Raw genomic sequence first — 258,203 nt, 5'->3', positions numbered from 1 at the left:
TATTGTGCAAAATAGGCTCAAGTGAAAAGAAGTCCACAGAATGTGCTGCTTTTTTTTATTATCCGAAACCTATTATTAGAAACCTAATACAGGGCAAGAGTAAAGCTCCCGGAGTGATGCTGCTGCTGCTAACATGCTCAGTGTGGTGGGGAGGGAGTGTGTAACTCTACACCTGACCTGTGCAGTTTGTTTCCTAGCCTATCCGACTTGTTCAAAAAAACTTTTACCAAACCTCTGAGGTCTTCACAGACCAATGATGAGATTGGATTTTATGTATATGTGCGTGTGTGTGTGTTTTTAATATTTATGATTTTTCGTCGACTTTACAGTTGGATGTACTACGTAAAATCCCAATGAAATACACTCAAGTTTGTGCTTGTAATAAGCAAATAATCGCATGATAAAATGAGCTCAACAATTCCCATTCTGATGATTAATACTGTTTGAAACACAATGCAGTTTACAGATTCCTCATAATCTGTCTTATTTATGGTTCCTGTTGTGTGTGGTTATAATTTCCCTTTTAATTAGTGTTTGTGATTGTTTCATCTATTTATTTGGGGTATTTAAAATGTCTTCGGTGTGGCGTGCTCCGTTCAAAATTGGTCTTTGAGAGGGCAAACTTGCATTAGTATGCCAATATCAATACTTGAACATGTTCTCAAAACAACAATATTATCGTTTATTGAGATAATGTCTGGAACGATTTACCATCCAGTAAAATCTGTTACTGTGACAGGCCTGTGCAAGGCCTCGCTTTACATGTTATCTCCTAGTGATATGAGACAAGTTAGATAAATGACTTGTGTTATTCTTTCCTGTCCTGCTTGTCAGAGCAAACATGCATGTCCTTGTTGTTGCTAAGAAAAGAACAAACTGGCCCATGTGCGCCGTCTCCGAGCTCAACCTAACTTTATTTCCTTGAAAAGCTCCAACTCAAGCTCCTAATCTTCCCTAAATCCGATGTGCTGTTGGAACAAGTCTTCCCCCCCCGTTGCCACACGTTAGCAGGGTTTGCAGGTCGGGCTGTTTGAAACAGTCCAACCGTGATGCAGCTACAATTAAAAACGTGAGCTAATGGCGCAAGCACGCAACGCCAGACGGACCTGGAGTCAAAAACGTTTGAGTGATAGCAGAGTGTTCCTTTAGCGCGGAGTAAATCAGCGGCACATTTTGTTCGTAAACCTCACACGTCATCTGCAGGCGGTCTGTGTTCCTACGCCAGAGGCAGCTAAATGAGTAAATAGGCCAGAAGAGACCAAACAGAGAGCCAAATGAGATCCCTCCCATGTCCCCTTTACTGTAATCATTTCCACATTTTCTCTTTTTTTTCCCCCCCTTTCTCCTCGCCTCATTGATGAAATGTACGCCATTGGCAAGTCAAGAGCAGGAAGAAAACAGCAACCCGGCCTCCCCGCCCCCCCGTCCCGCTTCCGCCTCTCCCACTAATTTCAGCTTCGGCTGCATTAGGCTAACGCTGCAGTCTGAGAGCTTTGCAGATGCCGCTTCTTCTCTGACAGACCTCTCTCCGGCTTTGTGCTTGAGTTGAGCCAGAGGAAACAAAAGCAGCGGAGATGGCCGGAGGATGGCAGACGATCTAAAGGTCACCTCCATCAACGCCCCCTCCGCTCCACTAGCCAATTATCCCTTATTAGAGAGACACGCGGACTCCCATCTCCTTTCACATCAGCCCAGATTATGTTTTATTCATTTCTCCCCCGGTCGATCCTCTAAATGCCATGGCGACTTCAGTTTTATGATAATCACTTAACACCTCCATTTAAAACAACTGAAATAACCATCATCGCGCCTACGACTCTGCACACATTTTCTTTTTCTTTTTTTAAAAAAGGAAAAAATAATACCGTATGCCCTGCGACAGACTGGCGACCTGTCCAGGGTGTACCCTGCCTCTCGCCCGTAACGTTAGCTGGAGATGGGCACCAGCAACCCTCCTGATCCCACTAGGGAGAAGGGTGTTAGAAAATGGATGGATGGATGAATACTTTATGTATTAAGCAGACTCTCCAGGAAGTTGTGATCAAATTTGTTAATGTTAATTCAGGTATAATTTGCACATTTTGCAAGGACTTCCAATTTTTACCACGTTTCCGCAAATCTTACCAATCACCTTGAAGTTTTTGGTATTTCCGTATTTCCTGACCAATCACTGCAACGCTGCAGAATTCTGACCAATCCACTTAGCCTCCCTTCTAGTTAACTTCCTGTTCTGCTACATATTTTAAAAGCCAAACCTGCAAGATGAAACGCTAACATTTGCCTTTGTTTTTTGTTGAGAAAAACATTTTGAAATGTTTGTATGATTTTTTTTATACTGTTTATACAGTTGGTGTTAACTTGAATGGCCATTATAGAATTCTTCTTTTGCATTTTGACAATTAATCAGATTATGACTTTATTTGTATAAAGGGTGCTAGTTCAAGAAAGTACCTGAAAGTGTTGTTTGCACTTTAAATATTAACTACTATGTCTTTTTTTTTTTTGGAAGGGTTACGTGCAGCAATTAAAACATTTTTTTGCAAGGCAATGTTATGCGCAAAAATGAAGCTTAAGAAAATTGCAACTTTGACCACAACTTTTTGAAAGAGGCGCAGAAAAACCAGTAATTTTAGGCCACAACAATCACAAAAAAAACATCGTAAGCGAACTATGCTATATTGGAGACTGTTTTTCTACTATCGCAACCAGAAGCTGGTTTATGATTGCTTACAATATATAGATAGTCATAACTTTTGAACTTTTTTCAAAAACTTCAACACGCAAATGCGAAGGGAGAAGATACGTGATTTTTAAGATATTTTTACAGTTAAATATACGTTTTGAGCGCATTTTTCTCTTTGTAGCACCAGCTTTTGCTGTAATTACAGCTGTAAGTCTTTAAGGGCGTGTCTCTAATAGCTATGGGTAGACTGGTCCATTCTAACACACGAATGTGCTTTAATCTAAACCATACCTTTGTGTCGCTCACTGTAGGCTTTAGGCCATTGCCCTGCTGGAAGATGAACCAAACAGGTTTTCTTTAGTATTTAGCTTAATCTTACTCTCTGCCAAGGTCTCCCACATCATGACACTGCCACCATTATGCAGTAAGGTCAGATGTCTGGAGTGCAAGTGTGGGGAATCTAGCTCCAGTCCGTATCTTTATACTCTTTCCATCAGCCTAAATAGGACAGAACTCAATTAACTTCACAGTTATGCACCACTTTAGTTGCATAAAATTACACTAAAACACACTGAAATTAGTGGCTGTGCCGTGACAAAGTCAACAAAGAAGGTGCCTAGATGTGCCGTTTCCTTTCCAGCCGTGTGACTGTAATTTGTCAGAACACAAACACAGCAAAGCCCCAAGGCTGACAGTTGCGACAGACCCCGACTGTGTCGCTGTAGGGCTCATCCGAGGAGATTTCCTCTCCCTCTGAGCGACAAAAGCCCCCATTTCCCCGAGAGAGACACAGACAACCCCGAGCCCGGTCCCTGGTGCGTCTGAACCCGGTCCCTGGTGCGTCTGAACCCGGTCCCTGGTGCGTCTGAACCCGGTCCCTGGTGCGTCTGGTCCGTAAGCCGACGGCTCGTCTTGAAAAGCAGGGCAGACGGAGCGCCGTGTCTGCGCACATCTCCGCACGTCGCTTTGAGGCTCCCCTGACTTTAAGCGTTATATCAGAGACAAGGATGTCTCCGTCCTGAATGATAATAACCGCGTTATTGAGTGAAAGCCTCCCTCCTCTCCCTCTCAGCCGTCAAACACTGTACGCCTTATTTCCCCGCACAAGCTAGCTGTCCGCACCGTCTGAAACACCGACATGAACGGAGCCGCGTTAGCGCTTAAAAGCTAAAGAATACAGCATTAGCTTGGTAACTATTGTTCAGTAAAAATGCTAATGTCAGTTCATATTACAGCCTGCCAGAGACTGTAATATGCAGAAAAGCCACAGCTCACCCCGTTTCATCTTATCCCCCCTCGTCCCTCTAATGTCATTCTGCCTTCAGATGACAGTTTTGCTCCAAACGCCGGTAAAACTCACCCGCTAAACAGAAGAGCACATTAGTGCCTTTCGCCTCGGACCGCTTCACTCCAATTAACAAAGAAATTAGAGCCGTAATACTCCAAAAACAAATAGATATCGTCGCTATTTATCTCTTCATTGCGGCTCCGTCGTAGCGACTCCAGAATGAAGCTGCGCACGCAGCATCGTCAGCGGCTCCCCATCGCCTCCTCCTCCTCCTCTCTGTACTCCACAAAGAAGAGGAGAATAATGAAGGAAGGGCCTAAAGGACACGAGGACAGCGACAACCAATAAAAAAAAAAATTATAATAACTAATGGCACAATTCTGTAACTCTTTGCTAACTTCAATATTTTGTTGTTGTCCTTTCAAGCATACTTTCCTTCACCATTTGTAGGTGTTTCCCCCCTAATGATAAATGGTGTTAATTTAAACACTTGTGCAATTTTCATTTAAGTGGACAGTAAATATACATTTAGCTTTTAAAACACAAGTAACAAACAAAATACGGGTATCTTTATCTCTTCTAATTAAACTGGGGGTTTCAACAGAAAACATTTTCAACAAAAAAAAGAGCAAAACTAAAACTATTGTAACAAAAACAAACAAACAAACAAAAAAACAACAGTCAGTAATAAACTCACTGAAAAATCTGTCAGTAGAGCTAAAGTACACAAATGTAAGACTCCGATGCTTGAGCAGTTTATTTTTACTGAAAAAAAAATCAGACTTTAATCTCCGAATGAAATTTTTAAAAATTAATTATCTCCCGTTTGTCAGAATTCTGACATTTTTTTTGAAAAATGTCAGAATTTTTTGGAAAAATGTCAGAATTCTAGCTAATTCTGTAATTTCTGTTTCTTTTCTTCACTCCCAAAACATTCACTTACATCAAACTTGCAGTGAGAGACATCAATGTTGGGCGTTTCATGAGTTGGGTGGCAGCCGTGGGTATACCAATTACTCGCATCATAATCTGTTAAATAACTGTTGTTTCCTTTGTAAGCTATTGCTAGGCAGCATCCCATAGAAATAGGTCTGGAGTTTGACAAACAACATTTATTTTAGCAGCCGACTTGGTATAAATATGATCTACTTTGCCAGTCACCAACTTTCAGGATACTCAGTATTTTACCTATAAGGGTTGTCACCCTCAATAATGTAAACTTGAATAGTTCTGGGTTATCATGAGGAAACCAAACATAAAACTTGGTCATTGGCAAACCATATAAACTGATCTCCGCCTACAGTGTGACCACCTACCCAATACCCTGCTTCTGCCAACAGTCCTGACCAGTCCAGGTCCGTGAGACTCCAGTCCAGGTCCGTGAGACTCCTGAAGGTGTTCTGTGTAGGGAAGGTTCTATAGACGGTATCTGTTTGTCAACAACATCCAATGATGGTTGGATCTGAAATATTCGGAAACAGGAGGCCAAGGCAACACCTTTGTCTTGTTGTTGCACTTCTATTGAACCTTCTTTACTTTGTGGAAGGACGCATTATCCAACTGAAAGAGGCCACAGCCAATGGGACGAACCACTTTCACTTTGACTGGTCTGTGCCATACACACAACACCCTGAGAAACACTGTGTATTCTGGGACTTTCTATCAGGAAGTGGAAGTTCATAAGAAAATCTACAGCTGCTGTGGCTCATCTGTTGGTTGGACCAGCCTTCACTCCCCGTTTACCTCACTGGTTAATCCTCAGCTGCCGAGCTGTTGCCGGTTCACCATTTCTTCTTTTTGAGATATTGACCACTGCAGACCAGGAGCGCAACAGGCAAGCTCCAATTTTGGAGATGCATTGACCCAGTCATTCATAGCATTTTCACTCTGGCCCCTTCCCTACCTACTTCCCCATTTTTTGTTGCGTTTTAACACATCAGCTTAGAGGAAACAAATGCTCCCTTGCTGCCACATCCCACCCAATAAAGTGATAATCATTTTATTCTCTTGACTGGTCATAATACCTGATTGGTGCGTGATAAATCATTTTCTACTTCATATTATTCAGAGGTTAATAACCATGTATTCCCAATAATAAGCATCAATACCGCACATATTTTCTTGTCATCAGGACATGACAAGAAAATATGTGCGGCAGTCTGTGTTGTGACTCAGCTATATATAAACCCACTGTGTACTAATGAAAACAAGCCGCAGGGAAACCATGCCGGATTAGTTAGAGACATTTGAAGCGTGTTAAGCTAACAGTATGTTTGCTCGAAGTGCAGAAAGGCCTCAGTTTAGTTGTGACCCCTTCATTTCTCTGCGCTCCGTGTTGGTCCGACGGGCCGATGACAGCGGCGGAGGAGAATGGCGTTTGGCAGCAGATGATGTGAGTCTGGTGGTGATCGGCCCAAGTGAGCAAGATCCCCTGGGTTTCCATATCGGTTCCAGCCAGCCTCAGGCCCTGCCTCAGGGGCCCTGGGGCCTCTCATTGTTCCGCAGGGACGCTGTTTAATACACTATAATGAGCCGCGCGGTATACCCGGGTGTCACGACGGTGACTTTGGTGTGGCTACGTCTACAGTGTGCTTCCCCCAATCGCTTTATGGAGTCAGCATCACTCAGTTGACGACGCGCATCTCAGGTATGCACTGAATGTGTTGTTCACATTCTTTTCTGTCATAAGGTTTTCTTTAACCAAAAGCGGGGGCTGGGGAAATGGTTCAGATCAAATGAATGTTATCATCAGGCAAAGAAGATTTGATTAAACACACACACAATTTCTTTCTTTTATTGAAGAGAGAAAGCAATCCGAAACAATCTGGCCCAATGAGTAGAAGTAATTACTCCTTAAACCTAAAAAGTGACCGTGCCGCACTTGGCAACAGCAGCTATCATCAATCGTTTTCCAATTACTGGAAATGAGTCTTTACTTTCGCCAAGCCTAAATTAATTGTTTCAGGTCACACAAGATCACCTCAAGAAGATTTAAATTGGGACTAGATCAGTCCAAAACTGCAATTTTGTCCTTTTTTTAGGCACTTAAGGCTGGACTTTGTGCTCAAGTGCGCCTGAGCTTAAGTTCACATACTGAACATCACTGGACATTCTCGCACTTTTGCCCAATTTTTTTTTCTTCTTATCTCAAAATCACCAACCCAGATCCTTACAAGTTAAATTGAAGTTGTTGGTATGCACTTGAAATATATTTGGTAGGCCTACCACTCCTCATATTTTCTCCATATGTGGATAATGACTCATTTGGCTTTGTAGGAGTTCCAAAGCCTTAATGGTTTTGTGGCTCTTTCTAGAACGATTGAGCTTGTTTCTCATCTGTTCTTGAATCTCTTTAGATCTGGTCACAATGTGATGATGCCTGTTGAGATCTTTCAGTCCACTCCACAGACAAGTGTGTATGTATGTCCTGAGATGTCTTCATTCTTCAGGCTCTGGTAGCAATCAAGCTTGTGTGTGAAAAAAGAAATTGAGCCAGAAATGTGGTTGGTTGCCGTTTGTTCCTGATTTAGTAAGGAGGGGAATTGCTTTTTCACATAATCGGTTTGGATAGATTGTTTTCCCTTGAGAAAATAAAACTGGAAGACGTTACATTTACTCGTATTATCTCTGCCTGATATCGCCGTTTGTATGACGAGCTGAGATAATGAAAGCGTTTTCCTTTTTGAGGGTGGGACACTTTTTCATGACACGATAAATTCAGTGCAGTGACCTGCAGGCTGTCTCAGCCACAATCTCCAGTCTGACTCCAACAGTCAAGATTTAACACCAACCCGCCGACCTTCCCTTATGTTTTCTCAAAGTGGAATTTCATGGACAACTCAAATGTACATGTCTGTTTTTGAGTAGTGAACAATTATTACTGCTGCAGAAAAAGTGAAGTTTTTTTTTTTTTTGTGCGTAAGGCCCTGGACACAAATCTTTAAACCACAAATGACAAAAAAAAAGTAATTAAGATCTGATGATGGGTTTTTTTTAGGCTTTTTGATTAATAACTTTGCAAAAAACAATAAAAATAACTAAAAAAAAACAAAACAATAATTTGCATTGTGTAGCAATTAATGTTTTGTCCCCCACAGAGATTAAGAATTCACATAAAGTTTACCATTGTTCTACGTTGCTCGTTAATCAAACTGAAAGATGAATAGAAAACTCAGTCTGGAGTCGGTGATTGCTTAGCTTTATATTACAGATTTTTCCACAGTGAGTGACCAAGAAGGTGATCAGCATGAGGAGGGCCTACCAGGCTGTTTTTTCTGGTTCTCTCACACACTTTTGACACCCCTGTATGTCTTATTTCTTCAAATTTTAATAATCTAATGTAATGTAGCAAGCCAATCAAGCAGAATAAGCAGATTAACATTGAAGGAGACAATCTGGCAAGTTTTTAAAAATTTTTTTATAAACACCATAAACAATTTCAGCCCAGCTGCTTCACCAACAAATACATTTTCCATACAAATGTGGCAGCATTTAAAGGGAAATACATAAAGACTTCCCATCAGCCTCAGAATTGTTGCCAAAAGGCTTTGCTACAACAAAGAAGAAAATCGATCAACGATGACATATGAAAATTTGAGTTCCTATCAATTCATCTCCAAAACATCTCTTTACATCTTCATGTAGGGAATGACTGGCGAGCTCCCTCTGCCCCCTCCCTTGACGATCAAACACATGAAAACTATCAAAACGCGCGGGCTGTCATTGTAACACTGGATTATCACCGACACATCTGGCGAGCCAGACGCTTAGCTTGGGGCACCAACCAATCTAACCGTGTGTGTCCCGACACCAACAGTTAGATTCAAATGTTCGAATGCGTCCCTCATCTGAGCAAAAACCAGATTATATTAATGAAGATTTCCTCATGAGGGCAGAAATAACCTTCGATTCCTCCACCACTACAGCCTGTTCCCGCCCCGCCCCCGCTCTCAAACTTAGCTCAGCTGCCATGCAAGGACCCAGTGAACAAGGCGTTTTTGTCCATCCCCAAGGCCTCATTGACATCAGCCAGAACAACGATATGAATTTTCTGTCCCAGCTGTGCAGCAGGAACAACGGAACATGTGCAGAAAGAAACGCAGGTCTTCCGCGGAGAGGAACGTGTTTCAGTGTTTAAAAAAAAAGAAAAAAAGACAACGGAGAGCAAAAAGAAAACCTGATCAATTTACATTGAATTACAGCTGGAAAACAATGCTGAGAGGTTTCATCTGAAGTGCGCCCTCTAGTGTTCAACTCGAGTGAAAAGCGATTCAGTTCGTCCTTACTGGGACCCGAGATTCACACATTTCCTCCAAAGTTAATATCAGTCGGTTTTGTTTTGGTGGTGCAAACTAAACTGCGGAGAGGGGAAAATGTGAACATTTTAAAAGCTGGAAAATCCTGGTCACGTGAGTGTGTGTACTCTTTAAACCAGGGGTGTCAAACTCAATTTCACCGAGGGCCACTTCAGCATATTGGCCACCCTCAATGGGCCACATTGACGGTATAAATCAGGAATGCCCAAGTGCAGTCCTCCAGACGGCAACTTTTAGATGTGTCCCTGCTAAAACATACCCCGGACAAAAAGTTGACTTCCCTCATTAGCAGCAACTCAGTTCTGTAGAAACCTATGAATGAGTCAATGATCCAGGTGTGTTAGAGAAAGAACGCATCTAAAGTTGCAGAGTGATAGGTCTGGAAAACTAGACTTGGGCAACCCTAGCATAAATGTATGAAAATACAATGTTAAAAATAAATTAAACAACACCTTATATTGTTAAATAACTGATTTTATGTATTCAAGTTTTAAATATTACATTTGAGTTTGCATGGATGTAAAATTACTGCTCAGTTTAAAAATATGCTCAGTATTTTTAAACTGCTCAGCTAAACTTCGCTCTTTAGCTTGTTAGCTTGTCGATGTTTCAGTTTTATTCGCTGGGAAAATTAATCTTTGTCTGCTTTGAAGATAAGCAGACAAAGAATAAAAAACAAGTTTTGATATTAACTCTCAACTTCATTCACAAAACGTTTTCGTTATTTATTACACAACGAACATGCATTTCACATAAGAACAAAACAATGAGGTGATGTTGCCTGTCCTTGAACACAACGCTGATCCCTCTTCACCCTGTCACCAACTCACACACATCCTCATTGCGTTGTGTTCTGTAAATAAACAAAACACAAGCAAAATCAATAAACTATATGCATATTCCAGTATACTGAGTTTTGGTTTTACATTCATTCTATTTAAATTTAGTTTGTTCGTGCTTACCAATGTTTTCTGGCCGGATGTCAGGCACCGTTTTCCCCTGGTCAGTTCGTCCATGTCTGGTTTTAGTTCTATTCTGTGGCAATCCGCAAAACGGCGTGCAGGTTTTCGTCAGTAATGCGCGATCAGGTCTTGGTCTTGTTTAAATTCATTATTGAAAACATCTGTTCGCTCAGATAGGTGCTTCCAAACGTGGACAAAACACGAGCTGCATGGAGTCGAAGCTGTGGCATCAAATCAGGGGGCAGTAGACGGTAAAAGTCCTCGATTGAAACATCACGGGACTTCGCTCTTTAGCTTCTTAGCTTGTCGATGTTTCAGTTTTATTCGCTGGGAAAATTAATAATCAGCTTGAGGTGACTCTGCTGCACTCTAGTGGCGAGAAGCCGTAATGTTGGTTGGTAAGAATCGGAAGGCATTATGGGAGATGTAGTTTGTAGTCAATTCGTGCTCAAAACCTATTTTAAGTCAATCAATGGGGCTGTAAAACGGTGGTAGGGGGGAGAGGGCCACATAAAATGACGTAGCGGGCCACATGTGGCCCGCGGGCCTTGAGTTTGACACATGTGCTTTAAACTAACACGTCGTTGAAGCGCCTGATTCACATTCAGCATATTCTTGGTTCGGCAATATTTGTCAACGCTTCTACAAATGTGCTAATAATTGCCATTTTGAAATTTGGGTTGTTTCTTGCCAGTTTATTTCGGTTTTGTATTGGAGCCATAGTGTATGTAGTGGCTGCTCATTCGTTCTGGTGTAAAGCTACTAGCTTCAGTTTTCTTTCTTTGTTGATGTTTGTTAGCTTAGCTCTTAGCTGACGCGTTTCTGTCCGATGATATGCTCTTGTGCATTAAAAAAGTACTTACTAGTCCACACAAAGTCTGTTGAAAACGACGAACTTTACTTTTCTTCGAGCAGACATTACATAAGATTTCTCTAATCTTGCACAGCACTCCACATTTTAAAAACTGTGTAGAGCTTAGTTGACCACACCACGTCCAATTTTCTTTCTGAACTAAGTGACACAGCACTTTCTATATATTTTCAATTACGTCCTTTAGGTGGCGCTTTTCTACAAAAAACATACTAAAAGAAAAACCTTATTACTAAGAAAATATCTGAATATATGCAAAAAGCATACACAATAATAAACAATGTTCAAAATGACATTTTTAGCTCTTACAATGTATTCTGCGGTTGACTCCCAAAAAAACCCCTCATCTGTAAAGCAAGAGGTTGTTCTGGGTTATTTCGATTTGATTTTAATCAGTGGTCATTCTTTTTCAATTTGAGCATTTTTCTCTCTATTTATTTAAATAATCCATGAAAATGCAACAAATACTAAGAAATCCAAATTTAGATTCAGTGGTTTAAAGCAGGAGCATTCAACTTTTATTTAAAAAAAATATGTTACATATTTGTTAAAGCTGTCACTATAGCGACAGCATGGTATAAGACATAACCTGTGAAAAATAAAAAATAAAAATACAAATCGAGCTCCTCTGCCATCTCTCCATCTCCCTCTTCCTTTCTGTTATGGTTTCCTACAGCAAAGCCTGCCAGTGACGCTAAGGCTAGGTAATTTTTCCATCACACCTGGAATATGTGAATATAATGTTCAGAAAATATCACTGGCTCAAAAGCAATTCATATTTTCATTGATAACTGGTATAAGTGTTTTCTGTTTATATCAGTTTTTCCTGGTTTCAGGAAAAAAACAAATTGTTCTCATTCAAACTTGAAAAAGTTTGCCATTCTACTGAAACATCATTTCAATCTGGATAGATCACACAGAGAAAGAATAGCAGTTAGAAGATTTAATGATACAAAGTTCTTTGGCGCTCGAACCCGGTGGAAGACTTGTGAGCTGAGGATCACCAAGGTGATCGGTCAGGTGAAGCTCAGGTTAGTCTTCCCCCCGGTCCGAATACCGGTGGTGGAACGGGGCCTTGAGACGGAGGAACACAGAGGGAGCTAGGAAGATGGCCATGGGATGAAGGTGGAGATGGGGAGGCGGCGGGTCAAAGCGCAGCTGTTCCAGCTGGTTTCTCTGCTCCAAGGTGTGAGTATCTTAGCTGACATTTTTCAAACTCTGAGAAAATGTCTTCCAGTTCGACGTTAATGTTTTTGGACAGAATTATCGGGGATTTGCACGAATTAAGAGGACAATTACAAATTATTGCATCGAGGTCAACTGATGAAAACGTCTTAGCATTGACTGCAGCCACGATAACTCTGATAGACAGCACTTTGACGGTAGCCTACAGATATCAAAGGGATTTTCTCTTTGATTCACGGGATATAACAGAAGATTTGTCGAAATCTTTTAAGGGAGTCCACGGCGTTGCGTGAAGTGGTAGACTTTATATTGCGTAGACAGTTAAGACAGGAAAGGGAACTGTGACAGCTGTCCCTACTGTCACACCGAGACAGTAATGGTAATGGTTTTCAGTTCTTCCTTAATATTACTTTAAATATTAATTAGTGATTAGTTTAGATTTTTATCTTTAAAATTGTTTTCATTAGTCTGACTTTTTAGTTAACTATTTGGCGTGTACACATTTAGTTAACTTGGTCAGTTCTTTGTGTTTTTGTTGAATGCGACAGATTAATTTATTTCTTTTGAGTTGCCAGTTTCCTCTGGACCTGTTGCTGACAATCATGCAGATGAGCTCCAGGTGATTGATTTCCATACATGGCTGTCAAACTTCCTCAGCGGGCCGTTCCATTTGTTCACCAGCGAAAGTTTGGTCTGTAGTTTAATTCTACCATTTCTTTAATGTTTCTTCTTTTTGAAAGTTAGTTCAATTCTGATATTTATTTAATTTACAGATTTAGTAATGTGTACTGACCAGTATTGTTTAAGTTCTTGTATGTTTAATTAACCCCCTGTGTGTGTTAATGGTCTGATCAGCCACTATTTAAGTTCCCCTCATGTCTTGTTTGTTAGGTCAGTTTGTGCTCGAGTTTGTTGTGTTACTACCCGAGTTGTACTTTGTTATGTTGACCTCAGTTTTGGGCCCAATTTATCATTTTTGTTTCTTTCCCGCCATTACCACGGAGTAATGTTTGATTGGCAGTGGTAAGACCCGCCCCCTGCCTCTGATTGGTTGTTTTTGACGTGGAAATCATTGTTTCACGTCATTTCGGATGACCTGGAACCGAGCGGTCTTTTCACAGATTATCTGTCGCATTTTATATTGTCACAAGGTGACAGTTTTAACAAATATGTTTTATAAAAACAACATATTTTTGTAAAACGTACATACTGTAGCTTTAGGCACAGCATGTTAGCAAAATAACAGAAGGAAGGGATGAAATGGCAAAAATGTTGGTAATAATTAGCAACAGGGTGATTTTCCCGCTGTTTGGAATTGACCACACACACACTCAAAGTTGTATTTTTAAAGCAGTCACATTTATTTGTCTGTTCATACACATTTTTGCTAAGCAGCTTGTTGTGCTTCAGCAGTAGATAAAGATTTTCTATGGGATGCCCACAATGCTTACTAAAAAATAAATACAAGACAAAGTGTTCCACAACTCAAAAATATACAAAGGTCTGAAATCAATGTAAACTCTGAAAACATTATTATTATTATTATTTTTACATTAGAGACAATTAGATAACCTTTGTGATCGTTCTGAACAGTTCATGTATTTACAGTTTTGTACACAAAAAAGAAAGAAAGGAAGAAAGAAAACAAAACACATACAGTACTGTTTGTATAGGTTCATTTCATGTCCAATTTTTCTTTTTAATGCATCTAGTACCATAAGCTGTGACTCTGTTTTTTTTAGTACTGTTTTGTGATTTCAAGAACATTTCAGTCAAGTAACAAGAGAAAAGCACAGTCCAATGCTCCAAACAGGTCCTGTAACATGTCCTGCAGCCTTTGGCAGAAGCATCTACACAACTCCACTCTTACATCACGACAAAATTATTCAGGAAGAGTTATGTATACAGCTGAGTGGAAGGGTCGATAAGTGTCTCCAGGTACGGCACGCAGCAAGGGACAAATGAAACCTCACAAACATCTCTTCGTCAGTGCAAAAAAGGGGGTCAGGGGGTTAGGTGGAATGAAAGTTAAGAGGCTAATCTCACTGAGTTCCCTGTGGCTGCGTGTACGGAGTGTCATTAAGGCCAAAAATCTACCTGCACTGACACCGATTCGGTCAGCTTTGCATACTGGTTGGGCATAGCTTATAGCGCTTTGAAATAGCTCTTTGAATCACCTATTGTTCATATTATAATATATCAAAATACGATACCTGGAAATCAGAAAACTAAAATGTGTCTTTCAAAATGAAAGTAGGCATTTGAATACGTTTTTAAAATTTCCAGCAATTCATTGTTAAAATGTCACTTTTAGTTTGTTAAAAGAAAAAAAAAAAACTAAACAGGGGCCATCCGTCTGATAAAAAAAAAAAAAAAAATTTAAGTTAACAACATAGAAAATATTTTATGGGCGTATGGAGTCATCAAGAAACATTTGGCACACGACAGCAGCAAATGCCCCCGAATCCAACAGATTCTTTCCCTTCTTGATAACCCGGCCCCACATTTTACCTCCTCCCCCGGGAAAACGTTTTGTCACGTATTGTTTCCTGTCGAGTACAGTAAGGCATATTCGATCCTACTGAGCACTTTCCCATCGCCTCTTTCGACTATTCAAAAACAAGCCACATCTTCAGCCACAAACGACCACTGTTCTTTAAACACATGACCTTCTCGTTGTATCTTTCCACGCTGCGTTTTTCCTCCGCCTCCGGCTTTTTGAGCACTTTTTCGTGTCCCGTGATAACACCTGCGTCTTTCCCGTCTCCAGAGATCGTCGGCTTGGTGTTCGGTTTAGACCGTTCCGCCGTCTATCACTGGTAACTCTCCATGATGACTCTGAAATATTGTAACAAGTAGCTGCCTTTCATTATATATGTCCTTGTTAGGAGTTAAAGTATTCTAACTGCTGTTGCAAACAATATGAATGGAAAGACGGAGGGATAATTTCTCTGAAGCTAGTTGTGACGTGCTGATTGGCGGGAAAGTTAAAGTGGCTTGAGGAAATGTACAAGTTTCGTGTCTTTTCTTGCATAGGTATTCACAGAATACATAAAAGGTAAAAATCTGCATCTATAGGATACAAAATGAAGGTCAACTATTATGTTTTTTTTTTTCTTTTTAAATCTGACAACAGGTAGCTGTCACGAGACGTTGGGTTTACCCGTCTTCAAATAACCAAACAAAATATCTCTTTAAAACTAGAAATAATCGATGATCAAACGTAAGCCCTGACACGTCCCGCTGACAACAACTCTTCGGTGTGGAAGTTGTTACTGTCGGAAGAAGGCTCAACATTAGCTGTTAAAACACATTATTGGGGAAATCAGATGGATCACTGAGATGTGGGGAGCTATTTAATGTTGAGACGTGTCTGCTGTAGAATCAGGCTGAGACTTTCAGCAGATAGCAAGAAGGCTAAACGGGATCTAAGTTGCTCTGTTTTTAACTTTGAGTTTTTCACCTCTGCCAGTCATAGAACAAACTTTGAAATGTTGGCAGCTTTTTGCAAAAATCTATCAAGGGGCACGCAGAGCTACGTCATGCTAGCTGTGCTAGCTTTATTGAAAAACAGCCATTCGATAGAAATCGCAGTAGAAAAACAGTCTGTGTTGGCACGGTTTACCAAAACTGGAAACAATTTCAATCGGTGAACTGTAAGAGTTAAATTGGGCAGGATGAATATTTGGGTTTCGGATGTTTCTATTTTTGTTTTTTTGTTTTTTTACAAAGTCATTTTGTAATAACAGGGATTTATTTTAAAAATAGTTTGTGGTACATTTTGTGGACTGAAATACAAAAAAGAACAATATTTAAAAATTCATCCCAAAAAATTGCTAGGAATCTGATTGATTTTTAAATTTTTTTTACTTTTAAAATGATTTAATCTGCTCCCCTGCCTTCTGCATATTTGATATATTTATATATTATATTTCATCGTGGTCCATCAGTCGTCTTTGTAAACATATAGATTTATCTCTGCTGTGCTCCGTGTCCTACGTGGAGCGGTCATCGTGAGGGCTTCCGTCCGAGTTCTCCGTCTCGCCCTCGGAGATGGCCTGCATGGGCGTGGAGTACAGCCTGCTGCGCACGCTGTAGCGGCTGCTGCTGGCGGGCGGCGGGATCCTCGAGCGGCCCTGCCTGGAAGCGGCAGACGAGAGGAAGGGTCTCGGGGAGAAGCTCTCGCCGTTGGCTTTGGGGTACGGGCTGGACAGCTGCTCTTGGTCCAACAGGAGTTGCTGCAGTGGGGAGGGGGCCTCCTCCGACTGTCTGGGTGACTCGGTCAGAAAGTCTCCAGGCGACTTCGGAGCGACGGGGCTCTTCAGGATCTCAGCAGCCGACATGCGGTAGCTGGAGTCCGAGCGGCTCCCCTTTTTAAGCAGCAGCTGCTTGAACTCCTCGTTGGAGGTGCTGGACTTCTTCGCGTTCCTGTAGATGGGCCCCGAGACTCTGTGTGGGGCGGGCGGGGTCACAGCGGGGGAGGGGGAAGAGGGGGACGCCGCAGGGACCGGGGAGGTGACGGTGCTGCTGGGCGGTGGGGTGTTGCCCGATGAGGCGCTGAGGCGGGTCCTTGCAGCCAGCTCAGTGGAGTCCTTCCTCCCCAACACTTTCCTTTTGGATCTACGGATGAAACGAATTGACATGAAATCAGAGCTGTATACACATGCTGGATGTTATTGTTTACATCTGGAAATTTAATGCTGGAGGGGGAAAAGGTTGTTCTTTTATATGTCATCCATAGTCAGTCAGTTTTGTTAACAAAATGAAACCTGGGGATATAGATACTATCGTTTTTTTTCTTTTGATTAAAACTTTTTGCTGACCTTGTCACCTACTTGTCATAGTGTTGACAAATCAAGTGAATATGCTAACTTAAGTTTGGGAGCAGGGCCACGCCCAAAGCAACACCTCGAATTTTACAAGCAGTCTATTTATACTCTGCTCACCCATCCTTCTCAGTCTGTTATGTCAACCCCACCCTCCTTTACCCTCTACCTCTTTTACCTCATCCCTATTCATCCCATCACCTCTTCCCCTTTTCTGTCCTTCCATCTCATAACCATGCTTTACTCCTTTTTGCTGCAGCTGGCGTCCATGCGGGCTCGGGAAAATAAGCGGAACAAATTTCCCCGAAGACCACACCCCCACGCCGAGTCTTCATCTCCCATCCCCAGATGACCAGGCCAAACTCATTCATCTCTACATCCTGTCTTCTTCACCCCTTCCTACAATGAATATTTAAACCTTTGTGGCGTGGTCCTTGCTAGTGAATTAGAAGCAAAGCACCCTTTTTTCCCTTGTTCTATTATATATCACGCATATATCTAAGATTTAGTGCATATAGATATAGGTTTGCTGACAACTAAACCTAATGGTAGTGATTGTCAGCAAGCAGTTTGTTTTATGCTCTCCAGCAGGGGGAGCTGAAGCTTCTGCGCATGACATCACTCGTTTTATATGGAATCAGTGGAATATAGCAGTGATGATAGCTGGCCAAAAACATGATGGGGCGCGGATCGAACCAGCCGAGGTCCATCAGTCGTCTTTGTAACGACTGATGGACATCTGAGTTTTTCAGACCCGCCAATTGCGGGTCTGACTCCTACCACCGTCGCCACAAACAACTATGAGACACTTTGTGTGAACCAGGACCGAGAGGCCGTCTGTCCAAACGCTCACCTGTGAATCATAGCGAACAGATCCTCAGTGGTGCGGGACTTGTTGGGTGACAGAAACACGCTGTCATCCTCTTTTTGTGACTCCTCGAGCTGTGACGGCGCAGAGTTGTCACTTTCTGTAAAGTCTGTAAAAAAAAGAAAAAAAAAGAAGAACTTTTAATACGGTGATTAGCAGATTATAACAAGTCCATAATATGCAAAAATACTAATATTTTTTGGAATTCCTTTATTGCTATTGAGGTCAAATTGAATATGTACAGTATTAACAGGTTATGTTTAAACATAAAGAGTAACGGTTTAAGTGTAGATAATTAAGTAAAAGAATAGCTTAGCATAGCAAAAAAACTGGGAAATTAATTTTAATAATTTTCTTTTACAAAAAAACCCCCAAAAACTGACAAATTTGAATTTTAATATATAGCATCTGTGTTGCATGTTTTTTTTCCTGTACTATTCTTATGCTTTTATTTTTATTAAAATGATCCACGTATCAATCTGGAATAGATAATAATAGTTTATAGTGAGAAGGGCCTGAAGAACCTGCCTTTGCTAAAGCAATCGTCTGCCTCCTCTGTGGATTCCTCTTTCCTGTCCTGTGAGGCACTTTCGGCTGAAACTCCTGATGAGTCGTTCTCCCCTTCGCTGCTGATGGAGCTCTCCTGGGACGTCTCCAGAGGACTGTCAGCAGCAGGCACTTTGTCCACACAGTTGGACCTCTTGGGTGAGCTGTGTAAAACCGGAGGGCAAGGACACATTTCCGCTTCGGGCAGTTCGCTCTGCTGCTGACCTGAAGAGTCTACGTGTGGGATAGACTCTCCGGAGCAGACGGATGTTACCGGTGACTCTGAGCGCTGCTTTGCTTCGTGAACAGTCAACGCCTTGGGGACGTTAGAACCATCCAAACACGGTTCTGACTGCAGTCCGACAGCTGTCGCGCTCCCTGACAATACCTCTGTGCCCTTGCTATTTGCCATTGAAAGCTCTTCATTTGAGGCATGGATTGAGTCGTTTGATGAAACATGATGATTATGAGAATTGTGCATTGAGGGACTCTTGAGAGCTAGTGATTGACTGCTGGTTGAGTTCTCAGACGGAAACTGGAGTCTCGAGGCCACTTTGTTCTCATGCAGGTCTTCAGGCTGCTTGCTGATGGACCGAAGCTGCACTTTTTGAAGAATTGAGGGTGTTATAGACAGAGAGTGGGCAGTGAAGGACTCCAAGTTCGGAGATGTGACAGTTTTGGCGGTTGGCACATCTTTTTGCTTGATCTGGAGAAGGTTTGGTAGCTGGTTCCCGTAAGCCGAGTCTTTATTGCTTGGACTGTGAAGGGCACTTAAGTCGAGGTGAGAAGGAGGAATCATCGGCAGCTCCAGATCTTTCTTCGAGGTGGCTACGTCTCTGGATGAGCGTGCCTGCAGAGACAGAGAGGAAAGAGACGACTTCCTCTCTGGGACTTTGGGCTTCCTCTTCCCAGTGGCTGGGGACAGAGGTCCGGGGAAGAAGGTGGAGGGAAATGAGGAGGTGGGGGTTTCAGACTGACTGGAGTAGCCGCTCGATGGGCTCGCCAATCCGGCCAGCTTCTCCGGAGACGTCAACTTGAACTCGCTCTCCACTGATGGGAGTGATGGGGTGGTGGCTCTGGAGCCAGACTGGGAAGTCTGGGACTCTGAGCTCTCCTGTGACTTGATGCATTCGATCACAGTCGTACCCGTGGCTGTGCTGGAGTTTGATAGCGATCGGTAGGGATCACTGGACTTCAAATCGTTTAGAAGCCAGAGATCTGCATAGTCTGACTGCACAATGCCATTGTCCTTAAAGGAATGTGCGTCTTTGGAGCTTAAAATGCCTAAATCCGTCAGATCTGACGTGCCTTCCATCGCCCAGACCTCGAGGGGCTCTCGCCCTAGTGAGGAGTTCTCCATGAGTCCTGGAGATCCAGACAGAGCCAGCTGCATTCTCCGCTCTTTAGAGGACAGAGACACTGGGTGTCTGTAGGTACCGGTAATCTTTGGTTCTCTCTTTTCTGGGATGTGTCCCTCACTGCATATCTTTCTCAAGGAGGAACTCCTCTTTGGTGGGGAGGGCTTGGCCTTTGACTTTCTCAAGGAGAGGCAGCGTCTCCCCAGAGTCAGGTGGCCGCTCACGTCCGACAAACCGCAATCAGAACCAGGGTTTGCATAGTTGTAGGTGAAGCTTTTGCTGCCTTTTAAACCGCAGTCAAAGTGCATGGAGGTGTAGTACCCTTCGGTGTCCACAGAGTAGTAAGAAACGGTGTCTGCTTTCTCTGATGGCGGTTTGTCGGAGAAGCTGCTCTCGCAGGTAGCCATGCTGGTGAAGCTGGGGCAGCCCAGGCTGCTCTCGGCCTCCCTGCCCGGTTCAGGGCTGAACCCCTGAGAGGAAGACGGCTCCGCGTTGGGGAAATCCCACTCCCCCTCCATGGGCGTACTCACTCCAGCCTCCTCTAATATATCCATAGCTGCTGAGGAGAAGGAGCCAGCTCGCTGGGTTCTGAGGCCCTGGTAGTTGTCCAGCAGGAAGCTGGTCTGGTCTTCGGCGGTGTGAGTGGCGGCATTGAGGGACAACTCAGAGTCGCAGTGCGAGGATCCGGTTAGTGGAGGGGACGCTGCGGGGGGGATAGTTTCTGAGGTCTGGGAGGGGCAGGTGGAGCTGCTGCCACTCCAGTTCCCGCTTGAAGATTGGTGGTCATCCTTATGGTCCATTTGGCTGCCCAGCACCCCTGCGGCTGAGACGGAGTGAACTGGGCTGCTGAAGGTGTCCGAACTGGACGAGATCTCGCAGCTGCCCATGTCGGCTTTCCTGGGCAGTTGAGCGCCGGTCCGCTCCATCCAGCTGTGCTCCGGACTGTCCGACAGTTGCGCAAACTTCAGCCCCCCCAGCTGCCGCTCTGACACGGCCCGGTCATCGGCGCTCTCCTCTTCCTCCTTCAGGATCCTCTCCCTGCGCCCGGGAAGGAAACCCTCGGAGTCGAAGGGTGCCAGCTCCTCCTCCTCGTCGCTGTCGTTGCGCTCATCGTCCATGAGGATCATCATCATCCTGCTGCTGTCTCTGGGCAGACTTCGCGACCGCAAACGGGCCTCCACTGAACTGGAGAACATGGGGTCAGCGCTGTCGGGCAGGCAGGAGATGTTGCCTGCCGAGTGGGAGAGCAGGAGTGACACGCCCTGACCTCTCTGGACCCTGAGCCTCCTCCGACACGGCGCTCCTGACGTCAAAAAGTCTTCGGTCTGGCAACCTGAGTCTCTGGTGGTCAGATGGCTGGCCAGCCCCTCAGTGGAAGGAGTTATATCGGCAGTGGTGTGAACAATGACCGTCCGCTCCCTGGAACCAGGGGAGTCATCAGAGTCTGGAGAAGAAAGAAGGATTAAAGAGTTTCAGACTTTATTTTCTATAATCTTTCAACACTGCGAAAACGCAAAATCTTACAGTTTTTTTTGGTCTAGTTTCTAGTGCAACTATCTTACTACATCTAAAATGAGTAAAAAGTAACTTACAAGTAACTTTTCAGCAAAATCTAGCTTATTTTAAGTTAATAGTTTCTTTAATATTGATTAAAAAAAGTACCAGTTGCACTTATAACAAGGTATTTCTTCCATGTTATACGTGAAAAAAATCTGCCAGTGGAACTGGTACCTTTTCATCGAAATTTAGGAACAAAAAACGTAAACTTACCTTGAAGAAAAGTTACATATAAATTAGTTTTGTCTTATTTCAAGTGCCCTAAGATATTTGCTCTACAAACTAAACAAAAAAACGTAAGATTTTGTGTTTTTGCAGTGAACCGTTGTGTTAAAATATTAACTTAAAAAAAATCAGTCTGTGAAAGAATACAGTGCTGTGTCTTCAAGATAATTAATAATAAATATTTTTATGTTATGGAGATGAATCTGTTATTATTGCTTGCTAAACCCACAAACTTTGATACATTTTACAAGGATTTTATGTGATAAACCAAGACATAATAGTTGATATTTGAGAAGTGAATGAAAATGGACACGCACTTTTTACTTTTATTTTTTCTTAGCAAGATCTGAAAAGGATGGCATTCATTCAGCCCCCTCTAGTTTAAGTCAATAATTTAGATAAATAGATAGCTGGTTTTTTTTTTTACATTTAATTGTAATTATTCACTGAATTTAACTGTATCGTCCCATAACTAGGACTGAACTGAAGTTTATATAGTTGAATTTAAATGCATTGGTATGAAACAACTGAATCAGACTACAGACGGTCAAAGCTGATAAAGACAAGAAGCAACCTGAAGTTAAAATGGCAGCATCCAAAAAGGTTTAAACATTTGTACGATTATGTAAAAAAATAAAAATAAAAAATCTGAAAAATTCCTAAAAACCACACACGCTTTATCTTTCACTTCGCAATTATGCACAGTTTTCTACTGGGCCGTCACAGAAATATCCAGATAAAACCCATTTTGTAATGTGGAAAAAAACAAGAAGTTCAAAGGGTATAATTACTGCAAGACGCTGTGGAAAAAAAAAACCCCAACATGACATGGTGTTAAAAAAAAAAAAAAGATACATACCAAAATCCTGCTGCACCTGTCTGGGGAAACCGGCGACCGTCCTCCGCCTCCTCAGCTTCCGTCTCCTCTGAAGCAAAGACTGCGAGTGAACGAGTGAGCAGCGCACACTAGCATCTCTGTCAAAGCCAACCCCTGCAGCGGAGACAGGACATGTGAGGAATCTTTGTTTGGTCCCAAATGCAGAGAATCCTTTTTTTAACTCTCACGCTGTCACATAAAACGGCAAAAGTTGAAATAAATATATCGAATGACTGAACTAAATAAGGTGGCGTACAGAAATAGCAGAGGCGGTCTGAGATCTGAGAGCATAAAGCCGCAGTGTCGGCTTGGAGGTTTTGGTTGCTAAGCTATAATATTTTCTGACAACTATGACAGAAATTGTAAACAAGCATTTAAAAGGGGAAATCTGACTGTAAACTCTGAATACCTCTGCTTAGGTTTACCAACTAATCTTCCTCCGTCACGTTATGACCATCATGTGACAACAAGTTGGGGCTTTCAGCACCATAGCGATTGCAGGACTCTGCTTACAAATGTGCATTTTTTTTCTCCCCCCCCTTCAACTGTCTTTGACTCGGCCCACGTTGGCACACAGCTCCCGTTTTCAAGTCAGCGAGAGGCAGAGTAAATAACATCAAGCAGATCTTTTTATCCGCTTGAACAAAACTAATTGCCATTCATGTCACAGCACCTGGCCTCTTAGCAATCGCAAAGTGTCACTGAGAAACAGAGTTCACCGAGCACAAAGCATGACTCGGACTTTTATAGTCACGGTCTGCAAGCGTAATTCACGCAACCCAGGATCTTTTGAGGAGGAGGAGGATTTTTCTGAGACCCATAAGGTCACACTGTTGAAATAAAATGAGTCCAAATGTGAAATATACTGAACCTTCTTGTAAATGTGCTTCTTCCTCTCAACTCTTAGGTCAAAACCAAAAGGGTTAATTATAATAATATGCATAGTAATTCAGTTTTATGTTCTAGCTTTAGCAAAGTCTGTAACGGCTATTTTAGCTAGGTGTTTGGAAGCATTCTAATAACTCAATGGAGACTTAAAAATGAATTCAGAAATTGTTTTTCCTTTAACATTTATGTGCTAACCACTTCGCTAAAGAAACAAGACGATTAGCCTAGCATGGCTAACTTTTTATTTTAAACGTAAACAAATCTCAATATCCAGCTTTGCTATAACTGTTTTTTTATAATGTTACTATAAGACTTTCAATTTTATTTTGCTAGTAAGAAGCTGCATTGTTATGGGGATTTCAAAGTGAATAAATTAACCAGGCGATAGCTGGTAGCATGGTCGTTTTCTACCAGGAATAAAAAAAAGAAGACAGGTTTCTATTTTTCCCAAAGAAGAAGAGATTTTAGAAATTTTTTGAACAGTCTTTTGAATCATAAACAAACATCAGATTCATTTTAATGGTTAATTTATCAAATAACCCAAAATTGTTGCTAATTTAAGTATGTTAGTAGTATAGTAGCATGAGGCCTTCTACTGTTCTGGATTTTACGCTAACATGTTAAACGTCTGTGATTCAGTGAGTCTTGCTACAATTTTTAAAGTAATTTTTGTTGCCATAACAACTCTGCTCTTATTTAATGTTCAAAAAAATACCCTTACTTCATTCCATGCAGCTAATCAGCTAGCTTTTGCACGTTCTCCTGGAAAATGCCATTTTTCTAGTAATAAAGTAGTTGTCAATATGTTTAAAGATAAAAATAAAAAAAAAGCATTACAGATCTTCTTTAAAAGATGTAAAGACAGCTTCGAGTGCTCTGTCCACAGACCTAAACAAAGAGATGACAACTGAGACATTTTGGCGATTTCAATTTACCAGTCACATTAATAGGAATGATGCATGAGGCGATGACTTGGGAATTGCATTTCATTCTCTCCTCTGGGGTGGGCAGCGGCAGAGCTCTAGACCAGTTAGTCTGCTTGTCCAGGGTGGAGGGGATGTTAGGGATGGGAAACTTAGACCGGTGACCTAGAGCCACCCCGTCAGTGTCGGGGTCAGTAGGCGCAGCCTGCAACAGATGGATATTTGCATGGTTAGACTGTTATGGTGGGATTACCGGTACATGGAAAATGGGTCGGCAGTTAAAGAAGAAGAAGAAGAAGGGAAAAAAAACAACTCAGCTTCAGAGAGGATAAAGTGTGGACAAAGTCTGGGATTATCCCGCTATTTTCTATGTTCTCGGTTCTCAAACTGCTCTGCAAATACCACCGGTGGTAATCGGCACTGTGAAATGTTGGCATCAATTATTTACTTGAAACGAACAGAAGTGAAAAGAGTCTAAAAATATAAGTTGTTCAAGTACTTCATCAGAGGCTTATCAGAAGAAAAGCACAATGGAAACAGACTCTGAACCAAGATCCACCGAGGACACAATATGATGCGACTCCTTTACAATTCTGACATCAGAAGTCAGAATTCGGATGTGGGAAGTAAAAATGAATACGATTTAACTGTATTCGTCTTCCAAATCCAAAAATGAGCGAGGTTAGCCAAGTGATTTATCCAGAGGCTGGAGTAGATGCTACTAGCAAAACAAGCTAATAATAAAAAAATAAAAAACGCATTTACATGATAAAACATCAGCAACATTTCACTTGAGGAGTTAATGTGGTGAAGAAAGAGAATATTTTCTGACATTTTAATGAGATACATAATCTCCAACCTAGCAGATTCTGAACTGCGCAGCTATCACCAGGACATATTTAAAGCAGCCGTATTCGATTTTGAAACTGGAGTCGGTAAGAAACCTCAGATTTTCCTGATTAGATCTTGTGATCTGTTGTACTGCACTGCAAAAAGACAAAGTCTTACTAAGTATTTTTGGTCCAGTTTCTAGTGCAAATACCTGAGGACACTTGAAATAAGACAAAACTAAGCAAGATATAGTAGCTTGTTTTCAGTCAATCATTTCTTAATATATGCTCTGCGCTGAGTTGCATTGGCAGATTATTTCACGTGTAACATGCATAACATAAGTGAAATAATTCGCCAATGCAACATAAACTTTTTCATCAATATTAAGGAACTATTGACTTAAAACAAGCTCCTACATCTTGCTGAAAAGTTACTTCGAAGTTAGTTTTGTGTTATTTCAAGTGTCCCAACATATTTGCACTAGAAACTGGACCAAAAATTACTTGGTAAGATTTAGTTTTTTGCAGTGCGCTGTTTGAACATGTCGATCAGGACGGCGGTGGTGCTTGGAAAAGCTGATCCTGAGGTGGCGTTTGCTGAGAAAAGTTTGAGAACCACGTAGCTGGGAGTGTGAACACTGTCTCTGAGAATACATCAGTAAACACACACACCCTTCCAGCAGCTGAGTTTCACACAGCAGTGCAAAGAATCCGTTAAGTAGCGAGCAGCATGCTTCATAGCAAGTGAGAGCAGGAAGCGAGAGAAGCATTCAAAGAAACACAACAGACTTTCATGCAAAAAAAAAGGAAAAGTAAAAGAGAAAAGAGTTCCAGCTTGCAGGAAGCTCAGACCAATAAAAACTTGGGCACTCACTCCACACACACGTCACAACCTCTGTTCTACAAGATGCATTCTGACGTCGACACGCAGCCTGCAGTCGTACTGCGAGAATGTGCGGCACCTCTGTGGCGGCGGCAGGCGAGCCTCCGGGAAAAACGCGCCAGGATCAAATTCCTCTGAGCTGCAGCAAACCTCCTGGACGCGCTAGAAACCAACTCTGGCATCTAGCAAGCTGAGGATTTCTCTGCCTTCCCTCGAGTTCCCAACATGTGAAACTGGGAGCGACTCTCAGGCCGAACTGGTTCCCACCTCTGCAACCCAAAGTCTTCCCACCCCCCTTCCACCCCATTTAAAGCCGCCTCTCCAGCCTTTGTGCTCCCGGTTCCCAGCAGACCAACGGGGCCGACAAAAGAAACCGGTTTCCTTGGAAACTTCTCGCAATGAGTAGAAGAAGAAGAAGAAAAAAAAATCAAAGGGGAGGACCATTTACAGCTGATTTGTTTCGAAGAGGCTCTGAGAGGAAGGATGAGCCTTTTGAAGGAGGGGAGGGGGAGAGAAGGAGGACGGTGAAGAGGAGTAGAGATGGTTCGTGTTTGTCTTTGTCTTTGCGCGCATCAGGCCTTTTTGGTCAAACAAACAAGCTCAAAGGTTGTCGGCTAGTGCAGAGAGGAGGATCATGGGTAATCACAGACACAAGCTCCCAAAACATCAACCCTTTCATTAATGTAGAGTGAATATGTCTCACACACACACACACACGCACACACACACACACCCTCACATTCCTCACATATTTCAAACTGAAACTTCACAGAAAAACATCAAACTGACACACTCCGTTTTTTTGTTTGTTTGTTACTTCATCACCTCAATAGGGCGGAGAAACCGAGAGTTCATGCATCTAAAGCAGATTTACATGACCAGTCGGTCATGTAAATCAGATGAAAGGACAGGTGGAAAGCAAACGGGAGGGGTCGAGTGGGAGGACCAGAACCAGTACCTTTCTGCTCCAGGGAGAGAGGCTGCAACATTCGGTGGGGGAGGAGGAGCGGGCGGAGTCGAACTGAACAACAGGGTGGAGAGACGACCACAAACGGAAACACACAGAAAACAAGCAAACGACAACAGAAATTTAAAATAATGACACGGGTGAAGGTGAGGACGCGGGGGAGCGTGACGCAGGGGGAAACATACAGCGGTGACATGAGAACAACACGTGAACACGTCTCCGTTCCCGTCTTTACCTGAGCTTCAGCTAACTGAGTGGATACATCTCTAAAATGTCTCTCTGGCTGCTTGGATGGACGGGGGAGGACAAAAAGGGCGCCGTCACTTTAAAAGGAGAATTATGGCAAAACTACATTACATTACAAAGAACTCAACAAAATCTGCCATGTGCTGGTGGAAAGTTTTAGCACACCTGGATTATTAAACTGAGACTGAACTATAGACGGCGGCTGGTTTTTGTGCAAAATACTTTACAGCAGTTTCACATTTTATCACATTACAAACACAAAATAGAGCAAAATTGTGGAGTGACTTTAAAAAAAAAAAAAAAAAAAAACTTTTAAAATCTGAAAAGTGCGTTCCATGCAGGTCCATTAAGGTATCTAGAGCTTTGGAAAACTGTTCAAGTTCAATGAGACTGGATGCATGTATGGACTTTGACTGGGCCATTCTAAAAAAAAACAACAACAACAAAAACAACACTTCCATTGTATGTGTGAGATTGTCGTTTTTCTGGAAGATGACCCTCTGACACTCTCAATGTCAAATCTTTTGTATCTCTATTGTTATTTTTAGTTTGTCCTGTTTTTAGCTTCATCCCATTGACTCTGAAAGTCTTTTCTTTCCCTGCTGAGGGAAAACAAAATAAAATCCCCAAACTATAATGCTGCCACCACCAGGCCCCACAGTGGGAATGTTGTCCTGTATTGTTAAATTTTCTGCCGTTGTTTCGGAAGCCTCTCTCTAACCTATTTTTGAGCTCAGCGCGATTTTCTGATTTGTATTTGTAATAATTTTTGAAAAAAAAGTTCCACTTCCCCAGTTAAGAACTACCAAACTTGACAAGATTAGGAAAACATCGGGAGGTATGAACATATTTGTAAAGAAAAGCCATTACTTCACTTTAAATATTAGATGTTTGTGCAACTTTACGGTTGCGGTTCCACGGATTAGATCTTTAGAGCTATAACAAGCTGACTGGCAGGACTTCCAAAGCCCAACACATTGATGTATTGATTGCTGTTCTTGGAGACTAACGGGAAAAGATGACGACAATAATCGCCTCACCGTTGTTAGACTTTTGCCCCGACCGTCTTGCATCGGCTCGATGAGAGGGGAGGGGTATACGGGCGTGGGGGGCAGGGCTGAGATGGTCACTCTGCGCTCCGTCCTCTGGTGACCTGAAAACGCACACACTTTAATAACAGCATGCAAAAAAAAAACATGGTTATGAGAGAAAGCAGAAGATGGATGCACTTGTGATTACAGGTTTTGTGAGAATTCTTGATGCGGGAAGCTTTTGATTGAACTTTTGATCGAGTCTTTGTGAGGGTGCATTTACATGCATTTTCCACCGGGGGGCAAAATAACACCAGAATCGCAGACGCTTGGAAGCGGGATGACTTCAAAACAATCTGACTTTTTACCAAGGCGTTGCCTCAAATGTGAGTGAAAAATAAACGCAAGACAAAAAATGTTACTTTTTTTAATTAACTGTAATTTGAAAGTGTAGAAATTGTGACGTGGGGTAAAACCTAAACGTGTAGATATATATAATGTGGGATATATTTGGGAGATTGAATCAGCTTTGACTTCTTCCTACTCCTTGTTGAACTGGATATGAAAGTTTTGCTGTATATGTTTGATTATTCTGTCTTTTTCTTGTTGTTTTGTTCTTAGAAATTTTTTTCGCCTTTCCATGTTTGAAATCAATAAAGATTTCATGTCGTTTCAAGAGCAAGTTGGAATAAGACAACATTCGGCAAAACAAAGCAAAAAGAGAACATATCAAAACGAAAAATACGAAAGAAATTAAAGTTGAAAATGTGAAAAAAAGATGACTTTATTTATTAACTGAGCATCAGTTAACACATAAAGTGCGTTTAATGTTGAGTTCTAAATCTGAAATTGAACAATGACGTACAATCATCCTGAACAACGGCCACGGTGAGCAGCAGGAGTATGGGTCTATGGGTCAGGTGCTAACGTCCAGCGGCTCACCTTGGTTCAGTGACCACAGGCTGTGGTTGGCCTGCCTGTGCAGCTCTGCCACACATGCCGGCCGTGTGGAGGGGTGCAAAACATTCCTCTGGAGGCGCCACGGCGCTCTGAAGTGTGCCGTCAGCTTACTCTCCACGTCCAGGTCGGACACGGCTGCCGGAGAAACGAACACAGTGGAAACATCGCTAATTATTCTTTTGCATAAGACATAGGAAGCAATGAAAAAAACAAAACAGCTATTAGTTTGGGTTGCTTTAAATTCCCCGAGTTTGAGGGTAGACACTGACTCAATGTCACGGCTTCTGACCAGGGACGGATTTACAAGAATCTGGGGTCCTGGGCTGGAGCCCGTCTTGGTGCCCTATTTACTAAGTAAAATGTCATTTACCAATGATAATTACAATTATTAGGTAGTCGTACACATCAGCAGGTATGAACTGATGCATGTTATGCTTAATACGTCCTCTAGTTAATTAGGGCTGAAATGATTAATCGCATAAATTGCAATTAATCGTGATTACTCAATTGCTGAAATAACTGTTGACTAATTTAGTAGTTGATTAATTATTAACTGGAACATACAGACTCAAAAAAATGCCACTTGCTGAAATAAAAAGCAACTCCCGACATGTTCAGACTAGTAATTAAGCCAAAACTGTATGAAAAATGTATACATGTTGCGTTTAGGGTGTATTGCATCTCAGGCAATCAAATGTTTATTTTTTATTTAAAAAAATAATTCAATTGTTTATTTGCATCTTTTAATGTATTTCTAATTTTGGATTAAAAATGGCTTTAAGGGGTTAAATGAAAAATCCGTAGAATGTGCCATTTTTTATTGGACTAATCAATTAATCGTTAGAATAATTGATAGATTAATCGATTACTAAATAATCCTTAGTTGCAGCCTCATAGCCAATAATACTTTGACCTGTCCCTGGACAGGTTGATGTAATCAGGAATGATGTAACAGATCATAAGTTGGTGAAAGCCACTTTAGTAATTAACTACATAAATGTCTCATAGTCCATAATTCTGGTCTCACTAATACCAAGCAAGCCAGTCAAACTACAAACCAACAGGCAATTCGCAAAACAACTTCTTTGCCTTCATCAGTGATAACATTTCAGAATTTTTTTTTACTACAGTTTCAAATAATTTAATATTTTTTACATACATAAAAATCCTAAAATAATACAACTCACATGATTTGAGCTTATGAGTTTTACATACCGTACAATGTTTTCAAAACCTCCATTCATTAAAAAAGAAAAAGAAAATAAAAATCTTTGAGCCGCCCCCCCCAAATATTGGAGCCCTGGGCTACTGCCCCCGTCAGCCCTTTCTACGGCCTGGCCCAGCTTCTGACAGAAGAGACGCCACATTCTTTGGAGCATGAACACAAAGATGATTGTTTTGGTTTTCCAGGAGATTAAATAACATCTGATCTAACTCAGGCCACTCAGGTCCAGGGCAAACATGGTGTGTTTACTAAGGCAACGGTATCCATCGCCTGAGGCCAAACAATTGGTCTTAATGCAACCTGATAGTGAGACTTTCATCCTGCAAACATTGACCAGTACCTGACCACTAACACCACCCCCACCTCGAGTTACAGATCTCACATTACTGCAGATCCAAGGAGGCGCTGCGTGAAAGGCAGCACTTTGACAGGAGCCGTTTCTTTATGAAATGCACACTGAGGTGACTCACTACAGAGGAGCAGTGACATGAGAAATGAGCAGAGCAATGAGTTGTGAGTGTGTAAAATGTTAAAAATACAGGAAATCGAGGTAAAACTTTCTACAAAGATGACCCCATTAGGTCTGGGTGATGAATTGTTTTTACCAATTAATCAAAAATTTGGTCTTTGAAGATTTGATTTTTGGGGAATTGAATGCACTCCTTGGATTTCCAAAATTCAGAGTGATGTCAACGCGTCCAATGTCGGGTTGGACGGCTTTTTTTTTTTTTTTTTGCCGAGTGTTTTACAGCTTCTTCTTATTTGGACCTTGAATTCTGTGACAGAATATTATTACCGGGCTAAAACGCTTTTTTTTTTTTTTTTTTACTACGTGAATAAAGTCATAGTATTGCGAGAATGCAGCCATACGACAATAGAGCAAAAAGGATACGAGAATAAAGTCGGAATATTACCAGAGTTTTATGAAAACTCCAGCATGAAAAATAACAGAAAATGAAATGTTGAGCAACTTGTGAAGTTATACTTTGATATTGGTTTTACAGATAATAGTCAATACTTGATAGAAACACTTAATTTTTTAACACATCAATAGCACAACTTAAAACAATCGTGCAAGTGACTGTGACTATATCGAACAAGGACCTAAACAAACTGAGCTGGTCACATCAGATCTTGATAACTCTAACCTTCTTCTCATTAAAATAACTTTTTTCTCATAATTTTGTGACTTTTTCCTGGCAAAATTGCATTTTTTTTTTGCACTGATATTATGATTATATTCTCATAATCTCATAGCCCAGCTCTCACACACCAAGCACAGAACAGATGATTGACATGAAAAACAATTTTTGAAAATATGTTATGTCATTTTGTTTTTAGATAAGGACGTAAGCCCAAAAAGAAAAAGAAAAAAAAATTATCCACACTGTCCAATCAAGATTTCTTTCCGCGATATTTCATCACAGAAGGAAATCCACCCCAATCATTTAGCCTGCTTTCTTCAGCAGCACATCTCTGAGTCTTTTTCCACCTGGTGGATTTTCCCGGCCTCGTCTCTGACCTGCCGGCTCAGCTGAAGCTCGTTCTGTGTGACCTCCGTGTCTGACGGCCCTGGTTCAACACGCTCCTGGTTTGCTTTGTAGCGCTGCCAGGAGCTCACTTTAGTCTCTTTCAGTCGAGAAAGACATAGCTCAGCAGCAGAGGTCATGGCGGCCCCCTAAACCTCAGCCTGTGGCCGTGGACCCGATTGCTGCGTATGCTGAGTGATTTGCTAACAGCGCTGCTAAATCTCCGATGGAGAGACAAAGGGAAATGAGTGCCAGGAGAGGTACTGAGTTTATCAGAGACAGGCTGATGGTTTCCATGAAACCTGGCTGACCTGGGAAGGCCTCTGTGTGTTGACCCTGCTGGGCTGAGAAGGCTCTGTGTTGTGTCTCCTGCTCAGCGCCAGCAGCAGAGCGTAAACAGTCCAGACTGAGCTCAATGAAAACGGCTGATTTACACCACAAGCTACCGGGATACTTAACTTTGGCAACTTATAAACATATCTAAGCTAGAATTTACAATATGTATGTTTAACTCGCATTTTATTACTTTAGATACTAATAAAACTTACATTTTAGGAGATCGTTCCAGTTTGTGGTGACATAAATTAGCACTAGCAAGGTTTTGCATTTCTACTGTTCCGTTTTGTGCATTTTAATCTGAGCAACACGTAACAGTCGCTTCCAAAGGTTTTCATCCCCCTTAAGCATTTTATCATGTCACAACCTCAAGCCTCAGTTTAGTTTGGTGGGTTTTTCCCACAGACTTTCTTTGGAATGCAGGTCTGGCCTCTTCACATGCACAGACTGCAATTCTTCTGGGCGACCACTGAGTTTTAAAAAGCCTAACCTGCAGATTCCGATTTTGGACCGCTCCGATTTGTTTTGCCTGAAATTCACTAAATACGGTGACAAAGTCGCTAAGTTGGATTTTCAGACCTTTGTGGAGGAAGATGAGATCGGTGGATAAGATCGGCTTCACATGTGAGTGTCGGCCGTTTACCAGTCACCCAAAATGAATGGGGCAGTGTTATGTATTTTCCAACACAATCAAGAAACTATGTTACCTTCAGTTGTTGTAAACATTGCTGTTTGCATCAAATACGACTTAAAAGACATTTGACTTCATAATCTAATGCCTTGAAATTGGGCCTCTGTCTCTTTAAAAACTCCTGCTCTATCTGAAACTCCGCCTTCAGGAAGTCATCACAACATGGCTACTCTATTAGCCCTTTAATAACTTTTTTTTTTTACCCCTCCAGGGGGTCTTTTGTGGGTTCTAGTGTCCCTTATATGACAGTAGGCTGACAGGAAACGGGGAAGGAGACATGAGGCAAATATCGTCGGGTCCAGGAATCGAACCCGCGACAGCCGCGTCGAGGACTCAAGGCCTCCAAATATAGGTCGCGCTAACCACTACGCCACCACGGCCCCCTTTAATAACATTTTAATCAGCGTTGAACTGAGAAGTAGCTGCACCGGCTCTCCAGGTGTTTGCTAATTGCTGTCAGCTAGTCTAAAGGAGCTCAGTTGTGGCAGCTGAATAGTTGCCATGGAGATTAAAGGATTTCTCAAACATGCATGAAAGAATTAAGACAACACTTCAGGTATGTTTTAGATGAGGGAACAACATTATAACAAATGAGATAATTTAGTCTGATAAATTTCTATTATCGGTTTCACTGGATTTATTTAGGGGTTTCATCATTTTCTTAAAAAACCTGAAATGTTTTTGTAAGAAAAATAATCTATGTAACAAGTATGCATCACTTTGTGTTGGCCTAACAACTAAAATCCCAATAAAATGCACTGAGGTCAATAGTTACAACGTGACAAAGTGACATTATCACACTTAACACTTCTGCAGTGTAAAAGCTATGACTGCAATAATGAATTTCATTAAATAAATATCACAACTCTATTGTAAATAATGAGTTAGTGCTTCCATCTGGCTCTGGTTTAGATTTTAATGAAAACACTGGGGAACCCCCTGTTTCCTGTTTTGCTTTTCATATCATGTGTCACACGAGTGGAGCAACACAAACCCCAACAAACGGCAGCGATATTTCAAAAGTGACACACAGATGACTGCGTAATGACGTTCAGATCAGAGCTGCAGAGAGATATGGAGTGTGTGTGGGGTGTGTGTGCGTGTGCGCGCGTGTGTGGGAGGAGGGGGGAAGATGAGCCATCCTTTCTCCACCCTGCTGAGAAATGAACTGTTAGCCCCGCAGTGACACCCTCCACCTCTCCGACACGCAAACAACCTATTCAACAACAACAGGGACAGCAGCAGAGCGGGAGCTGCTGCTCTCCCCACCGCTTAGTATCTCTGCAGGTTTATCATTTTCTAAAATCTACTGATACTTTAGCAAAAACGTGATTATAGGATATATATTTACAAGCAGGAAGTCACTTCCTGTGGTTTGATTGAGGGTCATAATCGACCCCTAAATCTGGGATCATAACCACAATCATCTAAATCAGAAGACTCAAACTCATTTTCAGAGCATTTTGGGTCGTATCGGGATCACAAATGTTTTTAAAGGTCCGGTCGGGTCAGAATGAACATATAAAACCCTATTAACAAACCGCTGAAATATCACTAAATATTTGTGTCCAAATTGGATAAGTGCTTCTGAAAGTTAAATAATATTGAACATCTTCTCACACTGACCAGTTCCTCCAGGATTTCATGATTGTTTTCCTGATTTAAAAACATTTTTTTTTGCAAACAAAATCAATGGTTTTCTGGAGCCACTTTAGAAATACTGGCAAGGAATGTTTGCAATATTTGTGCATCACAGTAAATGGGATTTTTTGTTACTCACCCTATCAGGGAGTATAACTTTACATGAAGTGAGGCTGAGGCAGTAGTTTAGTAGAAGTATGAAGTGCCTGATGTTTTTCACCGTTTTTGCGGAAAATTTTCAATAAACTCAAAATTTTGTACAGGGCCGGAATTAAAAGGATAAGGGCCGTGGGCTGGAGCCAGTTTTGGTGCCATGTCCCAAAAAACAAAACAAAACAAAATAACAATGAAACCCCCCCCAAAAAACACCAAGCATTTTACTCATGCAAATACCAGTACATTAATAGTTAGACAAACATCAGCAGGTTTAAAGCATCCCATGTGACATGACTTCATATCGGCCCCAAAAACATGTACTATAAGTTCAGAATTTTCTTATATTAGAGTTTTGTATGCATTAACAAAAATGTAACAAAGTTAAAACAATATGGGTCTATGAGTTTTATATAAGGTACAACGTAAATCACACATTTTTACATAAAACACAAGCAAAATGTTTGTTTCAAGTTTTAAGGTTTCAAGTATTTCAGCTTTTTATACATTACTAAAAACGTAACAATATGAACACACTTCATATGAGTTTTATATAAGGTACAATGTAAAACAAGTGTTCATTACAAAAACATTCTTAGTCTTTGCTGCCCCTAAAATCATGGCGCTCTGGGCTACTGCCCATGTGAGTCATTTCTAAAATCCGGCACGGATTATGAATTATCTGTTAATTTTCACGTGAATGTCCACAAAAGACTGGCGGGACAGACTGACGCAACTTTGGTGGTATAAAAAATTTCCTTGATCTGATGGATAAAATCATATTTAAGCACACAACTGTTATCTTGAACGTAAAGAGAAAAAGCTACGGTCGGTGGAGTTTGACACAGGTGATCTAAATAAAACAAGAGAATGAAAATGAGGAAGCACAAAGCGAAAAGAACAAAGATCGAAACAGTGGCAGGAGGAGGGACGATCCAACTCTTCACCTTCAACCTTCCAGGAGTTTTAATCCATTTCCTTTTACAGGAATGCTTGCCAGGACAGACGCCCATATGGGGAAGCCTTTAAAGGTAACTTACAGCTCAGCTGTTGCCCCACATGAGCCCAGAGACAACAGACCGGGCTCCTGTCAGCTCATTGACCCCATTCCTTGGCGCTTTCACTCACTCTGACCGATCTCCCTTTTTAGGATGATGAGGGGGCGGTGGGGGAAAGCTTCCTTTTGCTAGTTCTTTCACATTTTCTCCCTGAAATCACAGCATTATCAACTTCAGTTTTCTCCTTTTCCTCCTCAAGATCATCTGGATGAAGGATTATCCCCCCCGATAACCTGACTGCTGTCAGCCCTGCAGCTCCAGACTGAATCTATTCTGTAATTTAGTCGGTACTGGCCCAGACAGGAGCCGGCTCAACCCCCGCTGCCTCTTCACCTACACTTACTCTCTCACACACCTACAATTTGCCAGCAGCCTGGGCGAAGGTGGCTGCAGACGCCTGACGCACAGATCAGAAAGAAACGCCACGAGAACAGGCCGACAGTCTCCCTGTGTCACACTGCAAAAACATAAAACCTTACCGAGTGCTAGCGTCTCGTTTCTAATGCAATTATCTTAGTGCATTTGAAATAAGACAAAATTAACTTATAATTAACTTTTTAGTCAAATACAGGAGCCTGTTTTAAGTCAATTATTCTTTAATATTGATTAAAAAATACTAGTTCAAATGGCAGATGATTTCAATTATAAAACTCGTTTTCAAAGTTATCAGTGCCAATGGAACTAGTACTTTTTATCAGTATTAATGAATTATTGACTTAAAACAAGCTCTCACAAGTAACTTTTCAATCATCGAGAAAAATTAGCTGAATTGGTCACATCTTAAAAGTTACTTGTAAGTTAGTTTAGTCTTATTTCAAGGGCATTGAGATATTTCCACTATAAACAAAACAAAAATACGTGGTAAGATTTTGTGTTGTTGCACTTCTAGCAAGAAATCTTTCATCAAAGACTCACTGACTAAAAACAAGGCCCTATTTCTTGCTGAAAAGTTGCTTGTAGGTTAGTTTTGTCTTATTTCAAGCTCATTAAGATATTTTCACAAGGAACTACACCAAAAACACTTGGTAAGATTTTATACTTTTGCAGTGTAGGAAGTGAAAAAATAAAAAAAATCATCCTTCCTTTTCCAGAAATGTCGCCCTCAGCTCTGTAGCCGCATTACCCTTCAACCTCTCTGAAACATCTGCTCACACACACCCACACACACACACACACACAGACCTCCCCCCTCCCCGTCGCCTTCCCCACCCAGATGGTCCGGTCGGGGCCTGACTCGGGTGACCGCTAATCTGAATGCGGTGTGCTGCTGGAGGAGAGGAGGAGTGTTAATCCAAGCCGCTGACTGCCTAACCCGCAACCAGGAGGTCGAAGAGGCAGCGCAGGATGCAGGACGCTGGCATCCTTCAACTGAATGACGAGATTTAATCTACATGCACACTGAACAATTGCGACCCGGTTCTGTGCCTAACATGAGAGTGAATTTAACGGATGGATTTCTACAGAATGACGATTGAAGTCGCTTGAAAATTCGTGAAACGAAGGTTAACGACTCACCTGAACGCCGACAGAAAACAACAAGCCCAGAAAAACGCCTAGCAGACGCCGGTCGGAATAAAAAGCTGCAATCGGATGTCACAGCGTGAACTGACCCATCCTGGTGAGAGTGAGCTGCTGGAGAAAGTCCACTCTGACGTCTGATGGGGAAAAGACAAAGACCAGAGTCCCCGTGCCAGTAAACACACAATAATACCCGTCTGCTCGTTAATCCGCTCTGAGCCGTCATGTGGCCAGCTGATCGCTGCTGCTGCTGCTGCTGATGATGATGATGATGAGCGGCTGCAGCAGGTGGGCTGCATGATTGTTTACACTCTGGAAGGAGTCGGGCCTCCGGCCTGCTGGGGTAATCTGCTAATGGGAAAGCCGGAGTGGAACGACTGCAGCGGCTTTGTTTGGGATGGAAGTTGGTGAAATGTTGAGATGTTCATGGTGGAAGTGATGAGTGCGAACGCATTCAGCCAGAGCTACCGTTTCACCAAGCAGCTACTGAAGATGCAACAATGACATGGCTGATATTACCCTCCTCTACCCCTATTGGCTCCTCTGGTAGAGACGCGTAGAAAGTCTTGATATTTTATCGCAGCTGCATATATAAATATAAAGATACACCTGATTTATTGGGACTTTTAAGGTCTGGTAATAAACGCGAATTATTTTGTAGAAAAGAAAGAAAAGAAAACAAAACCAAAACATTTCTCTATGTGAATTTCCCCACACTAAATTACGTCACTGCCATAAAAGCTTATTTTATCTGAAGGTTTTTTTTTATTACACATCTTTACCGGTGGCATCTGCCACTGCCAAGTGTAACTTTACTGCTCTTGCATCAGCTGAGGGGGGAAAATGATTTCAGATAATAAAACCGCAGACAGGGCTGTAAAAGAGCAGGATAAAAGCAGAGCGTAAAAGTCTGCCAACATCTCACTCTCTTTTTCTACTCAACCGTTTCAAACGTGGGCTGTATTATTATTTTTTTTTCCTTTTTCATTGTTTCACCTGGCCTTATGTTGCCCCTCAGCGGCCCGCAGGTCTCACGGCGCAGCTGTAATCAACTCACCAGCTGACTTCCTGAAGAGCTCAGAAAGCAGCCGGTCATTACGCGTCTGAGAGGCAGAAGGCCCCCCGCCTCCCTCCACAGCTGATTTTATTCAGTCTGGCCAAGAAAAAAAAAAAAGACGAGAGCCGTTTCAGTCGACCGCTCCTTCAAAATGAGGGCGTGACATTACCACAGCAGGAAAAAAACCAAAAAAAAAACAAAGACACGCAGGTGTGTAGGATTGTTCTCGCACAAAAGAAGGCCTGCTTGAGTTTCCTGACTCGAGGTCAGGATGGCCGCCGCTGGCAGCGCTGCAAGCCCACACACGAAAAGTCGTCTGGCGAGATCCCACCAGCGCCCCGGGAGACGTCGCTTTAAACTCGGGGGTTTTTTTTTTTTTTTTGGGCAAGTGCCGGGACCTCCAATTTGCCTGTCTGCCCGTGTGCCGGGAGGTAAAAGAGGAGGAGGAGGAGGAGGAGTGGAAGTGAGGAAATGTGTGGGTGGGGGGGGGGAATCCCGTCAGATATCACAGTTTCCACTAAGAATGAGGAGAACTACCATGACCTCACCTTCAACACAACGCTCTGCTGATGTCAAGCAGCGAGACAGATGTAAAGCCATAAATATTCAGTCCGTCAACACAACCTTCGAACAAGCAGCTCGCAGAGAGAGAGCTGAGCGCATTTCGGCGCCTGGAAGGGTCGTCCACCATTACTACCGACATGAAGCTCAAAGCTTCCAGTCTTTGGGAAAGGTCAAAGGTTGAGGGGAAGGCGGGGGGAGAGGGAGTGCACCAACCGACTGAGGCTCAATAACCAACAAATTTCTCAAACGGATAAAACAGATGCAGATTTTAGCAAGTTTTGTCCCATCATGCATTAAATCTGAGATTGGTTTTAAAAGGATATAAGGTCCCTGGGCTGGAGCCAGTTTTGGTGCCCTATCTGCCAAAAAAATTATTTTATTCATATAAATTACAATACACTGGTAAGTAGAGCAACACACTGGTGGGTAAAAAATGAATGCATTTTTTGATTAAAAAGTCTGGGAGGAGCCTACATGTTGATCTAGAACGGATGTATTTCAATGTTATAATCTTCAATTTCTATTGATGTAGTCATTGGTATCGTTTATATATACACAACATTATTAAAACACCTCACTTGATATATTATATAACTTAATGATGATTTATATCAATGAGTTATTGATATATCATAACTTTTTTCAAGTTACTGATATAACTTGATAGAAATGTTAATGATATAAAATATGCAATTGCAATAGCGGCATGTTTTGCAATTTTGGTAAAATATGCTTTAATTAAAAAAATAAACAAAAACAGTTTTGTGGCCCCCCAAAAACTTGATGCCCTGGGCTACTGCCACTTTTGAGCCTTTTGTAAAGTCTGGCCCGAGACAGTAATCAGTAATTATTATTTTCTTCTCACTATTACTTTGCAAACTGTTTCTCTCTTCTTTTTTTTTTGCTGTTTGTCTAAATTATTTCCCACAAACAGCATCCCACAGAACAACAAAATGTTTTATTTTGATGCATTTTTGTAAATGCTTTAAAATAAAAATGGCGGCTGTTTAAAAGTGACCACAGATGTCCTATGGTAAATATTCACTGAACATTTTTTTAAGTTACGTGTTTTAATTAGCGCACTAAGGGCCAGAACGGCTCTTTGGTTTGAAGAGCCCTGGACTATAAAATATCTAATGTTATCGATATTTAAAACACACACACACACACACTGAACCTGACCGGGTTCTGGGAGCCCGGTGCTGTTCCAAAAAACCCTCCAGAAGAGAGGTCAGCGCTGCTCCCGGCTGCGGACGAGGGGCGCCGTGTGAACGAGGCCTGCTTTCTCAGCTGCTCCGCATTACCGCTACAAAGTCTGACAGCAGGCTGCGGTGGCTTTGAAATACTTTCCATTCTGAACCCTCTGGAGTGGGGCATATTGTGGAGTGGGCTCGACGCCAGCGAAGTGGATTTCTCTTTCCCCACGAGGAGGGAGGAGAGCGGCAGGCGTTCAACGCGTTTAAATGTCTGACGTCCTCAGAAACATTTCCCTCGTAAAAACCTTCCCCGCCTGTGTAATGTTCGCGGGAGTGTGCGGTGGAGGTTTACTGCGCAGTAATGAGCGGGGCTATTTTGTCGGGAGGGCTATAAGATGTTTATGATTGACTTTGAATTTAAACAAAAGTTTCACACCAGCGAAGAGGAGGAGAGAGAAGACGAAGGAGCAGCATTAAAAAAAAACCCGGTGTAGCAAGATGCTGTGTTTTCCTAGCAATCTCCAGGCAAAAACTGCTGCCGAATATTTACTCCAGATTAAAATTAGCATCAAGCAGCTGGAAGGAGCTTCCTCTAGGCTTTTCCTAAGAGATAGGGTGAGGAACTCCGTCATCCATGGGAGATAAGCTGTTCCTCCACACTGAAGGACTCGAGGGCCCAGAACAGTCGGACTGACGAACTGTCCACGAGTGGTCACCAAGTTTCTGTAGGTTTGTTTTTGCACAAAACCTTTCATGGTCCATAAGACACGAAGCTGAAGTTGGTTTCCGATTCGGGAAATGGCTAAAGGGCGATTCCACCTAATTTTTCACTACCTTCCGCATCTTTAATCGACTCTAGTTTAAAAACTGCAACGCCTAGACTCTTCAAACCTGGACTGGATTATTCTGCTCTAATAGCAGAATATTTAGAACCGTGTTTGTGATTTGTGAAACTTTTTTCTGATTTGTCAAACGTCAATAAAGTGCGATTTCAGATCCTTCTCTGCATCTGGATCACACTAGAACTGCTCTAATTCCAAAACTGCAACACCCAGAGAGAAAAAGATGTCACAAATCCCAAACACGGTTCTTGGAAATTTCTCGGAAATTTGAAAAGTTCTCGGAATTGGAAACCAACTTCAGCTTCATCCATAAGACCGACCGAGCCAAGCTCCTGTGAAACGCCTCCCGCCGCAGGATATGTCACGGTGTTGTGCGGTTTGCAACAACAGTACGGTAAAGACGGCGAACGTGGCAGAGACCATCGACTATTACGAATTTACAAGTTTGTAGGAAATAACGATCGATGAGCTTTGATTTTCCACATCATCGGAAAACAAGAGCAGAAGGCGTCGGTGGAACATTCATCCGCGGCGTCAAAGCGGAACCAAACTGAGGGAGGCTAATGTTTCAGTAGGTACAACTTCCTGGCCTCAGCGCCTCAAAACTATCCATTCTGCTCTGCGGCTGAGAAACCAACTCATGGAAGTTGAGAAGCGATGTTTCCCCGCATAAACACGGCCACAAAATCCAGAAGAAAATAGAAGGCACCTGTAAGTATATCTGTTTTTAAAGACATCAGTACAGCGAGCAAAACATTTTTAAATGGTACAACTGCTGTAGCCGTTGCATACGCAGAAAAAAGTTTTTATTTTAACAGCGGGGACATCTACTGTTTGTGGGGGGAAAGTACTGACACGCTGGCTTTACGATTACCTCACTACGTAACCGCTCCGTCAATCCTAACCTGGCCTTTACGTCTGAGGATGACCTCTGAATGACCTCCCAGCCTGCCGGAAATACAAACACTCTGCCTCCTGTTTACCACTCTGTGACTCACTGCTGCGGCTGCTGACTGACAGAAAGAAAAGAAAAGTAAAGTAAAGAACGTTGAGCCCACAGAGGCAGCAAATTTTAAATTTCAGTCGTCTACATGAACACTCGGCAGGGGCGACCTTTTTACCTACTGACCTTTACACACCTCATTATGATGTCTGCATACAGACAGGGAGGTCAGCTCACGTCATTAAACACTCGAGTAAATCACCAGCTCATTGGACTCACTGCACTTATCCTGCTCTGTATCATCACGTTCTGAAAATAATGGCCTTTGTCTATTTATTTATTTATTTTTGCCAAAAGGGAATTGGGTAAAAAAAATTGGCAAAAAATGATTTTAGGAAGGTGACGATAAGATAGAAACAAATTAGGTCTAGATGACGAGTAAGCAGATATTCAATGTGAAAAATCGTTGCCTCGACAACATGAGGAACTGATTCTGAGGTTTTAATCCATCACTAATTGGCAACAAACAAAACAAAGCACGAAAAAAAAAAAAGTCACAGCCTGTTCTCGAGTTTTAAAATTCCCTCGGCCTTTAAATCAGCACGGGGCTCACTTTACAGCCCCGTCCTCCCGACTTGCCGCAAACACACCCTCTCGTACAACATCATTTAACGCCGTTTGAGGTCACAGCTGACTCCCATTGGGATGTAATGGCTCTCCCGCCGAGCTTGGCCCGTTTTGGCCAGACGTTTGAAGTGCTCGCGCACGTTTATGCAAAAGCCTCAACAGAGGAGGAGGAAGGGGTGTGACGGGTCCTGGCCCGCGCTCTAAGGGGCTCTCAGGTACGCTGATTAGCTTCACAGCGGCCTTTGATTTCTTTGGGGTTTTGTTTGGTCTGCGCTCCCGTCTCACAGGCAACTCTAGAGAATGAATTAGAAAAAAAAAAAGCGCATTCCTGGATTTAGTGGAAATAAAGGTGGTAGACCACAAGGCAGAATATAACGGAAAAGCCTGAAGTCAGAACAAGAGAAACAGCAACACGAGCAGCCGCCTCACGGTCCGCTGTGCCGGCAGGAGCCTGAGCGTTTACGGGAAGACCGCAGGACTCAAAACGGCGAAAGGAAAGCGTTTTTTTGGGGGGGGGGTTTGTGGCCACACAGGATGTTGCGAGAGCACGGCGACTTTAGTCGTCCACCGGCCACAAAGCCAGAAACGATGAGAAACGAATAACAAACCGGATTAAATTTTTCATCATTCTGCACCTCTGCCAAACCAACACGCTCAGCTGAACCTTTTGAAGCTACGGTTCTCCTTCACAGGGCCCGGCTACCGGAGACGCCACGCGATACCGATGCAGGTCCGTGAGCGTGACCTTCTTGTGGGTGTGAGTCTGACGTCATTCTTGTTTTCATCTGCACATTTGAAGGAATTCGAGAGTATTTTAAAAACACTCTCCTTAAAATAGAGGGTCAGGGGGTTGGGGTATATAGGACGGGGAATGTAGGGGCAGATATGCTGAGAATACTCATCCCACCCAGGGGGAAGAGGAGCACACATACCCAACATGTTCAACTTAAAAAGAGTAATGTGACACTTTTGAGTGAATGTATATTTGTTAAAGAAATCTGATCCAACAATGAGTGTGTTCACCGTACTGCACTGCAAAAACACTAAATCTTACCAAGTATTTTTGGTCTAGTTTCTGGTGCACTTACAATCAAACTTACAATCAACTTTTCAGCAATATACAGGGGCTTATTTTAAGTCAATTATCCCCAATATTGAATAAAAAGTTCTACTGGTATATTATTTCACTTATAACTTGGGAAAAATGTCTTGTTAGAAGGGAAATAATCCGCCAGTGGAAATAGTACCTTTTTTAATAATATTAAGGAATTATAATGTATCTAAGGCAACGTCTCTTTCTAAAACGTGTTGTTGTTTTCGATAACATGGAACCGTTCCCAGAAATGTTTTCATTCACACGGAAACGACAGACTCGAAAATTCTGCTTTTACTCTCCCAGACCTGCAAGTGGCGCTAATCAGGAAGTACGGGACATGCGCATAAAGCCTCTACAAGTAGAAGCAAACAAAGCAAAGTGCGACTGGAGTCTTTTGCAGAACCTTTTGTGAGGTTTTGTGATTCACTCTGGTAACACCTTTATTTTATTTTAAAATGTTTTCTATTGTTTTAATTCCTTTGATGCTGGACTTGTCTTTAATCTTCCGTTTGGCATGTGTCTTGAAGGACAACAAAAAACGGGCATTTGATTCATTGAAATATTTCTTTTTGACTTTTTAAGATTTGCATTTGAGCAAAACCGAATTGGATCTTCATGTTAAAGTTTTCCTCGACTTAAACTCTTTCTGCATGCAAAGTAACACCAGGTATGCAAGAAAAAAAGAAAAACACGTTAAAGTACAAAACATCATCATCATCATCATCATTCTTGAACAATGCTGACTGCCCATTAAAAACAATAGGGGCATGTAATCTGCAGCAGTTCATTCATCAGCTTGTTGTCAAGAGCATAGGAAGGTCAAAGGTCAGAAGCTACAGGAAGGTATGGAACGACTGTTTCCAGAAACACAGAGGGTAGAGAGACGTGTTTGTCTGTATGTTCAGGTGTCTCTGTCCACAGTGGGACAGAGGGACGGCTAAAAGGAGCCCTCATACATCTGGACGGTTGCTTGGTGACCATGCTGCCAGGCGGAGAGGAAGACGCAGACTGCTCTGAAAGCATCTGGAGGGTTTAGTTTCAAGAGATTTCCTCCACTGCTTCCTCTACAAACACTGAGCCGTGTCGACCTGAGACTCTGGTTTCTCCAGTTCGGCGGCATCAGTCATCGCTCGCATGGAGCAGAAGAATCAGCACAGACGGAGAGGAAACCCAGACAGGAAGTGGAGCACGCAGACGTTGGGGGACGCCGCGGTTTGGGAAGGAGAAAGACGAGGGCCGGGTTTGTGACGGTGGGACTGCGGTGGAAACCTCCCTTTAACCATCTGAGGTCAGCCTTGCAGGCGGGTGACCCGTTATGTGTGTGTGTGGGAAAGTCATTAGGAAGGAGTGGCATTGGTCTGGGGTTGAACCGTCCCTCACACCTCTCTCCCTGACGGCAACTCGGCCGAGGCAGGAGGGAGAATAAACTGGACGTCTGGCAGTCATCAGGGGGAGGGATGGAGCCAATCCAGCAGTGCTTTCACTGGAAACAATGGAGGGGATCAGACCGAAGCAGCTCCCGGTGGCTCCCAACGCCACACCCAGATGGCATGACAAGCTGTTCATAGGAAACTGGCGAGTCAAAGTCTACGGCAGACCGTGTTTTTGGGTTTGTTACATGAAGGCTGACTGGGAGGTTTGAGTGGGAAGATCAACCCTCGCCCAGCCCGCCATTCCCAGACAGACTGGAAATAAACAAGACTCTTTCTATTAATAGCCTCTCTGAGTCAGCACACTGCTGCAAAAACAAAAAATACCCCCCCCCCCAAAAAATAAAAAAAACACACCGCTGCAGAAAATTACAGTGAAATGGTGACCTGGATGTGGATTAACTGTGGACAAACTCCACTTATCGCTTGACCGCGTTTCCTTTACGAACGTACGCAAAACTTACCGCTAATGGCGCTATTGCCGTACAATACTATGGAATAAAGAACACAATTAAAATCACACATAAGTTTTTATTTTCACGCGGCAAGTCATTAAAACAACATCCTGGGGGCGTTCCGTGGTGGCGTAGGGGTTAGCACGACCCATGTTTGGAGGCCATGAATCCTCAACGCGGCTGTCGCAGGTTCGACTCCCGGACCCGACGATATTTGCCGCATGTCTTCCCCCCTCTCCTTCCCCCTTTCCTGTCAGCCTACTTTCATATAAGGGACACTAGAGCCCACAAAAGACCCCCTGGAGGGGTAAAAAAAAAAAACATCCTGCATTAATGTTTACACCGTACGGCCAGACAGAGATTTTAAGCGGAACGGCTAAAGCAAGTGAGGTGGATTAGCATCGCCTGCCAACAGCTGATGACGTCTGACTGTGGACTATTGTCTCGCCTGCTCAGACACTGACTGTCATTGCAGTCATGAGACTGTCATGCAGCAAACATCTTCAGGCCTCTTCAGTCAGAGGCCTTTTCAAATGAGTTGGAAGACTGACTGCTGCTGGAGGTGCTTCCTGCCTACAGTATAGCCATCCGCAATTAATCTTTAGCATCACATGCTTTTTACACTTTTATGTGCAAAAAAATTTTGATTCTATTTCTCAGTTTACACAATACGTTGATGACATAAAGTTCCTATTAAAAAACACTCAGTTTTGTGGCTGTAAAGTAACAAAATATGAAAATATCTTGAGGGGATTAAACCCTTTTGTAGTGCAATTAGACGTAACCTCCAGTGAAGGTGTGCACTCGCTCTTTCACAGTTCATGCCTCAACTGTGGAGCGGAAACTCCAGAGGACCCCTGCAGTGAACCGTGAGTCCTCTGCACATTGTGCATGTGTGTGTGCGTGGGTGTGCGTGTGTGTGTGTGTGTGGAATCAGTGGCGGGAAATTACCAAGCTAATGTTTAAAAGAAAAACAGATTGGCTCCAGATGTACTTTTAAGTTCTATTGGTACTTACCTATAGATCATAAGCAGGAAGCACCAGAGGGTGGAGGGGACATGGAAGGAGAAAGATAAAAAAAAGAGAGAGAGAAAGAAAACGCAATTAGTTGATTGCAGGCAGGATATCGGCTAAACATCTCATTTTAACCGAACACAGTTTTTCTACCTGCGCAGGCTAAACCTCAGGAGAGCGCATGAGAGTTTCATGGCGTCGTGTTTCATGACATCAAACCGGAGCTCTGCTTTCTGCTCCCTGATAAAATCTTATCTTCCATGCCGGAGAGAGGAACCAAAACCCCTCCCTCTGATCTGAAAAATCCCCTCTCCCGCTCCCCAGAGTGTTTGACGGAACTTTACGGACGCCAGACTCGGGCCTCGCTCGCGCGCCGACCGCCTCGCTCTGAACGCGTTCTTCCCCCCCGAGGGGAGTTTGCCGAGACAAAGAGAGAAACGGTCCAGAGAGGAGAAAGTAGGCCTGACTCTTGAATAGCCCCCGCTGGCCCTGGAGGGATTTTTCTTTTCTTTTTTTCCCCCTAAGAGCTTTGTGAACGGCAAACTAAAGGAATGGCTGCCTATAGGCAGTGAAATCACAGCAGTCATTGGGTTATTATGCTACGAGGGACAGGCGCCATCCAGCTCAAAGAGCAAAATATGCTTTTGGGGCCATAAAGCTGGAGCTAAAGAGCAGCTTTGCCCTACAGAGAGAACTGCTTTATCCTTTTCTTTATAAACTCCTCCATGCTGGTCAGGCCTTTTCTTTCGTACAGCACGTCTGGTTTACTTCTTACGCTCCGACTTGACAAAATCTGCCCACTATACCGGACTGCAGCAGCAGCACCTTGGTAATGACGGGTCCTGTTCTCCTTTCAAGATGTATAATTAGCAGGCGCGGCGAAGAGGCACGGCACCCCGTGACACTCTGCAGGACGTGTGGCGACGGTTTTACACCAGGAGACGTCTTCGGCATGAATGAAGACGCAGCAGCGTCCGCTAGACGTCTGGAGGCGCCGATGGGAGCCCATAGGTCTTCAGGATGCTGTTTTATTGGGAGATGGACGCATCTGGATTTGTTGGCTGATTTCCAGTCGTCAGGTTTTCACAAGCTCTGACCTGCCGATGCCAGATTGAGCTGCTTCAGTAGAAGCGTAAGACGTAAGAACAGCCTTCAGAAATGTTCCCTGTAAAACCGAGATCTGTCTTATCAGAGATCTTGTTGTGAGCTAGAATCTGGTGATTTCAGCTCACTTTGACTTCTTCACTCAGTGACAGCATCGGCTTTGAACAACTCTGTGTCTGCTGTTGAAATGATAAAGTCTTGCTCTCTCTCCCTCTCTTGCAGTATTAACAATGAGTTTGATACTGCGGTGTATACTGATCGCAACAGACCGTTACTCGTGTTTCCTTTACGTTGTGAGCAGAAAAATAGGTTCTCTAAAAAGCACACAACCAGAGCCAGCAAAGTCAGTTTTAGACCAGCACAGCTTGTTTCGAGGGGGGAAAAAAAACGTATCTTCATCCACTCTTGCTTGTTTCTAATGGAGTCCAACCTCCTCCAGACGTTTTTTCTCATAAAATGGCAGTCAGAGGAAGTCCGACCGAGAACCGGAGATCAGGCCCGAAGTTTTACACTTCAACTTTAGTGCCACACGTCGCTTTGCAGAGTCAGCACAGAGGCCGGGGGTATAGACCATTACATTTTCCAGCAACGACAACAGACATCCGAACTGAAGCTGTGAAGCGGAGCGTACGCCGCTAAGATAACAACTGGCCCCCCGAGTGAGGCCGAACTGTTATCACCGATCCTGGATTCTCTCAGGCTCAACAGCGGAAACACGTCCTTGCGTTTCCTGTCATTTCACGCCGAGTCTCGGCTCGACCGGGAACACGGGCAAAGCGAAACGAGGAAAAAAGAAAAGAAAAAACATTGAAAGAAATCATGTGGGAGCCAAGAGCTGGGTCGTGATCATAACAAGCAAGTTGGGCTCTTTTCCTCCCTAACGCACCTGTGGGAGCTGCAGCCAACTAATAAAAACACGCAAGCCCTTAAATCTACTCTGCATCACTTCCCAAAGGTCTCAGCCCAGGAGAGCAAATCAGGGCTGGAAAACATAACATCTGTATGTGGCGCGCTGCCGGCCGCCTCGCTTCGGAGAGATTGCCATGGAAGTGTGGAGTCGAACTTCCCGGCCGAAGCCAGAGGAGGATCTGCTGCTCCAGCTGAACAAACAGCTGAACTGCACAGAGCGGCATAGGGAGGGGTGTGAGTGTCAGACAGCCAGGAGTGGCTGCGTTGAGGGCGTGTGTGTGTGTGTGTGTGTGTGTGTGTGTGGAGGATGGCTGTCTATAGAGGTGAGCCTCACCCTGACCTTCTGCATTTCACCATACCAGCAGCAGCGCCGATAATACACCAACAGCAGCAAAGAGAAACACAGACGGAGTGAAATGATGATATTAAAACAGCTCGGAAAATTATTCACACCCCTTAAACGTTTTCAAGTTACAGGTTGCAAACACAAACTACGATGAACTTTGATAGATCAAAACACATCAGGGAATAGTTGTAAAATTTTGGTGGGGGGAAATGGTACTTAGTCTTTATGTTTTTTCTGTTTTTTTTAGATAAAAAGCCAGAGGTTACGGGATTCACAAAACTATGGAGGACCAATCCTGCCATAATTAAGAACAAATACAGAAAAATATACATAATTATGAGGGGTGCACCGATTGCACTTTTATGGCCAATTGCCGATTATCTTGATCTCTAAAAATCCTGACCTGCCGGTTCCAATTTTGATCTGTACAGATTTTTATCGTCTGAAATAAAATATAGCTGAGTTGGTAACAGTGGGGGAGGCTATTGTTAAATGCGAATGTGCAGACATGCCAAGACAAAAAAAAAACAAAAGGGAGAAGCAGATGTCACACACTCTTGTCTTGTAGGTTTAGCTTTCAAGACCTTTCATGAAACAGCAAGTTAAATTTGAAATGGGCTGAGAGGACTGGTCAGAATTCAGCAGAGCTGCAATGACTGGTCAGAGAATAAGGAAACGTCAAGGTTCGATTTGTGTAAAAGTTGCGACGACTGGCGAAAATCGCCAGTCTGCGCAAAATCTGCGAATGATGCGTGAATGTGAGCTGATGGCTGCCACCGCAACGTCGCGACTTCCAAGAGGGACTGCATCACGTTTAGATGCAGGCAAACATGTCAACTGCTTTTCACATTTTAATTTGTTCTTTAATCCGTTAAATAACTCTTCACCTCCAACTTTACAAGTGAAAGAGTGAAATTCGCTCTAATCTGCGGGTGTGGAGCGAATTCTTCTGCTCCGGAACGTTAGCTGGAGATCGGCACCAGCACCTCCTGACCCCACTAAGGGACAAGGGTGTGAGAAAGTGGATGGATGGAGGGTGTATCAAATGGAGGCTCCGGATCTATAAATGCAACACAGTTGACTCTCGTTAAAATTTATTATCACAGCAGAGTGGAAGCTGGTGTCGCTAAGCACAGCGTGTTTTTGAGCTGCAGGAGGGCATGGAGACAAGGCTGCTGATTCAGCGGCTTTGGTTGCACCGACGCCTCAGACAGGTGTCAGAGAGAGAGAGAGACGCTGCTGCCACGCCGGATTGTTATTCTGGCAAGCTAACCCTTCTGAAACACTGGCTATTATTGCCGCTCGTCCCCTCCCCGATATCGAAAGTCAGCCGGGAGGCAGAAACCCAGCTTTTCCTTTTCTCCTAAAGCAGTAAACCCAATCGGAGCGATTTAAAGAGAAAGCGTATAGGATTTCCCGGTGGCGGTTATTCCCAGGGGTGTAGAGTTTCATTTGGAGTCTGGCGGTTTTGCTTTTTGAGCCTTTTGTTTACAGCTCCGGGAAGCCGAGCCTCCACCTAATCGCATGTACGTACGACAGAAAAGCTTCCTCTGAGTCTTCTGATCGCCTAATGAAATCAAACACCGAGTTACCGACCGTCGTGATCAGTCCAGTCAGAGCCACACGAGGTCCAATTTCCCCCAGATAAGCACGTTAAATTGCCGTGTGTGTGGCGGCTGTGGAAAAGTGCTCATCCCTTCAAACCTTCACAGATTTGTCACAACCGCAAACGTTTTCTGGGGCTTTATGTGAGAAAAGAAAGGGCCTAGTTGTAACGTGGAAGGTAACGTGGTGTGCCTCAGACTCATTGATTTATCGATGCTATATCAATAGTTAAAAACAGAAATAGTTAAACATTATTTATTAGAATGTACAATGACAACGATACATCAAAATCTTTGATCATTTATCACGATAAATTATAAACAATCATAAGAAATGCCGACCTCTAACCGGTGACCTTTGAAGACAATCGGTTTCACTTGATTTTAGAGGAATCAGGACGAAGGAGGTAGAGATTTTTATGTGCAAGAAAGAAGAAAAAAAAAGTAAAGAAGTGAAAACCACATTTCATTTTTATTTGTCCTCACAATTATGCAGTATTTTGTAGGCACTGTAAATGTTAGGCAATTAAGCTTTAAGTGGAACCATTCCTGGAAACAAAACAGCTGTTGTTGAGCAGCTTGAAGAAAAATGACGACACATAAGTGATCACAGAGTCGACTTTATTTGGTTGTTATTTTATAACTTTCTTAGCTTCCTTACTTGCTTCCATCAACACCTAAAGAAAAAAAAAAACACCTGGTTGTTTTGGTAGCTGAGCTCTCTGCTCCGTCCAGCCGCTAATTACCCGGTTTGTCTCCCCGTCTGATTGTTCCTCTGCACCGAGGTCACAATGGGTCTTGGTGAAAGACGTGCAAAACGCTCTTTCTTAAAAATCACGCGCCATCATTTGGACTGACGGTGAGCCGCGGCGCTTCAAACGATTAGCAAACGGATCAGTTAGAGCTGACGAATTAGACAAGACGAACAAAAGAGATGTTTAATGATGAATTACTCAGCAGCTGCAGTTAAAACAGATGAACTGCAAGAAAGAAAGAAGGAAAGAAAGAAAAAAGGGGCTTGAAAGGGGGTTCTTAATAAGTGAACAAATAACCACAGAGACTCGACTGCGCAGCGGGGTTTTCAATAGACCAGAGAGGGAAAGTGTGTTTCTTTGTGTGTGTTTAGCATGCGCGAGCGTTCACATGTCTGATGCGGTGCAACATGGAGGCCGCCCCCACGGGAACGGGCTTTAAAGTCAGGAGCCTTCCTGAGCAGACGAACCAGCGGGGCGGACAGGAGCGTAAGGCAGCCCACATCAAAGCCGGCTCTCACAGCTCCTGTTTATGTTTCATTTTTTCCCCTTTATCTGACGATCAGTTTGCTTCCCTCGCGCTCTCTCTCTCAATAATCAGAGGATTTTTTGACCTTATATAGATATGGCAGCAGCCCCACTCTCCAATAGGCATGCCTTCGCAGAATCCAGGGGGATTGGAGGATGCTCCCAGGAGTGTTGCCTGTCTATTCCCATAAGGGCGGATTTAGGAAAGAAGTGGGCATACGGGGCTAATAATGGGAGGAGGAGGGGGCATCTTCAAAAGGCCGAGCGGAGAGAGGAATTTCTTCATTATGCTCCCATAACTTCATAAGCTCTGCTCTGTATTACGCTCCAAGAAAGCCTGCTGGATGGTTTTTTTTTTGTGGTTGGTTAGCGGTAGCTTTGTGTAGCATTCACACATTAACCCAAGTGTGTGAACCGCAACTTAAACAACAACTTTACATCTCTCGTTCTTTCTGTTGACGAACACACGCTGCATCGTAATCCCTTAAACTCGGGGTTTAGCGCCGACCGGCGGCTGCGGATCCATCTAGCCACACATTTCTGCGCCCATGGAGACGTGTCACAATACGGAGGGCGTTCCCGGTTTGCTAAGCGGCGAAGATGTTGGGGATGGAACAGGAAGCTTTAAAAACAACAACAGATCTTAAAAATGATTGAGGAGGAAGAGTGACACTTAATTTAAAAGGGTCTTGTGCAACTCGAACCGATGGCGGCTTGGGGAGCTTTGAATCGCCGTTGCGTACCTCAACGCATCTGCAGGTTTCAGCAAGTCCAATTTAATTCTTTTAAAGATCTTTTTAATGCTACCTGAAATGAAATTTAAGACAGAAAAAAATATAAGCAATGGTTGTATCAAAAATAGCAAAAACTTTTAATGTCTGGGGTCTCTTTGTGACTCTTGACAGCAGTTTTGTGTTTCTCACGCTGCATGTGGCTCTCTACAGCCTCAACCCCCATAGAGCTTAGCTGAAATGTTTCTTGTTTTTTGTTGTTGCACAGAATACAACAAACCAGCTTACAGGGGCTTCTGCAGCCATGTATGGCAGGGCAACAGAAGTGAGTCAATGGCAAAAAGGAACATCCTCCAACCAGCGGACGATAAAATTGCTTTTATCTGTGGTAGACGCAAAAAAGTTAGCCAGCTAGCTAGCTAGCAAGGGTACATTAGCAGCAACCGTTGCCTGACAAAAATAAACAAAAAACAAAATTAACAAGTTCCACCATGACAAAATTTAAGACTGGTGATTAATGTATCTAAGAACAACTTACGTTTTTGAATTTAAGACATTTAAGGCCTTAATGTTTGCAAACCTTTTAAGGCTGCCTGGTACCTTTGCGCTTCCATTTCGTCCCTTTCTCCTTACGTGCAAACCGACCATTTCACATCCATTTCTGAAAAGGTTGTCCAACTTTTGCTCTGCCAGGAGAGAGGGCGTGAAAACAAAGACCTGTCCTCTCTCATTGATGTCAGAATATTCCACTTGTTTCATGGACCAGAAAACAAAACTCCAACAGAATCCATTCATCTCGTTTACAAGCACTTTTCCCAAAAACGTTTCCCCGCTGTGGACAGCGGACTGGTAAAGCTCACTCGGGTGAGCTTTACCGGCTCACCCGAGTGACCATTGTTACATATTAAATTGTGCCAGAAGCCCATTAAAATGCTGTCTACATCGTTTTAAACTGTGTGATTGTGAGTGGGAATATAAATAGCAACAGGTATTTTGTTCCATATAACACAGTAGGAGTGTAACAGGTAAACCTTTTATGGATGCAAACTCGACTAAAAACCCACCTGTTTAGGATTGTATTTGAAACGTAATCAATTACAAATGTATTGATGGAACCTGACTTAATGTCGTGTTTTGATTGTTGATTCTATGTTGCATTGTGTTTCTGTGTTTGATATGATGTAAAGCACTTTGAAATGCCTTGCTGCTGAAATGTGCTATACAAATAAAATTTGATTGATTGATAAATGTTTTCATATCCAACAGAGGAACATGTAAACCCACATAGGAAAGTGGTTGTTTACAGTCTGTATGACCTTTTCCTCACTAAAAGCACACGCAGCGTCATGGCCCGGCGATCTTTTCTCTTCGGATAAAAGGAACGGGGAGAGTTTGTGTTTGGGTGGAAAGAGTGGCCGAGGAGAGAGCAGGGGCAAAACTTCATGCCCCGGTGCGCTATGATGCAACCCGGTTTGTTCTCATTTTGCGGAGGTTGAATATAATCTGTGTCGACATGAACTGAACGCGGACCGCCAGATGTTTCTGGGTAGTCAAGCCGAAAGTCTACCGGGCCTCTTGAAGGTACGTTTTACCTCTTGAGCAACCGAAGCATGTCTTCATAACCCAAAGCGTGTCTCATTCTACAGATGGTTTATTTTGTCTAAAACATCTAAATCCCTCCACTGTTCTTCCACTTCACAGTTGTGTGTTGGTCTGTCACATTGAATCACAAGCATCCGTTTGGGAGCTTGCGTTTGTAAACGTCCTAAAGAGTGGAAAAATTCAAAAAGACACGAATGCTTTGGCAAGGCACCGTTCGATACCTGCACATTAACGACGTGGGTGTTTTATCATCTGAGTGCAACTTTGTTCACACGCTGGAGAATATGAAGAATGTCTTTAGCCAAACCTCATTAACGCCGAAGAAATGCAACAGTGGGATGACCTATCACCTTTATGTTTGACTCAACACGTTTCTGTAATCAATAGCAGCTTGCATTCCATCTGAGTGGTATAACAGTGTGTCTAATATCACCAATAAAAGCATTATAGGGGGAAAAACATGGAAACTCACACCCGGTGGAGACTTTCGACAACTTTCCCCCACCACACACACACACGCCCACGCGCGCACACACACCAGTGGAGAAGCAGACCGTTCAGATCGCACACTGCAGTGATGTTTGGTTCGGATCATAACACGGGGCAGAATTCGATCCCTTTAACGTAAACTCAGATCGTCGCCAGAGCAACCGGAGCTTTGTCTTTTGAAGTGCTGCAGCACAATCTCCTTCTATTTGGAAAATGGCTCCACGATCACTTAAGCGCCGTGAGGTCACAGACTAAATGCATTCAGGATATTTTAACCAATTAGGGGCTATTTTCAACACGCTCCTGTCCTTCGGCCTCCTTCGTCTGCTCTCGTCTTTCAAAAACAGCAACAATTGCTGGTGCTTTTCTTCATCAGTTTTGTTTTGCTGAAGAAAAGCAGTTAAATTTAAATTTTTTTTTTTTTTAAACATAGTCACCAGGACCTCAGCCCTGCGTGACAGGAGGTTGTTATGCAGCCGGAGGCCGGGGTGAATCTCTCTAAACGACAGAGAACCAACACCGGAGCTAAAGAGACACTTTAATATAAGATATATGTGTTTTTAAAGAGTCTCACAAATGCATCCATACCCAGTTTGATATAATTCACATTGTTTCACATCACAGCCACCAAAACTACAACTTTTTAAATCAGGCTTTGATGTGACATACCAACTTAACTTCGTGAAGTGAACTCATTCCATATTCGAATCCAGTGTTTGAACCCAGAGAGACAGACAGACAGACATCGACCTGAACAAAGTAGAGCCACAACTGATGATTATTTTACCCATTCTTCAGACGATTAATCAATTCATCAAATAAAACCTTTTCTGGGCACATTCTGTAAATGTTTCACTTAACCACTACAATATTTGAAATATATTAAACAAATCATTCAATTCTTTTTTTTAAGTAACAAAATAAACATTGCATTGCCTAAAATGCAATAACATTGAACAGAATTGAAACCAGGCGAAGCTAAAAAAAAAAAAAGTGCCGCATGAGGAGTTCTGGGTTGAACATATTTACAGACAAACTTCTTTCTTTTTTTTTTTACTTTATCGCAAAATGTACATATTTTATACACAGTTTGACTTACTTTACTGCTCTGAGTGTGTTGCTCTTTTAGCAAATGGCCATTTTTAGCGTCTGTATGCCCCAAGTAACGATGAATGGATTGCTACATGAGTTTACGATTATTTCAATAACCAATTGGTCACAATTAATCCGATTAAATGTTTCAGCAAAGGAGAGCTTTAGTCAGAAAAGGAAGCCAATAGGGTTGCGTCTTTTTCTGAGAAATAACTGAAGAAATTCCCAACTAAGGTGGAAGATCGCGTTGAAGAAGGAAGAATGCTAAAAGAAAACGGTCAGAAGTTGCGTTTTTATTTTGCCACGAGCCATGCAGACGACGCATTTGGAGGAATACGTGCTCTGATCAGATGGGACCAGTTTGAACCGAAAAGCAAAAAAAAAAATCCATGTGTTACAGAAAAAAAAAGACTAAACAGAACATCCTCATTGTGAAACATGGTAATGGTATCAGGATGCATGGGGGTATTTTCCTGGAGCAGGAGCATGAAAGTTGGTGAGAAGCTGGATGGAGATAAATAAAGGTGAAGTAAACTGGTTGGAAGCTTCAGATGGAGATTCACCGTCCAGCAGGACGACGGCGCTGAACATAAAGCCAGAGGTCCAAAGTACTGTTAAAACACAGAGACGTTTCTGGTTCTAATGGGACAAAAATATAAAAAACTAGGAAAGGTGCACTTTTGCAAAGCACTGAACATTTGTTTCTTGAACGTTAGGCAGCACACACCTCCACAGTTTCTGATCCAAATTCAAATAAACCACTGAAAAGGCGACCAGGGAAAGTTAATACAGTACAATCAACATGTGTTTCCATTGGCCAGAAGTGCGTGGTCTGGCAGCCAATAGTGCTGCTCTGCATTGTTCCTGAGTGTGTGTTCGGCTCGCCTCATCCGTGTGCGGTGGAGTCAGTGTGTGTGGGGGTGTGTGTGTGTGTGTGCGAGGGAGCAGAGAGGAGAGAACGGCGGGGCCGACCTCAATACCGAAGGCAGCCAAGCAAGAGGATTTTATTGTCTTCTCCTCTCCTCCTCGCTGCTCCTACCCATTTACAGACATAATCTGTTAAATAAACAGCACTGGCAGTGTGATACACACACACACACACACCCACACACACATCACGTGAGCACTTTCACTACTCAACCCAAATCACATCCCATTTAAAAAAAAACCCCACTGTAAATCAGCACATTTTTCTCATTTTCTCTGACTGGGGCAGACTTTAATTTTCTTTTTTTCTGTCTCAGTCTGCAGGAAACCGTCATTCTCCAGAGGCAGCATGAGTCTCCGTAATGTTCCAGAGTGTGTGTAGCTACAGAATGACGGGCTGTCTCCGCCCAGGCTCAAATAGTGGGGCAGTAAAAATACAAACAGGCAGCTTCAGCTCGCTCTGCCTGGTAACCCGCCCGCTCTGGAGATCTGGCAGCTCCGTTCCGAGTTAGACACGAGTCCCAGCCGGAGTTTCCCGCTCTCTCCTGAAACCTCCTGACTTCCAGGGAGCAACCTCACAGTCTAAACTAAACTCTTATGTTAGCAGCAAGAGGCAACCTGGGCACAATTACGCCCACTTTAATTTCATAACGAATGTTTTTTTTTTTGAAGGATAGATGTAATTACGACTGACCTTCAACTCTGATGTGATTGCTAACGTCTGCTCAGGCTTTAAACACTGGAGTCTCAACTCAGCCAGAAGCTTCAAAGTTGCACATCTGAGGTTATCTGTGGCGTGCCGCACAAACCTGAGGTTCAAATGTAATTTGTCCTACAATGTATTCAATTTATCAATACAAATATTACAGCTGATGCATGGGGTTTTTGTTGAGCATACCAAAACGTGCCCGATTTGCAGATAATGTCTAGAGTCCAGTGGAAAGTAAACATTGTTTTTGTTCTCTGTTTTCAGCTTGTCATAAAGCAAACAATGCCAGCTAACACTTTGAGCATATGAAAGTTTCAGGGTTTCCCTGAGTGTGTTATAAGCCTGGTGGGCCACCAGGCTTTGCTTGTTCCCCCACCAGGCTAAGAATCGCTTATTTATTTAATCTTTTTAAAAATGTTTGCATTTTTTAAGACATTATAGTTGGTTTTCAGGTATTAATCTCCCAATCTTTCAATAACACAGGATTATCAAGTGATGTTTTCTAATTTCCTGTCAACTTTAAACATTTTTTAACTCAAAAACATAAAGGGGCGCTTGATGACTGACTGCCCTAGCACCCAACCACCAGGCTTAACAAGTTTCCTGGGGGAAACTTTGTGAAAGGTAATATTATTACTGCATAAAATAATAAGCTTTTTTTTTCTTTTTTTTTTTTTTACAATGTATTACAATGTAGTTTATTTTTCTCATTTTCTAAAACTTTGGGAAAAACTAGTCTAAACGACTAGAAACGCACTGACCGACGGTTCTGAGGCCGATTTCTCAACTCTGGTTTTGTAAAACTGGCTTTAGCAAAGTCTGATTTCTCTACTTGCAGCTCAAGAAACTTGTTTGCAAAGACGAGAGGTAACGTCACACTGTGTGAGAGAGAGAGAGCAGTCGCTGTTAAGCAGCTCTACGGTTAAATTGAATTTATTCCGAAACAAAGTCAAGGTGATTATCATTGACTGAACATGAGACGTTGCACCCTTCAGGAAGCCTCCCACTCCGTCCAAACAACTCTTGTAAGGCTGATCAAAAAACTGATATTTGGTGGCCAAATATTGCTTTTGTTGACATCCCTATAAAAATCGTCACAAGGTCAGTTACACAAGCAAAGAAAGCAAATCGAACTTGTCATTTTATCGTAAACCTTTTGATCAGGACTGAAGACGGCAGTGAACGGCAGCCGCCAACCGTAAGGCCCGGCAGCCGGCGGTGTATTCGTGGATTTGCAGTGAACACTTTTGATAAATTAAGAATATTAAGGTTCATATACTTCATATGTAAGTCAGATTAGTAAGGTGCAATAAAATACTGCATCATGGAGAAGATATCTATTCATTGGAGAAAATGCCCCACTACCATGTACCCTAGCATGCACGAAAAAAACTGGCAAGCACCTAGACTTTTGTAAGATTTTATGTCCGGTTTCAGAGGAAACGCCGTTTATGACGCAATAGTACAAACTCTTCCATGCAGTCTGGCAAAAATAATTTGATCAAATCAACAAACACGCCAGAAGGGAGAAGGTGTAGGTCGGTTTTTAAGCTAGCTATTCCCAGGTTTTGTAAATACCCCTACTCGGCGTGCTGCTCCCACAAACACACTGAAGCGACTCGAACAAGTAAAATCTATGGCTTTACAGGCAAAAACAACTTGGGCAAACAATCGCAATACTCCTGTGCCTCACTTCCAGCGGCTCGGCGTGATTCGGCAACGTAGCTGCAACATAGGCAACATTTTAACTGCCACAGTTTTAAAACAGCAGTAAGCATGATTAGCGTGTTAGCACTGTTTGCACTAGCAGCAACAGTAACAGCAGTCTGTGTGTTTCCTACACTTAGCGCGTTTGATGGCCCTCTTAAATCACAGCGCCCTATAGCGGCCTGACAGGACAACTACAGCTGACTCGAGGCGTCTCGGCGGCGCGGTCAAAGCGTGGAACGTTTCCTCTATCAGCATCCTGGCAGTTTCCTGGCAGAGGTCTTGTGTAAACGTAGCTTCACTTTGGTTGCCAGACGTTTTTTTTTTTTATTTATTGGGTTTTTTTTTAGTGCAGCTCTACAAATAACTCTTCTTTCAGTCGGTAAAGTCTCTGCTGGAGTGCCGGGGTCCCAGAGTAAAGAATGATTTAAAACAGAAAAGCTCCACCAAGTCCAAGAATAAAGATTCATTTACATGTAACAGAAGGCAAAATGTGCATATTTATAACACTGGGTCTCAGTTTGTGTGTGTGTGTGTGTGTGTGTGTGTGGGAGGGGGCTAAGGGTAAAAGGGTTGGGTTCTCCTTTCTCCACATGTTATAAAGACCCCAGACTCAGCAGCTGCCATTGAGCCATGCGTAGCCTCCAGCCTCTCCTTTTAGGATGAGTTCGTTTTTTTTATTTTATCTCAAACGGATAAAATGGTTTGTTAGTGTGGTTTCATCTTCAAATCGCCCCTCTCTCCTCCCCTAAGCCATTTATCTTGGCTTTACTAATTCCAGACGTAAATTAAACTGTAATTCCTCGACTTCCGAGAGTCAAAACCTTGTCAGGGGTTCATTAATCCTGCCCCCGCCCCCGATGCCTCGGCGAGCACCAGAACAACCAGTAAGTGCTCGATTACCGGCAAACTCGTGCGTCTCTCCTGGACTTGTCACCGCTGGCCTTCTTGTGTGGTCAGGAAAGCTGCAGCTGGAATGCGAGCAAGCAGAAAAGCCAACAATGCTTTTAGGGAGCACCGAGAAGCCCGCGCGCGAGCCACTTTCGGAGTTCCACGAGTGCAGGCTGAGCTCCCCTTGAAGAGGAGAACGCTGTAAAACAAGTGATTTATAATTGGCACATGTTTTACAGATCAAAGAGAGGCAGGGAAGGAAAAAAAAATAAGGCTGACTGCATGGAGGGAAAGAAATGAAGGCAAAAACTGCACTTTTTGGGGTTTTTTCTGCTTTCCTCACTAAGCATGAGAGACAATCTGAGTGTGGGAATGATCCTGGGAAGTGACTGTGATTAGTTTGGCTCCAGTGGGCGTGACATATCAGAGCAGAGTGAACCTGACCCCAAACCCCACCGCCCGCCGGAACAAGACGTAGAGAGAGAGAGAGAGAGAGTGAGCGAACAAGCTCGGTAATTTGCTTCTCTGCAGCCTGACAGTGATTTCTAAGATGGTAATCACATCAACTTTGTAGCCGAGGCAGAGTGACATCACGGCGAGCTTATCCCGCCCTGGCAGGCCTCAGTGGAAATCCAGCGGCGGAGCAGAAGCCTGTGGGTCCACAGAACCTCTAATCACGCAGCAGAGGGTTCTGGGAGACGCATTGTAACGCTCTAAGGAAGCTCAAGAGGCTCAGATTTGAACATCACTCCCGATACCCGTCCCCTGCCATTAAAAGCTAAATTCGAAACGGCGGGGGAATGAGCTTCAGAAAGCCTTCGGTGTTTTGGCGAACATGCGCGGTCTGAGCAGTCTGCACACACAATTCGCCTGAGGAAATATTTTTATAGATTTGGAAGAAACCTGGGTTTAAAAAGAGAGGAACTTGTGTGATTTATATCAACTAATAAGTGCAACTTTCTGTCATTGACTGACGGATTTTCTTCTCTGCAATGTCAAACCACAAAATGTTACCAAGTAGTTTTGGTCTAGTTTTTACTAGACACTTGAAAAAAAGACAACAACCATGTATAAAATACATGCACTTATTTCACATATAACAAGACATTCTTCCAATGTTTTAAGTGAAAAAAAATCAGTCAGTGGGCCTGGTACTTTTTTAAAATCAATATTCAATAATTATGGACCTAATAGAAGCTCCTATATCTTACTGAAAAATTACTTGTAAGTTATTGGTACTAGAAACTACAAAACAATAATCGTTAAGACTTTTTGTTGTTGTTGTTTTTGCAGGGTTTCAGCTGAGTCATGTCGGGTTTCATGCAGAAACTCCTAATTGAAAGTGAAGCCTAATGAAAAAAGATTATTACCCAGACTGAAACGGGCCAGCGTCTGACTCGGCAAATATTTTTGAACAAAAAACACGCAATTAAAGGCCAGCTTGAGTCGGTGACATCAACCAACCGCACGCCAGATGTCACTCGCACGCCGGCGTGGGCGGGGCTTGAGATTTGGATTGAATGCTAATGAGAAGAAATGAGGTTTTCCCCACATGCTTTGTCTCTGAATGGGTCGACTACAAACTTTACAGGGGTAGAAGTGTGCCACCTACTGCGGGATCCCCTTTAAAAAAAACAAAACAAAAACAAAACAGCAGATTAGGGACGAGGAGTGTCCCAGATAAAAAAGGATCTGTGTTGGTTATTTGCATAAACACAAACAACAAAACAGGGAAAAATTTGACTGCAGTGCTGCGATGTCACGTAAATAAGTTATCTCAATCAAAAATGGATTTCAGGTTAATTTTCCCTCTTTGATATAATCTATGCTATACGACTGCAATGTATTTTATAAAGTCTTCATCTGACAGACCAAAATAAAACGGGGCACTTGGGTGAAAAAAAAGAAAATAATGTTTTTCAATGAGTTTTAGAAACAGAAACTAACTGTGCCAGACATTTGTATTCATCCCCCTTTTTTTCTGACATCCTTAAATAAGACGCAGTACGACCTGTTACTTTTAAAAGACTTCAGTCAGAAAAATTCAACTGGAACGTGTCCCAAAGAATATTTTTCAGGGTTTCCTCCAGTGTATTACAAGCCTGGCGGGCCACCAGACTTTACTTGGGACCCCACCAGGCTAAGCATTACTTATTTATTTGGGCTTTTTTATGTCTACCTTTTCTAAGATTTTATAGTTGCTGTTTCAGTTTTGTTCATGTTTTTCAATAACACATTTACAATTACTTATCATATTTTCACATTTTCTGTCAACTTTAAAAAATTTTTTTACTCAAAAACCCTATATGTCGCTGGATGACCGTTCCGGTGCCCCTACCACTGGGGTTAAGCAGGTTTTCAGGGGGAAACCCTTTTTTTTAAATGCCGACCTCGAGATCCAATATGGCCGCTCCTCGCATCAACAACAGTAAGTGTGGTGAAAAAGTTTATTATACAACACGCACTTGTAAGTGTACATCTAAAATCAACTCTAAACTGAACAAATTAAAAGAGATGTTTGTGTGTGGAAGTTACAGCTTAAAACAAGATTCGTAAGAGGTACAGAACAATGGATACTTGGCCGCCGCCATATTGGAATCTTGAACTCCACTATAGCAAATCACACTGCTTTATGTGACTGTGTAATCAGACTTTCTTTTTCTTATCGTCACTTTTATTGTAATCACAATAGTACCCCAAAATATGGAGATAAAACTTTAAGTCCATATCGCCCACTCCCTGCCTGAACTACAACAATGCGACTTAAATCAACACATGTTCACATGTTAAAATGGCCTAGTCAAAGTCTAGACCTAAAACCAAGTGTGAATTTATTTGTGTCAAGACTGATAGCTGTTCAGCTGCCATGATGTTCAGTTTCCGTTCAAAACAGCAGAACAGATAAAAATGCTGAATGAACTTGAGACAGTGAATGTTTCTAATTCAAAGAATCTCGTCTTTAAATCTGACTGGCCCAGTCAGATTGCCATCCAATCTATGAGAACTGATTTGAAAAGGAAAATGGACAAAATGTCGTCTGCCTCCGTGAATAAATACAAAGATGCTCGTGTAGAACTGGTGATTTCTGCTGAAACGTTACAAACAGACTCGTAGAATCTGGCTCCAACGCAATCATACGCCCAAAGGGTGGATGGAAACTGCAAATAGTGTAGAAAATGTCAGGCAACTTTCAAACAGAATGAGCCACGCCGGAGAGACTAGGGAGCTTGTATACACGCTCCCTAGTCCTAGTGGGATCCCACTCAAATGACATGGAAGCGACAGGCGGGTCATTGTGATGTTTACCTTGGTTAACCTCTGCCACAATCCCGGATCTAATCTACACACGCCTGTGTGTGTGTGTGGTGTGTGTTTGTATGGCGAACCTCAAGTGCATTTAAGATCTTAAATGCGTGGTGTAACTGGGGCCCCCCCTGTAGGTCCTCCACAGTTTGTTTGTGGAAGGAAATGAAGTCTCAGTGGATTGGGGTTTCCTAGGCTTGTCACTCTCCACGGCGTGAAGGCAGCTTATCTGCGGCGCGATATCTGACGAGGAGCATGAGCAGAGTGACTGAATCACACCTCCAGTTTCCTCCGTTACCTCCCGGACAGCTGTGAGTCCGCAGAAAGCAAAAATCCAAATGGGCGGGTTGTGCCTTTGCTCAAAGGGAGGGAATCCTCCGTCGCCCCTGTTCCCACTCACCCTGCAGAGTTTGAAAATCTAAAGGCTGCGGTTTTTTTTAGAGCGATAGCAATGGCTGATGAACTATATGGCATTACATTCTAGGCATACAGGAACCACTTTGCAGAGGTAGAACAAAGGATCTCAATAAGCAAAATCCCAATAGAAAACATTAGGGATATAAAGCAATCAGAGTTCTTAAAGGGGCAGTATGATGTAAAATCACATTTTGTTAGCTTTACATCATGTTATCATGTTTTTCTCTCATCAGAAGCATACCTGGATTGTTGCTTTGATTCTTTCATGCCTGGTTTAGGAATCCTTCATTCTCCCGTGGCAACCATTCAGCTGTGCAAAACGCCTGGGTGGACCTAGCACAAGTTACCAAGCTTCCGCCTCACAGAACAGCCTTTCCAAGCTCCTTCAGACTAGCCAGCAGCAATTAGCAAACACCTGGTGGAACTGAGCATCTGCTGAGCTCATTATAAGAGCTACTGCTCAGTGCAACCCTGGTAAAAACGCTGCTGAAGGGTTAATAGCCATGTTGTGATGACTTCCTGTAGGCGGAGCTTCAGAAACAGCAGGAGCTTCTTAAAGAGACAGATTCCCAATTTCAAGGCGCAAAACTACAAAGTCAAATTTCTTTTAAGTCATATATGATGTATATAGCATTTTTATAACTGAAGGTAACATAGTTACTTGATTTTGCTATAATGTGCCACTATATGCCTTGGAAATACATAATACCGCCCTTTAAAAGTTTACAACATGCGGATAGTTGATCCATCCTCACATTTTAAAAGTTACATGTGAGCTCTCACTGTCTGACGAGAAAACTGACCTTTTGAAACCTTGTCATAAACTTTCCGATTGCTCCCCAGAGCGTCTGAAAAGGCCCTTTGTCTCAGCGATCGGGGCCCATCCCACAAACATCCTCCTATTTGACCATTTGAGCAACATGATGTTGCAGCACCAACCACCCGCTCGCTCATTAAAGCCACGAAACACCCAGAGTAACGCAACAGTAACACATGTGTAAATCACTTTGTTTGTGCTTTTTTAATGGCTACCAATTTACAAGTGTTAGTCAACAAATGGACCCGGCTGAATAAATCACGCTACAGCTACAAAACACTTCAATGTGTACATGGAGGTTTTTATTAAACAGCTACGCCAAATACAATCGAGCAGTAAGCTCATTACTGGTGAGAAGCTGGAAGTGAAAACAGAAAATTATCTTCAGATGAGAAAAGCTGACTAGATTTGACTTTAAGCAATTACTGAGCAATTACTGCTCTGTGGTAAAAATCAGACATTCACAGAGGAATTGACAGAGAAGCGAAACTGGAGGATTTTTAGCTTAATCGTCTCCGGTTAGCTGGTTGGAAATGTACAAATCAGACCGTTTTCTGACCCAGGAACTCATAAAATGTGAGTTCTACATGTAAGAAGCTACTTAATAGGAATCTGCCTTTTATGAGTACTTTTTACACTAGTCTGCGGTTCCATGAGGCTGCAGGAGAGCGAGAGAAAGCAGATCAGGAAGGCTCACAACAAAGATGCTCTGCTTTGTACTTGTCAGCTTTCAATCTCCGCCTCAAGTAATATGAGGCATTTAGAAATGCTGGGAGCCTTTTGGAATCAGCATTCATAGAATGTACACTGGGATATTGGTATACTGGTATTGCTAGCCAAGCTAATCACATCAACTGCTAATATAAGATGCTAAAGACAGATTAGCATCTAAAATATCAACGCAGAGACAGTTTTGTTTGCATCTGTGGACCCTCGAATTTTCATGGTTCAGGATTCACAAATTCACTTCTTTACTGATTTTTCCATGGAATGTAACGTCATGTTTTGTAGCGAAATATCTGCAAAAAAAATTGTGCGGATATTCTGCAAATTTTGCTCCATATCTAATATGGAGTCCTTTAGACGTGCTCCAGTTGTTTTTGTGGAGCATATCTAAAATATTTGACAGAAAGTTCAGCTCGAGAAGTTGAAATACCTCGATGCCATTGGCTGGTGTTTGGAAAGCAGCTATTTATTTTCTGTCATTATAGCTTTTTGCTCATTCATGGATATTAAGATATATTTGTTGTTTGAATTATTGAAATAGGCATTGTGCTGGTTTTAGCTTTTCATGTGCGCTTGTGATCCCTAACCTCAGTGACTCCCACTAAACTATAAATGATAAAAGACTAGAAAAACGTCTTCGGCCTCAAAAGTTTTACCAAAGGGTCAAGATTTTACAAAAATAGGACGTTGGAAATTGGCTACAAAAATCTGATCGGTGCACATTTCTAACAAGTGAGCTTGTTGTCATGGAAACCATACCAGATCAGGGCTTCACACACTACATTCAAACCTACAAAAGTCGCACAGGAAGTAAAAGTACTGGACATTAAGATGTGTAAAAAAAAAAAAGAACATGCTGAGACTCAAATATTTGCCCAAATCACACCACAGATAATTTTCATTTTTGCTTGGTAACTGTTTACAATGAAACCTGTGCTCCTTCAAATGTAAGCTAGCGTTAAATCTCTCCGGAACGCGTCGAACTGGCTCTGGTTTCCTGGGCGACACAGATCTGGTCGGAGCGGAAGGTGATTTTTTTTCAAAGGTAAACAATCGTGATGCGTCACACAGGCGCCAATCAAGTTCGAGGCCGATGTGCGAGAGTGGTATACACAGCAGCGAAGCCATTCAGGTTCAAACAATAAACACCCGCTTTCCCGTGAGACGGCACAACAGACAGGAAGAAAACAGATTGCCCGCCTGACACCCCGTCTCAACGCACTCAAACAGACAGATGGCGTTGTCGACGCCGCTCCTTATTCCTCCGTCAACATGCATCTCTGCTTCAGCTTCTCCCGCCGATCCCCTCCGACGCCGACGCCTCTCGTTCCTCAAGCTGCTGAGGGACGAAGACACCTGGTTGAAATCAAACTGTATTGAAATGCCACAAAGTGTGTATATTTTCTCAGAGGGGGAAGCCACAGCGGGATGACCCGGGGTCAATTCCATCAGCGCCCCGCAACAAAGGCCTGCGTTGAACGTACACGCTTCACAGATGGAGAGCGAGGGGCGCAGCTGCCCCAGCGCCTTTCAAAGAAGAACCTCGCCGTAGTTCTTCGCTTATTGGCATGACCAATAAGCGTATTACATTACCGGGAAGGCATGTGCTCCTGCGCGCTGCTGTTACGACTGCAGAAATGCCACTTACGGGGAGGGAGCGTTGTATCGCCGGGCTGTGACATAATGGAAGCGCTGAACGCGTGGTGATTGAGGGGATGAATGGCAGACTCAACCCCTTTAATCACGTCTGTAAAAGTGACATCTTCATAGGCTGAAGTCAGGTCAGGGTCGTTCCGACTGTACAGGAGGAGATCTGAGTCGGTGGAGGATGTGGTGCCACATGACATGACCAGAGGGCAATAGACGTCGCAGTCCAGCAATTGTCCAGTATCTTGAAAATATTGGTCTAGACTAGATCTGTCACAATAATTAATTTTGCTGGACTATAAATTGTTGCAGAAGTTATTGCGATAAACGATAATATGGCTGTTTTGAGGCTATTTTCAAGTAATATATTGATAATAGCATTATAGTGCATTCTCAAAGATCAATAAACTTCAAATTGCGATGAACATTTGACACTGGAACTGGAAGACATCTCACATATCCAAAATAAACAACAGAAACAATAAATAAAATGAACTATGAAGTCTGAAGACTTTTGTCATCCAGCTTTGGTAGAAAGAAGAGAAAAATGGTAAGATATGCTATTGGAAACGATTGAGCTTATTTTAATTGATCATGCGATTAATTTATTGCTTATGGCGACAGGCCTAGTCTAGACCACATTCCACAGTGAAAACTTATCAGCTGTCACAGTTTACATCCGGCTCTGTGGACATAATCAAAGATAAGTAACAATTGCAATCAGTGACTCGCTCCCTTGCAGTGGTGCAGTAAAGTGTCGCGACAATGCAGATGAAAGCAAACAGCCCGATGATCTGGATTCAAAATTCTCCTGATAGATTCCTTGGAATTGCCTATCCCCTCCCATGTCTGTGCACATAAATTAAGAGGCGTTCCGCGGATCGGGGGAGGTTTGCACAGAGAGGTAAATCACTCCGGGATAACCTTCGTCTTGAAACCTTCCCAACATCTCGTATTTCTTAAGGCTTCTCGAGGCAGAGGTCACGAAAGCTGAGGGAGGAGGGGGACGAGTCAAGTGATTGTTGAGCAAGAAGTCAGAATTGGACACAATGCCAATGTACACACTGATCTGGCCCTCGGCGATGATACTACAAGACAGATGAAGAGGCAGATATTCACATGTTGTTTTTCCCAGCAGAGATAAATAGTCTTAAACAGTATGAAGTCAGCGCATCGGCGATGCTAAATGAGACGAATGAGAACCTGCCTCAGTCTGTTGAAGCTAACGCTCAGTGGCTAATAAACACCTTCTAAATATACTTTGGATCCACCGGTCTTTTAACCAGGAGCTCCCATCTGAATACAAGGTTGAGTCCTGTCTGTATGGACAGACGACTCCAACCCTGATCTTTAAGATCTACTGTCCTGCAGGTTATAGAGTCAACCCTGCTTCAACACACCTGAACCAAATGGATCATTAGCAGGCCTTTGCCAAACTTGATGGCACGTTTCAGTTATGTGATTTGGCTGGGTTGATGCAGGGAGCCATCTAAAACCTGCGAGACAGTAGATCTTGAGTACTAGGACTGGACACACCTGGGCTAGAGGTGCACTGATTGCAGTTTTCTGGCAAATCACCGATCTACAAAAACACTCTGTTGGACCGCCATCGCGCCTCTACCATCAGGTTTAGCAGGTTTTCTGGGGGAAATCCTGGTGGTTCAGGTGGCCTGTCATTTCCTCATAAGTTTGTACCAAGATGGGCTAAACGGCGAGATGATAAAAGCAAGAGATGATATGGTTTTATAGACTACTACTACTACTGTAAATGTCTTAACAGTTTCTCCCTGTCCTGTCTGGTGTGACCCTTGGTCTTCGTAAGGCCGTTATTTCACTGATATCCTCTAATAAACCTCCGAGGCCTGTAAAGAAAAGCTGGAATAAAGGTTAAAAAAAAAAGTACACCAAGGAGATTTACCCCAAAACTAATGGCTACCAAACAAGATTGAGTTACTGTACTTTGGCTGCGTCAATAAAAGTCCCTAAAAGTCAGCGCGCTCTTAAAAGATACATGACATTCCTTTCTTCTATTGCCAGTATCTTCTATATCTGCTCTGTTTTGCCTGCTAACCAGACTCTGAACCAGGGTACAACGTCTCAGTCTGGCTGCTCCGCAGGATGAGAATGCAGATCGGCCTCTGGCTCATGACCAACATCAACAAAAATCAAGAAACACTAAACTGGGTGTGGGGAAGCGAAGGAAAGAGTAGAAGCAAAGGTTGATGCACGGTTGAAAATGAAGAGGTAAAAACAGGCAAAGCATTTTTTTTTCTCTTTTGGACCTCCACTTTCCTGCTCAGGCTTCTGTAAATGATTACCATTCTCTTGAAAGCCACCATAAAAGATAAAAACAAAAGAAGGCAACATGAGAAACATGGAAACAACCGACTAACTCCTCCAACTGAGTTTTCTCAGAGTGAGACGTCGGTTGCTCTCTGTGACTTGGTGCCTTCATATTCCCTTGATGTTAATAGAAAAAAAAACAAAAACAAAACAAAGATCACGGCACCGGGCCCCTCCCCGTGTCCCGCAGTCCTCAGACCGCGTTTAAACCAAGAGATCAGACATCCGTAATCTCTCATTGTCCCGTGCCCGGGTTTGACGACAGGGCCATATCTATAGTGGCCCACTTTAACAAGCCGGGGGCCATCTGCAGAGTCACAGATGGCCCCCTGCGCCGGGCCGCGTCTTACAGGTTTCCACATTCAGACGGAGGGTTAACCTGATGGGAGCTGGTGAGCTGAAAGAGAAAACCACACACGGAGCGAGGGCGAAGAAATAAAAACAAAACACAGAACGCTGTTGTAGCTTTAGCTAAGACGATGTAATCTGCCCGGGTATGCAGCTGGGTATTTATTGTGATTGTAAGCTCTGAAAAACACTCCAGCAAATTTTTTTTTTCACAGCATATCTCCTTGTTCACCCCCAGCTCTCTGTCTGCATGGATCTCCTGAGAGCTGCAGCATATGCTCCCGATTACAAAGTGTTATTCCATCAGAACCGACCTGTCTTTGATCCACCTTGTCCGCTCCCAGTTACCGCTGCAAACTCTGACAACGAGCAACTCCCCAAACCTGACAGTCCACTGGATGGGCGATTCAACTCAATTCTGAATCGATTCTGGGTCACGATTTGAGTCGTAAATTACTTTCATTTCAGAAACCAATTGACAAGAGGAAAAGATCGTGTAAACAAATCTAACATTTATTTAGGAAGGCGTATTGTGTATTTTCCAGGCACATAGTGTAATTTTATAGCACAATCAAGTTTCTATGTTACCTTCAGTTGTTATAAAAATGCTACTACATCAAATATAACTTAAAAGAAATTTGATTTTATCATTTAACATCGTGAAATTGGGCCTCTGTCTCTTTAAGAAGCTCCTGCTCTTTCTGAAACTTCGCCTTCAGGAAGTCATCACAACATGGGTCCTTTATTAGCCATGTTTAACAATGTTTTTACCGGCGTTTCACTGAGTCCTAGTTAATATAATGAGCTCAGCAGATGCTCAGTTCCACCTGATGCTTGCTAATTGCTGCTGGCTAGTCTGAAGGAGCTGAGTGGGGGAGTCATCAGGGAAGGCTGCTCTTATAAACTGTCCTCGCACTATGTCCAACCAGGTGTTTTGCACAGTTGAATGGTTGCCACGGGAGATTAAAGGATTTCTCAAACATACATAAAAGAATCAAAGTAACACTGCAGGTATGTTTTTTAATGATGGAGTATCATTATAATATTATGTAAAGCTAAAAAAAAAGTCAATTTTATTAAGACAAATCTCTAAGGTTCAATACTGAAAAACACCATATAAAATTTCACCATTTTATAATAAGAAACCCAATAAAAACAGGTTTAAACTACCGGTACTGGGTTAGCTGCTTGGCTTTTCAAGAGTCATTCAAAATATAATTTTACAAAAATTAAACAGAATTCATTCAACCATATTGTACATTATACTCTCAAGTAGGGGCAGCAAAGATGTACAACTTAAGCGCATTCTGAAATCGATTTCTGACCTTTTAGATGGATTCAGAATGATCAGCACCAGGAATTACGACTATTTTTCTACACCTCTCCAGCCCACCCTGCCCAAGCTAACAACAGCTGGCTCATCGTGGGCCAAACGACACAACAGCTTTACGATGGTAACCGAATGGAAAAGTTTTTGAACGAGGCGTTTCCGCCAGGGGCCGGTGCCACGGTGGCGTTCAGTCTCAGAGGGAAGGAGCAGCGGGGGCCGTAAAACAGACACGGGGGCCAGCCACACTTTGAGGACACATGTAGTGAAAGAATTCGAACCAACAGTCATGAATGTGCCCTCCTCCCCGAGTGGCTGTAGCTGGGAAACTACTCCCCTCACACAAAGTGCTGCCAAGGTAACAGCGCGGACATTAAAGTGAATGGAGAGACCTCCCATTGATGAATGAGCGCCGCCACAGAGAACTCTGTTAGTAATGAGCTGCTGGGTGATGAAGGTACCAGACTTCGGCCCAGCAGGAGAGCTGTAATACTGGGGAGGAGAGAAACTCCCAGCTCTAATGGACAGGTGCCCACCCCCGACCCCCTCTGGAACGGTAAACCGGCCCCTAAAAGTGACTCAGCAGCCAGCTAGCTGGTGTGAAGCCCAGACCTTTACCTCCAACGTTGGGCTGCTTAAGGCAGCCAGTCATTCAGAACCCGCTTTTCATTTCATCTTGCCTTTATAGTCTGTATCATAATGCAGGCATGTTTCTGTTTACTTTCTCTTCAGGGATCAGCGGCTTCTGTAACGTGGCAGGTGGGAACTCATTAGGACGGAAATCCCTGCATGTCCTCCCATTCTCGGAGCTGTGGATACAGATGCAACTGCGTGCAAAGCAGATTGTGTGCTGCGGTTTTAGGAAAGGCCGAGTTGCATTTGAGCACGTTTGACGCCAACATGTAGCAGAGTTTAAATGCAAATGTCACCCGGGCTGCTTTGAAAGGATGTCTAGACAAATTTGTAGTGTGCAGAGACGAGGAACAGCCTTGCAAAAAAACCAACAACAACAAAACAGATAAACCTGGATTATTTACCTAATTTAAATAAAAAAAAACAACTTTGTTCAGTGGTGTAAGCTACAGTAACAAACAGCCACTAAGTATCCAAATGTGTTTGTAAAACAAAATAAAAATAAAAACAGAGATATCTGCTGAAAGGCTGATTTTCAGGCCTGAGCAGTGACTGGTCGGTTGGAAGTAATCCAGGCTTTTCTCAGATCAGTGAACGCACCACGCCTAAGAACCGAGTCGAGTTGAGCCGAGCTGGTGCCAAAGGAAAAGAGGCAAACAGTGAAACAAAAATCTGTACCTCCACAGATAACAGGGAGGATTCCTGTATTACATTAATGATGCTTTTATCCTTTCGAGCTCATCAAGGAACATGTTGGCCTTGGAAAACACAGAATTAAAGGTCTGCATTTTCAATGTGGCAACCAGGCTAACCTAGCTGGCTGCTAAAATAAAATGCTAAAGAGATTTTAAAATGTCACCTCTGTAATTATTTTAGCTTTGTTTAAAAGAAGTAGCTTTACAGCACCTGCTCTCTCTCTCGCACACCCTGTGACATCACCTCTGCTTCCAATATAAATAATGAAGATGCAACAGCATAGCTAGAAAGATTCACATTGTTTATGCAAGCAGTTTTTAAAGTTCTTAAACTGGAGAAAGAAGGCCAGCAGCACACTGATGTGTGTATCTTTAAAGGAAAAATACTAAAAATACAGTTTAAGATGAAATTATTAATCCCCCTAGCATATGTAGGTTTATAGTACCAATAAGGGTTGACTTGATCAATATTGTCTTCTGAATGGAGTTAATATTAAGATTTTGGAGCGGCTATGCCAGAGTGCAAACTTAAAGAATCAGCTTAGAGAATCAGTGGAGGGAGCTAAAGATTAGGGCGATGGCAAGGAGACCTTCCAACCTCAAAGAGAGTTTCCCACCGACGATAAATCATCAAAGCACCAGTTAAAAACATGTACAAAGATCGACTGATCTTTTGCCAACAAACATTTTTCAACTGACTACAGAGAAATGAATATTTTTTAATAAAATAAAAGAACTATTCCTTTTAGACGGGCGTCCTTTGAGAGATGCCCGTCTCATTCTGTATCAAAAACAATTTTTCTGGTTGAGTGAAAACATTTCTATATCTAAATCTTCTAGTGTGTCTAAATAACATAGTGCTTAATCCAAGAACTGTAGACCGTTCTTCTGTAAAAAGAAAAAAAATCACAGCAAACAAAACAAATCTACACATCTGGTCAGATTTTAGCTGGATTCCTAAATGAACAGGGTGTGCCTCTGATGAGAGACACCTTCCAACGCGCTTACGAGCCTCCAGGCTGGCAGCCAACACATGGGGACTTTCTCGGCTAGTAAGCACCCAGGCGCACCTTCTGGGTGCTTTCCTCCTCGCCCAGAGAGTAATAATACTCTGTTCAGACTCCACGAAGTCCTTGATCCAAAGCAGGGTGACCCGTCCGTGAGTCCTGTGACGCAACCGCAGACACCGGCCCTCGCTTTTCCCATGAATGGCTCGCCATAAAAAGTTATTTCCAGCAATTATTTCTCATGGGGTCTGGCAGTGGAGACAGCCGAAACTCTGGAGACCGGGCGGGAAAATGTCGAGACCCACTTGCGAGCGACCAAAAAGGGCTTAGCACTGTGTAAATGTATTGTAAAGTTAACGTTGGGGACAAATTACACTCATCAGACTTTATGGTTGCTTTTCGAAGGAAGAGTTGAAAACCTGATAAACGTTGATGTGATCCAGCGTCACACAAAGCCAGACATGAAGTCTAAACTTCGCAGCAACTTGCTCTACAACAAATGGATCCTGGTGTAGAGAGGGGTTGCCAACACAGACTGGGCAACGCATCACAAGGACTGTTCAGCAGCTTTTGATGGATGATAAAAATCTGTGTTTGACCAAAAATATCGTCTTACTTTTTTCCTCTACTCCTCTTCCCAGCCATCAATGGCGCTCATCAAGTGGGTGTTACCCCTGTTCTTGATGACTGACGGACTTTGCTATCCCCTGGCTTCTCGGGTGTACGGTAAACGTATTTGCAGACTCTAATGGAGGATTATGTAGCAGTTTGCCAACCAGGATGGTTCTGGAGTGCCAAAACGCCGTGGTATGTCAGAATCTGAACAGATGGGGTGCAGGCCTTTAACCGTTTCTGCACCGTGCCTCGCAACAATGCAGCGCCTCATTCAGTCCAGTGCTTCCAGTGCTCAGATGTCAGTGGAAGTCCCCATCAGCTCCCCAGTGAGTCTGTACGTTGGGAACTGGATCTTGAGAAACAACTTCTTGGAAATGAGGTGGTGGACTTCTTGTAAAGTCTCTCTCTCTCTCTCTCTCTCTCTCTGTTTGTGTCATGAGCTTAGTGAAAATGGTCAGACCGAAACTGAAAGCTTTATTGGGAAATCTAATGAATTCTTTATTTTGAGCTGGCGGCATTTTGACTGCCGTGATGAGCCACAAGCCAAGAAAACAGAGAAGCTTGGATTCTGGATTTAGAAAGGCGCCCGGCAGGTGTGTGATTCAGGTACGCGTTAGCCTGGGGAGACTGAATCAAATATTAATCAACGCATCTTCACGCCGAGCATGAAAGCACCGCTTTTTAGGGTCGCTAAATGTTTCAAGCTGAGCACTGTACGAGGAGCATAATGGAGGGCAGGTCATCCATTTTTATATCCCAGCACTCTAGCCAGTGGGGCTGCTGGGAGCAGGACTGGCTGATTCCCAAAATAAGAAACTGGGAGAGAGAGATAGAGAAAGAGAGAGAGAGAAAAAAGGGAGTGTGATAGAGGCCGAGTAGCTCAGAGAGTGAGAGCTTGAGTGAGAACAGAGTATAAAAAAATGCCCGAGGGAGCCGAGGCACAGAAATTACTGGCAAGGATAAAATATGAATGTAGATGGTGAGGAACTGGTCCCTTAAAAATGAAGGCAATGAAGAAGGAAGAAGCAATAGTCAAACAAGGGTGAACTTGTTAGGGTTGTTAAGCACAATGAAGAGGACTAGGAGGCAAAAACAAAAATCTAAACTATGTAAATCTGGACTTAAACTATTCAGTCACTGAAGCAACGTTTCACATTCTTGAAGACTTCTTCACATTCAGAGGTGAAATAATCTGGTTTGATAAGGCTTATTTCATGTTATTTAACTTTCACTTTCACTTACTGCCTGACAAAATCTTGAGAGCTAAATATTCTCGGCTGAGCTGGTGAAAGGACTTTTACTAGGCCTAAAACATGTGCCATGTCACGACCCTGCATGACGGCCAGCTTCGCTGTTCTTCGTCATGCTTGTGCCAGTGATGACACTCTGGTGAACTTCTGAGAAGTGGAAATATAAAACTGTGGCAGCTGGCTCTACAGACAAAGTTAGAAATATTTTGAGAGAGAGCGTAAAAGTGACAAAAGTCGGCGCGCCGAGACGTCCGCATCCAGGTCACTGATGCTCATTGACAAACACTCCATGTAGTCAATGTATGTAGGTTGGCATCAGCCAGTACCAACCCACATAAACCACGGGAGCTAAAAGCATAAATCAGTGTGACAACAGAAAGCCCACAGGATGCTACCAGTACAGCGGGAAGCAGATAACAGCGCGGAAAAAAGAAAAGAACTTGGCCTTAAGTGAGAGAAGTTCCGGATTTTTTTTCCGGAACCCCAATTTGAACTCGACTGGAGATTCCTACTAACTGAGGCTCTCGTTTTAGAGTTGTTGTTTTGGCTAATGCAACACCACATGCAGAGAAACTGCAGAAGGAAAGTCAAGGCAGCAGTAAAACATTTCAGTGACAGTTGTGGCCAACATGGCTACCACTGCTGTCTCCACCCCATGCTTCAGCGTTTCCCTCTTAAATGGCTGCTTGGTGAGGGGAAAAAAAAAAGAAGGAAAAAAACAATCCAAATTGCAAAATCTCCCAGGCTCTGCTTCCACACTGTGGGGAGAATATTTCCTATTAAACTGATCTTTTTTATGTGACTTTGCACATTAATGTAATGAATAAACAATTCAAACTTCGCCGCAAGTGAGTGTGTTAATGTGGCGTCGGCGTGGTAACGTTTACTCCGTGTGTTTTTCTGAGGACAAACGTTTCTTGTAAGCCTGTTTTCATCGTGTGCAGTAATCCAAATCTAGACGAACCTGTTGCTCCGGTCGGATGATCGGGATTAAGATGGGAACAGGCGGTTTTAGACGGAAAGAAAATCTAAGTGCCAGAGGAGGAAAAAAAAAACCCCCACCTCAACCCTAAACCTGTGAAGTTATGTTCACATACCCTGATATCCAACAGGTGCTTCCCATTTCTGCAGCACTGACATGATGGCAAGATGATGGATGAAGAGGCTCTTTCAACTTTAAAAGACTCAACCTGGCTGGCGTGTGTGGCTGTACGTAGCGGCGTGGAGGGGAGGGTGGTTCACATTCCTCCCAGATCCCAGTCTAAACACCTGCATGGCAGAGACTACGGAGCCACATATGCTTCCTTCCTGGGATTTAGCTTCAATATCAGTTTCTGTTCTCTGTCTGCTCGGTAGAGTTGCATGAGGGTGTCTTTGAAAAAAGTTTAAAATCCCATGACGGTGGTGCATACGTAAAACGTTCTACGGTTCACTGCTCAGGTTTAAGTTTCTGTTGGGAAGAGTAAAGCCTTTTAAACAGAGCAGGCGGTGGTGGGGGGGATTTGCTTACCATAAAGCTTTTATTTTTAAAAGCTGTGACTCGTCACCTAATGTAAGATCCTTTATCTCTTGCTTCCTACTAATCTCCTCCAACAGTCAGGAACAGGAGAGATCATAGAACAGGTCTTCGTTTCTTTTTTAATCTTCCCTTCCTGATCCAGAGACGCGTATTCACTCGCAGTTCTATTACATAACCCTTAAATATGCCTTTGTGACGGTGCCGTTAGTCGAGGGGGATATCGAATGACCTCAAGTATAGAGGCTGAGAGAGGAAAGGAAGCTGGCGCTAGCAGAGCGAAGTGCTTCTGTCTTGCCGCGGTGAAACAAAGAGCAGTTTTTATGGTTTCTTTGGTCCATCTCGGCTGTCAATATTTCTCCAGGTTGCCACGGAAAGGAATGTGGCGAGAGGTAGTGAAACACAAACTCCCTGAAGTTGAGATCTGGAGAGCAAATAAATTTGATCTCTGACAAAGCAAGAGTCGTTTCTGCATCAGCATTAGGAACAGCGGCTCCAGATGGGGCTTGGACTGAAGGCTGAGCAGATGGCGAGCGGCCAAAAACAGAAAAAAAAGGGGGTTTATTTCACATGGCTAAATGCTATAGATGTTCAACCGATACAGCCTTATCACGTTCAATACGATACCAATATTGCAGCTCGGAACATTGGTTGATAACAATATTGGGGATGGATAAAAAAATGAATGCAGATGTAGATGTTGGCATCTTTCCTACCAAGATGCCAACATACTTGGTAAGAAAGGAAACAGTGTGGCAGAAGATTTAAGACAAAAAAAAAAAAAGACTTCAAAAAAGTAGCCGCAAAGCTTTTCATGGCTCACTTCGGCTCCAGGCAGGAGTAACAACCTGAACCAAAGGCTTTGTTTACTTTATTGAGTTAACGGTGGCAGTTCAGTCAGACCAGACCCTGCTCTGCGTCTTGCAGGTTTGCTGACCTGTGGCCAACCGATATCATGTCAAAATCCACTCTAATTGGGCGAGCAGGTCTTTAAAAGGCCAGTGATAAGAAAGAAATGGGGGCGGCCGTGTTAGAGCTTTTGTGTTTCGATGGTGTGTGTATAGATGGGGGTGAGGAGGTCGACAGGCTTTTAAGGTCAGTGGGTAGATGACTTAGCCCCCCCAGACAACCCTTTTACTTTAGTGCGGACTTTAATTATACCCCTGGTGTTTCAGTCCCACACTCAGAACTACATAAACATCGAGTGATGGGGAAATGTTTCCAATAAGGGTAAAGTTTACATGTGTGGGGAGACATTTTACTTCCACACCTCAGGGCGTTGAGGCATCCTGTCATGACCCATGAATTCAGCAACCTTGAAAAAAAAAAATAAAAATAAAAAAAATCTCCCATTTCCAACAACAAACTAAGACTCGTCATCCTCTGAAGCAGAATCTCTTCTCACACAGGCGCCGGCAGAGAGGCGCCTTTTGTCCAAATGTTAGCACATTCACCTGAAAATATACAGGCGGCGAGCCAAAGGATTAGAACTGACTCAGGAACACTTGTTCTGGTCAATGGTCTCACCGCAAGAACGCAAGATGTAATAAGTCACACATTTCTCTCAAGCGAGGCACTGAAACGCCTCACCCTTCATTTGAATGGAATGACTCCTTTAATAAACGAACCCCGGCCTCTCGTTTCTACCCCCTCCGACCCTCTAATGACACAAGCACTAAAGGCCAATTAAGGGAAAAAGGTCCCAGAAGTGAAGAAGCAGCCGTGTGGTTTCCTGGCCACTGGATTTCTGGAATGCTTGACCTGAAAGAGCAGTTCAGCAGAAACCGCCTGGATTTGCTGCCCAGGGGATCCACCAGAGGTTCGGAGACCCTGGTTGGTAGGAGACCTTCAATCCTGCACGGTACATCAACAGTGCTTTTAATATTTCATCAATGCATCTGCTTTAGTTCAAAATGAAATGCCAAAAGGAAGCAGAAATGAGTGACATCAGCTGTATGACAGATGAAAGGAAAGAAGTTGCAGCATCAAGGCTGGCTGAGGTTTTCCCACTGCCTGCCTGTGAAGGGGAGGATGGAGAGGGAGGGCGCAGGAATGACTGAGCAAAGACTTTGAAATCTGCACTGTAATTAGCAAGGCTAGTATATCAATAGCTGGTTGCCCAGACCTGCAGAAGTATGCAAATGGTTCTCTTAATGAAAGAGAAGAGAGAGCTAGAGGCTGCAGACCCAAGTTACCTTTATCATCTTCTTGGTGTGAGTTATTAGAAGTCTTTGAGTTTGTTGAACTTCATAATTAGGTCTGCACAGACGTTTTGCAGTCTCTAAGCTGTGAAGGATTTTCTCTGTGAAGATGGGTTCACTTCTGGAGCTCCAGAAACAAAGTTTGTTTTTAAAAATCCAACCAGTTTCCCTGTCCCTGCTGAGGCCAGGGCATACTTTATCCCAAATTTAGAAATCGGCTACCACTAACGTAGACCCGTGACGGAAACTGCGTCATTTTGTTCACAGAGAGGCATCCACCTTCCAAACTCGACACCAGGCCTGGGTCGAACTATTTTGTCCGTGCAAAGTGTTGTACGATTGGTCAGAAATTTGTTGCCGTGTTTTATGTGAAAATGTACTCGAACATCAATGTTGATAGTCTGCTTACACTGTGCGGTTTTTGTACCAGCAGGAGATGCGAATACGATTGAGGAGTGTTTGTCTGACACTGTGAGGACTTATATAAATTTGGACAGTTTTTCACAAAATAACTACTACAACAATAAAACTGTGAAATGGATAAAAACCCCTGGAAAGAAACTGAATCGGAGGAGGCTTGTCTGCAGAAACGTGTGGCGCGCGCTCTCTGACATTTTTGGTAAAAACCAAAATAGATGACGCAGGAAGGAAGAGGGAACCCAGCAGAAATTTTGCTCAATATGTACGTTTGAAAATGTACAGTTGAATGACAAAAAGTCTGTATATGCCTATGTCTATGGATAGGGGTGTGACGTACACTGAAGCAGAAGGGTTGTCGCCTTTCATGCCGTTGTATGAAGTGTGTGTGCAAAGGCAAATGGCCCGCAACCACGACTGCGTATCCTGGTTGCGGACAAGCGGTCATAACCACGAGACTGTTGGGCTTTGGATGAAGTTTGTGGGAGCTTTTTAAAGTATAGTATTATATGACATTGGGGCTGGTTTATTGCGAGTGATCTGTATTGTGCTTTCTGCCACACACGGCATTTTGCATAAAGTTAAACATAAAGTTTTGGTCTGATCTGACATATTTTTGCGTGTTTACTACATGTCCTGTGGCGAAGCACAAATGGATCTACTTCAACAACAAAGACAGATGTGCAGATCGTCTGAAGTCTGACTGATGTTTACTAACCGATATGACGCCGTTAAATGCGAATTTCATTTCCCTCACTGACAACATACATTAACCGCAGCTCTACGGATGACTCCAGCATTGACTGACACTGGCCTCGGATAAAATGCGCATTGACTCATCGATGCGGCCTCACTTAGCACATCAAAGTCCCAGTAATGGACAGACTGGGTCAATCAAATTCAGAAGGCAGAGTCAGCAAGCGAGCTTGCTTTCCTGTGGAGCGGAGAGCAAGCAGAGCTACCGCCGTCCACATGGGGAAACTCTGATTTCCAGGGCGCTGAAGCTCACAGAACTGCTAATGACGGGGTAGAGAGTAACTGCAGCGCATTATCTGTTGAGGTTCAGTCATTTTTCATGAGCTGATCTGGTGGATGGAAAACAGTGCAAAGGGATGCCCTGAAATACCTTCAAGTAATGGAGTCAGAAACTTCCTGCTCCCGGCCCCACGTGTAAATCATTGATTCTACGTGCTGAAAACTACTGACTGACATTAATGGGCAATTACAGGTGTTGCCATGTGACGTCAGGACAACGTTCTCAATCGTTTGGTTCATTTTTTTATACATATTTCTTCAAGAAGATCTAGTTTTCTTAAGAGTTCACCGAAGAGTACTCTTACAAAAGAGGAGGCATGTTTCTGGTGCTATACTCTTAAACGTGAGGTCATGAATTTTCTCCAAAAATTACACAGTAAGGACATATTTATACTCATCCTCCAAAGATAGAAACAGCTCTATGTCACCCTGACTTTTACAGTTTTATGGATTGTTTATGTTTCACCGCAAATATGTCTTATCACAAGATTAGACTCTCCTTTTTCGTTTTTCTTCACTTAATGGCTGTGCAGAATCTGACAGCGCGCCAGAGGGATGAGGAATTATTATTGCTCTCCTGTTTGCTGTTGAGTTTAACTCGGTTTGAGCTGCATAACTACTGTTTTCCTGGGGCACAGTCTGCCATGAGGAATGCGCTCAAAGTGCCAGCCATGTGCTGCGTGACCAGGGAAGCCAGAAGGCCGCCAGCGTTACGGCTACTCCTCCAAAACTGAGCCAGGGTAACCTGAAACCCGGCTAGAAACTCCAAGGTGGGACAGTCTGCCTGAAGAGATCTGATGGTAGTCCATGGAAGATGTTGATGGGGTGTCATGGGAGAGCTGTCCAAACATAGGGCGGGGAGGGATATTTGCCAGGCGCCAGGTTTAGTTCTGGTTTGGTGTGTGTGAGGGAAAAAGAGAAAGGATTAAAGAAAAGACGTTTTTGGTTAGCTGAAAGTGCACTTCTTATCTTTGTTCTCATAGTTTTGCCACATTACAACAACAAAGTTTCATGTATGTGGAGAATTTTATGGATTTTGTGGGATAAACTAGCAGCAAGTACAGTGAAGAAAAAAAAACACCCATTGTCTTCATCAGTCACATTATTAGTATACCAGAGTCAACCTGGGAGTAATTTATTCAAATCAAAATGGTCTGTGAAGGACTCAGACAGAGGTATGTCAGAGAACATCAGTGAAGAAAGAAATGGAAACTGTGGGTGTTTTCACACCTGATAGTCCAGCAGAATCAGTTCGATTTGGGACCAAAATTGCAACATTTAGTACATTTTCAGCCGGTGCTGTTCGCTTTCACATTGATCTGTGTCAGACCTGTTCGCCTCCACGCCTGTGGTGGCGCTGTACCAAGGACAAGAAGAAACCCTCAGAAGCAGACACTGAGAGCAACCTCCTTCTTCACAAAATGGAAACAGAAATGAAGTAGCGTCAGATTTTACCAGCTGTAGGATTTCTCTTTTGTTTTTGGTAAAAGACTATGAGCCATTTCTCCCTTTAGCACTAGACACACAGGTTTGTTTGGCTGGATTTACCCAGAATGCTGTGCTCTATAGCCTTCTTCCTGCTTTTGGTGGGGTCTCCACTCCGCTCGCGTCCGTATGTGCATTCGAATCATTCCAGAGTTCACTTTAATCAAAGCTAAACCTAAACCTAAGATTTTAGAGTTAGCTTTTTTGGTCCTCATCAGAGTTCAGTTGCGCATTCACATCTCCCCAAACAAAATGGACTTTCTAGATAAACGGACTAGAGTTCGATTAAAGCAAAATGTACCGAGAACACACAACTCCAACCCTATCAAGACCGTTTACGTGCCAGTTAAGGGGAGCGTTGTCCTGAGCTACACTGAAGGGTTTGGATCAAAGAATTGTCATGTTTAGAATGGTCCAGTCAAAGTCCAGACCTTAACGCTACTGAGAATCTGTGGCAAGACTTGCATAATAGCCCTCACAAATGTTCTCTCCCCAATCTGTCTCTTTGTTTCTTTGTTTTTATCAAAGAAACAGGCAAAACCTTCACACTCTAGACGAGCAGAGCTGGTAGAGACGCACTCCGAAAAGACTCTGTAGCTTCAGCAAAAAGTGCTTCGTTAAGTTCTGACTCAACGAAACAGGGCTTTTGCTTTTACTTTGAAAAGGTGCTGTGTATCCGGTGGAAGTGGTGAAGCAGATGTGACAATCTACATAAATCACCATCTTGGAAGAAAAAAAACAAAAACAAGATGTCCGCCTACGTAGATTTTACCACATGGCCTTCGGCTACATTTAACTTCGCCTCAAATGCTGTTTATCTGATGCACTCCCAGGCTAACTCCATGTTACCTGCAGGTTGTTTATGACAACGAGCAGCTCCAAGGCTTTAAACAGCAGGTTTAACATCTGCCTGCTCCTTCAGCGTGATAAACAACTCCTCAGCGGTGCGTTCTTCTAGATTTCACCTTGTGGACGTGTCGCCCCCCCGCCCCACCGTGCCTCGGACTGCTCCACTCACACCGATTGTCATTCAGATGAGACCGGGGTTCTGTTGTCAAAGACCGCGCCTGACACCGTTGCAATGAAAAGAGCAATTAAAAGCAAAAGGGGGTTAAACAAGAAAGAAAGAAAGAACACGGCACGCGAGATGCTATCGCATTCAGAAATCCATTCAGAAATTCAAGGCTTAACCTTTCCACACCCTGACGTTGCATAACGTTTATGTATACTCTTCTAGAAACAATTTTGCAGGCTTCCTCACAGGGAAAGTACTCGCAAACAACAACTGACAGCTCTGAAATCAGACATAAACAGTCTGCAAGACCGAACAGAAACGCTAGCGGCCTGCGTATCACCGCACAACTATGCATGCAAGCAAAACAAACCGGCAACTCGCTGTTGAAATAAAGAATCTCGGCAGACTGCGTACTGCAGTGTGTTTAAATTGGCTTTAAAAGGGGTCAGGCTTTTCTTTTCTTTTTTTCCAAAGAGGAGGGGGGGGTTGCAGTAGAAAGCTATCCATGCCACACATAAATACCTCAAGGCAAAATTACCCATTTAGAGACCACAGGAAGCAGGGGTCTGGGGGAACGTGCAAGGGCTTGCTGAACCTAAAGTGAAGTGGGTTAAAATCCGCTGGGGTGTGTCCAAAGCTGTGGACGCCGTGCTCACACACACACCCGCCCACACACAAATACACACCTTTATAAATATCCAACCGCCTTCCCATGGTATCAGGGTAATGAGTTCCTGCCAAATCGGCCAATCAAACTTCACCGTATGAAGCAGGAAGAAAGAAGAAAATATATATACTACTGCGAGGATTAAACTCCTACAACACTACAGAGTTTGACTTTGGGCAGCCAGCCTGAGATATAAGCAAACTAAGCTGCTGTTTAGCATCCCAGGCCGGCAGAAAGAATGCTCAACTTCTCACACGGAAAACCTTCAACTTTTACTTGGCGCTACGTGGAATGAGCCTCAAAACTTTATAAATAGAAAATTTAAATTGCGGTTCTGCTTATGAGTGTAAGCAAATGAAACGGCTGCCGGAGCAAACAGACTGGTATTTATGGGCTGACTTGTGTTTGTTTGACTTGGGAAATCTATGTGAGCGTCCGAGCATTTAGAGGAGCGGAACTGACCTTTTGACCTTTACATTTCAATTCACTATTTCCAAACACAACTGATGGACACCATATTTTCTTGACTTAAATAAAAATAGTGCATGTCTGTGTCTTTTTGTGACCTCTGTAATTTTCTTTATTAATATTTTTTTTTTAATTCCAGCAACAACATTGCAAAAACATTTGAGCTAAATCTGAACCTATCAAAAACCTTTTGATAATGTTATCACTACCAGTTTTTTCCCCAATGTTTTTGTTGTTGTTTTTTGACTGAGAACTAAAAAAAAAAATACAAAAATCTGACTTCTTAGTACAATCCGAATGCACCATAACATCAGTACTTTTTAACGCTCAGAGTTGAAACATATAGCTGGAAAATTATGTTCATAAACCCTGGGAGGGTGGAAAGGGGGAGGGAAATCAAACTCTTCTCAAGGCCCCGTGTTTTATTGGACCGGCTCTGAGTTCTGATGAAGTTACAGGGAAAAACAGAGGGCCAGTGGAAGCGCGTCCCCGCACGGAGCGAAGTGCGTCATTTGGCAATGTTAGCTGACACATGCTTGTTATAAAGTCACAATGACAGAGCTACTGAAGGACGTTCTTTGGAAGAGAAACAACAGCGTAATGGCTGGTTTTAAAGAGCTGCTGACATGAGGTGAAGACAGCGTCATACGCCCCTGCCACTGAGCCAAGCGTGAAGGAAAGAAAGACTGCCGCAACAGAAAATAACTTTAAAAATGTAAACGTGTTTCCGAATTAAAACAACAACAAAAAAAACATAACTTAGCGAGCTGAATCTTTGTACAGTGAGCTATATTTGTTAAGTAAAGTTCTTTAAGTTTTGTCCAAAAGTTGTTAAAAAAAAAAAAAAAAAAAACAGAAAAAGGAAAAATTGCGTCCTCGTGCAGGGTCTCCTGAGAGAAAGAAGCAAGACGCGCGCGCCGTGCGCGAGTGTGGAGCGGAGTACTCACGCACTGCCTCCTGTTTGGGGTCCAGCTCGGAGCAGCACTGCTGGAGTTGGGTGATTTTCCCCTGAAGCCCTCTGACCCGCTGGTTGGTGGACGCCAGGTCGCTTTCCAGCTCCTGGAAAATGGAGCAGGCATGTTTGGCCAGGTCCGACAGCTGCCGCAGGGTCCGGGACAGAGCCACGTTACTGATGGAGACCAGGTCATCGAAAAGCAGACCCTCCTCCTGCTGCTGCTCCACCACCTCGCCTGGGCTCCGATACCTGCACAGTAACTGGGGCTTCACGGCTCTTTTGGCAAATGGCATGTTGTTGTGGAGAGAAGTAGAGGGGAGGTGGGGGGTAAGAAATCCAGCAAAAAGTCACCCAAGTGGGGGCAGAAAGCTGCTGCGTCCCCTCGCTCCCCCTGGTCCAGCCGTTCGGAGCTCAGCTGCGGCTGATGCCCCCCATCCCTTTCGTTTGTCAGGGAGAGGACTGGTGTGCTCCTCGCTGCTGCGCCGGGTCATCTGCTGCCCTAATGCTGGTGTGTTTTTCACTCCTCTAAACTAGAGGTGGGTTTTTTAAATAAAACGGCAGCGGGTAAAACCTGGAGTGGATTTCCAAGGGGACCCGGAGTCTGAAGTGTGAATGTGTAATAAAGGGAGATACCAAAGACACCATAGTATTTAGAACTAGGGTCAGTTCAGTTCACTTCGGAGAAATTAAATAACCGTAAACAACCTATTTGTATCACAGCTTTATTAAATGTATTTACATAAGTGCTCCTCCTTCAGTGTTGAGTATAAACCATTCTTAAGAGCTACTTAAAGTGCCACTTTTGGTGGGAAAGAAAAGGGTTGAAACCCCTAAAAGCAACAAGCAATTAAAGTAAAATTATACTTTATTGCAACAGCAGCATCTCAAACTGAAACATGTGATAAATATGACGTTCATTTGGAATACGTTTATTCATAGGGGGGGAAAGATATTTAATACAATCTGAGTAATGAGGGAAAAAAATATTACTGTGAAAACTTGTTAAAGTAAAAAGTTGCTAGGGAACAGATCTGGCCCAAGGCATATGCGAGTTAAGTGGCTGCTTGGTGACTCCACACCGCCAGGGGGCCTCCAAAAGCACCAAGCATAATGGGGGGAAAAACTATATTTAGAATAATAATGAATAATACAAACTAACTACGAAAAACTATTTCTCTTTTTTTTTTAAAATAGTTTTCACACAAATAATAGATTAATATCTTCCTGCCATTGGCTGCTGCCAGTGTTGGGGAAATATTTGTAAGATATCAAAGTTGTTCATTTGTTGATTGTAAATTTAGTCTTCGTGTTTCAAATAATTAAAATATTATGGCACACCTAAACACCACTCTGCATTTCAAAATCCAAATAATTTTTTTTTTTTAGGTTGTTACTCCCGATTGCTAAAATCAACAGCCATAACACTGCAGCTAATTACAAATGATGCTAATGCTAATTATCGTAGCTATGCCACACATGTAAATTAGCTTAGAAATGATAAAGGATCTGGAGTTGATATGTTGATATGGGGGGGGGTCTCAAATGAAAATTCACTTAGGGCCCCAAAAAGGTTTGGGCCGCCTCTGTTAGGGAAGATGAGAAATCTTTACAAAATGAAAGTAAATTGTTTTAATTTACATAACTTTTCAGCAAGATTTAGGAGTTTGTTTAGAGTCAATAATTCCTTAATATTGATTAAAAAGCACTGGCAGATTATTGGCAGATAATTTCACTGAAAACATGAGAAAAATGTCTTGTAATAAGTGAAATAATCTGCCAGTAGAATAAGTACTTTTAAAAAAAAATCAATATTAAGGAATTGTTGACTCAAAACAAGCTCCTACAATCAGTATCACAGGACCAAACCCCTCCCCTCCTGAAACACAAAGGGCAACAACATGGAAATAAATATTGGTAATTAAAATTGGCCTGGTTTTACTTATGAGGTCGATACCAATATGTTAAAAAACAACCAACATTGGACGATATTGAAGTTAAAGTCGATATATCATGCATCCCTAATTTCAAAACAAAAAATTTTAAAATAGATAAACGATGAAAGTAATTACAGTAATGATTGTTCAAAAACAACCACAGAAAGGAGGCGGGTCTTAGCGATGTCAATCAACTTTGTATACGTGAGCTACTGGCAGGGAAACAACTTACTGTTGGAGATGCTAACTAGCCTTAGCATTCGTGGCAGGCAATGTTGTCTCTACTAGACTACAGCTGGTAGTCTGCAGTCTAGTAGAGAGCGAGCTTGAGGGGTGTGAGCAGGAGAGTGATTGACAGTGGTAAGACCCTCCTCCTGGCTCTGATTGGTTGTTTCTGACTGAGTGGTGTATTTCTATATATATGTACTGTATATATTTGTACTGGGAGTACTGGGAGAAGGCAGAGGAGATCAGTTTTGTTTGTTTTTTTTCCAAAGATTATCTGTTGTACTGTTGCAACATAATGATGATTTTCACAAATATGTAAAAATCATTTTTGTAAATAAAGGTTAGATACACCTTCAAGGATAATTTAGTTACTAATCCAATTCTCACAAATGTTGGCAGTTAAAAGATTTTAAATACTTATGCTTAAGTTTTTCCTCTTATTAACAGGAATTCCTTCCCACCTCAGTGCATTTTTGCCGTGGGCTAACAGGCGATTGTTGCTTTCACCTCGGTGCGAAGGCCCGACAGCCTGGACCGGGCCGCATTCACTTTTGCTGAATGAGTGTTTAGCTAAATCCCACCAGCTGACGGAGCCAGAATGGAAAGAGGTGGCGGTCCGAAAGCGCGTCCCGTGGCCTAGCTAATGTCCACAGCAGAAGTGCAACCTTTGCAAAGCCCGGCTTGGGGACAAAGGAGGGACGAGAGACGTGCCGTATGTCGTCATCTTAGAGTAATGTTGCGGCAACAAAAGAGCCAAACTTGAACACATTAAAGCTGGTAATCTACATCGTGAGAAGAGTTGGCTTCAGCGTGTGGGCTCGAACAGACACAAAGCGTCAAGTTGCTGCAATGTTTCCCACTTCTTCGAGCTACTTCAACACATTTTAATGACATTTCTGTCACTGTGGATTTGTGTTTGAGAGCGTCAAGCCTCACCGTCTCCAGCTTGATTCTTCATTAATGGTAATAACCCAGCAGCAGACTAAGTGGGAGTCAGCTGGGGCTGCAATTATATTAAGCAGGCATATACTTAGAGTCCACACACAACTGGCATATGGTAGTTTCCCCGTGCCGTGCAGCTGTCATGTGGCAATGCAAAGTGAACACTTTTAAGTGGTATTTATAGTTGAGTGAGAAATGCCCCCAGCTAAGCTGTCTGTTTGCATGAATACTTGCAGCTCTCTCATGATGCATAAAAAACAAAACCTATGAGTATGGGAGGAGACCATGAAGGTTAATGCAGCAGGTAAATATTGGTTATAGTGCAGAGGAACAGCAAGCTGTCAGGCTCGCTCCAGCGCCACATTGTCCGAAAAAAAAACAAAAAAACAAACAAAAAAACATCCACCTCCTACCGCTTCCTGTCGTCTTCTTCGTCGTTTCCGCCAGCAGTAACGTCTGGTTGATCACATGACTCGTGTGGTGCGAAGATAGTGTTTCCATTACAGTTTTGCTAAATACATCTATTTCGATACCTCTGAAAAAGCACCCGCTTTGTCCGATAGAAACTTTTCATCGAAAAACATGTTTATTTTTTGTGTGTGTGTGTGCGCGCGCGTCCACTATGCAAATTTATTTTCGTAGTTTCAGTTTGCGCAATTTTATGGTTAATGGAATCGCAGGTTCTGTGACTTTTATTTTGTGAACGGTGTAAATTGTAACATTGCTATAAATTGAGAAAGATAAGTGAATATAATTTGACGGTCAAGGTTTTGCTAACAATTAAGCTAGGTCCAGTGAATTTGTGGGTGCATAGCGAATTACAATGATGACTTTAATCAAATAAAATAAGTGGATTTAACCCCTTTTTGACATAGTTATAGTAAGCTGTTGGTTTAAATAAGCTAAGAGCCTTTTTAGGTAAAAATGATTCAAAAGATTTGCTTAATTTGAAGTAATGTGAAAGAGTATGTGACAGAATTTATTGTCACCATAAATTAAAAAAAGTGAAAGCCCCCAATACACACAAATTAAAATATTCCTAAAAATACAAACTATTACTCTTTTAATAACCAATTTTTAGGTTGCTCCTAACAACTGCTAACGAGACCCCAGAAGAAAAGTTTAGCTAACGTGGGCACAATGACGTCGTATGATGTTGATCAATGTCTCTTGACAAATAAATACATTTGAATTTGAAAATTTGAGTTTTTCCATAAAATCTTTGTAGCTCGGAGGTGCATGTGCTTATAAACACTAACAGAAGAAAACTCATGAAATTTCTGTCAGGATAATCGTGTTAGCATCCGATTGGGAGCTCTTGCAGGTTCGGCCAACATCTGCGGCGTTCGGAGTAACGAGTCAGATTTACACATAAGCTTTGCAGTAACGGAAAAGAAAGATGAGTCAAGCATTAAAAATAGATATCTTTATTGACGGTTCTGATTTGCATCTTGTCGGTACATGACTTCAGGTTATTGTCACAGTTCAGTTCACAACATCTTAGCACACATGCAGAATCAGACATGCCAACATGGAGCTCATCAACTCCTTGATCATCCTGTGAATCAAACCGAACTAATGGCAGAAAGCAAGCTTTAGAACGCGCCTAGCGCATATGGAGCATCGTCAGGAGGAGTGACAGTGAAACTGGCATCAAAGATCAAAGTTTACGAGAATAGATTAAAAAAAGACAATGGTTCAAATCAAAAACAGCAATTTTTCAAGTGAATTGTGCAGATCTGATGAAAATCAGTTAACATTCTTCAGTGTGTCATTCTGCATTTTAGTCTCACATACTCAAGGTTTTTGTTAGTTGTTTTTTTTTTTTTTTTTGCCTACATCTTTTCCCGCTGTATTTATATTTTTAAGACGGAAAATGGAATCTGTAGCACCTTTATCTGCTTCATATCGCGTATGCCGGGACTAATGCGACGCCCTGTAAATTCAAAAACACAACTTGTCGTGATCGCCACAGGAAATGAACATTCAGACTCACGGGATACACTGTGTATGTGCAAACGTTCACATGTAGAAACTAACAGGACATCAGAAAGGAAAGAATAAGTTAGTCGTCATATTTTACATGTGCTGACATACAACGATAAAAAAAAAAAGAACAACTTTTTTTTTTCCCTTCACATCGTTAAATCTAATAGTGATCGGGTTCAGGGGTTCCTGATTAAACGAGGATTCCCCGTTTGTCAAGTCAACAATTAGGTTTTTGTTTCTAAAATGTCTGAGCCCTTTGAGATTTACATCGCGTTTATAAGAAAAACACAAGCTTCAGCTTCAAAACGTTGCTCTCATTAACAGAATCTGAGCCCATGCGTTTTGACTCGCCGACCCCAGTCGGACCTCAGGGTTCCCCCCCCTCCCGGCCCCCTGCCCGTCACGTCGAGGCCAGGGGCCGCAGGAGCTCCAGCTGGGACTCCAAGGTGACTCTCTCCTGGTGAACCACCTGCAGCCAAACACAAGGAAGCACGAGCTCTGATCAAGTTCACACGGAACAAAAGTTCCACCTCGGGCGAATTTACCCTTGTTTGCTTTGTTTACCATGGTGACGACAGGAGGGAACTCAAAAGGCTGCCTTGTTTGTTCCCTCATTAACCCACAGGGTTGAACAAAACGGAAAAGTAACACTGAGCCAAAAGCTCATTTGGATGTGATGACAAATCTAACGTGGCGGTGATTTTGACAATCTGGTCACTTCCTCACCTCCGGCAGTCACTGGACCAGAGGTCGCTACGTAGCATTAGCTTAATATTTTTACTCAAGCGAAAGTAAAAAGTAGCCGTCCAGGAAATTACTCAAAAGTAAATGAGTATTTTGTATTAAAAAAAAGGCAACTCAAGTAGTGATCAAATCATCAATTAGTATTTAAAACTTACATCATCAGATGGAACAAAATGTAAAGTTACTTGGAAATGTTGGTATTTTGAAGACCAAAATGAAAGTATTTCATGTAAATAACAATTACAAAATAAAAATCAGGCAAAGGAGGCGTTTTTTTTCCAAATCAATTTTTTTCCATGTAAAACTTCTGAAACATGAAGGAAAACTGAAGGTGGGTGTTTGAATCTGGTGAATGTTTGGTCAAAAATAAGCTTGTTCGTCATTCTGGTCTCTAGTGCAAATATCGTTGTACACTTTAAATCAGACAAAACTGACTGACAAGTAGTAACTTTTCAGCCAGTCACAGGAGCTTGCTCTCGGTAAAAAAAAAAAAATCCTTAATATTGATAAAAATGCCAGATCGTTTCACTCATGACCTGGGGAAAAAAATACTGTCACAAATAAAATAATCTACCACTTTTTCAAATCAAAATGAATGAATTATTGACTTACAACCAGCTCCTAGATCTTGCTGAAATGCTACTTGCATGTTAGTATATTTGAAATACAACACAACTATATTTGCACTAGGAACTAGAGTAAAAATACCTTGTAAGGTTTTGTCTTTTTGCAGTGTGATTATCAGACCTTGGAAGGCAGTTTTTTTTCTTGCAAGGAATTTTATTGAGCTGAAGGAGGTCAAAGGTCGATATTTATTTGCAAAAAAATGTCGTAAACCACGTGATTTCACTCCACTTTGTGACCATGCACTAACAGCTGTCGGTCCACGTGTAAAATCCCATAAATAATGTGGTTAAAAAGTGACAAAATGTGGAAAAGTTTACACTATAAGAACTTGTCTTTATTACAAAAAAAAAAAACCCAACACCTTAACCAGAGAAAATCCCCCTAATGTGAAGAATATGAAGTTGTCGAACCCCCGGAGATAAGATTGGATACGTTCCGAGTTCAGACGCTCAGGGGATCATGGATTTGTCCCAAAAAAAAAAGAGTCCAGGGTGGGTTCCTTCATAATATCTCCACACCTGGAATAAATTACGAAGTGAAGGTGGAATATTTGCTTCGTGTCCAGCACCAGCCGACGTTCAGGGAATACCGACTCAATCTTTCTGAGTGAGTAGGTGTCTCATAACCGTTATTGGTTGCCGCTACGCGGAATGACGTAATATAACTCCTTCCTTCTGCGAGAGTCGTAAAATGATCCCACTACTGCACTGCAAAAACACGAAACCCAACCAAGTAGTTTTGGTCCAGTTTCTAGTGCAAATATGTCAGCACACTGGAAATATGACAAAACTGACTTACAGGAAGCTTTTCGGCAAGATATACGAGCTTGTTTTGAGTCAGTCATTTCTTAATATTGATGAAGAAGAACTGGTTCCACTGGCAGATTATTTCACTGATTACACAACATTGTTCCCTTGTTATAAGTGAAACAATCGGCCAGTGGAACCAGCACTTTTCTCATCAATATTAAGGAATTATTGACTCAAAACAAGCTCATCTATCCTGCTGAAAAGCTACTTATAGATTATTTCAAGTGTACTTAGATAGTTGCTCTAGAAACTGGACCAGAAACACTTGGTAAGATTTTGCACCGTAAAGTCAGACAAAACGCTTCCTCTCCATCCTGCAGTCTCCCTGCAGTCGAGATGCCTCGTGGGCCCCGGCTCTATTTTGAAGAGGACAGTTGTGCAGGGGCCCGTTCGGTATTCCAGCAAGACCCGGCTCTATATAAAGACACGTATGCCTTTCTCTGCAGAATTCCTCGAATGCTTTGGCGACGCGGCGGAATTAGAATGAGCGTAAATCATACCCGGCTGACCTTTTGAGCAAAACCGAGAACCTGATTATAAAAGAGCTTAAACTCACAGAGGAATCCAAAAAAAATGATGTCCAAAAAAAAAAAAGAAAAAAGGGGAGGGGGGCAGCGCCTGTTGCTCGCCCCTCTCCTCTTTTGTGTTCCCCAGCCTCTGTCGTAAAGAGCGCCGCTAGGTTTGGCTCTTGGATCGCTTCCAGGGGAAAATGACAGGCATGCAGCATGTGTTGGCGGCGCGGCCGTGTGTGCCACAGGCAGATCCCCAACGCAAACAGCCGAGTCTTTGCCATTCGTTCTGCTGGGAGTGACGGGCAGAGAGAGGGGGCAGAGAGGTCGGGGTTCAGTGGGGTGGGAACGGGGGGACTTTTCACCGATTTGTGGGAGTGCTGGCTGTCGGCTGAAACCCAGGAGAATTCACACCAACAGCGCACCGCCTCTTGTGTCCGTGGGTAAAGCAGGGCGTAAGCCTCTGTCCCCGTTGTTGGATTGAACTGTCAAGATTCAAACGTCGCTGCCTTTAAGCTCCCGAGGGAACGGTATTCCCATTCCGGGTCTCCCTCTACGCCGCCCCGGAGGAGGCGGAGGTCTTGGAATGTCTTCAGGTTCACATAGATAAACGCACACTCCCCTTAGCAAAACTCTCTGTGGGTAACCACTGATCCCAGGCCAGACTGTTTGTCATGAAGGAGTCAGAGACTTTTCTAAACTCAACTGGAAATGTTTTAGGTTAGCAATGCTTATATTGCAATACAAAATACTGATTTTAATTATCAATAAAAGACAAATGTTCCTGCTATGGTCACGGTTTATGTAGGGAACAGAACCAGAGAGGGATGGAAGAGAAGGATGGAGGGAAGGAGGGAAGGAAGGAAGAAGAGAATGAAGGAAGGAAGACAAGAAGAAAGAAATGGAAGGAAGGAAAAGAGGAAGGAAGGGATGAAGGAAGGAAGGAAAAAATGGATGTCCAAAAAAAGGAGGAACGAGAAAAGAAAGAATGGAAGGACTTTAGGAGAGGAAGTACATGCATTCCCTGTTTAATTATGTTCAAATATGTTTTCTACTTCATACTGTTATGTTCAAATTATTCTTATTTTTTTATTGAATTGAAGTATATGAAGAAAAATGGAGGGTTAGAATGGATGAAGAACAAAAGTCTTTTCATTATTGAATTTTCTTTTCGTTGTCATCTGGAGCGTGTGGTAACCGAGGCGACCGCAGGCTGAGCGAAGCGGCTCTCACCTTCAGCTGCTGCTGGAGCTCGCTGTTGAGGCGCCGCAGCACGGCGTTGGTCTCCCGGTTCTTACGGATCGCCATCTGGATTTCTCTCTTCTGCCGGGACAGCAGCCTGACGGAGGGATTAGCCAGATTTATTAGCCTTTACGCTTCGCTCTCCAGGTACAAAAGAATATTTTAAAAAGTCACTTTAATCAGTTTGGAAATGGAACGAATTGTTCCAAACGTTGCGCAGTAGAAGCGCCGCATCTGTCTGCAAGCAGTCAGCGTCGTTATTGATAGTCGGTGTCTACTTCACAGCAAGGAGACGGGGACACACATGCTAAAGTCGTTATGTCTTTTTTTAATCAGATAAAGTGTCCGTTCTGGGTGGATTTCATGGATTCTCCCACGTTACACAACCGAGAGTGGACTCATCCAAATTCCTGAAAACATGGTCTCAGTACACAAAATCCCCATCAGTTAATGAAATACCTGAAGGTTATTAAAGCCAATTATCTGCATTCGGATACGGAGCAACCGTCAAACTTACTGACAACCAACTGGTAACAAAGCGTAAAAAAATAAAGATATAAATGCTTTTAGCTTTCACTGCAGTAGTTTAATCCCAAAATGAAGACTTTAGAAATTCTCTATGGGATTTAGGTCAAACGATCCAAACCCTTCGAAAAGCCACTTCCCCTCCTCGCCTGTGGCGGCGCTCCACCAAGAACTACAGAAGGAAACGACACGAAAACGTCTGAAGAAAACGAGCACGACTTCCTTCTTCACAAAATGTAAACGAAAATAGAGCGGCGTCAGATTTTAGTGATCGCCTCTTGTTTGGTAAAAGACCGCGAGCCATTTCTCCCGCCAGCACTAGACTCTAGAGTTTGTTTTGGTTGTATTTACCCAGAATGCACTGCACCATAGTTCGCCTCCTGCTTTTGGAGCGGTCTTCAACAAAACCAAGACACACGTTTTTAGGTGGGCCCAAACAATTTGGACTTTCTGCAACAGCAAACCATGGAGTTCAGTTAAAGCGGATCAAACGAGGCTGGTGTGAATTCACTCTAAAGAAAGTGAACATTTCTGATTGTAGGCTAGAAAAGCCTCCCATAAACATGGGCTCAAATTCATGCTTGTTTGTCACATTTCCAGTTTGTTTAAACTATGCAACCATCACACTTAACGTGGACATGGGAGCAGCTGTTTTCTAAGCTCTACACACATCTGCCTCATTTATATAGCATGTTCTCCCGTCTTTCCCATGGTTGAGAGCAGCTAACAGAAATGGGCATGTACTGTATTTTAAGTCATATTTTCTTCCAAGGAAACAGGAATTACTTATGAGTTTCCATGAACTTTACTGTCTGGTTGCCGGTAAGTGAAGAACTGGTCATTCTGCGTGTGGGATTTTTTCACATGGATAAATGTATTCACATTTTATTACAGTAAGCTAAATTCACTACGATTAAAAGGGTAAACTTGTTAATATAAGGTTGTTTACATTTTTTCTGCAGTTTTTCAACACTTTTATTTATTTCTTGGAAATCACGTTGTGTTTATTTGTGAGTGAAATTTAATGTGAACAAAAAAAATGGCCGTGTTTTTGGCTCAATTCATGTTTTGAGCACTAGATGGCAGCGCAACAAGATCTACATGTTAACACGCCGGCAAATGGAGGTTTATTTGTTTATTTACTCATTCAGGTCACATAGGACACATGATTTTTTCTTTACTTTGACTCTTCGGAAACTAAAACTTATTCGTCTACATGTCATTATCACATAATTCTCAGTTTGACTCAACAGCAAAAGTGATAAAGTTTTGAGTATCACTGCAAAATTTGAGCCAGTGATACTCAACTTTTGCAGTTGAGTATAGATCTATCTATCTATCTATCTATCTATCTATCTATCTATCTATCTATCTATCTATCTATCTATCTATCTATCTATCTATCTATCTATCTATCTATCTGGTTTCTTGTTGTAATGTTTTGTGAAAAGGGACCAATTTTGTTCATTATGATTGACTTGTAAACACAATCATAAGGGTAAAACATCCAAGGGAGTGAATAATTTTTATAGGCACTGTAATGTGCACACAGCAAGTTACAAAAAAGCAACAAAAAACAAAAAAGGTACAATTTTCCTTCCACTTCACTGTGAGCCAGTCACATTAAATCCCAACTCACACTGAATCTGTGGTTGAAACGTGACAAACCGTGGAAAAATCTGAGGATCGTGAATCGTTGTGGAAGGCAAAAGTTTCGCTACCGCTTCCCAAACTTCAAACTTCTGCCTGATTAAATCTAAGAAAACGTCAGAACTGAAAATCCGTCACTAACTTTTGGCTGGTTTTGGCAGGCGGTAGGAACGGCATGGCAGGAGGTGGAGCTCCGGTCTCCAGGCTCTGGCTCTCCGGGTGGTACTTCCTCCGAATCGGCTTTTGTGGCACCTGACCGTGAGGCGTGCTGGAGACGTCCTGAGAGAAAAAAAAAAAAAAAAATCAGCTCCTTCTGGCTGAAACACACAAAAATACGCAAACCAGCGCAGTCTCATTTTTTGCTGTTGTTTCTTTGCACAGCCAACCTGTTGGGAAGTGCTTCCCAGGTCTTCAGAACTCAGTCCAAACCTGGAGGCCGGACCCTGCTCTTCCCGCTTCACGCCGCTCTCCTCCTGTAACCCTCCCCCCAAAAAAACAGAGAGGAGAAAGCAAAATGATGGAGGGACTCTCCCTGGAGGACGGGAGTGTTGATGTCGTGATAAGGTGAGACGACATGAGAGCGCGGCTATAAAAGAGGCAGGATGAAATGCATCTGCTCCGACCGGCGGTAAATCAGCACCTTCCCTGCAGGATGGGTGGGAAGGGGGGCGAAAGACCGGGGAGGTGATGTACTGCTCCCCAGGAGCTTTGGGGAAGGGGGCCCGAGGGGAGGGCAGCCATGATGGATTAACTTACTTTTACTACACCTATTCGCTGCATTTCAGCCATTCTTCTCTTGTTTGATTTATCGCCACCTGTTTTCAGTTAGCAGAGGTTAACAGTGCAGAAGTGTAACGAAGGGCCTCACGCGTCCTACTTCTTCATTTCTTCTCTTTCCGAGGGCGAGTTCATGTAAAGCGCAGCTGTCACACTCAGTTTTCAGTACGCGGAAAGTGTTGATGGACCCGTCAAAGCAACATAAAAAAATGTATGTTTTTTTTTCCTTTTTTTTCACATTTGTTAAAACTGTCACCACGTCGTGACGTCACAGTACGACACAATCTGTGAAAAGTTTGAGCTCCTCCTCCCTGAGCTGCTATCGACGTCTGAAAAGAATGCACCGCTCCCGGTCAAAAAACAGAGTGTTTTAGTGCTGTCAATCAACCTTGTGTACGCACTAAACAACGTACTGCTGCAGAAAAAACGATTATCCGGCGTCATGAGTGGCCATGATGCTAACTGGACTGAGCATTCAGAATGAGCAGCCACACGGGGGGTGAGTGACAGCGCTAAGACCCGCCTCCTGGCTCTGATTGGTTGTTTCTACGTAGCACTGGGAGAATGCAGAGGAGTGTGTTTTTTTTTCACAGATCATCCGTCTCATGACATACTGACCGTTTCAACAAAAATTAAAATAAATAAATAAATGAAAAATACTACTTCCCTCCAGGAATTTGTGATTTTTTTTAATGATTTTTTTTGCAGGCAAAATGACCAATGTTGTGGCGCTACTTCAGTAATATGTGCAGGGAATTTTGTGATGTGTGACAATAAATGTGGTGGTTTTTTTGTTGCTCTCCACATCGATCTCAGGTTATATATTGACTTCAAGTAAGGCTGAGGCGGCGGTGTAGTAGCGGTAAAAGGTACCGCCACCTACAGGTTGAAGTTAGCATCAAATTTTATCCAATGTTTTTGACAATTGTTGTTCCAGAAAATGAACAATAAACTCACAATTATCAGTGTGAAAAAATGCAAGGATCTTTGATTCTTAGTGAATTTCCGCAAACAAAAACAAAAAACAATAGACACTGATTTGGACACAGTTGTTATCTTGAAGGTTCTACTTGTGTTTCTTCCAGAATCTAGAGGATCACGTGAAGAGCTCCGGCGGGCCGCATTCGGCCCCCCAGGCCTCGAGTTTGGACTTGTAATCTAAATGTTCAGTTCTGCTGCTTCCATTTTAGTCCTGGCCGAAATTCTCAAAAGGTTTTTTAAAAAAAAAAAAAACAATAAAAAACAGACTCTGCTCCTAAATGCACCCCAGAAACCTCGAGAAACATTAAGCAGAGAATGCAGCCGACTCTCAAAGTGACTCCATGTGAAACACGACCGCAGCCTGGAAACATTTTAATGCACCGGAGTGGTTGGTGCAGTTGCAGTGGAGCTTTATTAGCCCCAGGGGCAGCATGTGTGGTCGCCTCAGCTATAGGTCACTGCCGCTGGCTGCGCCATCGCTTTCTGAGAGGAGTCGCTTTTTAAAAAGCAGCCGAGGTCAGCTGGACTAATGAGGTGCAAAAACCAAGAGCGAGCTCCTCCAAACTGAAGAGGAGCAAAAAAAAAAAAAAAACCCCAAAAAACTCTGCTTCACACAACGCCTTGCTAAAGTATTCATGCTCCCTCGACGGCTGCAGGTTTTGCCGCGTTACAACCAAAAACCTGAAGGTGTTTTATGCTACGTTTCTACATAAAGTGAATTTTGAAGGAGGAAAGACGTTTACAGATACAAATTCTGAAAAATGTGACAAAGATCTGTATTTAGCTCAGAAACGCCTAAATAAAAAAAACCTATCTTAGTTACGATGGAATATTGGGGCCATAAAGAGAAGAAAACTAAAATAAAAGTCATAATAGTACCAGAATAAACTAGTACGATAATAAAGTCATTTCATCCTTATTCTTGTAATTTGATGATGATTTTATTTTTTTCATGAAGCTTTAATACTCTGTCTGAAGAAGTCGCACTGCAAAACGTACAAAATCTTAGAAACTATTTCTAGTTTGGTTTCTAGTGAAAAATTGTCAGTACACTTGAAATGAAGAGACTAACTTACAAGTAACATTTCAGCAAGATATGAGAGATTGTTTTAAGTCAGTATTGATAGAAAAAAAGCAGTAGTTCCACTGGCAGATTATTTCACTTCTAACATGAAATATTTCTTGTTAGAAGTGAAATAATATGCTAGAGAAACTAGCCGTTTGCTGCAGAGTTACTTGTAAGTTAGTTTTGTCTTATTTTAAGTGTACTGAGAATTTGTTACTAGAAGAGACTCGACCAGAAACAGTTTGTAAGATTTTGTTTTATTCCAATGCACCAAGCCTTTATGGAAGTGCAGTTTGCTCCAATTCCTGTAGGGGGAGCAGTCAATCTGTGGAATCTGCTCTGGGCACACCAGGGTCAACTTTGACCTTTTCGGCCTGCATCCAAAATGAAGTGTGTGAGGACAGGGGGGCTCGGATGTGTGGTGTTAAACCAACAATGATGTTTTTTTTCTTTAGTTCACTCCAAGCTGATTGAGACGCAGAATGGAGAAGAATAAAGGAAGGTTCTGGATGAAACCTGGTTAGAAGACATGAAACCAGAGATTCGGGGTCCAACTTGACATGCATTTAAAGGTTAGCTGTCAAGGATTTAGATCGAGGCGTATTTATGTTTTAGAGAGGCCCAAAGTCCAGGCCGAGAATTAAAGTGAAAAAACGATTTTTCTACAGAGTATGGACCCAAGAGGGCTGCGCACCTCACTTGTAGGATGTTATTTTACGGAAAATGCTAAAAACCTGGAATCAATTTCCTTCCACTTCGCAATTATGCACTACTTTGTGTCAGTCTGTCACATGAAATCCCATTGAAACACTTTGAGGCTCTGAGTGAAAAAATAAAGAAGTATAAATATCACTGCAAGGCACTGTGAGGTTTCATCTGATTCATCCTCTGCAGTGTTTGCAAAGTTGACAACATTAGGCGTCCTAATGGCTGAATCCAACTGCTTCAGAATCATAGCGTCTGCACAGTGGGACAGAAAAAGTAAATAAAAACGAGGAGAATAAAGTAATTTCACCCAGATTGTTAATCTTAATAGGGTTTTACGATGGAGTGTCAGGGCCAAGCTAAGAAAATTCAAAATAAAACTACAAGAAAAAAGTCATAAAATGATGACGACAAAGTCGTAGTGTTATGAGAATACAGTTATAATATTACTAGAATGAAGTTATCATTTCACAAGAATAATGTCATATTATGAAAATAAAGTCAAAGTAATATAAAAATAAAGTCAATAACAAGAGAGTAAAGTGATAATATTACGAGAATAAAATTAGAATTATACCTTTATTCTCATAATATCATGACTTTATTATCATATGTTTATGACTTTATTCTTGTAATTTTTTCTTTTTTATTTCTTAGCTCTAATACTCCATTGTACAAACCTGTTGGTCACTTTAGAGATCAGCAACCTGGATGAAATGTGAAGGAGCTTTAGAAAATATGGACTGGAACGTTTGAATAAAGGATTCAGTATGACCAACCGTGAGGCTGTAAACTCATCAGCACCTCTCTGATGTACCTGCCTGTTTCCCACATATTTTATTTCCCTCCGAGGATTCGGGGCCCCGGGGCCGGTTCGGGTTACAGTTGATCTCGCCAAGCGGAAAAAGACATACACTCACGGCGCATACAAATCTGCGGGATAATCCGCTGCGGCTGGCTTTTGTGAAGCTAGACGTCAGCTGTGCGGCGGAGGAGCGAAGCCGTCTCCATGGGAACTACAGAAAGTCGGGATTAAATGAGACAAACGGAGGCCGCGGCCTGTACGCTTCACGATGGGGAAAACCCCGGAGAATGATGGAAAACACGAGCGAGCGGATGGGATAAACAGATGAGGCCGCGCTCGCCGTTTGACCCGGGGGGAAAAATTTATCTGGAGTTATTTGTTCCCTAAACACTGAAGAAATTTATGAAGCGAGTTGCGATGATGTCAGGCGGCCTGGATCTCAGGTGAGTAATGGGTAACTCATTTGTTGCCCGGCGCCCCCTGTGGTTTGGTATGCTGGGGGTGAAGAGCGCTGACTTTAGCCAAGACATGACGATGTTTAATAAAATATCCTTAAAAAGTTGATTTCAGTAACTCAGTAAAAAAAAAAAAAGAAATAAAGTATACAGATTAATTACACACAAGCGGTAAATTTGATAATTAAAGCTTACAACTAATACACAAAATCATACCAAGTACTTTTGATCTAGTTTTTAGTGCAACTATCCTAGTAAATTTGAAATAAGACAAAACTTATTTACAAGTAGCTTCTCAGCAAGAAGTAGCAGCTTGTTTTAAGACAATAATTCCTTAATGCGGGTTAAAAAAGTACTAGTTCTACTGGCAGATTATTTTATATATGTAAGAATATTTGTTTCCTACAAGTGAAAAATCTGCTAGTGAAACAAGTATGTTTTGAGGAATCATTGACTTAAAACAAACTTCTATGTCTTGTTGAAAAGTTATTAGCACTAGAAACTAGACAAAGTTACTTGATAAGAGTTTGTGTTTTTACAGTGAAAAAAACCCAAAATTCAGTTTTCAGGATATTACGTATGACTAATATTAAAAAAACATAACTTGGTTCCGCTTAAAACTAACTTGCAAGTAACTTTTCAGTAAGATATGGGAGCTTGTTTATCGTTTAATATTGATTTAAAAAGTACTACAGTAGTTCAACTGGTAGATTATTTTACTTATAACACATTTTTCCCATGTTATAAGTGAAATAATCTGCCATTGGAACTAGCACTTTTTCATCAATATGAAAGAATTATTAACCTAAAACCAGCTCATATTTCTTGCTGAAAAGTTGCTTATAATCAAGTTTTGTCTCATTTCAAAAGTGCTAAGATATTTGCACCAGAAATACTTTGTGAGATTCAGTGTTTTTGCAGTGCAGGAACAGGATCTGGTTCTGTTTGGCAAATTTAAAAACAAAACCAAATCCGGTTTACGGAGAAATGAGGTCAGTTTAAAACTCACCTCTTCTCTGAAGTGACTGAAGTCAGCGAAGTTCGGCTGCTGAACTTTGCTCTGGGAAGCTTGCTCTGACACCTTGAGGAAATGAGGAACCTGAAAAGAGAAATGTAATGTTCTGATTCCAAAAGAAACAAGAAAAACAATCCCCACAACGGCACCGAGGAACTCAACCTGCGAGGCCGACGGTCTGGGAGGCAGAGCTGGAGGAGGCAGCAGCCATCCGCTTTTCACCCCTAAAAAAAAAAAAAATCCAAGAAGAGCTCAGCTCCACCTTCAAGGTCTTTGTTCTCAGGATGCAGGACCAGAACAAAACATTTATTTCACATTCAGAACTCGACTTCCACCTATGGGAGCAGTAAAAAAATCACTGCTTCTGCTTTTGGCCCCTTGAAACGAGAACTGCTGGCGAAAACCTGATGAGTCGGAAGCAGGGCAGCGCGGGGCCGCTTCGCCTTCCGCGTGTCGGAGGCGGAACATTGTGGGTGGAGTCAGGCGAGGTCGTACCTGGAGCGCCCTGCTGGAAGAGCTTGTTGAGGTCCAGCGAGGAAGCCCTGGAGTGGGTCTTCTGAGGGCGGGGCGGAGGCGTGGGCGGCTCCTCCGCCTTCTTTATGGCGTCGTCGATGGAAGTGCTGGAGTACGACCTGCAGGCGGACAAATGCACACGAAGACGACGAGTAAACCTGCAAAATAGTCTCAATAGTTTCACCAACAAGTGTTTGGATGACCTCATATTTAACTAAATTGTCATTTAAAGGGGTGGTAGTTTGAATTTTCCAAGCACTCATGTCATTTTATAGCACAAACGAGTCACTATGTCACCTTCAGTTGTTATAAAAATGCTGCTTATATACATATTGGTGAAATTTTACTTACAACAAATTTGACTATTCTATCTAACGCCTTGAAATTGGGGTTCTGCCTCTTTAAGTAGCTCCTGCTCTTAAAGAGACAGGAGCTCTTCACAACAATTTTCCTCCATTAAGCCTTTAACATCGCTCTTCAGAGCATTTGACTGAGAAGTAGCTCGTATAATGAGACCTGCACTTCCACCAGGTGCTTCCTAATTGCTGCTGCCGCTAGTCTGGAGGAACTGGGTGGAAGGCGACGCGTGATGAGCGCTCTTTGGATTGTTAAAAGCTGCAGACCTCTGCTTCAAGTTAACAGCTTTGTGCTTACCAGTCAAATCAAAGTCGCCTTTATCTGTGCGGTCCCAAATTACGTCAATATGAAAAGATTCTCAGTAATATTTAACTGTAAGAAGTACTCGCTGAATGCAGAGGCAGCTTTCTGTTGATATTTTAACAGTTTGGTAACGGGTTCCGTCAATAGGTTCGGTTGTGGTTGTTACATGACAAAAACAAAAAAGTGTGAAAAAGTTCAAGCATGTTTATTTTAAAAGTGCAGCCATTTTTCCAATTTTCTCGTTACCTTTGTCTTGTTTTTGTTCTCGTCTGCGGGTCTAAATCCTGATGCGGCTCTGAGGGAGAGGCGACATGAAACAGAAACACAGCGGCGAGACTTTCAGTCAGTGAGAAGCAGCTACTTGGCTTCAGCCACCAGCCAGCGCTCGGGTTAGGCAGCTCAGTCAAACCTGCACATAATCAGCGCTCATGACTATAACTGTAAGACGCATCGGCAAAATGCTCCCGTAATGAAAAAGTGCTGGCTCCACTGGTGGATTATTTTCACTTCCACTAAGAAAGTTTCCTCATGTTGTAAGTGAAATAACCTGCCAGTGGAACCATCACTTTTTCATCAATATTAAGGAATTATTTACTTTAAAACAAGCTGCTGTGTCTTGCTGAAAAGCTACTTATAAGCTAGTTTTGTCTTATTTCAATTAAACTGTATTTACACTAGAAACCAGACCAAAAAAAATACTTTTGTTTTTGCTGTGTAGAAACCCCCCCCAAAATTCAGTTTACAGAATATTACATATGGCTAACATTTAATACTGTTTAAAGAAAGACCCTGTGTTGTTTTTTTGTAAGTCATTATTACCCGGCTTCTCAGGAAACGCTCCCAGCTGTAGAGCGGGTTTCTCTCGAGACGACCCCAAACGCGTCACGCTCCCGTCTGCAGGGACAGCGAGGCAAAAGAAACCCTTCATCAGCTCAATGACGAAATGACAGCACTTTTTTTTTTGTGTACTATAAAATACCGATCAGTGTTTCACATGCATAAATCACTGAGTGAACCATTAAAGGTCGACTGATGAAACAACCCACAAAGCTTCAATGGTTTTAAGGCAATTTTTAAAATCAACTCAGTTTTAACATTATTCACACCGATTCACAAATCTGTTGCTCGGGTCACTATGATTGGCACTCAATCAATAAGAATCTATATCGCGACAGACATGTGATCAATACGTCTGATAGAATATTCGATAAATTCGCTGAACTCTGCTCCGGAACCGCACGGCATTCTGGGAGGATTTAGGGAGAGGATGGACTTTAGATGCTCAGCCTCTCACAGCTAGCTGGAAAAGGTTGATGGCATGGGCTGACTCCCTCACTCTTTGGTTACCTAGCAACAATCTGTTGAGTAACCTGTGCAATTTAAGGTTTTACCACAGTTCATAAAAGCTGAAGAATAAAAAATGGCGTAGAGTAAGAACTGTGGGCACGCCACCAGTTTGGCAGCATTTTAGTTACTCAACGCAACAACAATAATAACAATCTATATTGACTGATATTAAACGCTAATATCATGACACGTTTTTCAGCCTAGTTGGTACCATAGAACCGAGCCAGAAGCCACAGAACAGAACCTTAATGGAATCGTTTTAAGCTAATGGTTAATGGCCTGTTTTATTCTTCGCTGAAGGAAGTTTTGTCGTCGTTTTGGGATCTTTGTCTTGTTGAGATAAAGGTGAAAGATTTGGAGGTAGAACTCTTCTGTCATTCCTCATCAAGGCAACTGTAATCCTGACCAAAAACAGACCCCACAGCATGACGCTGCTACCACCGTGCCTCACAGTTTTCCCAGGTCTAAAGCCGAACTTTACCTCCACCACAACCGACTGGACTCTTTTTCTTGGCCTGTAACGTGTTGGTCCATGTTGAACTGGTGTTTAAGCATCATGCAGATTATGACTGTATCTGAATATTATAACAAATTTCCTATTTAACCTGGACACTGTTGCAGGGAAGTGATTGAACCAATAAAACCCAGACTGTGAGTGGATTAGTCAGGCTAATACTGAGCTTCTGGAAGCGCACCAATGCAAAGTGTACAGAAAATTGACGGACCGTGTTAAAAGCTGGCTTCATGTCGGGATTTAACTGAGCGCTACCATTTTTTCATAACTGGTGTAGTCAAATATTTACCAAAGATTAAACCAGAAGCCTATTGATGGCTTCCAGAAGTGTGGGGTTTCTCTAGAGCTCGCTAAGGGACATTTGTTTATTCCTTCATTCATTCACTGACTACCTGAGATCAGGAAAGAAATTTTAAATATGAACTGCGGTGTTTCCATGTGTTCAGCTTGTATTTAGTAATTTAGTATAAATCCAATTTAGTGGACCAAATACTATCATTTGATCCTGGAAAAAAAACAAAAAAAAAACACTATAAATACCAGTGTGCAGTTCTTTCAGTAAATCGGACAAATTTGTTCAATTTTGCAACATATGAATCCTTATATTTTGTCTGATTCAGTGAATTATGCACAAAGACTGTGGTCATCAGGGCTGGTCATCAGGGCTGACTTTCCCTCAAAAAAAAAACAACAACAAAAAAAACATGGTAGTTAACTTCTCTGCAGACCCCACACATCCTGGACACAAACCATGCAGACATTTACAGAGCATTTTTTGCCAAATCCAGGCTCTGAATTAAAAAAAAAAAAAATTTAGACAATACTTACCTTGATTAAGGGAGTCCTCTTGCAGATCTTGTTTCCTTGAGGCCAGGGTTGGGTCAAGCCTTGCTACGCTGTTTGGATCCTAAACAAAGAACAGGACAGACGCCATCAGTGCCCGACAACACCGATACGTTCTCTCCATGTGCAGTGCATTTAAGGAACTAAAAGGCTTTTCTCCCTAGAGCCAACACTGAAACCCGGATTCAAAATCTTCTCTCATAAGCTTGCTAGTGCCCTCTACAGGCCACATAAAAAAATTAAAAATTAAATACAGCATCCTTAAAAAGTGTTTTACCTTTACCACCTGACAGGACCTCGGTTCCGCATCCTCGAAGACAATCAGAGGCTCCGAACTCTGCAGGCAAAGTAAAACAGTTTAAGGAGCTCCGCGCAGGACGAGAGCCGGACGTCGCAGGGAATCGTCTCTTACCTCGGGAGTGTCGGGAATCCGCTCCTCTGGGTGCTGAGCCGGCGCCGGCTGCAGGGTCGGGGGAAGGCTCTCCGGGAGCGGGTAGCCGTTCTTCCGGGCCACAATCAGGTGAAAGGCTATGCAGAACTCGGTGAAGGTCAGCGCTCCGTCCCGATCCACATCGCTCAGCTCCCTTAACGAGAAAGACGGAGAAATCACCTTAAACTTACAACTTACAGTCTCTGCAAAAATACTGAGGACTGAACGTTTATCGTATTATTTATCATTCGATTTTGATTTGTTGTTGTCACAATAAATTGCAATGAATAATATAAAATAAACTGTCTGTATTGTCGGGATTGCCAATTTAACAATTTTTTCCCCCACTGTCTTTTCAATGACAACATGAGTTAATGCCAACACATTTAAAAATATGATTAAATGTCTTCAGTTTAGTGACACAAATCACACTTTTTATGTGACTGGTGCCCTAAAAAAAAGTGTATTCCAAATGAGAATGTCTTTCTAGAGCATTATTTATGTTTTTATGGAACATAATTTGCTGCATCATGCAGTCACTGCGTAACAAAGAAGTAGCAAATACTTCTTATCGTCACTTTTATTATGATCATCACAATAGTACCACAAAGTATCGTGATAAAACTTTACGTCCACATCACCCGCCTCTTCTCTGACGTATAAAACTTGCTACTTTAGTGCTGGAGACCCTGAGTTTGAATCTCTTGAAGCCATTTTCTCTTCACATGGATCGACTTCAGGTTGAAGGAGGGTCGTACTAACATTTGGGAATTTCTTTCTTGCGAGTTTAAAAAGAAGGTTATTGAAAATTCAAAGAAACGTTCTGTGGTTCTGGGGCGTAATCTGATTTATTTGAGTGAAAAAAAAAAAAAAAGACTGAAAGTTTAGTTTAAGAAACCTTTAGAAATAGGAGAGTTGTTGCTCCATTGCTATAGAGAGGGAAATATTTGCTCATAACTCTTGTAATTACAGTTGAAGCTCAGTCAGACAGAATGCAGCTTTAAGTGACAGGCTGCACACGTGAAGTACTGTAGGTTGGTATTTGTGCCAAAGTTACTGCATATTTAAATAATACAGTAAGCAGTACTTCCTGTCCAAAGATTTAGAAAGAGATTTATGAACTAATCAGTTTAAAATTATGCGCAACTTTGATTGATTTTTTTATTTATTTATTCAGTCATCAAATCATTTGTCATCCACACCACAACAATTTAAACAGCCTGACTGAAGTCGGCCTACAAGACAAACTAATTATTTAGTTAATTATTTAGTAATCGATTAATCTATCAATTAGTTTGACGATTAATCAATTAATCGGATAAAAAACCGGCACATTCTACAGATTTTTCATTTAACCACTAGAGCCTTTTTTATCCAATAGTAGAAATATATTAGCAGATGCAAACAAACAACTGAATTCTTTTATTTGACATAAGAAAATAAACATGTTATTGCTTAAAATGCAATAACGTAGAATTCGTTGAGACAATCTGAGTTGGGTGAAGTTAAAACTACACCAGTCGACAACTTCTGCCAAAAACCTGTTTACAAATAAAGGTGTTTTTATCCTAAATTAAAAATGCGTCAATTTTTTTGTACAGTTTTGGCTTAACTACTGCTCTGAATATGTTTTTTTTTTTTTTTTTAGCAAACAGCCTTTTTTCGAGTCTGTATGTGTCAGTTAACGATTAATCGATAATCACTTGACGATTATTTCGATCCTCGATTAATCACAATTAATATTTTCAGCCATACCACATATATCCACATATATAAAGACTAAACATAATTTTCTTATAAGAATTACTAGGCAGAAACGTAAAAAAGAAAAAAAAAAAAAACAATCCAAAAAAACTTAAAAGTAGCAATTTGAAGTTATTTACACTTGTAATCCTCAATGTTTTACTTTTTTAAAAACCCAAAATAAAATACCCACTAGTTCTTTGCTTGCATCATTCCATGATTTAATTCCCACAACAGAAACGTGCGTTCTCTGACCTGTCTGCTGTGCTACATGTCCTAAATCTCTCAGATTTTGTTAGAATTGAAAATGAAAGAAAACACCCAACCTCATCCAGCTGCACTGAAGCAGGAATGAGACAAAATGTGGAAAACTTCCAGGGGCTTGCCGATACTTTTGCCAGGCACTGAAACCAGTTTGAGGAGGACGAGGGCACTTCCTCTCCTGTCACCTTCAAAACCGGGTCTCCGTGTGCCTCCGAGGCCAAACTCAGCTGACACACACACAACGTGACCTCAAAGGCAGAGCAAGGACAGGCGGCACACTGAGTCAGCACTCACCAAATGTGGGAGAGCTCCGGGATAGGCAGCTTGGATTTAGTGAAGAAGTTCTTCGCTACGGCTCCTAAAAAAATAAATAAATAAGAAAAGGAAATGAGAGACAATAGAGCCTCATAAAACTCTTTTTAGACATAAATGCTTGGTTTTAGTCCATACCCAAGATTAGAGCCCCCAGGTCGGGCTGGAGGATTTTAAACTGGTTGGTGTAATAGTCCAGCTGTTCCGCGGTGATCCTCCAGGGGTCGTCGTCGGAGTAGCTCAGAGTGGCCGGCTGGTTGAGCCTCTCTGCAGAAGAAGCCTGAGCAGATGTGTAAAACAGTGAAGTCAGACGTCACAGACGCTATAATGCTGCTATTTAAAAATAAAAAAAAAAGAAAAAACCGGACTCTACCTGAGCCACGGCTGGATGTTCTGCAGCGGGTTTGTTCACATAGTGGCCGGGCGAGGAGTGCTGCTCCGGCTGAACGATCGACCGCGAGGAGAGTTTGCCGTCGTAGGCTGCGCGACGAGGAGAAAAAAAACAACAAAAAACACACGGAAACCTACTGTTCACACATGTCTGACAGAGAGAAACTTCAGAAGAATGGAAAGCCGTCTCACGGATCTGCACGTCCACGCCGTTCCTCTGCTTTGAGTACGGGTAGCTGCGATACGTCAGAGGAGAGCGAGGCGGCGAGCCGCACGGAGATCGAGGTGGAGACCACGGCTCCTTCAGACAGAAGCAGCACAAAAAACTGACTGAAGATTCCCCTCGTATGGTTCACTTTAGGATATTTTTCTAATATTTTTATCGGCCGACGTCAGCAAGGCCAATAAAACATATCGTATCGGTCGATAACGATAATAACAACCGATTTTCAGTTGGAGGGGGAGGGGCTTGACAGTATCATATTTGTGACTGTGATGGTGACGCAGCGGAGGATTGTGGGTGTTTTCAAGTGAAGCAGAGAAAGCAGTGTAGGCGGTGTGTTTAGTTTTACACAGGGTCGAAAGTGTAGGGATATGTAGCATATCGTCACCTTCCTAACATAATGGCTTAGCTCATTTTCTTTTGCCTAAATCAGCTTTTGTCAAAAAAATAAAAAGAATCACTGAACACTGCAAAAACACAAAATCTTACTAAGTGTTTATGATGTAAATTTTGTAGTAAATTTGAAATAAGACAAAACTAACTTATCAGCAAGGCATAGGAGCTTGTTCTAAACCAATAATTCCTTAATATTGATTAAAAAGTTCTACTTCCACTGGCAGATTACTTCACTTATTACAAGACATTTTCCCCATGTGATAAGTGAAATAATCCAGAACTTTTTCAACAATATTGAGGAATTATTTGCTTTAAAAAAACTCTAAAGTCTTGCTGAAAAAATTTGCACTAGAAACTATCTGCAAACATACTCGGTTAACATTTTGTGTTTTTGCAGCGAGACGGGTGAAACTGGATCTATGCTATTTAAATAAACTCAACCAGAATGATGACTGATGGCTACAAAAAGCATGTTGTTTCTCCTTCATTTGGCAGGAAATATGTAACCACATGTTAGTAGGCTTATGTATAGAATCTGTAAACAGATAAGATAAAATTCCAGTTTATAGGAATTTGTTGTTGATTTATATCATTACAATCAACAACAATCAATGTTGTTGATTGTAAATATATCTGTGTTTGGTAAAAATCGTCGTCATTGGCAGTACGTGTTTTCTATTTGCTTACAGGCTTCTTGTCCGCGTTGGCCTCCAGGTGTCTGAAGGAGCTCCTGTCCGCAGCGTTCCAGGCCACAGAACCAAGCGGCGCCCCCTGGGGGTCGGAGGCGGGAGGAGCCGCGGCGTATCGCATCTCCGGCTCATTCTTAAGCCCGGCGAATCTGGGGAGAGGCAGATCTGCGGAGACAGCGTCAGCAGGGTTTGGACACATTTCCCCACAGTAAAGTGCAAGTACAACTTCATTAAGTGTGCAGCTTAAATTTCAAGCACTTTCATTTTCCAAACCTGGAAGCATTTTCAAGGATTCCAACCCTGTTGGGCTGTGTGTTGACATTATGACATTTCAAGTGCATACAGCTCATTCTCAAATATTTTCCAACCTGCAGTCATTTAATGAGGGGAATAATCAGGGAGGGCATCTTAGCCAACAGGTCTGCTGCGGGCCAAAGTGTGTATGCATGCGCGTGTGTGTGTGGGGGCGTGTGGGTGTGTGTGTGTGTTCACTTCCCCTTATAATCCAGAAATCTCTGTGACGCTGCCGGGAAAACACGCTCCCTCTGAGGTCGGGGTGCGACTGATTGCTCGCTATTTTCAAACGAGGGCAAACCCACTTAGCGCTCGCCATGCAACTCCCCCCTTTCATCCAGATTAGACCGAAATCCCGCCACGTTAAGATAATCTCCTGATCCCCTTTTGCTCCCGTAAGATGCCTTCTCTGTCAGAGCGACAACAACACTCACTGCCGGCTACGCTCTCCAGGCGGACGGGCAGGCCGGACTGGGCGGCCGCCAGCAGCTTCAGGGCGATGTAGAACTGGGCTGTACCGAAGTAACCCAGGTGCTTCGCGCCACACACCTCAGTCACCTGGGAAAGACAGAAATAATATATTTATAAAAAAAGACAATTCAAATGAAAAGCAAAATGGAGTTTTTAGCTTAAATACTTGGCCAAACATACCGTGAAAAGTATATTTTTACGGTATGTTTGGCTATACCGTAAAATCTACGGTATACCGAATGTATGTTGAGACATACAGTATACGGTATGTATGGCCAGAGATGTGTGGTTATTTTAGATTGGGATTAAATGAAGGGGTAGTTTAAAAAAAACTACAGGCTGTGGAAGCAGAATAAAGGCAGAGCAAAAGGTGTGTGAGGGATAAGCAGCGCAGAGGGATCGGTTTATGCTGCGCTCTTGTGATTAGAGGGACAATGGCCGCTTTGAGGGGAGCAAAGAAGATTAGGGTTTATGTAGGGCGGTCAAGAAAGACTGAAAAACTTTTGATTAAATGTCTTTCAGAGTTTTCGTGGAAGTACTTCGGCTCATTAAATAAATGTTCATTTCAAAAAAGAAAAAAATGCCCTGAGTAAAATACAACATGTGGTTTTTAAAAGGGAGGTGAAAAAGAAGCGATTCAAACCCAATGAGAAGAAGTAATTAAATGATAAAAATAGCTGTTTCTGCCATCCAGAGTAAATGTAACCAATCATAGAATATTTTCCCAGAAGTCTTGGAGTTCATCAGAATGCTTTTTTTTATATATTATGAAAATGTGAGATAAGCCTTTATGTTCGTTTTGGTCGGTTGTGTTTTTTTCCCCGTGGAACTCTCCCCAGGATGTCATTTTCCCAGTTGAACTATGAACTCTGACCTTTCATTAATGATCTAAGTCATTAAAGTGTGACAAAAAAAGAAGAAGCAAAAACCGGTGGAATCTGTCGGGAGCAAATACGACTATACAGCACTGCATGAACAAAACCACATCTACAGATTTGAGATGTGTCTTGATTTCTGGATTCAAACATTTTTTTGTTGTTGTTTCTAGGCAGAATCTCCTCTGTCACAATGGGGAGTGTGTGTTCTCATAAAAGCATAATCCATAGCTGCCCACAGCAACCTGAAGAAACCACAAACTTCTATTTTTTTCCTCCTTGTTCCAGGATGCTATTGTGGCACAATTGACGGACAATAATGTGCGTTTTTGTGATAGTTGAAGACTTCCCAACAAATGTCTGAAATAAGCCCAGTCAGTCTGGAAACTAAAACCAACTTTTGTCACCAAAACAAACAGAAAGGCATATTCCAGGGCCTCCATTTTCTTGTGGCAACAACAGATTAACTCCAGCTCCTTCGCTACACAACACTTTTAAATTCATCATTAGAAAGGAGTAACTTAAAAAAAAAAAAGAAGACTCACTTTAGCAAAATTCTTCCAAAAAAGAAACGCATTTTACAGAGTTATTTATTTACAGAATTTTTTAAACCTTATTTTTATGCAAAGATGAACAAACAGACAGTTTGTGTTTCCTGCCTAATGAGGTTAAAGGTCTGGATGAGTACATGACTGCCTTACGAGAGACTAATTCTGCTTGGCCTGCACTGTATTCATACAAGAGCTTTTAGGAGAACAGGACATCCAAAACAAGTCAGAAGCGGAGCACACCGCGCGCGGAGGTCAAGTCTGCGTCGTTTCTGTGTGTGTGCGGGCGTGTGCATGTGTGTGTGAGAAGGACTGATGAGGAGATTATTTGAGGAGCGACGGCCGAGGCCTCGACAAACCAGACTGACGAGTCCCTGATGTGTCCTGAGGAGGTTAAACGTATTCGTGGCAGATGGCACAACGCCAACGTTTTAGTTCACTTCTTCTTCCCTACTAAATGCTCCCCAGCACTTTGGTTCCTACATTTCCATCACTCTATCTTGCTGTCCATAAGCCTTGTGTTTGAACAGCTAGTGCTAATTTTGGCTGATTCCGAACTACAATATACAGTTATATACAATATAAGACGTTAGAACAGCATTAAAATGCGTCTTAGTTTTGCTGCCATGACATGAGAGAGTAGTCACTGCACAATGGCGATTTTCTGTTGTTTTAAAACAAAGATAAAAAAGATTACACCTTATATTCCAAGCTAGCTTTAGCATCTTCTATTAGCCAAGGCAAGGCAGCTTTATTTATTTGTGGCACCTTTCAGCTGGTACATTATTATAAAAACACCACACAATGTAATACAACACATCCAACCATTAAGATAAGTGCCACTGTCTTATTGTGCTTAATAAGATATTGGCTTAAATGCTAATATCTTGTATTAGCTCTGTCCGTTCCGATGAAGATTTGCGCAAGCTAGCTGCTCGGGTGGCGTCCTGGTCCTGTTTCGACAGCCAACCAATTGAAAAATAATTTACTATAGTCTACTATGGTAAAATGACTCCCAATAAATGAAATCTATCAACAGAAGATTGTCTTGAGCTAACAATTGAGCTAACACCCAGCTAACAATTGGAGCTCTTAAAAAACAAAAACAAACTTGCTGACAATTATTTTTTGTCTCGTTCTTTGAAGGTTTAAGAACAAGAGAATGAAACGGAAGTAGGCTGGGATTAAATTTCAGGTAGGAAGTAGGAGGAACAAATTAGCTAAAACTTCCTCAAAATATCCACGTCCTCACATGTCAAGCCTCACAGAGTTTCTGATATAAGATACATGTTTAGAAAGCAGTTTTCGATTCTAGGCACAACCAAATACTGGCATTAAAAAAAAAACAAACTACTTGCAATTCTCACCCATGAATTCAAACACAAGGAAATCATTAGATTTTTGAATGAAAGGAACATTTTGACTCGTGAGCCTTTGAGGAAATGCTGCAAACTGCCAGAGACATGCAGCATTGTCCTTTTCCTCCTCCAAAAACTCAGAGGGAAGCCTTTTAAACTCCTTTATTCAGCTAAAGCCCTTAATTGTTTTTCCGACTAAGCTTTTCCATTGGCAACCACACAGAAGGCATAAAACGGCATATGTTGCAGAACTTAAAACAAACCTCCTGAGCTTCAGCAGGAATCGTTGTGTCTTTTAATTTCACCAGCATGTTTCTTCTCAATATTGGTGCAGAATTTGAGAATTGAGCTAAAGATCAGGATGATGGCAATGCCATTGTTGTAATGCCAATAAAGAGTTTTCCAATTCTTTCAATGAGATGGGTACAACAATTTTTTGACATGCTGTTTTGTATTAAAATGTACATGAAAACTGATTTTTATTTATTCTTTTTTTAATTAATAGTTTTTATTATGGTTTTATAAAGTCTGAAGTGATCTCCTATTAGAAAGAAGTATCTTGGTTTAATGAAAAATTATCCTGGGATTAAATGCATGGCACAATTACTCTGAACCTTTAAGGAAGCAGTATTATGTGTCTTCCAGCCACTTATCATTTCATAGCACAGTCAAGTAACTATGTATAAAAATGCACTATATGTCAAGTACCACGTAAAAGAAATTTAACTTTGTGATTTAATGCCTTGAAATTGGGCCTCTGTCTCTTTAAGAAGCTCCTGCTCTTTCTGAAACTCAGCTTTCTGGAAGTCATCACAACATGGCTCATTTATTAACCCTTTAACCGTTTTACCAGCGTTTCACTGAGCAGTAACTCCTATAATGAGCTCATCTAATGCACAGTTCCACCAGGTGTTTGCTAATTGCTGCTGGCTAGTCTGAAGGAGCTGAATCGGGGAGTCACGGCGGGCAGCCGCTCTGTGAGGTGGAAGCTGTGAAGCTTAGAAACTGCAGCTCGGAGGAGGAGCTACGTCCTCGAAGGCGGAGCTAGGCCCACCCAGGCGTTTTGCACAGCTGAATGGTTGCCATCGAGACCAAGGGATTTCTCAAACATGCATGAAAGAATCAAGGCAACACTCCAGATCTGTCTTTGATTAGGGAATAACATTACAACATGATGCAAAGCCCAAAGGAGTTGATTTTACATCATGCTGCTGCTTTAAAAAAAAGAGAAAAAAAGGCTAAATGTAAGCTAAAAAGCTAAAAAGTACTGTAGATAAGACAGAAGGGTCCCCCTTACACTTATCTTACACTTACTAGCAGATGTCCTAGTTGTATTTTTTAGCAACTGCTGGAACTGAATGACTGCATAAAGACTTACTGATGTATATTTAAGTCAAACACAGCAAAAGGATCAAACCACCAGAACTAAACTCACACCTCGTTCAGTCGGACCAGTTTGGCAGCTGTTGATCTCTGAACAATAGTATTTTACCTTAACATGCCTTGGAGCGCACACGCACACACACTGGCCGTTATAAATGTTATCATGTTGCCCTGATAAAATGCTTTGGGGATCTTTTGTCTGGTTGGAGGTAAAAATAATGAAATTATCTCAGCCAGCAGCAGCGTGACCCAAAGTCTGTCTGCATGTCGGCTTGTTTCCCCGCGGCGGGAGGAAGTGTCATGCCTTTCTACTTATCAGCTGTGAACACGAGTCAGACAGAAAAGATCCATCCTCAGTAATCTGGAGCAGCGTAGGGCAGTCGTGAAATATTCGCACAGGACCTGTCGGAAAGGGTTCTTTGTTTATGTCCTAACAGAGTATTAAATATTCATGTAAAACTATAACCTGAGCTCTAACTGGGCGTTTGCAGCCAGTGTGTGACACGATGAGAGAAGAAGAACGCACCAAGTCCAAGAGTGAGCCTGCAGGCATCCTGCAGCAGGGCCAAGGGGCGGCTCAGAGGGCTCTGTGTCAATCACCCCCCGCCACTTCCCGTGCCCCGCCGCACCCCCAAGAGGTGGCGGCTTTCCAGGTCGGACAGGAAGGAAGCGAGCGCAGCTCTGTGCCAAACTTCCTGACACCCACACGGACACACAATGGGAGTGTCGGACGTTTTGGGACAGAGTGTGGGCCTGAAACGGCAGCGACATGCTGTGTTGTGTTCACCGGGGCTCGGGAATTTTTTAAAATGTATTTATATTTGTTTCTGTGATGGCTCAGCAAAAGGATCTGATGATGTGTTTTAACCAAGGGATCAGGCTTTAAAACTTATTTCATACAACATCAGAAAATAAGTTGGGTAAACGACAAACAAGATGTGATTTTGCTATTCCATGTAAAAGAATCCGTCTCCGTCTGATGTTTGTGGACATCGACTGCAGTTAAAGAAAAATGGCGAACGACGTCAAGAGACGCCAATTAACTAGCAGTTGTAAATGTGACTTTGAAAAGCACGCCACACTTTTCAGATATTTTATGTGTAACAAATTTCTAAAGTCATGTTACTGGTTTTCTTTCACTTCACTTTTATGGTCTTCAGTTGCGCTGGTCTGCCACGTGTGATGACGATGGAATACAACAAGCTGTGCGCTTGTAATGTGACAAAAAGCTTTGGGCCTTAACACAAATATCAAAATCATAAATGTTACATTTGATATAACATAAGGCTGAGAGCCTCAGTCTGTGCAGCTCCCAGTAACAATATGACTGTAATAGATTTCCACGGTCAATGTTCTCCGAGATGGTTCCTTCATCAGAAGGAAGCTTCACATACAGAGCTGTGAGAAATTGCAGGCAGTAATGGAACCTCTTAAAGGGACAGAAGCCCTGATTCCTATAGCGGACACCAGTAGCAGCTTAGTCCAGACCTTCACACATGCACAATTAGAGGTAGGTGATACCGACCTATAGTTTCATCACGATGTTTTGCGGTAATGTTGTGATAACGATAAAACTAAAACTGACGATAAATACTGTTTATTACTCTTTTTTTTAGGTAATTGTATGACTGTGGCTGGGTGTCACAGCAATTACAGCCCCACAAACACAAACAATGCTCTTGAAAATCATTCCCATTTGTCAAGTAAATTGTTTTTTTTTTTACGACACCAGTCGCGTAAAGAAGTGGGATCTGTATTACTACACCCCATAACTGTATTATCAGATTTACTGGTATTTATTGATGCTTTCGTTGAACAAACAATGAGAAAAAAAATAGTGAAACTATCAATCCCAGACAATGCGGACAGTATGGTTTTTCAAAAATTTTTATTATTTAAACTAGAGTTGATTGGAATTTATCGACAACGAGGAAATAAAATTCTTATCGTGATAAGAAATTTATCCCGATAAATGACAAAAGACCCGATAAATGCCCAACCCTGTGCAGAATCGCCCACAACATCACAAATTAGAGCAAAAACGTAAGGCCTGAACATCTGACTGCGAACTGAGAGGAGCAGCTGATAGTGAAGACATTCATCCAGATGCCCGGCTATGATAACAGACTGGGCTCCTCGATTGTTTCATCACCTATAAAACCTACACTGACACCGAGCGCGTAGCCTGTCATCATGTAACAGAGACCAATGCAGCCGCAGCCGCTCTCACCTCGCCACACGTGATCACTCACTTTATGCAGGGATTCTGGAGGCAGCTGAGACGCCTTGAACAGCTCCGCCACTTTGCTGGACGACAGCTTTCCCGGAGCGTCAGCCTGGCACAGAGCGCGGAGACCTGAGTAATACCTCTGCTCGTGTTCGGTCAGGGAGATCAAACTGGCCCCAGACGCCGCAGCGGATTCCTGATCCATTCCCGGCGGTGACGCATGGAGGGATCCGCTGTGGGGGGGGGGGGGAAGCGCTCACTCTACGGGCGAACGGATCAACACATCCTTCCTCCAAGTAAGCGGCTCCCCGTTTGGCGAACAGCGGATGGTATCAGCACCAACCAAGAGTGATTCCCGGTGAAGACGCATCGCCGAGCTGCTGGCTCGGCTCGGGTTTGTCCACTCCCACCGCCTATTGTGGCCGTTTGTAGCAATACCGCTCTGTGCCTGAAGGGGGCGACACAGCACAGGAAATAAATGTCCGTTTTTATTTTTTTTTTCTCAGACAACACAAGGATTTTTTTTTCTTATTCTGCTGCCAGGGTACACATTTTAAAGTGTAATTGTACAGTGTTTGACGTGTATTTTCACTCTGATGTGCAAAGAAAATATGAAGGGCGATAGAAATAACATAATTTCTTGTTGAGACCCTCTGGAAAAAATCCACATGGCTTAGTTTAAGCTATTATTTAGGGAGCCCTCTAGGGGACATGGGAATTTTTTTTTCTTCTGCGTTCCCTCGCAATAATAATAAGAAGAAAAAGATATAAAACTTCAGATATTTCACAACGAGATATTAACATTCATGGAAAAACCTCACGTAACCTTGTATTAAAACAGAAAGTACGGCGGCCACCGTAAGAAAGGCTTACAGTATTCAATTATGCCGCATGAACTGATCACTACAGTATTGCGTGGGAACGCAAAAGAAAAAAAAAATTCCCATGGGAATAGAAGAGCTGGAGCAGTTGGAATCCAAAATTTTCCATTTTGTCACATGATTACCACAGAAATTACTGTATTTTTAGGGATTTTACAAAACAACGCCAAGAAGCACATAAACAGAAGAATGTTGCATGATTTTCAAAGGTTTTTTTTCAAGAATTAAAATCTGAAAACTGAGATACCTCAAAATAATACCTAGCTTGCCCAACTGCCTGCAGAAATGTAAGTGGTAAATAGAGTCTCCTTCTCTGTAATTTAACCTCAGTATAAATCCAGTGGAAGCATCATGCTGTGGGGACCCTTCTTCACCGGGGATACGGAAGCTCAACAGGACAAACCCAGAAGAAAATCAAGTTGACAAAAATGGCAAAAAAAATATAGCTCACTTTTCCAGGCAGCTTCCTTAAAAAAACTAGTTTTGGACGACATTTTAATGACGCAAGGATGTACACAAATTAAAATCTGCTTCAAATGGAAAAGCCGAGATGCGTCTTTGATCAACCACATTTTCTGCTGTCATTTAAACCTGAATGTGAAAAAGGGAACGGAAACGTCCAGTGACTTCTGCTCACTGGACCGAACTGACCTCGCCCGCTTGTCACGCCGGGGCTAAACGAAGCAGGACGTTTTGACTCCAGAACGACCCGCATCCTGTTTCTGTTGCTGGGAATACACACAATAAATGCAGATGAAGGAAAAAACAGAAGAATTGGGACTTTGTGTTTTATTTGTCCTTTCTTTTAAACAAGCCATTTTGAAGTTGTCGATTCACAGTGATTTCCCTTTCACCAGAAATCCTCCTACTTTGTTCCTTTGATTACATTATCGTATTTTTTTTTTTATATCGATTACCAGACAAAAATGGATTTGTAATTAATAAAAAAACAAACAAAACCTGTAGTTTTTGTGATCACTTCCAACCTGATAATTCTGGCCTCTGTGGTAAAAAGTTTGGACGCAACTCGACGACAACACTAAGCCTACAGCCAGAGATACAATTAAATATCTCAGATTAAAAGACAAATGATGGCGTAGATTAGTCAAAAACCCAAATTTGTGGCAAGAGTTGAGAACTGATGTTCACTCTCCGTCAAATCTGAGTTTTCTTCCACACACTGACTTTGCGTCGGTCTGTCACGTAAAACCCCTGGAAAAATTTGTATCTGGAACGTGACAAAACGCAAAGTTCAAAATGATAAGAGCACCATAAATAAAACAATCGTTCGCACTGCTTCTTCATCCGTGAGTGTTTCCTGTTTTCCCGTAAAAACATTCCATAGGAGCAAAGGTCATTTATTGTAGGGTCACAGTTTGGTGGTTAACTATGGTTTGAATTTTACACTCAGCTGCCACTGGAACGCAACCTGTGAGGCAGAAACTGGGCCCCCATGTCAGCGTAGTCTGTTCTTAATGGCCGAGAAGCAGAAATCACGATAAAGTAGTTGAAAAATTAACCAAAAAGCCATCAGGGTGAGATGGATAATTAACCCTACACTTACCTAACTCTTGCTCTAAGAGATTTTAATGAGTCACTGAGATTTTTCTGCTGTCTAGCATTTTCTTTTTCCACCCACTTGTTTCGAACCTGCAGAAATAGTGAGGTCTAAGCTTTGAAACAGAGAAATACAAAGGAGAGGAGAACCAGAACAGTACAACTTGTCTCTGGCATGAGAGAGAAAGCAAAAAGAAAAAAAAGAAGCATCTGACTCAAGATATCGAGCTGTGTTGCCTTATTTACTTTGATAGAAACACAGCTTTTGGTTTTTTTTTTAAAGAGCTAGTAAGCAAATTCTTTTGAATGCTTCAATAGAGACGGGACGTAATTTCCAGAAAACAAGCTGAGTACTGCAACTTTTTGTGAAAAGCTTTGTAACTCTGGATTACACGCACGCACACACACCCACACACACCCACAGACACACCCACCCACACACGCTTCTGTGCAATGTAAACTGAAGTAGACGTTTTTCCCCTGAGTGGGTCGGTCTCTCTCCAGATTCTCTAGGAAAGCCCTCTTTAGCCACACGCGGGACAGAGCAGTGGCTGCCACTTCCTCGCAGGTGGACAAATGAGTGCAGGTTTGTCCTGGTTTAACCATTAAACATCAGTTTAATCCAGGAACGTTCCTGCTGAACGCCCAGAAAACGCAGAACGCTTGGGAAGCTTCGCCTGCTTTGGGAAAAATGTTGGGCAGGATCGTCTACTTCCTCTGCCTGCCATCTGTTCTGGCTGCACAGCTTTGCAAACCAAGTAAGTGATTAGCTCAAATCTCACTCTTAGTTAAATGATATCCGTTTGAATTTGACACTAAGCTGTCACACTCTGTGAAATGAACCCGTTTCTCAGACTTCATTGCCTTATTTCTTCTCCGGTCAGAGTGGCATTCAGCTTCTAATCTCCCTTTACTGGAACGCAGTCAGATTAGGGACATAACTCAGATTCTTGCCTCGTAATAAACAGTTACATTACTTATCTACAGTGATAGCAAAACCCTCATTAGTTGACAGCGGCAGAAGTTAGTAAAATATTGTGAATTCATCTAAAAGCTATTCTGAAGCTGAGCAGTTCATCTCAAATCTGGGACAGAAATGTCAAACATCCGTTAAAAATATATTTTCTTCTTCTTCTTGTTTTTTTTTCTCTTTTCTTTTTCTTCTGCTTCAGACGCTGCCGAGGGCTTCAAAGTTCGACTCAGCATCAAAACCGCTCTGGGAGATCAAGCTGTATGTGTATATTTTTTTGTTTTAGCGCATCTTCTTAAAAAAAATCTTCCTCCACTGATTACATAAAACTGTCTGTAAATATGGCGCTCCCCCAAGGTGACTTCACGAACTTCAGTTTTTAAATCTGTTTGATCCTGAGATGAAAAAATAAAATGTAATCTTGAGGCGTTTGTGCCATTTGATCAGCAGAAGGTGCCTATATAGCTCCTCTGCGGACGCCTTTCTCTCAACTCTTTCAGGACGTCGAGTCCTTATTCTCATTTAGATCCAAAGCCTGTTGCAGTTTCACATCTTTCAGTCATTAATCCTCTCCGAATTCAATCCAAACAGCCCATTTGATGAAGCCCAGCAACCCTTCAAGCTGCATTTGAGATAAATTAACGACTTTAATCAAACGACTTTTCTTTTTTGCGCTGTAGTAACACTTTTTCAGTGTTATTTAGACCACCGGTTTGCAAGATTTTCAGTTCCTGAAGCTGAAAAAGTAACAGCGTCTCTTCACACAGTTTGGTTTTTTTTGCACACAACGTTGCTTTATTTCCTTTGAATAAGGTATTCTGTATGTTTTCTACCATTTATAATAAGATATGGTATTTAGGTACTGAAAAGCATCTTCGGATGCCACGCTTCATGGGCTCCAACCTCAGGTTTGGATGGACCTCTTCCGTCTGAGCAACAAAATGTCCCTTAGGAAGTCGGATCTGAAAAATTATGCATTTCAGAACCTCTGCAAATCAATAATTTTTTATGAGTCGTGGCTCAAAGTCTCCTGGGGAGTGTCTTCACTGGTTTTCCACCATCAGCCTCAAGAGACATTTTATAGATTTGTCAAAACAAGCTCGATCACAACGTCATTACTCTTACTGTGACTGAGTCTTTCAAATCGTAAATTAAACTGCGTCTCAGTTTCATGTTTGCCCCGTGAATAGTTTCTTCTTTTAATTGAACCACACCATTTTGTTCCATAGCTGGAAGTCTAAATAGATTTTTTTATCTGAAAAACTAACGAGGAAGCAAGGCAACAGAGAAAAAAAATCTTTAAATTATATTTGTGTAGCCTTGAGTACGGAGTTCCACACAGTTCTGTTCTTGGCCCCGTATTTTTAGTGTTTTATTTGCATTTCCTATATATAATGTTTTAAGATGATTCATTTAGGGTCTATTGTTACTATGCTAGAATCACAGCATGTTTTGAATAATTATTTATACTTCCCCTCCCACTTATGGTTGTGACTGGTTTTTATTTTATTATAAATGTTTTCTGTAAATTACACTACTTTTATCACTACATTGAAATCTGTCATAAATCATGTGTCATGTATGTTGTTATGCATCTAAATTGTAATTTAAAAAAAAATAAAAATCTCTTTCATCAACCTTCTAGGAAACTACAGATGAAAATTAGCCTCTCTGGCTAAATCTGGCATATTTACATGTTGTCTTCATGTCGCTTAATGTGCATTGTCCGCTTTGTTAAGAATACATCAATCTTAATCGGAATCTAAATCAGCTTTTAGCTACTTTTAGACCCAGGCATGCTGCAAAAGTTTCAATCTTATGGAACAATTTGAAAAGTGCGCCATCCTCGTTTGTCAGGTCACTTCCTTTTTTTTTTTTCCAATCAGGAAACAAACAAAAAAAAAAAGGATTTTCTTATTTGCGCTAACTCAGCCTCAAAGACTGAACCCCATCCACATTTTGCACACGTTAAACCAACAACGTAAGATTTAGTTCCAGTGGCGATTTACCGTTTAAACCGAGCATTTAAAAAAAAAGGGGGTTGCTCGTGTTCAGAACGCTCACCTAATTAAAAAAAGAAGGCCGCTGGGGTCAGCAGATCAAAATCTCGTCGCTCGTCGCATCAGGTGCATCCATCTGGAAAGACGCCATCTGTCCTGTTATCTGCACGCAGTTCAAAAACAAATATTAGAGCAAGGATCGGGCTGCGCAAGAGAGAAACATCCCCCGGTGGAGGCTGCCCGTGAGTTAGAGGGACGTTTCTAATGACTTCTGCCGCCTCATTTTAGGTCTCTCACTTTGTGAAGTGATTTGAAAAAAGTAAATAAATGTGGGCATATGGCCTGGGCAATTTGCACACGTGGTGCATAGACCATTAAGGCTGAGCAATATGAAGTCATAAACACGACATGAACACAACAACTTGAAAGGAGAGAGTGTAATGGCCAACGAAAAGCACTCGAGCGGAAGAACAATTTAAAAAATAAAAATAAAATCATGTCAGAGGGAGTAGAGAGAGAAACTGAAGTCTGTTGTGAGAGCAAGTTGTCTTCCGCCGAGGTGCCAAACTTTTTGAGTTTTTTATTTTTATTTTGAGAGAGCAACAGCTTTACCTGTTTGTTTAGCTGGCGTCAAATTCAACATGAAGGTTACTTTTTAAAAAGACTAATCAAATATGTACGTTGCTTCTTGAATTGGGAGCATTTTCTTTGCGCCTTTCCAAAACAGAACTTGTGTGGAAACTATTTTACGTTTTTGTCCAAGTTTTACAACACAGAAACGCATGAGGCTTATCCAAAATGCTCATAAAATACGTGTGGTCATTATGTGTAAGGACAAGGTCCACGCTGTCATCCACAAACCTTTGTGCCTGTAATGAAAAAACAGCTCTTTCTCTTTTTTTATCTGGTTTATGTTACAGTATGAGTGGAATAGAAATCAACGGTTCCTCTTCCAAGCAGCCATTGCTTTTGCCATGAGCCATCACTTGGACCTAGAATTTAAGTAAGGAAACAGCCACATGCTTGTTTTTAGGCGTTTTTAAAAAAAACTTTTTAGACATGCGAGTCATGGTTTGTGAAGGTGACGTCATGTTTGTTGTCTTGTGTCCAGCGTGTCAAACGTCCTCGTGTGTGATGAGACTCCCAGAGTGTCCTTTTGGTTTGTGGTCACGTCACCTGGCGACCCCTCACGTCTTGTAGGCAAAGAAAGCGTGGAGCTGGCAGTCAGGTAATCACAAAACCACATGATTTAGAGATGCAGTTGGTTTGTTTTAAAGCAAGTCTGTCCATCCATGACAGAGCCTTCCCGAGTGTTCTGGGTCTAACTTTCCACCAGAAAAGTTATGTTTTTTTTGCAGGCATAATAACAGACGAGGCCCCAGTCGTTCTATCCCAGTCTCGTTCCATGCTACAATCACTAAGGAGCAAAACTTAAACCCTGCACAGGGAACAAACTTGACTTTTTACTGAGATTATGGGAACATCTTTAGCCCTGGGTCTAAGGATAGGGCAGTCCTTAAAAGCAACAAGGTACCACATACGGTAATCCTTCTCAAAATACCTTGAGGAACATCTTTGTACATCTTCTCCAGATCCACAAAAAAGACCTGGCTTGAACAACCAAACCAGGATCCCCTCAGCAATTCATTGACAGCAAGGATCTGGTCCACTGTTTCTTGACTGTAAGCTAGACTGCTCTTCTGGAGTGAAAAGTTTGTCTTAACCATTGTAGTTTGTCTTTTCCCCAAGTCCTCAAACTCTATCCCCCCACCACAGAGGCCATTGTGACATTGTGACTCCATCCATTGGCCAACAATATCCTCTGTCTTCCAAGAATATTGCATAAAGCCACATAAATGAACATCTTACTTAGAAGAGAGCACAAAAATTTTAAGAACCTGAAGATTGTTTGGACAGCATTTCTGCTCTGTTCAGTAGAGCATAGTGTTTGCCTTGGGCATTCATCTACATCAAAAGGAGACCTCTGACCTTTTCAGTTTGCTACAACTATCCATAATGTCATCGTTTTGTGTGGAAAAGTATCCATTGGAACTCCTTTTGTTCTTCGTCCAATAGAAAGTCCAGGGACCGCATCAACAGCGTCCTCCTGCTCAATGACGCGACTCTGGAGTTCATTGGCGTCCTGCCCACCCTGGTGGCCCCCGTTAAACCTGCGACCCCTCCGTGGCTCATTGTGTTTGGGGTGGTGATAGGCATAGTTGGTGCCGGCATCGTCTTCCTGCTCGTGTCCACGGTGGTCCAAAAGAAACGGTAGGTTGCTGATTGTGGATGGATTGGTGCCAATCGTTGCGATTAAGTCTGATAACTTGAGCCTGATCCTGTTCGGTCTCCGCTCCAGCAAGGAGAAGGAGGTGGCAGAAGAGGAGGACGACGACGACGAAGAGGCGCAGATGAAGAGGACGGCGAGAAACGAAGGCATTTACAACACTTCATTCTCCGAAGATGACCGAAACACACAAATGTAAAAAAATCAAATCAAATCTTGCGATATAAGTCTTCCATGTAAACAGATGTAATGGGAAAATAATATTTAGCTGCTTCGTTTAAAACCACGTTGGAAAAAGTAATGTTTGGCTAATGTGCAAAATCGTAATATTACTACAGAGCTGATCTTTATGCTTTTATTTTTGTTCTCGGATGCTCTCAGCAAAGCATGTACTTTTATTTCTGCCTGTTCTTTATTCAAACATGTCGTCTTATGTGTGATGTCTGAATTTAAATTAAAGATTTCTCTCTAACGTAGTGTCTGTCATTACAAAGAAGTGCCCTACATACACAGCAAAAACAGTAAATTTTACGAAATTATTTTTTTTGTTTAGTTCCTAGCGCAAATATTTTAGTACTTGAAATAAGATAAAACTAGCTTACAAGTAACTTTTCAGCAAAATATAGCAGCTTGTTTTAAGGACTTATTGACTTTATATTGATCCACTGGCAGATTTTTTGACTTCTAAATATGAGAAGTAATAATCTGCCAGTGAAACTTTATCAATATTAAGAAATTATTGACTCTAAACAGGCTTCTGTGTCTTACTGTAAAGTTATTTGTAAGTTAGTTGTGTCTTATTTCAAGTGTACTAAGATATTTGCATGAGAAACTAGATCAGCTGCTTTCACTGAATTACATTCAAAGGCATTCAAGCATCAAAGGGGATGTGTACAAATGTACACCACACTTTTCAGAGTTTTATTTGGGTAAGAAAATAAAAAAATTGTTTTATCATTTTACTTCCACTTCCCAATTGCGCACTACTTTTTGTTGGTCTATCACATAAAATCACATGTATAATACAAAACAAATGTTTGTGGTTGTCAAATGATTTAACTGTTTAAAGGGTTAAATCATTTAGTTCATATTTTTAAAGTGAAAAAGTGGTATTAAGGGGTATTAACACGTTTGTAAAGCTCTACATCCGAAAGAGTCCAAGTAAGGTTAGTAAAATAACTAAAATATGTCTTTAACTATACTGCCCCCTTCTGGTGGTTTGTGATACAGCAACATCAGCAGAGAGAACCCAATCTAACATTTAAAATACTACTACCATTATATGCTATAAGCATTTTACATAATTTTTGATTTACTGGTTATGTTTATCATATTGAATGGAATAAGTCAACGTGTCACTAGCATGTAAATCAACATTATTAGCAGAACTAGAGGGCCCCAAAACCAAATTTCACTTAGGGCCCCCTGGAGGCTTGGGCCGGCCCTGGACTGTAGCCTCACTGACAGTGTTGATTTCTGACATAAGTGATATGGGCAAATGCCCAGGGCATTATCTTTATAGATAAGCAGAACAAAGAGTTTATTCCACTTTTAATGCTGGTTAAATTTATTCCAGCTGTAAGAATTTAATATCTAGGTGCTTTTATGGGAATGTGAATCTTTCAGATCAATTTGATGAGCAGTTTTGATCATATTTCACATTTTATTGTGTCATGTAGCGCGGGGCGCTGGTCTTGGTCTTGACTCGGCCTCGGACCCTGAAAGTCTTGGTTTTGTCTCGGTCTCAGGTTAGGTGGTCTTGACTACAATGCTGATGTTTTCACTTTGAATGGAGTAATTTTATGTGGGTGAACATGCTAGTGGTAACTCTCAACCAACTGGGAGTATCAAAATGCTAGTCACTCACGAGTCACTCGATATGCTAGTGATGGCGCTCATGCTAATATTTTCCTTATATCTACAATAAGCATTTTTGCTGAGTTTTCATTTGTTAGCTATGTTTAGTACACTGAGTTTTGTAACTCAATGTAAGTCAACATGCTACTGAAAGTTTTTACGCTAACATTAGCATAATTTTCACATAAAACCTAGGTTTTACACACTAAATGGAGTATGTCAGTGTTTGTCAACATGCTGGTGATAACCCACATCCTACTTGTAGTGTCAGTATGCTAGTTGCGCTACACACTGGTGATAGCCCTCATGCTAACATTAGCCTCTATCATTACAGTTGAGCTATTACAATTACTTTGTGACCTTATTTATGAATGACAGGAAAAGTGAGCAAAAATAAAGTGACTGTGGAAAGTAAACAGAGTAACATTATTATTTTTTTTATATTAAAAAAAGATGCTGTCGGTTTAAATCACTCTGCTATATGCATCAATGCACCGCAGTTTCTCTGCTAATGTCAAGCATCACATCCTCGAAGCTCATCTGTTTTATTCGAAAGAGGACTTCCCTCCGGGTCGCTCTGAGGACGGCGGTGACTAATTCTGTCTGGTTGTTCATCCAAATTAAATTCTGAGTCAAGAACTGTGTGAGAGAGCCTGATTGGGAAAGTAGCTGTAGGGTGGGGAAGCAAAGTGGCATATAACTCAGAAAACCGTCTGCTAACTGATGCGTGGATGCCAACAATCTGTTACTCCAAGAACTTAATCTGGAGCTTTAAGAGGAATAATGTGACGGGTAATTTAAAAAAAAAAGTCCAAACTTTTTTTGGACAAAGGGCGCAAACTGGGCTGTGTCGAAGAAGAGCAGCTGACGCTGGTTGCAGTTGGATTCAAAGGACGTAAAACCAAATATCCAAATTTTTCTAAATCTAAACTCAGCGTTTTTGAATGCAAAGTATCAACACCCCTTAAAAAACAAGTTAAATAAAAAAATTAAAGTGAGGCACAGCAACATTTACATTAGTAGTAGTTCCTTTGCCACTATTAGAACAATTTAACAACTGTGAGCTTGTTGCAAGAGTAAATCTTGTTGATGGAAGCTAACAGGCTAGTCAGATACACACCATCTGTTTTAGCTAACTTTACGTCATTTTAATCTCCAAGGCCTATGTTCATATATTTGATTTACTTTTCTACAAGCTCCCTGCAGTATCACGTTTCCTTTACAGATAAGTGAACTATTACTGATACCTTCACAGAACCTCACTGCAGAAAGTCCTTTAAGGGAGAGTTTCAAATTGTTGAGTCCAACTCCAACTCCTTAGCAACTCCAATCATTTAGAATCGATTTTTGAAACCTTTCTAAAATTGCTTGTGCCTCCTGTGATGTCATCGTCCCAAAAACATGCCACACTGAATTAGCAGGGTTTTTTTCTTGTGGACTTTAAAAGCACAGAAGTTTAGAAAAATCCTGCAGATTAAATCTGAACTTTATCAACTGTGATTTGAATGACTATAATTGTTAGTAATACTAAAAAAACCCATCTGGTTGTTTCTTTAATGTAGTGAAGATTCGTTTTGTGAATTTTTGGTTTCAAAACATTCAACATGGTTCACATCAAAGTCTTTCCCCCCCCCAGCCCCTATTTCTACAAACTTTGGTTCACAATCTGCATGGAGCTTGGAGCAACAATAATCATGTTATTTAGAAATGTGCCGAGTCAAAGATATTCCAGAATCCTCCTTCTGGGTGAAATGGAACGGATGGCACCAAAAACAACCAATTGTGGCAGAAAATCAGGAATAAATGCATTTATCCGCTAAACCTTCCAACAGGTTTTATTTTCACGACACGTTTTATCGTTGGAACACATTTCTGAATGTCGCCGCAGGCTGCGCAAGAAATCACAACCACAACTGTTTTGTTGGAGCAAAATGAAGTTTTATGAGCTGAAGTGACAAAAATTCATACACACTTCGTTTTTTTTTTTTTTTATGAGAAAAAAAGCTGTGAGCCTTCAGGCCTTCCCACCTCCATATTTTAGCCCGGTTCCTCAGGTTCTCCAGCGTATGAACCGTATGCCAGGAATATTTAGGTTAAATCCATCATGGCGTCCCTTCCGCCTGAAGGATTAACAGTTTTAACACAACGAGGTATTCTATATGTTGACCTGTAGATGGCAGCATTGTCCTGTCGACCTATAACGACTGAACCGACACAGACTTTGCTTTGATAACTAGGACTTTTCTCCCTTTGAAACATAAACAGCACATTTTTCTAAATTACATTTGCAATTCAGTGGTTCTATTTTGTGGCATTTTATTCTTTACTGATGATTGCTGAGGTGATTTATATAAAAGGTATCAACAGCAGTCCAGTTTGATATTAAATGGGTTTCCGTTGCGAGCTCGGCTGGTCATTTCCAGCCATATTTCCATCCACAAGCCGCAGCGTCGCGTCTAAAGATGCCCACGGCGTTCTGACAATGAGCTGCGTGGTGATGACTGTGGCATCATTTGGTTTGGCCCTCTTCCTCGTCTCTGCATTCTCCTTTCTTAAAAAAAAAAAACCCAAACCCCCCAAAAAACATAAAGATGCAAAAACCTGAAAAAAAAAAGAAGTGCCTTCAAAATGAGTCTGAAAGCTTTCCAATCCTATTAGACCGACGGATGATTAAGAGCTGAATTCCCGCCGCGGATGAAGAGTGGGAACAATTGCGGGGAGCCAAATTCATTTTTTATCATATTATTGAAAAATAATGTCATTATTTTTAATAACTTATTCCGGCACCTTTCTAAATAATGAATGCGTTTTCAAAATTGCTTTAAAAATGAGCCCCTGTCAAAAGGCGTGAATAACATCTAAGTATTCTCTGAGCAAATGAAGAGTTTTTTTCTTTCTGTCTGCGTCTCGGGGGCCGTCACAAGAACAATGTCTCTGCGTTCCGTGTTGCATAAATCTCTTTACAAGAAGGTGAGGAAGCTCCCAGACACACAATAGGGGGGGGAATATAAATAATTCTTGTGTGGGTGAGCATCATTTAGTGCAGGTTCTCGACGTTTCGCTAGCCAAAAATCGAGCGCTTCGTTGCCGCTTCTTGTGTCCAGTAGGTAGCCGGGGCCCCAAAAACCCTTTCTGGTCAACAACAACCACAGCTGAGCTTGATGTTTATCTACATATGGATGCCAATTACCTTTTTTTCCCCCCCTTTAGCAAAAACAAAAGGATCACTGATAGACTCAGTCTACTGATTGTTGACGTTCAAAGTGAACAGGTTTGTTTGGAGAATTATTATTTTAACGTAGTTAATGTCTGATGTCAGACTCAGAGGACTTGCAATGCCTTTCAAAAGTATCCGTCCCTTAAACTTTTCTACATTTTGCAACCACAAACTTCAGTGTGATTTTTTTTTTAGCGCATACCTGTAAAGTGAAAGGAAAACATAACTTACTTTTCCCATTTCTTTGCAAATAATACAGTTTAGTGTCCATCTATGTTGAGTTAATGCCTCATAAATCGACCAGCTTTGCACGTCTAGAGACGCTTTCTCCTGTTCTTTTCAGAATAGCTTAAACACTGTGTCTTTACACAGCCATTTTCTTGTCACAGATTCTTAGATTAAGGTTTTGACTTTAACTGAGCCATTATGGCAAAAGAGCATGCTTTGACCTAGACTATTTCACTGTGCTTATAGAGGTATATTTATTGAAGGTGAACCTCTATTGCCTCCAACCTCAACTCTTTTGCAGCTTCTGTATCTCTCTATGAACTCTGACCCTGACTGTCCGCACCAAGTCTAAACACTGGGATGGTGCGTTCAGGGTGATTTTCAGAGTCCCTTTCCCACTCCATAAGCGTTTTAAGCCAAAGTGGATCGTTTTATCGGATCACATCTCCTCCATCGGTAGCCATTTTATTTGTTGTTTTTTGTGTTTGATTTATTTATTTTGACATCTTACAATTGAATAATGGTTAGAAATTAAACATTTCTTGATTTTTGAGCATTGTTATGCTATTACCACAATATTACATGAAAAAAGTCTGTAACAACAATATTGTTGTTTATCGCAATAACTTCTGGAACACATTGTTATTGGGACAAGTTCAGATAATTGGTTTATTAGAGCTCTGTCAGATGTTCAAAGCTTGACACATTGCTTTATGTACTTGGTCTTGATGATGCTGCTTGTTCGTTTATGTTTTTGAACAAACATTTGAGACCCGCACAGAACAACATTAGCAAAAACCTTTCAAAACCAGGCATCGCTTTCCTTCCACATCACAGTTCTGCACTGTTTTGTGTCTACCTATCGCGCAAAACCTCAATAAAACACTCCGAAGTTTGTTGCTGTTCGGGCTGGACGATACGGCTGAAAAACGTATCGCAATATAAGCGTTGCACATCAGCCGATATCAATAATTGTCAATATTGATCATTATTGACAAGGTTTTTTGTTTCAAATATCTTGTTGCTAGGTAACCAAAGAGGGAGCGAGTCAGTTGATTCCACCAACCTTAGCTTGCTGTGAGAAGGTAGGTGGCTAAAACCTTCCCTCTGCTAAAGCCTCACAGAATGCTGTGGTTTTCTATATATTGAATATTCTATCAGATGTATTATCTATTGATATTGATCAGGTGTTTACCGTGATATTGTTATGAATTTATTATCCAGCCCTGTTGTAAGGTGAAAAGATTTAAGGGATATGAATATTTTTGATCATTTTACTCTTCTCCAGTTTACATCCTAGTGGATCCCTAAAGAGCCAAAAACGTCAAATAACTATCCACTATCTGATGGCACAGATTTTCTAACAATTTTTGGAGTGCTTTATTTATATATAAGAAAAACATTATTTATATCATTAACTTTTAAAGCCATGTCTGCATTATTAATGGTTAGTGTGAAAAGTGACGGGTTCTCGTTTCTAAACCCGGTGAAAGTGAAAGCTACACACTGATCACAGATCTGCGCTACCGGGTTGCCTTGATTCTTGACGTCAGGGAGAAAATGAAAGCTCATTTGTGTCAGAGGAATATTTTTTTTCGTGTGTGTGTGTGTGTTTAAACTCCATCATTATCAAAGATTTTCCTCTTCTCTCACGCTCGTCTGGTACAGAGGATCTAGAAATCCCACCTCTGCTGCTGTTTCTCTGTGTTCTCGCCCTGTCTCTGAGTCTCTGCGGTCTCCGCCGCCTCGCCGCTCTGCGTCGTCGTCGTCTTCTTCTTCTCCTTCTGCCTCTCGCGGATGATTTCCACCAGCCTCTGGAACTTCTGGTTGAGCTCGTCCATACCTCCCCCCGCTGCCCGCTCGCCCTCCTTGTCGCCGTCGCTCTCCAGCGAGCTCAGCGACTCGGCCCTGGAGTCGCGGCCCTCGAACTCGTAAGTCTGCAGCGAGTCGTAGGGCGGCTGCGACAGGTCCGAGGTGACCCGGTCCAAACGGATGTTGAGGAGTTCTTCCATCCGGAGCGGCTGAGGGTTCGGGGCTTCGGACGCCGGGGCTTTGCCGTTGCCGAGCGACCCCGCCGGTGCGGTTAAAGTCTGCGGGGACGTGTCTCTGGCCTTCAGCGTTGCCATGTTGAGCAGCTGCAACCCGCCGCCGGCGCCGGTCCCGTTGATGCACACCCCCATCCCGCCCGGGTTCAGCGAGCCCACTATGCTGTACGAGTCTGCCTTGACGTAGGCGGGGGAGTTCACGCTGCTCATCTGGCTGCTGGTGGAGTAGTTCTGCTCCGACATGGAGCGGATGGAGGAGTCGGTGTCGATGTCGTCCGCCGTGGTGCTGGTGGCGCCGGTGCTCACCTGGGTCTGGGACGACCCCGGACGGCCATCCTGCTGGTTCGACGAGAAGCTGGTGTGACTCTGGCACGACGACTCGTAGGTCAGGTCTGCTGGGACGTTGGCTGCTGTCGACTCTGGGCCTGTCGGGTTTGGCTGGAGAAGGAAAGGCAGCGATGAGACGAGTCAGAGGAAGCCAAAAATACGTCAACGCATCTGAATAAACTAAAATGTCAATTGGCTGACTCAGTCCAGCAAGTGAAATACACAGGAAGTGAGGATAGCGGAAGTGAAGATTATTTTAGTAATTGATTATTCTACCGATTGTTGTGAAAATTAATTGTAAAAATAAAGAAAAAGTTATTCATCTTTTAGAGTCCAGCATAATCGATTATGTTCCAGGAGCTTCTCCAACCTCTGGAGATGACGAGTCAAAGAAGACTTTTACATAAGGTCAAGAAAATTATGGACAACCCTGACCATCCTCTTTGTGAGACTGTCTTAGAAAAATAGAGCGTCTTCAGTCAGAGGCTTCTTCAAATTCACTGCAACACAGACTGCTACACAAAACATTTTTCTATCAACAGCCATCTCCACCTACAACATCTTTGAAGAATCTGAATTGATACGAGTTGCAACAACAAATGATTTCACTGTAGGATTGATAAAGTAATTTCAAATTTGAATTAAAATTTTTTATGTTCCAATAATCGGTTAATCACGACTAATCATAACTTATCCGATTAATCGCTTCAGCTCTAATTTATGGAAATTAGATAAGATAATTTTATTAGTCTCCCACAGGAGAAATTTGTCTTGGAAGCAGGGGCAAAACTGCGATACAACAATAAAAGCTCATCCAAAAGGACAGTAACCATAAATAAATACATACAAACAAAAAATACATAAAAGCACAAATGTCAGATCGGCAGTACATCCCCATAACCATTTCCATTCACATATAATACATCCTCTACATGCTACTCTTGATCCCCATCTGGTCCTCCTAATAATTTGTCCAGGCAGTTCTAGTCTGCCATTTAAGTGGAAAGAAAACATACGTAAAGAAATGTACGCAAGATTGCGAAGGAAAACCCTCTGAAGAGTTTTTTTGGGAGATTCCCAAAGTGTGCACCGCAGCTGGAGTCACCACACACACGCGCGCACGCGCGCACGTCCCCCCACACACACACAGAAGTATCCTGGGCAAAAGCTGCAGCTGAGTTTTGAACCAGAGATGATGTAAGATGTGCTTCACCTGGGCTAAGGAGAAAAACGAGGACCTGTTTCAGAGGAAAGTGAATTCCACATTGAATTTGGACATCCAGGCCGCAGAACGCCAAGAAAGAGTGCAGAACCACAGAACCCGGGCTGTCAGTAATGATCTGTGGAGCCCTGTGATCTGCTGCTTCCCTTTGCTGTCAAGCTTTCAGAGACGCTGATTTCATCTTCCAGCAGGATTTGGCACCCGCCAACACTTCCCAACAGCCGCTTTAATGGAGAGAACATTACTGGGGTTGATATGCCAGCAATATAAGCTGACCTGAACCCCATAGAGGATATATGGAGCACTGCCAAGAACAGGGTGATAGAAACCAGACCCAACAATGCAGGAATCCATGCAAAAGGACAAAGACGAAGTGACACATTTGACGCACTACCAAGCCAACTCACGTCCTGTTGTCATCAGCTACCAGTTGAAAATACTTCCAGACTCTGCTGACTTTTCAGTGTCACTTCTCCTGCTTCTAAATTTTCCTTAACATCTTCCAGCTCCGTTTTGTTGCTTGCCGTAACAGCAGGGTGAGTCAAAGGTTAAATATTCTGGGTTGTGTGATTGGCGAGAGCGAAGGAGGGCGGGGCCGTGTGCGTGCTGTGCAGCGCGCTGCACTTGTTACAGTCTAGTTAACTTCAGCACCTTAATTTTTTCTTTGTTTGTTTTTTTCTTTACTCAACAGGGTAAACTACCTTCTCCTCTATTTAGACTATGATAAGTTGGTTAATCTTGCTTAGTTTGGTCTGTGCTGTATGTATTGTTGGCTTATTAAAAGGGGCAGCATTACGTATTTTCCAGACACATAGTGCCATTTTATACCACAATCACGTAACTATGTTAACTTCAGTTGTTATGAAACTGCTATATGAAATTTGACTTTGTAATTTAACACCTTAAAATTTGGCGTCTGTCTCTTTAAGAAGCTCCTGCTCTTTCTGAAACTCGTTTTTACCAGCGTTTCACTGAGCAGTAGCTCCTTTAATGAACTCACTAGATGCTCAATTCCACCAGGTGTTTGCTAATGTCTGCTGGCTAGTCTGAAGGAGCTGAGAGGAGGAGCTGTGGTGGAGGGCTGCTCTGTGAGGCGGAAGCTTAGAAAGTGCAGAGGTGGAGCTTCATCATCGAAGGCGGGGCTAGGTCCTACCAGACGTTTTACACAGCTGAATGGTTGCCATGGAGAGTAAACGATTTCTAAAACGTGCATGAAAAAAATCAAAGCAACACTCCAGGTATGTTTTTAATGATGGAATAACATTTTAACTAGATGTAGTGCTCAAAAAAGTCAATCTTGCATAATAATAATAATAATAATAATAAAAGGCTGTGTAGCAGCCCGAGCCAATCATCAAGCAGATAATTTTGCCCGACCCGGTCTGAATTTTGGGTCAGACTCTGGCTTTGAATCTCAAACTGTAGTACACATGGACACGCGTTATTGTATGTTTTCTACTATTTCTGCCTTCAGAATCCTTTTCATCAATAAACTGTTGACACTTGATGATTGTCAAAAACTTTTGAATTCATTAAGATGCACATCTAATTTGATCCCCTCGTGTTCTGATCTCACCAACATCTTTTTGGCTGAGGTATTTGGTATTTTTTTTTCTTCTTCCCTTCACTTTTGGAATTTTTTTTCATGCCTCGTATGCGATTCCACCTTTCCCAGTGCGCCAACCTCATAATCCGGCATTTTCTGTTCGACAGAGACGAATGTGTTGTGACGACGACGCCCGTCTTGATACACACAACCGATCATGCACGCACATGTTTTAGAGCACTCAAGCTTGAGATGCGAAAGTTAAAATGAAAAATATGTACTGTAGCGACAAAAATTTACCATAATATGAAACAGCTAATTTCACAGACTCTGCATTTCTTATTAAGGGTATCATTTTTTTTTTTTATTATAACATACACACACACTACAGTATGCACAAACTATATTTTAAGTAATTGAGTTGGTGCAAAACTCTTACCAGGCTATTTATTCTGTTTTTTGTTTTTATCTATGTGGATTTTATTTGGAATGCACTATAAATAGTTGAAGCCACACATAAGAATGATGATATTGAAGATTTTATGATTTTTTTTTCATATATATATATACTGCTGCCACAAGCCTGTTTTCTCCTTTCGTCTCTCTGTGATTTCACAGCTGAGGCCACCTAATAAAACCTACTTTATTTTCTCACTTCCTCCAACGACAGCCTCAGTTTAACGGCTGGTGAAGTGCTTCTGGCCCGGCTGTTGTTTTTATTGCCACATCAAGCAATAAACAATGCTCCTATATGCAAATGATTGATTATGGCAGCGCCGACATGCAAATACGACTGAAAGACGGGCTCCTGCATTAAGGTGACGCTTCGCCACGCTTGGGGTTCATAAATTTTAATCAGTCCAAAGCCGTCTTTATGCGGCGCTCATTACATTCATGGGAACTCCTGTTAAGGGTGTAAAAGAAAAGCCTTAAAATAAATTTTGTCTTATCTTGTGATTTATTGCAAATGGAAGAAAAACGCATTCCTGGAATATTTATTTGGACCCATACTTTGCCCACGCCACTTTCGCCAACAGGACAGCTCTTCGACTTCGCCCTAAACTATTTCCCAACGTGAGCCTTTATCTGAACCTTTACTTCTCTAAATCGGCCAGAGTTCAGACTCCAATCTTATATTTTTTTTTCTTCATCTCACCCTTCTGGTTTTCCAAATGATTTAGGACTGAAGGTGGCCATGAAAGAAAGTGGGCTTTGCCTCTGGTGAACCATTTCGGTATCGATTTGGGCCATAATCTTTCGGATTGTTTTTCTATTGACGGACCCAGTGATAACCTATTTTCATTTGTCTGACAGAGTCGACCATATTTTTATCTAAATAGTCCCAAAGAGTCTCTGATGCCATCCACTGTAACAAGACTCCCAGGGAGTTTGGAGAGAGAGGGGGAAAAAAATAGGTCCACAACATCACAGAACTTAAAAAACTTAAATTCTTATTTATCAATTCAGATTTTTTTTCCTGGGATCAGACATCTTTGCACGGAAAAATGACGACCAGCTCCATCAGTGTCTCATTCACTGTTTACATTTGATCTGGTCAAATTTTATACTTCAATAACATCAAATTCGGACTAAACTAGTAATACATGATCCAATATTAATATCTGTATCGGCTCTGATACAGATATCAGAGCCAATCTAGAAAAATATTCTAGCTTGGGTATTGGTGACAATGTGTCTGATCCATAAGGGCAGATGTATACAGTCTAATTCTCTGTCTGTGCTCTGAATGATGTCATGATATATTATTATGTATTTTACATTATATTTAGAATTCCTAATTTCACTTTCCAAACCATTTGAAAGTGAAATTCTAATGCATTTGTTGCATTTTTTTATTAAATTTTTTTTTACGTTTGACCAAAGTAGTCAAACCTTTTTTTGTTTTCAGGTTCAGTTTCTTTATAATTTATTTTGCATTGGCTGTTCTACTCTTAATTGCTCTGACTGAACAAATTAAATTTGTTTTTACACGTTTGACCAAACTTGTGAAGCTATTGGTGTATTTAAGTGTACTGTACTGGTGCAGAGTTATCTAATACATTTTTAATTTAGTACATTTACATCTGTGTTTTTAAAAAAAAGAATCGTTTTAAGCCAACTCAGAACTTTTGTTCTGCATCGGATCGGTATCAGCCGATACCAAATCTCAGATATCGGTATCGGGAGTGAAAAAAGTGGATCAATGCATCCCCAGACTAAATGCTAAAGACCAAAAAACATAGGTCTCTATAAATAACCACAGATATGTATCCAACTGTCTTTAAGTGGCCCTGATCTGGTGTTCTGATATGGGCCACATATGGGTCAAAAAGTCAGTTTTGGCCCAACTTTCATGCGATCTGGATCCTTAGCAAACTCTACATGTTTATATTTATGCTGGGTTTTTTTTGCCATGCCTCTCAAACAACCAGCTGGCATGTATAGGCATACAGTGGTTGTTATGGCAACTTGGCTTTGTATGTTTTTACCACTCATATAATCCTCCTCACTGTGTATATATAAATATGGGTTTCTAGTTAGAAGACCATAGAAACTAATCAACCTAAAATGTGAAGCATAAAAAAATCTCGAACTACATTTCATAAATCAACGGTGTAACACTAAAATTGAACAACTTCTTCAAATAAATTTTTCTACTCTACTGAATACATGCACTTAAGATTTATATATAGATATATATTCATTGCAGTAAAATACAATTATTTAAAGCCGCAGTTATCTTTGCCAATAACTGTGGGCCACACTATATGCCTGACATAAAAGATGTGTATTGATTTGATGATAAAGTATTGCATTTTAAACAGGTGCAGCTCACGAGTTTTAAGGCAGGTTCTGTGAAAGGGTTATAACGTAATGTAGCTGCATCAGATTAACTTTTCATCCAGTATAAATCCAGATTAGTTTCCAAATCCAGACTTTTACCATCGTAAAATAACTTGAGTGTCAGGAAGGTTGTTGCAGTTTATGGTTATTTACAGGGAAACAGATTTTTATTTATGTGGGGAATGGCGGTGGGAGGCGGTGCGTCATCAGTAATCAATCTGAGTGAAAAACTCACTGAGAAAAACGTTTGAAAAAAGGTTGTTAAAGCGGCGATGTTGGGTAAAATCGCCTTTTTTCAACTTTACGTCATGTTATAATGTCATTTCCTTATCAAAAACATATCTCCTGCGTTGCCTTGATTCTTTCATGCATGCATGTTTCAGAAATACTTTAATCTCCCGTGGCAACCATTCTGGGTGGACCTAGCGGCGCCTTCGAGGACGAAGCTCTTCCTCTGAGCTGCAGTTTCCAAGCGTCTGAGCTTCTACCTCACAGCGCTGCCCTCCCTCACTAGCCCTCCACTCAGCTCCTTCAGACTAGCCAGCAGCAACTAGCAAACACCTGGTGGACTGGCATCTGCTGAGCTCATTATAGGAGCTACCTCTCCATGCGACTCTCCTAAAAACGTTGTTAAAGTTTCAGAAAGAGCAGGAGCTTCTTCAAGAGGCAGAGACTCAATTTCAAGGCGTTAAATTTGTCATATTTACTGTATATAGCAGTTTTATAACAACTGTGCATCTGCTGAGCTCGTTATATGACCTACTTCTATATGCAACACTTATGAAAACAATGCGTGAAAGTTTTTATTAACTTTTACACTCCCTTGTTTTTCTATTACACTTGGATAAGAAACATTTTATATGTTTCGCTCAGTACATGTTTCCAACAGGAACGTTATTATTGGCACACCTTTCTGTTGCAAATAACCCACTATTATTTCAAAGTTCATAAAACTGAGTTGGCACGAACTGACTTTTTTTTAGAATATAGTTGTATGATGGTGGAAGTTCAATTTGGTCTAGTCTCTTCTCTGACTGGCCTCTGCAACTTATCTGGATCTAAACTACATTAAGATGTTTAAATTCATCTTAATGGATAAAACAGTTGCAGGTAAGGTATTAGCTGCTTATAACCAAGGTCAATATAGTTAGCTCAAACTAACAAAAACTTAAATTGAGAAAGCATTTTAACTGAAATGAATGTGGAGAAATTTAAACCAACTGGAACTATATTGTGCGTTTATGAAACTATCTAAAACTTACTGAAATTATAGACATAATATCCTTCATTTTCTTGTTTATGAATCTATTTATCAGCCTTTTAAACTGATGTGGAACAATAATAATTTTCAACAATAATTGAAAATGATTGAAAATTGTATCTTCTGTTGATTATTCATAACCTAATGGATGTATACATAATCACAATACTTTGACCTTTTTGATTTCTGCACCAAAAAATTGACCAAAGTATGAAAATAATGTAATTTACTATATAAACTAAATTAAAACTAAACAATAACTAATAAAAACTAGCAAACTGACTAAAAGTGAGTTAGACAAAGAAAATCACAACCAAATAAAACTAAACTTTAATGAACAACCCAGACTTATTATAACTCTGCTTACAACCTTTTAGACAGAACCTCACTTCAAAAATCCTGAACTATCCCTTTAAATGTTTGACACTGTAAGGTAAGCTGACCTTTTAATGACTTTTCTATGAATTTACTTTACTCACTTTTTCTCCCTCACAAGCCTAATAATGTTGGAACTTGTTCAAAGACAAAAAAACAACAAAACAAAACATAAACAGCGAGCTGTGAGTAACTGTTTTGCTCTGCAGCGTTTTCTGACCTTGGCCTGCTCCTCCTTCCCTTTGGCGCCGGCCGCGTTCGACCCGCCACTCTCGTTCCCGTCTGCGGCCGCGCTCTTTGCCAGCATATGCTCCGCTTCGAAGCCGCCGAGGCTCATCTCGGGCGAGTGCAGCAGAGGCTCAAAGGTGCTCCGGCCGGGGACGAGGAGACGATTGGCGCCGTGACCCGCCGCGAGGCCCTGGGTCACCCGGCCCAGCTGGAGGCCCGCCTCCAGCGGCCCGAGCGGGTAGTCTCTGAGAACGGGCAGCGTGTGGACGCCGTAGCAGAGGCGCCCGTAGAGCGGGGCCGAGCCCGGCCGCTGCTGGGGGCCCAGAGCCGGGCGCGGGTGACGGCTCCAGCTGTACGTCCTGGCTCTGGGCGGATTCTGCTGGGTGTACCATCTGCGTGCCGAAGGAGAGAGAGAGAGAGAGAGATCACAGCCATCGAAAAACAACCACGCACATAAACAGCCGAGAGCCACGGCGCGCGAGCGAGCGACTCACATGTTCCCACTGTTGTGCATGTGCTGGATCCTGTGCATGCTCTGCAGCGCCGCGATGTCAAAGGCGGCCGTGTCCGCTTCCCCTCCCCCCTCGTCGTCGTAGGATATGATGTTTTCCCTGACATCATCCTCCTCAAAGGGCGAGTGGGAGTCTCGCTTCTGATGGCGCAATGACAGCGAGAGAGCACACACCACTAAAGGGCAAAGAACAGACACATGCCCACATACTCCACTGATGTTCCAGAAGCAAGCCTGACACAACTGCTCAGCGTCTTTTCCGAATAGGAAGTCGCTCAAAAAAAAAAAAAAAAACATACTTGAGAGGTTTTTTTCTTTTCCCCAGAAATGTCACACGAAATCCTCCCCACCCCCGGAACTCACCCAGCAGAGTGGTGACACAGGCCAGCATGGCGAGCAGCGTGACCAAGCTGAAGATGAGCGACGGCGAGGCAGTCGGCGCGGGCAGGCAGACCACGTGCCTCTCCCACCGCGGGTCCCGCTGCCTGCCCCGGTTCTCCGTCTGCATGCCGCCTTGCAGACACGGGCAAATGGTGACTGTGACGGTGCCAGTGTTGGTCAGCCCCGAGGCCCCGTCACGCAGCACCACCGGCACGTCGAGGGCGAGCGGCGACGAAGAGAAGCCAGGGAGCGGCTCCAAGGCCGACTGCAGCACCAGGCTGGCTGTCACACCTGATGATGTGACAACACATCAAGCATGTCACTGCACAGCAAAGCACAGGGCGCTCTCTTGTCGCTAATAGACGGGTGGCAAATTTCTGCGTGAAATGTGAAATAGCGGCTGTAGAGGGAAGCGGGGGAGGTAACCTCCAGATTCTCTGATGGAGAGGTTGAGAGCGGAGCTGGACTCAGGAGGGATGCTGAAGTGGACCGGAGAGTCCTGTCCTCCCTGATCCCTGTCGACCGCTCGCAGGACCTGGACGACCTGTGGAGCAGAGAGCCGGAGAATCGTTTTAACAAGAGTCGTTTAACAGTCCGGAGGAGTGTAATCTGTTGTTCATATGCAGTAAAGTTGAACTTCTGCATGTCTTGTTTCAAGTTACAAGCATTAAAGTGGACCTAGGATGCAAAATTCAAATTTTCCACATATTTGTACTTTCATTTGGGTCCCCACTGCTTCTACAACAACCCAAAGCCTTAAAAAAATATATGTTTCTTGGTGTCTGGTTGTTTCAAACAAATTTGGAATAGGCAGGCACTGCCATCACCTGGCAACCCCAGGGGAGCCCAGCCCTGTTACCTAGAGCAACAAGCTCCAGCATGTTTGGTCAGCTGCACTGAAAAAAGAAAACAAGTGATCCAACATAAAAAAGAAAGGTCAATTTGTTACAAGTAACCAAATTAAGTTTACCCAAGTAAGTAAATTAAGTTTATTAAGTTGCCATGTTAAGCAAATGTAAATAAAGTAAACTTGACAAACCTAATTTGATCACATGTAACAAATGAACTACATTTTTTAAAGTTGAAGCTCCATTTTCTTTTTTCCAGTGTGAGTTTACCGCTGTATGCGCTGTGTGCAATGGCTGCTGGAGAAGACTAATGTTTTGTTGTTCATTTAGAAACCACTTGTTGCATTCAATTGTTTGTGCAGAAGGCTCCACTTCTGCTTTTCAAAGATGTATAGCTGTATAGCTGCGCATTTGTTTTGCAGCCATTTTCATGTGCGAGTGTAAACGTTGAGGGGGCGTGGCCAGCAGCAGCTTATTTGGATTTAAAGTGACAGGAGGCCCTAAAAAAGATCATTCTGACAGGAACAGGCAGAACTGAATCTCATTATCAAAGACTGGTTTTCTGCAAAAAATGTAACAAACATGTTTTGTATAGCCCACACAAATTCGTAATCTGTTAAAGGAAGCACAGCAGGTCACCTTTAATGTGTTTTTATTCATCTCCAACTCAACACTTTGCGGCATCAAATTCTGCTGCAGTTACAGAAGAGTTTGTCTCATCCAACTTCACACAGACATTCTTCTTCTCAAAGTAGATCAGTCAGACTGGAGAATGTTTCCAACACACCTTACTACTGTTGATTTGAGGAGCGGCCATATTAAAACGACAAGTCTTGCGAATCGTAACTGGGACTAGTCGGAGTTCCTCCCACTGTTCTGAGTGGGAAGTCTGACTTCCTTGAGCGCTCCAGCTGACTCCTCCGACTGGGAAGTCAAAATGTTTGAGTTTCGACTACGAATGGAACGCACAACGAATCAGTAAAACTATTGAAGTAATGCTAGTCTTAGTCGATGTTTGGACCCACGTCTGCTTGATTTCTATTTCACTCCACAAATATGCAGCTCTTGGTGTTGGTCTGTCACACTAAATAATAAAATCCAGCAAAGTGAGAAAATGAAAACCAAAAAAACAAAGCAATGTGGACAAACTGTGAAACGATCCCATAATCACATTGTTTGATTGCTCACGCATTGACTTCTTCGCAGTAAAAGCCATTCCAGGAGCTGACAATCCCCCTCTCTCATCCCCACACAAAGCTTTTTCTTCAGCACTGCTGATGCAAACCCAACATTTCTGCCTCCGCTTTAAAGTATCTAATTGCATCAGCGGAGTCCAGCAGTGGCTGCTTGTTGCACTCGAGTTAGTTCAGTTTCAGAAAGTGCAGCGCTAGATAAAAGTTTAGCTCTTGTTATTAGTATCATTTATAAAGCCAGGCAGGGAGTGAACGATGCGGAGGCTTTAATTGTGTAGTTATAGGGGCGAAAAAAAAAAGAAGAAAAAAGATTAGGAAGAACAGTGGCTGTAGAGACTGAGTGGGTAAAATGAAGAGCAGTGTATTATCAGGCCGAGGCTGAACAAGAACAGACCTGACCCGGGGCGCTGGAGTCACATACTGATGTTGCGTACTGCCTGTCCAACTCCGGCGCATTGTCATTCTGGTCCAGTGTCTCTATGGCAACCACAGCCCTCGACACAAGGTTTGGGTTGTCTGGAAGGGAGACAAGAGAAGGGGGGAAATGAACGCTAATGTTCAAGTTATTACAGAATAATCCACCGTTTGCTCTCCAGCGGGTGAAATACGACTCGCTGTTGCCACGGCGCTCCAGGCGCCTCGCGGCAGCGCGGTCCGTCGTACCCCTCTGCGTGGCGATGACTGAGATATTATGCCACTGCTCTTGCTCACGGTCCAACTCTACCACGGCGCTGATGAAGCCCTTGTCGGAGGCGATGCGGAACAAAGCCTCAGGGTCCGACTGAGGATCGATGGAGTACCTACGATACGGGACGAGGAACAGTCAGGAATCGCAGGCGTAAAGAAGCTAAGGAGTGTGTGAGTGGTGTGTGTGTGTGGGTGAGCAACCGTGAGTCGGCCACCTGATGTTGCTGCTCTGTCCTGTGTCCGGGTCCACGGCGTGGACGCGGCCGACGGCGCAGAGGGGGGGGCAGTTCTCGGACACGTCCAGGTGGTAGACGGCCTGGGAGAACCGCGGCGGCTCGTCGGCGTTGAGGATCATCACCCGGACCGTCGCCTGGTCCTTGAAGGGCCCTTTCCGTATGAACCGGGGGTCAACGACCGGGTTCGCCACTTCCACGGAAAAAGTATACGAATTACGCATTTCGTAATCCAGAAGCTGTAAGAAAGAAAAAAAAACAAAACAGTGAGTTATTTTTTGCTCTGGTTCTGATCCAGCTGAAGATGTCATCATTCATTTCCTCCATTCATTCTTTTCTTAAGCGGCTCGGGTGATTTTTTTTATTCTGTCTGATTAATGACGAGCCTCATCTTCTCTTTCAATCCTTCTTCGATAATCTCACCGAATGTTGTCAAAAGCCCTAAAAGTCGAAATCCTGTTCTTTTAACAGGACCTCACTTTCAATGAGTGAGCCTCCGACCAGCTGATGTCTAGTTCATCATTTCTCATTTATCACTCCCTTCAGGAGGCCGGTGGGCTGACACTATCAGCAGAAGATGTTTAAAGTGTTGCTGATGCAATGGTTTGAAAAACTATTCAAACCCCTCCAACTTTTCCCAGTTTCATCCTTTACAACCACAAACGTCCGTGCATCTTATTGGGATTTTGTGTGTAAACCAACACAAAGTGGTGGGTAAAGAAAATATTACATGCTTTAAAAATATGTACAAAGCTCCTCTGGGTCAATACTTTATTGAACCATCTTTCACTACCGTTTTTGGTGTATGTCTCCATCAGAGAAATTCTTCTTTGTGAATGAGCTCAGGCTTCAGCCTCAATTTTAAAGTCTTGTCACAAAGAATATCATTATTTTTAAGACATTTTTAAGACCATTACAGACCTTTAAGACCTGTAGCACAACAGAAATACACACACAAACAAAATAGCAAATAAACAAATCGTATGGGTTGGCAACAGAAAGGAGCCAATGGTTAAGATGAACATCGCCCAGCTAGCTGGAGATAAATTTACACTTACCCATGATGTACGTAAAAAGCTAGCTACACTGCAAAAACACAAAACCTTGTTAAGTAATTTTGGCCTAGTGCAAATATCTTAGTACACTTGAAATAAAGCAAAACTAACCAACGTATGTAGAAGCCTGTTTTAACTAAATATTTCCTGTTGATTAAAAAGTACTAGCTTCACTGTCAGATTATTTCACTTATAACAAGACATTTTTCCCATGTTACAAGTGAAATACTGAAAACAAGCTCCAACATCTTTCTGGAAAGTAACTTGTAAGTTACTTTTGTCTTATTTCAAGTGTAATAAGATATTTGCACTAGAAACTAGGCAAAAGTATTTAGTGTTTTTGCAGTGCAGTTAGCTAGACAAAACTGGCTAGCTACCTAGATAGCATTGTAAAGCAAGACCCTCTGTCATTTTTACAGTCTGGCTGGAGTCTTTTCTACTAAGGTTCTTAATTGGACTCATCGTCTTCAGGTGTCTGTAAACAACATTTGTCATGGCTACTCTGCGACCACTGGTTCATGAAGACCAGATTTGCAGAGTGGATGACTAACAGTTGTCCTGTTGACAGATTCCCTCCTGAGCTGTGTATCTCTGCAGCTCCTCCAGAGTCACCATGGACTCTGCCTGACAAACAGGCAAGAGACATGGCAGGTGGACTGCCATGTCTGGCTGCAGTGAGCATATTTTCATTTGCTCACTGCAGAAACACAAAACCTTACTAAGAACTTCCGCTCCAGTTTCTGTATATCTCAGCGCACTTGAAATAAGACTAAACTGTTCAGCAAGATGTAAAGACTTGTTTTAAGTGAATAATTTCTTAATATTGGTGTCACTGGTAAATTATTTGACTTAAGACATGGAAAAAGTTTTATTATAAGTCAAATATTTTGCCAGTTGAACTAGTATTTAAAAAAAATCTATAATAAGGAATTATTTCTCAAACTTTTTAGCTTATTTTGCTAAAAAATCTACTAAATTTGGGGGCTTAATAAAATGTGTGCCACACATTTCTACTTTCCATGTATAATTTTCTCCATATTTATGCTCTAGTTTGTGTTGGTCGACAACATGATACCACAATAAATTACCCAAAACTTTTGTGGTTACAGCTTGACAAACTGTGGAGAGGTCAGTGGGGTATGAATGAATGACCCTTCCAGGGCAGCATAAAAGCAGCTAAACCTCCCCGATTTTGAACGTTTCCCCGTGATAAACCTCAGCTGCTTCTCTCGCATTCAGAGCGCGTCGCCGCTCACCTTGTTCAGCACGATGACGGCCTCTCTGGCTCTGGCGGTGACGTTGAAAATGTCCGCCTCCTCCGCGTCCAGGATGGTGAACTCCAGCTGTGCATTTTCTCCCAGGTCAGGGTCGGTGGCGGTGAGACGGCCCACCTCCACACCTGGTGCAGCCAGCTCCGACACGGAGAACGACCATGCACCTGCAGCGTAAAGAGGGGCGGGAGGTGGGAGGTCACAATGAATGGAGCAGTTTGAGAGCTGGCACTGAATGTTCATGAGGACGCTGTCTGGCTCCGTTTGGGCTCAAAACAAAGCTGGCATTACGCTAATGCATGCAGCTGCTCCCCCTGCGCAGATTTCATGATGAAGTTTGGAGCATTGTTCGCTTCTCTGTCACGGCTCTCGCAGTATATCACGGGTCTGCTTGCGTTGCAGGAGCGATTAGTCGGTGCGACGATCGCAGTAAATCATTCGAGGAGCAACATTTCGTCTTGAGGCGATGCTAATGTAGGTAAACAGCACCTTGTTTCTGCGGGAAAAAAATGAATTATACAGAGCTGCTGTGGTTGGGGAGGAGGGGGGTAAACATGTTTATAAGGCAGTAATAAAAGATGTAGAAAATATTCACTTTAACCAAAATAATGAAACAAATGAAAAAAAGGCTGCTATTTGTGATTTTTAATTTAGGTTTGTTAGCTATTACTGTAATTTATTGATAATAAATTTAAAAAAAACGCTCCTCCTGTGCTGCTCTGTCCGGAAGGTTCAGGCTCCGACCCTCTTCGTCTTTGCGCTGCGATATCATCAGATGTTGGTTTTTCACAGCTTCGCAGGGCATGGCGTGTGGCATGGATGAATAAAAAAACGTGCTAATTGTGTCCTAAAGCGAGAAAGCTTGCATCCTTGATACGTGATGGTGCGCCGAGACACATGAAACTAACTCTGCAGACTGCGAGCGTCGAAGGAGTTTTCCTTTTAGCGCAGCGTTCACACATAATACAGAGAGCCAGAACCAAACTTGGAGAAGCAGCACTCAGCTTCTATGCATCGCAAATCTGGAACAAACTTTCAGAAAACGTGAAACTTTTAAGTTTCTTTAAATTAAAAGCTAGAAACCCAGCTGGTTAGCGTTTGAGTCACAATAACTGGAACAATGATTGGTGTATCTGATGAATATTTGCTTCATAATTCTGATGACATTTTTCAAATTGCATTGTTTACTGCTTGTGTCATAATTGGTATCTGTTGCTGAGATGTGCTGAACAAGTAAATTTCACTTGACCAGAACAAATAGTTCCTGAAAACAGGAGTTTTTCATTTATTAAAACAATAAATATTCATATTTCAGTAAGAAAAAAGAAGAAAAAGCTCCATGATTGTTTTATTTTGCTTTCCTAATTGGATTGTTTACATTCAAACGCCCGAAAGTTTTTAACAGTGCGACCACAAACTGACTTGTAAATTTTATTGGGATTTAATGCGACGGATTGAAAATGAAAAGGTGGTTTTCAAAATTTACAACGAATGAATAAACTAAAAAGTGTGGCACGTGTTTGAGTTTGACACCTCTGAATAACATCTAGACTTTCCATTTGTATAACAATAAACAAATTCTCTTCATAATTACCGTCTACTTTGTGTTAGGCCATCACTTAAAATCCCAGTAAAACTCACTGAAGTTGTAATGTGACAAAATGTGACGGATTTCAAGGGATTTAAATGCTTTGCAGGGCTCTTTAAAAGCTATGTTCTATAATTTATGCAGGTTTCTAGTTTCTCCCCAATACTACTCTATCTGAACTCTTTAATCACTTTAAACATTTGAGTCATGGCGTTTGACTATTATTGTAATGATTTCTGATCTCCGTCTCTTAAAAAGCCCGGAGCTCCTCTGGGATGTCCGTCCTCAAACTCTAAAAAACTTCTGGTTTCAGACCAATTATCTTCAAACATTCAGCGTCGTGTCTTTGGTTCTGGTCAGGAAATGGAAACTGAACAGGCTGAGAATAACAGACATGAGGATGATGATCACTCTGTGTTAACATGGAGACGTATTTAAACTGAAGCTTAAAGTTGTAAGTGTCAAACAGCTGCGTGTTTACGTTTCTGTGACTGACAGTATGTGGGTATAAAAAAAAAGCTAAATTCTTCATGAACCCTTATAGTTAAAGCTCATTATCATTAATTGATATTGACATTAAATCAACTTCATGAGGGAAGAACATCAAACAATGAGAGTTAAAACCACTGAATGTCAAAACCTTACATTTTCAAATAAAGATTAACATTTACCAAAGGAAAAAACTATGCAAAAACAAAAGTCTCTCTCTCTCTCTCTCTCTCTCTCTCTCTCTCTATATATATATATATATATATATATATATATATAAATATACATATTTATATATATATACAGTATATATACCTGTATATATATATAAATGAAGTTATTGGACTCTAAAGTTAATAACTGGTTGTATCACTGCAAAGACTTCATTTGTGTTTTTGTAAGAATTTTCAGTGAGTCTTTTGCATCACTGCAAAGAACTTTTGACCCACTTTTCATTGCAACAATGTGTCAATTTAGCTACACTCTTTGAAGTATGAGAAGCATGTCTTCATGCCAATTGAATTTTGGTCGTGACTTTGACTAGGCCTCTCCAAAACCTTAATTTTGTTTCTTTTAAGCCAATCAGAGACGCATTTGCTGGTTTTCTTCGATTTAGAGGTGTGTGATTCTGTATCGATCCGATACCAGGTAAATACAAGCCCAGTATCGCCAATTCCGATACCAGCCTGACAGAGTTCACCTGTTCTGCTGCCACCGTTTAGCCGAGACGGCAGCGTCCGCTCCGCAAGCGGTGAGAGGCCAGGCAGCGACCGGTGGCGGGTTGTGTCGTTTTACCTGGCATCCCGTAATGAGCGCCGCTTGTTTTGATGCGGCACAGCAGCAAAAAATAAATAAATCAAATCCTGAGGAAAGACTTCACCTTAATCAAATCGGCACCTCCTCCTCATAAACAGGCACATTATACAGAAAAATAAATAAAAACACACCCTTCGCTTTCAAAGAGCATGCCAAATGAGCCGTTCACTAAAACTGTGGCGTTATTGTCAAAGTGAAAATAACGCCCTGCAGTGAAGTGGGGATATATTGTCAGATATCAGTAAATAAATAACATGCTGGTGCTGTCTGGAATTATAATATTGCTTCCATAAAACGCCTGTATTGCAGCACAATATATCAACATAAGGAAAAAAGAGGAAGGAGTGTGGGGGGCTTTAAACATTAAGATGAATGGCAGTGAGTAGAGACGGAGGGGGGAAACGCACACAGGGAAGAGGTAATATGTAAAGAAATGCAGGGTTTTGCTGAAAGTGTTGGACACATTCTGCAGTGATTTTGCTGTCTATTGAAGCAGAAAGCACTGAACTATAAGATAAAATATTAATAGGGGGGAACCGGGAAAAAGCTTTGATGGGAAAAAAAGGGACACGATCTTTCACTCTTCTGCATCAAGAGGCAGTCCGTGTAAACTTTAGGGACCACTGTGGGATGCTCACGTAGAGTGCCTTGCAAAATAAAATAAAAAAATAAATAAAAATAAAATAGTACTCACACCCGACCACACACAACCTTTTCCCACATTTCGTCACGTTATAACCGCAAACGTCTCTGTGTATTATTGGGGTTCGATGTGATGAACAGAGACGAGGAGCGAATATTTGTGTTGACAAACACACACACACAAAAGAAATAAAAAATACGGCACAAGGAAATCCAAAAAGTAAGGCGGGAATGTCAAAGAGAAACTCGTGGAGCAGATTAAAGCAGCGAACGTACTGAGATTTAAAGGTCAGAGTTCAATTCTTCATCAGAACGAGGGAAGAGCAGACAAGAACCAACCGCAACCGGCGTCCATGATCAGGGATAAATGACAAAACCAGTCAGATAACAACTGGCCTTAAGAGAAATAGGAGACACAGCAAACATGTCGAACTAGACGCTCTGGTCAGATGAGAGACAAAAAAGTTGTCGATAAATATTATTTTATGGATATTATTAAAGGGAATTTTTATAGTCAAAGGAAACAGATGGAGCACAAAATTAAAGGGGCAGTGCTACGTGTTTTCCAGCCATATAGAACCACTTTATAGCACAATCAAGTAAAATTACCTTCAGTTGTTAGAAAAGTATTGCATATATCAAATATGACTTAGAAGAAATTTGACTTTGTAATTTAGCGGGTTGAAATTGGGCCTCTGTCCCAAAAAACGTGGCTTTTACAAAATACTGCCCCTTTAAGGGACCCCAAAGAGTTAACAGAGAGCTCCGGTCCACAAACAGCATAAAACTGAAGGAATAGTTTTTGAAGCTGTGCTTCCAAACCAACAAGTGAAGCTTCAGATTGTAAGAGATCGGAGGGAAGGATCCCTTTAACTGTTTTATTTGGAGGAAATCATGGAAGAAAACCTGCGAGGAGCAACAAAACCCATGAAGCTGGGGGCGAGTTTCATTTTCCAGAAGTATAACAGCTCTAAAACATACAGCCAAAGCCACAGTTCAATGGTTCAGATCAAAGCACAATCATGTGCTGGAATGGCCTAGTCAAAGTCCAGATCTCAGTCTGAAAGAGAATTGCAGCAAGACTTAAAAACTGCTGTCCACAGAGGCTCTACCATCCACTTTAACGGCGCTTCTCAGCAGGGCTGAAGACAAGTGAGTCCCACAATTTTCAGCTCATATTCAAAATGTTGAAAATGTTTTTTTGTTTGTTTTGTTTTTGCTGCCCGATCACATAAAACCCCATTAAAGTACAGTACAAACCAAAAGTTTGGACACACCTTCTAATTCAATGGGTTTTCTTTATTTTCATGACTATTTATAAGGTAATAAATCCCACTTATTAACCTGACAGGGCACCTATGAAGTGAAAACCATTTCAGGTGACTACCTCTTGAAGCTCATCAAGAAAATGCAGAGTGTGTGCAAAGCAGTAATCACAGCAAAAGGTTGCTACTTTGAAGAAACTAGAATATAAGGGGTATTTTCAGTTGTTTTACACTTTTTTGTTTAGTGCATATTTCCACATGTGTTATTCATAGTTTTGATGCCTTCAGTGTGGATCTACAATGTCAATAGTCATGAAAATAAAGGAAACTCATTGAATTAAAAGGTGTGTCCAAACTTTTGGTCTGTACTGTACGTTCATATTTATGGTCGTAATCTGACAAAGGAGCATTGATACTTTTGCGACCTCACTTCCTCTGCAGCTCATGCTATGTGAGAGCGAGTTTCCAAAACGACGACTCGGTAAGAAACGCTCAGCTCTCATCCGGAACCCAAGCAAGGCGAAAAATATCCGAACTCTCTGTCATCGCAGGACGTTTTGTCGTCTCGTGATCAACACGCGCTCGCTACGTCTACGATCGGAAGCCACTGCGGCTGACGTGGCGACCCGGCAGGCGTGGTGCGCTCACTGCGTCTGAAGTGGGGCGGGTTGTCGTTGACGTCGCTCAGCTTCACGGTGACGGTCGTGGTCCCCGTCAGCCCACCCAGATGTCCGCCCATGTCTTTGGCCTGGAGGACCACCAGATATTCGTCCTGCGTCTCCCTGTCCATGTCAGGTACGGCGGTCCGCAGGATGCCTGGTGGAGAGGGAAGCGGGGAGCACAACAAAAAAAAAAAGAAAAAAGAAGAAGAATCACAACAGCTCCAGATTTCACAGTGACACGCCGTCTCCTCGAGTTAGCGTCAAAGCGAGTCATACATTTTAAAACGAGGAGATTTCCAAACATGCGACTCCGGGCCACCGCTCTTTCCCCTAAACTGACTCAGAGAGAGAAATCTAGTTTTCTGCCGAACATATGGTGGGTACGGATAAAACGTAACCATATGAAGAGGATTAACTATGTAAAGTGTTCCCATCAGTTGGAGAAACCGTCTCTGAAATGCTGCTAATTGTTGCCGACGGTGAACAAACCTGTCTGAGGATCCACGGAGAACTGGTCCTGGCCCTGTAAAATCCCGTAGACCAGCCGGGCGCTGTTTCCGTACGTCGGGTCGTCGGCGTCTGTGGCCGTGACCCGGGTTATGGAAGTGCCTGTGAAACGCAAAAGGCAAACGCTCCACATGAAAATCAGATTATTATTAGGTCCAAAATCTTTCCTTTAGCGTATTCAGTAGTTAAATCTGTTAGGCCAAATGGGATAATGCAGTTCCTCCTGCCTCTCTGTTGCTCACAAAATGTTCCGAGTGTCATCCTTGATCTCATGCTTGGAGCAGCGTGTTTAGCCCAAGTGTGGAAAAAAAAATATGTCAAGTGAAAATTTGATTCTACATAGTACTTTACAGCAATCTGAAGCTGATTTCTTTATATTTAGCCTCTGCAGAACCAGATTTTCTTGTATTTACTGGCGGAGCGGTGATGATCAGCGGTTCCCTCTGGGCTCTCTGAAAGTTTTCTAAAGCTTTTCTTCAAACTTTGACAGCTTTTTTTTCACTCTCTATGAGCCCAGCTTGTTGCTTTAAAGGCCACTTAACATTGAAGAGTCATCCTGGCATAAAAAGGCAAAAAAAAAAAAAAAAAAGCCTCAGGGGATTAGCTGGTGTTATTTTAAATTAGATCTTTGTTATTAACAGTCTGTCGCAAAGAAACTATTTCACTGCAAAAGAAAAGCACAAAATCTTACAAAGTAATTTTGGTCTGGTTTTACTCTTAAAATGAGACAAGAGTTCTGACACTCTTAACAAACTTAACTTGAGCTTTCCTCAGAGTTAACTGAACCATCAGCCGTTCTGGGCCTGAGATGTTAACCCGGACTGCCGCGCAGACTCTGAGTTTGTTTGAATCTCGCTTTTCCCAAATAACCTCCCCGATCAGATTCAAAATTACACAAGTTGCATTTAGGTCGCCAGGAGTTCAGTTTTCCATATTTGAGACAGAGTTTGATTTCAAAGCTTCCCCCTTGGGGGTATTATAAGTTGGTCTGCCTGGGAATCGTTTTTTTTTTTGTTTGTTTTTTTTTAGCAGAGGTAGCAGTAGGCCTGTCACGATAAACGGTAAATCAATTAATCGTACGATAAATTAAAACTATCGACGTCATTTTAATTATCGGCATTATCGTTTCTTCCGGCCTTATTCTCTTTCTGTTGATGACACCGAATGAAAAAAGGCTCAACTCCGGTGCTCTCCACTGACCCTCCCTTCCTCATTTTACTTCGTGTAAAGCCCAGCGCTGTCGGCTGATTGTCGGCCCATTTTCAAAACCTGACAGACCACACATTAGCCGACAGAAATCCTAGGTATAACTGTGTGGTGTCCAACAATGGGCACAAAATAATGGCTACAAGTTCAGTTAACTAATTTTAAAACCAGGCATTAATCAATGCTTTACTACAATCTACCTGCAATGCATGTGGCTAGTGTCAGTTCTGACTGAATGAAAATCATTAGAACATGTTTACGTCACGTTAACGAAGAACAGCTGAAAAGTTACCGGGTTTATCAACTGCGGTAGCAATTTCACTCCAGCTCCTCCCCTTGTCATTTCTATATTCTTTGCATGTTGAATAAACATTAATGTTGTTTCCACATATCATCTCCGATGTCTGCTGGACTTCGGGTTGCGCCGTATCAGCTGTTTGGGATTCCCCGACGTAAGTTCCCCTCAGAAAGCGCGGAGGAGAATCCGCGCTTTCTGATTGGCTGCCTGTCACATTGAATAGGTGGAGTTTGTAACAGCCGTAATTGTGTAGTGTCTCTTTAAGATACTCTAGTATTGTTAATGACGTCACAAGTATGTGCCACGGCTTCTCTGTAGAGAGCGTGGGAGGAACGTGCTACGGACGTGTTAGCTTTCTTTAGTAATGTTACGGGTTGTTTGGACTCTGCTAATTTTCATGTTTGATATTATAGCAGCCGTTCAACCGGGCTTGTAAGGTTGGTGAAGAGAGTTTATTAAAGGACAACACTGTGGAATTCCCAGTACCAGTGTGGTTGTGCGTTTTTGATCGCCCAGACTCCTCTCCTCCCTTAAATACAACCCAAGCGTTACAAGTTAAAGCTCCCAGTCGGGGAAAACCCCTGATTTAGATCGGAGCGGCAACGACGATCTACCGTAACACACCACACAATCTTAGAAAGACCAACTTTCTAAGATTGTCTTAAGGGGAAAAATAGGAGCAAAAATCATGTAGTATGAATTATTGCATCAGGTAGTCGATGTGCCCATCTTCTCTATTTAAATCTAATTATTACTGAAGGGCAACATAATATACAGACTTCATAATCTGCAGTCTTTTGGTTGAATGCAGTATTTATTTCCACTTTGGCTTTATGTTGTTTAGTTTTTTTTTTTCAAGTGAGTTTTTTGTTAATGGAGACTGAGAATCCATTTTATTTTTGGTTTTGGTTGTTTTGTTTATTTTGTTTATCAGTTTCAGTGTTAAATATTCTTTTGAAAACAAAGTGTATCTATCTTTGGCAGGAAATCGCATGCATTATTACGTCATTTACATTAAATCAGTGTAAAAAAGTCTTCAAACAATATTATCGTTTATCGCAATAATTTTTTAGACAATTAATCGTTGAGCAAAATTTGCTATAGTGACAGGCCTACCCAGCCCCATGATTTCCCCTCAGTTACCTCATTCGGTTGGATATTTATTGGTTTGGCTAAGTCTGTGTTTTGATTTCATAAAGTATAAATGGGGCTTAGCTAACATGGAAATTAATCATTAATAACGTAGTGATTCCTTTAAGGTATGTGTGAAACGTAAAACAGATGGAGCTTATAAAGTCAAGCACTTCTGCGTGCTGAGAATAATTTTCTCTTTAATTTGTCAAAATTTGGCTCTTAAACTGGTGAAATGCTGAGTCTTTGATGGGACTTTCCAAAGTGTAAGTACTGCTGCTGCTGCTCTGACTGTGGTGCAATTCCTATCCTGGCCATTAGGGGGCGCGGCCGTTTTGTGTGCAATGTTTTGTTTTGGGTGTAGCAGTGTAAATCGGCAGTAGCCACGTTTGGAGGCATTTTATGTAGTTTCTACAAGTGTGTGTCCATAATACAATATATTTTGTGTTTTAGAAAGACAATTTGTGTATTTTGTAACTCTGAACATTTTTTGTTTTCTCACTTTGTAAAAGCTATGGTTAAACTAAGCTAAGTTTTCGGTTAAACTAGTGATTTTTATCATGTTGCTATCTTTTACTTTAATTAACATTACAAGTAACTGAAACACAAGACTGGAGTAATGGGAAGAATGTTACCCAATATGGCTTAGGCCTAGTAAAGCCTTTTGGGTCTAGAAGACAAGAATGTGACTAATATGTTATGTAGCCTGCTAATATGATGTATACTTTGGATTGTAATTTGTATTATGTTTGTTTACTTTGTTTTGTAGAACCACACACACACTCAAACCCTCCTAAATCTACCAAAATTTACCTAAATTTGCCAATTAAAGAACCAGACAATGTTCTGTCCTTGTCAATTTGGTCATTAAATTTCAATGACAATTTTATTTATTCTTAATAGGAAATGTTAAGCACAAAGTATTTTTCTTATAATTTTAATTTCATCATGAGCAGAGCTATAGACATTTTTGACTCAAACTCATGTATTTGTTTTATTTTAGAACATTTATGATTTTTTTTCTAGCAAGTTTTGGACTTTTCAAATTCAGAGATTTTGAAAAGTCATGTTTTGTTTTCTTGCATCCTGCATCCAGGCACTGTGGCATTTTGATTCACCTTAGTTTCTTCTCTTATTTTGAAAAACTGAAGGCATGTGGAGACAGATTTGCTAGCACACCTGGTGAAGACGTGTAAAAAGCCATTTTATGTGTTGGAATCAATCAGTCGTTTATTGCAGCAGCAACGTCTCACTCTGCACTGCAAAAACTTCTTACCAAGTATTTTTGTTTAGGTTCTAGTGCAAATATCTCAGTTTTATCTTATTTCAAGTGCACCAACTTACAAGTAAGAGGCGGGTCCTTACTCGGAGCCCGGTCCTGACTCGGAGGCAGGTCCTGACTCGGAGCCTGGTACTGGCTCAAAGCCCGGTACTGGCTCAAAGCCCGGTCCTGACTCTGAGACAGATCCGGACTCGGAGCTCGGTCCTGACTCGGAGGCAGGTCCCGACTCGGAGGCAGGTGCCGACTCTGAGGCAGGTCCCGGCTCTGAGACAGGTCCCGGCTCGGAGCCCGGTCCCGACTCGGAGGCAGGTCCCGACTCGGAGGCAGGTCCCGACTCGGAGACAGGTCCCGACTCTGAGGCAGGTCCCGACTCTGAGGCAGGTCCCGACTCTGAGGCAGGTCCTGACTCTGAGACAGGTCCTGACTCTGAGGCAGGTCCCGACTCTGAGGCAGGTCCCGACTCGGAGGCAGGTCCCGACTCGGAGACAGGTCCCGACTCTGAGGCAGGTCCCGACTCTGAGGCAGGTCCCGACTCTGAGGCAGGTCCCGACTCTGAGGCAGGTCCCGACTCTGAGGCAGGTCCTGACTCTGAGACAGGTCCTGACTCTGAGGCAGGACGAGGCTCAATGTTTGGTTCCCTCTGAGACGGTTTTTGCCTCTGATAATCGTCTGAATCCTCTGCATCGTCTCCACAACAGACAACATATTGAAAGCCCTTCCATGCTTTTCTAAGATAGTCTTTTTGAAGGTTAACTTTCCTGGGACGTGCCAGGGTTCTCCTGAAACACTCTATGACCTTGTAAATAACGATTGGGTTGTCACTTCTTATCATCTTGAATAGCAGTTCTCGAACTACATCATCATTGCCACAGAGAAGTTGAAAAATGTCTTGGCAGTGTTTCCTTTCCATCTCGTCAAAGAAAACAAAATCGATGTCCTTTACTGCTTCCCACAGTCTTGGAGCAAGCTTTCTTTGGACCGGTTCGGTGTGCTTCCTTTTGTAATGTCCATAACTAGATCTGTAACTAGACTTATAAATCAATCTCCAAAGAATTTTTTGTACCTTATATTTTCTTTCTTCTTCGGTGCCACGTTTGAAACCCATCTTCTTGGCATCCCTCAAAAACTGTTCAGGGTCCATGTCTGCCTTAGTATAATCTTCACTCAGGCACTTTTCATCTGAGTACAAGTCTTCAGTAGGGAAAAAAGTCTTTATGAACTTTTCTTTTGCAAATGCAAACCTTTTCTTTGGAGGAACAGGATTCTCCAGGTGACATTTGAAATTTTCCACAATAACTTCATGTCCCTCCTTGTAATCAAGCAGTACAATGAAATGCAGCCCAGAAGCAAAGTGGAAAGAATCACTAGCAATACTTTGAAAAATTCTATCACTGAGTTCTTCTGACACCTCAGAGAGCACGTCCACATTTAACTCTCCGGTTCTTTTCAAAAGCAAGATCAAAATTCTCCTATGTTCTTCCTGAAATATTTCCTTGACGAGATGCAGAGTTGGTCCGTCCGCAGATTTTTCGATCACTTTCCAAAGCAGTTGGCTGAGAAAATTTTTCTTCCTGTAGTCGGAGCTTCTTGGACAAGGATGGACTCTTCTGGAGAAGTTTTTTTTTATTTTTGTCCAGAAAGAGTCCTTAGGTCTCAAATAAACCTCACTCTGTGAGCTTTCTTCAGTCATCTTTGTTGAGCTGTGTTAAGACCAAATGAATTTTCTTTACTGACCAGAGAATTAGCTGATCAGCTGGTCGTGTCACGGACTCTATGACATCACAGAGGCATCCTTAGAAGGTCCTCCTGACACAGACATCATTTGAAGTCATGGTGATGACATCATTGTCAGCAGCATGGCAACTGTTGCTAGGGGTAATAATAGCACGCAGTGAGCATTATTATGAAATAAAAGAGAATCTGTGGGCACTAAATCATTATTCCCACAAGTCTGAACTGGAAGTGATCCGCTGGAACAGGGGGGCCAGGGAACCATTGGTCCCTCCACTTTACTGCCCGACCCATTTTTATTTGTTATTTGGGTTCTATCTCCTAACAGGTGTAGGGCAAGTGTCAATGGGACCGCTACATCCAACCAGTTACTCAGCAAATCCACCACTTTAACCCAGAAGAGTTTCACCATTTTGTAGTCCAATATTCAGTGTAAAACTTTTCATCTGCTCCCCTGCAGGAATCCGCTGCTAATGAACTGTAGATGTTTCGCTTGGTTCGGTTTGATCGCAGTCATGAGGTCATATTTATATATTTTTCTGTATATTTTACAAAGTGCTTCTCTGCCACCTAGTCATCCAGGCGAAGTCGTGAAAATGTATATTTTCTCATGGTGACTCACTAGTCTCAACACCACGCAGGCGCACAGCAGATCGGACAGCGACACCAATCGGGTCTATCAACGTCAGCTCAGGTCCTGGGAGTCGATCTCATTTTTAATACAGATTTTATAGTTAGAGGAACTTAAAAGAAAAATTCAGCATCAATGTAAAATTCCAAATATATTGAAGGGGTCATGAAATGTTTTTTGAAAAATTTACTACCAAGTCAAATTGTATTGGTTACCTTTTACTACCTGGTCTTAATTTGAGCTAATTTAATTTACTACCTTTTACCCAGAAACCCAGTTACATGAGGCAAGAAGCTTCTGACCCACCGTAACAGTTTATAAACCATTGACCTACTTTAACACGCCTGATTAGCGCACCATTCTGTCCTAACATGCAACAAATTTAACGCTGGCGGAAACACGAGCTAAAATGAAACAAAACCAAAATAACAAAAGAAACAAAGGAGTAAAGCGATGTTGGGGAGGTCGGGGGAATCTGTAAATGAAGTTTTTTATCCCCCTCGCCCCCTCTTATTATTTTCCCGTAAATACCCCCCCCCCCAATCCCCCGTGCCCTCTCGTCCCCTGGTGGTCAAACCCAAAATTACAGATGTGACAGGATGCAGCAATTCTGCAGGGAACATTGTTGGGGTTTGAAAATCCCCCTGATGGAGCTCATCAGCCAGAGCAAACGGTTTTCAGAACAGCTCGGCATGAAATGATCGGCGAAGATCTCCCGTATCAAACCTAGCGACTCCACGCTGCGTCACTTCCCCTTACAAAAAGCGCTTCTGCGAGTTTTAGAGTGACCGAAATGTTATTCAGTTCATGCGGCGCCCTTTCATCTGGCTCAAACGCTTTTTCTTTTTTTTTTGCTGCAGTCAAACTGAAACAAAGAAATTTGATTAAAAAGAAGAAAAACGCAGCTGAAAGTTCTGTAGAGAGCTCAAATTTGGGACGGGAGCTGATTAAAGGACGAATTACAACAAAACAGGCAGAAAGATTAACCAGGACGTGTAGCTTCACACGTTCACTGAGTTTGTAGAAAATGTTACCCTAAAACTTGCATCTTTCTGCTGTAGACACGTGTTTAGGCTCGTCAGGGACGAGGTCAAAGAACGAGTTCAACAGCAGCTGAAATGTAAAGGCTTTGAGAAAACCCAGCAAGTAGCAGCAGACCTGTAATTAATATCGGTTTAAGAGACCAGAATAAAATATCTTTGAAGTAAAAGTTGATATTCAAGTTTTGCGCAGAGAAGTTTAAATGCACGACTTCTTCTCCGGGCTATCTGAAAATCGACAACTGGTTTGATTTTGAGTCCACCGCTTAATCCTGGCTGAACTGTGCGAGCCACTGTTGGACAGGCTGTTAGATAATCTTATGCTCCTCAGATGAAATGTGTGATGAATTCTAATGCAGAGTCCGTGATGCAGACGCAGCACCATGCAGGCTAATTGGCACCTCCGATAAAAAAAATAAATAAATCTGTTGCCCCTCTTAAAAGGAATTCACCTTTTATTGCAGCACAGCATCCGACACTGAGGAAAATAAGAAAAATCATTGGGGTGAAACCTTCATAATACAGTAGCAAAACCAAAATGTCACAATTGCTAGTAGGTGTAAATATTCCTATGAAATTAATGTAATTGGAGCTTAAAATTCAGGAATGTCTAGTTACTAATTCAAGACTTTCTGTTTCCTTGGGGTGAAAACATGACAGGATGTTCTCCTCTTGTCGAAGCTCCTGATCAAGAAGGGAAAGACAAGAGAACATGCGGTTTCAGTGAAGCAGATGTGTGGAGATTTTAATTAGCCAGAATAAACCTACAAGAAAACAGCGACGCACTTGAGGTTCGGAGAGTCAGAGCAAAAATCGAAATGTTTACCACAACTGAAACTTCGACAGGCATGAGTGAGAATGTGGAGGAAACGAAGATCCTTATATCATTACAGGGTTTAGCTCAGGTTTGTGCTAGCTGCATGATAGCAAGCTAGCTTGGGTGAATTTCAGCATCTGACCTGCAGCAGAAGCACATGTAGTCTCTGCTGGGTATTGACCGAATACTGGTACCAAGGCGTTCTGAGGCTTTAGCTCCAGTTTTAAAACAGATAAAATTTCATGTCATATCATCAAAGTCATTTTAATAATAAGACACTGACCCTTAAAATGTCTGTAAGGGTCAGTGAGCAGTGCAGCATTTCCCCCTCCCCCACTTGTTGCAGCAAACTGGCTGAAACAAAGCACTTACACTTATTTGTTGTTTGCAAGCTTTTGTGTTTTAAAGAAAAACAATTAGGTCAGAACAGATAATCCTAAGAATCACTTAAAGCTACAGAATGAAACTTTTATTAGAACATGTATACAGTATGTGTTTTTACATATTTGTTAAAACTCTCACTTTGTCATGGCGGTATGATAGAAGACGAGCTTCTCTGCCTTCTCCCTGTGCCAACTACAGAAATACACAACTTGGGCAAAAACAATCAATCAGAGCCAGGTGGAGAGTCTTAGCGCTGTCAATCATGCTTATGTAGTGCTGCTCACACCCTTCCCCTTGTGCTCTGCTACACTACAGCTTCTCCCCATCAGTTGAGGAGATGCTATGAATGCTAACACTAGTTAGCACAGCCATCAATGACAGCGGATAAGCAGTTTTCCTGTAACGGTGAGCTGTTTCTCCCCATTAGCACATTTATATGAGGATGATTGACAGCGATAAGACTCTCCTCCTGCCTCTGATTGGTTGTTTTCGACTGGTGCGTTTTTGCAGATCGCTAAAGTAGCTGATGGAGGAGATGGAGAAGATTGATTTCATAGATTAACTGTCTCACACTGTCACGACACGGTGACAGTTTTAACAAATATGCAAACATCAGAAGCTACAGTATGTAGCTTCAAAATTTATTTTGGGTAACTGATCACTTCTTAGTTTACCGTTCACCACAAATCTCTAGCTCTACTGATTTGGGCAGAAGTGACTAAACGTGATAGTCACTTAACGTATTTCAGACAGTCTCAATCTTCTGCCAGAGTCCGTCTAGCTAAACTCTCCAGGACAACAACCGCCACTACCAGAATCACTTTTCTTCCCCTTCCGGCGCCGTACCTATGTTGGCCATCTCCGGCACCACGGCAACGTAGGGCTCGTCGGGGAAGATGGGCGGGTTGTCGTTGATGTCCTGCACCCGGATGATGAACTCGGAGGAGGGCTCCAGGGCCCGGCCCGTCTCCCTGTCGGTGGCCGTCGCCGTGAGTCGGTACTCGTCCTTCTCCTCGCGGTCCAGGGCCTTGGTGACGTGGATGTTGCCCGTGTTGCCGTCGATGACGAACACGGAGCCGACTCCCTCCCCCTCCAGCATGTACTTGGTGCTCCCGTCCCCTCTGTCCACGTCGGTGTGCAGCTGGAGAACGAGACACAGACAGACAGACGACAATCCCCAGCAGCACCTTGGGGGCGTCACCGAGCCACGGGCCGCTCGACGCAGGTATCACTCATCGACGCTCCTCGGCGGTCTGGCACGCGAAACGCCAGACTGTTGCGAAATGGGTGAGTCGTGTCAAGATGGAGGGTGGGGGTTTGGGGAGGATGTGAGTCTGCGAATGTGAGAGGAAATAGCACCAGGTGTGGAACATACACATGGGACCAGGGGTGAGTACTGATGCATGCAGCTAATTAACTCACTGGACCAAACACGCCACTGGCGGTATCGTCGAGAGGGAAAACGAAAAAATAAATAAATAAAAATCAACGTTGATGCGGACAGTGGCCCTGCAAATGTCATATTACGTATAATCACAGACACATCCTACAAGCGCAGCCACTATCTGTCTGTGTAATCTTTCAGTCCTTTCCACCCATCTGCCTCTTCCCTGTCCTGCCTCTACATCCATCTGCCTCCACCCTTTAAACCACCTCTTTCTCTTGTTTCTCTGCTCTTTTCATCAAGTTACCTCGCTTACACAGATTGCCCATCTGCTCGCATTTCTTATTCTCTTCATCTCACCCCCTTCTCTCTCTTCCTCTCAACTCTATTTTCTCTTCCTCTGTTTTTTATAAATATATATATATATATATATTTTGCTCTCTGGTGCAGAATTGTGGTTCAGTATTTAATGGCAGCGAGAGGATATTAGTGAGATAGATAGATAGGTAAAAGGCCAAACACACAGCAATGGGAGGCGAAAGCGATTACTCAGCCTTCATCACATCCAGGCTTCTGACCACAGACTCTCGTGTCTCTCCGTCCTCGAGGCATATCTGCACATGCTGATAATCCACAGAGCTCACTCGCAACCTCTGCTGCCAACCCCAGATACTCAAGAGGACTAAAGCTTTGACTTTAAGTTGCAGCCGCAGAGCAGTTTGTTTTGAAATGTGAGTGGGGAATTTTGCATACATTTATTCAAGCCGTCCTTTTTTTTATTATTTTTTTTATTACATTTTCAGCTCCATGACGTGCTGGTGAACAAAAACAAATCTGCCAGGGTGGAATTAGTGGATTCACAGAACACCCTCGGTGCATCATCACCACAAACGACCACGCACGCAAACTCTTACTCCTACGGAGAACCTACTAATAGATCAACCTGTTTGTTTTTGGACGGAGCCAGGAGAGAACCTGCGCTTGGATTGGGGGAAATTCAAAAACCCCAGGCTGGGATTCAAACCCCTCAAGGCAACAGTGCTAACAGCCACACTACTGTAATATCTAATGTAACAAAGTATTCCCATCCATTTCCCACGTTCGGTCATGTTACATGTCATTTACAGTTCATGGGAAAGACCAACGCAATGTAGAGGCAAAACTGTGGAAGAGGAAGGGAAACGGATTTTCTAATGTCTTTACATTTATGTTACATTTATTCTCGGGGTACACCGATAAATCAGCATCGATTTCCTTCATTTCGGGAGATCGGTGATCTGCCGATAATTACATGTGAAGTTGATCTTATCCACTGACCTCATCTACCTCAACAAAGGTCTAAAATGGTTTGGCTGACAGACCGGCCCACCAGGTCGTATCTGCACATTTGCAGCTAGCAACAGTCGCTCCAGTGTTGCAAACTTTATTACAAACTTTACTATTTTAATATTTTGCAACATTTCAGAAAAAAACAAAAAGATACAAAAAGAAATTAGGGATCGGCCAGAAAACTGCAATCAGTGCACCCTAGTTTATTCATCTGAGTCAATACTTTGTAGAACCACTTTTTAGGGCGGGGGCGTCAAACTCATCTTCGTTTTGGGCCTCATCGGGAACGCAAATGTCCCCAAATGTCCAGTTGGGGCAGAATGTACCAATAAAACTTCCTGTTAAACTTAGATTCTAAATAAATTGCTGTCTCTGCATCAGATGAGTAGGTAAAATTAGACAATATGGAACATCTTTTCACTTTGATGTAATTTGGCAGGATACAAATAAAACCTGCTGTGATATGAGTGATAAAAAAAAAATTAGGGACACAATTATCTTCCTCAAGTCAATCAAATTTGGTGTCAAATGTTTGCGCAACTAAAATTTTCCTTTGTGCTCCAATCATTTTGAAGATGTTAATACACGTTTCCAGAGATCGCCAAAGGTCAACCAGAGCCCCCGTATTTACAAAATCAAACACAACTTAGAAAGAAAATGCACAAACCAGTACAAATGTAACACAATTCATTTATTTCAATATCTTTTGACTCGCTCATGTGCGTAGAGGAGGGCAGGTCGATCGCCGATGACATCTAAAACCTTTTTATAAAAATCTTAAAAAAACATTTTAAAGGCACAAACAAAAGTTTTTGCTGCACAAAGCAGCAGAAACATTTGAAACCAGTTTTGTTTAAGAATGTGATGTGCTGGACTGGACTTTATTTAGGGGTATCAGGCTAAAATGGGTTGTGCACAAAGGTAACACCAATTATTTTTTAATTTGTTTTTGTGAAACATTTTTGAAAACCTCGTATACTTATTAGTCACAATAACTAAATTACCCCATTACTTATTGCGATGAATGACAATATTGTCACTTCGAGATCATTTTCAAGTGATTCATCGATAACAATGCAAGTTGCCCCTCTCAAAGACTTCTGGATATTTTTAAATATCCCAAATAAAACAACCAAAAACAGAGAATAAAGCAAAAATAAAACCGTAAATAAGATGGATTATGACGTCTCTGCCAACAAAATTGCCCTTCAAAAAAATATTAATCGTCAGAGTGGAAATTATCAAGCTCATTTTCAATTTATCATGCAATTAATTGCATATTGTGACAGGTTTGCGTATATCCTGCCTTCCATTTCATAATTATGAATTACTTTGTCAGAATCTACCGCACACCATCCTAATAAAACACATCAAGTTTGTGGTTGGGACAAAAAGTGAACCCAGCGATCTGAATACGTCTTTGTGGCAGGTTGTGCTCACTGAACATAAAGCGCGCATCCTTCAGAGGGCAAACAAACTGCGTGTTGCGTGTGTAGGTTTGATGGGGCTGAGCGCAGGGATTGCATACACTCCAAACGCTACATACGCACAACAAACGGCAAGATAAAGTGCTGCTTTCTTTATCCATCCCTGCACCCACATCCTCTCCATCCTTTCTTCCTTAAAACTAGCTTTGATCCCACTCTTCTCCACCAGAGACATCTTTGTCGAAGCCTCGCTCCACCTACCCCCCCCCATCCACCACCTCCCACTTCCAATCCAGACCTCCTCTCTCCTCACTGCCTAATTGCTGGTTCAGTCCCGCTGCGCTTCAGTCAGCATGGAAAAACACTCGCGGCGGGGAGGAAATTTATCCATCCCAGTCCAAACAAAGCGAGGAAAAGGAGGATACCTTCTTATGTCACTTTCTCTTCCTCTTTGTAACCCCCACCCTTCGTCATCCCTCCTTCCCCAGTCGACTGGTGTTGGTGTGCCGCATCCACCTCCGGGTTTATTTCTGCTCCTGGCAGACGAACTCTTTTCACCCAGGTTGAGGCACCTGCGATTTGAGCTGCTGATAACTCTCCTCACATCTTCCGTCTATTTCTGGCATAAAGTGAGCCGCTTTAGCGAAGGGGAAACCTCGCGCTTTCAATTCCTCCACAGCAGCAGCAGCATTTTATTACATGAATATTAAAAATGAAGACAAAAGGCACGAGCAGCCTTGCGTTGCCACCGATCGCCCCTCCCCGCCTGTATCAATAACAATCGGAGAGGGAAATTAAACATTTATGAGGCGTATACGGCCCTGGTGAGGATCCAATCTCCACTGTCACTGCATGGTTTACTGGGAACTCCAAAGTGTTTGGCGGCGGTCCCTGTTAGCGTTGCGGCTGATGGAGGCCTGCTCCGAGTGTCGTCAGGCTGCCAGGAGCCGCATTAGAGAAGAGGTCCTCGCTGTGAAATAATACAGGCCGACCCCAGGGGCCCCACGGTTCACGTGCGCCCCGAAGCTAAATCATCTCCACCGCTGATGGCAGATGAAGGCTGCAGGTGCTGGCTGTCGTCGAAGCTCAAGTGTGGGATACAACAAGTGGAGGTGGAGTGTGGGTGGGGGGTACAGCTGCTCACATGTAAGATCTGAGCTACATTTCAGCGGCTAACAGGAACTAAGAGATACACAAGATGCTGTTTGGCCTCTTTTTTTTTTTTTCTTTCGCTAGCGTTCATACCGCCGATTTGGATAGAAAGCATTCCAGAGGATATACATGTCAAAATAACTGGAGGCAGAGATTTGCTTCGCCGCCTGTTTTACGTGGCTCGCAATTCAATTGAACTAGAAAATGTGACTTTCAGTATGAATGCTGAGAGGAATACAGTCAGGGACGAGTAAACATGGACAGGATAGACACATATATGGTCACTGCTTTGGTTTTATCAGATGGCTTTAGAGTAGGGCTGGGAAATGTATCCTATCGCTTATCATTTATTGTGATAAATTTAGCCAAATTCCAAATAGTGATGTTTAGAAACCCCTAAAACTGTCCGTATTGTCAGGATTGCTTTTTTTTCTTTTTACTATTTGTCTTCACCGTTCAATGAATGTGTATCAATACATCTCAATAAATTAAAAAATGTGAATAAATGCGGCTACAATGTTAGGGATACAAAATCTTTATGTATTCCTTTATGTGACTGGTGTCCTAAGAAAGCGTATTTCAAGTGAGTATGTGTTTGAAGAGCAGTATTTGTGTTTGTGATGCTGTGACTGCCGTGCCATACAGTAACCTAAAAAAAGAGTAATAAATAGTTATCGTCACTTTTATTGTTCATCATCATAGCACCGCAAAATATCGTGATAAAAGCTGAAGTCCACATTGCCCAGCTCTATTTTAGTGGCTTCATCCATTAGTTTGGGCTGCTTTGTAGTAGGAAAACGTATGATTATCATTAAAAATTAAAGAGCATTAAAGTGCTCTTCCCGACTCTTTTCATCCTCCTTCCTCCTCCGTTCTCCTAACTTTCTGAGAGGCATCAGGTTTTCATCCAGGATTGTCCATCCATCCTCACACCAACAGTGAAATGTTTCCTGACCAGGTTTCTTTCAGTGTTGGCCTTCGTCTGTGTAGACGTTATTTTACACACTGGTGGACTCTGCTCGTCATTTAGGATTCCCCATAAGCGAACTGTCTTTAATTTTGGGGAGTTCATATTCATATTGATAGCTGTGCTTCATGTCGCTCTGAAACAGGGGCCTGCAAACTGCGGTTCCGGAGCCTCAAGTGGTTCTTTGGACCTTCCACAGTGGCTCTCAATAACTTCGTCAAAAAGGATGTATTTAAATAAAGATATAACATATAATTAAGGTTTTAGCAGAATTTCAGATTTGTTGGAATACTTGCAGTAGATATCCAAAACGAATGACTCCAAAACACGCATTAAGGTTTTGAAGGTCTTTTTTTGTCATGAGGCTGAAAACGATGTTCTTTTTCAGAATCTGAATCAGAATTACAGGCCCAAACAATCAATCAATCAAGTTTATTTGGATAGCACATTTCAGCAACAAGACACTTCAAAATGCTCTACATCATAAAAACACCAAATATAAAAAGTGGTCGTTGATATAAAGAGATCAACTTTAGAAGAAATAAAAGATTTTTTTGTAGTATTTTCCAAAAATATCAATATCCCAAAGAAAATGTGTCCATCCACCTTGTTGCAGTTTTTCTTTACGTTTTTCTTTGTTTTAAAATCTAAAACTAGAAATACAATGATGTTTTGTGTAAACTTGAGGACACATTTTTTTATAGATTGGTAGATATTTATAAAAGATCTTGTAACATTTGCAGCCCTTAAGTTTTACTCTGCTGGGCTGAGGGCAAAATGGCTCTTACAGAGTTCTGCAGGCCCCTAATCAGTAGCATAAAGCTCAATAAAACACATAAAAATTAGTGTTTATTGATGTCAAAAAGTTCAAGCGGTATAAATACCTTTCATTGTATATCATGTTAGGCCATAAAGGGGAATAAGCGCCAATCAACTGGTCACATATAGCACTCAGACTGTAGAGACATTTACAGTGGCTCAGTGAAGAGTGAGGCTTCATTTAGCATGAAGCTAAGCTAAAGTTCAACATTGTGTCACTAAGATGCCAGAGGTGACCAACGTGATGCGTGCAAACTCTGACCAGAATACACGCCTCCGAGGTTTAATATCCATTTAAAGGATTTAGTATAATTCGCAGCCCACTGATCAGAGAAAAAGAATCAAGTCGGTGACATCATGTTGATGTCTGGTAACCCAGGGGGATCGCTGCTTTTTAAATAGAACCCTCTCACAGTCTTAGACTTCAATGTTTGACAGCAGTAACCTTGTGGCCACTGAAAGTAACGGCTACTGCTTCTCTTACACAGATGGCTAAAAGTCCATGTTAAATGCTGCATAGTATCCGTTCTGTTTTTGGTTTGGCTCAATCATGGCGTTCTAGAACTTGATTTATTCACCGCAGCCTTAAGCAGGGTGATAATTCAATAACGTTGAATTAAAAAACGTTGCAGAGAAAGAATAATTATCACCAGATATCAACACCCAGTTTGCGTCTTCTCAGCCCTCGGATAGAAATTATCCACAAGAACACGGCAGCTAATCTCCCCAAACTGAAACTCTTAAAACAAAGCGAGATTACAAAGTGGTTTCTTCTGTTCTGATGATCTGACTCATCCTTATCTGCTGCGTATTTAGCATCGCCCTTTACATGGGAGTTCCTTTGTCACAGATGATTCAGTTTACACCAGCTTCACCGTTGAGCAAATGGCGGCGCGGACTGGGAGGTCTGAAGTTACCATAGTGACACACCAGTCAATCTGGCAGTGACTGAATGGTGACTCACTATTGGCCGGTTTACTCTCTGAACAACACTTGCACGCCTATTTCCACAAGAGGCTGACTGAATTTTACTTGGTAAATAAACATTTGTAAAAATGTATCAATAAAACTCAGAATAAGTCAAATATTGCAGAAAATAATTCACCCAAATAAATTTTCACTACAGTAGTTGTTTTATGTGATTTCTTGTGTTCAGGTAAGTTATTGTAGGAACTGGAATCATTCAAAGGTCAACCTTAAAGGGTTAGTTCAGTTTTTATTTAGCACCATTAGATTCTTACAGAATTTAAAACTAAATATCTGCTAACATAGCATTGTATGGCACTGATATGAACAGTTTCACTTTTAGTCGATTTGAATGGTTAAATCAGCTAAAACAGTTAGTGTACGTCTGCTTAGTCATTAAATGTTAGCGTCCCTTCCCCACCTGTTGCCACACGCTGCTGGACAGCTGGCTGAAAGAAGACTTTTCCCTCGCTTCTACAGGTGAGACTAATTTGTTCGTTTTGAAATATTTCCAAAGCGTCGGCACGTAAACCGTCTGGACCTCCACCCATCATTCTGCTTTAAAACTACACTCAACGTGTCCATTAAGCAGCTAACAGCAAGTTTACGACCCAAACACATAGCATGACTGATTAATGAACTAACAATTAATTTAGTTCATTAATTGTTGATGAACTAAATTGATGTTCTGTTCAGTGCACAATGCTGCACTGGGCATTTATCCAGTTGTTTTGCATGCGCTCGTGTATTAAATTATCAACATGTTATGTCAACATGTTAACCTGTTAACTGACCACGCCCCTTTTTTTACCGCCAGTTAACAGGTTAATCTGAAAACATGTTCATTTTTCCTCTTCAAAATAAAAGATCATGTCATGCTTTTCTATTATAGATATTTGTGTAAATGCTGTGATTCTCTTGTGTTTTTAATCAATGTTAATATACAGCGCAGGCTGAATGATGGTGCACAGATGAAAGATAAAAACATGTTTTAATATTTATGAAACATTCACTCTATATAAGAAAACACAATAAAAACGGAGATTTTTATATTTGCTGGCATTAGGAACACTAGGAGTTTAATTGAGTTTGTGGTTTGTTAAACCTTTAAAACTCGGGGATTCAATTATTATCCATTAATATTTCAATATCCTCTAATTCTTATGAATCTCCTGTTTTCTTGCCTCTTTCTAAAAAAAATAAATTACCATTAACTTTTACCGCTATTAAAAAAAACTGCCTTGTGCTTGTACTGTCTATATTGGTGACTAGCAAGAATGAACTCAGGAGCGCTTGACTAAATGTAATGCAATCAAGATTGAATTAGCCGTATTTGATAGCAGTTGTGTGTTTCTCTTGTTTTCCATCCTCACACTGTCGGTCTGAATGTTCTGGCTACAAACTTCCAGCCTGCTCCGGCGATGAAGAGTGGAGGGGTTTTAAAGACACTTTTGCGGGGGTTTTGTAAACACCGAACTTTCTCTGTAGTCCTTCTAACGCCAATATTCCGTAACCTATGAGTGCTTCTGGACACTCTGACATCGGCTATTATACCCTGCTGCCTGTGGCGTGTACTTTGGCTCGGCTGATATAGCATGCAGGTCCTCCTCTCTCACACACCCAAGGGAGATGTGCTTCCACTCAAAACCGCGCTTCTTCTCACAAGCCACTTTTCAGAGCATTTTTAACAAATTATGCTTTTAAAAAGTAATGGAAACGAAATGGGCCATTTCGGAGAGTGGTGGGGATGTGCTCCCAGGGTGCCCCGGTCTAAATGACACCCGTGTTGGCACACCAATTTTACCACTTCAGCCAAGCATGGCTAACAATGTTTGGGCGACAGTTCAGGGTTCTTTCCTAATGTACAAGTTGAGTTTAACTGTTTATTTTAATGCAGTCTTGCTGAAGACAAAACAGAGGAGAAATCACGTACAGCAGGGGAGCCCAAAGTCGGTCCTCGAGGGCCAGTATCCTGCATGCTTTAGTTCTCTCCCTGGTTTAACGCACCTGGATCCAATGACGGCTCGTTAGAAGGCCTAAGAAGAACATTGACATGCTGAAGAGGTTGTTGGTACCACCAGGGAGAGGATGCCGGCCCTCGAGGACCGACTTTGGGCACTCCTGACATACAGTGTTTGGGAAAAAAATAGTTTTTTGGGCACTTAGAGACAAAAGTGGGCATTCATCATATCGTTTATCACTTATCATGATAAATTTCTTATCAGGATATGAATTTTGATGTATCAATTAATTTGAGTTTAAAAACCCCAAAACTTGTTTTACTGTTTTCTCCACAGTTTGTCCAGTGAAACCATCAACAGTTCCTAGGTGCAAATTAGTGATAGAAGTCACAGGAGATGAAATGTGACTGGTGTCCTAACGAAGTGCATTACAAATGGGAATGTTTTTCAGGAGCAGTATTTATGTTAGTTGTGAGTCATGAACTCTGACCTTAACTGAGGTAAGTGAAGTCTGCAGTGCTTTACATGTTGTTCTGGGTTCTTTTGTGACTTCCTAGATTAATCTCCATTGAGTTCTTGGAGTAATTTTGGTTGGCCGCTCACTCCTGGGAAGATTTACGTTTGTTCCATGTTTTCTCCATTTTTGAATCTCAAAAATGCCCAATGAGTTTGTCTTCACATCTAATCTCGAATTTCTTTAGAATTGGGAATGATGTGTTGCTTTTTGTGATATTTTAGCTTACTTTATGCTGTGAGACAAGTTTTATTTAGGCTCTCTCTTGATTCTACAGGTTTATTCTGTATTCTTATTCTGAGTCTGGTTGTGGCTGGTGAAACTGAACTCTTTAAGGGTGTTTTAACACCTACTAGTACGCATTCACACCTTTCCAAACAAACCGGACTTCCTAGACAAAACGGAATAGAGTTCGATGTGAATGCACCCAGAGAAACACGAGGTTCATCACAGTTAAGTCATTGTTCAACAACAGGCGGTGACAGAGTATGCCTCTTTTTCAACAAGGTATGGATTGTTTTTTCCATGAACAAATCATCACTTGAAAACGTCACATTATTTGTACTCAGGTCATTTTGTTATAATGATCTGAAACATAAAAGTGGCACAAAAGACAGACAGAAGAAATTTGTAATGAGGGCAAACAGTTTCTTCCGCAGCCCTGTACATAGATACAATCTCCCCTTTCCGCTCCGGTTGGAAATGTCACAGTCCATCGGGCAAACCTCGAAGCGTAAAAGCAGAGACGTTGAGTGCAAGACGCGCTGCGAGTGAACACGGAGTGAAACTGAGTGAAAAGTTGTGCACTTCCCGAGCATGGATAATGCAAACATACAAATGCCTCTACCAAACGCCGCGGCCAATTGTGTTTGCTTTGATTAAATTACTCTGAACATGAGTTATATCAATGACAAAAATGTGTTTGCCAAAAAAGAAAAAAAGTAATGCCCTGAGGAGTAAACTACAAACATAATTTCACACAAATAGATGCAGGAGATTCACACGGGCATGCAGAGTGTTTACAACATTTGCTTACCCGCCCAATGAGCACCGGCTCGGGCCCTCGGTACTCCTCGATCACAAAGAACTGGTTCCAGAGCCAGCTCCTGCGGCGACGGGGGCCCGACTGAGGGTCTTCGACCCGTTCAGAGCCACCCCGAGTCCTTCCAGGCGGAACCTCACCGACTCCGTTGACAGAGTACGCCTCTTCCTCTGAACTTGGTCCTAGAGAGTCACCATCAATTACACTGCCATCGTCCCCATTACTCAAACCGCTCGTTTTGCTACCCATCTCAGTGATTTCTGTTCTAAGTTTAGACATAAAGGATGTAGCAGAAGTTTCATGGCGGCTCAGCATGTCCCTTTTGTCGACCGGGTGGTTGGCGCTTAGTGGTTGGAAGGCCAGGCTCGGGATTGGTGTTACGTCAGCCTCGGCGTCGCGGCCGTGTCTTCCCGGCTCTTTGATTTGATCAAGCAAGACGCCTGCGGACTCCGGGTGAGGCAAGACTTGTTGCTTTTCGCTTGGCGTCGCTCGCATGTCCTCGTCTTCCTCTGAAAGGCCAGAGGCCTCCGGGACGCCGCAGCCTTCCCCCCGACAGAGGAAGAGGAAGAAGAGCGCCACGTGCGGCGCCGCGGCGAGGCGTTCACGGATCATGACAGCTTTACTCCAGTTGCTTCTTCCTGACTTCTCTGCCTCGCCTCTCCTCAGAGCGCGCCGCCTTCATCTCGGATATTTCCCTCGCACATTTCCATGCGGCGCACATGCTTGCCCGGGATCACCTAAGAGAGGAGACATAATTAGCGCGATGTGGAACACGTTCATTAACATGGCTCGCAAGTGCTTCGAGACACACGGAAGGAGGAAAAAAGACGCATAAAAGTTGACGTCTTACTCATTATCTAACGCAGAGGGTGGTGTGGAGAGAGTGGGGGGTTGGTATTTTAAGACAAATTTCTACATGAATGTTTCTCTGCTGTTTGTTGAGCAGCTTTGTTTGCTCATCTGAGCACTCTGCCAGCTGCAGTAAAAATAGCAGTGCTTTTCTTCTACAGAGTGGTGCAATAAGAACGTACCTCCCCCCCCCCACTCTTACCAAAAAGAAAGAAGGGGAAGAGCTACTTCGTGCTGTCGCAGGTGGATCTCGCTCTTGATCTCATCGGCAGACGAGAGAAGTAAGTGTGAGGACTTTGAATTTTTCAATTAATTTAGAGCCCAAGGGCCCGGCGAAGAGGTGGAGCTCAGGTACTTTACTGCGCCTTGTCACACACAATTGCCTGGACAGGAATTGATTGACTCCGTCCCCAAAGACGGCCCCCCCGCATGCTACAATGCCCAATAGAGGAAGAAGTTCCCCCTTCAGAGATTAATTAGGCTCATAAATAATATAATCGATGACTTGCTCTTATTTCCCAAAAGTTTAATGATCTCCGCTTCATTTGCATACGAGTCAGATACGAGCGGGGCCATTGATCTGAGACGCTTGATGCAGTGGAAGGTGTCAGTAACTAGACTCAACTGAAAATGCATGATTGCACTTTCTCTCTCCCCCTACCCCATTTTGTCCCGTGTGCATCCATCAGTCTGACTTACTTTTTCAAGGCATGAACGGAATAATTCTGGCATCTGCTTTCACCTTTGTGCACACATGGAAGCGTGCATTATAATTTCCATAGAGCTAAAGCATATGAGTCATATATATATATATATATATATATATATATATATATATATATATATATATATACATATGGGTAAGTGGTTTCCATTGTTTTCTTTGCATGGCTCTGGCTCCTTTCTCTGCAAAGTCAACAGCAACTCTTCTTCACAGGATTGTATTATTCAGTCACATCTTGGGTTTCTTGGTGTTTTTTCGGTTCGATGTGCTGCGATGTTCAGGAGTCATTTTGGATGGCCACACTCTCTGGGAATACTTCATCTGGTTAATCTCTTAAATTTCTTGAGAATGGCACACAATCTGTGGCTTTTTGGAGACATTTGATGCTGTAAAACAGAATCACTTCAAGGGCCGTCAGAAATATCTCCGTAACCCAGTCCAGACTGTTCGTTTCTCATGTGTCGTTAAATATTTTAGATCAGGCATGATATCGAGCTTTTTCAGCATACTTCATGCTGTCAGACAGGTCCTATTCTTGTCTTTCCAGACCTCAGGCTGTGAGGTGTGACTATATAGTGAAACAAGCATTTCATAAAAGCAGAATATTTATACGTTAATTCAAGATTTAAAGGGTGGACAGTACTTTATGTAGGGCCAGGTTGCTTTTACTGCTTTATTTCTTTTATGAATGGCTAATCATTTGAAAGACTGGTTTTTGTATGCATTCAGGTTATTTTTGTTGACTACACCATGACAAATACTTTCCCACGACACGGCGGCAACAAAGACTGACATGGCATAGAACATAGCTCCTCTCATGTCCAGATAAGCATGTGCTTTGATTCACTTAAAGGCCGAGCGTCCCTGTACAAGTGCAGCAGCCTTTGATAGTACAGCATAATGAGAACCGTAACACGGTCTGATTTATCCACACTGATATTGAAACGTTCTCCCCCCTTTCTCCAAATACTGACCCACTTGAAACAAGTAAGCATTTGATCATGAGGTATATAAAGTAATTTCCGCCCTTCTTGCTTTGAATTCCCTCTAAAGGAAACCCACCTTTCAGTTGCCCTCTTTTTTTTGTACATCTCATTTCATTACGTGCACCAATTACACAAGACGTCCACATGTAATGCCTGATGTTCTACATCTGTTTGCCAGCATCTTTAAAAAAAAAAAAGAAAGTAAAAATCGCTGAAAAATCCAAGAAGTGGCTCTTCCAAAACACTTTTGTCTTCCCCAGCTATTGTGCATTAGCAGAGACTGAGCTCGCGGCGTACGTTCCTCTCTGCCAGCTTTACTCCAAAGCCCACGTTGCCAGCAGTACATGTCATTCAACGTTGTTTGAAGTCTTTAGAGAGATGTGTGTGTGTGTGTGTGTGTCTAGTGTAAGGCAAGGAAAGAGGATGAAAGCGCGAGGACGATTTGCTGTTGCTGGCTCGGAATGGAATGATGAGTGGTGACATAGCTCCAAATTGCAAATCGCTGTTTCAGTCTCACTTCCACTCTGCATTGAGTCGCTTCACTGCAACAAGGCTATTTCATTTTTATTAAAAATAGCCTGTGCATGTCGGGCCTTTTACATGGGGGGGGGGGAGAGAGAAAAAGAGGGGAATGGGAGGTATGGAGGGAGCAAAGGGGGTGAGTGGTGGTGAAAGTACTTTGGAATGGGGGTAGGAGTGTGTTGAGGGGGTCAGGCTCTGCTCCATTTGCACATCTCCTGCTTTTTTTAAAATTTATTTTCTTTCCCCCCAGCTTCTACCATTCGTCTTAATGCCCTCAGTCCTCTCATCCATCCCCACAGTCTCTTCCCTCCTCAGTGCACACGGGCAAATCTCTTAAGTCCATCCAAATCGGACGGGTGAAGAGAGCCACACTGTACTCAGCACATCAGTCTCCTCATTATTGTCAAGGTCTGACACTCAGACAGCTTAAGTGATACAACAGCAAACTCATTGTGCTGACGAAGTGTTCAGTCGTGTACTTTATTTGTCAAATAAAACCACCTCCACGCCTAAAAGGATGATATACCTACAGTGCTTTGCACTTGATCCCCGAACATTAGAACCGCAAACTTCAATGTACTTTAATGGGTCTCTCATGTGATAAATCAATTCAACGCAGTAGTAGGGAGTAAGTTTGGGGTGGAAGGAAAATGATAAATGGCTTTTCTCTCTCTCATCCTTTTTTTTTTTTACAAATAAAAATATAAAAAGTGTAATGTGCATTCATTTGTTTGTGTGTTTTCACCTTGCCTTCAGTCTGATGCCCCTACATAAAATCCAGCTCAATCAACTGAGTTCAGAAGCACCTAATTAGTAAATAGTCCAACTGTGTGTAGAATAAATCTAGCTGTTCTCTGAGAGCCTCAGAGGTTTTGTTAGTGAACACAAGCAGAAAACAACTACAACTTGAAGAAAAAAGGAACGAAGCAGACAAATCGGGGAGAATTTTAAAGCGAGGCTTTGTTCCAAGTAAACACGGAGCTTTGAACGTCTCGCGGAGCGTTGATCAATCCGTCGTCCAGCAGTGGAAAGAGTATGACGCAAGTGCAACCCTACTGCCCACCTAAACCAGCAAGCCGGGATAGAAGAGCGTCAATCAGAGAAGCAGCCAAGAGGCCTGTCATAACTCCAGAGGCGCGCCAACAATCCCCCCCCAACTCAGTTGACGCAGCGACTATTTGTACAATTCTCAAATGTAGTTTTTATGGAGGAGTGGCGAGAAGAACTCCACAGCTTGAAGAAAAACATTTGCAATTTGCAAAGAAGCTGCAGGGAGCACATCAGAGGAAGGTGCTCTGCTCATATTAGACTAAAATTTTACTTTTTGACCTACAAGCAAAGTAGTATGTGTGGAGGAAAGTTAACTCTGGGTGAGAATCTTAGCACAACGTCCTTATAGTGAAGCATGGAGGTGGCAGCATCATGTTACGGGCATACCTTTCTTCAGCAGGAGAACAAACTGTTAGAAGAAGGAGGTTCACCTTCATGTGTGAGATTAACTACATATTTCAGTAATCGATTATCCTGACGATTAGTTGGCTAATTGGATAAATGATCAAGTTCCGCAGTTTTCATTTGACCACTTAAGACTTTTTTTGGTACAATATTGGAAATATAATGAAACATGCAAACAAGCAATTTTACTTATTTTTAAAATAATACAATAAACATTTTACAGCCTGTAGATAAATAACACAGCATTCCTTTGTTTACACTTGATTGTTTATAGCAAAGGATCCATATGCAGTCCAAAAATAATAATCATTGTAATATCAACATATGAAAAGCTCGAGACTTTCTGCATGAATTGACATCAATATAGTGTCAGGCTGATCTGTTGGCTATTTTGTCAATTAAATGATTAATAATTGGATAGCCAAAGGTGCATAATAGAGGATTTGTTTTACAGAATTTTAACCAGGTGAAGATAAAGCTTTGCCACTTGAGGAGCTCTGGGTGGAACATATTTACAGACCAAAGACGTTTTATCTTGAATGCAAAATGTGCATATTCTGGTTCAGGTTGGGCTTAATTACTGCTTTTAGTGTGTTGTTCTTTCATCAGATGGCCTTTTTAGAGACTGCATACACCAGTTATCGGTTAATCGATTACTAAATTAGTAAAAATTTTGTCGTTTCAGACTAAATTCTAATCGTTTCATACCTATGTAAGGATGGGAATAGTCGATGTCCAGATGTACGGCTTGAAAACATATATAGTCCAATCTGACTGCTCTTGAACTATTTTGAAATGTCTATATAAAAGGATGAAAGAGACAAAACCCAAACGGCCTACAATGCAACAATAGGTGGTTCTATGGACATTGAGGCGGGTCAGAATACCTCTTCTGCACCCCACACTTTTCAGATTTTTATTTGAAGAAAATGTTTGAGCATATTTGTGATTCCAATTGCTTTGCACTTAGGTGCCATTTTGAGTTGATCTAGCACATAAAATCCCAACAGAATTCATAAAAGTTTGCAGTCATAATGTGGCAAAATTTGGAAAAGTTTTATTTATTTATTTAAACATGGCACAGTAAAACAAAGGACATTAAATAACCTACAATGCCTCACTGCAGCCTCTCTTTGCTCTGGGTTACACACCAAAGCCTCCTGACACACACACACCCACCCACCCACACACACACACCCACAGAGACAAAAACAAACACACGCAGTCACTTGTGAACCATTATTAGCATCGTGATACAATAAACAGCTCCCGGAGCGCGACCTTGTCTTGTTAGAGCAGACCGGGAAAATGACCTACTTGATGCATGTTAATGTGATTAAACACAGTTGGGCTAACTATTATAATGAACGCGACGTCCTAAAAAATACAGCTGTCGGCAAATGACCGGCGTCCACGCGCTCACTGAGGAAGCTGTTTTTGGAGGAAAGTGCGCGTCTCCGCACGCGGCAGGTGAGAGTGCCGCGCGTGCACGGACGGCGAGCTCGCGCGCTCACATACACGCACACAAACATTGCCAATGAATAAATAAATGAATAATGAAATCGAGCCGTCCGTCAGACGCTGGCGCTCGGCTCGCTGAACCAAAGATAATAGTTTGCGCCCTCTCAACAGCCCCTCACCCAGCCGACGGAGATTCCACCTAAACACTTCGCACATGTTCGTGGAGACAAACGCTGCGTCTGTGCTCCAATTCAAACTGACAGTGAAACACTTTGTAAAAACCGCCTCCTGGTTTAGATAGGAGCCCCCGCAGATTTAACAAGCGAGCGTTAAACTAGACGAGCGACTAGCTGGAAACTTGCCACCTCACTGTGAGGATTTTTTTTTCTTTCTTTCATTTTTTTTTTTTTTTTTTTTAAAAAAGAAGTGATTCATTAGGGTAAGGGAGAGCTTACCGTGTGCTCCGCGGCGGAGTTCCTGCGGTTTAACGCAGCTGAAATGAGTCCAGCGAGGCGGGAGGAGGGGAATGATGCTGAGGTTCATGCGAGCTCAACGTGAAGTCTGTCCACTTAGCCCAGTCTCCCTCACGCTCTGTCTATCCCTCGCTTCCTCCCTCGCTGTGCGTTTCTACCCCCTTTCTCTCTTCCCCGCTCTCCATTAGTTTGTAACTGCCACAGAAAAAGACCCGTAGCTACACTAAAAGCCTTCTATTTTTGACAGATGTGACCACTGGATAACACAGACAGGATAAACTGTCTCGCGTCACCCATAACTATATGTTTCAATTGGTTGCAGGTTTAATTTTTAAAAAAAATCTGATAACACTTATAAGGTCTTCATCACTGTAACCTGTTTGTGAATCAGATGTATAAGGCAGCTTGCGAAGATCTTGTCTGGAGGGAAAATGCACTAGCAGAAAGACTTGAGTGAGTCAGTACAATGTCTAAATTGTGACAGACATCCCGGTCAAAGCACCAGCCGAAACTCTTGTGGGAGGGTCCTGGTCTGCAGCAGCCAGGGTCCATCAAAAGCGACTTGAGGAGGCCTGACCCGGATTAGCTACTCTTCCAAAGAAGCTGGTTCTCATAGAAAAGTGTCAGAATGGAGAGTGGCTATTGTATTTTGACAGACCTGTCAGGATGTCCATGCTAACCATTGGACCAGCAGCAATGGACGACGTTTTCTTTTACCTGCCAAACACATGGCACCAGGATACACACTATGAGGAAAAAGGCAAGCTGGCAGAGGCAATGTTTGGGAAACACCGTGTCTGTCCTAACCTTTGCTTCAACGCATGTGATCTAAGCATTACTGCCGACTGCTTACACCCTCTCATGGAAAGGTATTCCCCGAATTCAATAGGTCCTTTCAGGAGGAGAGTGTTTCCTGCAGCAAAATACATTTTGGGAATGGTTTAAGGAGGATAACAATGAGGATGTGGTGCCAACTTGCCCTCCAGATTTCCCAGATTTCAAACTGATTGATCTTCAGTTGACCGGCAGGGTTAACCAATGCGGTTCCTAAAGGCGCTGACTCACAAGTTATGGGACTTCATGGATTTGCTGCTAACATCTTGGTGCATGATACCACAGAACACCTGCCAGAAGTTTCTACAAGAGTCCAAACAACAAGTGTTCAAGGTACTCTTTTTTTTTTGGCAACAAATGTGGGAGTGGGAGCAGGGGAGCTGTTTGGCCTGATTAGTGTATGTTTTCTTTAATGTTCTGCTGTGTCTTATAATCCACTAGAGCGCAACCCGTGCACAAAATCATAATCAGAAACTTTGCACTTCTCCTATTTCTACCCCTCTCAAGCGTCGCCAGAAAATTGGCACTTAGTTCTATATTTAAGGGTCCCACACGACAAACAGCTTTCTGAATTTGCTTAAAAGATGTCATCTGGTTGACTCTAATTATCCCCCTTGTCAAGCTTTTGTGCTGCATCCTATTTTAGGAGTGGACACTTCAGTATCGCCATGACTCAGGAACAGACGGGGAAGATTGTCAGCACAATTGGCTGCATATTCTTGTGGCAAGAATATCTGTTGCCCACACCGATTTATTTGGTCTAAATGATTCATTTAGTTAATCTTAGCACAGACACGCAACCACTGTAAAGATAAAGTACACCCTCTTTCAAATTTAAAGGCATAAACTTGATCTTTACCAGATTCTACAAATTAGCAAGCTATCAAGTTTATCAAAATTGCACAAAAGATACTACCATGTCATCATTTATGAAGAAAACATTTGAAACCCAATCTGTAAAAAACTAAGTACACGCCAGTACCCTGTAGAGACACATTTAGTTATAGAGACACGTTTCCTCAAGAGCTTTTTGTTTCCACGTCAATTTGTGGATTTTTGGGTCACTCTGTTGCTACATAGCTTTGGTTAATTGAAGGTGTCAGCCTATTTTTGCATGTCTCCCTTACAGTATAATCCAACCACAGCATTTCAGTGGGGTTAAAGCTACGACTGAGTCAAATACAACATCTTCATCATTTCCGTTGTCACCTTTGTACACGCTGGCCTTGGTGTGAATTTGCTTGGACATCCACGGTTTTCAGCTGTGAATAATCTCACTGGAGATTGTAACTGGGATTGTAGGAGAATGACCTTTTTAACCCTTCCCAGGTTTATGGGCAGCAACTGTTGCTTCTCTAAATTCATAGCCGATACCTTTCCTTCTTGGCAATGTGTTAAAACACGCCTGTATGCTTTTATGGTGGCAATCACACTGATGATTATCAGTTTTTCAATTGCATTTCATCTGCAGCTTGTGTCTGCCAACATATTGGATTGCTTCATGTTTAATCTATAATGAAATATTTGTGTTTTTATCATGAGGAACAACTTGGGTACCATTGAAAAGGCCTCGGAGCAAGACTACTTAAGAATGCTGTACCTTCAGAAAGTGCAGTCTTGACCAGTCAAGATTGATTGAGTCATTGCGGTAACTGGGAAACTAGAGATCCTCAAAGGAAGTTACAAAGAGATAGCATAACCCTAAGGGCACTTGTCCGATCTCTTGTACCCAGCAGTGTGCAGAGGTTTATTAATGCCAAGTACAGAGCAGGCACAAAGTGAGGTCAAGGAGTAGTAGGGAGGATTTGAGAGTGCACTGTGCAAAACATGTTCAGAGCTCATCCCTCCGTTTTTGTTGGAAGACGTCTGCTGCTCATTTGATTTTTAAACCTAAGTGTTCTTTTTTTTTCAATCTTTAAATGGGTCTCTCCCTACCAGCTTTCAAGACTGAACCATCCGTTTTGTTGCTATGCCTTCCTAAAGTATGTATACCCCTTGAGCTTTTTCCTATTTTTGCTCTATTATGCTATATGGGTTGCATTAAGGCTCTCTGAATCGTAACATTCTCAGTGTTAGCTGGATGCAAAGTGTCTGTGAACATCAGATTTCAATTCTTGCCACAAGTTGTCATTCAGACGGAGTTTAAGCTGTTCACAGGCGGCTGCCGTCCCTAACCCTGCCAGAATCAGGTGTCCACTCTAGATTAACTTACATCTACGTTATTTGATTTTCTTTTATATTTCTGTAAATAAATGTAACTGCTCTGTCTTGCCTTCAGATGGCATTTGTTGTGAATTGGAGCTAAATGAACAAAAAATCTTTCTTATCCTGCTTTAGAAAAGCATTCCCACAGCCTGATGCTCACCACTATGTGTTACAGTTTGGAAGATATTGCCAGGGTAGTTAGTAGTGTGTGTTTTCTGCCACATACTGTATATTACAGTACAGTAATATATTGTACTGTATATTACAGTAGATGTATGACCTGCATACATTTTTTTATGCAGGCCATAATGTGGCATATAGGTCTCATCTGACCAGAGCACCTTCTTTCACTTTTGCTGCATAACCCCTGGAAAACCGCAAACAAGTTTTCAGGTCTTTTCTCAAAAATGGCCAAATTTTGTGCAATGCAGAATGAATAGTTGCCCTGTCAACTGAAGTTTGTGCTTGTAATGTGACGAAATGTGAAACATTCAAGGGGGCGTGAATGCTGTTGCAAGCCACTGTATTCCTTTTTTTTTTTTTGCTTGTGCTCAATAATCCCTCCATTATTGGCCTTCCAATGGTGGTTATCATAGATCAGATGGGTGAATAATGCTTCTCCTTCTCACTCTCACAGACGCAGTCGATCAGACATTGGTAGGAGAGGACATCTCTGCTCGTGCTGCTGTCAGGCATCCTTGCGTGTGATTTATTTTACACTGTTAATAGCATATAGACACGCTGAGTGCACACATATGGATATGTTCACCATTTAAATTTTTGTCACAGGCAATAAATCAAAATACGTATGAATTAGCTCATCACATCTTTATGGGAAAACGGATTTCCAAGCAACGCTTGCCCATGTGCCATAAAACGCCTCCCATGTGGGAACCTCTAGGCCAGTATTTTCACTAGAAATTCAAGAAGGTGTGACCTCACGATAGGATTAACCACCCAATTTCTTTCACCGTCTTTCCGCAGAGTCACTGTCATTTGAATAATAATAACTTGTATTTACGAGCGCGGCGCTCACACAAAACCAACAGGCAAGTTCAGCCAAACCTCATGTATTCATTAATTTATTGACGCGTCAACGAAAATTCAGAAGTGTTCCGACAGTAGGCACAAATCAGTTTTCAGCCGCTGCTCTTTTATTGCTGGAGTTAATGTGTTTCCCCACACACAACAATACATCAACAGGCCTCAACTTGAGGTCCTCACACTACTCATTGTCTGCTTCTCTCTCTTGTTTCTGTGATTAAAGCACATTAAGAGGTAGGTGGTAATTATCCCAGATGAAATGATTTATAATCCTTTGACATCTACATCAAAATGGCAGCCAGCAGCGCTCAACGCTGCAAGAGCAGTTTTTATCGTCACTGCAAACAAAACATCAGCTGTTTATTAAATGGAATAATGTGCATGCCCAAATCTTCAGAGAGATAGCCTGGAGGATGCGACAGCCTGTCTTGTTCATTAATTTAGCATTTGCTCCAAAGATACAGCCTTGTTTCTCCAAAATACAGCCCGGTGTTTGCTTTTCTTTTTCTACTGATGTTTCCTTTTGTTTGCTTCTCGTCTTTACCCTGACAAAGTCGTGCCTCGTCTCTCCCTCTCAAGTCTTCGTCTTTCTTTTTCTCTGTAATACTCCTCTTTCAAGTCCTCGCGCGTCCTACGAGTCCATCCTTTTGAAGTGACGTGATAGACATCCACGAAGTTCCCAGAGTACGCATCCCTGTGGGTGGCCCTGTACACAGCTTCCCTTGCTATTGATGTGGCCTCCTCCACGGTCAGGCCCCACCGAACCCCTTGGTCTAAGATGGAGTAGGCGTAGGGTGATCCTGAGCCCACAGAAAAGAGCGATCCCTCCAGGCGAGTGCCATCGCTGCATACATAAAACAGACTGGGACCAGAGAAACTTATTTTTCTCCTGGAACACTGCTGCTTTGTGAAAGAAGAGCTTCGAGTCTTGGAAACAGAGACCTTTTCACCAGGGGCACCCGCAGTCTTTTCCAGGTGAGCCTTTGGAGTCTTTGTAGTCTCTCTGCTTTCGCCATGATCCATCTCTGAGCCTTCGTGGTCACGACATCCATCATCCGGCTCTCCTCCATCCCACCCACACAGCGTGGCAGCCACGCAGAGCTCGGTTCCCTTGAAAGGATGCAGCATGTGTGAGAGCAGCTTGGCGGCCCCCCTCGTGGACAAACGCCGTCCGTAGCGGAGCTGGTAGAGGCGCAGCTCTCTGGAGAGGATCCGTTTCCAAAGCGCGCAGTCAGCCGAGGTTCCCGAAGTGGTGCCCACCAAGTGGCTGTGAATGGGCAGGATCTTCTGGGAGGCCGGGCACGCTACGAGCCCCGAGCAGCTGGAGCGAGTGTCTGCCGCAGCCAGGACGCCGCCCTGGAACATGAAAGCTAGGGTGGTGGTCCCATGAGCCATGGGGAAGGGAAGTGGCACGACTTGAGAGGAAGTGAAAGGAAGACTTTCAGGCAAAGAGGAATGTATTGGGAGCGTTTCTTGAGATGGGATTCCACTTGAGCTCTGCATTGTGCTGATTTGCCCAAACTGTATCGGGCTTTCATCCAGATAACACGCTTCTGGAATATAAAAATGGAATAGGCTTGTGCTATTGCTCAAGGCCACACCAGTTGCATAGCTACAAGATTTCCTTTGCCCAACTGCCATTACATTTCTCGCAGTGCCTACACTTTCCTGAAAGATATCTCCAAAATTGCACAAGTCCTGCAAAGCCATTGAATAAAACTTGCAAAGTTTTGAATGCCTTGAAAATACTCTTCTAAAATAACTTGCTAGGCCTTTGAAGCCCTCAGTCAAATGTCAGCCGTCTAATAGAGACTGTACGTCTGAAGCCCGCGGCGATGCTCGCAGTAATCATCGTTTATATAGACAAGAAGGTCGGGCTCATGTTTCTGTGTGGTCACTCAAACAACCCATCCGCATCATTACCAATGTTTCATTCTCTTTGAAACACATAAAGTCAATAGCCCATGGGTAATTAATTTTGGCTGTGATATCAGGTTGCTTTTCACATCAGATCGCTTCAAAGTCTTGTGTGGGCGTAGGCCAAAGAGAGCGTGGGCTGATGTTGAAGCCTTGGCTCGAGCACTTTAAATTAACTCCGACTCTTTGATGCAGCAGTCCTACGGATCAAATCCCTGCTAGAATAACACATGATGTCAATGTGAAGCTTCGCGGCGGCGCTGCACGGACGAGCCCTTTCCAGCACGGCACTTTCTCTTTAGAGGTGATTCACACTGAACCTTGAACCTGCCACACCAGAATATCAGGTAGTGCCGCGTTCTGCGGGGCGTGTGCTCGCGCAACTGCTGTTTGTCCGAGACGCAACCGGCAGGTGTCGGATAGCCAGAGGAAGCTACGTTTGCTTATTAGAGAAACAATGAACCGAAAGTTTAAATATTTATTTTCATGTCCCATTTTGCTCTAACCCCCTTTCACAATGACTTGGTTTCACACCAGCGTTCCTGGATTTGCCTTCACTGCTTGTTTCCTATTGGTAAGCTTCTTTGTCTCACTTTACCTCCCTGACGTTAAGCTGTTGAATATGAAACTATAATTAGGTTTGATCAGTTTCTTCACAAACCTGTTATGTTCTTTAAAACGTCTTTAACAGAACTGTTCATTTTAATAATATTACATTCATTCATGAGTAAACACACATGTGAAAGTGACTAAAGAATAATAAGCTCACCTTACATTCACCTAAATCTGTCTGTATTCCTAAATCTAAATGTTTTCTGTGACTTTAAAAAATATTTTTTTTAACGTAACTTTTAATATGTTTTGACCTCATTATGTGTTGGTTTACTGTCACTCCGTCCACAGTGTTATTTTACACTACAGGAAGCTGCTGTCAGAGCCCAGCTGAATGTCACTACCTTCCTAAAATAATGGCCAAAGTCATTTTTTTGTCAAAAGTGACTTATTTTTTTGTGCCTAAAACATATTTTGGAAATAAAGAGGTGGTGATTTTCTTGCCAAAGTCAATTTTGGCTAAAAAATAACTTAGGCCATGACTGGTTGATATCTGATCAACTTAGTTTGCAGGATAAATTTGTCCAATTTTTGCTCAAAGTCTGTTTTCATCCTAGGTAAAGATGAATCAAAAGCCCTAAAATAGATGCATCTTTTATTACATCTGTATGAAAATACAATGCTGTCTTTGAACACATATATTTGGTGAAGAAATCAAATCCTTCCTCCTGCAGGAGGGAGCTGGAATACCCAGAGAAGGCATGCATGTCTGATGAAAGATTGGTTTTGTGACTGGTTAATGATTTCTGTTGATTTGGCCATATTTTTTGAATATTTGTTTTAAAAAAAAAAGACCTAATAATGACCTATTTTGAGTTTTCTGGTGGAGATTTCCAAAGTCTCCTGGTGAGTTCACGATGCCATGACTTTTAATAATGTTTCCTGAGCCTTTAGAAGAGAGAGAAATATGTTTATGTTGGGAAGGACAGGCTAAAGCAGCTTTAAAAAAATCCTTAATCAAGAGTGATGAAGATTATAACAAATGGTTGCCATGGAGACTTGGTCAACACAAGATGCCGCTCTTTGCTTCGGTTCTTCAGAGAGCTGCAAAAATTCAATTTGCTATATTTATGTATCACAGAAAATAGTCATTAATATTTAGCTGTTAATGGTTGCATTATTTATGCAACTTGTGTTGCTAAAAACAAACTCTTCTCAACATGCTGCAGTAAATTCTGAATTTTTTTGAAGGTTTTTTGTTGCAGACGCTTACCAAGGGACCCAATTGATGCATATATTCTACACGATTCCATAACAGACTTAAACTGATATAAACTGTGACATGATACAAAGTTAAAAGTTGTAGTTAAAAGTCTTCATAGAGTTCTTGTGCTTTATTTTGCTTGTGGAGAGCTAGCGCAAGCAAGGACAGTTGTAGCGAAATAGATCAATCTTTAAAGTTGAAGGATATGTCTAGGGTTGAATCAATTAATTGGATTAATCGTGATTAATCGATAATTGACATGATAATAAACTAATTTTGTAATTGATTGTTTAGGGCGTATACAGACTCAAAGAAGGGCCGTTTTCAGAGAGAACAACATAGTTGGCAGTAATTAAGCCACAACATTGCAAAATACAAATTTTGCATACGAGACAAAAACATAACTGGCATAACTTCGCTTGGCTCAAATTCTGTTTTAAACAGATTTCCTGGAATAATCTGGTAAGATTCTTTTATCACACCTGCTCAGAAACGCCACTACGATGGGAATCCTCCTACATGTTGGAGAAAAAGTAGAAATCAAAACGCAAACCATTATCGTGTCTTCTGGGACTGCCCAATCATAAAAGATTACTGGAAAGAGATAAATAGTGCCTTGCAAGACATTTTCCAGCAGAACATTCCTTTGGAGATCAAACTTAGGTATTTTGGCATAATTCCTCAAGAAGCTTCAAAAAGCTTCTGATGACTATTTTTTTAGTAGCAAGTAAGAAAGACATTAATAGAAAATGGTTATCACAAGACAAACCAACTTTAGACGACTGAATCGACGTAACATTTAAGATGTATAAAATGGAAAAAAATAACAGCCTCTCAATCACAAGACTGAACAATTCTGTCAGTGGCTATTTGAAACTTAAAAGATCTGATTTCATTTCTAGAGACCAAACTTGATGAAATCGCCTCGATAATCCACTCTCCTATGATAGACATACTTCATAATTATTTAATACTGTTTTTCGTTGGTGTATTCTTTCTTTTTGTGGTTTGCTTTTTACATTTCTTTTTTTTTTTTTTTTTTTTTTGTAACCCCTCCAGGGGGTCTTTTTGTGGGCTCTAGTGTCCCTTTTTATGAAGTAGGCTGACAGGAAACAGGGTAGGAGAGGGGGGAAGACATGCGGTAAATGTCGCCGGGTCCGGGAGTCGAACCCGCGACCGCCGCGTCGAGGACTTGAGGCCTCCAAATGTGGGTCGCGCTAACCCCTACGCCACCACGGCACGCCCCACTTTTTACATTTCTAACTTAATTTTTCTCTTTTTTATTTTTCTTTCACGCTCTCTTTCACTCCTTGCTTTATAGTCTTTGTCAGGGAAGTGAAGTTGCATTTTTGTTTTGACTGTTATAACGTAATGTTCTACTTGTCCACCTTATTTCAAATATTGAAGTTAGTTTTGTGATGTAGAGGCCTGAGGTCATGTAAATGATACTTCCTTGAGAATCAACAAAGATAAAATAAAAAAAAAAAACTAAATAAAAAGATTTCCTATTAAGCACCTTTAGCTGTCCAACTATTAATCGGTCAACTCAAAAATCAACAGGTAACTGTGTGGATGTCAAGTCAAGCAGAAAGACGTGATCTTTTCACATCTTGATGGAGAAAGTATTTTTTCCGCTCCAGATGCCTCCTTTGGTACAAATGATGATGCGCAAACTAAAAAAAAAACAAAAGTTGTTAATGCATTTTAGGCAATAAAACGTTTATCTTCTTATATTGTATTAAAAAAAAGACTTCAGTGGTTAAATGAGGAGGAATATGGCCATATTTTAATCCAATTAATCGATTGTCAGAATAATCGTTTGCTAAAATAATCGTTAGATGGAGAGAAGTCTGGAAATGGCCCCAGATCTAGTCAAATCTGTCATTCTGACTCAGAATACAGCAACAGATGGTCCAGTGTGTAGTTTGTCTTCTTTCTTAAAGTGGAATAACTTAAAAACAGCATTTTGTTTTCTCTGTATAACACTGATTTAATTCCCCCCCCCCCCCCTCACTTTCACCCAGGCAGCGTCTGTGCTACGAGGCGTTTCGACCCGCGGGGATGACGCCGCACCTGACAGTTTCATAGGGTTCGACTCGGTCCCTGACAAAGTGGCAGATGGCTCAGTGGTCCGTGTGCGGTATCGGTGCTCCAGGCCGTGTCGGCTCGCGGTGGAAGTCGTGCTGTCAACATTAAGGAAGACGGATCTGGTGGTCTTCAGGAGGAAATGGATCAGCGGCACACCTCAAACGCTCCGGGTCCGGCGGGTGTTGCTCAGATTGCCTCCGTCCGTGTCCCATCGCCGCCGCCGTGTCCACGGGAGCGCGGCAGACGCCCAGAACGTGACACTTCAAGCTTGGCTGGATGATTTGAAAGGAGGCGGTGAAATCGGCTCCGCGGCAGGAATTCATAAAGTGCAGCGGGTCGTGCGGCTCTCGCTGTGGCCGGGGTCGGCCCCCGCTGGGTGCCCGTCGTGGTCCGCTCAACTCGAGTGGCTGACGTCCAACGACAGGATCCATCAGTGCCCACATGAGACAGGTGTACACCCTCAATCACTCTGTCGTTTTCTCTTAATACATTACCGGTACGATGGGGAAAGCAGGTACTGAGGATGTCAACATTGTTCTGAGCAGCAATGTTTTACAGTGAAGCTACTGAAGTTCACAGGAGATGTCAAGTTTTTATTATTACTTAGAAACTGAAGAGTACTCATTACTTTTGCAAATTTTGAGCATACTTAGAAAGTCCAGAGAGCACTTACTTATCTATCGACCCAGAACAGGGATTAGAACAAACTTAGAATCCAGAAAAACTCCCTTAGCAACAACATTTTCGACTCCTGTTCTTCCAACCCAGAAATGGAATTAGACCAGAAGATACTTACTTATACTAATCTACCAACCCTAAATAGGAGTATCTAGTTTATATACCGTACTTTGGATCAACATTATTAGACTCCTAAAATGTAGTCTAGTAATGTTAGATTTCATTTTTGGGTTCTTCCAACCCAGAAATTGGAATTAGACCAGAAGATACTTAGCAACCCTGAACAGGAGCGCCTAGCGTACATACTTCAGACCAACATTAGATTCTTTTTCTTGTTTTGCTCTTTCCTTTGGTTTGTTATTTTGTTTGTATTCCCTTTTAATTCCTATAAAGCACTTTGTATTGCCTTGTTGCTGAAAATGTGCTATAGAAATAAAATTACCTTTATCTTTACCTAACAACAAGCCAAATAATCCACTCAGATGTCTACACTGGACATTTTTAGATCTGAGCATGAAGCAGCATTTTGAGGGCTTTTAACCCACTTCATGTTGTCAACAGGGTTTATTTAAATGATTTTACAGGCCTAGCAGCAGTTGGGCTGGTAAGCCAAGTGAAAACGGACTAGGAAATGGCAAGATTTAGCAAAGTAGGCATTTTCAATAAGGGTGAGGTTCGTTTGGATAGGTTTTCCTTCAATAAATAATCTAATCTATTTATTCTGCATTTAGTATAAAAATGTTTTGAAACATTTAAGTGTGACAAAGAAAGAAAAAAGTAGAGGAAAATTTGCAATGGAACAAATGATGTTTGCGTTGGACTGTGTGTTCCTAACTGTGCCTTTAAAATGCTGTGTTTCTGCACAGATGTGGTAGATCTGCTGAAGTTCCCCGTGGCCAGCACCGGAGAGCGCTTCGGGGTGGTCCGCCGGTTCCGGCCTTTCATCAGTGACGCCCTGGAGAGAGTCCGTCTTCACGCCGTAACCGAGCCCAGGTGGGCTTCGCTCGGCGACTCCTAATTTACCTCATTCTTTTGTTCTGCTCAAGGTTCACCCGCACAGCGGGCGACAGAACCTCCCCTCGGCACCCTGTGCTGCGTCTGCACATATTGTGCCAAATGCTTTAAAAAAGAAAAAAAAAAAAAGCGAGCCGTTTTTTCTCTTTTACACGTTAAACACCATAAAGACGCTCGCTTCAGGTGTGTGTCTGACGCAGCGGTGTGTGTTGAGAGCAGCAGGTTGACTGCCACAGGTCAGTGGCTGTTTCTCTTTCAGCTTCTGTCAAAAAGCCCTCGCAGCTTTCGCTTGTAATTCGCCATCCTTCTAAATGACTTCATGAGCTCCGCCAAGCCTCTTCACCCAAGCATATAAGCTTTTTATTTACGGTCAGTGAAAGAAAGCAAGGTCAGGCGTTTTTTTTTTTTTTGTTTTTTTTTCTTTAGCAGACAAGCAGAGAGTTTTTTAAATTCAACCCTCACGCCTGACTGGGTGGAAGAAATGATTTGTCCAATCATGCCTTGTTGTTTGTTTTTGCCAGCACCGCTTTCTCCGTGTGGATCTACCTGCTGAAATGGTGTCAGAAGAAGCACTGTGGGATCATCCATCATGTGGATAAGGAACATCTCTTTGACTCGGTGCTGATGCAGCTCTCAGAAACAGGTGGGTCACAGCAGCTTGTGTGGACACATCCTGCCGTGGAGGATCTGGGGCCCGGGCTGCCGGGAGACGAGCGCGAGCGATGATGTGTGTTTTCGTGCGACTCAGGAACAGACTGCGTTATGTATTAATAAAGAGCTTAGGATTTCCTCTGGCGAAATATATGACTGTCATATCTTCTGTGCAGGAGACATCATAATTCAGGCCCGCCTGACAACCGGGGAAGATGAGGCATTTCGAACCCACTTAATGTTGCCCCTGTGGAAATGGATTAGATTGGACTGTTACATACTGGACTCCAAGGTAAAAAAGCACCAACATGCGGTTTTGGGTGGGCGGAGGAGGAATTGAAGCTGAAATTGAGCGAGCACAATCATCCGTTTCCTCCTGAGCCGTGTCTGCTGGTCGGGCTCTTTGTTTCCTGCTGTAAGATCTTGAACGATGGTTTCTTTCCAACTGGGAGATTCAAGGCAATTGTAGTCTGTGTTTTCAATTTGAAGTTGTCCACAGTTCAGTAGTTATTTTTTATTTTTTTGCTTTCATGCTGAGCTTTTACCTTGTTGTGTTGGACTCTCAGGTGCTGCTGAACGTAACATGGGACGCTAAGAGCCACAGATTTGAATACGTGTAAGTAAAACCAGTTTGTTTATGTAAATCAATGGGGAACAAACACAAATTTTGCCCTTAAGCTTTGTCATGTTGTCGCAAACACAGTGTGGTGCATAATTGTGAAGAAGATGAAATGTCTTATGGTTTGAAAAAGATCTCAAATTATTTCTGAAAAATGTGCCTAGCATTAAAGGGGTCCATCCCCCTTTAATCCGACACCCCTAACCAAGCCCCAAGGCCTTCCTCAACCACTAAATTCGTAAATTCACACGCTAATGTCATGTTGTTAAAATAAAGCAACATGACGTCTTTTACTTTGCCCAGGTTAAGCCAAAATTGAGCTTATTGAACAAAATTCAAAGAGCGATGTCTGGTGGAAAACCAACACTGCACCTAAGGACTGACTCAGGAGGCTTTTAAAGTACATTAATGCCACACTTTTCAGATTTGTCTTTCTAAAAAAAAAAAAAAGAATCAAAAAAAGAAAATCTTCCACTTCAGCATTTTACTCTGTGTCACACAAAATTCCAGTAGGTAACATAAATATCCTCACCTTCATATCGGCCTAAGTTATTATTTGTCACAAGTGATTTACCCAAAAAAACAAAACAAAACCAAAAAAACCGTTGTCCCTTTTACTTGCCTCTACTTGACGTAAAAAAAAACAACAAAAAAATGTTGGCAAAAAATGAGTTTGCCCATTGTTTCAGGAAGGTGAGGGTGTGATTTCGTTAGCAAGGCACTGAGGGAAAATTCTGCTTGGTATCTCATTATTTAGTTTGGACGCACAGCTTTAAATGCTTTTAAAAATCTTTCAGATTTAGGAACAGTATCCACTTCGACGACACAGACGGATACTTTGTGATTGGAGGAGGCAGATACATGCCAGGCTTCGCCGGCTACTTTGGGCCTTTCAAGTATTATCGTCTCGGAACCGACGAGGTGACATTTTCCACTCTGCAAATCACAAACGGGTGTTTGTTCCATTCCTCGACTGTCCGTTCCTGTCTTAACTTCCACTGCTTTTCATGCTCCAGATAAGAAATCAGCTTCACCCCATGTCGACAGCGCAGGAGCTGGACAGGGCTCACGTGGCGTGTCAGGAAATGAGAACGTTGGCAAACGCTTTTCTGCACCAAGTGGCCGAGAGTCGCCTTCTGTCCCCGACCGACGAAGGTGAGACACTATTTTGACATGTCCTAAAAACGCGACGTTGCAGCCAATCTACAGAGAAACACCTCGCGTGAGTCTGATTTTAAAGGCGCGAACACTCCAGGGAATGTCTTCTTCTCCCACCCCCTTTATTTCAGCTGTCTGCTCTAATGACCCTCTGAGACGCCGGGGTCAGTTTGACAGCAGAGAGGCAGCGTGCACGCAGACGTGGAGCGTGGAAACGCAGCAGAAACACGCCACGCTGTTTCGTTTCCTGCAAGGAGTGGAGGAGATTATCCAGAGAGGTGACAGAGATTTGCATGCCAAGTAAAGAAAACGCACACCTTTTTATCCAGCCGCTCACGGCGTTGATCTGTTCCGGCAGAACGTTTGGGTGTGAGGCGCCTCGGAAGTGTTTTGTTCGAGCTAACGGTTGGCGCCGTCTTCCTTGTGGAAGGGAAGCAGATAAAGATCCTGTCCGAATCGATGGTTCTGCTGCAGGCGTCCTCCTGCTTTGGGAATCACAGAGCGTCTCTGTTGTTGGCCACCATCTACCTGTCTGGCCTGGGTCGCCCGGCCGATCAAGAAAAGGTAAAATCCATGCCAACTGTGTTTTTCATTGGCATTTTACCTAATAGGACAAACACAAAGTAGAGCTCTACGGTGAAGTGGAAGGGAATGATGCGTCATTTTCAAAATGTTCTTAAATTTAAGTTAAATTCTTACATTTTCTTTTCAAACCGCCACATATTTAGATTTGGGTCTGGACTTAGACTAGGCCATTTTGAGATATAAGGATTTGATCTAGACCATTACAAGTCTGTCTGCACGTTTAGTGTCACGGTTCTTCTTGAAGGTGAACCTCTACCCCACCGTCAGTTCATCCTTTACAAGAACTGTTAGAAATTTCTTTCACCCTGGTCAAACTGACTCAGTTCATGTTCACTGTGATTCAGGTGATTTCAGATAAACTGTTGGGGCTGCAGTTGCCACTATCTTGTATTGACTTGTAATGTGTGCTTTTCAGTGATGTTGTAGCTGAATAGGTTTTCTCTGTGGTCTTTTTTCTCTCGCTTTCTGCAGGTGCAGAAGCAGACTTCTAGGGTGTTTTCTTGTAATTCTCTCTCTCCTTCTTTGCTTCCTCTACTCTTACTTCTTCTCACCTTGGGACTCAGACAACAATTATCGCCCGGTGGCTGGACGATGTTTGTCTTCGCCACCAGCTCACTTCTGTTGCCAACCCGTATGATGCTAAAAGTGTTTGGCATTACTATGTATAGCATAAGAGATTTTCTTTTGTACATTCCTGTCATGATATAGGTAACTCAGAATGGTTTTAAAAAGTCTTAAATTTGAGTTGGTGAAACGTTCTGTTGAACTTTCTCCACGATCTTGGTCTTCATGATTCTGTCTACTAAGTAATGTTTTGTCTGTTAACTTGATTTCATTTAGGTGTATGAGAATGAAGGGAGCTAAATATTTTGCAAAAAAAAAAAAAAAAAGTAAAACACCATGTGTCATTTTCCCTCCATTGTACAGTCTTGCTCTACTTTGTCTTACTCTGCTGAAGTAAATCCCAATAAAAAGCACTAAAGTTTTGTACCCAACAAAACGCGAATCGAGTTCAAGGGCTATGAATACTTTAGCTTTAACTTTCTGTGTTACACTTACTTGTGAAAGAGTGGATTTTACACCCAACGTTCAATCTGTTTCAGGGTCACGCCTACAGTTTGATTGGTGCGGCTGGCGACGACCGTTTCGCCCTGATGCACGCGGGGTTCAAGCACGCGCACGGCCTCGACGGTTTTCCTCAAGACTCGGACGTGGCCTACGGCTACTACTCCAACGTCGGCTCGCAGAGCAGCATCGACAGATCGCGAATACATGAACATAAGGTAGCAATCGCTGCGACTTTGTTAAACTGTTAGCATTATAAGATAAAGGCAGTCGTTGCTAAGGTGGTCATAGCTAGCTGAACCTAACGAAATGACAAAAGCGGAAACATTTTCGTTAACGAATAAAGTAAAAACGGTGATTACTGGGGAAAAACTCCAACTGGAATTATATTGTGTGTTTATTCAACTAACTAAAATATACTGAAATTATATATATAATATCCTTTGTTCTTGTGTTTATGAATCCATTTATTAGCCTTTTAAACAGTTTGCATCAGTTTGTCTGAATTTTACGGTACTAGTCCGCAAAATGGCTACAGCAAAAGTTGAGATAAAATTCCAGTCAGCTGGTTGTTCAACAATAATCGAATACATTTTTTGAAAATTGTATCGTCTGTTGATTAATCATTACCCAGTCGATATATGCATAATCATAATGCAATACCTTGACCTCTTTGAATCTTGCACCTAAAAATTAACCACCGTAGGAAAAAACTAACTACTACAACTAATAAGAACAAAACAATATTTAACTAATAGGAACTAATAAAAACTAGCAATCCCACTCTAAAAATGAATGAAAACTCGCAACGAAAGTCACAACCGAACAAAACTAAACTCGAATGAAAAACCCAAAACTATCATAACCCGTGGCCGTTGCTAGAAATGACCTACGATTTCATCATTTTGTTATTTAGACCGAGCAGTCCGGCCTGTTTGGGTCAGCGCAGCCTTTTCTCTGCATATTGCTGTTGTTTCTTTTTCAGGAGGAAGATGAAATTGATTTTGCTGTCAGTCTGTCAGCTCTTTCTAAAACCAGACCCAGCAGCCGGTTCGTTTCACTCTAATTTAAGAAAACCACAACTTCAAAGTGACACCCTGTAAGAAACAAAACGGCGATTGCCATTTGTTTCGACACCTAATGAACAAAGCAGGTGTGATTAATGCAGTTTAAACTTTCCCAAACTTCCCGTCCCTCGTTCAAATCGATATGAGTATCGATCTGCTTCTCATCTCTCGGTTAGAATGAGAATACAAAAGCGATAACAGGGAGTTTTTTTTTCTTCCCAGCAGATAAAACGTGCGTCACACATGGCGGCGGTTTTTCTAAAACGCACCGACTCTAAAAATATGATTAATTGCATGTTTGTTTGTCCAGCCAGCTGGACTGAGGGGAGGCTGCAGGAAAAGGGAGAATGGATGAGCTCTAAATCTTCATTTAGAAATCAAGCCGTCTTGATGAATGCCAGAGAGCACTCAGAAGATAAGAGGCCCCGCTACAAGAGAAAAGCCTGCTTCCTTCTGATTTCCTGTTTATTCTACCAGTATTTCAATAAGCTCCATCTAATGAAGAGAGGCGTATGAAAACACCTGAGAGACCCGGCTGTCTGCTTCATCCTGAACGGGGGAATCGATGGAGCACGAAAACAGTAATGATGAATAATAATAAGAAAAAAAGAGGGATTTAAAAGTTTGACCCAAAGGACAAAATCAGATCAAAGTGCAACAACCATCTATTCTTAAAAACATTTTCAACAACTCACTAAAATGCAGAGGTGTATTTTTTAAAAAGGGATGTCAGTCTGAGCTCCACTCTAAGCCGATGTTTGTTGCCACTGCAGAACTGTCAGTCAAGTCGGATCAAACCACGCCGTCCTCGTTATTCAGAGGAAGAGATATTTGTGTGCTTGAAACTAATTGTGGAATAAATCATGAATATTCAAAGCATCTAAAGACACATCTGGGTCTCTGTTTAGCTCTGCACTTCCGCGAGCCCTTCGGCTTGTGGTTTAGTTCACGCATGTTTCATCGGCTTGGTCTGACGTCGCTGTTCCGTTTTGGCGTAAGTCGGGTTTGATTGGGTAGAGCGTTTCAGCGACACGGGAGTTCAAAGTGCTTTACACCATAAAAACATCATAAAGTCGCCAATTGTGACACAAGCAATGGACATTGAATGCTATCATCAACATCATCAAGCAATATACATCAAATGTGTTGGTCAATGTTTTCTGTTACTACTAATCAAAGGCAACTCTAAACAAGTGGGTTTTTAGCCCTGATTTAAAGGAACTCAGTGTTTTGTTCCAGATTTGTAGAAAGTTAAGGCTGCGTCTCCATGTTTGGTAGAAAAGGAAACCAGAATCTTGGATAAACTCATTGGGGATTTTAAATACTCTTTGTTGCGGGATAAATAATTAGACAAGAAATCCAACCATTTTTTTAAAACTAGAATTAGAATTAGTTGCAAAACGTATAGGTTGTTTCATCATTCAACCTTTAAGAAAAGGAAAAGTCGAACCGCTTTGGAAAAAGCCTAAAATCTGTATGATGTAGATCTTGATGTTGAACGTCCGACCAGGTGTGTGTCTCAGACAACTGAACACTGCGGTTGATTCGCACTGATTGGATATTAAATTTGCCTAATGAATGATAATGATGCAATCAGCGAGGGAGATGTGTCATATCTAATGGCTGTGAGTGTTTACAGGGGAAGTTTTATTATGAACAAAAACCCACTTTGTGCTTTAACAAGTTTAACCACCGTAATCACCGTGTTTCTCTTCCCCGCAGCAATACACGCCTCACTTTATCTATTTGGGCAACGAAGACGATCTGAACTCCCTGACGGACGAGTCCAGCGACGTCTTTCGGTATCTACAGTACCAAGCGGAAAGGGGAGACCTGGAGTCTCAGGTACGTTTGGCTTACATACGCGCCCCGCCCGGAAGTCCAAATTCACGGCATTCATTACTCAAATGAGTTCCATCCGGCGGAAAGGCGCATAAAAAGCGCGGGAGCGTAACGTCTCCTCTGCGGTCAGTGGTGGAGTCGGCGTCCAGAGCAGACTAATAAAAACTCTTATTAACTTTAGAGACGTCTGGGAACAATGCTTTACTGGGGACAAAACGGAGTCTCCAAAGACATCGCCAGCGCCGTGAAGTGGTTTGAGAGGAGCGCCATGCAAATGAAGGATCCCGAGGCGGTCTACGACTACTCCATCCTGCTAATGAAGGTCGTGCAAAATCATAAGGACCTTATTTTACGACTGAATTGAACACAGTACTGTTTGACTGCGTGGGTGTGTGTGTGTGTTTCACCGCCGCTGTTTTGACACTTATTGATTTGCTGATTGATGTTGATTCCTTCAGGGCCAGGGAGTGAAGAGAAACTACACTCAAGGTTTTCAGCTGCTGAAGAAAGCGGCTGCGATGGTGAGGGAGCAGCAATCAATCGGTGTGTTTACTCCATATAGGAGCTCACTGTGAAAACCGCTGTCTGTTTCCCCCCCACACGCTTCAGGGCTCAATTAATGCCCTGAACGGCTTAGGCTGGTACCATGGGATTGTGCTGAAGGACCACCGAAATGCGGCAAAATACTTTGAACAAGCCGCCCTGAATGGGAGCGATGATGGGATGTTCAACCTGGGAATTTATCATCTCACCGGGGAAAACCCAGACAAGCCGTGGAGGAACGAGGTTTTTTTTTAAATTTTTTATTTTTTTTATTTTCATACCTTTACAATCGGTTCCGCAGCCCAGATGTAATCGTCTTGCTTCTCTCTGTTCCGTGTCTCTGACCTCCATCCGCAGAGCGCCGCGTTCGAGCAGTTCCTGAACGCCTCCCGCTTCGGCCACGCGGCCGCGTCGGTGGAGGCGGCGTGGTACCTTTCGACAGGAAGCCTGCGGGGGGTTTCTCGGGACGTGGAGAGGGCCGTGACGTAAGGGGCTTTTCATTAGCTTGGTGAAGGAAGCGTCGTCGCGGGCCGCTGCGCCGTAGCCTGCAGCTCGGTGCTGTCCAATTTCAGTGACGGCGGCTAATTCAAGGTCAGAACGCGGCATTTGCATATCTAAAAATATGAGCTGTTGCCACTGCATTGTTGTCTGGCACACAGAGAGGTTCTGTTGAACCAAATCCCAATGAGTGGACAAAGAGCAGGTTTGCTGCTGCCGCTACTCCCCGAGCCCTTTCACATTTCATATTACAATCACATCAAATTTTATTTGTATAGCACATTTCAGCAGCAAGGCATTTCAAAGTGCCACACAATGCAACATAGAATCAACAATCAAAACATGACATTAAGTCAAGTCCCATCAATAAATTTGTAATTGATTACGTTTCAAATACAATCCTAAACAGGTGGGTTTTTAGTCGAGTTTGCATCCATAAAAGGTTTACCTGTTACACTCCTACTGTGTTATATGGAACAATCACAAAATAACATATTTCATAGGCGATATACCAACACAAATGATCATATAACGGTGAAGTAGAAGTAAAAACAAAACCCCGAAAAACACCAACTTTTTATTAGCAATTAAAATCTGAGAATTGGGACGTTTCACCTGGCGTCATCGCAAAGGCCTAAAGAAGTGTAGTAACTGGTGCAAAGAATCAGAGGTCACCTAGTAGATACCAGTAGTAGTTTGACTGAATTACCTGTACATCTCTGTGTATTCAAGTACATCATGAAATGTTTAATATTTTGCTCACTTATTTAAGTTTAACAAACGTGGGCTGACACACTTCAAGCTTTTACTTATTGTAAATTTGATGAAAACTCAAAGTTCAGTGTCTCTAGATATGGTAACGTTGTGGAAAAAGCCAAACGTTAGAAACTTATGATGTCACGCCACCAGCGACTAAACACCTGCAAAGTTTTTCTGAGCCTTTAAACGGTCTCTCACTCTGAGTCAGTAGGCAACACAATCGAAACGTTGTCACTAAATAAGCTGGTTGCTCACAGAGTTCTGTATTCAGGCACATTTATAGAAAACTGAGTAGGAGAAAAACGTTTGGTAAAGGAACTGGTGCACCAGAAATGAAGATTGTCCAGCAAAATCCATTCAGGTTGAGGCTAGAGTCGGCACACAGGCGAGACGGGGAAACCCATGCTTCACAATGAAGCATGGTGGTGGCAGCATCATGGATGGGTCCAAACTCATCTTCTGCCCACACGAAAACAAACGTGCAGCCAGAACTACGATGGACAAGTTAAAGCTTGGCTCTAAAGCCAAAAGAAAATCTTTTCATAGACACTCCCACTGCAATCTGACTGAAGTGTCAAGATTTTCTAAATGAATCTGACATTTCAAAGAAAAAACAAAACAACAAATACACCGACTGAAATTAAATATTGTTTCCCACCAGCCTGTGACGGTACGAGCAGCTATTTTGCAAAGAGGAACTGTCAACAATTTTCAGTCTGCAGAAGTGGAACGCTGATAATTGCTGTTGTGATTGCAGTGAAAGCTGGTTATACAAAAATATTGACTGGAGGGGGATGAAATTATATTCATATGATATTTTGTTGAAAACAAAAGAACAAAAAATTGAAAAGCGAGCACTTTTTTTTGTTTTCCTTCCGCTTCACAATCGTCCGCTACGCTGTGCTGGTCTGTCACGTGCGATCTCAATAAAAAAATTTTAAAAAATTCAGATCTGCTTTTTTGAATCCTTTTTTGCTGAGTTATAAATCATATTTTTCGTATAACTCATCGCACAGATTACTGCAAAACGTCTGCAAACGAAACGGCCACCTTGGATTCATGATGAGGGAGGCTCTTCAGGCCCACCTCCAGGGAGCCTGGTAGGGGAAAAAAAAATTAATTATTTTCACTTTTATTTCTCTGGTGTTGACGCAATCCTTTCCCTCTGATCTGCGCTCTTTGTCTCCTGTCTTTGCGCCGTGCGGCGCCACCAACAGGGAGGAAGCGCTTGTGAAGTACATCCTGGCCGCCGAAACCGGCCTGGGTTTAGCCCAGAGTAACGCCGCTCACCTGTGTGAGGTACACACACACACACACACACAGCCCCGCCTTTCCTGTTCCCCCCCCTGCCTCCTCCGGTGCTCCAGCCGCCGCCTTTTTAATCCGACTCCGGTTCAGTTCCGCATTTAATGCATCATAATTGGAGTTTGTGATTGTAGCTAATGGACAAATCGCTCACAATTCCAGTCACACGCTAAATGAAGAGAACTATCCCAGAGGGAAATTATTAGCGGTTGATAACACGCCCTCGTTATTGCTCTGCTCTCTCCCAACCGAAAAGGAGCTGGGCGTCGGTTATGACTGTCGGTGGAGATATCGCAACCACTCTATATTAAACTCTGATCCTCATCCATCCAGTGAGTTCATCTCGTTTCATTTTTGCTCCAACCTCTCCGTCTCGTTCTCTGCCGGTCTGGTCACTGAACAAGCAAATATGTGTCTGTTTTTTTTTTTTATAGCCCTGCTGGAAATAGGAGACTACTACTACTATTCCTCCGCCGGCACACGGGGGAACTCATTATCCTTGGCTGAGCAGGCCGTATCGATGTATAGCAGAGCAGCTCTGGCGGGCAGCCCTCAGGTGACAGATTTACTTGAGCTGTAATCTCATCACCCTATGATAAACTTAATTAAACTTCCACAGGCTTGAGGCCCGGCGCAATAAAAACAACAAACGGCGCTACACGCCGTTATTATTTGGAGATTTTCTGAGTGAATAAGCCATCAGCCGAACCGTTATCGTTCTGTTTTTCCACACCGGCTCGCAGGGAATGTTCAATTTAGCCGTTTTGGCTCAAAAGGGGCACGTCATTCCACGGAGCGTCCTTGACTTCTTCAACGCGTCACGCGGCGACGGAGTGGAGGCTGTGATGGAGAAGATTTTAAACAGGTAATGGAAGTGTCTGCTCTGCTCTTATCTAATGCGACGGCGTGGTAAGGCCATTGGAGACGAGTGGGTGGGGGGAATAGGTACATTTCAGCCAAAAACATTCTGAAATGTTGAGATTAGTCACTGAAATTTTCTGGAAATAGCAGATATGTCTATATTTCAAAAATTTTCTAGAAAAGAAAAAACTTCTAAATTTCTAATTTTAAAAGTAGAAAAATTTCTAAATTCAAAAAATGTTAAACTTTTGAAATTCAGAAACTTCCTAAACATTTTCAAATATTTTTTTAGATTAATCTAAAATTTGGAGTTTTGAGTATTTAAAAAAAAAAAAACGATTAAAATTTTTTTTCTGGGATATTTGTTGACTTTTGGAAATCTGAAATGTCTAAGTTCTTCCTCTAAAATTACTGGGTTTAATAAAAAAAAAAAAAAAGAGTTTGGAACATTTTCAAAAATTTTCAAAATTTTTGATTTTTTTTTTCCAGCAGATGTTTGACTTTTGAAGGTCAGAAGTTCCTTGTTTTTTTTTTTTTCTAAAAAAAAAAAAAACGGAAATCAGTCTAAAAATGTCTGCGTTTTTATACATTTAGGAATTTCATCTAAGAATTCCTGAGTTTAGAACAGTTTCATAAATGTTCAAACTTTCTGAGCTTTTTCTCGCAAATATTTGACTTTTGAAGCTCAGAAAATGTCCTTGTTTTTATCCATCTTATCTATCTAGAAAAATTTCAACTTCAATCTCAGAAATTTTAATGTTTTTTCTAGAATCTTTCTGAGCTCCATCTCAAAATGTCTGAGTTTTTTTTAAATCCCTTTTTTTCCCCCCATCTGCTGTGGCCCGAATGCGCCGTGGTAGGTCTGTACTTATTAAAGCTGATGATGTAACACAGCTCGCACTGTTTTGTCTCGTCGCTCAGATGTGCGGAGATTGAGGATGATGAGGCCGTTACGCCCTGTTCTGTAGCTCTGCTCGGACTCCAGATGGGAAGAGCCTGGAGGAGCGTGACTCAGAGCCGAGCACAGCTCCTTTTGGTGAGCATCAGACAGCCGTCACACGCTGCGCGCAGCAAGAATAGAAAAGTAGCACACCTCAAGCTTTTGTCCTACTGTATCTCAGAGTAATTCAGGTTTCAATTATAGCCAGGCTTTGTGGGGTTTTTTTTCCCTCCATCCACATTTTCGTACTTGCACTATTGTATATTATTGGGATTTGTGTGACAGACCAACTTGAAATAAAACATTGTTGTGAAGTGAAAAGGAAATGTTATATGGTTTTCAGATCACAGTCTGAAAACTGCGGCGTGTGTTTTCGTTTAGCCGTCTTTGTTCTGATGCATCAAATTAAAACAATGTGCAGCCAACGGCCTTCAGAAGCCGCTTAATTAGTAAAGATTGTTTCTCTGACTGAAATACACCTTGTATATAGAAATACAAGTTGTTTTAATTTCTTCTTCTTTTTAATTTCTTGTATAGCAATCACAATTACTGTCTGGGAGCCAAGGAGAAGCCCAACACATTCACTTTCACAAATACTCCACTTGATATGTACATCCTGTTCGTTCACCAAGACCTTCAGAGAAGAGCTAGCTAACTAGCTTGATAGACAGATAGCTCGTAGCTAGCCAGACAGCCAGCTAGCTAGTCAGCTCAAGGTCCAACTAAGAAAAAGAACAACGTAAATAACAGCCAAACATACTCATATCTACAATCTAGAAGTTACGTAATCAAAATGTAATAATAGACAACTGTACCAGTGTCTCCACAGGTGTGAATGGTATCGTGTCGAGCTCAAAGGTAAACCAGCGGTCCCCAACCTTTGTAGTCACGCGGACCGCCGGTCAGCCTTTCGATATGTTACTCATTCCGCTGCAAGTTGGCTCAATTTTGACGCGCAAGACGTAACCGGTAAAATCCGGTTTAGGATTTTCAAAATAAAAGATCCGGAAGTAGTTCATTATTTCTTGCGCGGCCTGGTACCAATTGGTCCGGTTGTTGGGGACCACTGGCGTAAACAATTTATCATGGTTTACTAAGACCATGAGGAATTTATTTTCAGATTCATTTAAACTGCATATAAACTAATACATCAGAAGCACGGCCTGCAGAGTGCTTGCCCTGACCCATCTTGGTCTCTTCAGGACTACTCTCAGTGCATCACTGTAAGCAACAAGAAGTCTTCTCTGACTTTTTACATTACCACAAGCCATCTAGGAGATACAGCAAACATGTAAAAAGAAGGAGTTCTGGTCAGATTAAACCACGGCTCTTATCTTTAGCCTACATGCTATGTTTGTGTAACAACCTAACGCTGTGCGTCACCTTGAGGGAGAAAAAGTGCACAGGGAGACGTGAGACTGCAAAAACCTGCAAAGTCTTCCACCTTCCTACACTGGAAATGTTTAGATCAAACTATATCCATCTGCAGCAAGACTTGAAAATTGCTTTTCACAGACACGCTCCATCCAATCCGTCTGAGCTTGAGCTATCTGGGAAAAAGTAATGAGCAACAAAAACAACGTGTCACTTTCTTTTCCCCTCACAATGACGTGCCGCTTTGCATTGGTCCATCACACAAAACCCCAGTAAAATACATAAAGGTTTGTGCTCTCATTTCTACAGCGAGGTGGAGAATTTTGAGGGGTCTGAATTCTTTTGAAAGTCACTGTAAATTCAACATTAAATCCATTGCAGATTTGTTTTTATCATCGCAAAAACACAAAATCTTACCAAGTAATCTTCATCTTGTTTCTAGTGCAAATATCTTGGCGCCCTTGAAATAAGACAAAACTAACCTAGAAAGAGTTAATTTGCTACAAGTAATTGAATGAAGTTTGTCAAACTTTACTTACGTTTGTTTAACACAAAAACTTAATCTTAATATATTTTCTTGGAAAAACTTTATTTGATTACTTGTAACAAATTAACTTATTTTTTAAAAAGTTGGATTACCAGTTGTTTTTTTCAGTGCAACCTTTCAGCGAGCTATATTAGCTTTTGATTTGAATCAATAATTCCTTAATATTGATTTAAAAAAGTACTTGTTCCATTGGCAGACTGTTTCACCTGTAACAAGACATTTTTCCTATGTTTTAAGTGAAATAATGAAATAATCACAAAAACAAGCTAATCTTGCTGAAAGGTTACTTGTAAGTTAGTTTTGTCTTATTTCAGGTGCACTAACATATTAACACTAGTCAGTCAATCAATCAATATTTTTACCACTAGGTAAAAATAGATAGATTTTAGGTAGATTCGATTACAGTTACAGGAAACTTTGAGCGACACAAAATAAATCTAAAATGATTCAAAGTTGCTAGATGCTCAATACTTTAAAATGTTAAAAAAAATCATTAATAAAACAAAAGACTCAAATACTTTGTCCTCCTCATTAGGACAAGATTAAAATAAACAAATAAGTAAATAAAATTATATTAAAAATATGCTAAATTGAACTTTGGAAGCTCAGGGCAACAGGAACAAAACCGCTTTTGGGGAAACTGGGTAGAAAATACTTTGTGAGCTTTAGTGTTTTTGCAGTGTTGTGTGAGATAAAACGCGGCACATTTCAATCACTAATGTGTCTTTTCCACAGGCGTACGCCGCCATCGTCTCCATATTTGTCTTCGTGGCCGTCGTGTCGTTGCAGGGCTGTCTGGGTAAGTTACTGATGCGGCCACTTGCTAAAAGTAACCACAAGATGGCACCGTTTCCCACCTATTAATTTACTTCTCCTTCTTTTTCTTTCTTTTTTTCCATGTCATGTTTGTCATGTGTCTGTTACCTGTGTACGTGTGTGCGCGCGCGTTACAGAGGGGAGCAGCAGGGCATCTGCTCCGCGGAGGAGGACGCCGTCTGTCAGCCAAGCGGACCGGGCAGACGACCCGGGGAGAGCCGCGGGGAGTTCATGGCTGACCGTAAACGAGCGACGGAGGCTGAGCCAGGCCGGCGATCTGGCCGTGACTCTGTCGGGCGCGTGCCTCACCGCTTTCTGGACCACGCTGCTCTATCATCTCCTACAACAGTCCATTCCCAGCACAGCCACTCAATAACCTCACCAAAGGGGAAAAAAATAAGAAAAATTTTTGGAAAACTACTCGTGTGACTCATTTTTAATAAAAGTAATAATAAAGATGGGAGTCATGATGAAAGAGAGTAGCTTTTATCTGATGGCCGATAATGTCTCCTCAGTAGCAGTATCAACTGTTTTATGTTTATGGAAAATGAACCACTTATCACAGAGTTCAGACAAGTGTCCCTGGGTTCATGTTGCTGCTTGTATTTTTTTTATGGCGTGAATGCTTGGCAGGAGTTTGAACCTTCTCTTGTACATGGGCATGTAAGACAGAAACGGATATAAAGTCAATAGTTGTGCATTAAAAAAAAAAAAGATTCAACCTTAGAGATGATAATGTGGGGAGATGTTTTACCAGCTTTGTTCTAATGAGTCACCTATTAAGGCTTGTCGCCTGGTCCTATCAGTGATGATAAACGCTGCTCAGGAGACAAGGATGTACGGCGAAAGTATGTAGGGCACAAATACCTGATGTTTGGTCTGAAACCCCAACACTGGAATTTCCCATTTTTCTTTATTGACCCAGTCTATGTGTCTTTGGGTCAATAAGATAAGGAGATACCTGCTGTACCCATCGGTAATAAGTGACCGGAAGTGAAGGTACCTATAGCAACAGGTGATTTTTTTTTTAAACAAATCTTGTGGGGTTTTTTTTTTGGACAACACTGCAAAAACAAAATCTAGTGGTCCACTTTCCAGTGCATATACCTTAGCACACTTGAAGTAAGACTAAACTAACTTACAAACATTTCAGCAACACATGGAGCTTATTCTGAGTCAATAATTCCTGAATATTGATTTTAAAAGGTAAGAGTTCCACTGGCAGATTTTTTTTCACTTAAACATGGGGGGAAAAAAATCCGTCAGTGGAATAAAAATAATGAATGTGTTAAAGCAAGCTCCTACGTCTTCCTGAAAAGCTTCTTGTAAGCCAGTTTTGTCTCATTTCAAGTGTACCAAGATGTTTGCAGTAAGAAACAAACAGCAAAACCACTTGGTAAAGATTCTGTGTTTTTGCCAGGGCTGGTAAAACAAACCATATCTGTTAATCCAGTGTGTCAGTAAAACAAATGCAACGGGAAATACTCTGTAATTTTGTTGTTGTGCCTGCCAGCCAGCACAAGGGACGGAGCGTGTCACTTCTTCTAACAGTTATTTACACGTCTGAGCGTCTAGGATGCCATAATGTGCAGTTTGTAGCTGGTAGCTGTCATTAGCTAAATTAGGAGCTGCGCCGTGTAAACAACTCGGCGTGGAGCAGCTTCACCTAAAACTGACTGTGTGTAATTTAAATTAATAAAATGTTATGCCTCCATTGTCTTAAAAGCATGAGTCATCTGACTGTGTTTTGTTTTGTTTAACTAAGACATGAGTTCAGCTATGCAGCTAAAAAAAATTATCCTTTTTTAATGTTATGAAACAAGGACTACAGACACATTCATATGTTCTGCTCATGTGGTAGCAGGAGAGATAAAAACAAATGAAATAGTTAGCAGGGTAAACGGCTCCACAATAACAACTGGAAGTTCAGATTTCCTGCTCATAATGGCTACAGAAGAGATTTTAAAAAAATGTAGAAAATTAAATGAAAACCTTAAATTATTACAAGCTAAAGAGAGTTACGACTGTTCCTCCGCATGGCTGGAAAATGGGTGATCTACTTATGATTTCATTTTAAAAAAAATTTATATTAAACAATATCTGGGTACCCACATGGCCAATTTTTGAATCTTAACAGTTTCGCATGTGCTTTTCGCTTGAAGATTTTAGTTGTTGAAATTGATTAACTTGCCATGATTCTTCTCTTTTAGAGCCCTGAATCGTGAGTGCCATGTCCCAGAGTTCAGTTTGTTTTATTTAACAAGAAAGATGAGTGATGTGCCCCTTATTTGATTTCATTTTAATTCATTTCATTTAACAAGAAACGTGTGTCATATGTCCCTAATTAAATTAGATTAATGTTATTTTATTTTTCATTTTATTTTACAAGAACCTAATCCATGTTCCACACTTCTGGAATATTTCACCAGTTTGGGGAAACGTGAAGCACAAGAACGTGAAACTAGAATATTTAAATCTGAACTAAGAAGAGAGAAGAGTGTGCCTGTTCTCTGGGGGCTTCTGACAGCTTCAGCTTCAACGTCGGCCGGCTCCAATCCACCACAGAATCTAAAAAACAAGTGAAAGACGAATATTGAGTGATAAATTGCCGGATGTTTCCATTAAATCTGGAGGTAATTAGTTTGTATGGTTTGGGGGTCTCCTCATCTGCTTTACTCGTCCTGGCGCCAGGTGTGGTGTTCAGGAAAGCTCCGACATCCGGTTGAAATCTGCGTCGCTTTGGTTACATAACCTCCTCATTAGAGGACAAGAGACGGGTACGTAAAACAGAATCACTTTCTTTTCCAGCACACCTTTTCCAGACCAACCCGTCCATTCTTGACCCCATCGTCCCTCCATGTGGACGTAATCATCATTTCATGGACGGAATGAAAAATTATTTATTTACCTTCTTATCTGATGTCAACCCCCCCCCCCCCCCCTTTTTTGTTAATGACTACAGTTTTTTCCTGAAGTCTTTTTAGCACAAATATTATGCTATTACTTTCTGCATGTCTCTTTTTCCATGGAGGGACTGTTGTGTAACAGAGAACTGTACTGTGGTTTAAAAATAACATTCAGTTTTGAATTTATTGTGGGGGCTTTCTGACCCCACACCCAATCAAAGATGATACATACAGACTCAGAAATATATATAAAACCATAGTAATATTTGAATCAATGTCTCATAACACCTTGTACCACACAGTTTCTTTTTTACTTCTACTTTAATTTTGCTCCTATATTTGACCTTGTTCTCTAGATCATTTAAGTTTTGCTTTTTTTTTTGGTTCTGCCTGGCACACATCGGGCTGAAAAGTGTAGTGAATAAAATTACCATAGAACCTAAGTGAGGTCTTTGGGGAAACCGTTTCAGAAACTTGATGTTAGCTGTTTTGTTGTTGTTGTTTGTTTTCCCATGAATGTGCGATGACCTGCAGCTGTAAACGCAACAAAAGGGATTCTTGTGAGTTTGGACTCAGGGCAGCTGAACAGAATTGGATGCCACATTTTAAGATTACTATTTGCAAAAAAAAAAAAAAAAAAAAAAGAAAAAGAAGAAAATGAATAGGAAAGAGAAGAAGGGAAGTTGAAAAATAGCCCAATGTTTATAGCACAATCAAGTAACAACTGAAGTATGTTAACTTCAGTTGTTATAAAAATGCAGTATATGTCAAATATGACTTAAAACAAATTTGACTTTGCAATTTAAGGCCTTGAAATTGGCTCTCTGCCTCTTTAAGAAGCTCCTGCTCTTGCTGAAACAGGAAGTCATCACAACATGGCTTCTCTATTCCACCAGATGGTTTGCTAATTGCTGCTGGCTAGTCTGAAGGAGCTGACTGGGGAGAATTATGTAGAGGGTTGCTCTGTGAGCTGGAAGCCCCGAAGCTTTAGCTGCAGGGAGGAGGAGCTTTGTCTGAAAGGCGGGGCTAGATCCAACCAGGCGTTTTGCACAGCTGAATGGTTGCCACAGGAGATTAAAGGATTTCTCAAACATGCATGAAAGAACCAGAGCAACACTTCCGCGTATGTTTTTGAGGGAACACCATTATAACATGATATAAAGCTCAAAAAAAGATCAATTTTACGTCAAATTTAACAACTTGCGAAATGGTTCAAAGGGAAGAATTTTCCCGGAAAGTGCTCGGTATATCATTTAATTTCCGTCTCATTATACCACTCCTGCAGAGAGACCGGTTCAAAAGAAGATTGTCCAACCTCATCTGGACTTTGGAAACGCCTGGGAAGAATACTCACTGCTGATAATGACATGATAAAAGGCAAATCAAATGAAAATACACTCCCAGAATAGACAGGCTCCTATCTTATCACTGTTAAGAGATTTTTGTCTATCAGTACTAATTAGCCGCCTGAAGACGGGCTTGTTTCTGGAAACATTCTTTCCTGAGGAATTCTTTTGATGCCAAAGTGTTTCTGAGAAGGGCAGGAGGTCCGTCTCTAACCAGCAACACACAGGAAGCCGTTAGCAAGTTCGCACTCTAATGCAGCACGGGGCGAGTGAGCGAGCAATCTGGTTTCAGTCGGGAATGTTATCAGGTGTTCTGCGGCTCAGCCAAACAAGACGTTTTCTTCGCAAAAATGACACAACGCCAACTCCCCGCCTGACTCGAGGTCACAAATCTGTCACCAGCTAACATAAAGAATAAAATGTTCTGTGTTTTGTGTGCTGTGCCCACACGGACTGCATCAGGGTATTTCTCTGTGCGTGTGGACAGATTACACGGGACAACTCAGGTCATCGGTTAGAGAGTAGCTTATGCTCCTCAGGGAGAGGGAGCCGGTCCCCGGGGAGGAGAGGTCACACCGGTGCTGCTGGGCTTCTGGGTTACTCAGTCTGAGCTGTCATCACTTAGCGCGAGCACGAATAAAGGAGTTATTCAGAATGAATCCGCCCTCCCTCGTGCTACATTCATCGCTCTGTGGAAGTGAATATCGACTCGATGCGTCCGTCGATGTCCCAGCAGGGTGTGGCGAGCAGGACTCAGAGGTGGAATAACTCTGAGCCAAAAAAAACAACAACATAAGCTTGTTTTATCAGATTTCTATTAAAAATTATTCAGAACTTGTAAAAACTACAAAAACACCTAAAGCAGCTAAAAGTCAGAAGTGTGACGATACATCAAATTTAAATAAAAAAGTATCAGCGTCTGCAAAACTGGCTGTGTATTTAATTGGCATCAGATCCCCAAAATGTATTTCTTGCAGAAAAAACAAAATTTAAATAAAACAATTTAAAAAGCAGAATCAATTTTAATTTAATTAAAATGTATACCACTTTATTGACCTTTTCTAAACAAATGGAATGTCAAAAATCCCACAGTCTTCATAATAATCAGTAGAAGAATCGTTGCTGGTATTGCCTCTATCAATCCCGTCTCCTAAATGTGGAGGAGCTTCTTTCATATTTCCACTTTGTATAGCAGAACCTGGAATTAATATGCGTCACATTTGGGCTCAATAAAGTATTTCAGAATTTAAATGTGAATTTCTTTTTTGGTGTGCCACCCATTGGGCCCCCCCCCCCCCCCCCCACCGCCCCTGGCCTACCAGACTTTTCTGGGGCCACCCCTGCTAAGATGAGTCATTTCCCTCTAAACCACAGGAACCATTTCTTCTTCAATATCACACAGGAGAAAGACAGAGAGAACACAAAAACAAGAGACTTGTGAATATCTGTGTATGCAGAGAGGTTTCAAGTATGAAATCCACCACAACAGATAACATAAACAGGGAGTCATTTGTCGATTTCCCCCCCCTTCCAAAAGTCACCATTCTGTCATATTACTGTTCATGACAGATTATATTTTTGCATTTTACAGCAGGAAAAAGAGGAGTAGACATGACGCAACGTGACAGTTTTTAATGACTCAGCAAGCACTTACTGTACTTCTCCCTGCATGTTGCAGCAAATGCTGTCTCCCTACCAAAACGAGAGCGGGGGGAAACCGTGGGGCTTATCTGCCACCTGGCTCCCCGTGGGCCCTCAGGTGTCGCCAGCTAGTTACGCGCCAACCGGCTCGCTGCTGCAAACCTGTCAGTCAGATTAGCGAACGACGTGACGTGCAGGCTTTTGGCGACGTCGCCGACTCTTCTGAGGGGAGGTGAAGAGCGGCTAAAGTTTATAATTTAGTGCCGAATTAAAGCTCCGTTGCAGGTTGACGAAAGTGCCAGGCTGCGTTGGCGAACATCGGATTTACGACTAAACGAGGGGATGCTGCAGGCCCGATTAGCATATCCTCCAACCTCCAAGCCGCTCTCAGGGTCATGCGCTCCCCGAGTCCTCCTGCCTTTGCTTTATGGCACCTGTTTACATAAAACAACTTTATTTGTCCCATCATGCATCAGTTTATGCGGAGCCCACGTTTATTGTCCATCTGGACGCTCTGACCAACACCGTTAATTACTGATAGAGCGAATGCTGCACAAATTCTCCTGGAGTCAAGAATGTAATAATAATAATAATAATAATAATAATAATAATAATAATAATAATAATAAAAAGAAAACAAAAATGTGTACAACCTGAAGCTGCTATTGTTGGACATTTATTGTGATGTTTTTTTTACTTGTTGTGCAGTAAGTTGACACAGTTTTCTATTTTTAGAATGTCTGATTCCAAAGACAAATATGTTTTACAGTTTACAGAAGAAAGGGGTTGTCTGCAGTACAATGCCCGCCCACACACGACACTTTATTTATTTTTACTGGGAAATATACATTTGTCTTCCTTTTTTTTTTTTCTTTTTACAAATATAGTTCAAATTTACATCCAAACATGATTTAAATTGTTGACATGTTGACGGTTTACATCATGACGCGACAGTGATCACAATGGTTTTATTTGGAAAATTCGTTTTTAATTTTTTCCACAAAAGATTCTGCATTATGATTCATTAGGATTTGTGCCTTCCACATTTTTTAACACGAATGTGTAAAAATATATTCAACAACATTATTCACACGACATTTTTCATGACTATATGTCACATTAGCTGGTGACATTTATCTCATGACTTTTGTTTTAAACCGACAGTAAAGATTTCATCCAGCAGCTGGCAATAAGACTTATCAGTTGTTACAGATATAATATTGTCTACGACATTCATTTGTTACTTTGATCATAAATCTTAAGGAAAAACATATAAAAAAAATCCACTGAACTCAGATGTTGTTTTGTAGAATAGTATATCTTTTACACTTCGACTCTCTTGAGAGTCTAAAAAGATGATATTGCTTGTGAATTTGCTTTAAATAATCAAAAAAGTCTATTTATTTGTCACTTAATATACTTGAAAACAGATGAATTTGTCTTTTTTGTAAGCAAGAGAAAGATATGGGAGCTTGATGTTATCCAGCTGAGCTGCAGTGCGCAGCAATATTTTAATAAAGTTCACTGCAATGGTACTCAATATTTCAGGCAGATAGAAAAAAAACCCTCTAGTATCTCATTAAAAGGACTTTAAACAGCACAAACGGGAAATCTGTTTTCAGTTTATCTAACCGCTGCTTTTGCTGACTCAGTTTATTATCCAAATTTAACAAGTAAATGACGGAAATGTACTTGTTTCCACTGTGCGCACTGATTTCTAAAGTAAAACAGTTTCCCCCCCCAAACGATCATGAGAAATAAGGGTTAAAACAAGCCGAGATTGTATGCAAAATTGAACTCAGTTATCAAATAAAGGTAGGCTAACTACTGCACGTTTGAGAATTTGAAAAAAATAAAACAAGAACAAAATATAAATAAAAAAACAGTGATCTGTTGTGGTTATGGAGTGAAAAGCGCTTTATGATCCCCAGCTGAGCAGTTATGCTGCCAAGTTTTAATGAGCTGATAGCGCGACTGACCTTGAGTGTATGTTATTCAGTTTATTGCGCGATACGGCTCCCTTAAAAGGCCGTGAAACATTATGAAGTGCTGCACAGCCAACAAATTATAATTATTATTTTTTTTTCATCATCAGTTGATCCATTTGATTTTGTTGATTCCCCCCCTCCTCCCCCTTTTCTCGTCCGCCCAAACACAGTCAGAGCCACGTGGTCAAGTTTTATTGGTCATTTCTTGGTTTAAAAGTTGACCTGCTGAATGTCACACCGTCACTTAATCCTGACATCAAATAAAGAAAGCCCTTTATGCCGACACGGACTTGTTGGACTTTTCCTAATAGAAGCAGCCGACTGCTCCGGGTATTTCTGAGGTGAAACCGGAGAGCATCTGAAATTAAACACACGATATACCGGCGCCGGACGATACTGGCTTTTGTGAGCGCTAACTGATAAAAGTCCTGCTGAATATTTACACTTGACATTTTTCCATTGTATGTTTTCTGCCTCAGCGTTGTGTCGGCTGATATTTCCCTCTGAATCGTTGCAGCTGCCTCTTTTTTTCCCCTACGTGATCCAGTAGGTTTTATGGTTGAATTCTGCAGATGATAAAAGTCCTTCACAGAACTCCTGAGTTTAACCCTGATAAGGACAGGCTGTGACCGACTGAGTTCATAACTCACCTGTTGCATGTTTTTATTATTTTTTTTACACACTTATTACGGGCATAAATGATCCCTGTTAACCAATAAAGTGACAAGTCAACAATTGTTTAGCATCGGTTTATGGGACATATGAGTATGAACGGTTCCATGTTTACAGTCTGACACATGGCTCCTGTGCCACAGCTAACACACTGTAGTGGTTTTCCACTGCACTGAAACCGATGGCTAGAAATTAATTATGATTGCATTATGATTATGTGAATGGAACAGAGTGCGATTTCAGACTGAATGCAATGTATTCTAAGTCTAGCAAATCTCTTTCACAGAGAAATACCTGAGCAGAAGGTGCGCAGGTGTGGCAGTGTGGGTGGTAGACCGTTTATTATGGGCCTCGGGTCACCAAGTTCACTTAAACCACGTTTAAAGGGCCAATTCTGCTTTCTTTTAAAAGGGAAAGTTAGTGGGCTTCCGTCACGATATCATGAGCAGTCAATATGTAATGTGTGACGTGACTTTTACTGCATTTTATTTTTGCATATATAGAGAGATTAGGCTGATTTCCAACCTTTTTTTTTTTGTAAAACTGAACTGGTGACAAATATTTTATTTGATTCTCTTTAGGAACCAAAATAAACTGCATTCAATATATTCTTTGTTCATTAATTATATGAACAAAGTATTTCCAACCATTTGTGTGCAACAACTAGCTAGGTTTTAGTCATTTAAAATGGATAGAAATGACTGACATTTTAAATCTTCTCGAGCATCTTACATTAGCACGATTAGCAGAATTAGCATATCTAACAGCGGCTAACATCAGCGTTTCCTTGAGAGGGCGGACGCTTACCTTTCCTAGAGTGTTCAAAAGGTGTCAAACATTCCCAACTCCAGCAAGCTCCATACAAGGAAAAGGCTGAAAGCTTAAAAGAATGGAAAAACAGGGCAGCTTTGCTGAAGTCTGTTTAGCCTTCACAGTATTTTGGCTAATGGTTAATTTGCTCCTGTGCCAGTTTGACCAAACTTCCCTAAGTGGGGTGAAAGGTTACAGTTGTTTCAGCAAAGCATAGACATACTTTTAGATTGCCCCAGCTTTATCTATCAATAGGCTTCAGCCTCCAAAATCTCTTATAAGTCTGCATAAAAATCTAATATGCCAACAGAGTATTTTATAGACAAAAAGCCAACTGCTCATAACCTTCCAACCGAAGCCCAGCTTTAAAAAGAAAAAATCTGTACTACCACTTTAAGAACTTGACAACCTTTGTCTTATCTAAACCTGAATTATGTCTATATATATTTTACGTGGGAGTAGTGATGGACTCTGACCTGAACCTCCAGAGCCACATAAAGACAGTTACAAAGTCGGCCTTCTATCACCTGAAGAACATTTCAAGGATTAAAGGACTAATGTCTCAGCCAGATCTAGAGAAACTCATCCATGCGTTCATCTTCAGTCGTATTGATTATTGCAACAGCGTCTTCACAGGTCTGTCCAACAAATCAATCAAACAGCTGCAGCTGATCCAGAATGCTGCTGCTGGCGTTCTCACTAAAACCAGGAAGATAGAGCACATAACACCAGTTTTAAAGTCCCTCCACTGGCTCCCTGTAGCTCAAAGAATAGACTTTAAAATACTGTTGTTAGTTTACAAATCACTGAACGGCTTAGCACCACAATACATTAAAGATCTGCTGTTGTTGTATCAACCCTCCAGACCTCTCAGGTCTTCCGGTTCTGGTTCTGCTCTGCATCCCCAGAACCAGAACCAAACGAGGAAAAGCAGCTTTCAGCATCTATGCACCACAAATTTGGAACCAACTTCCAGAAAACTGTAAAATAGCTGAAACACTGACTTCTTTTAAATCTCGACTAAAAACCCACCTGTTTAGAATTGTATTTGAAATGTAATCAATTACAAATTTATTGATGGAACTTGACTTAATGTTGTGTTTTGATTATTGATTCTATCTTGCATTGTGTTTCTGTGTTTGTAATGATGTAAAGCACTTTGAAATGCCTTGCTGCTGAAATGTGCTATACAAATAAAATTTGATTGATTGATTACGACTTCTCTACATGTAAAAATGATCTCTAGTGTAAAATAAGAACAAATTCTACCTATTCAGCTGCATGTTTTTGTCGCTTTGTCTGCTTTGTAATTACGTGGTTTCAGAATGACACTCATCTCTCTACAAACCTGTTTTTACATCAATGAACTCAGGGATGTGTTCATCCCTGGGGGTCTGCGTTCAGCACACCAACGCTACACTGCAGAAACACCAAGTCTTTCCAAGTAGTTTTGGTTTAGTTTCTAATGCAAATCTCTTAGCGCACTTGAAATAAGGCAAAACTAACGAGTAACTTCAGCAAGAGATATAGGAGTTTCTTTTAACTAAACAAAAAAAATCCTTAATATTGATGGAAAAGGATCCTTTTCATCAGCAGATTATTTCACTTATAACATGGGAGAAATGTCTTGTATTAAGTGGAATAATTATTGGAACTAGCACTTTTTCATCAATATTAAGTACTTATTGACTCTAAGCAAACTCCTAAATCTTGCTTAAAAGTTACTGGTGAGTTAGTTTTGTTTCATTTCAAGTGTACTAAGATATTTGCAGTGTGACTTCCTCACCAGTCATGTGAAACCTGCTGGAGCAGCTCAGTCAGCTCAGCCACAAATTAGCTAAATATGTCATGTTAAGTAGATTTTTTTTTTTCGCAAGCTGTAATTTACGAACATAACAAACAAACCATATTCAAAAGACGACAAAGTAGTACTTTAAAAATAGCCATTTTTTAAATGTACAAATATTACACAGTTTTAAATACTGAGTGTTAGCATAGGCAAATAATAATGAATTTAAAATGCTACATTGGAATCCAAAATGTTCAGATGTGAAACAAATTTTCAAATAATAAAAAAAGCTTGTATTCACAGAAACCTATATGTGAACTTATAGAAGACAGGCGGTATGTACATTGATTTGGGAAACATTAAATAAATGTGTGGCAGTTTTGTCCGTAGTCTCCAAGGCAACAGGCAGTGTATATTACAGTTTGTCATTAGATAATCAACACCTTACCACAGCCTGAGAAGGAATGAACAATTGCAAAATGTGTCACGAGAATACAGTTGCATTAAGTATTGCACCCGCTCACAGGAAACCCCGCGATTGAATCAGAACTGCGTCGCTCTCTCGCTCTCCATCTTTTCTTCGTCTCTGGACATGGCGGGGTTGTCGTATGTCGCCAGGCTCTTCCTGCTGGCCCTAGAGATCTCCTCCGCCTCTTCGTCCTTTCGGCAGCAGCTGCTGCACTTGCAGCAGCAGCAGCAGTGTCTGCCACAGAGGAACATGGAGGTCGTTATCACTTTGTCCCACGGCGCCATGGAGTGCAGGGGCCGGGGCAGGAAGTCCCAGTTGCGGAGGAACTTGGGCAAGAAGCGGGCGCATCGCGACTGCATCACGTTGATGACGATCACGAATATGGCAAGGGCCACGATGGGCACGCCGACGCCGACCAGGATCTGCCAGCCGGCTATGGACAGTCCAAACACGGCCAGGGGGAACACTAAGAAGCACAGGAAGAGGTAGAGAGCTGCAAACCAGCGGTATTTGGCGGTTTTGTTCCCCAGGCCTCTGGCTAATCTGATGGGCACCCGCATGAAGGGGATTGGATACCACAGGAGGATACCCATGATGTTGAAGAAGAAGTGGCAAAGTGCAATCTAGGCAAGAAGAGAACACGCACATTACATACACGTCTTAACAAATAAGCGATATTAAGCACAAAATAAGCGTGACAAGCTGACTAGAGGGGCGGTATTATGCGTTTTCCAGCCACATTGTGCCTTTTTAAAGCACAATCAAGTAACTACATTACTACATACCTGCAGCGAGTTGCCTAACTTATCTCCAGTGCTAGCCATTGCGGCCAGTATGGCGGTTGTTGTTGTACCGATGTTCGACCCCAGGGTCAGCGGGTAAGCTCTCTCAAGGGAAATGACACCAATACCTGGCAAATGAAGACAGACAAGATTTAAGTCTGGATGTAAAATCAAACAAAAAGAATTTAAGTGGATCCGAGGCGACTTACCGACAAGAGGTGTTATAGCCGATGTGAAGACGGAGCTGCTCTGAACAATGAAGGTCATCCCGGCTCCCACCAAAATTGCAATGTAGCCAGTAACCCAACCAAAGGGGAAGGGGAAGTCTGGAACAGAACAACAAGTTTGGATCTAATGAGCTGGTAGCATATGATGACTACCACAAAAAAAGAAAAGTACTCGTACAAAACAGAATTTGTGCCTGAGCTCTCTGAGCGACGCTCCAGTACTGTTGGACCTGGAGTCCAGCCAGGAGCAACAGGAGGGCTGTGCCTGTGCTGCTCATCAAGCATCACCACGACGACGCAGGTGCGCTGACTATCAAACAGGCTTCAGAAAGCATGTGAACGTGTGGTGCTTAATGTCTGTACCTGTGTTGAGCACTTTCTTGATGACCACAGCCACTTGTCCTTTGAGCATAGAGTTGAGCAGCTTGACGATGAGGATGAGGCAGGTGCAGAGGACGAGCAGAGAGAGCGCCAGCAGAATCAGGCCTATGGCGAGGTCTGGCAACTCAGCGTAGGCGAAGATATGCTTGCCTGCAAATAAGTGTCAACATTTACAATGAGCGACCTCACTGTAAACTCTCTTAGACGTTTCAAGCTTCTGAGACGACTGGAAGTGTGTTTTGCGCAAAAGAACGCGGCAAGAATGAAGCACACAAAGCCAAACAAGTGATTTACTTTAAGCGTGAGCAGAATACTTTGAGTAAGTGATCCACGTAAAGGACTTGTGCTGGAGAAAGGCTGCATGAAAAGACTTATTCAGCAAGATAGACACTGAAGCCGGGGCATAAACCGAGGCACTGCAGCATCTCAAAGGTTGGCATTGTCCACACATCAGAGGAGCCTTGTTTTGGCCAAATGGCCCGCTTACGTTTCACTGAGCTTTAGTGGATCAGGTTGTCCTGATTGCTTTGTAGTAGTCCCTCAACCACCCCCCAAAAAAGAAGGGAAGAAAGACAAAACATTCAGGGAGGCATTACATCTCTCAAGGTAGTTGGTCCATGTTTGGTTCATCTGAGTCCAGGTCTGGTTTCCCTCCATCCAACAGACGTAACCTGCAGGGCAGCTGTCCAAGGTGGCATTCCAGAAAGTCTGAGACATGTCCCAAAAAAAGGGAGGGAACACAGTAAGCAATCCAGCAGCAGACAATCATCTTCCTGTTATAGCAAGCAACATTAATTCCTTTTAAAGAACATGACCTCACACAATGGAATCACTGTGGTCACAGATCGGGAAGGACAATATCAGTGATTTAGAGGAAGGATATTATCCTTCCAAGACTCTAATTTTTGCGACTGATTTTTCTTCATGTGCTGCAGCAATTGTTGATTTCTTACCGTGTTTTTCTCTGTCTTGCACCATCTTTTGACCAGACTCTTGTTCCTAGCATCGCCAGTGCCAGTTGCAATGTCAGTGATCACCGATTTGTCCAGCTGAGAGGACAAGAAAGTGTTTCATTTGCCCGAATCTTGAACAGTACATCCAAACCCTCCCATCTCGACTCATTTTGTCACCTGGATGATGGAGCTGGTGAGGGGGTCCGTGATGACCTTCAGCAACTCGGGCGCGTCCTCTCCAGACTCGATGTTGAAGGACTTGATCAGGAGGTCGGTGAGTCTGAAGAGGACGCCCGTCGCTGCTTCCAAAGGCAGAAGGACTATCACAGACAGCCAATTGAAGAAGTCGTGGACGGTGGCGCCAGCAAACGCCCTAAAAGTAAAGAAAGCAATGCGGTGAACACTTTGCTGGAGGTCACCCTTTGCATTTTATTACTTCCTGGTTCCTGTTTACCTGCGGAACTCATTTCGGTCTCCGGCTTGCATCACAGCCACGATGGTGTTGGTGACCGACGTGCCGATGTTGGCCCCCATGATGATCGGTACTGCAGATTTGACATCCAGCACTGAACAAAAGCAGAAGCATTAATTGATGGGTCTCAATAATCCTGCTGTCATGCTTGCATTTACTGTTGGCCTAAGTTAAGAATTAGAAAAACGTATCTTGAGTTTTCAGTCTCAAGGTATGTCGCAATCAATCATGCACTGATTTGTCCAGTTTTGAACCACTGACAATAACTTTTTAACGATCATGTAAGTCATTACATTATTGACTGACTGTTGTATCTTTGGCATAAACTTTTAGCATGCTTCCATGTTGATGTTGAGCTTCAGGTCTTTCAGGTGGGAAAGCCATTCTTATCCTAATCGGTAACGCTCCGTAGATTTTCCAACAGATTATTTTGGAGCTGGGCTGCTCCAAAAATAATAATAATATCACATTCAATAAGGAAATATAAATCGGAGGAATACTTTTTGGCTTAGCTGTGCTTTGATAAATAAGTTTAATGTTCTGAGATTCAGAAGCCGGATTGTAGTCATGTGACCTACAAGTGTTTTCAGAGCTAACATGCTATCACAAGGTTTCATTTAAACAAAACAATCAAGTAATAACTTATAACTCTACTTTATAATTGTTCTTTTCCTCACTGGGCTTTTCAAATTTAAAATCAGCCAGTTCGGCCGTTATTATGCCATTTACAAAGTTTACACAGTTACGGTTTCAGAGCTATTTAAGTTTCCCACTTTCCAGTCCTTTTCATGAGATGTCCGAGGAAGCCAAATCAATAATGGAATTTTTTCTCAGGCTGTGTGAAATATGCAGCAACACAGCGCTCGTTGGTCCTCTACTACTTGTTGCTTCACACAAATGAGAAAGTTTTTAAACATGTGTGTGCTTAGAAATGTTTATGGTGGTCCAAAACCAAGGTTATGACCTAAAGTGTTACACGGCCGACTGCATCGTCTACCTGTCAGCCTTACTGACTGACGTCAGCATTACTCTATTAAGAGAAAAGGTATTTTAGCACAAAATGATCATTCAGTGAGAACCTCATAGTGACGGTCCTTGTCCGTAAAGAGTCTTGCTTACATCCAGAAGACACCATGCTGACCACAATAGACGAGGAGGTGCTGGAGCTTTGCACCAGCACTGTGACTAACACCCCGATCACCAGCCCAGCCACGGGGTTGGACAACACAGCGCTGTCCTGGAAGATGTCACCAGCCGCTTTGCCTGTACATACACAAACCTCAAGGTTCAACGGTGAAGTACTTCATGGGCTACACGCCACAAAAGCACCCTATTGTCTAATACAGACCACAAATGTGCAATGAGTCACAGTGACCCTAATTTGGTTTTCACCTCCGACTAGCTGGAAAGCAGAGCTGAGAACATCCAGCGAGCAAATAAACAGGTAGAGTAATCCGAGCAGCAGAATCAGCTTCACAATGGCAGTCAGCACTCTCATTATCTTCCCTCGTGTGTCCAGCTCTGTGCGGCAGGAAAGAAAAAAACCCAAAACAAAACACTGAGTCAGAGTCAGCTTTTAGAAAAAGGAATGGGATGAGGACGGCCAGCTGCCTCACCTGACCACTTGATCCCGGTGTCTTTGAGTTCTGGGAGATCCCAGGGATCGTCCTCAGGAGGATCCTCATTCTCCAGGTCCAAGGTGGAGTAAAGTGGTGGCATTTCCTTATCTTTACCCTTAGAAATGTCACCTAATGAAAGACAAACAGAGGGATTGGAAAACACAGGTGTAAATGACAGCTTGAAGGACTTTAGAAGTATCCAAAAAAAAAGAAAAGAGAAAAAGAGCCTACTCATGGTGGAGGATGAGTCGTTCCCCTCCTGTGGTCTGGGAGCCATGACTGTGGGAAAAATGATGAGAAGTTAAAAGAATGAAGTCGAAGGAATGAAGAAACACAAAGCAGGCCTGATGTGACTTTTAGGGCTCGACCGGGGTTTTGGTCGTCACATTGACTGTTAATGCCACGCTACAGAGCGATACGAAAACCTGCTGAGCTGGCAGTGGTTGTTTTGTGAAACACAACAACATAACATAACAAAAAAAAAATCCAGACGAGGTGATTTTGTCATTTTCACAAGTTGTCTTTCATGCTGTTAGCCAGGTGTCCACTATTAAAGGCACTCATGTTTTTATCTGGAAAAATCTAAATTTAAAGCTATAAGTAGATGGGGGTCTTTTGGGAGCAAAATGTTCCAATACTGCTTTTTCAATAGTTTGGTTGATCTTTGAGAGTTGACTTTCTGATTCAGATTTTGACTCGTTTTTATTATGAATCGGGAAGATTTAGATATAAACCCCTACCACCACAAACATTGTTTTTTTTTGTTTTTTTTTTAAAGTGAAAAAATATTTGTACTAATTTCTCTATTGGTGTCTAAATGCCATCAAAACGTGCTGGTGCTTATCTCGGTCAATTTTCTAAACAAATTCAACTCTTTAAAAATATTTTTTCTGGAGTAAAGAAGGACAATCTGTTCACATAAAAAAAAAAAAAAATCTGTCACCAGTCAGACTGATTTACAATGGAAAGAAATCACAATTTCTACTGAAACATCTTACTAATAGGGATGACCGACATTGCTTTGGGGTTGGTTGTCACAAAGTGTGAGAGTTTCCTTAATGGTTAATTATTACGTTTAACTACAATTAATTTACAAAATAATAATAATAATAATAATAATAATAATGAGACCCATTTTAAATCAGTAACCTGAACTTTGATTTAAAGAAGAATGATTCAGTTATGATCAATTCAAGAGTAAAAAGCCTGACAACTTCAGGAGTATGAGATACAAAAGGCTCTTCATGTTGTAACAGACAGAGATTAAAAAAAAAAAACAATCACAATCATCATCAGAGTCAAAGAAATAACCTCGCGTTTTTTTCCAAAACGCAGGTGCATCTCTTCAGCTCCGAATCGTAAATAAGGAAGTTTCCTTTTCTAAACGCCTTAGAAACGGGGGAACCTACTCACCTGCAGATGAGCGCCTGTGTGTCCGGAGCCGCCGTGTTCACCTGGGTTACCTGACGCTTTGCTCCCAGGCGCCGCGCCGCCTTTATAGAGCCAGCTGCGGCGCGCGCGCGCCCGCCCGCCCGCCCGCCGCGCTCGGTTCAAAGGTCGCGCACCTTGGGCCAGAGTACGAGTAGGGGCAAAAAAAAAAACAACTTTGCGCCGCAGCAGCAGCAGCAGCAGCAGCATTCACACGGTACGCCGCCTGGCTGATAACAGAGCCAATAATCTGATTAATAATAGTTACTCACGTCGCTGACACTGCTGACAGAAACGACACGAGGAACTTCCTTTGAATCATCTTCACTTAAAATGACCTTCACGGAGGACCTTACTGGCTCTTAATAAGGCTAAAAAATACCAACACGGAGCAGTTATAAATGTTTAGTGTGGCTTGGAAACGTTTGGAGCCTCAGGTGGCGTCATAAAGGAAGCTGCCCTCTGGTTGCTGGAAAAGGAACTATTTTAAACCTTTAAAGTTGAGAGAAAGGTCACATGCTGAGTTCCCTGCAGTGACTTGGCTTATGAAACAATTGCTTTTCATTATACATTTATTCTTTCTAAACAAGCATGCGGTCAAGATGCTGCCTTAAAGATTTCCGCAGTTTTTTATTGTGCTCACACTTAGAAGAAGAAGGCAAAGAAAAACCGATTAAATACAATCATTTTTAATTTGAGCATAAAAAGCTGTCCGGACCAGTGTGGCTCTTATGTGAAAATATAATCCACCTCCTTGTTAAATAAAATGTATAATTAACCACACGTCTTGGATAGCTGAGAATAAACACAGCAGTGGAACTGAACCTTTCTAAAAAAAAAAAAAAAGAACTAAAAAAAAAACCCACGAAGCTGGCTTAATGATCTCAAAAGCAACATATCATTGCCCGATTTGGAGAAAATGAAAGAACAGATGAGGAATACCGTAAATAAGTAGGTCAGTGTAAGAAAACCTTATTTTTATATGTTACACTAAGCTCAGAGAATAAACTTTAAAATGCTGTTGTTAGTTTATAAATCACTGAACAGTTTAGCACCACGATACATTAAAGTTCTGCTGGTGTATCAACCTCCCAGACCTCTCAGGTCTCCTGGTCCTGCATCAGAACCAGAACCAAACATTGGAGGCGCAGCATTCAGCTTCTATGCGCCGCAAATCTGGAACAAACTTCCAGAAAACTGCAAACCCGCTGAAACACTGAGCTCCTTTAAATCAAGCCTAACAACCCAGCGGTTTACAGTTGATTAATAATAACTGGAACATTGGACAAATGTATTTGTTGTGTATTTGCTTGATGATTTTGACAAAATTGTAATGTTAATCGCTTGCTTCAGAATTGGCTTTTACGGTGTGAAGCACTTTCAACTGTCTTGCTGCTGAAATGTGCTGCACTGTACAAATAAACCTGACTTGAATATTAATCCCAGAATGCACTGCAATAACCTTTCGGTTCTAAAGGCAAGAGGAGAACTTTGCACAAACATCATGTTTTTTAATAAAAAACTCTGCCCTGAAGGAAGCCGTCCCTTTATCCGGCACCGCAGGAAACTTTTTTTCTTTTTTGCTTGCCGAAGGGAGATATATAAATCTGGATCCAAAGTAAATATTCCGTCTACCGTCTCGGTGACTGAATTCTGGCTGAGAAACGAGCCAGAATTGTTTCGGCTTATTTGAAATCTTGAAGGAATCTTTAAATGATGGATTCCTTCAGCAGAGACGCTGTCTCTGATTCAGCGAACGTCGGAGATAAACCTTCATCTGTTGTATTTTAACGCCGCAGCCTGAGCAGGCAGGTATTCATTCCGAGGCTGAAACTATTTGGCTGTTCTTTCCTCATTATCAGCTGGTGCCCTTGATAAATTTGATCTAGTAACTAACTTTGTTAATAACTGCATTCGGCATTTATTCGTGGCCAAACTAAGCCTAATGTCACACCGCATGTCTTTCAAAGGTCAAAAGCCATAAACCTCCCTGCCCCCACTATCTGAACGTGTGTCTTTAAATAGAAGATATTCACCTTTTGTTTGTGTTGTATAACCGTTCAGTGAATATTTTAGAAAAATGAATAGAACAAAAACAGAAAGGAGAATGTCCATCAGTTTGTGACCTAAAGTCTAATTAAACTTGGGTTTTAAAGTAGGACAACAGCTGAATGATTAAAGGAAAAAAAAAATAAGGGAAAGATTTGAAGGGCATAGTCAAAGTCTGGAATTAAATCTGAATGAGATACAGACGAATAATCTGATTTTTTTTTTTGGTGTAATTTCAAACATTAAGTGCGACAAAATATCAAAAACAGAAGAAATCAGTAAGTTTAAAAATACTATTTTCACTGAACTGTTTCAGAACACACACTAGCTAACAACACACACACCCCCACCCACACGCACACACACACACACACATATGTTTATAGCTCCCTGAATTTGTCTTATGCTCATAGTGAGATACTGCGTCGATAGGACTGCAACAACAACTCATTTTACCTCTGAAATAAAAGCTGTGTATATAAGTGAATGATTAAACCCTGGTCGTGTTTCAGCTACTCCCAAAATGCTGTAAAATAATCATGATAAATTTAGTGTGGCGTCAATAAAACGACTTCACAGAGTTGAAGGGGGGAAAAAAAAAAAAACTCTGCACATCTGACATAGGATTAATAAAAATGTATATATAAATGTATGTATTAAATAGACAAAAAAATTGTTTTCAAATGAATGCTGTGATTATTATGATGCAGTAACGTTGCTACCGATTCTGGTTTGGATCTTCCACACAACTCGCTTGTTTTGCAAAAACGCCAGGCTTTACATACGTGTATTAGTTTTCAATAAAAATTATTTCTCCACACTGTGAGAGCAACAAACACGAGTCAAAAGACTCCAGACGTGCCTGAATGGATCACCAAAATAAACTAATCTTGCTATATTTGGGGCTTAAACACAGTATGTGATTGGTTTTGTTTTGCTTTTTTTTTTTTTCCCCCCCATCTTATAGCTTCAAAACAATAGCTCACGACCAGAAATCAATGATTACCCAGTGCTGACCTAAACTACCAATCAGATGAGTGCATTCTGCAACTAGAGGCAGAGTCTAGAAGAAATATTATGGTATGGGTTAGACGTTATGAAACTTCAAAAAAATTTCAAATTAGGTTGTATGAACCATAAAACCTATTACATAATCACAAAATCTCCCCTTTTACCCTCCCATAATGTTAATAGACCAAAGAAGACAAACTCTACAGGGACACATGAGGATGATTACAAGATATCTACCAGGAAAAAAAATAAAAAAGTCATGAGGTGTGTCCTGAGTAGCAGATGAAGTAGAGACATGACACATGGACTAAAAATATGTCTCCCTGTTTGTTTTGTAACGCTGCGTTTAGCTCCTGTAGGTAACAACATTGTCCAAACTCCTTGAACTTTATCTCACTTTTTTTCCCCCCTCCCCTATGTCCACAGCCTCAAACTTCACTGGGGATTATTTCGATTTCATGTGACATTGGCAGCAAAAAATGAGTGTATAATTCTAATATTTGTATTTTGCTTCCTCTTACTCTGATGGCCCCAGAGCGTGCGGCGGAGCTAAATGCAATCCTGTTAGAGACGCTGCGGAAGACTGGAGACGGGGGCAGAGGTTTCTGGTAGGAGAACCACATTGAACATGCAGACAGAGCGACAATTTTATGAAAATCGGACTCATCTTTAGCGGTTTTGCAAAAAAAAAAAAAAAAGATGGAAGAAAAAAGCTAGGAAGGTATGCCTTTCGGGAGCAGGAATCGTGCAAAACCTTAAGATTGTTGTGGAAAATTGTACAATACTATGTATTGCTTTTTTCACAACTTAGCACCCATTTACATATTTTGTCACAGACAGAAAAATATTCCATTGGAGTTTTATGTGGCCGACCAACACAAAGTGGTACACAATTATAAAGTAGAAAGAAAATTATACATAATTCAAAACCTCTTTTTTTTTTAAAACAAATAAAACACTAAAAAGCGAGGAAAAGTTCAAGGGGTATGAATACTTTTGCAAACTACTGCATGTTGTTGCACACAAAATGACAAACTATGAAATCCTTTCCAGCGTACATGTGCCGGACCATATCCGAAACATTATCAGAGGAAACCTGTCTCTATGAAAGATATTACTAATTGATGAAACCTAACCGGATGACGCTTAGCGTTTAGCAACAATCTCCACACAAAGGGCCAAACTTATCCTAAACATGGGAAAACTTCAAGACTGAAACAAAAAAATCAGGTCCTGTAGCCATGAGCAAGAGAGCAAAGTGTAATGCCGCCTCGTTTTAACTGACGTCTAAAAAAACACCACCACAGCATTTTAACAGAAGCAGATGAGCCTCGTTCATTCGGGTCAAGTGTCATAAACAAACAGGTTCAAGACACTCTGGAACCAAAACATGAGATTAAAAATGTTGCTTGGGTCTTGTGACTGGGTAAAGAGGAGAAATGTTTACTGCAATAGACAATGTTAGGGATTAAAAAAAAAAAAAACCCAAATAAAGCAATTTAAGTTTTAAAATCCAGATTTCCGTGGATATTACAAGTGAAGTTCTGTGAAGTAGGTTAGAAGCAGTTCATATCTTAATGAATATTATTGAGGTTAATTCCAGCAGTGTTTGATGAAGCTCGAAATCCCTGAATTGTTCAATAGGTGCACCAGTAATGATCTTCCTGAGTGAAACACATACCAAAAACAAACGTTTAAGTTGATACCGAGCATTCGAAAAGGCAGTGTGAGAATTAAATATAGCCGTGCTCGCCTAATATTATTCCATAGAATATTTCTGTTTTCAGATGCCAACTATGAACACTTCACTTGTTTAATTAAAAGATGTTTCACACGCATATCTAAAGGTGATCGCCTTCTGTGTTAATAATAATAATAATAATAACAGTTTCAGTGTTAATAATTACCCAATGCATACGTGACAATGCATTAAGGCACATAAAATAGTATGAGCATTAAACTCCAATGTGTTTTTCAGAAAGTGTCAAATGTAAACCATCTGGTAATAATCTTGACATAATATCTAAGTCATCAGGTTGGCGCTTCGCGATCGACATTGGGACCACGACCCAGACATGTGAGCATCTTTATGTTCATATGATGGATTGGACAGTTTTCTGTGAGATGTTTGAAGCTCGGGATATTGTTGTCCAACCAAACTGCATTAAACTCTTCCACGTCTTTTTCTGTCTGCTGTGCTTCTTGCCGTTCCTGACGCTGTGTGTTTGCTAATGTTCTCTAACGTCGGAAAACTGATATGAAATTAGAGTTGGGCGTTTATTTTATCAACGGTCATTGATAGTGATACGGTACTTGTCGTGATAAGAATTGTGATTTATTGTTGTCACGATAAATCACAATGAAATGTTGAAAAAAATCCCCTCTGCAGAACTGGCTGTAATGTGCGGATTGACATTTTCGCTATTTGCAGACCGTTCAATTGAAGTATCAACAAGTGTGGACATGTGATTAAGCGCAATACAAATGGGAATGTTTTCCCAAGAGCTGTATTTGTGTTTTGTGGGACTACAATTACTGTGAAACACAGTCTTGGTCGTAACGGTCACCAAAAAAAGATGGAATTAACACTTCTTATCGTCACTTTTATCGTGATCGCAATATTACCACAAAATATCGTGACGAGACTTTATGTCCATATCGACCATGTCTGTATTAAATTCTACAGAAAATTGTAGATAATTGGGTGCGTTGGATTTTCTTGGGCTTATTCGGGAGGGGAGAAATAAATACATGCCACACTTTTCAGATTAATAATTATTAAGAACTTTGAAAGTCAAGTTTTCTTTGTCTTTATTATGAGTTGGCGTAGCACGCGGTCTCTCCGTGTGACTTCTACAGATGCAAGTATTAGATTATATATATACGTATATATATGTATAAGAGCACTTTGTGTGTTAGACCAACTATGTGCTGCTTTGTGTTGGTCTTTCACATTACATCCTAACAAAATACATGACGTTTTGCGACTGTAATGTAACAAAAAGTGAAAATGTTCAAGAAATGTACAATTGTTTATAAAAATCAATGCTTGACAAATGCGTCCTGTTGTAGTTTACAACTTTATTACCATTGCTGGATTTTTATGGGGCACAATTCTAAGTGACTTTATTAGCTGCACCGATAACGGAGATACACGCAAGGTGGAGCCCTCAATCTCTAGCTGAACATTGATTCAATATCTTTTATTTATCTCTCTGATAATTGCCCGTATGTACCGATTCCCAGAGCAGCAGCTTCTGTGCAGTGACAGTAGAGCCGTCTCGTAATGGGCGTTTTGATTCTCTTCAAAGCTTTCATTTTCTCTCCCTCCCCCACCCAGCCTTGACCTTTTCGTAACCTTCGCAGTAACGTGGCGGGAGGACGACTGACAGCCCCATGTGTTGCGAACCAATTAAACATAAAGAGCCACCTAAAAAGACATTTTTACAATTACCTCGGTTTATTTATTGACTAACCCATCAGAATGGAGGCAGCACTTTTTCCTCCATGTGACTTCGGGAAGACCCACAGATGATGGAAGAGGATCAGTCCAGGCTTACCTTTGACCTTTGGAATGCTGCTTTCACCGCCTCTCCACCCACATAATCATGCGTTCATTCCCCCCACACAGTTCCAAATGAGTTCTGGACATTCTCTGTTTTATTTTCGTGCAGTTATCGAATGTAAGTCAATGATTGCCTGCCGGGGAGGCTGAGCTGTTTTTGCCGCGCTGCCATGCTGGCACAGTCCACAGAGGGTCAAACGGTTTTCGCCAGCGTGTTCCAGCCGGGGACGGCCAGCCCTGTAGTACTACACACACGCCGCGCGTGGGTGGGCCGCGCAGTAAAACCATAAAACCGTGGCTGGTGGAGCTCGTCCAAACTGGCTGAATCCCTGCGGGTGGCGGAGCAACTATCGAGGTTCCAGTCAGGCTGACACAGAAATGACCAGAGATGGAGGCGAGGAGGTCGGCGTGTTTCTGCCGCTTTTATCTTCCGCTGTCCTAAGAGGCCGAACCGGAAAAACAAAACGAGAACAAAAACAGCTTTAAATGGCCGCCGAGGGAATGTAGTAATGACAACAACGACTCGGCCTTTTTTGTGTTTCGAGGCTCGGTTTGCTGGAGTTTTTTTGTGGGGGGTAACATTTGGAAACGTGTTGGCCCAGAAGAATCCTTTCAACTAACTCAGAAGTACGACAGTTATTTATCGGAGAGAGGACATGCTGCTAAAAGCGTATCCCGGTTAAATGAGTTCTGTTCTGCGGCCCTCAGATGGACACAGTTCCATTTCGGACACTGTAGACTAAAACAGAGCACTTAAAAAGCAGCTCGCGTTTAGAAAAGTAGATTTTTCACACTCATTTCACATAAAAACGATAACGATTGTAAACGATTGTATTTTAATTAGGGTTTCACAAAATGGAGCCTAGAGTGTGGGGAAACAGATGCACGGTTTTCCAAGTGCTGACGTAGGGCCGGACAAAATGACTCCAACGCATCGCAATAAAAGTGTTTCATATCTGTCACAATCGATAATTATTGATTAGTTTTTTTATTTAAATTTATAAAATTCTGCCAAACTGGTGGTGTGATCTTTCCTGTGTCATCCAGTTTTCACTCCATTATTATTATTTTTTTAAAATTCTTTTTAAGCAGTTATGAGGCATGGTGGCGAAATATGAAATTGCTACTGCGCAAGTTTCTCAACAGATTGTTGCTAGGTGACCAAAGACAAACTGAGTTAGTTGATGCCACTCAGCTTTGCTTAGCTTTCCTTGAGCGTTTGAGCGGCTAAAGTCTTTACTCTGCCTACATCCCCCAGAATGCTGTGCGGTTCTAGCTCGGAATTCAGCGGAATTATTGAACATTCAATCAGACATATAATCTGCAGATATTGATCATGTGTCTATCGCGATATATATTGTTATTGATTTATTTTCCAGCCCTGCTGACAGCTGTGTTTTTTTTTTCTGAGCTAATACTTTGTACCTTCTTTCCAAAAAAAAAAAAAAGCTCAATCCCAGATTATAATTTTTGATTTTCTGCCTATACTTTGACTGGGCCATTGTAACCATGCTTTGATTTGAGTTGTCAAAGCAATAATTAATGTTGAGTTTTGATCACTCGTGTGTGCTGTCTCCGTCTCAGGCCTTGTTTTCAAACTGCAAACACGACGTCTTGTGGTTGGTTTCAGCAATGACTCGCTTGCATAAGGTTCATAACCAACAGTTGATTTTTCCACCTGTGCCACACTTTTTGGCACAACATATTTAACTGTGAGAAGTTGAAGGCTCACTAATGTTCCCTATTGAAACCTCTGAGGCCTTCACGTCCATTGTTATTTTGTTTTTTTTTTTCCAGTTATTTGTTATTTGTTACATTGTGTGTGAATTGTGAGACAGTTATTTTTTGTTTTTAAGCACATGCACTGACTGATGGCACTTTTTAAATTTCGTTGTTCTTGTGACAATGACAATAAAGATTTATCTTTATCTATCTATTTTTCCACACCCACTTCTCCTTGTGTTGCCGCTTTTTTTCGCCACGGTCAATAATTTATCTCAATAAGATGACACCGCGCACATCGCTCGCGTGACACGAGCTGGACAAATTATTTGTGCTGCTCTTCACATTAATGCCAGCAGGATGCGGTCAGGAATGATACTGTGGCAGCGTTTCCTGTGAGCTGGATGCGAAGCTATCATTCATACATTTAATCATCTAATGAAGTCCACGTTAGCTTCAGCAATTAGCGTCTCCACCCGTCATGTGGGGCACTGGGGTTCAGTCCCTGGCAGGTGTTCTTGATGAAAGCTATTCTCTTTCTCTTTTATTTATCTCCATCCATCATGAATTGCTCAGTTTTGCTTTTTTTAATTCGGGACCCAGTCAGAATCTGACTCCTTTCATTTTTATTAAGCGTTCTTCGTTGCTCGCAAGTGAAAATAGAGTAATATTTTCTTCAATCAAATAAATCCCCCCCACTGTTTGTTTTTTATTAAGCAAGTGAAGTGTAGAGAATAAAACTTTAGCTCTATATCAAATCACACGCACACGTTGACTTTGTCTCTTCCACTCTAACTCTTGCCGTTTTGCTGTTGTTTTTGTTTTTGTTAAATATGTTTTGATATTTTTTCCTTTGCTGTCATTAAAGAGAAAGAAACTTTGAAGCTTCCTCTTCCTCCCGTTGCCGTGGTGAATCGCATTTTCTGCCGTCCATTGATGAAGGCTTCTGACATACTCGCGCTCAAGCTTAACTAACAAAGCTAACTTGACTATGAAAATCCGGAGCCCCGTTTGCATCCAATAAAAGAACTGATTTCTAAAACATCTTGAAATTGTTTTGATCCAAAACCTCCTTGAAAAACACGGTTACTACAAAACATAGCTTCACACCCCTGAATAAATTAACATATTACTAAAAAGTGAATAAATCTAATATATTATTGTGACGCACATGTATATTATATTTACAGCTTTGCCATTTTGTAAAATATAGTTTTACAAATGATTGATAAAAAATAAATAAAAATGTTGTGCTATGGCCTAAACGGTTATGAGGATTACAGCTAACTTGACAGTTATTAATTTGTCCAAAGGTCATGTGTGCGTTTATTCAGAGTAACTGCGTTCTACTCTGAATTTGTTTTCTGAAATACGGCCCTGAAGATAGTTCAGCTTCTTTGGATTTTATTTTGGATATCAGACTAAATGCACGCCATATTTTTAGATTTACTATAAGCAAAAATGAAAAGAAAGTAAAACAGTAAAATTCTACCAAAGTAAATTAAAGCTCGTGGCTAATGTGACCAGATGTAAAAAAGATTCAAGTCGTATTATGGCGTCTGTACACATTTAGAGGGCAGAAAGCTGCTGGAACCTTCCTGTCGAAGCTTCGTGAGGAACATGAACGATAAAAATCTGTCTCGGCTGCAACGCTGTGATCCTGGCTGACAGTGAGAATTTTCATCAAGTGTTTCATTAAGAGTTTAGTTAGAGAAAAATGTAATTAATCCAATGTTTCTGCTACTTTAAGGCTCCTGTTTGTGGTTTGCTTAAAAGATTTTGTAATTAAGATGTGCAAAGATTGTACAACTGCACTGCTGGAAAATACTGTGTAAACATTCATTAGTTTTAAACAGACGCTGTAACATTTCACGTCACGACCTGCGTTTGCGTTCTGGCGCCTCCGCGCAACCAGTAGAAGTAAACACACACAGAAAAAACTTATCCTATGTGTGTGATATTTTACAAAAACTCACTTTTTGCAGTGTGTTTGTTCAGCGTCTTCTTCTGTGTAGTTCCATCATCTACCAGCAGATGGAGGCAGAAGTATATGCAAAGAAAAAGTCAGTTCAGCAGCTTCATTTGAAGCTAAGCCTAACACATACAGCAACGTCCAGAATAATTCATAACCCTGGCAGATTTAGATTTAAAGAAATCTTTAAACTTAACTACAAAGTATATTTAAATTATGTGAAAATGTGATACTGCAATGAACCGGTGATCTATGCTAAAAACAAAACAAAACAACAAACAAACAATTTCTGGAATTTCTCATTCCAGACTGGTTTGAGTTTGTGGGAGAATCCAAGGTTCTACAACCTTCCAAATCGTCCTTGCTGACCTGAAGTATCCTAACCACCACCCCGATTAACAGGGAGCAGCTGTTTTCATCGACATAGCAGGTGATAAACAGGAAGCGCCCCGCAGTCAATTTGTGGTGACGAGTAACGGCTGAAGCAAAGGGAGCTCAGTGAGGATCTGCGGCTGTGCATTACAGCCGACCACAGCTCAGGAAAAGGATTGAGGCCCCACAAAAGTTTTTACTTTTATTTCCGGGTTCATTGGTGCCCAGCTGTCTCAAATGAAATCTGAATCAAATACATCAGCAACGTGACAAACTGTGACCCAGTTCTGTAGATTTGAACACTGTGCGAGAAAGACACCGTCATTATTTCAGCCTTTACTGACCTCAAAGTACTTCCGTACTTGTGTCTGATTATTGTTAGAAAAGAAAAGAGGGCTGAAATTCCCCTCAATCTTCCCAAGCCTGTGAGTTTGTTATTCGTAATACCTTAAAATCTAAATTTTTTTGTCTCAAGCTACAAGGTCGTGTGGGAAAATCAGCTTGTCTCTCCGTCAAGGTAACCCGTTTGCTGCAATTTATCTGGTCTGAGAAGAGGCCCTGCAGCTTTCTTTCTTTCTTTCTTTTTGCCTGAAGGCATCAGACAGTGCGTTCAGCTGCACAGACATTTGCTTGACCTTGGCGGTGATTGATAGACTCTCCTGACTCATGAGTCCTCCACCCACCGCGCCGGCGGTCGGTCGGTCGGTCATCCGTCTCTTGTTTTATCACACAGCAAGGAGTCATGGAGTGTTGAGAGGTAGAGCAGCCTGGGAAGCTGCATACACCAGCTCTGGATTTTTTAGGAGAGGGTTTGATGGAAAACTGCAGCATTAAACTTTGTGATGCCAGCAAACGGATGTGGCAGCTGACCGGTTAACATACTGAAAACATCAGTAGAATTGAATCAGTTTTATTTTATTTTTATTGAGGATTTCAGAAACTTTTGTTAAGTCTTTCGAGCTCGCCTACAAATTCCTTGAACGTATTTGTTTTGGTTGGCCTCCTGAAGACCCTCAGTAATTCTGGATCACCTGCAGAAACAACAGGTCAAACAGACATTCCACGTGTCTTGCTAATTGTTGGTACTGGCTGCAGTACTTTAAAATTCAAATTTTTTTTATCTCTACAGACAGACTGATGTGCGGCCGCACGCTGATTTTTACCTCGTTGAGCCACTCGGTGAAGGCAGAGGTGCGCGTGAAGACGGTGGGTTTCTGCACTTCGTTGCACACGGCGGAAGACACGAAGCTGGTCACGCCCTGAATGTACCACCTACCGTCCTGACCCAGGCAGTTCAGAGGGCCCCCGGAGTCCCCCTGTGACACAAACACAGCATGGAGCCTCAAACCGAGTCCGGACGTAGCTGCTGACGCGCCAACAGGTGGATTCTGTTGATGCGTTTACTCACGTTGCATGCAGAAACGACATCACCTCCTGCGCACACCATGGTGGTCTTCACTATGTGGCCCCACCAGTCGCTGCGGCTGCAGACGCCGTGCTCCACCACGGGCAGCGAGGCCTGCTGCAGTATGTCAGGCATGGGGCCGTGGGCTGATGATTCACAGAGAAGACGGAGCGACGTCAATACGCAAACGCATTCAGCTGAAAAAGGCGGCGTTATTATGGAAAAACCTATCAAACTAATTTGGGAACAACTCGTGCAAAAAGCTTGAAAACATCCAATGTGTAAAGAGGCAGTAATATGTATTTTACAGTCACATAGTGCCATTTTTTAGCACAACCAACTAACTATGTGACCTTAAGTTGTTACAAAAATGCTGTAAATGTCAAAAATGACTTAAAAGAAATTTTACCTTTGTAAATTAACACCTTGAAATTGGGCCTCTGTCTCTTTAAGAAGCTCCTGCTCCTTCCAACACTAAGGCATCGCAACAAAGTTTCTCCATTAAGCCTCTAACAACATTTTTAGGAGCGTTTCACTGAGAAGTAGCTCGTATAATGAGCTCAGCAGACGAACAGTTCCTCTGGGTGTTTGCTAATTGCTGCTGGCTAGTCTGAAGGAGCCGAGTGGGGGAGTCGCAGCTGATGGTTGCTCTGTGAGACAGAAGCTCAACCCCCTTTTTAAATTGCCCAGCAGCTTTTTGGATATTTCTATTGGCACTTTGAACATTTGTCTTTGCTGCTGAGCTCCCAGTGTTTGAGTGTTAGAAAAAGCTCTTTAAATCTTTAGCTCCTCCCACAAATTCCAAAACATGAATAATTTTGGTTTGAAAATGGTGACCATAACTGGAACTGCTTCCTCTTCAACGTCAGAGGGATTAATCATTGGGACATGCTGACTGGAGTCATACCAGTTGATGCAACCAGATGCGGACTGGTCATCGGGACGTTTCCCGGTGACCGCTGGTGCAGGTGGAGTCTAAGTGAGAGCAGAACTTACATCTGCTGCTGATGGTAAAGCGCACAATTTTATTTAAAACTCAATTCAATTGTGGTGGTTTGCGTTAATTCTATTAATGGCATTAAATTCATGGCTTGGATTATAGTCCCAGTCTGGCCCTGCATGTGACGACCTGCTGCTACATGGTGCACACTATCTAGCACATACGTCAAAGTTCTGAGAAATCGAACAGTATGTTCAAAATAGTCTAGTCCAGCGGACAAACGGTGTGAGAGAGGAGTAGCAGGGACTTTACTGTAAAGGTTGCCCCAGCCGGAGATGAAACAATGGGTCCCGTGGGCCAGGATCTCTCCTGCCTGAGGAAGACAAGCCACGCCGACGCTGTCGTTCATAATGGGGCTCTTGTCCAGCTTCAGCAGGGCGAGGTCGTTGCTGAGAGAGAAGCATTGTCACATGAAGAGTTTGTCTAAACAGGAAGGTAAGCACTCTGACGTTTCGTCTGTTTTTCTGATCCTGTGCGTTTATTTTATTGCCGTCAATCGATTAGAAAAGGTAATCGGATTCGTCACACTCAAGCGTTGTGATCAGTCGCGATTAGTTGTTATGTTTAACTGTAAGCTTGAAGTGTTGAAATTCAAAACATTTCAAAAAAATGTTTAAGAAAATGTTTATTGCCACAAACCGAATTGGATGGAGATTCCCAATTTTCCAGGTTTTCATATCCAGGAGGGTGTAACAGAAGTAATTTTGTTTCAAACGTAATTCAGAAATGTCAACGTTGCACTATGTTGGTGCTACCCTGGTTTTATCCAAACGTCCTTGACTGTGTTTTGGTTGTTTTGATTTTTTTACACCTGTTTTTAAGGATTGCTTTGTCACCAGTGGTCTTTATTTGACAGTAATCTGGCAGGAAAGGGGCAGCAAGAAGACATGTGGCAAAGGAACTGAGGACTATACGCTTTGTATATGGGGTGTTCGCTCTAACCGCAGTGTTTGTTAAAGTGAAAGTTGCTGCTTAGCGCACCAGTCTGACTCCCCTTACTCATCTTTTCGCTTGCGACTCAGCATTGTTGACCACAGCACAAGACCGTTAAATGGGCTTTTTTGAGTTAGGTAACCCTCTGCCTGAGAGAGGCTTCTAGGTCAAAATTAATATGCATTATGTGATATCAACGTGTTGAGCTTTTTAGATCAATTGCATGCAGCCCTAATCTCTTTATTTTCATTTGATCATATCTGCTGTGCGGCAAAGTAGCCATTTGCTGCTTCGTCTCGTTGATGAATTCGTTAATCTGTTTTAGGTGGTCGAACTCTTTGCTTCATCCAAACAAACCGAACACACCCACCCGTTGGCCACATGGTCAATGTCCCACTCAGGGTGGACAACGATGCGCAGGATGTCTCTGATCTGCTCCGTGCCCTCCTGCAGGCTCATGTCATGCTCCCCCAGAACCACGCGGTACACATCTCCGGACCTTCGTAAGAGAGAACACACTCATTACTCACCAATATGTGGCAGCACCATTTCACTTTAAGCAGCCGGCATTATGATGTCACATTGTATTGACGGTGCTGTGAGTAGTTAGATCACCAGATGCAGTGTCCAGCAGTCAGCACCCAGCGAGGAGCGACCAGCATTCCTCCACATGTGTGATGGAAGCGGGAGCCATGTTGCACTTGCAGGGAGATCTGTGAACGTTACGCCTTATTTTATGTTCCAACAAGCCCAGATAAAGCAATGCTCATGGTGCATGAATAAGACAGTGCGAGGCAAAAATACTTAAGTTTAGCAGAGAGTGGCTACTAGGGTGACTACTTTTAGCCAAAGTAGTCACTTTAAAGTCGCATGTCGGACCATCATCACTTAGCACGTAATAGTGAAGCATTCAGAAAAGAACACACAGTTTTCAAAATGCTTTACAAATTCAATTCAGAAAAGTGTGGAATATATTTGGATTTCACCGCTTTATTCTGATACTACTAAATAAAAGTCTTTACAACTAAATCTGGCCTCTACAGAATCCTGTTTGCAGTTTGGCAAAGTCTCTGTAGGGGGCACTCAAACATGAATTAAAAGATGCCTTTTTGTGAGAAATACACCATGCCCACAATGAAAAATGGCCTCAGCTGCATCATGCTGTGTGGATGCTTTGCTTCAGTAGGGACAGAGTTGGCTGTTGGGAGTTGATGGGCAGGTGGATGTAGCTAAATGTAGGACAATCCTGGAAGAAAACCTGCTACAGTCTACAAAAGACTTGAGTCTGACTGAACTCATCTTATTTTGCAATGAAAAATTGGCAAATATAGTATGTAAAAACTCAATTTTGCCATTCTTTCACATTTGTGAGGTCAGACACTGATGTTGGATGAGGAGGTCGTGGCCAGTCTCAGCTCTAACTCACTCTGAAGGTGTCCTATCGCGTAGGGGTCAGGCCAGTGAAGTTCTTCTGCACCAACTCACTCATCCACGTGTTTATGGGTCTCGCTCGGCCCATTGGCCTACCGTCGTATTGAAACAGGAAGTGACCATTTTTGAACTGCTCTCAAAGTCAGGAGCATTACAATGTCCAACATGCTGAAGCATGAAGAGTTAATTTTACTAAAACTAAGGGGAGATGTCAAACTCATGGAAAAAAAGTACCATACAATAACCTCGTCTAAATAAAACTTTACGTTGTAAATAATGCATTAGGCAAGCGCTGGTCACCTGGCAACGGCCAAATCCAGACTGGTACACATAAAAATACACCACACTTTTTTTACTTAATATGGTAACCATGTATTATTATCCTTCAATTTCAGTGTTGTATAGTAACGAAGTAAAAATACTTCACTACTTTACTTAAGTATATTTTGGAGTACTTCATACTTTCCTGGAGTATGAAAATTTTTGATGACTTTCACTTTTACTTCACTATATTTCCGAACTTAATTGCGTACTTTTACTCCGATACATTTTCAATGTGTGGTTTAGTTACTCGTTACAAAAAAGCGAGAGAGAGAAACGCAAGTGTTTTGACCCCACCTACTGATTAGCAAGTAGCAAGTAGGCTACCGAACAAAGTCCGTAGCCTGCTTGCCTGGGCTTGTTCATCACCACCAATAGGATACTTCTTCTTCTTCTTCTTTTCTATTATGGCGGATCACAAGCAACTTTAAGGTGCATACCGCCACCTACTGTACATGAGTGTGTAGAAGCATTACTTCATATCTATTAAATTCTACTTTTTAATTTTGTATTCTTAAGATAAATAAACAATGCTTTCCTTAATTTGTGAATATCTGTTATGTTTCCTTCATTTCCTAATATACCTTTAAGATTCCATTCATGCCCCATATTTCTAACTATTCTCTTTAATTCTTCCCTTTCGAGTTCATTTGACTTACAGTTCATCAATATGTGTTCTACATTTTCTTTCTCTCCACATCTCTCACATTTATCATTATTTTTCCTCCCTATTGTATAAAGCATGTCATTTAAGTAGGTATGACCTACTCTTAATCTACTAATTATTATTTCTTCTCTTCTGTTTCGTTCATTAATGCTTCGAATTCAAACTGACTTTTGTACTTCATATAATCTTCTTCCTTTCTTATCTTCATTCCACAGTTTTTGCCATTTCTTGATTTCTTTACTTTTAATTAGGATACACCTGTTTCGCTTCTCCCATTAAACACAAAGCAAGTCTCGCAATCAGTAGCAGTCACATGGAAATTCTATCTTACAAAAACTCCCCGTCCAACTTGAAGAAACACATCGAGGTAACTTCTTATGAAATGGTTATAATCCTCCTGTTTCAGTAACTATAGCTTGGTCACTAGGCACTACTGTATTGTGAAATCTTGACCATAAATGAACTTTGTTTGGCATTGTTTCAGTTCCACACGTGGTGTATTTAGCTTAGGCCTAATGGTGACTGTAGCAGGCTACCTAGACTCCTCTGTTCAAGGGGGACAGAAGCCATAGCGATAGCAATTTAGACTAAATTTAACGAATATAGGAAAGGCATGCAAGTTCAAAACCAGGTTTACAGATGCCAATAAGCTGCATTTCCCTCCCAATTCTTTTTTTCTTTTGCATAATGACCAGTTGTGTGCACCACCTACTGACTGTAGCATTGACTGATTCACTGATTTGTGAAGTAGAGTAATCGTAACAGCTCTTTTTCTTCATGTTGGCCGCATTTTCTGTACTATTTATTTTTCTCATTTTCAGCACTGACCTTACTTGAAGGGAAAACTTAAGGCTTACAAAAACTTTGTATTTTCTGTCCTGGAGGGTATACTAAGAAGCTGGTTCAGTTGTAAAGCAGGTTAAGTTAACCTTGTGCTATAGGTAAAGCACCTAATTTTCTTAACTAAATGATGCCTGCAGGTATATCTATTAGCAGGTTTAATTTTGCCTGCACTTGGTTGTGTACATTATTTTAAGTGTATTTGACAAGTTTACCAAAATATAAAAAATGTCATTCAAACTGCATTTGCTTTGTTTTACTTTTTACTTGTACTTTTCATTACATTACTTGAGTACATCCATTTTTACAGTAATTTCCATACTTAAGTACAAGAAGTTTCAAATACTTTAAGACTTTTACTCAAGTAACATTTCAGTCAGTGACTTCGACTTTTACCAAAGTGATATTTTGGAGAGGTACTTGTACTTTTACTTGACTCTGAGATTTCAGTACTTTATACAACACTGTTCAATTTCATGTTGAGATTTAGACCCATAAGCATACTTTGCTTTGATCCATCACAAATAAATTTTATTTTACTTTTTTGAATGTGTGCAAATTGACCCTGGGTGTGAATACTCAAGGAGCCGTATGATTTACCTGCCAAGGCCAGCTATGGGGACGAGCATCCACTCCATTCACGACCCTGCTGGTGTCTGGCTTCACTGCAGGTGAACCGCACCCAAAAACTATGGAAAACATCAGAACAAATCATTCTGTAAATAAAGCCTAATATCAGGTAAATACGTGACAACTGTATTTTAAAATGAGAGAATGAATTTTTTTAAAAAAACCTCACCAAACGCTACCTGCAGCAGGACGACGACTAGAGTCCGCAGCATGTTTTCAATGGAACAGAGGATAAAAATCCTGCTCTGCTCCTTTTATATCGCTGTTGTCCTGAGAATCCAAACTGAGACGCGGCTGTCCCCGTGGAACGGCCTTATCACGACCCGCTGAGAAAAAGTCCCACTTCCACAGATGCGTCGACTTTCCAGCCAAAACCTACGACAGCATCGTGCACTCATAACTCAGCCAGGCCATTTCAGTGAGCGCATTGTCTGCCAGGTAGTGCGCAGAGAGAATTTTGGTATTTTGAACATCCGACATCTATTGAGTTTATTGTTTCAGTTTGGTTTCCTGTGCAGGTTATAAAAAGGAGCGACATTTCTGCACTACACCATTCCACTCAATGTCAGCTCTCAGGAGACAGAAAATGTCAACAGAATTGAGTTATTTGGTGGCTAATTTAACAATCAATGCTTAATTAAAGTGAAAAACTGAATGAATGTTGCAGAACAAAAAGTATCTCCTGCTTTCTAATGAAAAAAAATGCTCAAAAATGTTGCTGGTGTTTGCCAGCTTTCCTGGGTAAATAATAAATCTAATCCACTTCAGTAGAACCGTTATCAGTTTGTGACTCGACACATGGGACATTTCCCAAGGCTGCTGGGTAAGTTGGATCAACTTCAGGGAAATCTCATACGGAATAAGATACTAAAACCATTGAAATTGCACAGGAAGTTCTGTAAACTGAAGCAGTTTCTTTCTATGGAACTAAATAATGATGCAAATATATTGTGCAGGTCATTTACATGCAGGTGAAGAACATTTACAGGTGAAGAACCCATCTTGTATCTTGTTTGATGATGGGACTTATAGCTCTTTGAAGGGAACTTCACTTTAAAGAGCCATTTAAATGCTACTTTTTTGAACATTTACATTTTTCTAACAAGCAATTTGATCCCTTATGCAAGTTTTGAAATTCACAAGAAAGTAGGATCATCTGTACTAAGAAAAATTCACATTTGTTCAAACGTTGTGAAGTACAACCTCGGTGTGCTCTTGCAGACAAAACAGTGTTTTCATAAAATATAACATTTTCAGATACAAATGTCAAAGACCTTTATTGTTCTTTGTATGCACAACTAAGATGTTATGACTATTTGTTATTTAGAAGCAAAATGTAAGAAAAAAATTAACTTGCTTTGGGAGAAACCAATAAACAGGCAGCATTATGTAAAACCAACTTTTTTTTTTTTTTTAGCATTCCGTCATGTTATAATGTTATTCCCTCACCAAAAACATGCCTGGTTGTTTTCATTCTTTCATGCATGTTTGAGAAATTCTTTAATCTCCTGTGGCAGCTATTCAAACTGTGCAAAACGCATCGCCTTTTCTGCGCAGCTCCTTCAGACTAGCCTGAAGCAATTAGCAAACACCTTGTAGGACTGCACACCTGCTGAGCTCATTATGGGAGCTACTGCTCAGTGAAACGCTGGTCAAATCGTTGTTAAAGGGTTAATAGAGAAGTGATGTTGCGAGGACTTCCTGAAGGCGGAGTTTCGGAAAGAAAGGGGATTTCTTAAGGAGGCAGAGACCCAACTTCAAGGCATCAACCTATGAAGTCAAACTTCTTTTAAGTCATATTTAATATATCCAACATTTTTATAACAACTGAAGGTAAAACGGCTGGAAAATTCATGATACTGTCACTTTAAAAATAGCAATGGTCCACCCATTTCTATCAATTGTGTGTGCAGAGCGTTATAAGCAAGCCAAGTGGTAAAAAAACAAAAGAGCTCTCACTAACAGAGTTGAGACTGTTAGTCTGAACTGCAACAAAACACAACCTGTTCCTCAGAACCAGGTAGCTTTCTGGGTTACCTTGGAGAGAACCGGTCCTGTAACAACTGTCTCTGCTCTAATAGCAGGCTATGCGTTCACAGAAAGGGGAGCCGGAGCTCCAGCTGAGTCTGGGGCCGATTCTTCACGCCCCACTCAGACAGTTTCCTCTCCTCCTCAGGGAAACCAACGTCGCTCTCTGGAGAGGACGCGGCACATCCACAAATTCCCCCCCTTTTAGGGGGCAAATCAAATCAATAGCGCCTGGGCAGCTAAGAGGCTTCGCTTGTTTTTCCTGCCATGTCCAAATAATTCCCTCCTCCGCCAGAGACGGCGCAAAGATTTATGGAGCAGACATGTGCTGCGTGTTTGCATAACACGGCAGTGACAGAGCTGTGAATAATTCGGATTAGGGCCGGCAAAACGGATGGCTGACAATGAATTAGTCACCGACGCCGTTTACAGGAGCCACGCTCAAGTGGAAGTTACTCTTTTATTATGGATGGGTTTCTAAAGAGCAATCAATCCCACAAGGCTAAACAATGTGGAAAAGAACCAGTGGCACTTTTCTGAATCGTATCCGTGTTGATGATTTACCGTTGCTTACAATACAAATATTGCGTTTCACAACGGGACTCTCATTCAGTGAAGTTCATCAACCTTTCCGCGCTCAGAAGCCGGGAAGCCACGCAGAGAGAGAACAAGAACCACAATTCAGTTCAGGTTTACTTCATTTTGGTAAATTACAAACACAGAAAACAAAAACAATACGACTTACAAACCCATAATTTACCAAAAAAAGGAATAGGCTGAAGCAAGGGCTTGTGCTCGCCTGCTTTGTTCACAATGCTGAAGGAATAGTAAAGCATTGAAAACAAAATTTACGGTGGCTAGTAAAAGTATTCACACCCCCTTAACTCTTACGGATCATGTCATGTTACATTTACAAACTTCTATTGATTCCATAAGACTTTTAAACTTTGTATATTCCAGGCAAGCGGTAGCATTTTATAACTCAATCGAGTAATTATGTTACCATCAGTTGATATAAAAACGCTGTATATATCAACCAAGACTTCAAAGAAATTTGACTTTGGAATTTAACATCTTGAAATTGGGCCTCTGTCTCTTTAAGAAACTCCGCCTCCATGAAGTCATCACAACATGGCTCCTCTATTAACCCTTTAACAACGTTTCTACCAGCGTTTCGCTGAGCAGTAGCTCCTATAGTGAGCTCAGCAGATGTGTAGGTCTACCAGGTGTTTGCTAATTTCTGCTGGCTAGTCTGAAGGAGCTGAGTGAGGGGAAACTTGGAAACTGCAGCTGGAAGGCGTTGCTCGATCCACGCAGGCGTTTTTCACAGCTGAATGGTTGCCGCGAGAGATTAAAGGATTTCTCAAACATGCGTAAAAGAATCAAAGCAACAATCCAGGTTTGATTTTGATGAGGGAATGACATTATCACATGATGTAAAGCTAAAAGAAAAAAAAGTCAATGTTACATAATACTGCCCCTTTAAGTGATAGATCAACACAAAATGTAACAAAATCTAACATTTTCAAAAGGGTTGGGTGCATTTATTGTCACTGAATAATGTTGGTGAAACCTGCCACGTCCAAAGACTAGAGACTTAAGGCACTACTTTTGCTAGCTTGACGTCAAATAAGTGAGGCTCTGTTTTTAACTACCAGCAAAAATCATTAAGGTATCTTATTACGTACAGGCACATTGCATATATTCAAGCATTGATTAAAAAGAACAACAATTTGCTCCAAATTATGAGTTTTTCTTAAACTGTCTTGAGTTATAACCATTTCTAAACCTCCAGAATGTCTTTGTTTCGTTCGGTCCGTTGTTCTGCTCAAGGTATGAAAACTGATATTTCCAGGGGAGAAATATGGCTGCCCACAGAAGCGGGTCTGCCTTTCATTCGGTGGCGTCTCCAGACAGAGATAAATGGTCTGAGACCAGGCAGCTCGGTTCAAGAGCCGAGTACGCATCTCCCATGGTTTTCAGAAATGTCAGAAATCTGCTGAGGGGCCACAGACACAGGAAATGCTGCCAATTAAACCTTTGAGACATAAATCACATTTTAGAGCTACGTCACATTCAGTGACCAAAAACCTGGTCTCCAGTTACCAACAGCCATTAGGTTAAGATATATTTGCCCAATAAATTCATCACATTTAGGTCAGCATAAGCTATCATTTTCACAAAGTAATAGGAAAGAAAATGCAATGCGTGTTTTTTTTTTCTTCCCCTTTCCATTGACTCTTTTAAATCAAGACACACAATTGGGGGCTGAAACCAGGTTTTCTTGTGCTACACCTCTGTCATCTACCCTTAGCTCCTCCTGGTGAAGATGTATGAATTGGCTTCAAATAATTGCACATTTGGTTGCAGCAAGATAATCATTTAAGAAAAATTTAATAACTGTTTTTTTTATTCAAAATGAGTGAAAAAAAGGCTCCCACCAGGATATTTTTTTATATACAAAAAACTTTATATATATATATGTATATATATATATATATATATATATATATATATATATATATATATATATATATATATATATATATATATACAGGATATATAACCTGCATATATAACCCATAAGGTTGAATATATGCAATGTGCCTGAATAATAGCAGGTTAACGACTGCATTAAAAAAGCCTGCTTCCAACACTTACTGTGGTTATGTGATTTTCCCCCTAGCAACGTTTTTTCTTGACTACTAACTTTTAAATATCATGTCTCAATTGGTGTCAGAGAGTCTGCTGAAGCTCCTGACTGTGTGTGCGATCTGCTCCGCCGCTCCTCTGGCCCCTAACTTGTATGCACTTTAAAACAAACTGGCAAGTTCCCAAAGTAAAGGGGAAAAAAATTGATTTAGAAATAAATGACAAGGCCAAGAGCTACAGGTGACCTTTTTTTTTCTTCTTCTTCTTTTTTTTATCCAGAACATCATAGAAGCTTCTTACTCGAGTTCCTCTGCGTTTGATCCGTATCGAGGCCGACATGCAGAAGCCGGACGGCATTGACCTCTAAACGATGTACTGCCATTTAGCGTCTGCAGCACGAAGCAGCGGCCCTGACCCTACATGGTGTCGGTCAGCAGTTATTACACATTTAAAAGGTTGACACAGATGTTAACATTGGCTGGTTTTTGGGAGCAGAAAAAGTAGCAAAAAAAAAAATAAAAATCAAAGATACTGGAAGATCAGGGTCGCCGTCGCTAAGTAAGCTGTAACACTGATGTTGTATCGTTTATTTTACCACTGAAACCTGCCACGTTTTTATACTTTCTCTACATTCAAATGATCATCTCTTGCTCTCTGCTCTGTTTTCCTGCACAGAATGTGGGAATTTAAACTCAATGGGCATTTCCTGATCAAATAAAAGTCAAATAATAATAGCAAAAAATACTGTAAAATATACAGGACCTAAGGCATTTGGAGTTGAAACTAATGATTATTTTAATAATTGATTATTCTATTAATTTTTTTTTGATGATTAATCAATTAATCGGATTAAAAAAAGAATTGGCATGTACTACAGATTTTTCATTTAACTTCTCCATCAAACGTGGAGAAGCAGCTTTCAGCTTCTATGCGCCACAAATCTGGAACTAACGTCCAGAAAACTGCAAAACTGCCGGAACACAGAATTCCTTTAAATCTAGACTAAAAGCCCACCTATTAATAAATTGAAAACTGACCAATATATTTGATGTGTACTGGTGATTCTAACATTTATTACTAAATGTAATATCTTATTGGTTTCCACAATTGTTGACTGTAGGATGTGTTTTTAAAAAAAACATGTTTTTAAGATGTGAATCACTCTGAACTGCGGTGTGGCTGAAATGTGTTACGCAAATAAAGTTGACTGATTGAATAAAATCTGTGGAAAGGCTTCAGAGTCGATGCCTATAGCGACAACCTCTGTCCAATCTGACTGAACTCGAGCTTCTAGCGAAGACATTTCTGCCTCTAAATGCAAATCCGGTGGAGATGTTCTCCCTAAAAAACTTGCAGGTGCAAATTGCAGTAAAAGGCCATTCCGCGAAGGTTCGGGGTCAGATGGAAACGAATACAAACACACAGCAAATGTGCACAAATTCTCATTTCTGGAAGGCACTGCAGAAGAATGTTAAACATCCCCGCTGCTATCTGTTACGTATTACGATGTTAAAGGGCCATATTGGGCTTGTTTTAGTTCGGGGTTTTTTTTTTGGCTCATGTCAAAGATGGAAACGGACGTATCCCAGCTTGTTGTTGTAAGGTCGAATTCAGCCAAGAGACAAATTTGTGTTCTGCCCTCAACCCTTTTGACTCAATTGGCAGGTCACCGTCTGAGGGAGGGACGACTGTGGGGTTTTCTTCTTGTCGTCTGTCGTGAACTTTAAGGTCAAGAGAACGTATGAGAGGAGGAAAAATTCATAACAAGAACCCCCGTCTGATACACGGAGGAAACCTAAGTCCAAATAAGCTCAGCCCTAGCAGCCAGGGCTCCACTGGTTCATCAAAGACGAATCTTCTCCAACCATCATCATCTTATGTTTCACACCATGTCCGACCTTAACACCTTGGACTCCCACCAGCCGCTTCAGAAATAGATTTTGTTTTTTTCTTTTGCCAGTAATTGACTCCGTTTGGACTCCTGCTGCATCACTTTCCAGCTTGATCCAATAAGGGCCTCCTATTTTTTTTTTTCTCTCTCTCCCTCTCTTACCTCCTCCTCATTCCGTTTACTCGCCAGCCGTCCAAACCGGAGACTCCCTGCTCGGATTAAAAACAGTTTAGCCCCACGCGCTGGCTAGCATCAGCGGCGCATAAACACAAATCGACTCGGTCACGTACAACAGAGGCGCCGTGATTATCACTGCTCCTTTAAATCACAAATCAAACAGTGGGCTTAGCCACAGGCCCCCCGACGTTGTTGAAGCATTTCATTAGGTTGTTGGTGGCGGGGAGTGAAAATGAGAACTGTGGAGGCGAAACATCAGGGTTTGATCCCGGCGACGAAGCACAACTTCAAGCCCCGCGGCGGTAAAACCCGGTAGTGACAGTTTGTGGGGGAGCTTACGGGTAACAGTTTGTGGCAGTAACTTTTCTGGGGTGCCACCTGGTGATTGTAAGAGTTAATTGGACCAAACAGATTCGTAATTCAGGGTCGAGGACATCAAAAGGGACGTTGACATAATGAGGGTTAATCTTTTAACTTTCCGCCGGCTAATGACCCCGAAACGAACTGTCGGGTCAAATTAGACGGCGCGGCGTTTTACACAAACCTGACGGAGGCGAAATGAAAAAAGAAAGAAAAAACTGCGGCTGGATTGAAGTTTGAGGTTTCAGGGAGAAGCTCTTAAACTTCCAGAGGGACAGTGACAGAAACAAGAAAAAAAGAAAACAGCAGACAGACAGACAGACAGTCGTCCTCTTTGGTCCCTTCTCGCCACGAAGGCTTAAATTTCTTGGTTGCTATTGTTTAATAACAAGAAAGCCTGCCGTCGTCTCTGCTCGCCCATATTTCACAGTTTAGGACTTTTCTTAGCTCTCATGAAAACGGAAATTCTGTTGTTTCACTCGAAATGAAACGAGGAAACCACATGGAGGCTCCTCACGGATCAGGCAGGCTTTGTAAGAAGATGACATTTTAAATCAGGCGCTCCTTCTCTTTTTTTTTATTATCTCCTTGTCTTCCAGGGAGATTAAATTTGTGCTTTTTGTGTGAAATGTTTCTACATCTGTCGCTGCCTTACATTTCTAAAAGATACTAGGATGAAATCTAAGAACTTTGTTGATCCCAGTAGTTAAGTTTTAAGGCGTTTTTTTTTTCTTCCCCTGTTCATAAAACTTGACATTTATTTTGACAGGTTGAGAGTTGATTTCAGAAGCCAAATTTGAACTGCTCGTCCACTTTCTTGTACATTTCTGCATTTTTTATGTTATACACACGAACAGTGTATTATTATATTGTCATCTTTCTTCCTGTCTTTATCTTCTTTGTGGTTTTCTCCAGTGGCAACATCCTGTTGTTAATCATGTCACTGATATGACGGGAAAAAGTGTTTCCATTGCAATTTTCCACAATAAACCAATTTCAACACCACCTCATCCTAGTGCCAAAAAACTCTCCTTTTATTGAAAAACGAGAGTTTTTTTCAAAACTGATATGTTTCCACTAAGCAAATTTATTTTTGAAATGTCAAATTACTGTATGGTCTATGGAAACTCTCCAGCACTAATCTTTTGTCTGTTGCACCGTCTGGTTTCCATGGTTTCCTCAGCAGAGTTCTTCATTTGCTCTCGTCTCACACTTGAGAGTTATGAGAAAATATTGTTTACTCACAACAAAAAGATGGAACTTTTGCAAAGGTGTGGCTCCCGTCACATCTGGTGTAAAACCAACAAAGCATTTCAGAAAACAAACATCATCCGTCCAGTCAAACACATAAATTGCCGTTTCAGGAAATAGACAACGTGCCGTCATCGATGGAACCAGAGGTTCTTCGCTCTACCAGAACGTTTTGAAGGAGTGTTAAGAACAAGAACAAGGAAGCCCAGCCCTAAATTGCTCTAAAACACAGAACGATTGAGATTGTGGAGTGGTCTAGTCAAAATTTGGATTCAAATACGGTTGAAATGCATTGAAATGATTTTGAACAAGTCATTTGTGTTTTCAAAAACCAACCAATATGGCTGCAAAGAAGCTTGAGATTAAAAATAAATAAATACACGGAAAAAAAGAGAATTCAGATTCAAATGTAAAAGATTTAGTTAATGTAATCGCATTAAATTAGTCAAACCTGATTTAACATGAAAACTTAATAAACTTAATATATTTACTCACACAAACTTAATTTGATTACTTGACTCCATTTTTTTTTTAAAGCTGGATCACCGGTTTCCTTTTTTTAGTGCACAATTTGCATTTACTCTTGTCATTTTTGGCTGATCTTAAACTTTGTTTGATCTGAAACATTTAAGAAATCTGTGACACACGGTTTTCAAACCTACCGAGTTTAAAATTCCACATCTGAAAAGAAAATGCATCGGCTCCTTAACACTAAAGCACATCTTTCGACGTTTTGCCGCCTCCCATGTTTTGCTGAACAGCTTTCAAGCCAAGTAGAGACACTCTGTGCCTCACAATGGCTCCCATTTTACACATTGAAGCGTCTCACCAAACGCAATGTTGCAGAAACGCGACAATTATTAGAAGTGGAGCCAAAGCATTACGCTTTATTACCCTGGAGGATGGCATATTATCATGTCAAATAACACAGAGAGAAATATATGAAGAGGGGAAAAAAAGGAATGAAGATATGAAACTATAAATGGGAACACACACACACACACACACACACACACACACCTCAGGGCTTAACACATAAATACATCAGGAAGAGTGGTGGAGAACTGCTAATGAGGCTGCATGTGTGATCTTTACCCTTTTTTTCTGCTGAAAATGTTTGACAAATGATCTGTGTTTCTCTCTGAATTAACATTCCCTATAAAAACACAGGAAGTGTGTGTTAGTGCAGGAAGAAAGAGCAGACAAATGTTACAGTGCACAGAGTTCTGCAAGGCCCTTAATACCAGTTGATGCTCCGCTTTTGCTTCTTGTCACCTTATAATAACAAACCTATAAATGACAATTTAAGCGTGTTTTCGTTTAACTTAGATGTCGTGAATTAACGTTATTAGAATCTTAACGAGCGATTCATCGGCTTCTGGGCTTTTCTGATTTTCTTTCTAGCAATTTTCACTAAAACTTTGAACTTGAAGAAAGTGTCAGAGGTGGGTAGACTAGACAAAAATCAAAAATTGTACCCAAGTATAAAAGTAGCGCTACTTCAACATATTTTTGTTTAAGTAAAAGTAAAATGTAGGCATCCAAGAAATTACTCAAGTAAAAGTTAAAAGTATTTGGCTATACAAGTACCGATACTTCGATTGATCAAAATAGCAATCTATTTCTATTTTAGTCCATCTGATAATGTACTTTTTACACATGAAGTTGTGTGGAAACTTTACATGTAAAAAAAATACTCCTAAAAGTAAATTTTCTCCTAAAGGTTTCTCAAGTAAAAGTAACTGAGTGTAAGGTTTCTCCATGGAAGCCTGGCGGTTGGGTGACAGTCATTCATCCAGCGGCCCGTCGTGTTTTTGAGTTAAAAAATGTTTAAAGTTGACAGGAAATTTGAAAATATCACTTGATGATCCCGTGGTATTGAAAGATTAACGCCTGAACTACTACTACACGGTCTTTAAAAAATGCAAGCATTTTAAAAAGACTTAAATAAATAAGCAAAGCTTAGCCTGGTGGGGGAACAAGTAAAGCCTGGAGGCCCGCCAGGCTTATGATACTCTGTGGGAAACCCTGGAGTTACTGTAACTGTAGTAACCACCCAACCCTGCATTATGTTAATCCCAACCAACTTAAAACAGGACAAGTTTAATCTGATTAAATGTCAAACGGAGAGGTAAGATTATGCATATGATCTGCTGGTTGGTAATAATGATTTCACTTCACTGATATAAAGTGAAATTGTCCATGGTTTTCGAATCATTTCAAAAAGAGAATTACAAAAAGTGTGGCATACATTTGCTTTTTAGCCCCCTTTACTCTGATATCCCTAAATAAAATCAAGTGTAACTGCTTGAATTAGAAGTCTTTCTCCACCCTGTGTGGAATTAAATAGTGTCCCACAGAAACACGGCTGATAAAGACGTGAAAAGGTTCCAGGGGTGTGAATGTATTTGCGGCGCACTGTGTTGCTGCGTGTCCCATTGATGCAGTCTAAAGCTGTAGTATGTAACTTTAATTTACATTTTTCCTTTTTCTTTTTTTTTTTTTTTACATATTTGTTAAAACTGGCACTATGTTGGGAGAGTATGAGACAGCTAATCTGTGAGAAAGAAAATCAACCAATCAGAGCCAGGAGGAGGGTCAACCACCTTAAATACACGCTGTCCCAGGGGTGGGCAACTCCAGGCCTCGAGGGCCGGTCTCCTGCAACTTTTAGATGTGTCTCTACTTCAACACACCTGAGTCAAATAATGAGGTCATTAGCAGGACTCTGGAGAACTTGACTGCACTTAGGAACTGATTCAACTATTGGATTCAAGTGTGTTGGATCAGGGAGACGTCTAAGAGTTGCAGGACACCGGCCCTCGAGGACCAGGATTGCCCACCCCTGCGCTGTCCCAATCCTTGCCTTTGCTCTCTACCGCACAACAACTGGCACATCTCAACAGAGCCTGTCAGAAATGCTAAGGGTCGTTAGCATGGAAACGAATGAAGGCGGATAAACCATTTTTCTGGAGCGGCGAGCACAAGGTTGATTGACAGCGCTATGACCCTCCTCATGCCTGTGATTGGTTGCGGTGAATTTCTGCAGTTGGCAATATCAGCGAACTGGGAGGAGGTGGAGGAGCTAGATTTTCTTAACAGATTTTCCATCTCTTTCCATTAACCATAAATTTGCGCAAATCGAAATGACAAAAACAAACTTGCTTAGTTAAAACACTCCAATTTCGGAAAAGAAACCACGTTTTTTTTTGCCAAAACGTTTTTTTGTAGCCGTACCAAACCGCGTTTTTCACATGACACAAGTCACACGATCAACAGCCAGACGTTACTACTGGCAAAAACGACAAAGAGGACGATAGGAAGCGACAAGAGGATGACGGTTTGTTCCGCAGCTGGCTCCACCGGAGCTCTCGCAGCGTTCATAAAAAGCTGTGTCATTTGAACGTGTTGAATCCACACCTCTTCTGTAAAATCGCCAACCTCTCTTCTGATGGCTGATAGACGATGAGCGCTAGCCTTGTTCGGGTCATGATTTTTAATGACCTGAACAAGCTTATTAAATTGTGTTTTTCAATATAGACAAAGCTTTGCGCACATTCGTAGTGGAAACACAGCTACTGTGACAGTCCTAACAAATATATAAGAAACATATTTCTTATTAAAGTTGCAGACTGCAGCTTTAAGACACATTTGGGGATGTTTTATATATATATATAAATATAGTATATATATATATATATTTATCTTTTACTTCGTTTCGGGTTCACAATCAGGCCACTGGCCAGCTGGAGCTCTCCTCACACTTTTCCTGACACCTCCAACACCCCTGCAGAGCCGCGGGCGGAGGTGGTTTAATATACAGCGCTGCAAGGAGTTCATAAATCTCCTGCAAGCTGGCTGATCCTCCAGCTTCGAGGCCACAGAGGAGGAAGAGGCCACTTGAGATGCACTGTGAAAAAAAAAAAAAAAAAAAACTTGCTCAAGCATGTCATGCATTGAAAAATATCATTACTTCTTGGAGAGGAAAAGGTGGAAAGATGCATGAAGACAGTGAAGACAGGTAAGAACACATGGCATGAAATTATCGTCCAGTCTAGTCTAATGGCTTCCCACAAATAAACTGCAGTTTTTATTCCATTAAACGGATACCTACTGGTGACCACAAGGTAAAAGTCTGTAACTTTAGCTAGCCTTCCAGTTCCTTGGCCTGGACTGGAGCGCCAACATGCTAATGAAAATGACACACACTAAGCCGGGTCTGAAACCCGAGGCTTACACAAACACACACAAATCACCTCCCTGCTGGTGTACAACGCCGCCTAGCCAGCGCCTCGACAACCTGATCCGCCCCCCCCCGGCTCCCTCGTCACTGCAGGTAAATACACCTGTATATTTAGAACGCCATCCGAACATTAAGTAAACATTGCCACAAAGTCGCTGACATGAAGTCGTGGGGCAGTAGGGCACGGGGTTCGCAGTCTGCCGCCCCCCAACCCCCTCCACTGAAGTTTGGATTCAGGCACAAAGAGCTCTCTGTGTAGCGCGCAGAAACGTTCACACGAGCGGCTCGCGCTTCGACGTTTCTGACCCAAACAGCAGAAACACGCAACGTGCCAGAAGGCTGCGGATATGAAGGTTGGGAATAATGCAATTTGAAATTGTTCATTCCTCCACCCACCGTCCTAGAAAATATCTCGTTGCCTCTCTGGTTTTTATTTTTTTTTTATTTTTGGAAATCAATGAGTGGAGGTCAGGATTGTGGAGATTGTGCTCATATTAGAGCCCATGTGGAAGTGATTTCCCCACTCGGCCTCTCTCCACCGTATTCACACTTGGATGACGGCGTTAAGGCCCCGAGCAGCCAGGTGTCGCCACAGTCAGAACCTGAGTTTCCATTGACCACATAATTGAGCAAATCGGAATTACAAAAATATATTTGCTTAATGGAGACACGCAAAAAAATAAAATAAATTGTTTGCACGAGGATGAGGTGATTAGTTGGCTGTATCAAAATGTGAGTATTTTGCAAGACTGCAGTGGAAGCCTTTTTTTCACATCACCGTCCTGTGATCAACAACCGGACATTGCTACTGGCGGAAAAGACGAAGAAGACGACAGGAAGTGGTGGCAGGATGATAGGGGTGGGGTTTTTAATGACGTATCACGTGAACAAACTTATTCAAGTTTGATTTTAATCCTATTTTTTATTTAGTAGAAACATTGTAATTAGGAGATTGGTTTTTTTCGACATTAGTGGAATATCAACAAAATTTTTCAAACATCTGTGATGAAAATGTAGCTGTTGTCAACAGGTCCTCTGATTCCGAACATGGACATGAATATTCATGTGTAAGATATATTTTACTAGAAAACAAGGTTCCATATTCTGTTGCTTGATGTTTTTTTTAGCAACATTCTGTAAAGATTATAGAGCTCCTATCAAGTTCTGGTTTTCTTTTCATCTGTTTCACCGTAGCATGTCAAAATTTTGCAGAAAGGGGCGTGCCGTGGTGGCGTAGCGGTTAGCGAGACCCGTATTTGGAGGCCTTGAGTCCTCGACGCGGCCGTCACGGGTTCGACTTCCGGACCCGACGACTTTTGCCGCATGTCTTCCCCCCTCTCCTTCCCTGTTTCTTGTCAGCCTACTTTCGTAAAAAGGGACACTAGAGCCCACAAAAGACCCCCTGGAGGGGTAAAAAAAAAAAAAATTTTGCAGAAAAGGCATTGAGCTAAAGGGTGGTTCAGAAACTCTTTGGTATTGAGAAGACCCCGTTTTCTCAAATATGACAGACATTGTGGGAAAAGTAAACAAAGTGTATTAAAATGAATTTGAAGAAGTTCAGTTCAATTCACTTTATTTTGGTCAATTATCAACAGCATCCAAATAGTTTCTATGATCATCTGTAATTCACAAATTATAACAATTACACAGATTTTCTCGGCTTTTGACAAACATAACATTGATAAATAATGGAGATTTTATTAATTAAGGAAAAAATGCCACCAAAGCAAGTCTGATCTGAGAAAGTACCCAGCATCCTTTGGTAAGTAATTAATCCCTTGTGACTGACCACATTTTTTGGTCCAGAGTCACTGGCCGCACTCAAGTCTGATTATTACCGGGCCTGCAGAACCAGGAAACACTTTTACTAACTAAAACCTGCTTTTGTTACATATTTTTAAACTTCAGTTGATTGTTTCTTTATTGTTTTAGTCAAAGCGTTTAAGAGACATTATGGAAGGCCCAAGGAGTCAGTTGTGGCTCCGGAGCCATAGATTGCAGACCCCTGGCCTAGTCAAAGTGCAGACATACATTTAATTAAGAATCCTGCAAAGAGTATTTTCTATTCCTGGACGCGCCATTACCTGCAGCTGCAATGACAACAACAGTGATTCTGGTGAGTTTGGACGCAGGGAAGCTGGACAGAATTGCATGCCACACTTTAAGATTTGCATTTGCAAAAAAGAAAAAAACTGAATAGGAAATTGAAGAACATGCATTCTATCCTTCCCAATTATGCACAACCCAGTTTTAATATGAAAAAATATGAATTTCTTGTGTTTAGAGGGGCACTATTATGCATTTCCCAGGTACATACTGCCATTTTATTGCACAATCAAGTAACTTTGTTAACTTCAGTTATTCTAAAAATGCTGTATGTGTCAAATATGACTTCAATAGAATTTGACTTCATAATTTAACATCTTGAAATCGTGCCTCTGTCTCCTGCTCTTTCTGAAACTCCACCTTCAGGAAGTCATCACAACAGTTGCTCTATTAACCCTTTAACAATGATTTTACCAGCGTTCCACTGAGAAGTAGCTCCTATAAGGAGTTTAGTGGATGCTCAGGTCCACCAGCTGTTTGCTAATTGCTGCAGGCTAGTCTGAAGGAGCTGACTGAGGAAAGGGTCATCGGAGGAAGGGAGCCTCTTCCGATGACCTTGGAAAGCTTGGAAACTGCAGCTCAGAGGAGGAGCTTTGCCTCAAAGGCGGAGCTAGGTCCACCCAGGTGTTTTGCACAGCTAACCGGTTGACACGGGAGTTTAAGAAAGTTCTCAATCTTGCTTGAAAGAATCAAATCAACACTCCAGACATGTTTTTGAGGAGGAAATAACATTAGAACATGATATAAAGCTCAAGAAAGTCGATTGTACATTATCCTGCCCCTCTAACATTATGCGGTTTCTGGTATCTTTGACTAGATACTACCTTTAAAACTCCAGCCCACGCTCACGGCTCTGACCAACAGACTCTTTGTATTTACCCGGAGAGGCTTGAACTGCTTAAAATTCTTTAAATGTGATGCAATATTCCCGAAGGCAAGCAAACCAAAGACGTCAGTGTGACAGCCCTTTCCGCCTAAAGTGGTTTTCTAGTAATTCCTTTAACTCCATTCACTGAGATGAGTCAAAGTTGATCTGCTCTCCGTCAGAAAGCAGGTGCTCTCTGATCTGGTGGGGTGGTCTACAGTGCCGCTGTCCGTCTCCAGGCGTTCATCTGGATCATCCGGTCCAAACTCGCGCGTTCGTCTCCACGCAGTTCCTCTAAGGGCAGAGTGTAATTCTCAGGTCGTCTCTGAATCGTTTGCAGAGTCATCTGATCGGGGGAATGACACGCTGGCCGTCTGAGAAATGTTATGACAGCCTCTTTAGTGCTGAGCAGATGTTCTGTATTACACTCTGAGCTGCATTAATCTCCTGTAGGAGCAGGGAGGGAGGTGGGGAAAGGTGTGAACAGCGACTTCCACTAAAACACTGGATTTATTATGATGGCTCAGGCTATTTACTTTCCAAAAGCCGCTCATATGCAGAGCGACGAGATTTATCGCCCCGCAGATGTGCACCTGTTCCACTGAGCCTCTGACGACGCGTTGCACTCCGCTGACACACTCGAGGTAAACAGGTATGAGAGTGTTTCTGTGCGAACCCTAAGGACTTCAGGATCCCCTCAGGGGATTTTTCAAAGCTCATCCAGAAGGGGGCAGTGTTTCAAAATCTCCAACATATCGCCCGATTTTCAATGTGTGAGGCTCTCGGTTCTGATAGCGGCAAACGGATGTGTTGGCAAAAAAAAAAAAAAAAAAAAAAAGGAGCAATTAAACATTTCTCTTTTACTTATCACCCAATCCTCAACAGCCAACACGGAGAGAGGCCTGCAGGATGTCCGACATCTTTGGAGAAGAGTTTTTCTTCAGACTTTCTGTTTAAGGAGACTGGCAGCTGGACAAACACCGGAGAAGCCTGACTTCATCAGAGTAAGCAGCTCCTGTGTTCATATGGCAAACACTTGCTGCTTTTTATTCCTGTTTTTCTGGCGCCGGCCGCTCTGTTCTCGCACCACTGTTGTGAGGTCATATTTGGACGAGGGAGTAACGATCCTCCTGCCGCTGCGAGTCGAGGGTTTAATTGGGAGGGTTTTTTTTTTTTTTGCGTCAGCTGAAAATCGTCAACTTTTTTTTTTTTTTTTTTTTTTTGCCGTGTTTTATTGTATTTTATCTTTTTTTTCCTCTTCTGAGTGGGGTTTCAGATTTCTTGTTTGTGGAGCTCAGAGTGTTTCCAGCAAATGGAAATATAAGAAAGCGATCCCTCGCGCTGAAAAGCAGCCACCATCCGGGGCAGGTGCTGCTCCTCTCTGCGGAGGAGGACGTGACCACAGCAGCCGCCACTAGATGGTAGTAGTGAGCAACTGTGGAGGTGGTCTTTGCTCCACAGAAGTCGTTTTCATTTATTTGCTGATCATGTGATTGATTTACAGCGGCTTGTAAAAGTAACCACACCCGTTGAACCTTTTCACCTTTTCATTGTATTGAAAAAAACTAACATCTATATTAGTTATTGTTTGTATTATTATTATTATTATTATTTGTGATAAAATAGAACAAAGTAGTGCATAACAGTGCAGCGGAAGGAAAAATGTGGAAAATGTAACCTTGTTTTTCTGATATTGCTAAATAAAATCCAGAAAACGTTTTCAGCTTTATAAGAGACGCAGAGATTCAGGTGAAAGAAGTTGTTTACAGGATCTAAACCCAGCAAAATGACAACGTCAGTGTAGAAGGAAAGACATAAAAAGTCTCACACCATTATAGGGGACTTAGCAGGTATGTTTACGCTGCACTAACAAAATCTTACGAAGCCTTTCTGGTTTAGATTGTAGTGCAAATATCTCAGTACGCTTGAAATAAGACAAAACTAACTTATAAGTATCTTTTCAGCACAACATAGGAGCTTGGTTTAAGTCCACAGTTTCATATCGATGAAAAAGCACAACATGGGAAACGTCTT

At 41.9% G+C, this 258,203-nt stretch overlaps 9 protein-coding genes and 1 long non-coding RNA gene across 19 annotated transcripts in view; 3 read left to right on the top strand and 7 right to left on the bottom strand.

Annotated features, from left to right (window-relative positions):
* Positions 1 to 4,235, bottom strand: part of rai2 (retinoic acid induced 2) — a 12,599-nt gene extending 8,364 nt beyond the window's left edge. The window contains exon 1 of the mRNA XM_032572023.1: positions 4,044 to 4,235. The gene's annotated coding sequence lies outside the window, so the exon portion shown is untranslated. The remainder of the gene's footprint in view (positions 1 to 4,043) is intronic.
* An 11,926-nt stretch (positions 4,236 to 16,161) lies between these two features.
* nhsa (Nance-Horan syndrome a (congenital cataracts and dental anomalies)) lies at positions 16,162 to 85,454 on the bottom strand. 4 transcript variants are annotated; one of them, XM_032572865.1, is made up of 9 exons: positions 84,935 to 85,454; positions 29,272 to 29,424; positions 28,339 to 28,466; positions 27,288 to 27,335; positions 24,385 to 24,577; positions 22,544 to 22,675; positions 18,527 to 21,346; positions 17,984 to 18,107; positions 16,162 to 16,924 (listed from the first exon to the last, which is right to left on the bottom strand). In XM_032572865.1, exons 1-9 carry the CDS (start codon positions 85,233 to 85,235, stop codon positions 16,300 to 16,302), a joined length of 4,524 nt encoding a protein of 1,507 aa, XP_032428756.1. In that variant the 5' UTR covers positions 85,236 to 85,454; the 3' UTR covers positions 16,162 to 16,299. The 4 variants fall into 4 exon arrangements, with proteins under 4 accessions (XP_032428756.1, XP_032428754.1, XP_032428755.1 ...); XM_032572863.1 differs by lacking the exon at positions 27,288 to 27,335 and adding an exon at positions 27,044 to 27,106; XM_032572864.1 differs by lacking the exon at positions 27,288 to 27,335 and adding an exon at positions 27,044 to 27,106 and having other exon boundaries at positions 28,339 to 28,451.
* A 4,003-nt stretch (positions 85,455 to 89,457) lies between these two features.
* reps2 (RALBP1 associated Eps domain containing 2) lies at positions 89,458 to 117,828 on the bottom strand. Of its 3 annotated transcripts, none has more exons than XM_032572453.1 (19): positions 117,451 to 117,828; positions 110,998 to 111,121; positions 110,268 to 110,434; positions 109,154 to 109,262; positions 108,945 to 109,051; positions 108,710 to 108,851; positions 108,554 to 108,617; positions 106,235 to 106,406; positions 106,100 to 106,159; positions 105,808 to 105,886; positions 103,938 to 104,012; positions 103,365 to 103,413; positions 102,441 to 102,577; positions 102,108 to 102,169; positions 101,940 to 102,029; positions 96,528 to 96,629; positions 96,284 to 96,420; positions 93,958 to 94,063; positions 89,458 to 90,504 (listed from the first exon to the last, which is right to left on the bottom strand). In XM_032572453.1, exons 1-19 carry the CDS (start codon positions 117,628 to 117,630, stop codon positions 90,436 to 90,438), a joined length of 2,031 nt encoding a protein of 676 aa, XP_032428344.1. In that variant the 5' UTR covers positions 117,631 to 117,828; the 3' UTR covers positions 89,458 to 90,435. The 3 variants fall into 3 exon arrangements, 2 of the variants coding, with proteins under 2 accessions (XP_032428344.1, XP_032428345.1); XM_032572454.1 differs by having other exon boundaries at positions 96,528 to 96,614; XR_004340518.1 differs by lacking the exons at positions 89,458 to 90,504; positions 93,958 to 94,063 and having other exon boundaries at positions 96,285 to 96,420; positions 96,528 to 96,622.
* A 2,474-nt stretch (positions 117,829 to 120,302) lies between these two features.
* Positions 120,303 to 125,592, top strand: cltrn (collectrin, amino acid transport regulator). The gene is made up of 6 exons (XM_032572455.1): positions 120,303 to 120,621; positions 121,036 to 121,094; positions 123,754 to 123,836; positions 123,945 to 124,061; positions 124,910 to 125,104; positions 125,193 to 125,592. The coding sequence occupies exons 1-6, from the start codon at positions 120,555 to 120,557 to the stop codon at positions 125,317 to 125,319; spliced, it is 648 nt and encodes a 215-aa protein (XP_032428346.1). The 5' UTR covers positions 120,303 to 120,554; the 3' UTR covers positions 125,320 to 125,592.
* Positions 125,593 to 128,893: 3,301 nt separating this feature from the next.
* On the bottom strand, positions 128,894 to 179,112 carry LOC116726155 (cadherin-24-like). 3 transcript variants are annotated; one of them, XM_032572733.1, is made up of 14 exons: positions 178,952 to 179,111; positions 172,494 to 173,236; positions 161,785 to 162,079; positions 152,401 to 152,520; positions 151,898 to 152,065; positions 146,435 to 146,616; positions 144,106 to 144,362; positions 143,867 to 144,003; positions 143,598 to 143,719; positions 141,589 to 141,706; positions 141,145 to 141,453; positions 140,765 to 140,957; positions 140,263 to 140,662; positions 128,894 to 132,905 (listed from the first exon to the last, which is right to left on the bottom strand). In XM_032572733.1, the coding sequence occupies exons 2-14, from the start codon at positions 173,109 to 173,111 to the stop codon at positions 132,096 to 132,098; spliced, it is 3,729 nt and encodes a 1,242-aa protein (XP_032428624.1). In that variant the 5' UTR covers positions 173,112 to 173,236; positions 178,952 to 179,111; the 3' UTR covers positions 128,894 to 132,095. The 3 variants fall into 3 exon arrangements, with proteins under 3 accessions (XP_032428624.1, XP_032428623.1, XP_032428625.1); XM_032572732.1 differs by having other exon boundaries at positions 143,598 to 144,003; positions 178,952 to 179,112; XM_032572734.1 differs by lacking the exon at positions 178,952 to 179,111 and having other exon boundaries at positions 161,785 to 162,272; positions 172,494 to 172,580.
* On the top strand, positions 146,626 to 153,910 carry LOC116726157 (uncharacterized). The gene is made up of 3 exons (XR_004340555.1): positions 146,626 to 147,493; positions 151,026 to 151,030; positions 153,900 to 153,910. It is a non-coding gene; the product is annotated as an uncharacterized LOC116726157 (long non-coding RNA).
* Positions 179,113 to 183,111: 3,999 nt separating the features above from the next.
* Positions 183,112 to 184,970, bottom strand: psmb11b (proteasome 20S subunit beta 11b). Its single transcript, XM_032572798.1, has one exon. The coding sequence runs from the start codon at positions 184,760 to 184,762 to the stop codon at positions 183,593 to 183,595; it is 1,170 nt and encodes a 389-aa protein (XP_032428689.1). The 5' UTR covers positions 184,763 to 184,970; the 3' UTR covers positions 183,112 to 183,592.
* Positions 184,971 to 185,339: 369 nt separating this feature from the next.
* Positions 185,340 to 206,221, top strand: LOC116726195 (protein sel-1 homolog 3). 2 transcript variants are annotated; one of them, XM_032572797.1, is made up of 24 exons: positions 185,340 to 185,543; positions 188,814 to 189,323; positions 190,418 to 190,544; positions 191,087 to 191,208; positions 191,393 to 191,508; positions 191,783 to 191,832; positions 192,633 to 192,756; positions 192,852 to 192,990; positions 193,125 to 193,271; positions 193,352 to 193,557; positions 194,682 to 194,861; positions 197,433 to 197,555; positions 197,734 to 197,874; positions 198,011 to 198,073; positions 198,162 to 198,338; positions 198,453 to 198,580; positions 200,369 to 200,452; positions 200,570 to 200,651; positions 200,914 to 200,989; positions 201,092 to 201,213; positions 201,401 to 201,522; positions 202,440 to 202,554; positions 205,115 to 205,178; positions 205,333 to 206,221. In XM_032572797.1, exons 1-24 carry the CDS (start codon positions 185,456 to 185,458, stop codon positions 205,569 to 205,571), a joined length of 3,345 nt encoding a protein of 1,114 aa, XP_032428688.1. In that variant the 5' UTR covers positions 185,340 to 185,455; the 3' UTR covers positions 205,572 to 206,221. The 2 variants fall into 2 exon arrangements, with proteins under 2 accessions (XP_032428688.1, XP_032428687.1); XM_032572796.1 differs by having other exon boundaries at positions 188,810 to 189,323.
* A 10,265-nt stretch (positions 206,222 to 216,486) lies between these two features.
* On the bottom strand, positions 216,487 to 233,018 carry slc34a2b (solute carrier family 34 member 2b). Of its 2 annotated transcripts, none has more exons than XM_032573258.1 (13): positions 233,002 to 233,018; positions 221,482 to 221,529; positions 221,248 to 221,379; positions 221,024 to 221,152; positions 220,751 to 220,894; positions 219,614 to 219,725; positions 219,337 to 219,532; positions 219,160 to 219,255; positions 218,803 to 218,914; positions 218,189 to 218,356; positions 217,808 to 217,924; positions 217,602 to 217,726; positions 216,487 to 217,439 (listed from the first exon to the last, which is right to left on the bottom strand). In XM_032573258.1, exons 2-13 carry the CDS (start codon positions 221,525 to 221,527, stop codon positions 216,891 to 216,893), a joined length of 1,926 nt encoding a protein of 641 aa, XP_032429149.1. In that variant the 5' UTR covers positions 221,528 to 221,529; positions 233,002 to 233,018; the 3' UTR covers positions 216,487 to 216,890. The 2 variants fall into 2 exon arrangements, with proteins under 2 accessions (XP_032429149.1, XP_032429148.1); XM_032573257.1 differs by lacking the exon at positions 233,002 to 233,018 and adding an exon at positions 222,664 to 222,765.
* A 1,255-nt stretch (positions 233,019 to 234,273) lies between these two features.
* On the bottom strand, positions 234,274 to 240,886 carry LOC116726498 (chymotrypsin-like elastase family member 3B). The gene is made up of 8 exons (XM_032573259.1): positions 240,766 to 240,886; positions 240,567 to 240,655; positions 237,323 to 237,420; positions 237,078 to 237,206; positions 236,027 to 236,163; positions 234,778 to 234,920; positions 234,533 to 234,685; positions 234,274 to 234,400 (listed from the first exon to the last, which is right to left on the bottom strand). The coding sequence occupies exons 1-8, from the start codon at positions 240,806 to 240,808 to the stop codon at positions 234,383 to 234,385; spliced, it is 810 nt and encodes a 269-aa protein (XP_032429150.1). The 5' UTR covers positions 240,809 to 240,886; the 3' UTR covers positions 234,274 to 234,382.
* Positions 240,887 to 258,203: the final 17,317 nt, after the last annotated feature.

This window comes from Xiphophorus hellerii, chromosome 9 (assembly GCF_003331165.1).
Source record: "Xiphophorus hellerii strain 12219 chromosome 9, Xiphophorus_hellerii-4.1, whole genome shotgun sequence".
NCBI classification, from domain to species: domain Eukaryota; kingdom Metazoa; phylum Chordata; class Actinopteri; order Cyprinodontiformes; family Poeciliidae; genus Xiphophorus; species Xiphophorus hellerii.
The sequence above is the reverse complement of the archived record's forward strand: the minus strand, read 5'-3'. Positions and strand labels throughout refer to the sequence as shown.

Bases quoted from the DNA above. Each gene is read 5' to 3' on its own strand.
- psmb11b (XM_032572798.1), bottom strand. From the start codon at position 184,762: ATGGCTTTGCAGGACTTGTGCAATTTTGGAGATATCTTTCAGGAAAGT.
- LOC116726498 (XM_032573259.1), bottom strand. From the start codon at position 240,808: ATGCTGCGGACTCTAGTCGTCGTCCTGCTGCAGGTAGCGTTTG. The intron at 237,421-240,566 runs GTAAATCATACG...TAACGTTCACAG, and splicing joins CCCATAGCTGGCCTTGGCAG to ATCTCCCTGCAAGTGCAACA. The intron at 234,921-236,026 runs GTAAAGTCCCTG...GTGAATCATCAG, and splicing joins CGGCTGGGGCAACCTTTACA to CCCACGGCCCCATGCCTGAC.
- LOC116726195 (XM_032572797.1), top strand. From the start codon at position 185,456: ATGTCCCATTTTGCTCTAACCCCCTTTCACAATGACTTGGTTTCACAC. The intron at 198,339-198,452 runs GTTTTTTTTTAA...CTCCATCCGCAG, and splicing joins ACAAGCCGTGGAGGAACGAG to AGCGCCGCGTTCGAGCAGTT. The intron at 198,581-200,368 runs GTAAGGGGCTTT...CTCATCGCACAG, and splicing joins GACGTGGAGAGGGCCGTGAC to ATTACTGCAAAACGTCTGCA.
- nhsa (XM_032572863.1), bottom strand. From the start codon at position 85,235: ATGCCATTTGCCAAAAGAGCCGTGAAGCCCCAGTTACTGTGCAGGTAT. The intron at 29,425-84,934 runs GTGAGTACTCCG...TTTCTCCGGCAG, and splicing joins CCCCAAACAGGAGGCAGTGC to CCGTGTCCGACCTGGACGTG. The intron at 22,676-24,384 runs GTAAATTGAAAT...TCTCCGCTGCAG, and splicing joins CATTCCTATTAATGTGACTG to GGGTTGGCTTTGACAGAGAT.
- cltrn (XM_032572455.1), top strand. From the start codon at position 120,555: ATGTTGGGCAGGATCGTCTACTTCCTCTGCCTGCCATCTGTTCTGGCT. The intron at 120,622-121,035 runs GTAAGTGATTAG...CTTCTGCTTCAG, and splicing joins TGCACAGCTTTGCAAACCAA to ACGCTGCCGAGGGCTTCAAA. The intron at 124,062-124,909 runs GTAATCACAAAA...TTCGTCCAATAG, and splicing joins AGCGTGGAGCTGGCAGTCAG to AAAGTCCAGGGACCGCATCA.
- LOC116726155 (XM_032572732.1), bottom strand. From the start codon at position 173,111: ATGATCCGTGAACGCCTCGCCGCGGCGCCGCACGTGGCGCTCTTCTTC. The intron at 162,080-172,493 runs GTAAGCAAATGT...CTCGTTCTCCAG, and splicing joins AGCCGGTGCTCATTGGGCGG to CTGCACACCGACGTGGACAG. The intron at 144,363-146,434 runs GTGAGCGGCGAC...TCTTTCTTACAG, and splicing joins CCGTCATCGTGCTGAACAAG to CTTCTGGATTACGAAATGCG.
- reps2 (XM_032572453.1), bottom strand. From the start codon at position 117,630: ATGGATCAGGAATCCGCTGCGGCGTCTGGGGCCAGTTTGATCTCCCTG. The intron at 108,618-108,709 runs GTATGGACTAAA...TTATTTTTTTAG, and splicing joins CCTGGGGGCTCTAATCTTGG to GAGCCGTAGCGAAGAACTTC. The intron at 105,887-106,099 runs GTAAAACACTTT...TTCTTTGTTTAG, and splicing joins GGTCCTGTCAGGTGGTAAAG to GATCCAAACAGCGTAGCAAG.
- slc34a2b (XM_032573258.1), bottom strand. From the start codon at position 221,527: ATGGCTCCCAGACCACAGGAGGGGAACGACTCATCCTCCACCATGA. The intron at 221,380-221,481 runs GTAGGCTCTTTT...GTCTTTCATTAG, and splicing joins CGACTCATCCTCCACCATGA to GTGACATTTCTAAGGGTAAA. The intron at 219,256-219,336 runs GTGACAAAATGA...TTGTCCTCTCAG, and splicing joins TCACCAGCTCCATCATCCAG to CTGGACAAATCGGTGATCAC.